This window comes from Dermacentor andersoni, chromosome 5 (assembly GCF_023375885.2).
Source record: "Dermacentor andersoni chromosome 5, qqDerAnde1_hic_scaffold, whole genome shotgun sequence".
NCBI lineage: Eukaryota > Metazoa > Arthropoda > Arachnida > Ixodida > Ixodidae > Dermacentor > Dermacentor andersoni.
This window is the reverse complement of record NC_092818.1, coordinates 71,964,205-72,252,562: the sequence shown is the minus strand read 5'-3', so window position 1 is coordinate 72,252,562 and position 288,358 is coordinate 71,964,205. Positions and strand designations below refer to the sequence as shown.

General features: G+C 46.7%; 1 protein-coding gene, 1 long non-coding RNA gene and 1 pseudogene across 3 annotated transcripts; 2 read left to right on the top strand and 1 right to left on the bottom strand.

The window, feature by feature from the left end:
• Positions 1 to 63,744: 63,744 nt before the first annotated feature.
• On the top strand, positions 63,745 to 169,251 carry LOC140218481 (uncharacterized). Its single transcript, XR_011894749.1, has 3 exons — positions 63,745 to 64,104; positions 101,767 to 101,847; positions 169,068 to 169,251. It is a non-coding gene; the product is annotated as an uncharacterized lncRNA (long non-coding RNA).
• On the bottom strand, positions 138,213 to 252,042 carry LOC126531976 (roundabout homolog 1-like). 2 transcript variants are annotated; one of them, XM_072288204.1, is made up of 25 exons: positions 251,588 to 252,042; positions 186,788 to 187,108; positions 175,554 to 175,835; positions 174,034 to 174,172; positions 173,694 to 173,821; positions 172,533 to 172,657; positions 171,365 to 171,725; positions 170,858 to 171,109; positions 170,363 to 170,542; positions 162,470 to 162,594; positions 161,647 to 161,872; positions 160,545 to 160,660; positions 159,783 to 159,954; positions 155,913 to 156,077; positions 155,626 to 155,653; positions 155,010 to 155,174; positions 150,549 to 150,711; positions 149,737 to 149,827; positions 149,549 to 149,623; positions 147,458 to 147,654; positions 146,103 to 146,244; positions 145,602 to 145,709; positions 143,776 to 143,970; positions 143,176 to 143,293; positions 138,213 to 138,996 (listed from the first exon to the last, which is right to left on the bottom strand). In XM_072288204.1, the coding sequence occupies exons 1-24, from the start codon at positions 251,706 to 251,708 to the stop codon at positions 143,253 to 143,255; spliced, it is 3,918 nt and encodes a 1,305-aa protein (XP_072144305.1). In that variant the 5' UTR covers positions 251,709 to 252,042; the 3' UTR covers positions 138,213 to 138,996; positions 143,176 to 143,252. The 2 variants fall into 2 exon arrangements, with proteins under 2 accessions (XP_072144305.1, XP_072144306.1); XM_072288205.1 differs by lacking the exons at positions 138,213 to 138,996; positions 143,176 to 143,293 and having other exon boundaries at positions 143,652 to 143,970.
• On the top strand, positions 168,972 to 169,151 carry LOC126532497 (U2 spliceosomal RNA; annotated as a pseudogene).
• Positions 252,043 to 288,358: the final 36,316 nt, after the last annotated feature.

Below are 288,358 nucleotides of genomic sequence, written 5' to 3'. Positions count from 1 at the left end.
GCACGTTCTGACACGATGCATCAAATTTCCGTGGAGATATGCAGATTATATACCTTGGCTGTCTTCTAGGTTGCATATGCCGCTTCATCATTGGTTGCCCGCTTGGACCCTCTACTGAAGCGCGGCTGGTCTTCCCTCTGGCTCACCTCATACCGCCCAGTAGCGCTGGCAAGCTGTATGGGAAAGGCAATGAAAAAGATGATTCTTGCCCGCTTGGAGTGGTACCTGTAACACTACGACATGGATCTAAGTTGAATGGCTGGTTTTCGACCAGACTTCTAATAACAGACAGTGTTGTTGATCTTGCTAAGCATGTCCAGCATCGAAAGTCAAGTAAAAGGTTATCTGCAGTTGTGTTCTTTGATACCAAGGGGGCACACAGTAATGCATCTCACGAGGCTATTATCGATGCTCTCGAGATGGTTGGCCTTGGGGGTCAAGTATTTCAATGAATTTCTAATTACCTATTTATGAGATCGTTCTTTCTAGCCGCCGGTGATGGCCAAACCGCATGACGCTACACCTACCGAGGCGTTCCTCAAGGAGGATTGCTAAGCCAGACCCTATTCAGGCTCACACTCATTGGTCTCGTTGAACATCTGCCAGCAACGAGCAATATGTTAATGTTCGCAGACGACATATGTGTATGGACTTCAAGTGTGAAACGTCGTCACATACGCGGAAGACTTAAAAAAAGCTGCTATTTTGACAACTCTATACCTCCGCAGCAAAGGTCTTGAACTCTCGTCAGACAAATGTGCACTGGTGGCATTCACTCGCAAACTAATGACATCTTACCGCATCTCTATAAATCGTCAGATCATTTGCTATGAGAAGACTCACAGATTTCTTGGCATAACCATTAATAGAGATGAGTCATGGAGCACGCACATGACCTACTTGAAAAAACGCCAGAACCAATCTCCCTACTTTTGCAGTTTCTAGGCAAAAAGACTTCGATAACGTCAGTTGCACGCAGTGTTGGAATTGTACGGGGCGCTTTTCCCGGGTTTTATGAGATGCAAGTTAGCCAGTACTAATGAACATCTGCGGGGCAAATCTTCGTGCTCTACAGGATCCGTATTCTGTATATGCGAGTGAGACGGCGGACGCGGTTCAATGTCGCGTGCGCGAGTGAGGTACGCGGGCCGGAAGCGTGCCCTCTCCTGTCGCGTGCGAGGTTGAGGAGTCAGGCGAGAGAGGAGGGGTGTTCTTCTCCGGTGGATGTTAGCGTGCCTCGATGTCCTCTACGCCCGCCACTCCGTAGAGAGTGGAGCCATCCGCGGCTTCTGCTACGGCATTGGGCACGCGAATGGCGGACGCCACAGTAGACGCCCTTGGCGGACGCCGTAGGGATTAGTAGCCGGCGGTCGTGTCTCCTGAGTAGTAGTAGTAGTAGTAGTAATAGTAGAAAACGGTTATTCACTTGAAAGCGATCTGCGACGTGTCTTATGTGCGCGCGCGCGGGAGCGTCGTCTTCAAAACGATGTGCGATGTTTGCAGAGTGCGCGTAGGGCCAGTAGCTTCGTATGCGCTGTACTTTCGATGTTTCGTTCGCGTTGAAGCGAGAGATGCACGAAAGTCAATGCACTTGCTGCTGCCGCGATTCCTCTCTCCAGAGTTTTGACAGCGAGTTTCCACGCTCATCGAGCGAGATGGGGTCATGTATACCTGTGCGAGCGTGACACCGTGCTTTCTAATTTAGTTAAAACACGTTGACGACCTAGATGGTTTGAATGCATGATAGAATGTGTGAGCGCGTCTGAACAAGGATGTGGAAAGAAGCAGACATACAAAGACAGCGCTGTCTCTGTTTGTCTGTTTCTTTCTACGTCTCCATTCAATCACGCTTACATATTCTATCATTGTTAGTTTAGTTAATAAGTGAATGTTTACAAGTTGACACGGCCGATGAAGTTACTATCCTTAGGTATGGGTACTGAAAAGGCACGGCGTTGAAGCTACACGCGCAGTCCGCTACCACGTCAGCCGGAGCGGCCGAAGAGCGCCCGCGCTTAAGTCTGAAAATGCTCGGCGCTGAAGTGTTGCAGCAGGCGGGGTTATCCTGGCATGCATAGCTATCTACTAATTTTCTATCGCAATTGGTGCTTCGCCTTTCTGGGGGAACTGGGTCATTGTTCATATTATTATTATTATTATTATTATTATTATTATTATTATTATTATTAGTATCATCATCATCACCATCATCATCATCACCATCGGCGTCATGATGATGATGATAGTAATGATAAGTAATGACAACAGTTGAAAGGCTATTCAAAATCTAGTTGACGAAGGCCAAACGTTTTCACTCCAGCGCAGGTCTCACAATAACTTATATGGTTTATACATCCTATCCTGACCTCCAACTCACCGAGGAAGGCAACGTTTTTCATCAACTTCTATAGTAGCGCTTGAATCGCCTTCCGAGTTTATTTAATCACGCAGGATGACCAGAGGCCTTAGTATAAGGACAGGGAAGAAAGGAAAGGACATATCAAGGCTAATTAATAAAGGTAAAATTGGACATCCACTCAGACGTATTATTATTAATTACTTATCTACACCTTCCGGGTTTCCGCAGAACTATTGCATCAAGACTAATTATGCTGGCCCCGCAGGCCAGCTTCAAGAACAACGTTCCAAAGTACGATTGGAGTGTCGCGTGCGTAGCCTGGAGTGTCGAGAACGACATGCGCTATTTTAGACTTGTGCTGATCGCGGACTCTAGCGAGGCATGAACGCACCTAAATTAAGCAAGTGTTAAAATCAGCGTAGCAGTGAGCATAACAGGGTGTGCGTGGCTCGTTTGCTGCCGAAGGACGTCAGAGACCTTCCTCTCTGCATGATAATTTCTGCCCCCAAAGTCTCAAATTCCGCTTTCTCAAACTGAATGAGAACGTCCCGTCGCCGGCGCGCAAATCGCCTGTGTCGCCTGTCTCATGAGTGCCGTAACAGAAATCAATATGATGTAAAACCGCCGTCGATACATATATCTTTTGGCAACTATTTAGCATATCGGCAAATTCAGCTATGTATTCCGCGCTGGGTGAGTGTTTCTACTTGACACAAAGTATTGTCCTCTCTATTTCCTGCAGGGTGCTCCGGCACCGCGTCTATAGTCCGTTACACCAATTCCGTGCAGTGCTGTCAGAGCAGTAATTTGGCTAAGCGACGCACCCGAATTGCTACTCTCAAGCATTACAATCACAAGAAAAGCTCTTTACGGCCTCATTGTGTACTCTGTGCTCAACGTACCCATCCGTCGATCTTCCACCCAAGATTGCCTAGGCAGGATAGGTAGCGGACATTTGCCGAGCCCTTCGTTCTCGATCCCGATTGGTTGCCGCGATCTCTAGCTTTGACTCCACTGCAGGAATTTCGCGCGACAGAGCACAGACTTAGTAGATGGTTATGTCTGTAGGCTTCACAAGAAGACTGTCGTGTCGCATTTCCTCGGCACTTTATGTGACGAGAACGGGACTTGGTTTTGGTCTCCTCCAATTTGCGCAGTTACCGAGTTGCCAGTTGCTGAGCCAGGGGAGAAACGTCGACAACGTGGCAGTGGTCGCGCTGAAGATCGAGTGACGCTCGGTACGAGCTATGGTCACCCCGCTTTGAGGCAAGTCGCTCGGTATGTCCTATACGTACCACGCGTGCCCGTTTACAACCAAGGCTACGTGGGCGTCATTCCGCAGCGCGAGATGTTGGAACGACGAGGGGTTTGGGCTCACCGAGCCGCCGCGGCAGCAGCCCTTTCGCTCCAATAACGCCGGGCACCATAACTCAGGGTACTCCCGCTGCGGGAGGGAGCCATCAAGACACTCCATGGCCCGGCTGCCGCGTTTACGGCGGAATGCCGCCAAACCTGCGCTTCTCTCCTGGCGTGTGTAGATTAAAGAAGTCTACCGCCTACTCCTGATTCGACAGAGGAAGGGGAGTCGAGAGCGGTTTCGTAGCAAAGGGTTTATGCTCAGGCTGTGTTTGGAGCGCACGCTGTTACATTCTTTACGTTTCGCGTCTCTCTGCCAGCTGTCGTTTGGGGCTCGTCTCCTTCTGGATCTCCTCTGCCGCGGTGCAATTGGCGTTACGACGTTCACAAAAAAGGAATCAACTCCTGGAGAGTAGGCAACGGATCTCCAACTGCACTCGAGACTTGCCGCGTATACTACCAGCGAGAGCTCTCATGGACGTCGCGATAATAGGCATATTTAGGGACGCAAGAGGTTTCTGTGCTATTTGATTACGTGAGGTGCATCCGTCTCAGCAAGGCCCAAGCCGGCTTTGGGTCCTTGGGTATGCCAGCCAATTGCGTTGTCTGATCGAAAACGCTTAATTCCCTCTGGACTGGTGTGAGCATGCATGCGTCCCCCTCAGTGGCACCGCAAAAGTTGCAGCTCGAGCTTTTGTACTCACGCGCAATCGCACAGAATAGAGGATCTCTCTATCACTAATAAAAAGGTCTGGATAGGTGCGTGTTCATTTGGGCTGATTGATTCACCTTGTCACGCAGCAGATTGTTTTGTCCTGAGCCTCTTTCGTTCATATTTTGCCGCACGGTTAAAAAGATCTCCTGTGTGTCTGTATATTTGCATACTCGCTCGTATTCGCCCACCAAAATTCCGGATGGTGCCGTTAGCCTTGGCAGCGATGTTGATTCAGTGCCGTTTCCAACGCTATTCCTTTTCCAGACTCGTCAGCGGTCGCAGTGACGACACGCCCTTGTTATCAATCGATAGCACGGGCGTGGTCAGCTCGTGAAAGGCTGATGATAATAATATCGTAGAATCTATGCGGAAGGCATCTCTACAAAATCGCGGCCATGCATTCTGGACAATAAAGCAACCACTATAGGTTGGCATAACTCAGGTCGCAGGCAATGGAAGAAAATAATGCGAAAAAGCAGTATCGCTGCCGCCAGGCTTTGTAGTTTCAGTAACACGGTGGCTATAAAGCTGGAGAGCAGGCTACCTTCAACGCAGTGGTAACTTATCGTGGCAGGCATTTTTGAGATTGAAGCAATATCGAACGGGCACTCGATGGCACTCTAGCCAGAAAATGCAAGAGGTCTCCATGCGAGAAGGAAGCAATTTACTTCTTTTCCGCGCATATTCGCCGTTTTGAGTAGGGCACCTAATTATGAAGCATAATGCGAAGATAAACATATCGTAATGATCTTCATCTAAACTTTCAAATGGAGCAACGTTTTCATAAATTGCTACATATATAAAACAAGATCAACCCTGTTGTATAGTATCCATCCAACAATTTAGATTTCACTTTAAAGAACCTTAGGAAGTCAAATTTAATCCCGAGTACCCCATTATATATACGGCATGCATCATAATCGCATTGTAGTTTTGGCACGCATAAAACCACCGTATAAAAAAATTAAAGTATTTATTAGGGCGCGTTGCTCAAAGGTTTCTGCGAAAAGAAATTTGTTCGCGAGTGGCCAACTTCTTCCGAACTATTCTATGATTTCGGTTACGAAGCAATGTTGATCAGGAAGATGCCTCTTTGCATGAGCAGTTGTCTCACCAAGGCTTCTTGCTTAACCTTGTTCCATATAAATAAGTTATAACTCATAAAGAAACCATGCACTCCCTCTCATATTATGAAGTGTGTGCTTGACCCTCCTGATCAATAGTAATTCTGAGATGCGCAGGAGGCGCGAGCAGAACTTTGTTGAAGGCGAAGCGGTACCAGTTGTCATATAGCAAACTCAATAGAAAATAATGATCTTTGATCGTTGGTGTTGATATCAAAACCAACAAGGTTGCGTGAAAGCAGCTGGACGAAGTCCAATCCATGTACTGCCCACGGTGACTGGACAGGCGTCGCAGGTGGCGCGCGCAGACTCTATAGCTGCGACTTTCATCTAGTACTTTGAGTGTGAGACTCCTGCGTGCGCGAAGGCGCCTCTGCCGCGGCGTCAAGTCCCACCGCCCAACGCTCTACCCAGGCGTCACTGTTCTCACATCCACATTCCGGTCATGTGCTCGTTTACAGCATTTACGAGCTCGGGGCACTTTTCTCCGCGCCAATTTTGATGCAGCAGTGGTGTGTGCCCGTTTGCCCAGACGTTTCATAATTTTTGTTTTCTGTTGAATAAGACCAATAAGATGCACCGACAATGATAACTAAAGTTTAATGATGTTCCGGCTCACCATGCGGGAGCCTAGTCCACATTAAAACCTATAACAGAGATACTAGGTATTAAAGTACTCTTCAGTACTTGACGCAAGCAGTGAGTGTCCACCACCGGAAGTGTCCCGTCATTCCTATTCAGCGTGGTCTACATGTGCAAGGATTCTAGATGCAGGCGTGACACTGGCTTCTTTTCCTTCGGCAGGACACGTGCACTTGCCCGTTCAGTATTGTGGCCTGCAGATTCCACATGTTCAGCAAGGGCACTCGAGGCCACGTGCCGTTTCTTTAGGTCATGCTCATGCTGTTTCACACGTTTGTTCAAGTCACCTGTCCCTCCGATATACTCCGCAACGCACCACCACGTTGCCTTGTGATATAGCAGTAAGCACGGGGCGTGCGCGGCCACAACCGCAGCTTCGTCATATTCGGCGAAGACGCTGCCTCACACGACGAGCACTTGCTTCCCTTTCTCTGCCACTGTGACTGCACTGACGCTAGCTCCGTCTACCTCTTCTTCATATTCTTCCACTTGCTGTATTTTTTTTTTCGCCGCCCTCGAACGATCGGAGTGGCGGCGAACGCAGGCACGTTCGCGATGCAAGTTTCGCGATGTGTGGTCCCCTTTGAGGGTAGTTCACACGAAAACTTCCCACATTATCTTGGCACGCACGTACTTGCTTCGTTGTACTCGGTATTATCCCCGCTTTAATTTTGTTGAGTGTTGTCACAAGACGTTAACCGTCATCACACCAGAAGACATGCAGCGGATAGCGCACTTTCTGCGATTAAAAAAATTAAATTATGGGGTTTTACGTGCCAAAACCACTTTCTGATTATGAGGCACGCCGTAGTGAAGGACTCCGGAAATTTCGACCACCTGGGGATCTTTAACGTGCACCTAAATCTAAGTACACGGGTGTTTTCGCATTTCGCCCCCATCGAAATGCGGCCGCCATGGCCAGGATTCAATCCCGCGACCTCGTGCTCAGCAGCCCAACACCATAGCCACTGAGCAACCACGGCGGGTACTTTCTGCGATCGCCAGGGCTACATTGTGAATGCTTCTAGCACTTCCTGTCACTTTTATTTATTTATTTTTGTCGCTCCCTCTCTCGCGTATTACTAACTCTACTTGTCCTACGAAAGTACGAGTCGCAAACCGGAAATGTACATCTGGTTAACATTGCTGCCATTCCTACCTTCCCTTTATGTTGCTTCTTCGCGTAAGACTCTTTAATAGTGAAGCATCCAAGGAATCTTGTTTTTTGAAATGGAGCCACAGTGGCGTATCCATCGGAGTATGCAGTACAGCATCCACCTTGTTTCGTAGACATTAGAGTTTTGGATTTGGCATACCCAGAATTAGCTATGCTAACCACTGGGCGTAGGAATGAACGTAAAAAGTTATTCAAATGAACGCTAAAGAAGTGAAAAAGAACGCAAGAGGAGCCACGGGTCCTTCGGTATGCGAAGACGATTGAATTATCTATTTATAAAGCTCCTTGTTGTACATCTGTCCTCCGCCACTACGTTAAGCCATTTCTCTTTCCCCCTCTCCACCTACGCACATACAGTTTTTTTCTAGTGTATATTAATAGGTTGCCGCTTCGTCTTATTTCACGAGCCACTCATATTCTAGTGATGTCTCAGTGGTTCGGTGAATGTTAGTGTGAACTCACGTTTCGACAAGACACGTTCAATGAAGCTCGTAATCCATAACTGGTATAACGAGAGCAAGCATTGTCCGATTAGCTTAACTCGGGCGAATACGGGAACCATACGTCGAAGGGTCGGCCTGTAAACACCGCGCAATCACGAACAAATGCCGTGTCGGTAAGTTCCCGACGCTAATAGCATTGTATGGTGTGCCCATGTTACCGACAGCGAACACTATGATTAGACGCCATCTTAAGCACATTGGAGGCCGAACGCTGGGAATCGCCTCTTGCATGGGTACACATTGCGTTGTACCGTGTTCAGATCTGGGCCTATACGGGCTGTGGACAGCCCGTCATCCAGCCAGTGACATAGGCGGGACCTGGACGACCTCTTCGAAATTTTTGAGGAGGATACGGCGTGACAGGAATGCAAATAGGTGCCACGCTTCCGCACGGCTTCGCGCCCACAAAATCAATTTAGTATAACCGAGAAAATTAGCGCGCATGATTAAGGTGGTTCACCGTGTGTTACTTTTATTTTGTTTGCGCGTCATCTGCGCGATCATGCATACCGCTTATCTCTGATACCACGCACGGTCGTATAACGCCGTTATCCAACGAAATATGAGGAGGGAGTCGAGTTCACAAAAGTGGCTTGGAATGAGAAGGGATCGGGATCCGTTATGTGTAACTAAGGCGCAGACCTGAAAAGGTTGTGGCGTTTCAAGTAGCCTCACAAAGGCTAGTCGTGGTTAGTTGAGTGCTACTTGAGGTGAACGCTGAAGATGTTAGAGCGCTGCGCACTGTTTAGGTGACAGTGCATACTAGCTGCAGCCACCCTCAAAGACGGAAACTATACTAGCGCCGGTTCCATTCAGACGGAGCACGCGCAATTTCTCAGTGCTTTTCGTGTCGTGGCTACAGCCCTTCTTAGCCGGATTCCACGACGACTCGTATCGGCATTATCGTCTTAATATAAGCCCTAAGTGCTTATGAGGCGTAAGTTGACGTGCGGTGAGCCAAGCAGCTTTATTCTGTCCCAGAGCGACAGCAAGGAGTGGTGCTGTGGCGCAGCTCAATGTATTCCTTCGTTTGCTCTTTTTAGCCTATTTCTTTCATCCTTCGTTTCAATGTACAGAAACCCGCTATATGAAAAGCCGGTTCTACATCTCCGAACGGCTTGTCTTTGAGGGCTGTAGGGATTGCAGCGGTCGTAGTTGCCGCGAGGACCTTGGGGCGACAAGACTAGGCGAGCAGGACTTATTTACATTATTTACATCTTAGACAAGACATACATCGACAGTCTAGCGTGACTCCCAAATGGAGCACGCAAGACGAGCATACAACCGGCACACTCTAGCAGCCGGCAATCGCTGCTTATAAGCTCTCCGCTCGACGTCATAGTTCGACGTCATTGAAGATGACCAGCTCTTTTGGAGGAGGCGGGCTCACATACACGTGTTGCACAGGTTTCAGTGCCGCACAGGTTTCAGTGGTCCGGAGCCGACGTCAGAGGGGCTTCGTAGAACTCTGAACCGTCCCTGTTGACGCGGCCGGATAGCACATTGCCTGGTTTCTCGAAAAGCTCATGGGGACGTTCCACCAATTACCTCCCCTCGAGAACTCCCCTGAGCTGACCCCGCGCCACGTGGCTGCTGGTTATCCGCAGTTCTCTGAAGTGCGCCCCGTCCGGTTGGATTGGAACACGTGCAGTGGGCTGAAATAGCTGCAGGCCGATCCTAACAGGGCATAGCGTAGTTAACTCCCCGCATTCTTGAAGTTAAGCGCACGCGTGAGAGAGACAAAGAGAAGGGAAAAGGCCGAGAGGGTAATCAATCACAACGGAAAACACGGCTTGCTACGTTATGCTGGGAAGTGGGTGGGTGCGAAATAAAAGATGAGAAGGAAGTGCAGGCAGAGAGTACGGACAAAGTATTAAAGCCGCTCACGGTCACAGCGCATTATAAAGCACAGCGCATGCAGTATCATTTGCAGTAGATTAATGAAATGCCGAGTCAGGCTAAATTCATTTGTACTATTTGTTGCCCCTGACAGTCGCGGTGCCCTCTTCGCCCTCTGCAGCGTTCGCTTATGAGATCGGAATTCCGAAGTGATTTGCTCTTATTATGGTATACTATCAAAACTATAGGCAACGCAGGTTTCCCTAAAATAAAGAAGCTCCACGCGCGCATGCACACGACCACACAAAACGGCACAGGTATCGTAGCACCACCTTGCCCGTTAAAAGCGCAGGAAAGTAAATGATCACGGGGTGAGGGTTTGAAAATTTCAAACTGAAAGCTTAAGAGTTTCACGGCCTCTGAGGAGGCGAACGCAAGGCTAGCATACTTCGAACGAAGAGGACTGCGCAACATGGCCTCCGACATCTCGTGGCACGTGTTCGCGCCTCGCGTACTCGGCCGCGACGTCGCGTGGCACGGTGTTCTATGCAAACGATCAGAAGTAGAGAAAGAACTAGAGAACTCGGACGTTATTGTCTGCGTGAGCGGCTGGTGCGGCGGTTAAGTCAGCGTGCGAATGAACGACTCGGCTTTAGCTAAACTTCATCCTTTTGTCTGCGAACGACTTCGGGACTTCCTGAATTTATTATTAGCAACGTATTATTGCACAAATACAAGCAATAATTTCCAGTTATTACGCTTATACGCAGAAGCTTATTGCGTTTGGGCATTTAGAAAAAGCTCATTACTCGGATGTTTACAAAAAGAGAGTACGAAAATTTTGCAGAAACCATAATGGTGGCCAATGTAAGGGAATAGCCCGAACGAACAAACGAGCTAACGAACGAGATTGAGAGAGAGTTCGAGAGAGATGAGAAGCGAATGAGCTTTCTTTCTTCTTTTTTATTATTATTATTATTTTTTGCAGAGTCCGACCATCGACCACGAACCAGGAAAACGGCCGAAAGAGCCAAAGAAGGCTATCAGGTTTATTAATAACGCCAGAAGAATGTCTCAAGCCACAAGTGCGTATATTAGACAAATCTATCCAATGCTCAACTCATAGCTTAATGATCGCAGTGCCAGATGTTTCTAATGTTTGTAGAAAACTCTGTGGCCGCGTATAGATGGAGTCGGACGGAGGGGAGCGCCCTTTTTTTCTGCTTTATTGTTTTATGCCTACCAGTGCTCCTCGTGTAGCAACGAAATGCCTTATTGCAAGCTGCAATGATTGATTACACCTCAGGTCATCCTCTCAATTATGCAACCATTTAACGTTTTTCTTTTCTTTTGTGGCCGGCGACATGTTCGTTGCAAAAATTGCTAATATACGAGTAAAATAAATTACAAATAAAATGGTTGCAAGAAAACGTAGAGTGCTCGAGGGGAGGGGCAGCGTGGCAAAGCCGATTTCGCCATGGTTCACCGGGAACCGTCATCCTCCGGGGTCGCCATCCCGACGCTAAACGGCTACGCAGCCGAAGGCACCGCGGTCAAGGTCCCCTCTTCGATATGGATTCAGCGCGCCCATCCGTCAGCCACTCCGATTCGACCGGGCCTCGCAATGATTGTAATCAGCCCCTTTGTCCTACGGTCTCATTTTAATTTCTCCGATTACAGTTGCCGCTCATGTCTGTTTCCCGCGCTGCGCTATTCATTCCCTGGAACCTTTTTATCGTTTCTCACATACACAATTCACTTTAGGCTCCTTTCTTCGAGGATCTCTTTAAGTAGCTCCTCTCTGTTTTTTCTATCCCACGCCCACCCGTTACATGATCTCTCCCAGTGTTCTTTCGCACACGTGATGGAGCGCTCTCTTTGAAGCCGAGGGGGCAAAAAAGAACTATGCAAAACTGATTGCAGCGTACAAGTAAAGATTTTACAGCGCTATGTACGAGCACAGGCACTAGAAGTATCGTGTTCGTGACTGAGTGTCCCATACCAAAATTAAAGAGCCGGCATTAGTAAGAGAAGTCAAGGACTTTTTCGTCCCCAGAAAAAAAACAAAAACAAGAGGAAGTAAATCAGTGTAAATATTGTGGTAATGGAAGCCGAAGGTACACGTGGGGCTGAGGCGCTATTTTGGTTTCTGAGAAAGTGATGTTGCGAGTACACAACACCGCGCCTTAGAATATTGCACGATGGGTGCCACAACACCTCGCAATCGCTTGATGGCTCTTCGTAGGCTGCTCAAATGCTGCATAAAGTTCACCTGTAAGTAGGGGAAGTTGTGAGAGGAGGTGAAGGCGTGACTGGTTATTTCATTTCCTTTAGTCGCCACGCGCCACAATTTTTCTGTCTAAATTGCTCTATTTTATTTAGCGACATTTTTTCGCTAGCAGTGCTGCCAGCGATTCCGAAGATCTCATGCACTGTTCGCTTCACTCCAGATACTGAAACATGCTCGTTACACGGATTTGAAATCTGACAGGGCATTGGGCTTGATTGCGAACTTTACCCAGGCGATGTTGTTATGGTGGGGATTGGTGGAATATTAAGATTGTTCGTCCGCTTAAGAGCTTAAGTGCTTGAAGCCTCTGCCTTACGGGAGTACGAGCCACTGCTTCTGGCTCCGCACTGCCGCTGGGATCGGCCCACATTCTTGCTAATGGACGCGGACACGAAAAATGCCGGCCAACTAGAGGCTAACAGCTTCGCCTTTAAGAAATGTTCAAAAATTATAGTGTGGTTGCTGTTGCTGCTATTAGAACTTGCCTTTGGTGGCGGTGAGGGCCCAAAATAAAGGTATCCCAAGGTGAGGCTGGGCTTTAGGTTTGACACAGGACAGTATAGAGACCGTTCATTTTGCGTGTAAGCTACACGGAAGCAAAATACGTGCAGCGTTGGCAAACTGTCACTTTCGGAGATATCAATATCAGCGCACGCTGATTGGCTGGTAACACAATGCGTCGTGTACTGCGTCGCGCAAAAGTGATAGTATCGCTGGAAGTGATCACCTGAGAATACGGTGCCCTCACGGCAGTTACAATGCTGTCGAAATATCTCTGCAAGCACTGAAAGTCTCATCAGCACGGCTTTCGCAAAGATGCTGCAGCTCATATTTTGCTGCACTTATAGCGAACTGTGCACACCAAATTTCTTGGTCATACCTGCATGCGCACGAGGCTATTCCTGTGCTGTGCCTGTAAATTAGTGTTTCACTAGACGTTTTTCAGCCTGGCCTTTATGGCCTTATGGCCTTATTTCAGCCTGGCCTTTTCAGCCTGGCCTTTCAGCCTGGCGCAGGCTCACTCCTCTGATTGACCGACGCAATAGCTGAGGATTCGACAGCAAGCTGAGGATTCGACAGCACTGCACATTTCTAACGAGGCAACATGTACGCTCCTGAGAACGACGGGGTGCCGAGCGCCGGCTACATGCTGCCCCGCACACGTTGCGAGGCTACGCGGTGACCGGAAGTTGGTCATTACTGTCGCTCGTTTTCCGGGGTCATTTTGTTGACTCAGGTCTCAAGAGTCCAAATGGCTCTAAAGAGCACTCTGGCATCGTCACCGATCTCAGCCTTCTCTTTTATTCCGCATAGCTTTACATTTGTCAAAACGAGGTGCGAGAATAGCTTAAGAAATAGCGAGATAAAATCTTCGTTTTTCTGTACTTATCCTCTGTGTGAGAGCCAACGTTACCCCGTCGGAAGAATCATATACTCCTTCTGCTGCCATTGCTTCTATTCCAGGTACAGAGTTCACTGCTTTCGCTTCGGAAGTCATCAAGCATGGGGCGTTGTTCACCAAGCAACTTTTCGCAGCGAAGACTAAGCGGCGTCCATCGAACATAGAGAATGTGCGTCGTGCCATGCGCACTGTAGCCGAAATGCACAAGTTCTCACTAAAATACCGTGCAGCACTGGATATAATAAAGCTGACGTTGACCAAAGGGGCCAGACTTGCAATGTTGTTGAACCCGTAAGACCTGAATGACCGTTGGTAGCCTTTTCGAGCGCATGTCTCAATGCTGCTATTGATCAGCGGGCTGACTGTGGGAAACGAAACTGCCGCGTGCGGCATCGATTGCAAAACGTCAAGTAGCAGTCGGTAAGCAAAATAAGTGAAGCTCTTTTCATTAACGATCATGTCCTCGAAGAACCCAGAAGGCCATAATTCTCTGAATAGTGACGTACCTCTCAAGGAGTTAAGGTCTTTGGATTATAATGGTGGTCGTCGGAACCACAAGCGTAGCGCTTATCACAGTTATGGTGATGCTGGGTCACAGTCAAGGTGCGAAGGTCTTCTTAATATCAAGGTCTTTCTTATTCTGACATAAGCTTAATCATGGTTCCTGTGCGCTTGAAAAACCCCTATTGCTTGGGAATTTCAAAGTTCGAAAAAAAAAAAAAGTTCCACTGAAACGAGACATATGACCTTGAATGACAGGGGTTTATGTAAGCATTCTTCTCCATCAATTCTGTTCATATTGTTTTCACCTGTCGCAGCAAGTGGCCGATACTGGAAATAACGAAGGCATGGTATCGTGTTATCCAGGGAGTATTGCCAAAAATAATAAAAATGAAATTAATGTTTGCATGAAACGTTCCCAGGTTTATTTATTGCGTTACACCCGCTTGGGTGAGCCGCATTGGCAGCGAAACTATAGAAATACATACTGACCACGCAAGTCTTGCAATCGCGCCAGTGTAATTCGCTTAGAAACTGTCAATTATTGAAACAATTCACAAAGGCACATACGCACGGACACGCGCACGCACAAGAAAAGACGCATATAAAACGGGGAAGGATAAGCACTATGGATGAATGCTTTCCGTTTCTTCGCTTCGTGCACGCTTTCATCCGCTGGAGTCCACTATAATTACGCTAAGGCTCTGATCCATCATGGCACACGGCGGCCCACATTAAGAGACTATATGGCAGCTAAAATTGTAATATACCCGGCCATTTATATGGCCAAAATTACCACGTTCCACAGCCAATAACGATGAGTAAAAAGAAGTAGAAGAATAACCCTAATGTTGAACTTCCGCTTCATGGTTTCGCCAAACGAGTATTTGCTTCGTCAAATGAATTCGACGAAGCTGCTGCCTTTCGGCGAACTTTTCGCTAAGCGGAAATATTTGTCCACTTTCGTGCATGGTTAGTTGACGCCGGCTCATAGTCTCCACGACGCTGTACCGTTTTCACCCGGAATATGCTTGCTGCCCGACGGCGTGTTCGTTAGAGCGGAACGCGATCGTCATACACGCCCAGCTGATGACGGTTCGCAGTGAGCGGCCTGACCTTTGTACATCGGGGAGCCGCCTAGCAGCTCCGCGCAGCCGGCCTCCTCTCCTCCCGAGCAAGAGTGGGCGGCGGCAGATGGGGAGGGCGTCCTAAGTCTGCTGCCCAAAAACAAAACGCTTCCGTTGTTGTCCATGCCCAGCACTAGCCCAGCCCCTTGGAAAAGGCCCCCTACCAGTCGGGTAGTAACTGTCGCCTGCTGGCCGCTCCCGCAAGGGGGCAAGGTGGCATTAGAGAGGGGGAGGGGGGAGTTGCAGGCAGCGCCGCTTCTTTCACTGCCTTCTTGCCGTCCTACGCTGCGAAAACTCTGGTGCAAGCCCAACTCGACGCCGTTCTGCAGGGCACAGTCAGCATAACCGCCGTTTTTGCCAGCGCCATAATGATTCGACATTTGTATAAACTGCGCCTGCTGACTGACACTTATGCACCCTTGAGCCCAGCGGCTGTACGGGCGATCAATCGTCGGTCCAGAGTTTTCCTTTTTTTGTTGGTGCCCTCGACACATCCTTCCTACTTCGGGGGTTTTGCGGGTGGGAGGGGGTTCGAGGGATTATTCTCTAAGTGTCCTGTGGACATGCTCATTTCGTCTGCCGCTGAATTGCTGATTGGCTGCGGGCGCCTGTCTCTTTCTCACGCGTACCGCAGCCAGACCAGTCAGAGCATCAGCACCAGGCAAAATAGACATGTCCACTAAGGGGACGCTTACGTAATAACCCCCGTGATGCGTCAGTCGTCAGGGAGTCACCTTTGCACGTGGGTATTACTTATATACAGGGAATCCACACTAATGTTATCTAGAATTTTAAAAAATGACAATGCCATGTAGCTGGAGAGAACAAAAGTAATGTTGTTTGCCATCGCCTAGAGATGCACTACTTTTTCATTCTACCTAATTAGATTATTAGTCTTAATTAATTATTCACCTTCTCAACTTTCATAATTATATGAAAAGTGTCAATGAGAAAATTGTAGAGCGACATCAAGAACTCCCGACACAGCTTTCTGTTCCTCAATACGTGCTGCATAAAGTGTTTTTCCGAGTGCGAAAGAAGTCCGCAAATACACGCAAAATTGCCGCCGCTCGAGGCACTTTGCGTGTATTTGCTTGTAACAGAGCGAAATGTCCCTGTCGATATTTTTAGTCCATGTGGTGTAAGCGCTGGTTCTCCAAAAAAGAAAAAAAATACGAAGGAGGGTAATGCCGCATATTTTAGCAAAGAAAGCTAATCACATCGTTTTCAGGCTCTTAGGCATCAACAAGGTCGTGAAAATTGTGCGGCACCACCCCAATGACGTCATACACGTAAACCAATTTCGCCGAAGTGTAGCGCGGGAGGTTAATTGACGTAGGCGGTATCTAATATACACCGCACGTCGGTGTCGTCCATCGCTACACGAGTTTTTGGTAGAGTCCGCGTAAGGACCTGTCCATTAGACATGTGTTTGTTTATGGTTGTTACGAGCCCGGCCTCCTACAGCACTTTTCCTCGCCGAAACGACCGTAAAAGTGTTGCGGGGCGAAGCAATCACGTCCAAATGGCTTTCGCCAACGACGACTACGCGCAGTCTGTCAATATAGAACGTGACTTTAACCGTGGTTGACTTGTAGCGAGTGCTTTCTTCCTTGTCTATCGTAGCCATTCTCTTTCTTTTAACATGATGTATAGGTATATGCGTGTCATCACTGAACTAAACATCATTTGTTTTACCGGAAAGACACGAATGTCATTTACCAGGTCTTTGGGTGACATTATCTTTCTTTTTTTTTTGTCGTTGCATAAATAAATAATTTGGCCGAAAGAAACAGTAGATACTCAACGACGCTTTGTTGTAAAGAAGACTGTAGCTTTAGTTTCCGACATTACCTCAAAATCTCGATTCCTACCAAAATTATGCCGTCGCGCTTTGTCTGGTAGCAGTTCACTTATGCAATCAAGCAAGTGACTCAGCGCGGAATAAAGAGAGAGAGAGAGAGAGAAAGTGAGCGTAAACTTTGTTTTCAAATCGGCAAGATTTGAGTGGGTCTGGGCACCCGCCGCGGACGCGGTTCCGAGACCTTGTCTCGAAGCGGCTTCCTCGGCTCGCTGGACGGCCTAGAGTTGTGCTGTCAGGTTCGAGCTGAGCAGTGCGGTCTTCCAGCGCGAGCGGAGGCTGGCGGTGGAAAAGACGAAGGGGTCGGTACTGCCCGACTTGTTTGTTAAGTGCTGACATTCCCATAACATGTGATTAAGTGTGGCAACCTCGTCACACGATGTGCATCTGTTTGTAGTGTACATGTCTGGATACATGGCATGCATGAGTCTGGGGTTTCTGCAAGGATCTGTTTGTAATTGTCTGAAGTGTGTTGCTTGCGTCCTGTCTAAACTAGCGTGAGGGAATGGGTATACGCGTCTTCGTAACTGGTAGTGTGTCGTGATGTTGTGGAACCTGGTCATACAATCCTCCCACGCCCAGACGTTTGCAGTACCCCGCGGTGGCTCTTCCTCCGATGATGCTCGGTGAGTGAGGCCTCGATCAAAGCGGTGAGCCACTTCGTTGGGAGTGCTCAATCCAGTGTGTGCCGGGATCCATAGCAAATGCCTTCAGTTATCGAAGTCGGCCTCTCCCTGGTGTATGGGATGTCGCTGGAGTATGTGATACGCCTGTTGCGAGATGCGCCCATTTGCAATATTGCGAATCGCCGTTTGCGAATCGCAGATCACGTATGTCGCTTTGGTTTTCTTGAGGGCCTGTGCTACGATCGCTACCTCTGCCGCTTCGGCATGTGCCGTGTTCACGGTGACGGTCGTGAGGTGGTTGCCTCGGTGGCTACTAACTGTCGCCACGAACCTCTTCCTGTCTCGATAACGAGCTGCGTCGGTGAAGACCACCTCCTTGTTGTTGGAGTAGCCTTGGTTCATGTGTTGTGCTCTGGCTTTACGTCCCCTCGTGTGGTGTTGGGGGTGCATGTTGCGACGCAATGGGGGTACGTATAGTTGCTCGCCGTATGATTTTGGAATTTCTACTTTGATTCCGTGCAGCGTGTTGTATGTGATGCCGAGCTTTTGGAGCACGTGTCTGCCCGGCCGGGTCTTGGATAGGCGCCCGATTTGGGACACTTGTAGTGCCTCTACGAGTTGCTCCAGCGTATTGTGCAAGCCTAGTTCTAAGAGCTTGGTGGTGCTGACTCCGGGCGCAAGCCCCAACGCACATTTGCACGCCTTGTGTATGAAGGCGTTGAGCTTGTTTCTTTCCGCTACCGTCCAGTTGTGAAACGCTGCCGCGTCTTTATTTGAGAAATTACGAAGGCTTCTATGAGTTATATGACGCTGCCTTCATGCATGCGCGTGTTTGTTGGTGATGCGCCGAATGAGCTGCATGGTGCTGGTGGCCTTTGCCGTTATCTTGCGAAGTGCTTCTCCATTGCCGCCCTTGTGTTCGATCATCATTTCTAATACACGGATCTTATATACCATCGGGATGGGTAGGCCGTTTGATGCCGTTAATTGGATCTCTTCCTTTTCCGGGGGGTTGTAGCCTTTAGGTGGGCGCCCCTTTCTGACCGGTCTATATAGCAGCAGTTCGGATTTCTCGGCCGAGCGGGCAAGTCCCGTGCCCAGGATATAGTTTTCCACGCATTAGATGGCCTGCTGTAAACGTTGCTCGATCGCTCCGTCACTGCCCGGTGTCGTCCAGATCGTAATATCACGCAGAATAAAGAAAAAACGTTTTATTTTATGGATCATACTAGACATATGTTTCCGGTAGATTGCAGCCTTTCGCTGTAACACGGAGGTGTCACAAGACAGAGCATTCCACGCATGCGGCAGAAAGCCTCGTGTAGAAAAAAAAAGGAAGAGTGATAGATAAAGGGAGAAAGCAGAGGCTGCCCGTGCTGGTGAAAGGATCAGGGACGATGTTTTTCAGACGCGTGCCTTGTCCCAAGAAGCCTCCAGGGCATGGGGTTCGTTCGATTCACTGTCATCGCCTTCAACTCATCCCTAGCACAGGTAGGGGGGGAAACCGAGGCATCGCCCAACAGCAGCTTCGCTTTGTTCGGCCTCTCGCTAGTTAAAAAAAAATGTGCCTTTGGCTTTCGGCGGCATTCATCCGGACTATACATGCCAGAGTCGTGCACAGGGTCCCCTTCAGTCCCCTTTGGTACTTCAGAGTTCGTATTGACAAGTACCCGCGCGGCTCCACTGCAACGGCGGGAGTCCCTAATTGGGACCGCCCGTCCGGCGTCTTCGCCTCCATTCAGTGTGCGAGCACCTTGCTGTTTTCGCTGTCTTGTTGTTTGATCTGTACTTTGCGCACTGAATACAGCGGTGCAATTCACTTGACGACAGCGCACATCTTGATGGCACGAAATCGCATCTCTTCTTTCGTTCTTCTGTATTGCGCGCGCCACTCCAACAAAAGGCGAGCCTTCATGAACTGTCCGGAATGTCAATCCCATAGGTCCTCCGGCAGTTTGCTCCCCAAATGGCATGGAAGCCGTGAAAGACGTGGGATCCGTGAGTTCGGATTGCTCGCTGTGGCTAACCTCTCTGTTTGCTTGAAAGTCGCTAGCTGAACGAAGGAGATTAGCCCTATGTATGATTATAAGTGGACCAGACATGAAGATTGCTTCTTTGCCGCTGTGCCAGCTTGCATCTCCGCGTTCGCTGCGTCAAAGGGTGGCTTGGTACTTGTAAATTTGCTGGTGCGAAAAGGCTTGCAGTGCCCGGAAGAATAATTAAAAGTAGCTCATGCGACGCCAATGCTGCCAGCCCTTTCATCATCTGCACTCTTTTCGCGCCAAGCTCAGCCTCTCTATTCAACAGCCGCGGCATCGGGAAGAAAATGGAGCGTAGCCTGTAGCCATATAAGCAGATTTGTACCTTGCCGTGTAATATAATTACGCAATGGGATCTAATAGGTACAGAACTTGTCATTGCCAGCTGCACATGTTACAATTATGAATACCATCTGAAAGCTGCGCTTACGAATCTCTAGTGTGCTCAATGTGCAACAAAGTAAGGGGCTCTTGTTATTTTCTTGATAGAGAGCTGCCCGTTGCAAGATTTCCAGTTTCCAAACATGTAGTCTGCCACCGCAAATATGTCACCGTTCAAAGCGGAATCATGCCGGTTCCTAACTGAGTGGTGAGGGTGGAAGCGCAAGCACCCATTGTTATGTACTTTGACTCTAACACGTTTCAGCTGACGTCCAGAGGGTCATTTGCTACCCTACTCATTCGTAACATTATACCGCTACTACAGGTGTTATCGAAAATGTCAGCAAGCTATTCGCTTCGTGAACTTATTGAGGGCACATTTTTCTAGAATGGTAGCAAGCTCTTGTAGATCAACAACAATGATGAAGTTGCACTCAGATAGTCATCTTTGCTGTCTTCATTTGCAATTTCAAGGGCTTAGAGATGTTATTCTGTAATAGGGTTCAAAAACCTGTAGTAGTTCACATTCACCGTAACTAAATGAAACATTTCGGGTTCACTGAAACGTTACACGCAGACCGAGCAAATACGAGACAGAACACTGGCCAGGCGAGTCAGCCAACATTGCGCACTTAAGACAATAATGCGTGATGTGATTAACTTCTCGGCCCCGCTACGGCGTTGCTACTTACTTTGGCATCATGTGTGCTTCTCTCCTTTCTCCGTAGTCATCTATCACCCTACCTCTCCTCATAGGAAGCGTAGTCAAGCACAACAACCTTTGTTTAATCTCGCGGCTTTTTTATACAACACTTGTTTCATTTCAGCAGTTAAGCTACCTCTGACTTCCTTTCACTTCGTCGCTATATTAAAACGTGAGGTCTTCTAGAAATCTCTGCGGCTTTTCCTGGCCTTTTCTCTCTCTCTCTTTTCTAGAAATCTCATATCGGCGCTGCCGACGCCTTCGAGTAGATCCTCTTCCTAGGCTGCGGGAGAACCTGTTTTCCCAACCGTCAAGTGCGCGTTCGCGACTGCGTTCACGACTCCCGATTTTCCGGCTTCCTCCTTGCTGTATAACATCTGTAAATCACTACGAACTGAACTGAAAAAAAAGAAAGAATAATAAAGAAACAACAAAATACGACAGCGCTTAAATGGCTCGCACTAACGAATGGAAATACCGTTACATCGAAATAAGCAAATGAAAAGAAGCTTATAATGTCGCGTTTTGGAAGCAGACAGCTTGATCAAAATCCCGTGCTGCTTTCGATATTGCTGGCGAAGGCACATATGGAACCCTAGAAAACTCAAGAGCGACCCTCAGCCATTAGATTATTGCGCACCGGGACAGCACAACGTCCCCGCCGTCTTCCGTAGGTCGCTCGAGCTCCTCCTTGGTGCCTAGATATAAAGGGTCAAAAAGGCAGTTCCTGTCACCATAGGTAATAAAAGCAGAAGTTTCCTCCAGGTCTGCAAAATTCGCAGCAGTGGAACCAATTGAAGATTCCCCCCCCCCTCCCTGAAAAAAAAAAAAGGGACAGAAAAGTTCGAAAGTAAACGCAATAAAATTACTAGATTTTTCATAGAAGCGTTGTACGATGTTGAGGTATTCTGCATATATGGCACAAAGTCCAAGCTCTCAAGTCAGAAAACCATTCGGAGTTATTACTTTCACCGCCTAAGCTCCTTAAGGTATATTGCAGTACTCCGTCTAGACGTCAGCCGTGTCTTTTCTTCTTTTCAGTACTCGCCCGAAGCAATAGGGGTTGAATAAAGTGCAAGAAGTGTCAAAAGTATCCCAGCCGCCAGCATGCGTAATAAAATTTTAAACTGTGGCATTATTGTCTGTAGAGTGGAGAGGAAGCCGCCAGCGAGCGCAATATTCACCACTTTAAATTACAAAATGCCCTGTAGCCCACTCGCTACAGGGCCAACTGCCCGTGGTGCTGCGGCAGACCAACACTATACAATACATTACACGAGATTGTTAATCATAGCCGTTTCACAAAACACGCCGCAATATGAAGCAATGGGAGTCACACGTGGCTGATCTGCAGTCCTTAAGACTGTGTTTCGTTGCGATTGCGAACAGGAATGACGTACGGCTTTGGAGACGTCGCTAACTTTTAGTTTCGCCAGTGACTGCAATCTGTACTTTGACCAGCATTGCACACGCGCGTGATATCCCAAATATTAAAGCGAAAGGTTTACTGGCCGCGAACTTGAGATTTCGCCGTGGCCGTGCTCCGAAGAGGCACCTGACGTCGTACCGCGTTCCTCGTCGTTGCGTTCGCCTCCGCTCGCTTCGTCAGCTGCGTCGCATGCCTGATAACATGTCGGATGATAGAAAAGGAGAGCTCGCGTGCGCCGCAACCATAGTTGAGGCGGCAGTATGGACGGTGACAATTTTGATCAGCAGGAGGAGGCCTGGGATCGACATTAGAACGAGAGGAAACGAATCGCCCAGGAAACAGGCGAACAGCGCGCCGAACAACTGGCTAAACGCCGCAACATAGCTAGACAAGCAGACTAGCCTGGATTTGTAATCAAGATTGTAACAATGCTATGCCTTTGCTTTCGCTGCATATATACTGGCATAGCCGAGCTAAGCCATTGCCAATTTTTTTGTGGTTGAAGTCAAGTGGATAGACACGACTGACTTTTGAATGGAGCACGCAGGCGTGTGCTGTATTTGGGCTCCTAGTCGATAAGTGTGTTGAAAGCGTGGGCGAACGAAGAGTGTAAATTAGATGAAGTGTGAAAAAAAAAAGCATTTTATACATTCTTCAAGCTACGGGCATTCGCTGAACGCGATGCGTTCTGTATTGTTCAAGGACACTTTCTATATTCTCCGCCTCCACCGCTGTAGTGCCTCCAGCTCATTTATTTATAAGTATTCGAGGAACGAGCACAATGATGGTGCTCTCATGCGCGTACTTTTTGACCACCTTCGCGGTAAATGGGCTTGCAAGTTGTGCTACTTACTTACACACATTATTGCACGGGTTATTACAAAGGTCAAGGAGTGTGACCTGTCTAGATTTTCTCCTAAGTCCGATTATTACTGCCATGCGCGTGTAACTTCGACATCGAAGAATCGCCACATGCACATTGGAAACGCTCCTTTTGGGACGTCGATCGAGTGCTTGTACATCTTTAGTACCTGCTCATGGCAGGAAATGGGAATAACTTCTACATCCCAAGCTATTGAACGAAATGTTGCGAATACAAAACACTTCGTGTATAATATTATGTGTACAGAATCCCTATTGTGTCCTCCGTGCCATGCACGAAAAGACATAGCCCGCTTCATCGGCTATTCTAACCTCTTCACACTCGAAAGAAGTGTTTTATTGTCCTATGTACCTCAGGGATCGCACCTTCAACTACGACATGCACTTGGACCTCGGACTAGGGCCACCTGTGCGACCCACGCTACGAAGGTCCCTTTAGCTTTTCTGTGACACACTTCTCTTGAGCGCCGGATGCTTTAAGGTTGTGTGTCTTATGTTTTGTGCGCATAATTTCAATTATAATTGCATTCACTTGGACTAGAATACTAGACGTCTAACCAGGCAGTTCTTAAGATCTCATCTATGCGTTTCTTTCTGTCTTTCCCGGCCACAGGAAGCCATATACAGGTATTGCTATTTTACTACGTCATCTGCGGTGCACAAATTATGTCCAGTTTCCTTACAGTTTCAACGTATTTATTGTTCCCGCTCTTTTTCATTAGATAGTAACTGTTTGAGGGTGTCGGCAGTCTATGACATCTACGTTTCGAATATTGGTCTATTTTTTTACCATTGCACTTCCTAAACTGCATTTTCTTTTGCATCTTACACCACTAGATATTGCTGCCATGTGATGCGATGCTGGGATGAATGCGCCAGCCTGAATGAAGACGAGAACAATCTTAGGCTGTTAGGCTGCGCTAGCTGTCGGTCAGCTATTTTGCGTTTGCGCCGTTATATAGCCTCTGAATGCGTCGATGATACACTTCCTGCAAGCGCCTTTATTACAATACTTCTTGTCTCAGAATAGTTGGCAGATTTGACCGAAGTGCATGCGAAGCATTGACACCAGTATTAGGATTTAGCATTGCGCTTGTTCTCCTCGGGCGGTGTTCTACCCATACGCGGCTGAGACATGTTGGCTTGACGCTGCACGCAGGACAACTGCTGCTGGACAAAAGAAACAGTGCCCTGGTCGCTACCATGCGTCTCAGAACGCTGGCGTGGTGAAGAACGTCGCCAGAGGCGTTAAGGCGTCGAACCTCGATGGAGCTCAATACGAGACCGACGGGAAGCTGTCGACCTTAGTGAGCACCCATTCCAATAATCGATAATGTTAGGAGGACATTTATTGGCCGTTCCGCGCAGACCACTGCATACTCAAAACCGCCTAGCAGGAACGCATGCCAGCAGCGCAAGGCAGAGTTCTACAATGCAATACCAGGCAGTACGTTCAGAATCAAAATTTGATTCAGTTTAACATAGAATATACCACTAGTGTGCTCTAATGTTATGCACCGGACTGCTGAAGGAAGAAGTCTCGGTTTGATGTCCGTGCATACATTATATAGCGAGCGCCTGCGCAGTGATGTTTTTGGTGTGTAGAGACCACAAAGAACATGCGATAGTAGCCGTGCTTGTTATTGTCGTCAAGAGGATAGAATAAGCGCCACGTGATTCGTGCGTGAAATGAAGGAGTTGATGCGGAAGAATTTTTGTGACACGATACTCGAAACTTCTCTCTTAAAAACAGCATAGGCTTTCCACTTACAGAAGTGTGAAACCAGTGCAAGTTTACGACACAAGGAAAGAAGAACCAGTTCAAGTCACCTTATTTCAGAACAATGCAGAAAACTAGAGAAATATATTGGCATGTGTTAGGGCGCCGGCATGGGTGGTGAAAGCGAAAAGCCACACCGCTGGTTGGTCGAACCTAATTACATTTCGAACTTGTAGGCGGTGGGTGCAGCAGCAGCATTGCACAGAACTAAAGTTATTGTACGAAATATCGAACGCCTTATCAATGACTACAGTGGTACACAGTGTGGAGAGAAGCAAGCACATTATCTCTGAACGGTTCAGCAAGTAAATATTAAAGTGTGAACCCACCCACCAACGCAAGCAGATATAGCACGTGTACAAGCACATACACGTATATGGTGGCAAACAAACGGAGCTAAAGCGTGCGTAGGTTGGCGTTTTTCTGCGTTGTCCGACACGTCGCGACCACACGACAACGCCGCGTGTAGAATCGCCATTCCAAATTCTCGTATTTTTCGTGCGAACAGGGATTGCTGCATAGTCACATTTTTTGTATGATCTAGCAGCCAGGATGAAATAAAAAAAAAGAGAGAACATAGCGTCCCCCAATGCGGATGGCCGGTCATCGTGCCATTAATGCGCGCCGACTGCTTCGATAAGCGAGCGGGCGTAAAAGCGGCTTTGAACTCGGACGTCCTCCTCGTGTTTTACGCCCTCGTTTCGATTGCTTTTTACGACGCCACAGGTGACGACCTGGCTGACTGCTTGTGCTTGCCTACCGCTGCTGCTTTTGCACGCACTCATCGGCACCGCCCCGACGCCCACTCCTGCACACAGCGCTGTGACAATCTCGTTCGGCATCCTTACCGCGAGATAGTGCCGTGCACGAAGCTGGGAACATGAATACGCGAGCGTACCGGAACAGCTCGTTCTTGAAAAAGGCGATTCGCACAGTGCGAACGTCGCGAATGCCGCCAGATGCCTTGTGTATCTGTTATGCGCCGGCGACGTGAGGCATCGGCTCCAGAGAGTCGCCGCACGGGTTGAGCCGACGCGAAACTAGCCAGCTCGACAGGTTTCGGGTCAGTGTCTCAATAAACGTCGCGATTGTCGATCCTTCTTCCGCCTTCTTTTGGACGGAGCCAAGAGCGTATTGCTACTTGCTATCAACCAGCGCAGAACAAAAACGCTGGCTGTATCAGACGTAACGCGGATGCTGGCGCTGAGGCGGAATGCTGCATCGAGATAGAAATACTGGGCCCGGTATCAGATGTATTCGCTGAAAACAATAGGCGGCCAGGACAGCCCCAGAAAAACTTGAAACCCCCTCATTTGAATATGAGGGCGGAGATTAAAACTCTACGGAGATGGATGAAGACGCGTTAACTATTGCGATAATCTGACAGGTTTTTTTCCCGCGCTAATGAAAATGAATACTCAAACTACAGTATGGTATGTGCCGGCTACAGGTTTGCCATTTGAGCGAATTATGCAAATATATAGTAGTTTCTAGGTAACTTTTTAAAGCTTCCACCAGACATCGCATTTGACCCCGCCACTGCAGTGTGGGGATGCGTTTCAAATAGTTGTCCACTTTCTGGTGAAACAATTTTCCAAAGCTATTCAGAGCACCAAGGACAAGAATCCAGGTGAATCAGATGACCGAATCGAACTACAAAAATGCAGCGGGCATCTTTCCATCGCTCCTCTCTCTATGCGAAAATATTTCGATCCTGGATGATAGTACAGAGATGGTGATCCAGCTGATATGTCTTGGGCAGCATCCTTGAGTGGAAAGCAGTTTATGTAACAAGGCAAAGGTGTATGCGAGGTCAAATGTTCCAGAGTGTATCATACTGGAAGATCACCGAGGGGCAAGCTTGCGCTAGGGTCTATTGCATTCTTGGCCAGCATGAGACTATAACATCGCGGAGTGGGGATGATGCCTAATGCGCACAATTACGCAGGGATAGATTATGCATGAAACCACCAGGTGATCTCAGCTCGAAATTGAGAAAAGAATAGGCACAATAGGAAGAAAAAATAGGTTTTGAGAAAACATCAAGCTATATTGCTTTACTGGAGCAGTTGTTTGCGTCTGTTGCTAGAACAAATAAAAATAAATGAACACAACAAGACCTTCCCTAACATCCGCGACCGCATGATCAACGCCGGTGGCTCGAGCCGACGTCTTTTGCGCAGTCAGAGGCAGCCGTCATGGGCGAGCCAGCGTGCGCACTTTTGCCTAATTTATGCGGCGTCCGAGCTCATAGTGCTGCTCCCAGCTCAGAGGTTTTTGCGTTCCTTCGTTTTCATTTCACTGGCTCTTTCTTTCTTTCTTTCTTTCTTTCCCCTGCGCCTGTGCGTGAAATATGAAGCCAATCAGTGAGCAGCTGCTAGGAAATTTAGCGTGTTCGCTTTCCGCGTGCGTAAAAGATGCTGCAAGCACCCAGAAAACAGAAACGGTCCCGCATCTTGTCGCTCGCTTACACCTGCCGGAATTTAGTTGACTGCTTCACGCATCGCATATAACACGGCAGTCAGACCGTCCATGCGTTTATGTATACATTGAAGTCTTCTTTTTTGCATGCACTGCACGATTTAGTTTATTTGGAGAATTTTGTTTGTGACGGTCACTGGCGGTATAGCTACCACCATCACGTTTATCTGCTGGATTGCATCAGGAGTGGGCACTAACTGCTCGGCAAAATCCACCAATGTTTCCCGCCTGTGGCGCAAATGGACTCTCGAAGGGCTTCGGGCTCTCGTGACCGACACACAGCTCCTGCGCCTCAGACAAATACTCATATCCCGCTGCGGCTGTGCCGTCAGACTGTATATGTCAGGCACAAAACATTTAGTGGGTCCGAACTCAAGTTTATTATCCAGAGGTTTATACCCCTTGATTAGCAAACAACTAATCCCCAATCGTTCTTGCAGTGCCTGCAGTGCGCAGCGCTCCGTGTGTTTATTTCATGTTCTATACATATTTACTACGTGTGCTTTGCGGCATAGCTTTCCATTAAAAATGGCAAAGTCTAATTATACAGCAACCGCATTGATAATTATTTCCACATACATGTTAACGCTATCGCGTTAAGGGCCCCGTGTCGCAGAAAATCCGCCGTCGAACTTCGCTTCGGCAAAATAAATTTCGAACCAAATTCCGAACCACGCATGCTCAACCACTCTTCTGACACCAAACTTGCTCACCCCTTGTCTTTCATTCTTTAGAAACATATTCTTCGCAATTTTGAGAACAACGCCCACAAAGAAGCGTAATGAAAAAAAAAAAAGCAGCGACAGCGCATATTTTTGATCTTTGCTCTTCTCACACTGAAATATTAAGAGTGGGCCACAGCAATAGGAGATAGACCCAAGCAAGAGGCCGCTTTTCTACCAGGAAGGTCACCTTCGTGCATAGAGTTCATCGCCAGCGTTTCCAGGTAAACGTTGCGATTACATAAGCGGCAGTTGCAGGGAAGCATCAAACGCACTCAGGGGTATTCGAATGCTATCGCATTTCACTCTTAAAGACGAAGCTTAAGCGTCCTCCAAATTTTGCGATCATAACTGCATTGAAGCCAGGCACAGCTATATTCCTTGACAGATTTGGCGAGCACGAGATATTTTGGGAAGCTGTGTTGACTCGCGCGGAATGCTGAATAGCGAATGACGATGGCGGATGGCCTATTGACATGCACGGGTAAAGGAAGTGCACAAAGAGAATATTGGCCTTCCTTAATTAAACTGGAGAGGGCTCAAATGAGAAAAAAAAATAAAGTAAGGAGAAAGACCAAGAGCAAAGTATGGCGTGTGAAACGGTATCGTAACACTCTCAGAAAGAGAGCAAGACAGGTGTTGTAGGGAAGAGCACAGTTTAGGATGGGGGTCTCTGGCAGAGTGAAATATTTCGCTCATTTCATAAGCGACGGTGCCCTTATGCCGGTTAGGAAGGATCCAGAGTCCTAGCCTGCAACGGTGTGCTGAATCGCGCGAATGCGGCACCAAGGGCGCCGAGGCGACAGCCTGAGATTTACGGCATTAGAGGGGCGGTGGGGGTGAGGAAGGGGAAAACGAGCCAAGGGAAAGTAAATCGCACTCACTGCGGGACACGTTAATGCGAGAGAAAATATAAGTGACAGCTTTGTACCTATTCTTTTGTTCCTGGCTTCCTCCTCTTCTTCCATCCGTGCTTAAGCACAGCGCTTGTGGTGTCTTCTTGTCTCGTCTCTTGTCTACATTTTGCGCTGTTAATAGCAGGATAGCAGCACTTACATGGTTGTCCAACGGACTGGCGCCCCCAAGCGACACTAACAGGTTTAGGCGAAGAGACACGTGAGCTAAGGGTGGATACCCTAGCCGAGTTCTCGAACGAAAATGTCCGGATTTCGACGGCTTAATAGCGAATATAGCGGTTTTTCAACAATGTCTTAAACGGGCTTCTACTGTTTTTAGCTTTGTGTGTGGGGCGGGGAGGGGATGGGGGGAGGGGGGACATGGAGTGGGAGGGTGAGTTTGACTTCACTCTTGAGATTTACTAGGAGAACCGCGACATTTCTCGTATGCGCGTGCCATTGTACCCGGGTGACCTGTGTCGGGGCCTGTTCAGTGTTGAAATTGAGTTGAATTGAATACTGAAGTTTTACGTGCCAGAACCACGATTTCATTGAGGCACGCTATAGTGGGGGACTCCTTTATCATTCTAACCACCGGGATATCTTTAGCATGCACCCCTATACACGGGACATGGGCGTTTTTGCAGTTCGACCCCATCGTAATGTAGCCGCCGGGACCGAGATTCGATCATATCACCCCGTGGTTAGCAGCGCAAGCCCATAGCCGCTAAGCCATCGCGACGGGTCCAGTACTAGCGCAAACCAACGCACTCCTGCGGACGCACTGGTGTAGCACTGGTGTAGACGTAGCCGGTGCCATAGAATTGAGTCTAGCATGGATTTCTGAGTGGCCTCATAGTTACAGAACTGCTCGTGATATTTCGCATGCGGTGTAAAGCCCAGCTCGGAAATCAACGAATATTAGTACTTTTGCTGAGAAGAGACCAGAACGTGAAAAAGGTCCCAAGGTGAGCTCATGGCCTTCGTGTAAGTAAGATGGATTTGCTTTCATCAGGGCCTTTAACAAAGAACGGGACATTCATCGCTTAAATTAAATTATGGGGTTTTTACGTGCCAAAACCACTTTCTGATTATGAGGCACGCCGTAGTAGAGGACTCCGAAAATTTCGACCACCTGGGGTTCTTTAACGTGCACCTAAATCTAAGTACACGGGTGTTTTCGCATTTCGCCCCCACCGAAATGCGGCCGCCGTGGCCGGGATTCGATCCCGCGACCTCGTGCTCAGCAGCCTAACACCATAGCCACTGAGCAACCACGGCGGGTATTCATCGCTTCGAAAGATACAATATGTCCTGTCGTCACAAGTTAGGTACCACAGTGACGTTCAATCTAGGTTCGCCCCTCTAGTCTTTACAACTCCAATGATATCCCACTTCTCCTTTTCTCGCCTAGGATGTCATCCTTGTTATTGTACGCAGATGTATCCGTGCGTTGTAAAAACTCAAACTCATGGAGGCGTTGGCCGATGCCCTTCGGAATTATTAAAGCGCAGCGCGCAGTGGGAGACGCCATGACCCCATGTGAGTGGAATAACCAATGGCCTCACGACATGATGGCGCGCTTTATCAATTAGCCGCTCGCTGGTGGTGCTTTGTATGTCTACCGTTTTCTATGCTGGCCCCGTTACGGATCCCCCTATAACCTTTATTACGCCACCAAAAACAGTTTCGGAGACGATGAAGTTGTTGTCTGGCAGAAAAAAATGCACGCGTACTGACCCCCTTATCTGCACCTGGATAGAAAGCATTTTCGCAAGCTCTTTAGTAAGGTGATTGAAGCCACTGGTAGCGGCGTTTAGTTGTTCGTCCATTAAGCAACCCCTATCGCCCTCTCTGTTCAACGTATGCTCAAGTCACTGCAGCCAACTCGTTAGCTGCTTACTAATAGCTTGGCGGTGGTTATGCCCTAACTAGCACAATGTCACTGCATAGAGCACACGGCTCCGTGGTAAACCATTGTTGCGCAGCATTCGTCAGACTCAAAACACCAGTGCGAAAAGGAATGGAAGAGGAGAAACCTGCGTTCCTATTTTTTTTTTTTTTTTTGTATTGCGCAGAGCGTTTTCCGAGCATCCAATAAAAAGCTCGAACACACACAGAAGCCATGGTAAAATGGTGGAATGTGTGAACCCTCTTGAAGGCGCCAATGCACATGAGATGGCCGTCGGTGGCTGGCAATTATTTGCGTCTAATTGGCGCGCCGAAAAAACGTCGGCCCACTCGATTCAGGTGCAGGCCAGCCCATATCAGAGCGCAAAGTGGGCGAATGATAATCCCTCTTTCTTTCTCTACTTTGTTTTTGTTTCATTATTAACCTAGGGAAGAGAAGCACCGGGTTTACTCGTATCTGCTTAATCGCAGAGTTGGCTGCATCCACAGCTGTCGTTATACTTTCCACGCACGTAGAGCACGATGTTCAGGCAAACAAACCGCACGAACAGACTCGAAACTCCACCCGTGCGTAATTGGCGGGCTCAGTTGCTGGGCGGAATGAGGGCGGACCTGCGGGTCTGGGCCCTAGAACACGCAGTCGGCGGCCGCTCCCATTCGGGCCCGCCACGAAAGGCCCACGCATCAAATTTGGACTTCCCAAACGCGAGCGCACAGGAAATTGTGATCGTGTAGAAAGGTCGCGGCCGCGCCTAGGCGACAGAAGACGCCGGGAACTTGATCCGCTCATCTGCTTTCTTCTTTATTTCTTTTTTTTATTGTGATACCAATTATATGGACACCGCAAGCGAATTTTTTCCATCGCCGTCACCGGTGTCGCCGTGAGGTTCCGCATATATTTAGGTATATGTAGACTGTATGCTATGTGACATGCGATATATGCGGATTATACTGCCTCACTGACCTTTCACTTAAGTTTCTCATACCAGGTCTCACATTCTTGAGAAAGTTATTCCTCAGAATTTCGAGAATGACAGCCCACAAACTAATGTAATGAGACGAAAGACCGACAACGTATGACTTTTATGTTATATCTTCTCAGACTTAAACACTAAATGTGCGAAACAATAAGAGAACTTGAACCCGAAAATGATGTCATTTTATTGGCTCGGCTGTGTCCTACCTGCGGGATCGGCCCAGGAAGCAGATTTTAAACATACCCTATACGCAAAAGTAGTGGTAAAGTGGCTAAGAAAGACGTTGGCTTTAATTGATAAACATAAGTGAAAATGTCCGATGGAACGATTCTTACAGAGTGCCCCTAGCGCAGCAGGTCATCTTTAGTTGGTCAGCTTACGCTTACGTCAATTCATGCTGCCACTATAGAGCTACGAGTTTTACACTTTGCGTAATGTTCTAACCTGCTGCTCTCGCATTCATTGCTTCGCCCTTATGGCAATACTATAAGATATTGTTTCCCACTAACAGTTACTGGCAACATAGGAAAAAGAGGAAAAGGTGCAAAAATGAGAGGCAGTGTTGTAATGGCCGCACGATGTCAGCTGTACGAGGAAGGCGACACTCAGTCTAGGTACCGACCGAGAAGCGACGTAGCCTACGGGTGTGAGCACAAGCCTACCTCAATGGCCTATCACGCTCATAAGAAAAAACGCGCTCCCGCTCGCGCGCGGCCGATCCTGGGCGTCCGTGCTAAGTGCGTAATGTGCGCATCGAATCTCCCATGTGCGTTCCTTTACATTGAATTGTTTTCCTTTATACCATGTGCCACAGCTTCTAGTGCGGAGGGTGCAAAAGTCTCACGCACTCGGAGACGCCATGTCATGACGTGTACGTAAACAGATACTGCGTTAGTACGACGGAGGTTAAATCATATACGTGGTCCGCCAAGCGAAAGCTGCACCCGCATGCTTAGAATCCGAGCCGCTTTTCACTTACGGCGCGCATGCGCGTGTACCCCAACGTACACCGCCGCTAAGCAGTGATGTGTTTACCCCCTTGCTTTCGAGCACCTCCGCTATCCTGTATCTTTTGAGGCAGAGGGCGCTTCGAGTCTCGTTTAATTAGCGTTCGCGTCTTTGCCGATGACTACAAGCCTGGGAGGATTGGCGAGGCTAAGTATGCATCCAAGCTGCGTGGAGCTCTGCGAGAGGCCTCTTCCAGTTGAGAATTACAGCGTCGCCGAATGCTCCAGGTTGTGCAATGCATTGTGTTCTGCATGCCTTACCTAAAACGCATTTATAAGAATGCAGATTGCTTTTGTTTTTTTTTTAGCAGGACACTTCTAGCAGCTGGGAGAAATTTAAGGCCTTGTTCTTTGCGCGCCAGCTGGAGAGTACCGGCCATTGGAATGTATCAAAGGCGCTTGCTGTGTTATGCTTATAAGCGATGTTTTCGGCATATGATTTCCAATAGCTTTACGGGGAGCTGTCCGAGGGTGCTTAGAAGCTGCGGAAATATTTAGCAGTGAGTCGGTCAATGAGCGAAAGTTGTCGCATGTCGTTGCACATTCGTGATGTGGTATGCAGGCATACAGGTACTTTGGAAGTCACCGCATAAGGCCCGTGTTTACGTCCCGCACGTTTACGTCCCCGCACGCCCGTGTTTACGTCCGGCAGCGCTCAATTCCTATATGCGACGTCTATATGACATTGAATTGTTTATTTCTTAGCCCTCTACTCGCTTCTTTCTTCAGAACAGTACTTCGGACTTCTACCTCTATAATCTCAGCACCACAGGACAGCTGTTCGGGTATTAGGTATACAGCGACGTTAACCAATCATACGATATTGCTGCCAAACTAATGTTTTGAAATTGAATACAACAAAGCGGTGGCACCTGGTCGCATATCTACGCTAGAAAACAAGTGTTTAACCTTGTTTGCCTACTTGCCAGGACGAACACCTGCTCACTGTGTTCGCGATAAGTGCCCAAGCATCCTGTGTCCGCCACTGCTACTGCCGAACTCGATGAAATGAGACTTGGTAAGCCATTGGCTAAGCCAGCAGAAAATAGGCAGTGGGTAGCGGGCCAGCCACGCCTAACACCAGTTCCTCTTCTTCTCATTCTTCAGCCTCTCGGAACCGTGATCCCTCGGCGAGCTGTCTACTTCCTACCACGCTATACAGGGCACAGAAGGCACGGCGCCGAACCAAGGAGCGCGTCCAAGGAGCCGCCTGATCTTAGCCGTAATCTGCGTGTACTGATCGCTGAGATCACTCGCGCGAACGTGTGGTTTTCACGTTGCCTGTCAAGCACACTCTCCCAAATCGATATCCAAGAGCTGCATGCCGATTCTGCCTGCCTGCTGCGCATGGCCGCAAGAACTGAAGCCCTCGCCGCATCGTACGCACCGGTAGTCGAAGCCTGCCTTCAGCCTCGCCAATATACGCGGGAGATCAATTCCTCCATGGCACGCGAGGAGCCGGAGAGACACCGCGGCTTCAGCCACTCCCCTTCTGGGGATTTATATCGGCGCCGAATCTTGGGGGTGCTAAGCGACTGGGCTATAAGCAACTTCCTCGGCTTTTCGGGTGTCGCTATTGCCTGAGATATATACCCTGTATCGGCGGCAGATGGTCAGGGTAAACAGGTATAGGCAGGGCCAGTAGTGGCTGAGTGAGTTGAGCCGGCTATAAAGTTCTGTCTTCACCGTGTCTGCAGTTAATGGGACTTTCATACCTTAACTTTTGCCTCCTCTTACACAGAGTCCACAGAACGATTGCTATAGAAACTGAGAATATGTGTGCACAGATATAGCTGCATCGCCGAAAGTGCTTTTGGAAATGAGGTGAGGTGATAAGAATAAGCCCGAACAGTTTTTGAAGTTGACATAATTTTTAAGGGAGCAGCCCCTCATTCATAAGCATCGACGTGTGCTGGCGACTTGTGAACATTTGCTGCAGGCAATAACCGTTCATGATAGTATTAGAAGTCGGTTTTGTAAAAGCTTGCAGACATCTGCCGGAATGCCCTTGCAACTCTCGGATTTTCTTTTTGAGGTGCATTTTTTGTTGCACCTGATTTCTAATGAGGAAGACAAGTCCGCATTTGCGGGGAGAGTGATACCGTCCATTGAGCTTGCACATGACTGTCAATGTGGACACCTTTGAGATGCGCCAACAGTACTGCGGTGTCTTTCGTTTTATCTCATTCATCCATTGTTCAGTGATGTCCATTTAGTAAAACTTCATTGACGTATACGATACCTCCTAATGCGGAATTTGAGCGCCGCTTTATACGTATTTTCATTTCGCGATATATTGACTGGCGCGGACAGTATGTCTCGTGCCGCACGCTGCAAACGGAGCGATGTGGGGTGCGACAGCCTCGCTAACAGGCCGACCACGATATCCACTGCGCGGGTGACGCTTGGGTGCGATTCACAGCAGCCGCCGCCGATAGACCTGCCAGACGACGTGTGCTACTCTGGCGCCATCTCTTAGCTATCGTCACCGCACTACGCTTTTCTTCTCACCCTCTCCCCATACCCTCTTCCTGTGCCTCAGGGTTCCACTGCGCCCTTCTCTTCCGCTTTCCTCGTCGCGTCTTTCACCCCCTCGCTGTGCTCCATGTTCGCTTTCATCTTTCGCTGTGCTCGTTCGCTTGGTTACGCCAACGCCTAATTGTTCAGTATGTTTAAACAGGTTTGATCGCGAGGGAAATCAGCGTTATTTCTTCTTTCAGGTTGTGAATGGATAAAAAGAAATACTAGCGTCAGTCACAGCATATAAGGCTGACGTCACTGGGACCAGGATGACATTAGAACGCGAGCTTATCTCACTGGGACTACTTTTCGTCTATTGTCGCTCTTTCCAATTTCTTTTCAAATATTGATATCACGAGGGGATTTGCAGTTTAATTATAGATTGTTACGAACGTTTCGTAGATTTCTCGCCTCTTGGCTGCTGGCTGCTATCTTGAAGAATACGGATTAAGTGCTGCTTCTGAGGTGAGCAAGCGATAGTTCGGCGTAAGCTCTGGTTAACGATCTATGTGTTGATTTACCAGCCGTCTAAAATTCCCACGTCTTGCAATAAATTTGAAGACACAGACATATCTTGTCACGCCCTCGTAATAATAACCAGCCTGTATACGCATTGAAGCAGCGCTGAATACCGAAGGTTTCGTTCATTCACCGCCTCATATCAAACACCCGGTCATTGCAAAGTATCATAGGTGAAATATAGCGGCCGGCTGACGCCCACCTCACTTCTCACATAATCTCTACTGCAATCTCCAGTATACGTAAAACCGGCCAGGGCGCTGCGCGCAGACATACATCCCACGACGAAATGAATGAGACGGGCAGTAGCACGAGCTCATTCCCAATCGATCAACCGGTGTCCGAATCGGCGACTGCTAGTTCATTTCCAGAGCGTGTGCCTACTGTGTGTGATGTTAGGACTTTTGCGCTACGAAGCAGCCATGATGCCCAAGCTACTTCTCAGTGCTACTACCCATCAAACCAGCAAAGATGAATGCGAGTGCCGTTCCGACAGCGCGAAGTGCTCTGTACCATTTTCTGTTGAGCTTTAGTTTCTTTCTTCTCCCATTTCAATGCGGGCGTCGCTAAAAAAAAAAAAAAAAAAGCGCATGACGAATGAGCAGCAACACGGTTCGTGATACAACGTGATAGAACGGGTTAGCAGTTAGCGATGTGGTCCAGTTTTGTCATTATATCCGTGGCCGAAACTTGCATGAGCGCAAACCTGACAGGGTGTGAGCAGCCGTGTTGAGTGCGACAATCAGCAGTAAAAATAACCGCAATGTTTTGTTTATCTATGCCGGTGTCTGCAAGAATCGACCATAGGGCTCACCGGCGCATGTATCATCTAGGGAATCAATGCGCGAAGTTGGGCGTATTCTCTGCTTGGCGTCCGTCAACGTCCACCTGCGTACACGCCATTGCTTGAATTCCTTACATTGCGCTCTTCAGCCTGGAATACGCGGGGAGTGGCAACCATGTTGAACGCATTTACGAGTAATATTGCTTTGGACCCGCGCGGCGTCGGTTTCTACTTGTTCTGTTGTGTCGTTACAGTACTGAAGTCCTGACAAATATGCCCAGCATGAAGATTACTGCGCATGTCAGCAACAGCATGAAACACATTTTAGGAAGGATGTAAGTGCAGCCGCAGGGTAACGTTAGGTAGACGCGTTGACGCATTGTGGCACCAGAACGAAAAAGTGTCGGAAATATATTGCGCGTGCTTTTTACGCCCTCCTTCCTCGGTGGAGCAAAGCTTCTAAGGCGGACTCTTGTGCGTTTCTTTCCTGATTCCTTGCTTTCCTGCAAGACTGCTCCGACCCGAAGCAAATATTTGCTGGCACGAAGCTTTGGCAAAGACTGGCGAGTAAGGTGAGGTGAGGTGAGGTATATAATACAGCACTGGCCGCCGCTATGTTGTAGGATCGAGATCATGCTATACTGTGGCCATACCATACAGTTCCTCGGCTTCTGCTTACCGACCAGGCTTCTTCGTTTGGTCATATTCTTTCATTGCACGGGAGTTCAAAATGTGATTATATTTCGTCAAATATTTGCTTGTGTAAATGTGTTTGTTATCAAGGAAAAGTAAATGTGATTCGATGGGCAGCCGTGAAATTTAGGGTTCATATACACCTTTCATGCGAAAGCTCAAACTCGCGAGTCAAGGTGACTGTATAAGTCTTTCTCGTCTTTTCTGTAATTTCTCAGAAAGGGACAGACAGATAGGAGAGGGTGAAGGTTATTCACAAACAAGTCTCCGGATTTCTACCCTGCACTTTGATTAGTTAAAGGGTGTTAGACACAAGGTTGGAGGAGAGAGAGGTATCCTTTCTCAGGATTTATGGGTAATAACAAGGTGTTCTTGGCTCGACTCTCCGGCTTCCGACGCAGCCGCCTTTCGCACGGAAACCGGCCTTCTGGCTTGTTTTATATTCCGTTATTCCCGTCTTGGCGAGATTTCAGTCGCCTTCCCCGTCTATTTCCACAATACTTCTTTCCGACGCTGCATTCCGAACATTTCATTACCTTCCTGTACTATTATCGGTCGCCTTAGAAACCCATGATTTTGTATCTTTTCAAAGACTTTTTCCTTGAATGGCACATATCGAAGATGGATGCCCACATATGTGTATAAATGCCACCGATGGAACAGCGCTTCGCGGTTCCACAGCAGGTTATAGCTTTGGGAGGCAAATTGTCTCAAATTTCACGACATTCCAGTTACAGCCAGGTCCGGTTTCTCCCTGTTTAGGTTCACTTCGCAGCGGTTGGTCGGGTCTATCCGTATTCGTGCTCTCGCGCTATCTGCCGACGACGCTCCCGCGATACGAAACTAGCGCTCACGGTCTGGCCGCGGGCACGGCTGTCGAGGCTAGTCCCCCGCACATCGCTTGTCCACGCAGCTTTAATTGCAATTGAAGTTGGAGGAGCTAGCTGACTGTGTTTTGCTTCGATGTTCATTCCCGCCATGCTGGGTCACGTGGCTCAATGTGCGCGACCCTGAATTGATGTTTCAGTCGAACTGTTGTTTACGTGCTAGAGAAAACTGTAAAAACAGAAAAAAAAGTTTGAGACGAAGACGAGAGACAGACAGAACTACTTTGTGCGGCCGTCTCGCTTTCACATCCTTACCCCCAGGGGTTCCTGCATGCGGCGTGCTGCTCCCGATACTGAGCGAGGCACACCGCACATTGCGACCGTAATCGACAACAAATGAAGCAGCGCGTACACACGAGCCGGCGGGGAACAGGAAGCCACCGCCTCCCGCTGGCACAAGAAAAAAAAAAACAAGTCGATTCGAGGTCTGTGTTGGGTATAGAGCTATCGCGCAGCAGGTGCATCGCCGTGGTGCCTCCTGTGAGGCGACCAGCGGCAACCGAAGGTCGGGAAGCCCCCACCGCCCCGCTGTCGGCTCTGCAGCTAGACACTATCGATCTCGGCCGCGCCGCGATTTGCGGCAACTAGGGCGGACGAATTCGAGGTGGTGGAGAGGGCCGGGCGGCGGCAGAAATATGAAGGCGGCCGATGGGCGCTTGCGCCCTCCCCATTGCCAGCATGCGGCGGGGGCAACGAGTGAGAGTTGGCCCCCTGACACATGCTTTCTTCCGATCACTCCGGGTTTCGGCGGAGAAGGCAACCTTCCAAAAAGGAACCTGTCGGCCAGCCATAGTTTTATAGGGTGTCCCAGCTAACTTTAGCCGGGACCCTGCTTTAGCCAAATATTAAATGAAGAAAAAAACATTTACAAACATGGTTCAAGGTAGAACTATAATGCTTACGATTATTGGTCGTCAGTGGTCTGATAACTGAACACTTTAGATTGTCTTAAGATCGTATTGTGCAACGTGTTTCTTAATTTTTTTTCGCTGAACAGCTTTGCTACCGTTAGCTGGAACACCCTGTGCAGGAGGCACCCACCGCAGGTCAAAAAAGCAATGGAGCTGTGTCAACCGTCTTTCCGTCACCGTGGTTTTACCCCTTGTCAGGCAATGTTGGTATTCGAGGGGAAAATTATCGTCCCCGTGGACGCAGCTTTTATTTTAACGATGTTAGTGCCAAAATACTCTGTTTGCTGGCGCTGTCTTGCAAAGAGATGATAAATTTGACATACGCAGGCAGCATAAACTTTTATAACACTTCTAATTTTTCTTTCTCTTCCGCCAGATAACACTCGTTGAGGCAACCAGTTCAAAAAATCGGAAAACTTTAGTGAAAATCAGTTTTTAGGAAGAAGCACACCCCATGCGTGGTCCGATAAATTGTTTAAAAGAAGGTTACCAAAAAAAAAGACTAACTCGTAGTAGCATGTTCAGGCTTCTTTTATGTATAGTGAATTCAGTAAATTTGAGTAAAGCGAATAAGTATACCGTATAATTAGCATGACATCGCCGCCATTCCACGTGTGACAGTTTTCTGAAGGAGCCCGGAATGAAAATATTGATGCACGAAGGTCCCTTACAATGCTATTCTCATATTAGCAAGGAAGGAAGGAAAAGGTGGAGAAGGAAGGCAGGGAGGTTAACCAGTTTAGCCTAACCGGTTTGCTACCCTACACATGGGAGCGGGATGGGGGGGATGAAAGATGGGGAGAAGAGATAGAGGGCACATAACACGGCACACACATCGTTGGTTACAGTCTGTCACTCTTGTGCGGTACGTGACATCACTGTCACAGCCGCTTGTCCAAGCCCGTATCCTTCATAAACCGAAGTAGTCCCTTCGTCGCCTTCAGCTGCGATGTCTTCAGTCGGCGATATGTGAAAATGGTTGCAACTGACAATGGTCTATTGTCAAGGTGCGCTAGAACGGACGCCATGGACTGTCTCTGAACATTATATTCAGGACAGTCGCACAGAATGTGTTCCAGCGTCTCCTCGCAAAGACAGGCATTGCAGAGAGCGTTGTCGGCCATTCCAATGCGAAACGAGTAAGATTTCGTGAAGGCCACCCCTAACCATAAGCGATAAAGCAGGGTGGCCTCACTTCGGCGGAGTCCAGTTGGCATACACAGATGCATCAAGGAGGGCAGGTCGTGTTGATGATTGCTGTGGTTGGCCTGGCTGCTTGGTGTGCACCATAGAGAGAGTGTGATCTCCCGTGCAAGCACTTGAAGTCTGCTGGCTGCGTCGGACCGTGAAAGTGGTATGGCCTCTTCCTGTGTGTCTTCAAGAGCTGTCCGAGCGGCTTTATCGGCGTCTTCATTTCCGATGACGCCGCAGTGACTTGGCAGCCACTGAAACGTCACGTGATGTCCTTTCTCATGTGATGTATGGAGTAGGCATCTAATATCGAATACGAGCTGTTCGAATGGCCCGCGATGCAGAGCTGATAGTACAGATTGTAGGGCTGCCTTTGAGTCGCTGAAAATTGACCATTGTCGAGGTGGTTCCCGATTGACAAAACAAAGTGCAGCTCGAAGAGCAGCTAGTTCCGCAGATGTAGATGTAGATATGTAGATATGTAGATATGTAGATATTAGCAAGCTGTCTCAGGGTGTAAAGCAGGTCTTTGGTGTGCCACAAGATGGTTGCAACGGTGACTGTCGAACAGCAGCATGACCTTCACTTTTCTCAAGAGAAATAAGTGTCGATGGTGTCACAGATCATAGGCACATATACTCAATGGGACCACCCTATCGCTTTCTGGTGGAGTCACTTCAGAAAAAACCCTCAAATCTTCAAATTCTGCGCGCGTATTCACCAAAATCTCTTACGCTAGCATTCTCTGTAAGATATTTCAGCCCATCATGCTGCTGGATAAAGAGAGAGACGAAGGTTTAATCAGAGGAAAAGCGCATGGATTGGCCGGAAGAGTGTGTCTCTGGCCTGCTACTCCCGAATAGGGTAAAGGGAAGGCCAAAGAACATAATACTAGCGAAGTTGACTGCCGTATAGAAAAGAGGACTTACGAACGAAAAGCCTTGTGAATATGGCCTCTGCGCTTTCCTGCACGCAAAATGAAACGAGCGAAGAAACGTTCGGAAATACTGCTTCTGCGGAGGTGGACTCGCCGAGCCTCAGAAACTATTTAAATATACTCAGACGTGCTATAAGTCTGGAAGGTCTATCCACCAAAGTCGATGAGCACCATAGTTCAACGACGTTGACAATGACGACGACGACAACAACTATTTAACAACGTCTCTCGGTGCTTTTCTCCACCGTCGCTTAGTCTTTGGGATTCGAATTCGGGTGCCACGGTGGTTGAGTCTCTCGCACAGCTAGCCACCATAGCAAAGCAGACTTCAACGGCCAGCGGTCGACACCAGTGGCGCTGTAGCGGCGATACGCTGTTGCCATAAATATCTTTCACACAACTATAGGCAGGTTGCCGACGGCTAAAGTGCGCCTTGGCCAGTCTCTCCTCCCGAAACATCCCCCGCCATCGCCTACCCAAATACCTCCTTGCCAGATGACTCCCTTCATGCGCACGCCTGAGGGTGGGGATGCAGGAGAAGTCGAGGACACAAAGCATTATCTGCATTGCCGAACTCCCCATAACTACCTCAACTTTCCCTCCACTTTCATCTCCTCTGTGTCTTTCTCTTTCTTCGATTCCTCTTCTTTTCTTTGCTGTTAACGTTGCTGGAAGGATCGCACTCTATGCAGTTATTGCTCTGAGCCGTTTTTTTTTCTTCTTTTTTTTTTCTAAGGGGGACTGTTCTCGTTTATTTCGGTCTCCACCGCCATGTCCCTCCCTCCATTAGAGATGCGCTCGTACACTTCTTCCTTCTTTAATACGGTGCGAGAAATCATTGACAAAATTGGAATCCTGGTTCAGCATCGATAACACCGATTTACTCCTTACGACGCTGTCCTGTCCTGGCGGAATAGTGTTTATTTATTGCTACAGCAATATGCTATTATTTCAAGCATAATAGACGCAATACACACACCCATAGAGAGAGCGAGAGAGAGAGAGAGAAAACGCAGACAAAAAAGAAAAGGTTGACAACGATTAACAGCCAGCGCATAAAATCACCTTGCAGGTGATGACCATGATGATGAACAAGCTTTATTTGCGAGTGCTTACTTTGGCACAAAAAAGAAAAGCAGTACGGAAGGTGGTTTGAAGACGGTAGAATAATTGGTAAACGTAGTGTCTCTGGAGATGAGATGGTGCATGGTGTATGTATAGGCGAGCATACGGCGGGCGCTGAGAAAGCAGGTTTTGTCGGCTTGTGGTTGAATGCACTTGTACGTCGATACTGACATTCTGGGTTTGTCATGAAAAGTTCTCCACCAAGTTTCGATTGACATTGCGGCTGTCTAAGCCCATGCCACAGAAGCATATTCCACCCATTTATGGGGACAGGGAAGAATAAATGCTCGAAAACACTCACCTGTACCGAGTACCTATCTACTTCCCCACGCTCAGCGTTTCCTCAGTAACAATAGATATATTAATTTTTGTCTATTTAGTGCTTCAAGCGTACTTCGCTGCGGCAAACTTGACGATTATATATGTGAGTGACTCAGAAAGACGAGCACCTTATATAGTGCGCAATGTAGAGGACACTTTGGGCCAAGCTGCAACAAGTTCATGCAATTAGAAAAGTGTCGTTGGTAATCTTTCGAAACAGGCACTTTTGTACACAAGCGCGCATGTATTCAAATGCTTCCCCAGCGAACGCGCGAACTGATTTTTCGTGGTGGTGTTCCTTCTAATAATGAGAAAAAAAAGCAGCCACAAGAACTAAATCTACTGCTGACATCATGGCTGTCGCAGCAACCAAGTCATTCCGCGGCTTTTCTATTGAATATATATATTTTTTTAATTCAGAACACCTCAAGAACTCTTGTTCTGAAAAATATGACCAAAATCTGAAGCTCAAGGGACCGATAGACTTCCTACGGTGAGGTTCCGTGCCCGAGCACAATTCTATGGCAATCAAATGGCACCACCTGGACACGCTATTATAAGTAAAAATAATCACCGATAACACACTGTGCTCTGGTGTCAATTGCACTTCATCTTGGCGTGCTAAAACGCAATTTGCCTTTTCCAACGCACATTTTCTATCCGATCGTAGCGCATGAGTCACAAACCAGCCTCGACGCAGCATGCAAAACCGGATATCCCGCCGTGTTTTCCCAGCTATAAAACGCATCAAACATGCACGACTGCTGTATACGTAGTGAACCAGAAACATTAGCAGGACGCAAACCTTAGAGGACCCCTTCGTCCACGCTGTCCTTCATGGGAACGTCGGCTACCGTGGAATCGAGTACGTGCCCCGTCCACCCTGTCTCTGCTGGCGTAGAGCTTTTCCTTTCCCCTGGATGATGTCATCACCATGCGGACATCACAACGGCGCTGCGAGGAGGAAACCTTCGTATAGAGAAAGTTTAGGTACGGCTGCTGCGGGCGGGGGGGGGGGGGGGGGGGGCGAGGCAAGCAACATTTGGGCAGCACGGTATATCGAATTTCGGAGGAAAGCTCTTGAACGGTGCTTACCGATCGCGTGACCACTCTTTCTCAAACCGGCCAATCGGTGGCTCTCGGAGCACTGCCTGGGGAGAAAGCTTGTGGAACATGACGTCAGGAAGACGTGGCGGTGTCACACTGAGCTTGTGTGTGTGTACAAATGAGATCGTCGATACCATCGCCTGATGGCTATAGTAATGTTTATTACCGCGCTCAATGCAATTTAACTTCGTATATCAGGTACACATGCAAAAATGAAGGCATTTAGCAGACTTTCAACTTACTGTGTTGCAGCGCAGTGTAGTGTCATGTCACGTTCACTGAGCTGAAACCAGCTGTATAATTGCGCTGTAACGGCCTTCGACTTAATAGTCCAACATGGAAAGCAGGGGGAAACGTAAGGAAAGAATTAGGGTGAAACGACAGAATATCAAAACACTGTACTTAATAAATAAATAATCATTTCTTTATTTATTTGTTACTTAATATTCAAGATTCAGTTATTATTTACTTAACAATAAATGTATTCATTCATTTGGGATATCCGCAGGGGTGGAAGCATTACATAGGGGAGTGCTAAACAAAAATACAGGACCAGAAAACGACGCAATTTTGGACATTTTAACAGCAAAATAGATACGACTGTTGAATAACGAAAAGAAGCAGGAACAAATGTAAATCCTATTTGTAGAATGTTAGCTAGATCCTTCTAAGGAAACAAGATAAACACAAGGAAACTATTCGAAAAAGAAGAAGCAAGTACACAAATGTATTCTGCTCATACAACGTTATCTAGGGTGTCTTGAAAGTAATGGTTTTGAAAGCAAATACATAAATGCTTATACCTTTCTATCTAAGAATCGCCCATCAGAGCAGTGAAGGAGAGGCACGTCTGTAATGTACACCGTCCCCTCTCTGACGTAGTTGCAGCTTTCTAAGTGCATTGACCGCAGTAACTGTTTACAGACTCGTGCATTGTGTGGCGTGCGTGCAGTGCTTACTTTCACCAATCCTTTTCTCTTTCTGTTCTCCATTCACGTTACCCCCAGTGTAGGGTATCCAAACGGAGAGAGAGAATAAACACCTTTTCTTTACATAACTGAAACTTCGGAGAGGCGAGCTCATTCCTGGATGCCTTAAGTTCAGGCCGCGTCCTGGGCCCTAGCAATTAGCCGTTGCTGATCCTCGAGGTCGAAGCTGGCCAAGGCTCTCTCCCAAAGGTCGTTGGTTCAACAAGGTTCGGAGGATGTAATGGTGCCTGTCTCCAACGCACTACTATGTGCCTGAGAGACCCGATTTCTGCGCAGAAGCGGCATTGCGGAGAGAGAGAGAGAGAAAGAGAGTAGGGATGAAGGAAGGCAGGGAGGTTAACCAGACTGAGTCCAGTTTGCTACCCTACACGTGGGGAGGGGAATGGGGAATGAGAGAGAGAGAGACAACTTGGGTGTAGGATGTCTATAGTCGGGCACTCAAGTCTGTTGCCTTCAGGTAGTGAAAAAGCACTCTAACTGCTTTCTGGGCTAATGAACTGTGAGGCCAGGCTCCCAAGATCATCGCTTCCGTAAATGGCCTGTCAACCAGTCTATTCAAGGCACACTGGAGAGTCTCACGTTGATCATCGAAGCGAGAACAGTAGCATTGCGGGGAGAATTATGTAGGGGCTATGCCGTGATTTCTGGTTGGGTAGGCGAATGTATTAATTTGTAGAGCTCCGAGGAACCACTGCTACTCGCTTGGTAGTGACTTCTGTGGGGGCGCGCATTTTCTGGAGCTTAGTTTGTAATGTTGTGTGATGTCCTGCTACGAGAGTGCATGCGCTCGAGTTCGGAAACTTGCCTGTGTATTGATTCCTCTACCTATGCCTCCCTTGCTTTTTCTCTCTCTCCCCTTTCCCTATAGTGTGACGTGCTGTGCAGTGCCACTCCTTTCTTTCATTCTTTCGCTCCGTGTTCATGAAACATAAGAATACCCGAGTATTACCGAAGTCATTCCGTAGTGCCATGCATGCGCTTCTTTCAGAGTATACAACTGTAATTACTCGTTACACATAATGTCGTGCCACTGCGATGGATGCGTTTTCTAGCAACTCCAAGCTATTTTTGTCTTTATTACATCACTGCACGTTCACGGGGAATGCCGATGTTCTTGTTGACATTAAGAGAAAAAAATGCAGCAACAGGACAGGACATGTGTACTGGGTAGGGTGGATAATTGGCGGATAATTGGAGTTGCACAATGGGTGCCAAGGGAAGTGAAGCGCAGTCGAAGAGGCGGTAGAAAATTAAGTGAGGTGAGGTCAGCTAGTGAATGAATGAATGAAAAACTTTATTTTCACAAAGAAGGTATACCGGCGAAGGTGGAGCCCTCAGTCCAGGGCCCAAGTGGCCTTTGCCATCTTGCTAGCTCTGTCGATCAGCTTGAGCTGTTCTTCAGGCTTCGAGCAGGATAGCGCAGCCTCCCACTGCTCCGGTGTTGGTGTTTTGTGTACTGGCGCTACCTTTGGCTTTTGGCAGGCCCATGTAACGTGGTAAAGCGTTGCGTGTTCACCGCATAGCGGGCATTTATTGTCGTATGTTGACGGATAGATTTTGCTGAGCAGACTCAGATTGGGGTATGTATTAGTCTGCACTTGTCTCCAGGCAACCGACTGCTCTCTACTAAGGTCTTTGTGGGGAGTGGGGTAGATCCTCCTTAGGGCTCTTTGGTTTTCTAAAATTGCTCCATAGCGTCTGGTGACAGTGTCCGGTTCCCCGTCGTGGTGCGCCCCCCGGTTGGCGTATGCTCGGGCGTAGGCGTCGGCACGCTGGTTCCCTGTCACAGTCTCATGACCTGGTGTCCACGTAATGAAGCATCTCGAAAAGGTTATTTTTCTCGTCTTGAGTATGCGGATGGCCGCAGTGGATATGCGTCCACTGCTGTACCTTCTGCACGCTTCTTGCGAGTCCGTAAGTATTGTTGTAGTGGCCTCTTCGCCCTTGTGGGTGATGGCGAGTGCGATTGCCGCTTCCTCAGCCTCCAGGATGTTGTTGCCTTTGATCGAAGCGCAATTGATTTCTCTAAGCTGGTGATCAACAACGCTGACTACCGCCCCGGAGTGCTCTTTGTATGTGGTCGCGTCGACGTATAACACGTCTTTTCTCGCCGAGAAATATCTGTTGTGTGGTTCTGATCTTGCCTTTCTTCTGGCCTTGTGTAATTTAGGGTGCATGTTTCTCGGTATCGGGCTAACCTCAATGATCTCTCGAATCTCTTTAGGTATGCTTTCCGTGCTGTTAATTTCTCTGCAAGCATCTCTCATACCCAGTATCTTCAGCGTGTTCCTGCCCGTTGGAGTCAGCATGAGTCTCATTTTCTGCGCGAGAAGGTGAGCTTCGATGTGTTCTTGCACTGTGTTGTTTATGCCCAATTGAAGGAATTTCTCCGTCGAGGTGTTGACCGGTAGTCCGAGAGCGCATTTGTAAGCTTTCCTAAGGATTGCCTCTAATTGTTCTTTTTCCTGCTCGAGCGGTGTTTGGTAGGGGACACTGTATACAATCCTACTGATCACGAGGGCCTGTATTAGCCTACATGTGTCCTCTTCTTTCATACCTCGCCGTCTGTTTGAGATTCTTGCGATCACCCTCGTGATCTGAGCTGTAATGTTTGCCAGCTGTCTGATTGTGTGGTCCACACGACAGTTGCTTTGTATCCACATGCCAAGGATCTTAACTTGGGATACCTCCTGAATCTTCTTCCCCCCTATGAAGATGTCTATGGAGTTTTGCAGATTATATCCTCTTCTGTAGACTCTGAGCACCTCGGATTTCTCCGGGGAGCAGACAAGCCCGCAGTGTTCAGTGTACGCATGGACTGTATCTGCTGCGCTCTGCAGAAGGTCTTGTTTTTCTCCTAAGGATCCCTTGGTCACCCAGATTGTGACGTCGTCGGCGTATATGGCATGCCTGAGCCCTTCAATTTTTTCGAGCTTCTGTGCTAACCCGATCATAACAATGTTAAAAAGCGTAGGGGATATCACAGAGCCTTGCGGTGTTCCCTTTTTGGGCATGTTGAAGGTGTCAGTCCTGATGCCTCCTATACCAATGGTGGCGGTTCTGTCACTGAGGAAAGCTCTGACGTAGTTGTGTATTCTCTGCCCGCAACCAATGTTGCTGAGACCCTCCAGCACAGCCCTATGACTTACATTGTCGAAGGCCGCCTTAAGATCGAGTGCAAGCAAGATATTTTCTCCATATTTCGGGATGGTAGTAAGTACCTCCTCCTTAATCTGCAGGAGGATGTCTTGCGTTGAGAGGTCTTGCGTCTTGCGTTGAGATGTCTTGCGTCTTGCGTTGAGGATGTCTTGAGTTGAGAGCTAGTGAAATACAAGGGTAAGTGGAGATCGATGGGAGAGCCTGTCGTCCTACAGTAGGCACAAAAATGGGCTGCTGCTGGTTCCGCCGCAGTTGTTGTTGTTGTTGTTGATGATGATGATGATGGTGATGATGATGATGATGATGACATTCACCACACAGCCGGCTGGGAATATATCATCCGAAACGGCTGTAGATGTCAGGTGAGACAGCTTCGACTTCCAGGAGCGCGCGCGCGTGTATGTGTGTGACAGAGGGAGAGTGTGCGTGAATTAGAGAGTGAGTGCCTATACGTGTGTGTGCCCTCATGCAGAGGTGCATTGCGTGGTTGCCAAACTCGATGCCCCTGCTAGAATTTTTCCTAACGTAACAATAAACCATTCCACAGCACTTTCCTTACTTTGGCGTTTAAGGTGCGCACCTTAAAGCAAGAAAAAAATATGGCGACAGTGCTGTGGCTTCGCTTAAAGCACCTTCTAGGACTGGTAAACAGGTACCTTTACAGCGTAAGCTGTTATGGGCTCATTTCAATAGCCGTTTCGGTTGGCGATGTGCAACGCCGCCGCCTGTGTCCATAGCAGTTATCACCAAGCATGAGAGAAAAAAAAAGGCAAACAAAGCAGAAACAATTCCCGCCCGTATCGAGCCCGGGAAGTCTGCACGGGAGTCAGCTACTCTACTACTGCGCCATGCCAGTACTTGCTAGCTGCCGCAAAAAACATGCTTTACACACGCGTCCTAGCGCGCGAAGAGGCGATGAGAGATGCGTGCCGCGTAGCGTCTATATGTGCATACTTCGCATTGCAGTTGCATATTATTGCACCACGTGGTAGGCCATGTATCAGTTGCCTAAGTAGCGGTGCAAGATCAAGAAGTTTTGAGGAAGAAAACTAATAAGCATATGTATATAAACATGCCTAATGAAAAAAAAAGACATGTGTAGCATACCTGAGTAAATCAAGAAGGCTGGACGACTATTTATCGCAGCTCCTTTTAAAGGGGACGCCAATACAGCGTCGTCACCCCCAGCAGCAGCAGCATGTTTCCGCAGCGCTTGCTAGCTGCTGTAGAAACATGCCTCGTAAACGCATCCTAGCGTGTAAGGAGTGGCGCGATGTCAGATGCGCGCCTCGTAGCGTGGATGTGGGGACACTTCGCACTGCAGTTGCATACTATTATGCGATGTGGCACGCTATGTAGCAGTTGCATCAGTTGTGATACAATGTACACGTTTTGAGGAAGAAGATGCAGATTAACAAGATTTATCCAAAAGTTGTGAAAGGAAATACATGTAAAGCATGCATCATTAAATCAAGTCGGCTAGGTTTCAAAGTGGATGCCAATACATAATAATCGTCATCAGCAGCAGCCGCACCGTATCGTGCCACTTTTCACGCGATGTGAGTTGCGCGCCGCGTAGCGTCGATACGCGCAAGCTTTGCATTTCAGTTCCGTTAAATTCCACGAGGCGTCCCGCCATGTAGCAGTTGCATATAGCAGTGGCATGTTGCGTGTAGCCGGACCTAGTTAACTCGAGCAGGCTAGGTGACTATTTGTCACTTGCCCGTTTTACAGGGGATGCCAATAAATCATCGTTATCATCATCATCCTCAAAGGCAACGTATCGTGACCCGTGTCGAGAGATGGGACATGTTCGCCGCGTGTAGTCTCGATCACGGTGTTAACTCTTCGGTACACGCTAGGGCGCCTCCTCGCAGGGTACGAACCCCTGCTGAACAAGCGAATCGTAGAGCTACGCGCACGGCTTCAACCAGGCAACGTCGGGCTCGTAGACCGCCGTGCAGAGAGCAGCAAATCCCGCAGCTCGCCGTCGACGGCGAGCGGACAGTCCAGTTCGTTCATGTGAAAAACGCGCAAAAAGACTTTGCCGCGAAGACCACCTACAGTGCGCGCTGCCGAAAATGAAGTTCCTACGGAACCGCTCCACCAGCTTACGCTACAACTGTGCTGCGTGTGCCACGCAGGCGTGTGAGTTTTCTTGCTTTATATTTTATTGAATTTCCTTCGAACATTCGCAGCAATCGTTCTGGCTTTCGCTGAATTCTGCTTTCGTGAATTCTGTTTCCGCGCCGCCGCGGGAGGCGCCGTTCGTTGGCACTATGGGTGTCCGCGGCAAACAGCAGGCAGGCGCCGTTCCCTGCGGGGGCGTCTAAAAAGCCCAGCATGGTTCCGCTACACAAGCCACGCGAGGCGCCGGGGCGCGACTCACCCGCGCGCCACCACGAATTAAATGTTCGCGCACGTTTTCCCGCGGCGCGCCATTGTCTCTCTGCGTGCGCCGCTATGCAGCTGGACGTGCACTCGGGTAGTGTAAGCGCCGCGCTTGCTGCACCGCTGCTGCTCTCCCGGAAACGTGGCCGCCGGTGGCCCCTCCCCTATATGCCCTCCAGTGTAAGCCGCGGAGTGACCTGCTACAATCTTCCCACTCTGCGTTGCCCTCTGCCCTACCTGCCTCGTTCTACCATATTCAGGGTGCGTTTAGGGCCTCCTGCTGGATTAGCTAGGCTCTGCCGGGAGCAGGCGTCGTACGACTAGGAGGGCATTCCCTTTGCAGCTGTCGATAAACTAACATTGTCAGCAGGAATTTTATCTGCATGGGCCGAATTTGAAGAGCAGCATGGTACGAAAGACTGTCGAACATGCACCGACACAAGATCTCAAACGCGGCTGCATTACGGGGCGGTGGACGAGTCTTTCGAGCTGTGTTGTCCTCCTTTCTCACCCTGTTTGTTAAGATGACAGCGAATTGAAGTGAAATATTTCAATTTTAAGCCATGTTTGCTTTGGAACAAAATTAGACAGTGTTGTATTTTTTTTTGTCCTTCCAGAATTGTTCGTAATTCGCTTGAACTGGCATTTCTTCCTTCTACGGCGCCTCCCAAGGCACATATGAGCGTTAAAGTGACACTAAAGACAAAGGCTAAATTAGGTTGGATTGCCAAATTGTACTTCGGGAATTGGAAACGCAGTTAAAAATTATGGGGTTTTACGTGCCAAAACCACTTTCTGATTATGAGGCACGCCGTAGTGGAGGACTCCGGAAATTTCGACCACCTGGGGTTCTTTAACGTGCATCTAAATCTAAGTACACGGGTGTTTTCGCATTTCGCCCCCATGTGAATGCGGCCGCCATGGCCAGGATTTGATCCCGCGACCTCGTGCTCAGCAGCCCAACACCATAGCCACTGAGCAACCACGGCGGATAAGAAACGCAGTAATAAGTCTTATCTGGAACGGCATCATGATAATCACGAACAGACACCGCGAAGTAAGGGGATTTGCAGTCCCTGTGCTAGCTTTTCATGACGTTATTAGATTTGGACAGCGTCTACTATGAATTAGATCACGAATTGCGTACTAAACAAACAAACTGGACGTAACCACTCCGTAGAACGTTCTCGCAATACGCATATCCCAAACACGAGAAGGTACTTTGAAATTTGTGACGCGTCGGCCTTCTCGCATCACCTAAATCTTCAACATGGCAGTCCACATGCTAATTACGACGTGTTTCTCATCAGCCGCTATTAAGGTTGGGACTAGACTGTAATATGAAGAGCTATGAAGCCTTGAACCACAGAGCGTGCCAAATAAAATCGCATCCAGATCAACGCCTATATCAGTCTGCCATATAATCTGATGCATGCGTTGCGTTTTTGCTTTCGTTGCGCAATAGCTAGTGGAACATGAGGAATATCGTACACTTGAAGACAAGAAATGTATAACACATACCCTGACTGTCAACCACAGAGGTTACTCTCATTGAACGGAAGATGTGACAATATGAAGCAACCAAGCGCCAAGCTGGGCCAGTTGGTTCGTGACCGAAGTGCATCACTGACGTGTACATCGAGTCGTTCGCTTATTTTTAATCTTCACTCATGTTACAATATATCACAAATTTACCAGTTCCAGATTCTAGCCCATCGGAGTTATTGCGCCTGCTTGTGTTGGGGCGTTTGTGTTTTCCGGCTCAAACCTTGCTTTACAGAGCATGAGGTCAATTATTCCGCATGGACTTCACGAACAGCTGGGGTACGAAGTCGTCAAACTTCACCAAGACTTAAAACAACAAGGCCACGAAATTTCTTTCCAGTGGTTACCTGGTCATTGCGGCATCAGTGGTGATGATTACGCAGACAAAGCTGCTCAAGCGTCACACTTAGAAGACCACATTGTTCCCATTCCACTTTCCAGAACAGACACTGCAGGGCAGCTTCGCCACCGGACACGCACGTTCTTCTAAGCAAAGTGAAACGCCCCAAATACAAGGCGCACCAGGCTACACGAGCTGAACCCATCGCTTCAACTCCGACCTCAGCCCACAGTTCATCGGCCTCAGCCATAGCTTCCGTGTCGCTTGTGTTGCGTAGTTGCCTTCAGGAAATCTTACATCACGCTAATTGGAATGACTGACAGTGCTGCATGTGATGTCTGCAGCAGCGAAGAGCGATTCGAGCTTTTATTGTGCCGCTCACCTTGATTTCAGTCACAGACAAGCGCTGTCCAATGCATGGCGATGACTGGACGATCGGTCGTTGTCAGTTTAGACAAAACTCGTACACCATCCCTATCGCTAGTCGGCCCAGAAGGCTGTGATACCACAAACCTGTTTCTTGACGGTTACTGGAACGTGCGTGCACCATTGACTTAGTGATGCTGCCCGCACGCATGGACGATTTCTCCGTCTGTTTCTCTGTCTCTGTCTCTCGTGTTCCTATTAGCCTTGTTTTCTTGTTTCATTCCCCTAGCGCAGGGTAGCCAGCAAGACGCTTACCTGTCCAATTTCTCTGTCTTCTCCCTTTATTTTCTTTATTTCTTTGTTGTGCTCGTCAAGTGGCAATCACCGTAATAGGCCTAATGTTACAGCGCTGTGCACGATTGTTTCAATACGTTCAGCCTCAAAGGTAAAAGATTTTCCACAACACTTCAAAAGTTCAGATTACATTTTAAAAAGCAAACTGCACTAAACAGATTTATAGAATGACAGAAAGCTCAGCTAGTTGGTAAGGATTCATTATGCAAAAAAGGTGAGGCGTGCAGACAGGACACAAGAGAAGAGACGTGGACTTCGGCGTTCGTGTTGTCTACTTCTCTTCTATTGTGTCCTGTCTGCACGCCTCACTTTTTTGCATAATGAAACAGAATAATTTTATCTCTTGAGCATGCTATGCGCAGGAACGTCTTTTATCTTCGCAAAATGCGTAATTCGCGATCTTCTCGCTACTCACTTAGAAGCCTCGTAAACCACTGAATGCCTATAAGATTAATGCTTCTTTTAATACTCGGTTCATTTCCAGCCTCTTCGCAAAGCGCTTCTTGGGTACTTGGTGACACTGAACCACTTAAACAACCATGGAGCCATGAGGTCACGTAACGTATGACGCGTAAGAGTGCGAAATCTCCACTCGCGAGCGAATAGCCCTGTGCGCAAGCTGCGTACCGGCCAAACCATCGCTTCACATTCTTCGAGCAGGCGCAAATACAGCAGTTCATACGGTGTCACATCGTGCTTTCGGTGAACGCAAGACGCTAAAATAAGACGGCCTGTGTGTATATGATGTAAAACAAGTGCATGCTTTCGTCAGTATTTACGTAGCTTCTCGTAGCGATGCGCTTTGCGATGTTATTCTGGGTGCATCTCGCCCCAGCCACAAGGGACGCGAGTGGTAGGGCACGGTTTGACAGTTGCCGACGCTGGTTTATGGAAGTTGTTATTTGACGGGGGTCCTCAACCTTTTTCCTTTCCCTCTGTTGGCCTAGGGGCGCGGGAAGGGCGGGGGGTGTTATATGGGCCTCCTAGTAATTCAGAGTTGCTAGTTCTCGGATACATATTTCTGTCCGAGCAAGCTAATAGAGATGAAGAAGCCAAGAAAGGTCGTAGGTTTCGGCCCCTGAGGTTGTGTTCACTTCTGCAAAACGTCCCAAATTTGGAGTGCGAAGAATAACTGCTACACATACACACGTGCACGTTGTCAGGAACATAACACACTGCGACTGGCTCCTCGTGCAGACTTCACGCACGCACACGGACACACACACATACGCACAAAAAGAGAAACAAATGTTAGTACGAACCGCAACAACCGAGAGCCACATTTGGCACACTTGGAAATTATGCGATTTCGATAATGACGCTCTGAAGTTACGGAAGAAATACGCACATTCACGCAAAAGGCACGACGTCGGCGATTCACGCATGTTTCTGAGCAGTACGTACAGCCAAGAAAAAATAAATAAAATCAACAACCTTTTGGGCAAGCCGAACGCAATGCCAATAAAATTATTTTCGGGCATCGTTAGACAATCTAGGGAGGGGTATTTCTTCTGCGCCGCCGTCCCGAGGTAACACAGAATCGCCGGTGTTCATTAAAAGAACAAAGCAGCTGAGAAAGAGCCGGACTCCTGCCCGCCAAGCCAAAGATGCTTTCATGAGCAATTCACCGCGAGTTAGTCGCCATATAAGTTTGCTTCCTCGCGACATACTCTTCTTGCTTGAACACACCAAGAAAGGACATATTTGCGTCACTGACGGCTTGTTTTCATGTTCTTTTGTTTTGCATCTGTGTAAACAAAAACAAGGAGTACATGGAGGTGGAGGAGGTGCGTCTTTTACTGACCTAAGGCGAGTACAGGGCTGGGGTGTTCACTCTCGTGTATGGACAGAAGGTGCGTATAGCCTGAAGGCACCATTGGAGAGAAACTTGGAGCGGTGTAAATGCTGCCCAGTCGTGCAACGTTGGGAGAGAAGTTTATGAAGAGAAAGTCGCCGCAGCCATTTCTTTCTCTTTCTATCGAACCATGAGCTATGAAAATGACCACATCGCAGTTTAATATGTGCAGACTTTTTAGCAGATTTAAAATACCTGAAAGAAAGAAAGCAAAGGAAAGGAAAACTAGAAAACACGTGGCAGATCGACGATTTCTCTGGCTCTTAGTTGTAAGTTCGCAGTCCCACTCAACCTGTACCTGGGCATGCGTTCTAGCAGTTTCAATTTTCAATGTTCCACTTACAATACCTTGGTACATAGGTAGTGACCACCCTTTTTTTCATTAATAGAAGTCACCGGCTGAGGCTGCACGTTATCTATATACGCCATCAAGGTCATTGCTGATACTGCAGCAAACTACGAATACGGAAAACTGTGGCCATACAGGATGCTATTACTCTCTGAAAAGAAATATGCAGTGAAGGAATATGCGAAATTGATTACTTTGTGTAGAGACAATCAGCTCTAAAAGAAACACTTCATTGTTATGCAGTCCGAGTTTACTTCGACTGTTCCTTCGCCATACGGCAACACGGTGATGGTCCATGTGACGCCTCATCGTGATAATTATATAAATGGATGAATTATTGTTAACAATTAGTAATATTTTATGTGTAACATTGCTGCAACATCAAAAAAGGTGCTTTCTCTAAGAATGGGCAGCTCTAATACGCGGCGACTAAGCAAGAACAATATCAACGATGATGACGGCAAAAATGTAACTAGAACGTAAAACGCAGCCGAGTGTAGCACAATCTTACAGGATTAACAGTCTGGCCTATCGATTCGCCTTTAAGTGGTGGTAATGCGGCAGCGGTATGTGAAAGAATACGCGCCATGAAGTTCCTGGAACTTGTCTGGTGCTCTACGTGGTGTGCCAGCGTCGAATCGTATTACGTTTCTTTTCCGTAAGCTCGGGAAAGTACACAGTGGGATTTAAGATGAACAAAAATTTGCATGAATTCGTCGCCACGCCCGAAAGAGAATGCATATTTTTTCTTTCTCTTACTCTTTCCGAACGCTTCCTTTCGTACGGCATGATGACTCGACAGACCTAAAGTGGGCGTGGCTCAAAAGAGCTGTAGCGGGAACGTGCTAACGTCTATTATGTTTTCTCCTTTATATCTATTTCTCAAGATTCTCTCCTTGATACTGCACGTTCTTCGACTGACTTCTCTTTCCTTCTAGAGCATCAGTCGTTCATCGTAGAAATGATAAATTAAACGGAATGAAAGTGGATGAAAAAAAACAACTTGCCGCAGGTGGGGAACGATCCCACAACCTTCGCATAACGAGGGTCTCGAATCCGGCAACATTGATGCCTTCAGGTAGCATGTGTGGGTTTTTTGACAGGTTGCCTTCGCAAAAACATCACGTTCTCGTGGCGCCTGCGGCAGAAAGGACGTCCCACTTCCGCCACCTTTCTTTGAGTGGTGGCGCTGGCTAACACTCCCAGGGTTCTACTAGGAAACATAAATACCCAAGAAAGTGGATGGAGAATCGGCGCCGTGGTAGCTCAATTGGTAGAGCATCGCACGCGAAATGCGAAGGCTGTGGGATCGTTCCCCACCATGCGGCAAGTTGTTTTTTCATCCACTTTCATTTCCAATAATTTATCGTTTCTTTATTTCATTTATTAAGCACAATTCATGTCCCCTATGTTGTCCTTGGTGTCATGGTTTGTTGGCTTCTTATGATACAACTTCGAGGGAATCAATTAAAAATTCAAGAAGCTATAGATAAAACACGAAGAACTCCTGTCACAGTGGAGAAGATGCACAGGAGAAGATGCAAACACAGTGCATTAAAATTGAAAACACCATAGGAGCGAAGTGAGTTCCATTTCATATTAATCTGGAACGGTAGCGCAAAAAGTCTGGCTTGCTTAGAGTCCGCATACTGCATATGTGCGCGCATATAAGACATAAAAGTAGGCTGTTGCTACGCTGAGCCAGTCCGCACAAGAGACTTTGCGAAGGGCGCTTATTACAGCTGAAACGTTCGTTTGGTAAAATTAGAGGCATTTTATCACGAGTGCTCATGTGACCCTTGCTTTCAAATCTGCATTAGCCAAAAAAAAAAAACCCAGCACGAAAATAATTTCGCTGTCGAATAAGATAGATAGTTTAGTATTGTTCACAGAGAAGTTACCAGCCCACAACACTGCTGTGACTGCCTATTCAAAGCTTATTCAAGCTAGCTGTTGCACGTGTGCGGTTGAATTAAACAAGTGAGAGCTTTGTGCGTGCGGATGGTCGCATAGAATCACAGAGAACTATTACATAAAGACTTCCTAAAGATTTGTTCATTTCTGAGCCTGCTGTTGCGATAATACCGCTGATGTGAAGGTATTGGCTGAATCTTAGCTCTGGTCTGAAGCTTGCGTCTGTCCAGAGTGCTGGCTTAGAATTGGTTGGCTAGGGAGGTTGGCATATAAATTGTCTGGCTTGACGCCTTCATGGCCGTCATCCTAGGGTAGTAGCACGTCGAGAAGCTGCATAAAAAATAAATGTGGAAGCACGACAGGCAAGTCTTGCACCGAGTGCCAAATTCATAACAGTGATAATCTTGAGAAAACGATCGCAATCAAAAAGCAAAACGATTACACGTGATTATGTGGTGCACTGATGTCATCATCCCTGCCATGTCTGTTACTAGAACAGTGAAAACTTGCATCCCCGAGGTCGCGTGGAAGCTAACTATTGCTTTATTTTGTACTAACAGCGCCAGCAATGTAGTAGATGCATATTTGCTTTTAATTTTATCTGATAGCTTCCCGTGAATTTTCGCACTGTTTTGTTTCATATTTCAGTGGCCATTTGTGCAGTGGGTCTGCATGGAGAGTGACCGCTCCTAAAAGAAAAAAAAAAAACACTCTCCTCTCAAGTCGGCACAGAGCGGCGGCCCTCAATCAGGACGACTGATCAAGATCTTGTCTTTTGCGCTTCTTGAGATCTACCGGCCTGTGTGAACGACTTTAACTTGAACGCCTTTTGTGTGTGTGTCTCCATGTGTGCGCGTTCCTTTTTTTTGCGTTTTCCTCTCTGTCATCTTTCTAACCCCTATCCCCCATCCCCAGTGTAGGGTAGCAAACCGGAGACTCATATCTGGTTAACCTCCCTGCCTTTCCTCTTCATTCGCTCTCTCTCTCTTGTCACCTACGGACGCAAGCACAAGAAGTCTGTGGAAATAGCAGCTAGGCAAATGCCGATACGAGTTGCCAAACAAGTTTCTTCTGTTGCTGACAAAGAAGCAGCTTACGTCGTCGGACAAGTCCGTCAAAGCATGGACAACGATGTGACATGTGCCAAATATCGAATGCCATAAGCAATAATTAAAGAAAATCAAGAGGCGCGTCTGGCAACAAGACGACCCCTTGTGTACCACAGTACGCTGGTGTGCATGTTTTCGTGTGCGTGCGTGCTTGTGGGTACGTGTAAACTTAGCAAGAAATGAAACAAAAAACTGTATACATATGCAAGTTTTTTGTTCAGTTATGCAAGTGTGAACACGATTGCAGACATTTGTTTCTATTGACTTCAAGATTCTACAGTGCATGACATTTATTACTGAACTTAGATCTGCATATTGCATATTTCAGTTCAGTGATAGCTCAGTTCAGTGATCTCGAACTCAGAGAAGGCGCTGCGGGACACTCTTCCTATGTAGCGTAGCTTTTGCCGGTGCGTTCAGTGGTTACCGATTCGTGTACAGAAAAGTGCATGTTTTCGCATTAGCAGTGCACTCGAAGGTATTCTTTTTATTTATGGTTGAAGACATTACTTCATTTTACTTAAGAGACGTGTACACACATGAAGGCAGAAAAAAGTCACAGAAATAAAAGTCTCAATTGTTTCCCCAGCTAAAATTCGGACAAGTGTGTGTTTCTCAACAGCAAAAGTAGTCCCTTGTATTTTATTATTTATGTTGTGCGTCCGTAAGCCACCAGCACTACAACGCTTTTGTGGTCTATACATTTTGTGTTCTAATAACGTCATTTCATGTGTGCTATGCGCCACGTGTCCTTGCATTTTTGTGCTTTTTTAGGTATCTTTGCTTTTCTACGACAACGCATTGACCTGTTACTGCTCTCTATGCAATGGTGTAAGTAGTGTGGTTGTTCATATTATTCTACGTATCTTATTTTCTTATTATGCTTGGCAAATATTTGATTACACTTTAATAAGTTGCTGGGATAATTTGTTCTGCCGCATTTCCCTTTACTTTCCTGCCAAACAACCAGGTAAGTGAAATGAAGGAAAGAGGGGATATAAAAGTGCATAAGAGGCTTATACTATGTTGATATTGAATGATTACCGGGATTTCTCTGCATATATCGTGTCTATGTTGTATGACAAATTGCAGTGCGCAATGTTTGGCTAGAACGGGGTCTTTCAGCGCCTGATGACATGCAGCCACCGGATGGGATCCCATGGCCCGCCCTGCGACGTGGATGCTTTATTGCAACCCATAGGTTCATTCAATTACTCTGCTTCGTTGGTTTATGAAATTAGTGCGCTGCTAACTTTATCCTAATAGCAGTTTCTTTCGTGCCCTCACTGAAGCCACTGCTTCAAGTTCCAGCAACGGGTACAGCAGAGCTTTTCCAGACTGACAGTTGCTGAAGAAGCGTATTCTTGTAGCATATTAACACTCATTCATCTACATCTTTGGAGCCCTTGTTACGTTAACATGGAGGGTTGCGACAAAGCTCACAAATAAATATTACGCAGTTATACACTGGCAGAAGCTTCCGCAGCTTAAAATATTCGCAGTTCCGCCTGAAAGGTGAAGCACCAATTGCGATAGCAAATTAGTGTAACGAAGTAAGGATAGTTGTTTTATCGGCCGTATAGAATTGTAAACATTCGCTTACTGGCTAAATGAACAATTATAGAATATGTAAGCGCGGTTTAACAAGGGCGTAGAAAGAAACAAACAAACGGAGACAGTGCTATCCTTGTGTGTGGGCTTCTTTCTACGTCCTTCTTCAGTCGCGCTTACGCTTGCTATCATGGATTCAAAACAACTAGCCCGTCAACGCGTTTTAACTTAATTAACCAGTACGGTGTCCCGCGCGCACAGGTAAACATTAACACACGTCGCTCGATGACAGCGGAAACTGTCTGTGAGAACGCTGGAGTTAGGAATTGTGGCAGCAGCCGCCAGCCGTGCATCTGTCGCTTCAGCGCGTACGAAACTGCGAAAGCGCAACGCATACGAAGTTACCGGCACTACGCGCACTCTGCAAACATCGCTGATCGCTATGAAGGTGAGGCCCGTACGGGCGCGCACTTTAGCCACATCGCAGCCCGCTTTCAAGACACGAGCGCCGGCAACGCGTCCTTACGGCATTCGCGATTCGCGGGGCCAACGCTGTAGGAGACGCCGCGGTTGTCTCCACCCTGTACGGTACGACGGGCAAGGAGGACATCGAGGCACCGTGGCAGCCGCCGAACGCTCCTCCTTCCTCGCGTCACCCCCTTGTCTCGCCCGGCATAGTCTTTTTCTTTCTCTATGCGCACGGCACAGGAGAGGGCTCGCATCAAGGCCGCGTTTCTCGATCGCGCACGCGAGAGTGGGCCGCGTTCGCTGGCTCAACCCTCACAAGCTTTCACTCGTACGGAACCTCACGGGGACGGCGATGGAGACGGCAGAAATGCGCCTAGAGTGTCCATATGATTGCTATCGCAATAAAATCGGCCAAATATTTTTGCGACTCTCGGCGTAGCGAGTGCGGCAAAGTGGCAGAGGTTAACCAGCTTAATTTCCTGTATTTGCCGATATTCCAAACAAACAGTGCTGCCTTTGATTGTGGCATGAACTCATTTTCTGTAAGAGAAAGATGTAATTATCGGCTTTCTTTTATTTTCAACATTAACAGAACAAGAAAATTATTTTCGTGTCTGTGCAAAAAATAAAGCCCAAGTTTCTAAAAGTACAAAATAAAAGAAAACTAAATGAGAAGTATGCAGAACGTAATATGTTGCTCAGTATTTTTTGCAGGTGCCGCAAAAAAAAAAAAAAAACAGAATTTCCTGAGAGTACATAAACGGTACCTTTTCACCTTCAAAGGTCGGCGCCCAGCATCATCCTAAAGCAATAACGTGCTGAATCTATACACAAACGCACAAGTTACTTTCACTTGTACGGAGTAGTGACGAGAAGGAAAAAAATAGCGCAGTAATCAATTGCGAGGATATTAAATGTAAGCGAATGCGTGAACGCTTCCAGGAAGCTATTCGTTGTAATAAATGAATGATTAGCTTGAAGGCGTACATTTGTTGCAGTGAGGATGATTATGTAGCTTTTGTTGTATGATTCCGTATTCCCTTGACGAGCACAGTCGTTAACCACCACATCTTTAAGGGTATTATAGGTGGCTGTACGTACGAGCCGATTCTTCACACACGTATGTGTTGCCTACAGGGGCGATGTTCATCGACGTGGAAGGCGACTGCCATTCTAGTTTCCTGCAGCCGTCAAAGGAGGAGAGAGCGGTGGAGGAGAAGGCAGGCTGCTTTTGACGAGCGCTCCACCACAGCATGTAACCCTAGAGAACCTAAAAAAGGAATATTAATATATTTTCTTCTACGTGCCAAAACGACTGTATCGTCAGAGGGCACTCCGTAAGGGAGGGGCGGTGGACCACGAAATCATTTGGAGCACCTAGGGTTCTTTAACTTGCAAGCAGTGCACCATCAAGGAACGCGGCTGCTGGGGCCAGGATTCAACCCTCGACCTCGAGCGCAGAAGCGCAACTCCATAGCCACTGGGCTACGGGCTACGGCGACGGGTAAAATCTTCACACGTGCCGAAGTTCTCGCGTGAGACCACGGGCGTCTCAAAAGAGATGTAATGTATGGCGATAGGTGACTAACGCGCCCCGAAACTCTGTGGAGCGTGAGCGCGGGCTCCAGCGCCCTTGAATCGGCGATGCAAGTCAGACCATTACGAAAATAAAATAAAGAGCTATTCACTTCAATATAAAGGAATCTAGACTTCACCGGTGCCGTAGTTCTATTACTGCTACTGGCAGTTAGCCCTGAAATCCTTGACATATTTACAGACTTCGACATAATATTTGAAGAGCCCTGTCGTATACATACGTGGAAACTACAGATGTATACATATTACGTAGACCATTTGACGCGAAATTTCTGAGCACTTTTCAGTTCATTTGCTGAGTAACTGTTGCAGTAGCCGAGGAGGACTTTCTAGCAAATACACCATCTTCACTTCACACCATAATACAGAAAATCCACCATAATTTTTGTAAGTTAGACATTCTTTGAGGCGTGAGAATGATTCCACTATTCAAGCAAATATTACCTCTTACCTTGTGAGAAAGACGTGAGCATGATGCTAAGATAGCTTGGTTGGAACCTTCCTGCTTGTTCGGTCGATGTCACTCACATTTGCTCGGATACCACACTTATGTTGCGTCGTGATGTGGCTCATCCAAAAAGTGCGAACAACAAACATGATATACCCATTTTCTATATCAACTGTTGTTCTCAGTAAATGTGCGAATACCTTAGTATACGTGAGTACCACTCGTTGATAACGAAAAACAGTAATAAGTGGCTTAAGTGCAGAAGGCATTGCACAACAACGCTTTCTTAAAAGAGGCACTGATGGGCTTGATGGAAAGTTCGGCGCGTTGCACAGTATTAGTGTTGCAAACAGGTGTTCTTAGTTCCATTTAAAATGCCGTATAGGGAAGATATATTTGTACTGAGTATTTTAATTGTTCTCACAAAATAGTCAATCCTTAGATACGTATATAAATTCCGCTGTTTGTTGTGATTAGGACGGCTCCCTTTAGGTGGCTTATAGATTATTTGCTATAGTCTAGAACTATAGTCTAGAACTATAGTCTAGCGTGTTTCCTAAAAAAAAAATATAATACTACAAAATATTGAAGGAGGTCATAATTCCTGTGCGGTAGGATATGCAGAGAAAGGGACATGTATCGAAAACATTGCGGAAAGGACGCAGCGAGGGCGAGAAATCCGTCGTATATATTTAATATAATATCCCTTAGGCGTGGTTCACATTAGAACGAACCAAATAAGGAACTCCATTAATGATCCGAATTGTTTCTGACTAACAAAGAAGAAATAAAAGACCAGTAAAATTGAGTTTGAGTTATAATTACGAACCTTACGCTCATGCATTCGGCAAGTACTCATGACGTGAACGGAGGAGATGCACCGACAGCTAGTTATAATAACAAACTGTCTGGATCTCCTCTGTGATAATTCGTGAGCAATACTGATTGAATGGAGCACTACGACCAGCGAGAAATTTGAACGAGCAAAGAATAGGCGCGAAAGGGCTTCTTTTAAAGAAAAGCATGTTGAGAAGCAGGTGTGTTGAATTGTTACTCCTAAGCAATGCGGACGAACTATACGTGCGTCCAGTTTTGAAAATATGGGTTCAAGCTTAAGAAAATTCCCATAACGTACGAAGAGCGAACTCTTCTTCAGTATTGCTCACAATTCATTTGCGCACCTTGAAGCATTTTTTGTATTCTGAACAATAGGTTCGGCCATTATTCGTAATAAGGGAGGAGAAAAACGTGTACAAAGTGTTGCGGAAAGACACAACCAAGGGGAAAAAAACCAAAGTTTTGCCTTCATCAGCTGACGACTCAAACTCTAGAAACATCAGCGCAAAAGTTTTCAAAAACATGTAGACTGACACTAAATTCCATTCAATAGCTCGCATCGGACCTCTTCCGGGTATTCAGCTTTTCAAACTGCTGGTTTCTGCAGCGTGCCGCAATTGAGCAAATCCGATTCGCCGCACGCAGCGACCGCCACACCTCACATCCAGATAAGACAGGGCTTGCGCGCCCGTAACCGTGACGTGAGCCGGTTGGCCACATCACGCGACTGTGTAGCGCCGGCGCAGAAGACGCGCTTTGAGACCTCGCCTCAGGCTCAGCCGAGCGTATGTTGCAAGGCGGCTTTGTTTTTGAGCGGTTCTCGTAGCAGATGTGTGTGGCTTCACGAAACGATTTGGTTGACGAGCGTGCGCTGCGCTTTACCGCGTACAATGAAGGCTAATGTGCCACATTTGCCTTGTGCATCACGGTGGTCCGCGAATGTTCCTCATTAGCACCTGCACTGGAGCAACGATAAGCCACGTTTCTCGCCTTAGATGTTCTGAACCAATGCAACGCTCTGGATAACCATCGCTCATCACCCGTGCCCTTCACCTCGTCGTACTATTGTGTTATGAGCGAACTACGCTACAAATCCGGTCATTCAAGGGTGAGTAGTGCTCTTGCCAATATATGTTGTTGCGCTACAAGATTCCCCTTCTAGCGTTATTAAAAAAAGTGACATTGCTTCTGTTTGGGCAGTTTCGCGCGTAACAAACGTGAATGCCACGTCCTAGGCGTACAGCGTGCATCTAGGCTTTCCTGCTTACACAGCCCCTTAATGTTGTGTCAGTATGACGGGGCTCAAGTGCTGTCACTGGTTTTATTTGGACGACTTGTATTTACCGTGTGTTCACAGGTAAATACGCCTTCCTAGTTTTCATGTATTGAGCTGGCATACGATCTATCAGGGAATTTCACTAGAAAGTGCCAAAGCACCCTGGATATATACTGAGGCAGCTTTTCTCGTACGAAGTATGTTAAGTACATAATAGTTCAAGGCAACAACTTACATGCATAACTACAGGACGAAAAGATTAGGATCCAGAACTAAGAAAGTGGCTGCGTATTTGCCTCATGGTTTATGTAGCTCTCGCCAAAAAGGAAACGACAGAAAAAAGTCGCAATAGAGCTCGAAAGGCGAAGCGTAGATTGCGATATCAAATTAGCAGACAACCAAACAAAGTAAGGATAGTACGTTTATTGGCCGTATGAACCTGTGAACATTCGCCAGCTAACTAAATCAACAAACATGGTGTTAGCGTGCACAGCAAACATGAACACATCACACACGGTGACCGCGGAAACTCGCTGTCAAATGTTGGCCTAAGGAAGCGCGGCAGCATCAGCGAGCGAAGTGACACCACCCGCCATAGTGGCTTAGCGGCTTTGGTGTCACGCTGCTACACACCAGATCATGGGATCGAATTCCGGCCGCTGCCTCTGCATTTCTATGGGGGCGAAATGCAAGAACGCCCGTGTCCCGTGCATCGGGGGCAGGTTAAAGATGCCCAGGTGGTGGATGTTTGTGGAGTCCCCCACAACGGCGTGCCTCATAATCATATCGTTGTTTTTGCACGTAGAACCCAAGACTTTTAATTTCAGCTTTAGCGCCACCATCCCCGTATCTGTGGCTTGCCTGCTAATATACTTACATTTCCTAGCTAATTAGGTGTGTTGTCCATTACTGTTAGTTCGTCTTCAGCATTTGATGTACTCATGTTTCAAAAACAGCAGCAGGTATGCGTGCGTGCGTGCGTGCGTGTGTGTGTGTGTGTGTGTGTGTGTGTGTGTGTGTGTGTGTGTGTGTGTGTGTGTGTGTGTGTGTGTGTGTGTGTGTGTGTGTGTGTGTGTGTGTTGCGCTTAGTCAGGCCAACTGCAAGAGGCAGATAGACCTAGCAGAGGACCGGGATTTGTGCGGGTCCATGGAGTAGTCAGCGTTTCATACGCTGGCAGCGCGAATGGTATCAGGACAACGCGAAAACAAGCACCCTCCCATGCAACCTCATTTTAAGGATAAGAGCGGCGAAATAGATTTGGTTTAGACGGCTGCGGGAACCGGAAGCTCCATTCGAACACGTTAATGTCTTGTCTCGCCATTGCGTGCCGCGATTTTCCAAGCACGTCTGAAGGAAGATCATGTAAACGTGGTCACGTCGGGCTCGGTAAGCCCGATATCTCACTTGACCCCCTCGTGTCGGGTTCCCGGTAACGCAGCCTCACACGGCTTGATCGTCTAATAGAGAGTGAATTCATTAAGCGGGGCGCCATATTCTCAAATCACTTTCGGTGACGATTGTACTTTTGCGTTACGCAAGGCTAGCATGAAGCCCGTATTTAAACGCCGGGCACAGTGTCCGCTGGCTTATACACTGAATGCGCTGTATATTGCAGTGTTGTCTTCGAAAATCACGACCAATGATGCGAATCCTGGCCTGGTACTGGGAACCAGCTCTGAAATTTTGTGTGTCAATTGCAGAGCCGTCAGAGAGAGCCTAGCGGGCAGAGAAAACAATATTTAGTATTATATGCTTTGATTTCGCGTCGCCAAGTTCACTGCTCATCTTGAACCAGATATGTCCAGCTATTGGCATGACTGGACACCGGCGTGCTGGAACGTAGGATGGCAATCACTCGTCATAATCCCCAAATTTTACGGACAGAGCTTGAACAAAGGCGCTGGGTGTTAGGCGTTGACCCGGGCACGCATCTGTCGTCGTGCAGAATCTTACTCTTGTGGCATCCCTATTGAACGGCTTCATCATATTTTAGTAGGAAACTTCAACTGCCGTAAGGCTGCCCGGCCGACACTGCTTCCCTGTAATGTAGCAACGATTAATTTTTATTGATAATATTTATTTTTATTATGCGCCTCTAGCGACCGGCTCATCACTGATAGCGAAGCTGTGCGCCACTCGGACCCCTTATGAAGAGAGGAAAGTAAAATAATTGTAATAGAATCGTCCCTGTATCTCGGCCCTGGTGTCAGACTGGACTCACCTGAGCGACTGCTTAAACGCCCGACTTTCAAAGCCATAATTGTGCACGCCACATCGTAACCCGATAAGCGAATCATGAGAATAAAGCAACGATAACCGATATCGTGAAATGTACCGCAGGTGAACTTGCAGAGTGTCGGATTGTTCGGCCGACGCCTTTCGGGGCGTCGATTTGGTAACTTGCTAAAACCTAACTCTATCGTACTAAAGACCATGAGACAAGCCCGAGTATTACTTAGCGCTAACATCACATGCATCATAATCATCATCATCATCATCATCATCATCAGCCTGGCTATGCCCACTGCAGGGCAAAGGCCTCTCCCATACTTCTCCAACTACCCCGGTCATGTGCTAATTGTGGCCATGTTGTCCCTGCAAACTTCTTAATCTCATCCGCCCACCTAACTTTCTGTCACGCCCTGCTACGCTTGCCTTCTCTTGGAATCCAGTCCGTAACCCTTCACATTGAGCTAAACACAATCAATCAATCAATCAATCAATCAATCAATCAATCAATCAATCACATCATAAGATTCCTACACATCTAGCACATTTGAGAGTTGTATGATGGCAGCACAAGATATAGCCACCGCAGGGTACATAAATAGCTATGTTGGCTTCTGGGCGCGATGGAGACCGTTGTGATAAGCGTGCGTTCAGCTTCGCTGCGTGTCGCTGTGTGCAAAGTCGGCGCGGCCTAGTCCAATCGCGCGCAGCGCGACCGTATGCGCGCTCTGATCGATCTCTGATCGCGCCCCTGAATGTTTTCTGTTGAACCTAAAATGCACTTACGATAAAAAGAAAGAAAGAAAGAATCTGGAGCTAGTGTGCTGAAGGCACCTGCATTACATGTTTCGATGTTCACCTACAAACTTCTCAGAACATATGGACCGAAGTGTGAATACATGAAGGCAATTTTTCTCGTCCAATTTATTACAACGCAGAAATACTTATGATTGCAAAAGGTGCGAAATGTAGTGTCAGGACTAAATCTATTTCTTTTATGCTTGGCTCATGTGGGCTGTCACGCTGTGTATGTCTCGCGATGGGCTTATCACATATTGCCTGCTTCATTTTTTTAAAAATTCCTAACTGAATTTCTACAGAGTTTGATTACCAGAAGCACAATTAAAGACAAAGCCAGAAAGCGAAGAACTTCACGACACCTTCTGTGCCTTGTGGTGATTTGTAGCCCTTAGCGCATTTCACCCTCTTGTGTGAACTACATTAAAAAACTCGCATTAATTGAACAAGAAATTGCGGCATTCTCTTAGATGAACAATCAACCATTCACTTTAATGCATGCTGATTCCATCTTTGTACATTAGTGAAATTTACTATAATATCTCCTATTACAACTATTCAATGAGTTATGGGAACCTGCTTTTGCTTACTTACATTACTTCTGGCCGATAATAACGAGCTTTTGTGACTCTTCATTCATTTGATATTTTAAAGCCTATCAGTAGCGGTGGGGATGATGATGAATGTTGTTTTTGTTGGGTACAGCTGGCAGGCCATTGCTCCGCTTGAGAATCTCTTTCCGTGTCATGGATATCAGTCACTCTATGTCCATCAATTCAGTGTGTGACTTTCTTGCTTAAGGCGGCCTTAGTAGCACCAAAAGAAAAGTGGAGGCGCTTGCTATTTATAACCTCTAAGCATTATTATAATCTCGTGGGCACATCAGTGCCACTTAGTACAGTACCCGACTGGTCACTATAGAGCCCTGCATACTTTGACCATCCACCCAGGGGTTGCAGCTTACGCCAGCGATGGCTGGAGTGCTTGAAGCCCTTGAAGTGTGTCTTCGATGCACACTGAATTCTCGGCGCCGAAACGTCGGTCGTTTCGCCGAAGCCCTTAGACTGACACTGTAGTTATATATCGGTGTCGAAAATGACCTTCGGAATATTGGACGTGTAGGTTGCCATCAATAGCGTCAGTGGCACAAAATGAGCTTTCCTTTGCACTGAACGTAACTACGCTCGCGCCTTTCTTATTAAGAATAAATTAACGCGTCCGAAATGGGCTTACTATAGCCAGACATTCATGAACGCCAGAGATGTTCCGAACTGCCTTTTCCATCTACATCGTTTTGTTAGGCTCGCAAGGTGAGAACACTTATTTTTACTGTTTACACGATTTGTTTTCAACGGCTGATATATCACTCCCGCGGCACTTATGGCGGTATATCTGTGTGGCGCTGCTTTTCCTTCGAATAACCGTCCTCCACGGCCTGTGCACCGTGCGTTTGTTTGCTCGCATCCCAGCTATCCCTCCTTCAGGCGCGACTGCTTTCCCAGCTACAGCAACACAGGTGCCGTAGTCAATATTTGTTTCGCTGCCAGAGCTCGGGATGTCAACCCGGCGACTTTGACATTTCCGGCCATGTCTAGTGCTTTCCGGCGCATTTTTTTTTATTTCTTCGCAGCCTTCTGTTCTGTAGTACTTGTAATGCCGATGAAGAATGCGCCTTGGTCTATTTTGGTTGCGCGTTGTCATCCCAACTCTCGCTTTCGTGATTTTGAGCGCTCTCGCTAAGCAGGCTGGGCTGTCTTTCCCTCGAGCCGCAACACACCTTATCCCCGAGAAATATTGTACGCTCAACTTAGCAAGGAAGGTGAATGGCCTCCGCATAGCTCGATGGCCTCATCCCCAATGAATTCTTGTCCCACTACCACTCTTGTCGCACCACGGATGAATCAACAAATTGCTCTCTTGTTTCGACCGTGTCTCGTAAGCCTATAGTTTCGGTTTCCATGACCTTTAGTGGCGGCTGTCTCAAAAGTATGGTTCCACTTTTGTTTTGTGGCTCACACGCAAGGTATCCAAAAAATAATATTTTAATATGAGGAGGACACCGGCGCAGAGAAAGAAAATTATATTAGTGATGTTGCTTACGCACAACAAATAGTAGAAGTTGGAATGAAATCGTCTACTCAACTCCTTGCATATATACCATCCGCTCGAAAAGAGAGTATGCCACCCGTATTTGGAACTCTACTAAACGATACATAATTAACAAATTTAAAGGCATCCAAAATAAAGCAGCCCACTTTATCACGGGAAAGTATTGACCCTTCCTTAGCGTGACAGCTGTCGAAGCTTCATTAAGCAACCCGCACAAAAAGAGTGAACGTTTATCGGACTACTATCTCACTTTCACAGACTTTATTTCAGTAATTCGTCATCTTTACATTCGCAAACTAGACCAGCTCATCTCATTTTTCCACGCTCGGATCCCGCACATAAAATACAGCCCATGTTTGAGCGCACTAACTTCGTAACTCACCACTGTTTCGCGCACTTTATCATTGGAATAAACTGCTAAGCGATCTTGTAACTGCTTGATCACGAATAATTTGTTAATAGATTGAAGCATCTGTCCAACGTTGAGATTTCATAATATTTTTCCCTTGTTGCGACTTTCATAAGAGTTGTATTGTCTTGTCTTGTTTTTATAACGTGTATAATGTCATGTCACATCAGCTCCTTGTAACACTTGTTCTCACGTATATATTGTGTTTTGTATTACGTAGCATTATATTCTATTTTCATGTTCACGCCGCACGCTAACTTGTCTGTTTTTTTATTTTCTAGTTTGTGAAAGTAACCCCACTTAAATCATGAGCCCTTGCCACAATACGCGTCTCTCTCAATCCACTCTGCAGTTTCGTTGCGTTAAACTCCACAATTTGCTGTCCCTTTTGCAAAATTGTGAAACGAGCGTCGCGTAACCGCAGTTGCTGAATGTACAGCTTCAGGGAGGCTGAGGCACTTATTTAGGCAGGCTCTTTGGAGAAGAGGACGAGTGAGGCTGTGGAAGGGGTATGTTCCATCTGAAGGGGTTGCTGCTGCGCACTCGGTTGACAGTCGATTATGCATGTCCCTGGTACTCTGCTCAGCGACGGAAGAGGGAGCCGAAGGGGTGCATCCTAATTTCACGCTCCAGTGGCCACGTTCACCTAGTGGTTCCCGAAGAGGGAGAGGCTCTCTTTTTAAAAGAGCAGTTCGGGGCTGTCCCGACATTCAGCCTGTGCTCGCGAGCTCCGCACCCACAGCGAGAGCCCGCAGGCTGCAAGCGCGGCTGCAATATTTGCACGGGCACTGAACGAAAAAGTAGATATAAGAATGGACGCACTGATTTGGAAAATACGGAGACTTTGTCATCAGTGTGAAGCTGGCTGGCCTCCTCTTTGCTAGCGCTTCTAATGGCCCGCGTGCTAGAGTGGTGCCTCCGGTTCCACCTTAACACTTGCGTTTATCGGACGCGCACGGCGCTCAAAGAACACAGATCTTGCATATTTAGAAAGAAATTGCTTTGCGAAACTTCACCTTCTTAAAAATTTACTATCACTTCTTTTTGTTTCGGCCTTTTCGGCTATGTTTGGTAGAACGGCTCGTAAGGTTTCTCCTGCTTGAAAATAATTCGTGAGTTTTACTTTATGAATGCAGGTGAATGGTGACTATAAATTCATCTTTACGAGTAGGAAAGAGGTCCCTGAAGCCTCACCGATGAGTTGCGGCTTTCGTATTGTGAGGAACCAGATTTCTACTCAACTCGCTCATTAAGATGCTCGAAATGGATGCGTGACTTCAAGAGACCCCCAAGGCAAAGCACCATGGCTTGCTACAGCAAGACTCTGCACGAGTGCATATTTTACCAGAAACAGATCATTAGCCGTCGATGAAATGCGTGCCAGGCCATACTGGAATTGCGGGGAACGGGGATGTCCTTTGAACAGCAATATCAGTTCGGCCTTCATCACGCGCCGCACGCACTTTCGAGGATGCGAAAACTGAGATCGTTGCTCATATGTTTCTTCATAATCAACCCATTTGCTGCTTTATCGTCCTTGCTGCTTGTCCTTATCATTGGCGATTCTTTCCGTGATTAAGGTTGCAAATAAGTTCCTTCAAGGCACTTTCACCGTTCGACAGTTCTACACAGGTGGTACCCTTCGCGGTCGCTTAGTGGCTTTGGCGTTGCGCTGCTGAACTCGAAGCCGCGGGTTCGATCCCAGACGCGGTGACCCCACTTAGATGCGGGCAAATTGCAAAAAAAAAAACGCTTCTGTACTTCTATTTAGAGGAACGTTAAAGACGCTCAGGTGGTCGAAATTGCTCCCGAGTCCCATCTATGACGTGCCTCGAGTCAGATCGCAGTTGTGGCGTGTAAACCTCCCCCCCCCCCCCTCCTCCCCAATTCTACTGACCTCTTTTTTGCGCAAATGCTGCGGGCAACGAAGAAACAAAACGCAACTGTGCAAAGAAAAAACATGAGCACGAGTCATTTAGGACAGAGAGTAAAAAATGAAAAATCTTGGATTGTTCGGTAACACATTCGTTTACATTCGCATGGAAGTAGTTGCTTTGTTTTCCCACATATACTATATACCAACGTCTACGGAGCACGTTTCTTACACGTAGGTCTTTTATTTTGTATTTCGTTTCGCGCGTTTATTGTTTGTTTGAAAATTTATCAGGTATTATTTGTGAACAGCAAGTCTATGAAGCTATGCAGGAAGAAATGATGAAAATGAGGAAATTATGATTTTGGCTGCGCCTTTTTTTTTAATTTGTAGCCTCTACAATCGTTGCTTTGTTTGTTTTGCCCTTCTAAGCTTGCGTGTGTTTTTGTGCCTGTGCACACACAAACACACACACACACACATATGCGCAGAGGCTGACAGATAGAGGAGGAGGGAAACAGCCGTGCTCGCAAAACGCTGTTCTTTCGTGACACTGTTTGATTTATTTCACATTTTCTATTGACGCTAATGCTTAGGGTCATTTCCCATAATTATGTGATCTACACTGGACAATTGCTCGGTACAGCTGTACTGCACAAGAAGAAAATAGGTAGAGTCCGTAGAATGCCGGGATATCTCCTCGCAAGAATGCTTCTGAGCACACCCCATGCCCAGCCCATGCACACCCCATGAAAGTCATTCAAAATTTTGCAAATGCGAGCTCGGCGAGCAATATTCATGAGGAGTGATCGGTAGCGCCCCGGTATGGCATAATAGATTGCGGAGCGGATTGAATGGATTAAATTTGGGCTCCGACTTCCTCTTCCCGGACACCGACTGCTGTTGCGGGGGACGTCTAGAAAAAGGAAAAAGAAGATACTTGAACAAGATGTGAGGAGAGGAATGTGCGAAAGGATAAATGCATCGTGCCAGCTGGGTGGCGCTGGCGGAGAGAAAGCGAACGCTACAGACCATTGAAAAATTTACGTCTCATCGTATTCAAAATTTTGGCTCAATATTTCATTGCTCACTTGCCTTCTGTACCTTTTCCCTACGTGGAGAGAAATTAGATGACGGTATGGCAACAAAGGCGTAACAACAACGAGACGGCGACAGTGGCATGACCTCAGAAGCCTTTCACGCGTTGTTCATCGTTACTTACAATTTCTTTTCAAACTTTTCGTCGGTTATCGTCCCTCGCTTTATTGTGAAAACATCAGGAAGCGACCCTGAAGCTCGTCCAATGTGCACGCTGGAAAGAAAGGGCGGTGTTGCAAAGTACGAACACCTCACACATAAGGTTGCGGTTGCTCATTGTCACGATTCTCGCTCTTGGGTCCTCTATGAAGCGCGCTTCATTGTTTCAGGGGTTCGGAGAAAGTGCTGCTGATGAGCGCATGAAAAGCTGTAAGAATAGCCCGTAGGTGATTTCCTGGCATCAACATTCGAAGTGGCCATCCCTATCTGACCATATTGGTGCGCGCTCAATCCGTCAGCCGTCAGCGGTGGAGCGTTAAGGTGAGGCAACAATGTCAGCCTAGATTTGCCTCAGTGAACACAAAAATCCGTGAAGCTGCTGCGTCGCACGATCGCGGGTGTTCTACTACTATGGTTCCGGAAAAATTCAAGTGCTCAAACCTGCATCGCCTGTTGTAGTTGATACCATCAGTACAGTAACAGGTTACATATAGTTGGTACTGGAAAAATTTATTGGAGTGTGTGTTACCTAATAAAAATTACATATTCATTGACACAAATAAGAAAAAGCAAATCGATTTGATGTAGAGAAGTAGTTGCGCGTTAAATTATTACTACATTAACTACATTGTTACGTTAACTACACGATAAATCAGGAGCGAAAATATATAGGAAATTCATACCGCGAGCGATTTTCGATCGATTTAAACATTCAGTAAGACTGCCGATTCCTCAAAGAACAAGCTTATGAGGAGTTGCAAACACAACGTAGCTATTTACCAGCTTAAAGTGATGCTGTAGACATCACTTTAACCGGTTCTGTTAGTTCAGTGAAGTGCCTCGCTGCCAGTAGCTTCTCCCTTCTGCAGGTTCGAAGGTTCAATCCGCGCGTCTTCGAAGCTTCGTAACGTTTGCGAAAAGGTTAATGTCCAGGAACATCTTAATAGACGAGCCGTTAGTAAACGAAGTCACCAAGATCCCTTTATTTGGTCGTCGCATATAGACTAAGAAAACACAGCTAGAACTGCTCTCAAAAACAGCTTCAACGAATATTACACCTGCCATGAAAACGGCTAAAGTGGTTACAACAACGCTGGAGCCCGTATCTACAATGCTTCCTAAAAAGTGACCAAAAGGGATGCTGAGCTTCATGAAATTGTACGCGGATGAAAACTGAACAGGCCGCATTTAGGAGAAACTGAAGCGAGATGAAAGTGTTCCGCTCCTGAGCCTTGCTAGATGCACTATAGAAATGTGCAGAAACGCGCCAAAAAGTGGCATAGGTTAGATCAGCTGCACAAGGAGAGTAGAATGAAAATCAATGAAAATAAAAGGCAGCGGATGCATCGTGTGGCACACTTGTAAATTGAGTGATATTAAAGGCGCCCTGAACCACCTCATGGCTTGGCGAAAAAAAATATAGTCCGCGGATGGCATACGCTACTCTGAATATCTCAGCCAAGTTTTGCAGTAGTGCGCGTCGCGTAGAGTTCGCAAGAGGTGCGCGAATTCATCTTTTTCTAAAATGTTCTCATTTCAACACAAACCTACTCCCAGCTCTCTTCTGGACTATTTATTTCGTCATATATATAGCGAATTCCCATATGCGGCTGCTATTGGCCAATGCTATTGGCCAGTAGCTGACGTCGATTAAAAGTGTTGTTCGTATCAGTGCGCTTCCTCCTAGTGTTACGGTGTATATTTATTGACGAAGTTCAATAAACAGGCTGAAGCAAGCTAAAATGTGATTTAATATTCCGATAATACGAACGTAGTTACGTACTTCCGGAAGAGCCGACTATCGTCTGCTCACGGTTACGTCTGCGGGCTGCTCACGTCTACCCGCGAGGAAATAAATGTTGGCCACCCTGCTTATCGGTGCTGTAGCCATCGGGTCTCGCCAATTTCGGCTAGTTTTGAACACTTAACTAGCCTCGATCCACGTGAAACTTGTAGTCAGATCATACTCACGCTTGCCAGTGCGCGTTCACTCGTGGCCACTCCAGCTGGACGCGTTGGTAGACTAATTGATAGCGCTTCAAAAATGCGCTAGTTGGATGTGGCTACTATCTGTCGATCAAGCTGGTGAAGGGCAAAGCCGGCCCGCACCACGTAGCATGATCAGACTGCTGCATACGATCGCGAACTCACTCATGCCTTGTCGTGCTCAAAGCAAACGCTGCGCATGCGCACTACGATTGCATGTAGCTGCGGTCTGCTACGTAGCGTAGATACCGCAGCCATCGCGGGGTGCCGCGACGAGTCCACTGGCTAAGCGGCCTCCGGCTCGCTGAGGACAACCGCGTTTGGCTTACGTTTCGCGTGTCGTGGGCGACCAAATCGCCAGTGGCATCGTCTTTCGCATCCAAAACCAAATTTGAACTGTGCGCCACGGTGATAGAAAGCGGAGCGCTGTGTTCACACCCCGCTCCGGCGTAGCCTTCACAGTGCAAGGAATTAGAGGAGTGGAAGCACAGCTGAGGCCGTGTTTGATTGTCATTAACTCCGCTTCCGCCGACCACATTGAAGAACTTTTTGCAGCAAAGTATTTCTGAAATAGCCTACTTTTCACTTCAAATGCCTTATGTGCCTCGATAAATAAAGTGGTCCTGGGCGCCTTTGAGTCTCTGTGGTAGATGTGGCTCTAAAGGAGCTGAGGAAGAAAACAGTAAAAGCTTATGCTTTCGCTGTAAGAGTAGTGACAACGGTCGACAGTCGTCCGCGGAATATTAATGTGATGGTGAGCCCTTGAAACAGCAATAACCATTAGTTTAGTGGGCATGTGTGGAAGTGCAGTAGCGAGGCGCAGTGAGGTGACAAAATGTAGCCCTAACGTTGTTCCGATTAATACGTAATATGCTTGCTACATCCACCAATGTGCTTTGGTCGGGTTTTTTGTTGCTTACATTAGAATTGATTTTCTTACTTCTATTTTCTCACTTCTATTCAGAGCTGAATTATTTTTTGGTCATCACTGCTAGATTAATTTGGACTTCTAGCGGTGATTTATTGGCCTATAACTTCTGCTTCTGAGCACGATGTCAATGTTCGATTCGCGGGAAAGGGGGCCGCGTTCGAAGCAGCCTCAATGCAGTAGCGCTTGAGCACTTTTTTTTTATGCATGATTATGTCTGGTGGTCTACGTTGTTGCAGAGAGTCTCACACTGGTGTCATGCGTAGCCCGTGCGTTTTATCGACTTATCGCCATATGACTACACCTTCGCACACCCTTTGCCTGCCCAAAATATATCACGGACAAGCAAGTGCTGCGCAATATGTCTTCCTGACTGCTTAAAATTTATCGGTGGGTACGCAGACACTAACTCTCCTTCTACTTTCTCATTAGTGTTGCCCTCTTCTCGACATATAGGGTATACCCTACATGTGGAGGCTATAGCCAACCGGCCGCGACCATGGTTAACCTTCCTGCCTTTCTTTTATGTCGGTCACGACTGAAAAAATAAAGGCAGGAAGGTTGTTTCTCTCTTGTCTAGGTGTATTTACGAAGAGCCACCATGGTTTGTGGTACGGATGCAAGCTGACGTCCTCGCGCCTCTGCCGAGGCTGGGAACTTAAGCGCCAGCCGCGTCTAGGAAGCGGACAGGCCTCCAGAATGACACCGACGGCGGCGAAAATATCACTGTCTACTCGCTCAGCAGTGAGGACTTCTCCGATGGTGACTTTAAACTTATGTGGAGTCAGTACGATTTTGTTTATACCAGAATTCTTTTTCGACAACCTCAGGCGACTCAACAGACAATCTGTCTCCATGCTCCTTGAAACGGTGATGCCAAATCAAGTTACGGGCGCAGGAGTCAACACACAAAATGTCTTGGTAATTCACGTTGCACACGAGGCTGTCTTGAGCACTTTGAGCAAACTTACGGAGCCTGGTACCATGAAAGTCCGCTCCATGAAAACTGCTACCAGAACCAGAACCTGGGACCATGAAAGGCAGTGGCTCCACTACTGGTGTCATCTACGATGTGGAGATTTCCATCTCAGCAGGTGACTTGCTGATTCTAATGAAGACATCTGTTCATGGAGTCGCAATAACTCATGTTTCTTGACAAGGCACATCCCGCTGCGTGAAGATAATATTAAACTGTGAGTCTCACTCCTCAGGCATTACGGCGCGTAACTGTAGAGACACTGTGCGACCACTTATCCCGAGGCCACTAGATTTCCACAAGTGCATGAGGCTGAGATGCTTGAGTATTATGTGCGAGAACACGAGAGGGTTTGCTCATGCTTCCCCGAGCGCCAAGCTGCATGCACTTGTGCAGCCACGATTCTCAAATGCACCAATTATCTTGGGTCCTATGACTCGTCCTCGAATACCTGCCCCAAAATGAAAACGGAAGGATATCTGTTGAAGCAGATGGCGCGAGACAGTTAGTCTCGTCGGGAAGCTGTTGCATACGTTAGAAAGCGGCACTCTGGACGCCGTCGGACTTCAAAGAACGCCGCTGCGTTTTAAACGAGTGCGCCAGCCGCTGTGGTTGCTCACTAGCTATGGTGTTGGGCTGCTGAGTACGAGGTCGCGGGATCGAATCCCGGCCACGGCGGCCTCATTTCGATGGAGGCGAAATACGAAGGCACCCATTTACTTAGATTTAGGTGCACGTTAAAGAACCCTAGGTGGTGGAAATTTCCGGTGTGCTCCACTACGGCGTGCCTCATAATCACAATGTGGTTTTGGCATGCAAAACCCCATAATTTAATTTTTAATTTATCGAGTGCGCCACATCGGACAACTCCTGTTCCTCTGCCCCCTAGGCCTGTTGGAGTCGAGTCTAACTCTGACAACAAGGTGGTGCCGGAGAACATCAGTACTGCCATTTGGCCAGCACTACCGAAGCTACAGCCACAGCCGATGCCTCAGCCGATGCCCCAGCCGATGCCCCAGCCGATGCCACAGCCGACGTCACAGCCGACGTCACAGCCGACGTCACAGCCGATGCCACAGCCGATGCCACAGCCGATGCCACAGCCGATGCCACAGCCGACGTCATAGCCGACGTCATAGCCGACGTCATAGCCGACGTCATAGCCGACGCCACAGCCGACGCCACAGCCGATGCCACAGCCGGAGCCCGAACTACATTAAAGGATGCAGCCCACCATGGCAGTTCACAGAGCCGACTCTGTAGAAATTGCCCAAAAGATATGGGCAAGTGGTTGTGATACTTCGGGTACTCTTGAGCAAGCTACAAACTCAGTGCAAGGGCTTAATGCTCTCAATACAGTGCTCCCAAGCCTCGAGCAAGCCCGATGGTTTACCCACAACCTGCTATTTGCATAAGGAGCACTGGCCCCAGGTCATTCCACGTCACTTAGAAGCTCATTACCACCTATGTAATTTGACTTTGTTGTCACGGCGCGTCGCTGCACGCCGTAGAGCGTGCATACATAATGTTGACTTTCTCCCTCTTTCTGTTCTCCCTTTTCCTTACTCTGTGCAGGGTCGCAAACCCGACTCTCGTCTGGCTGACCTCCCTGCCTTTCCTATCCTTTATTTATCTCTCTTTCTTTCTTGACTGAGTAGGAAGAAGCGCAGGAAGAAGATGCTCTAAGAAGAGATGCTGGTACGACGTTTCGGAACGGAGTCTTCGCAAAAATCTGTCTAAGCTGTTCCCGTTCCTAGCTTCTAGTGTCCTAGAAAATAGAGTATGAGAACGTTGGGGGCTGACCCTATGATTGGGCGTCTGCTTTCAGTTTTTTGCAGTTTTCTTTCTCATCATATCCTGAACCCTCTTCTCCTGTGCTGGATAGCCAAGCTGGACAAGATCTGGTTAACCTCCCCGCCAGTCTATATATCGGTTATTTCCCGGTTTTTAACCTACATAATTTGGTTCGTAGTAAGTGTAACTTTGATAAAGATAACCCGACGGGCTGCTGGGGTACGGTCACACCAAAAAGTCCGCCACCTTCCACCCTCTGAAAGCGTATGTTCAGGGCAGCTGGTGCTGGCGCTAGACAAGTACCACCACCACAAGCGACGTACGTCACAGGCGCACGCACGTGTGCGGAAGGCCCCAGCATACATTCTCATTCTTCTTGGCCGTCCGCCAAGCACAAGTACCCTATTGATGGGAAAGCATTATATGGCTCTAGATGCGCAACATCCAACGTGGTTTACGGGCGTTGGCATGACCACGCGATGGTCCAAAAAGGCTAGGGACCCTCGACTGTTCGTGGAAGTTTAACCCACAAGTTTTGGTGTTACATAAGACGAAGTTATTTAAGGCACAGGTAACTAAAATAGAGATAATCAGGATGCTCGAAGCCGCGACCTTTCGTGGGAGTCGAACCCATGACGTCTCGTGTTAATTAAGGTGCAGTAAATTAAGATAGCGTTAAGGCACTCCAACCTACTACCTTTCGTGGGAGCCGAACCCACGACCTTTGCTGTTAAGGCAAAGTTAATTAAAGCACAGGTAATTAAGGTTGACTTAATTATAGTACTCGAATTCACGACCTTTAGTGAGAGTCAAACCCACGACCATCAGTGTCAGTTAAGGCAAAGATAATCAAGGCACCATTAATTAAGGCACTAGAATCATCGGCCTTTGGTGGGAGTCGAACGCATGACCTTTGGTATTACGGCGAATTTAATTAAGGAACATTTATGCTACCGTCAATGCACTGGAACCCATGACCTTTGGTGGAAGTCGAACCCTGTACAATTGGTGCAAATTAATGCGTATTTAAGTTACAGTTAATTAAGCTACTCGAACGCACGACCTTTGTTGGGGGTCAAACCCTCGAACTTAGTTGAACCCACGACCTTGCGTTATACGCACCTACTGAAGATCATCGTTGGTCACTTGACGTCACAGTGCTTCTGCTGACGTGGCCGCTCGACTCACGTGACTCCAGCACTGGCACCACCGGACATCGCGACGCTTCGGCTGACTTGGCAGCAGTGCTTCCGCATTAAGGCTAAACCCCATGAGCGCGATTTTGTGCGCGACAGCGACGAGCGATGGCTTCGAGCGACGGATTGGGCCGTCGCGTGAACAGATCGCTCGGTCTTGTCGCGCGATCGCTCGGTTCTGCAAATCTAGAATTCGTCGCTCGTCGCCCGGAAGTGCTACGAGCGACTAGCCAATAGCGCGAAGCCGGAACTGGATGTACATAACTCAAGTACTTCCGCTTGGCGCAGGGAACGAGCAAACGATTGATTTTTTATACGTGCAAGGATAAGAACCTACTGCAAGACTTTCAGAATTATTTTATGCTGCTTTTTGCAGTAAAACACATCTACTTAAGGCAATAAAGCACGCGTCACGCTAGTTTCGGCGCCTATATTGCTGCCCTCATACCGGCAACACTGGGGAGACGTCGCTTGAAGTCATCGCTCGCATGGGGTGCAACTTGTAGGCGACGAGCGAACGCGACAGCCATCTCCATCGCGTCGCTTGTCGCTGTCGCGTGCAAGATCGCTTGCATGGGATTTCTACTTTACTTAACGAAGGATAACTAAGTGGTGCTTGCATTTTTGTACGAAATTAACGTTTAAAATTTTGTCAGGGAAGACGTAGTGTAAAACTTACGCACAAGCTGCAGACGTGATAGCTTGGGACTGTTATTCCAATATACGAGGACACAAAAATCTGTTACGCCGTAACAGAAAGACAAAGCCCATTTCCAGCTACGGTTTGTGGTCTGTTTGAGTGGCCGCGGCCTCTAGGCGGTGGTACCGTTAGCAAAGCATTCATTCTCATTCTTCTGGCCCTCCGCCAAGCGCAAATTAGTTACTGAAGTAATTTGTCAAATTAAAATATGTCAGAAAATTAGTACAGTACGACTTACACACAGCATGCAGACATGACAGCACCAGATTGTATTTTGAATAAAGGACAAAACGTTATTCTGTTAAGCAAGAACTCAAACCAGCTTTTCAAGCAGCCGTTTTTTGCACGAGCATGCCATGAATAATCACGACCAACTAGAGGCTAACATCTTCGCTGGTAACACTCGTCTTAATACAGAATGAAATAGAGGAGCGCTTCTACGTTAAGCTCGATGAACTGGTAGATGCGTTCCAGGCGAGAGCACAGAAAAGGGTCGTTCAGCGGAACGAAATGCTCTACGTGCTCGAAGTCGTTCCAGGATGTGACGCCCTGATTGGCGAAGATTGGGCACGGTGATGGATGGCCCCGGGGTTCGTGATGAAGGGGCCGCCTGACTGACGACCCTGGCGGTCTCAGCGCGTGGTAAGCCGATTGCACCGCAGAGGCCGGTCGCGGAAGCGGGGGATCGATCGATAGCAGAGCACGGTAAAGCTTCAGGGAGAGCCTTCAGAGAGCACACAACCTGTATTATTGCGGATTTGGAACGGTTTGCGAAGCGATGTGTGGATGAAACATCTAAGGGCAGCGAGCTGTCATGCATTGGACACTTTGCAGAGAACGCGGGGATTATAAGGACATGATAAAGGTTTACACAGGGCTGTTGGCTTCTTTTCTTATATTTTTCTGAAGAAATGGGACTGTCAGCCTAATCAAAAAACAAAGGCGGACGGTTTAGCGTCGAATTTAGAGGCAAACTGATTTTTCACACCTATCCTCTCTCCGCGCCTTGCAAGCATGAAATACAAGCATTTAAACTGACTTGTTGCTGAAATAGATATTGTAATACATCTTTCCTTTTCGTTAAATATTGTTATTATCGGTGTATATTGCAGATTTCGATAAAGATAAAGAAATATTCAAGGCATTTTTATCTCTCGTTACTATACGGCCAAGTACGATGAACGTTGTGCATGAATTGTTTCTACGTAATTGCTTCTGTACTGTAATGAAGCCTGCAGAGAGCTCTGAATGCGACAACAGTGCACTTGGATGAAGTTGACTTGCAGAATTCACTTTCCAAGTCGGCTGCGATTGCATACTATCTTACACAACGTGCTCGTGGAACCATGCGGCGACTGTACCTTGGCGAGACACGAATACGATGCGTACGACAACAACAATATCTGGGCGTTAATGTTGATTATCGCCTCTCCTGGCGCCTTGCTTTGATGGCTCAACTGGAACGAGACCGCCGGGTAGCCCTCCGAGTCATGCTGGCTTACCCGTAGAGGCACAATCAGTTCCATTACTTCCTGAAGCAGATTAGTTGCCTCTTAAGCTGCAAGCAGACCACAAAGATCTACACCTCCAATTAAGGCGCAGTCCTTCTGAATCCGCTGATTTAGCACCCATTGTCTCGCTTGGTGGAAATGGTAGTATTGTTTAAAACCATTGCTGGCAGTTCTGAAGGTACCACTTCAGTTACGCCACCGGAAGGTCGCAGCAAGGGCCTATTCCCCGTTTATATTGCAAGTTCAGAGACAGAATGAGGTGCAAAAGGAAGGAGGCAGGGTTGTTAACTAGTCTAGAGCCCGCTTGGGCAACCTTCGCAGGGGGAAGGGAGAAGGGGAATATAACGAAGGAAGATTCGAGAGATGCAGAAAAGGTCTACACTGCCTGTTCCGGCGCTATACGAATTGGCACAGTCGCACTCGAAACATTTCTAGATTAAGGTAAATTATTTATGGACGCACCTGTACACAGTGGCTGCCAAGGTACCTCTGCACCTTTCTTTTGCCTTTCAACTGGCATCCGACGAGTGTTTCACATACCCCATCCAGCCTCATCAACAACTGCGGAGCTGGAAGCGATTGGTGCTGCTCTGAAGTGTAAGCAGAGTTAAGGACAGTGAAGGTCCTCAATCTTACAGACTCCTGCGCTGCCCTCAGCATACCACAGGGAAGTGACTGATTGCCTTATTGTACGTAACATTATTGCGCCTGCCAGCAAAATTACATCTCGTGGAGTATTCCTCGTTGGCCAGTGGATACCTTCACATGTATAGGTGTCGCCGGAAAGTATGAGGCTTGGATGTCTTTGAATTTTCATTGTATAAGTGATTTAATTAGCCAAATGGTCAACATGTTTGCTGTTATCCCCTGTATAATTGAATCATGTGTTTTCTAATATTTGTATTCAGTTTTGTTTTCCTTTCGTAACTGTGGTAACCGCTTGCCGAATTACGTAGGTACGTCGAACAATTGGTCCCGTTACTACCCAGCCAGACTACGGGACCAAACAAGTTTTGTGAAGTTTTCTCTAATGAGAAGATCCAAGTGACTGCATAATAAAAGTGATATAATGTTCCAATCTTAGAGGCGCAACACTACTGAAGTTGGGACCGTTGTTGGAGCCAAACCTACATTCAAGCTACTAGCAGACGTAGTCCTCGAAAACCTCCAAGAATGCTCAAGTTTCTCTGCGTATTTCGTGAGTGTTTACAATAAGCATTAAGCACAACATTAACATAAAATTAAATATTTTCATTTTGAAATGTGCTTTGGCACTGCTTTAATCTAACCCTGCAATACAAAGTAAATATATTTCACTATTTGTCTTTGTTAAATAGTAATAAAGAATACCAAATGAAGATTGCGTGATGACATTTTAAGTTTCAATCTTGCTTGGAGACTACGGCGTTTTCCAACTTCGAAGTGTATCGCATCTCATGTAAACGAGGTAATTTGCTGGAAAGGCGCAACCCACCAAATGCGCCAAACAGGCCTAGTTTGACTTGGAAAATACGAATTTCGTTGGCGCTTGCCAACAAAACCATATCGTATCAGGAATTATGAGAGCACATTCTCAACGGGATGACAACCGGCCAGCCAACCTGAGGCGGCCGATGCCGCACTGCGGGACATCAAAACGAAAGTGGCCACCCACGAAAAGCACCTCACGCGAAATATTTTCGCCCGTTAGTAAGTTTCTGACATTTAAACAGTGTCACCTATGTCAATAATAGGTAAAATGAATATCGGTGAGTTAGTTGGTTCGTGGCGCCAGCCTAGTCAACTAACTTTGAGGAGACAGAAGCCAAGACAGCCGCGCTCGGTTAGCGCTGGGCACGGCAACACGCTGGAAATTTTAATACGCTGACACAATGCGGTACGTTCCTGCAGAGTAAATGTCACGCAAATTAGACAACGCGGACAAATGAAGGAGAACCTGAACGAATGAAAGCGACATCCTGCACGGATTGGAAAAAAGAAGGCAGGCCACGCGCTTTGCAAATGATAAAAAAAAAAAAAACATGCAGTAACTGATAGAAGAGGGTTAGCATACAGAAGCGTGATTGTCTAGCACAACGGACGTATACCTGTATATATGTTATAAAACTCCATTAACGTCCCACCTGTTCATTACCAGGATCTGGCGCCCGTCAACGTTGTTCGACAAGAAACAACACTTATTCAATTCGTGCAACCATCTCTACTACCAGCATTGAAAGATCACTGCCTGCACATTTGGTTTTAAAAGTCAAAACTGACGTTTTTAAGAGCTAACAGATTAGTAATAATTATATGAATAAACAAACCACCACATGCAGATTTCTCTCATTCTCTCAATATTTCTATCAACCAGGTCCAAAAAAAAAGGAAAATAAAAGTTGCTTATCCGCTGCGTGTCTGATGTAATTGGTCATGTGCTGGTTTCATCGCCTATACATGGCTCGCCGTTGGCTGTCACGCCCCGCTTGCGCGCCAGGCTGGTGTGCGAGCATTTTAGTGTGAGGCCTGCGCACGTCTCGCGGAGCTGCCGCTGTTGGTGGCTGCTTTGTGCCTCAGTGGCTACTTTCGGTAGTGTTCGAAACTATATGGATGGATGGATAGATGGATGGTTGGATGGATGGATGCTAAGAGAGTCCCCCATGAAACAGGGTGGTGGTTTGCGCCGCCACGAGCTTATTATATTGCCTAATGTCCTACCTATATTAAAAAAAGAAAGAAAAGGACAAAAAAAAAAAGAAAACACGAAGAATTCCCATCACCAAAATTTCTGAATTTTGCTTTTGTACGCCTGTGTTGTTTCTCGTTTTCCTACTTTCCTTCCCACACGCCGTGGTTTCTCAGTGGCTATGGTGTTGGGCTGCTGAGCACGAGGTCGCGGGATCGAATCCCGGCTACGGCGGCCGCATTTCAATGGGGGCGAAATGCGAAAACACCCGTGTACTTAGATTTAGGTGCACGTTAAGGAACCCCAGGGGGTCGAAATTTCCGGAGTCCCCCACTACGGCGTGCCTCATAATCAGAAAGTGGTTTTGGCACGTAAAACCCCATAATTAAATTAATTAATTAGTTTTCTTCCACCAATCTTTCAATCGCGTCTTACTAATCTCTATTGCTGACATGTTTACCTTGCCTCTGCACTCTTAAACAAATGTACACCCTTTGGGGTGTATATTTGCCACATGACAATTCATGAAAACGCTGCACTCCCTACTTTCCTGACGAGAATGCTGTGTCATGCTGATAACGCGCGTGTCGTTCGTGACCTGGAAGCAACGGGCTCGCAGCGTTAAAAAAAAGGAAATGCGGACAAAACGGATGACAATTATTGTTCTGTGGCAAGATATGACCCAAACGCCGTAATTTTGCTTCTTGCATCATCAACCCACCTTGTTCTTAAATTTGCAGTAAGATCTGCGAGTTGCAACTAAATAAAATCTTCAACTCTTCTATTGTTTCTTGTACGTGATGCCCGCAGTTGCTGAAGAGTTTGTCCAAATATACCTCACCTCGCCTTGCACGCAATGTTTTCCAGTCTAGCATGTTGAGTGCTTCTTGCGTGCATACAGTGATTAATATAGGAGGGATTAGATTTCTTTGCTTGACAATATGTTCCTCCAGCATTTCTTATTTGTCTTATGAAGAGCATCGGAAGATGCGTTACATCTGCAGACATTTTCCATGTTGTTCAGTGATGTTCGCTCGGCTACTTCACCGCGCAACGCTTAGATGAGTGCTGGTATATTGCCCGAATCGAACAGAGAAAATAATTCCGTATGCATCGACTACTTGCTTGATGTGGATGTGATGTAGAGATGAAATGTATTGTATTTTAAAGCCAGCGTGTTCGTTGGGTTGACTTCAGTGAAGCGTTACCTTGACTGTTTTCGAAATAGCGTTCGTAAATATTTTTGATAATAACGAAAGAAAATTCGTGAAAATTTAATCATCTATCTGTATAACCTCCCATTTCTTATCGCTTATATGTTGTTGGCAATCTTCCAAGCCTCTGAATTACTTGTAGTCATTAGGCACATTTCACGCGGTCTTTAAATATATATGCGGTGGGTCAGTAAGGAACGGGAAACCACGGTGTGCAGCATTCGAGATCACTCGATTTCCGTAGAGTACAAGATGGCTATCTAAAACAAAAAGAAGGGCCGGCTAGGACACACGACATACAGGGTAAGTGATTTTTTTATATGCCGCTTTACTTACAGCACTCTTATATATAGCTACGAAAAGCAAAAGTACATCAACGAGGCCGATGGCAAAGAACTAAAACGTCTCACGGGCATCATTAGGCATCTTTATCGAGCTCCAGCGTCGCGCCGCGAAAGTGCAACGCGTGGCCAGCACCAGGGAAAATAGGATAGAATGAACCCTGCCAGCCTACACACGAACGCTCTTAGCAGCACTCCGGCACCATTTGGCCCCGAAGTAAATTTTTTTCCTCTGCGCTATATTTTTCTTAGCAGGGGAAAAAAAAGAAATATCAGTCCACAACCATAGTAAGATATACTTGCCTTTTTGGTCGTGGCCCTTAACTTTGGCTGTGACAAAAAAAGAAAATAACAATGGAGTAGCGGAGGATGAAACAGACTGGAATGCATTGGTCCCGTTTCCTTCAAAAGTGGTTTCGAGTCTAAAGCCAGCCTCGGGGCAGCGACGGGGACAAGCTTCGAACCGTACAACTACCACCCAGGGACCAATGCGAGGGAATTGTGTTGAAAGAAGTAAAACTACTGGGTTGAGCTCTTCATTTTATTTTATTCTTGAACGCTAAGTGATAAAACGGCGGCACAGCGCAGTAGCTAGACCCCAAATTTATATTTTCCAATTTTCTCCCTGATCTCGGTAAATTTAACCATTGCGAAAAGTTACAGTCAATAAGAGCATTATTACTTCTAAGAAATTTGTAAGAACGAACCAATTTATTTTATCATTCCCTAGGCACTCTTTCAGTGGTTACCTTTTATATTTGGCGCATGCGAATTCGGGAGGTGTGGCCAATTTTCACATAGAAAGCGACATGAAGTGACAGTCTGAAGTGACTGGCTTAATCCTAAATATTACCTAGAATAAAATCTAAAAAAATAGTTGAAAGCTTTTTTAACATCAAAGCTGGTTTACCAGTGTCCAGTGCACACAATTGAGAACCGCACCTGCGACACAACGTAATACAATTAAAAACGATCTCTATACTGGATTTCACACAAACATTCAATGATATTTTCAATATAGGCTTTATTGCTTGGAACCTTTGGCGACGAGTCGAGGAGTGGGAGGTAAGCAAGCCATGGTAAAAAACCTAAACAGGGTCGCACATCTTACTCGCAATTCCTTTTTCCAGAGGAAGAAGCTTCGCTGCTAACAAGGGAAGATTCTTTGTTCCCGTTAAACACTAAACCCACGGTTTTGCGAAGACAGCGACTTGAATTTATGCACGGCAATGCAAGCAACTGTAGAAGTTTCCTTCATGTGTTCACTCCGTTAAAACCAATACGCGCAAAGATTTGTTTTTTCTGTCGGGGAGGGCGGCACGTTGAAGAGTTATTTTCGGGTGGACCCCACATTAGGTCAGAATCAAGGTTCGTCTCGTTCATGCCCTCCAGTTCGATTTATTAGGTATTTTTCCTTATTTCGCTAAATTGTGACTACGGGATATGAGAGGATATAGTCCGCATATATATTTGTGGCCTACCCTTTCTATCTGTGGCAATATTTAAAGGTTGTTGAGTTAAAAAATTGCGCGGTGATCGCCAAGAGCTCTTCAAGTGACTAAGTTGGCCTTGATGAGTGTTCAGTACAGTGGTTTAGCGCATAAATTGCAACTTCTGGAACAAAGTTCTTTCAGTTATTAAAGCATGCCCAATGAGTACGTGCCCGAGGAGAGCACAAGTTCTGAGATATGTCTCTTAAATTTTCATAAAGCATATTCATGTTTCGCGACATAATATTTGATCGTTTGCCCTAACGTCCGTATATCATTTGTTTACAGCGAAGCTGTTTATGGCTAGGGTTCCACTAGGGTTCCACTAGGTTCCATTTCGCACTAGTGAGTATCGCAATCGTCGGTGATTTTTTTTTTTTTTGTTCTACGTGCGCAAAAACCGTGGACCGGTCTCGTAGTGTAATACCGAGCTGACTCGCGGCGGAGTTGAATCAGGCTTCAAGCACTCCCTCCGCCAACTTCCAATATTAAGTTTAATATCCTCGGTCCAAACAGAAGTCGTATCAAAAAATTTTGGAGGACGCTTAAGCTTCAACTTCAAGAGTGGAACGCGATGGCACTCAAAGATCCCTGACTGCTTTTCATTCTTTCCGGCAACTTCAGCGTATGTAACCGCAATATGTACCGTAAAACGCTCGCGGCGAAAGCTTTCCACGAAAGCGGGCTTTCTGGTAGAAAAGTGACCTCTTGCAAGGGCTGCGATGCATAGAGGTGAGCGCCATCTGAAAGTATTTCAAAGGAAGCAGGCGTGCCTGCTCAGTTCATACTGAGATAGCTACGCGCCGGCGTGCGCAAATGGAAGACGCCGGCTCCGGTCTATGAGTTGTAGAAACGCTGGAAAAGGGTTTTGTTTGATTTCCCGCGCAACATAATTATGTTTTCTCGTATATTCAAATTACAATCCGAGAGCTATCATCTCTACAAGTTGTGTGTATGTCGATAGGCAATCGGGCACTGCCTTGGTTAACGTCCCTGCCCTTCCTTCTTCGTTTCTCTCTTTTGGCTGCCAAATCATCGTCATCATTCCGTCGTCGGTCCGTCGTTGTCATGTGCAGTATTTGCGTGTTCGAGAGCGACAGGTTTTCGTTGAGCGACCCGTTTCCCTATATATATGTGTCCAACTAGTAGTTGGTCGCTAAACAAAAACAGCATTCCTCGAAAGAAATACATTGAAATCTTTCTTTAAACCGATTCCCGCAGCGCGCGGATATACCACATAAATTTATAGCCTGATTACACGTCACAGAATAACCAGAGTCGCGGCCGTGTGAATCGAAGCATTCTGCTGGGCTCTGGCCCGGTGGTGGGTCTGAATTCTAGAGCTAAATTAGGTGTAGGGGGGGTGTGATGGTAGCGCACCCACAAAGCCATTACCTGAATTTGAATCCGCTTGCCGGTGGGATGATGGCGTGGATCCTCGGCCTGATGAGTGACCGAGATTCATGTGCGCTGTCGCTGGCCAGACGTGCTTGGAAAAATACTAGTGCGGCTTGGCTGCAACCCCGCTCAGCTGATCGACCGCCAGTTGAGTGTCCGCCACGGTGAAGCGACGGATAGGGATTGATGTCCCACTGGCGCCTTCTTTAAAGCGGTACCTTTCCTGTTATAGGTTTTCTTGCGGAGTGGAATAAAAAAATTGAGAATCTCAGGCTAACTTTCGATTCGCGCAAAAGTAACTTTTTTCTTCTTCCTTTCTTTTTAAGGCTTATGTGGCTCACGGGTCGAAAAATCCGGTGTCCGGCGTTATGGCACAAAAATTCAAGCGAACCAACATGCATATATTGGCGAATCGGCCATATCTCCAACTTGGATTCCAGTTGACGTCGTGAATGTCGAGAGTCGAACCCACTACGTTTAGTATTAATTCATCTGACGATGAAATTCGAGGTGTAAGCGATATGCACAGTGTTAACATAAAGAAAAATTATTCACTGAACGTGCGTGTGTATCTTAATGGTTTTTATAGACTTGGCGCAACCATTCTAACATGCAATTAACTACGCAATACCAGAGGCAAAGTCTAGGCGACAGAAATAGAGAACAAGAGAAAAATGAGTATATAGAAAACAAGTCAAAGGAAGTAGCAACGCATTCGAATGAGAATGTCAAGGTAATTTAGTGAATGCCTAGTTAGCGCCAAGGCTTTCGCCCATATCCTCTTTGGTGCATCGTAAAGTAACTGTCAGTTTTTCTTTTTCAGTATGAAAGTAACGCGTCACCCCGGAATTCTTGTTAAACAATTGTTATTGAAGCTCCTTTCCACATTATAATTGAATTGCACGTGGAAAGCTAAGAATATTGCCCCAATGTATGCCTGTCTGTGACTGCGCGAGAGATATCTTCCGATCTTCTATAAGTTACCAACCTCTTCGAATACTAAGAGACTAACACTAAATATTGTGAAAATTTTTTTCTTTTGCTAAGTCATGTCGTTGTTTTTCTTCAAATAAGGTATAGATAGTGAGCTATGCATAATAATGAACCAGAAAATATTTCCTTTATGTTTTCTACCACGCAGAAGTACATAAATGATGAATGAAACGTATTTGTTCTCATTTTCTACCCAAAAATTCTGTAGTTGCACCCTCTACAGACCTTGCATGTTGCGTCTGCGCCATGCAGATAGCACTATTATTACTCACTAACTACAGGTATTACGTACATTATTATAACTTTACTTGAATTGATTTGTTATTTATGTCAATAAGTAACATGTGATGCGTCCCATAACCAAGGGAAATGAATCAACGGCTTTGTATGCGTTAAGCTAATAATGTCTTATCCGCGATAGGATGTGCACTTGTGGAATGGGGACGTGTCCAATTTGCACTTTTCAAACATTTTGCACAATTTTTTTCGTTTATCGGAGAAACGTCTGCCACATTAAGATGGCGTTCAACTTCTTGCTTAAAATAGTTTGTCCACGAGCAAGCATAACAGCTTGTTTACGTTGCAAATTTCAGGATTCCCTCTCTAAAGGGGCCCAAGGTGAGGCTCGCAAGTGTACATACAGGGAATGCATGCAGCAGAGAATGTATACCAGCACGCAGGATCGTTTCAATGCATGGAGCCTCGACGAACGTAATCGAAAACGGCGATGGTATGACGACGTGCTCGAACAAAACTTGGCTGAATTCAAGGGCGTACGAAAAGGCTATGCTCACGGTTTCGTCATCGTTCCTGCCACATGAACCAAAAGCGGTACGCTCCCTCCCTTTCGCACAAGGCACACGAAAGCCAGAGAGTTGCGGCACAATGACAAACAACGCTGGGGAAGGGGAGGGGGGAGACAAAGGGAAGTAAAGACAGGGAGGTTAGCCAGTGTAAGTACCGGCTGGCTACCCTGTGCTCGGGAAAGGGATAAAGGGAATGAAAGGAGAAAGAAGAAGAGGGGAAAAAAGGAAATCGGAAAATTCACAAAGTAACTCGACACTACGCGCTAAAGCATCTGCAATGTCTGTATGTGAGAGTCAGGGTTTGTATGGGCTGATACAAACTGCTTTGAATTCCTGCAAAACAAAAGTTGTTTTGTATACGCAGAGAGGATAAAGAAGAAAGAACCGCAAAGGTAAATAAAAAGTCAAGTAGGTACGGATGATTAATAAATATTTAACGGTTCTAAGACTTCGTGTAAAGACTTCGTGTAATATTCTCTAAAGACTTAAGTTGAAAGCGCCAGGTGGAACACCGGTGTAAAAGCTATCTTCTGCTGTGGGAAAACTGGCTCACTTGTATTTCTTCCTTCACATTAAAACTGAAACTTTATTTTATAATGCTTTGAGTGTTTTCAATACCATAGTACTGTAACCTTGGTGAAGTACCACTGGCAGGGCGGGCCTCACTAAATTACTTTAACTCCAGAAAAGAGCAAGGCGGTGCATTGCCAATAGTCCTCGTACATTCTGCAGGAAAAGTATTTTCATAAAAACTAGGTTTCGCCGAGAGGGCGAAGCATCGATGCGGTAGCAAATTAGTAGACAGCTATACTAAGTAACGATAGTAGTTTTATCGGCCGTATAAAGTTGTAAACATTGGCTTACTAACTAAATTAACAAGCATGGTGTCACGCGCGCACATGTAAACATGAACACATAGCGCTCGATGAGTGCGGAAACCCGCTGCCACTACGCTGGAGTGAGGAAACGCGGCAGCAGCAGCGAGCGTATTGACCTTGATGTGTTCTCTCGCTTCGACACGAACTAAACGCCGAAAGCACAGCGCATAGGAAGCTACCAGCACACCGCCCACGCACTTTGTCCACATCGCAGATCGCTTTGAAAATGAGGCCCGTGCGTGCGCGCACGTTGTTCACAACGGAGATCGCTTTTCAAGATGCGACGGCCGCGCCGTGAGCAGAAGCTGCCGGAGTAGAAAGCTTCCTCCCCCTCCCCCCCCCCCCCTCCCGTGACTCGCGGGTGACAGCAGACGGCGCAATGTAAACGTTAGCATCCGTGGGGCAAGGCGTATAGAAAAATGGCACATCCCTACACGTCGAGCGAATTTATAACCAGCACTCGTTAAAGTACGCTGTGCCTGCTTTAGTTTATAAACTAGTGATGGCAGGGATTGATCTCTTGTGCAATCTAAATTATGCTACAAGATTGTTTTCTCATTGGAGCCCGAAAGTGAACTAATACTGCTCACGTTGTACGCTGCATGCTGTATTCGCGGTTACCTGTATATATGCGTGAATATGCGTGCGTGTAGATAAATAAATAATTTAGATATAGTGTATATATATATATATATATATATATAATGTATATATATGCGTCTAAGTGATGCAATATTTCTAAGGGGCATTCTTTTTTCCAAAAAGTGCATTTTGTTTCGAGTATTGCTTTGTTTAGGACGTTGCATTTCTCTTTGAGACATTCTGCTAAGCTCCGACCTCAGCTTATGGTTATTTCGCCTGTTTTCAGAATGTAAAGGAATAAAAGCTATTGATTGAAGTAGTCTTTTTATGTTTGAAACAGAGTTCCCGCAGTACTAGCAGCTAACGGCGCATGCCAACCGCTAAGTAAGGGGTAATCTCAAGGCGATCGTACGAAGGTATGTAGCTAGCCATCTCTAATGTCATCCAAGCATTTGTGGAGGAACCCTGTAGTTAATTAGTATCCATGTATAGTAGTAGGTAGTTAGACACTGTGGTTAGACGGTATTCCTACTTTGTTGCACACTCTTTCAGTTTCGCAAAGGCTGCAGCAACATAAATGAAGCTTGACGCGAATATGTTAAGCTTGCAGTCATACTGGCCGCAGCGTCAGTGCACATTTCGGATTTCGCTTTGGTCTCTACATATCTGGAAAGTACTGGCAACTTCTTTAGGAGTCTCTAGCTGCATTTATAAAATTAAGTTATTGATATTCGGGAATTTTTCTGTTCCCTTCATGCAGAGGCGGACGTTCACAGCGATTGATCCCAAAGAGAGTAAAGGAACAGTAGTTTGGAGTATTACAAATCTTAAAAGGGCGGTCGAATTCAGGAAGTGCACTTACTGATTCAGACTATTGCACTTCATTATATTAACAATGCTTGAATAGATGTACAAGTTAATCAGACAAAATACTTAGTTTACTGTGCAAGAGTATTGGTTACTGTGTTACTGTGTAAATTTGTAATCGTTCCAGAATCAGCCCAACTACGGAGTTGTACACTCCGCTACTCTGGTTGCAGTACAGCATCGCTGAAAGTAATACACCCTGGAAGGTGCCACTGTGTATCTGAGTGTACCAGCGCTCATACAGGGTCATCAGTAAACTAGCTCAAATGAGTAAATTAAACCTGCCACGTCATAATCCAGGGTGTCGCGGCATGGATGAAACTGCGCATCCGGGAATTGAAGCTCAGATAGGACGCCCAGTACAGAGAAGCATGCAGTGTTTGTAGAAATCGTACAATCAAGTATAATTATGAAATAATGGCTGGTTGTCATTTGCGCAATAAGCTGGATGCTTATTTTGTTTTTCAAGGTTATAAGTTGATTCTGCTCTCTAATTTCCATGTGCAACACTAAATACTGTTGTCCCACTAGAACCTAAAATGTGAAAATTTTTTGAAAAGCTTGGTTTTTAACAGTATTTGCAGTGCCTCTAAGATGTAGTTTGACATCAGAGGATACGCTATGCAAGAAGAGACAAGAAAATCCAGAGTGTGCAGTAGTAGACAGCAGAAACGTCGGAGTGCTCACTGCTTTTATCGCGAACTAGCAGTTCTGACGCACAAAAAATTTTCACCTTTAGACTTTTCTTTCAAGTTCTTTATTGATACATTGTAAAAGATAAATGCACTAGTAAAATATGTAGATTCAAGACAGTTTCTCGAGAGTTCCTCGCTCTTCGGAGCTCACAACACTGCATTATATTGATCCTTTACAATGCACACATTTCTTTCACAAATAATTTCTTTTCTAAGCTCTCTGTGGAAGAGAATGGCAGCCGAAAGCTAATATTACGCAGCAAGCACGGCTGATTGGTCGGGTTCGACAAGTAACTTTCATTTAACATACTTAAGGAGTACAACCCAACACCGAGAAGTAATTACGTTAGAGTAATAATTACTGACTTTCAAAAGGAAATACATGTCACTTTACTCATATGCAGAAGAGTAAACTCAGGAGAGTGAATCACATAACATAAGTAGAGTATTCAATTTACGTATAAGCCAGACTGTCTTTAAGGGAGACGAAAGAAAGGCAGAATGCAGGTAGGTTAACCATAAAAGCCCTCCGGTTTACTTCATATCAAAGTACAAGTGCAAGAGAAAAAAATCATAGTCACGTTTTACTTCGCGAACGCAGGTTACGCGCATGTGTATGTGTTCCATTACTGTATAAGTGCGGTAGTAATATTATGGATCCTCCAGGCGCATTTCTGCCGTTGTCGTCGCCTCGATGTTCTGTATAAAGTCCTAGGGCCATAACATTGTCCCCGGTCGCCGTATGTTGTATGTGCGAGTGAATGTGCGCGACGGTGAGCCGACGATCGCGGCTCACTGTAGCGTACGGAAACGACGAAAGCGGGGAGGCAGCGCGCTGTCTTCAGTCGCGCCCGTGGTCCCCGAGGGGAGGGAGGGAGGGAGGGAGGGAGGGAGGGAGGGGCGGGGGTCGGGGGTCGGCGTTGTGCTGCACTAGCAACTGCGTATTCCGCGGCCCCCCGTGAGTTATCTAGAAAGGGATCTGCAGAGTGCAGGTGTTCGACCACACCGACGGCTCATAGCTGCATGGACGCTGTGTTCTCGCCGCTGAGTTTACGCTGAAGATAATAATAATAATAATAATAATAATAATAATAATAATAATAATAATAATAATAATAATAATAATCAGCAACAACAGCCTGGCTACGTTGCTTAATTTGCAAGATTATGTTGGCGTTCTTCCAAGATTCCGTTGCGCTGAAGCTCATGAGGCATTACGTATACGAGAAAAACAGCACGACGTAACTCCGCTCGCTGCTGCTGCCTCGCTTTCTCTCGGCAGCTCTTTGACAGCAAGTGTTTGCGGTCATCGATTGTGATGTGTTTATGTTTGCTTGTGCGTGCTGCCACCGTGCTTGTTTGTTAAGCGAATCTTTGGAAGTTTGTGCGGCAAATGAATCTACTCTCCTAACCGAAGTAAGGAGAGTAGATTTATTTGCCGCACTTGCTGCGCTGGGCTTCCAAACTGGCTTCACGCTGTTGAGGAGTTTCTAAGCTACGGCGTCCTGCCTCATAGAACGGCATTCTCGCAAGCCGCCTAGCAAATTCCTCGGCAGTATCTTGGGCTCGCGAAACCCGCGCGGTTTGCCACGCTTGTTCAGCTTGTACCCGTCGCTTGGCGTCCACTTCAGGGTCGGTCGACTCGTGGTCGGCGTACCGCTGCTTCCGTTGTTGATCTGCCCTGCTCGCTCGGAGCACGGCCCCTCGATCACGAGATGCAGGCGATACTTCCACAGCGTTCACAAAATCCGTAACAAGTGCCAGTAGAGGTAAACCCAGCGCGCCTCCACCTCCCTCCTCCGCTATACTTCGCCTCGTTTCTCCTTCCCCCCTTCGTTCAACGTTACCCACACTTTCCTCTAGATGGCGTTATTTTGACGCGCGCTCAGCACGCTCCTTCGTAGTTTCCCCGACGTGCGATCATCTTACCCTCCAGGGCCTTCCTTCTTAGCCTCTTCAAACAAATATTCGCCGATTTCACTAGCAGGCCAGGTACGCTTGCGCGTAATATGGATCTAGTGGGAAGGGTAGAAATCGCATCCACATGCTGTAAAGAATAGTGAATCGAAAAGCATAAACGAATAAAAATAAATGTCATTTTGGGTTCGTTGATTAGCGGCTGATAGATATATTCTGTACTGCCATTTATATAGTGTGGCAGACTAGTGAAAAGTGTCGCACAGATTAACACAATCGTTGTACAGTAAAACGCACCCTGCAAGGTTCCGGAGATTCGGCGAAATTGCGAGAATCCGAGTCTGTCCTTGAAGTATTTGTGTGCTGTCATTTGGTCAGCGCCAAAGCGGCATAAGCTATGGCGCAATAAAAGCTGCGCGGCCAGATGCCAGACGGGCGCCGTGGCGACGCTCTGACGGCAGCGTGCCTTTCTGGGAAAATAATGTGTGGGCAATATATGGTGGCGGTCGCTTTCAGCGCAGTCAGCCAAGCTGCCTGTCGGCGCCAGCCCGTCATGAAAAGCAACCCACGCGAGATTTTACGTGCATGCAGCAACGCAGTGTTCACGGTAGCTGACGTTTATATATTGCGAGCTGCCACCAGCACACGGCTTTCCGTTGACTGAAACATGGGACTTCGAGGCGGCGTTGATCAGTTCCGCTGACGCCAGCGTCTCCACTGCTGTGATTCGATGCTTCTTGTTTGCGTTTTTTTATCATTGTAATATTGAATGTGCTGTCGCAGCTTATCAATGCCAGTGGCTTGATTTCTCTGGTTTTTTGGTTCACTGGCCATAAGTTTGACTGAGCTTCCTTTATTTGCGCAGTGGTTTATTATCTCATATGACGCTGCCGTATGTAGAAATGTGCCGGCCGAAGACCAAGACAATTACCGGAGCGCCAGCTCACCAAAAAAAAAAGGTCAGAAGTGCGAGCTGAGTGGGTTTGGGAGTGCAGATTGAGCCGAGGAATCTGCTCCTGTCTCGTGGGAGCCCTCCAGCCTTGCAGCCTCAATGATACCATTTCGAACCCGAAGACCTTACTATCTGCAAAAAATACACAAAACATATTTTTGAAATCCGCACAGCTTTAATTAGGAATGACTCCCGTGTTGATATTTGCATATGCTCATGACACTTCGCTGACGCGCCGTGAACTGCCGATATGTGTAATACTGCAATAACTTCTCTCTGAGCCTCTTTCACTCATCCAAGAATGAACTCGCGTTCCCGACGAATTCCGGCTAATGAGATTCTTTTCTGAATGTTTCTTTTTGCGGATATTATATTCACTCAGCCAAAAAAAAGCCCTTCTGTATGAAGTATATATTTCACATGGCAGTGACACGAAGAGTAATCTGTGCGGAGAAACCAGTTTTAAACATGGGAAACTGCTTGAAACAGGCACGTAAGTGAACCTTATGGGCTGGCGCATTGATACCAATTGTGTTGGCATTGTAAAGCGTACATATAACCTTGTAATTGGTTTGGTCTATTCCCTTGGGCGAACAGGTGCATTCGAAAGCGTCCCCAAAGTGTTCTCTCAAGGGTACCTGCGTTCCAATGGGCAAACAGGAGCAGGAACGGCGTGACCCGATGACCGAACGGGAGCAGCTTGGCGAGACCTAGCGCATTCGAGAGCAGTTCGAGATGCTCCCGCGCGAGAAGCATAGTGAGAAGGAACACGTCGTATCCTTTATTTTGATTGTGTTTCCGTCATTTTGGTTCAGAGTGCGGCAGGAATTGCGGTTGGAGAGCGAATATGGCATGATAATCGCTGCGGGAAGGTAAACAATGCGGTCACGTACTGCCTCTAAGAGTGCATGGAACGCTTCAGCGGGGGAGCGGTCTTTCACACTCTTGTTGCGCTGCTACTCTGTTCCTCTCTGCTCTTTGCCTTCGCTCCTTCTCTGTCACTGTAATGCGCCAATATCTTTCACCCACTACACGCAATTACCAATCCGCCGGTTCTGCCAAGACTGCATTACTGGTCCATACTATCCATTAATATAAAATTAGCCCAAATGAAGTTTTGTTATACTTGGGCTTTAAATATGGCCGTAGTCACTTTTCTAGACACGTAGAAGTGCTTCCTTTTGTAGTTTAACCATTTTATGAAGTGTTCTTCTAATCCAGTTGGAAATTATGTCGACTTCAGTGATTCCTTATATCAGTTATATTAGTCATTCGGAATGACGTTTCTTTGTTATTACGGTGCAGATATGCAAATGCTGAAAGACATCTATAACGTTTCAACTCACTAGAGCGATAAGGGCGGTGGCGGCGCGGGCGTCACTTGAGACGTCCAGGCTGGCCTATGCGCAGCCTCTGTCTCTCTTTCGGCCACACATGCGTGCATGTGTCCATCAATTCAACCCTTTGAGGTGCGTGAGCAGGCGACATATGCAAGCTACAGGAAACCAGCAGCGTGTGGAACATGTTGAGCAAGGACAACTCTGTTTGCTTGCTATGTAAGCCGTAAAGGCTTCGACAGAAATATATTTGAGATGAACGTCCATCGGCCACACTTGTTTGCTTTCTTTCAGAAGGCTCATTCAACAGAAAAAATTTTGTAACATATGACCGGTTCAACGCGCTGTCACAAGAAGTCATCATCACCACTTCTGTTGGTATGGTTGGCAGGCAATTATCAGAAAGTGTGTAGAAAAAAACAATTCGACTGCTCCGCGTTTGAGGCATTGATAACATTTCGTACAAATTTCCAGAAATTCAAGGAAGAAAGTGACTGCAGGTAGATGTTGCCCTCTGATAAGGCTCACATTTTGTTGCCTCGGAAAAGTTATTCGTTGGTGTCTTTGGGTGAACATTCCGCTGCTTATAGATAAATAATTAAAGCTTAATTGGGTAGCTTTCAGTAATTAGTCGATATGCATTTAAATTATGCGTGCAAGTAATATCCCCCTCTTCGAATTGACCAGCTTATGAACTAGCATTGTGCTATCTGCCACAGGCAACCTTTAAACATTTTGAAAGTGTTCGCTGATGCACCCCGTAGATTCGTTTTGGTGAGAGTGTGTACATACTACATTCTCGCTTGAGGCCGATAATGTATACACAGCCTGACAAGTCCCGAACGACAGGAGACAACGCAGCTGCCATTTTTTTTTTATTGCGATGGCATTGCGCCACATCTACAGAACTGGAGTATTGCTCCGTAAGTTACGGAGAGTTCAGAGTGTAACGGCAAGACTGCAGGCCACGCAACTAGGGGGATAGGCGAGTCAGTTGCCACGGCAGCGACAAATGGCCTCCGGGTCGTGATCGCGATAAATCGTCCAGAGATGATGGCGTCTACCCGTCAGTCTGCTACGCTTCGTCGCGCCGCTACTACCTCTTTAAGGTCCTGCCAGTCTTGTTACTTTCACCTCGTCGGCAGCGACGCTGAAGCGAATCTCCTATATCTTGGCCTCCGATACTCTGCTCTTCCTTCCACGATCAAGTCCGCACACATACGAGCGTTCTGTCCAACCATGTGTGATACTTCTGCTGCAAGTCCTTTTCGTTTACTTTCCTAGCATACCAGGTTCATTTATCCTGGATCAGTTCTCTTCCCACCGAGTTTGTTGTCCATCAGGCCATCGGTCTGACATAGAAACGAGATGATTACTTCCCATACGCAGAACCACCACTACGGTGAAGGCCGTTCCCGCCTAGAGAGATAGTATTTGTACCTCTAGCCAAGAAAAGGAAATGATGTAGGCGCAAGTGACTGTTTCTTTAGGGGCTACATGTCCGCAGGGGCGCCACAGAAAGGAGTATCGTGGGGATTGTCTTTTGAGTTGTTCTTTTTCTCGCCGCGATTTTGCGCTCGTCCCAGAGTCTTCGTGTCCACGGACAGGGGAAGTCACGAGCGATGGACGCACACCTTTTCGCACGTCACAGCAGGAAGCTAGTGCAGCGCTTTCTTTACCTCTGGTTCAGTCTCTCTACGAAGTTTCTACAGCGGTGCTTGGGCGTCTGCGCAGCTCGTTCTTATTCCTTGACATAAGGCAGGCACTGCAAACCTCAGGTTGCACGGGAATGGGGGTTATCAAAACGAGCGTGCTTATCAAGAAAGACTGCTCCGTTGTTGCTAAATTAATTCTAACGCCAAATGATATGAAGCTGCGTACATTAGTTTTCATGTACAAGATTAAAGGGCGAGGTCGGGAATCATCTTTTAGCGAAATTCTTGAAGACCGCTAGCGGCGTGATGGCAAAGAATGAGACTGACGACCCTCGCGGTGACAGTGATCGGCTCCACAATGTAGTGGTGGTATCGAGGCTGCACGGCTCAAAGGCTGTAAACGTTGGTAGCTGGTGTCGGTGCGGCTGGAAGTTGCATACCGGGTTTCTCATGACGAAGATTAATGGTTGTTACAACAGCGGCCAACGTGAGCGACACGGCGACAGTGGAAACAAATCGGCCGATCATCTGCAGTCCGTCACTTTGCCGGGTTATGAGGGCGTGTGTGGAATCCTTGGTGCTGAGGTGGCGATCTACGGTGAAAGTAAGTCAGTTTTCGCAGCCAGTGAAGACAGCGGAACGCGGATTCGCTACTTCCTACCGCATGGTGAACTGAATCGCCGGAGTTGAAGAAATGGAGAAATCGCTCAGGCTATTGTTGAGAGCAGCAGCCGTCATCGCTTCGACTTCAGGGCGATGAAGCTGTGCAAGCTATGGCGGAGTTCCCAGCGAAAGACGAGGGACCAATTCCGTCTTTGAGGATGTCATAGCGGTGGTTGGCTGCCAAGGGAATGGCATCCCTATACCGTGGCTCTCGACATCTCGAAAGTGCCGTCATCTCTCAATGATGTCATCGACAAGCGCATAATTTATGCGCATCGGAAGGTTGATTGCGTGGTCTGCTACTCCTTTCAACACATATCGCAACTCGTCTGATTCTGACATGACAGTGTCGCCTTCGACAGATCGCCAACACGTCCTGACTGTAGGACATGGTCGGTACCGTATACGTCTGTGCGCGTGTAGACAGCATTATCTGCTGTGCCCACTTTTAAACGCACGGCGTTCCGGAGCATCCCACGCAGCTTTTCTTACAGGTGTTGCAGTTTCCAAACTCCTCCTCGTATTTTCCAACCATTCATACATTTGCAGTAAATATTATTTTTTTTTATTTTCTACACAGTGTATTTTGCTTTCTCTGTGGTATTCTCTGTTATATTAGTTACTCAAGAGAACCTTCGCAGCTTTATAGTGTATTGTTCTGTTATAAAGATGTAGCAGAGTGATTTCTCAAATTTTGGCATGGTTCGCTAAGAAACAGATGAACACTGTCATAATGCCTAACATGTCCCTAAGCAGATGCTACTCTTGAAAATGAAGTTTACATTTACCCCTTGATGATCTTGTGCCGTCATGTTTAATTAAAAAAGCGTGGAGGCGTGCACCGGAGCACGAATAATCACGGCGACGTCCGAGAATAGGTTAGCCTAAAGCCAGCACCACGAGATTTGCAGTTAGCTGGTCTTGAAGAAAGCGGGCCGCCTGTTGCGTCGCTGCAAAGTCTGCTCACGAAAAATTAATGTATGGACGCTCGGGCTCGAATGTGATTATCAGAGTAGCGGCTAATACATAGAAGCCGATGTAAAGTGAATTAATTTCAGTGGTGTATTTCGGCAATGGGAAGTAACTGCGGCCTCACTCTGGAACATTTATGAGACGCGGCGCCCGGCTCTCCAGCTTTTCTCACTTGGACGTTTTGTATTAAGCTGTGCGAACGATACATATGAATAAGAGTGTCGTTCCCCATTTCACAGAAGATAATTACAAAGCATACTTTGGAAAAATTTTTTTGTTGCATACCTTTTTTTTCTCTGTAGAATCAGCTGCTGACACCACTGATGAGCCACGCTTATCCATTTCCAGCCATGTTTTCCAAAGCAGACCAGAAGAACCAAAAGGTAAGGGCAATGAGATCGCCTATTTTTTGTTGAGATTCGCCTAACGTCTGAAGTTAAATATCGTTCGCAGAGTAAGTAAACATTTTTCGTATGTTGTTATTATCCTAACTTTTACTTGAATAAGGTAATATATTAACCGGAAATAATAAGAAGAGCGCTTCCTTTGATGAAGTGGGTAAACGCCATTGCCTACGCGCAAAAGCAAAGAGGTAGCATTGACCCCAGCACTTGCCACGCGCTTCTTTTGTCTACGCAACCTATTGCGCAGCCTCACGAAGTATCGCTAACTTTGATTGCCGGTGCTTTGGTTTGTCAGTCATCTTGTGATTTCCAAGTTTGTTTGTTTATTCCAGCTTCATGCACCTATCAGTGCAGCGTGCTATGCAGAGCAAGAAGGATTGCTTGCAGTGCAAGGGGTAAAAATGCGCCCTTTGTTTTAAGAAGATGCAGGTCATTAGGTTTTTCTTTTTTTATTGCGAGGGTAAATGCCTCAGGGCATACAGGGGTATGGGATGGGGTGAATAAGGATGATTAAATGAATGAAAAAAGATTTGCTGACCTAAGTAGGTTACCTAACCTAATTAATTTTAATTATTCAATTATTACTGAAAGAATTAAATAATTAATTAACCTTAAATAAATTTTTCGTGAGCAGACTTCGCAGCAACGCAACAGGCGGCCCGCTTTCTTCAAGACCTGCAACCTAATTAGGTTCTTAACCGATGTTAAGGCGAACAGCGCGAAGACGGGCCATTAAGGACTGAAGTTTGAGTCGGTAGTTGGTTCTTCGTACAGCGGCTTTTCCAGTATGCCTTTTCCCGGCTGCTATTCGCCTGCTTAGCCTTATCTGGCGGTTCACAATAGCACTCGCACGAAAGCGTGTCCCCCAATCGTATCCCGACTTGCGTGACAGAGAAGTGCTCTACGGAGATCGGCGGCAAAAGCAACTCACGTCTGCACAATCGCGGATCATATTTAGTTCTTCAGCTTCCCTATAGACGCGACTGTGGGCGATTAATCGATCGAAGGAAAGAAGTTGTTCCGTTTGGCGTTAATCAACGTCCGCATAAAACGTTGCTCCTTATTCATATTTTAGGAGAGTTGGAGACGGAAAAGTGTGGGGAGAGAGAGAGTTAGGCAAATCGGAATGAGAGGGAATGCAGGGATACCGCAGAAGCGAATGGAACTGTCGGCTGACGCGCGCGAAAAATGCGGACTTTTCTTGTCCTTGTAGCTATTTGTGTCTTTGCTTCTCTGGTGAAGAAAAGCAGGATAACCGTAATGAAACACAGCTCGACGCCCCTCGATTTCTTCCTTGTGAGGGATAGTCGATGACTCTAGCGTGCTAGCATCGTTATTCATAGCTGCTTCCGTTTCGCAATGTTCCTGAAACTCTTTTGTTTTTTCGCACTTTTCCCGATTAATCCCTCTGATTCATGTTTGTCCTCGTCTCCGGCATTCTGTGGAGCGCGCTTGCTCCGCTTCCGTCCTGCAATTAAACCAATGTCATTTTGTTTCCGTCTGGTACTAATTAGCCTGATAGCTGATTTAAAAGGAGTGATGGTTGGTGCATGGCGCACGCAAATGAGGACGGAGGATAGCTCTGGAAAAGCAAACCGGTTTGCTTCCCCATTTGCTTCCCCTTTTGCTTTTCTTGTTTGGTTGCGCGACTTAGCGCATGCAGTGTGGCCTTGTTTTATCGAGAGCAACGCAGCATCTGTACTTGTCGCAAGCTTATTTCTGAGTAGCTGGTGGAAATTGGTAAATATAGGGAGTGACGCAAAAGGGCTTACACTTGTGTGATAAACTTCAGCTCAGATGCTTGTGCACAGCAGTTTAATGGGTGCATGCAATCATGGCGGCCTAATTACGTAAGTTCTAGCGAGCGTTTGCGTCCAGCATGGTATGCCTAATAATAATAATAAATCGCCGCCCATGTACTCCGTACAGATGGTTAACAAGCGACGCTGAAACGTGGGACCCCTGTGTTTATCATTGGGTTAATCGCAAGCATTCATTAAACTACTGCTTGGTAGGCTGCTGGATCTTTGTTATGCAGTTGCTGGATGCGCTCGGCCGCACCACCTTGTTCTTGTGCCAGGGCTGCAGCCTCGGCACAGCTTAGACGAGTTCGTTCGCGGTTCTGCTCACGGCATTGTTCATCGAAAGCTGCCTGCTCCTTAGGACTACGTATGACGCACGGCCTACCCATTTGGGAGCCGCAGAGAAAGTGCTCCGTATGCGCTGGGCTGCGACGGAGAGCAACGATGTCACTACTGGCGCAGCTAAGCCAACACCACCTACACAGCACATGGCCTTTTCACTCTGATCCGTGACGTCATGTTACGTAGTCCGACTGCCATATGGTCTAATGGGGCTGCTCCCAAGTAGGCAACAGTGATATTGACATCACCGCTTTCATCTCGGCAGCCTTGTCATTCGAAATGTCGGGCCAGGTAGCTTGACGTCATGAATCGGAGTAAGCAGGCCTTGTGCTATCTAGGTGGCATTGCCTAATCACACGCCTCTCTTTCTCTATTTTTTGTTTTTTCGATGCGCATGGGGTTGCACCGGAGGAGTTTTCGGCGTATAGGCGACCGACAGACGCATGGGCGGATGCACGACTCGGCTAACCATATACAATTTCGCTATGTTATTAGGAACACAATTTGAGCGGTCTAGACGCGAACAGCGAAGCAGTACGAATGACCCCGCTGAAGGGAATCGCCAGCAGTTTCGAACGACGTGATCTTGATGCTGCCCGCTCTACTTCTATCCAAGCGCCGCCACAGTATTTTTCATCGTCGGGCGTCTCACTGCAAAGCATGCGCTGCTGCGGCCTCTCGCCCCACTCAACCGTGTTCTAGTACACTATAGTATGGCTTCACGGAGCGTTCGCTTGCCAAAGCAAGCTACATGCCGTAATGCTACCTCCCTGATTTTGAAGTAACCGCTTTCATCTCGGCAGCCTCGTCCATGGAAATTTCGGGCCAGGTGGCGTGACGTCATGAATCGGAGTAAACAGGCCTTGTGCTAACTAGGTGGTGTTGGCTACTCGCGCGCCTCTTTCTCTCTTTTCTTTTTCGTGCATAAGTGTGGGGTTGCGCCGGAGAAGTTTTTGGCATACAGGCGACCGACAGGCGGGCGGACGGACGTACGCGTGGATCGGCTAGCCATATACATCTTCGCTGTAAAACTAAGTTGGGTGACGATTCAGCCTCCAGTTGAAATACACGAAAACAGTCTTCGTCAGCAAGTTGAGCTGAGTATCGGGTGTAGGAATGATAATTTATTCGGAAAAGCCCACAGTGTATGAAACGACACGCCTGCTTCTTCGACTAGAGGCGCCACGTTTCAACGACAGCGTCTCAAAAAGCAAGCTGACACAAGGTAAAAGTGCGAGAACGCTCCCTACCATAGGTACCATGGGTACTGCCGCGCAGCGGTAAACCCACAGCGCAGTGGTACTCCATGGTGGTGTCATCGATACCGACACCACTGGTGCCCCAGGTACCGATACCACATGTGCAGCCGGTATCAATTTCACCGGTACCACTCAGTGGTACCACAATAACCGATACTACGGGGAATCCCTGTGCCACCAGTACGAAATCTACCTTCGAGATTGGTGCACCTTTCTAGCCTGTACTATATCCGGCCCGCGAAAGGGACTACAAACATACCCGGTAAGAAAAACGCGGGAGTTGGGGACGACTTAACCAGAAAGACTGCATTGAAACAAAGACTGCATATGTCCCCTGTTCACAACTGCGAGCAAATGTATACGAACCACAAGTTTGCAAAAAAAACTGGATTTCTTCGTAATTCAGACGCACAAACTGAAATTGATGACTGCACTGAAAAACACGCAATGGAGAGTTCGGACTGCAATCCTCAATTTCAAGTAGGAAGTAGCATTCATAGGCAAATAATCCCTCTTTCCTATGCAACGAGAAATTCTGTAACCATAGACTAGTGGCACGTTTTGTACAATGTTATTGCCACGAGGCCCTTCAAGGAAGCACGGATTTGAGAGTTATGTATAATAAATGCCGCTTCTTCATGTGTAAAAGCTTCATGTTTAATTGATTGTTTGCTTTCCTTTTCCCTTTCTTTTTCCCATTTCGAAAATTTAAATTCCGTAACACTACGTCGAAGTGTTTCATGAGCAAGAATTTGGCATGGCCTTTAAGTTAATGGCGCCCTCTTGAGCGGCATGAAGCGATTTCTAAGTTCTTGATTTTGGGATCCTGAAGTCGTCCCAGCTTGCCAACAAAACAGCCGAATATTATTTCTTGAGCCCGAACACATCGTAAAGATGATTTTCTCCCTCTGCCTAAAATTTTTGCTTTAATGTCTTGTGCTGAGCAAATTAAAAAAATTCGGATGACGTTCTCACGCCGTATACATATATTGCACAATAATTAGAGTGGTGAAATGTAGAATGAAATGTTTGCTTTCAAGAAACCGAACCATACAAATGCAGAATTAAAAACAGAAAAGCTAAGGAGATTGTAGTACTATCCTTTTTATGCACTTTTAATTCACAAGTGCATGGTTGGCTCTATTTAGTGGAACACATAGAAACAATCTATATGTATACTAACAAATGGTAATCCATTCAACTGCCGATACATACCTTACATTTGTGCCTTTTAATGCACGCGTACTTCAGATAATTTTTTTTTTCCAGAAGCTGACTTCTTTGCAGAGAGTTGCGCTTTTGCGCCCTCGTAGTAATACATTAATTTTTTTTAAAGTGACTTTCAACTCTTTCTTATTCTCTTATCGTTCGCGTCAGTGAACGTAGCAGGAAGAGAGAAAAGTAGAAGGCAGGGAGGTTAACCAGAATAACGTCCGGTTGGCTACCCTACACCGGGGGAATGGGAAAGGGGAAAACAAAGATCACAGGGAGAGAGAGGAGGGAAGGAAAGAAGGAAATTGCGGCGAGTTCGCTGACGCGTGTGGTCTTACAGAAAATGCATTAAAAGTCACAGATGGTCGCACAAACCCGTCGTCCTTAAGAAACACAAAAGCGCCTTCACCGCTTTATGGGCCGACGGGCGATGGGGGCGGTGTTCCAGCAGCACTTGCACAGAAAGCGGCCGATTGTCCAGTTTTTGAAAAGCTTTCGGAAGTTCTTGTCTCTCAGGGGTGTATCGTGGACAATGGCACAGCAGGTGGTCGATGTTTTCTTCCGTGCCACAGACCTCGCATGCTCCACTGTCAGTGACTCCAATTAATGTAGAGTATGCCTTTGTGAAGGCAACTCCTAACCAAAGGCGACAGAGAAGCGTAGCTTCACGTCGAGGAAGTCCGAGTGGAGGTCGGAGTTGCAGAGATGGGTTTAGTCGATGCAGTCGCGTAAGTCGTAAGTTTGGCGAGTTCCAATCGGTCAGTGTGAGACTGCGTGCCAGGTGTCTAAGCTGCCTTGCAGCGTCAGTCCTCGAAAGCGGTATTGGAACGCTGTGTTCTTCTTGATGTGCTGTGCGAGCAGCGTTATCGGCAGAATCATTGCCACTGATGCCACAATGACCAGGTACCCATTGAAAAACGACCTCGTGACCTTTTTGTTGGACATCATGGTAAAGTTTCACGACTTCGTATGTCAATTGGTCATGACATCCGTGTCGGAGAACTGACTGCGTGCACTGTAATGCCGGTTTCGAATCGCAGAACACAGCCCATTTTCTAGGTCTTTCAGAATCAATGAATTCCAGTGCTCGACGCAGGGCCGTTAGTTCTGCCGCCGTTGAGGTCGTGACATGCGATGTCTTGAACCGCAGTGTCATTCCTCGCGTTGGTATAACCACGGCACCAGAAGAACTGCACGACGTAGTCGATCCATCGGTATAGATGTGCACGTGGTTGCTGTACTTTTCATGCAGAAGAAGTAAGCTCAGCTGTTTTAGAGCAGGGGCCGGTAGATCTGTCTTCTTCTGTAGTCCCGGGATCATCAAACGTACTTGTGGACGGCTCAAACACCACGGAGGAAATGCTGGCTTGGCTGCAGGTGCGTACCCTGAAGTAAACGACGCACGATGTGCACTGACAATGCCACTAAATGTCGAGCAGGGCCTTTCAGCAGGGAGGCTCGCCAAGTGATGGGAAGGGGTCCTAGCATAATACCTGAGATGCATACGCATTGTCTCAACGGTAATGTGCGTCGTGATTGGGTAATCCTGCGCAAGGGCAATGGTTTCAGCCGTTGATGCACTGCGTGGTAAGCCAAGACATAACTTAAGGGCTTGGGCTTGAATACTCTGAATCGTACGCAGGTTAGTTTTGCAGGTGTTGGATATTGCAGGCAGGCTGTATCGCAGGAATCCAACGAACAACGCCGTGTACAGCTGTAACATAGCGTGTATAGATACTCCCCAACTTTTTCCTGCAAGGAACCTGAACAGGTGACAGATAGCAGTTAGCCGCTTTTTCACGTAATTGACATGCGGAGTCCAAGACAGGTCTCTGTCAATTACGACTCCCAAGAATCTGTGACATTTGCTGTATGGTATAGGTTGTCCGTTAATAGATACACCGTAACCCGACATTGGCTTCCTCGTGAATGCCACCATTGCGCACTTTCCGCATAAAATTTGAAGTCCTTGTTCACGAAGGTAGCAAGATGTCATTGTGGCTGCCTTCTGAAGCCGAGCACGAAGCTGAAGTCGTGTCACACCTGATGCCCAAATGCAGATGTCGTCCGCATAGATGGAAAGTCGTACGGTGCTTGGCAGGTTGTAAACTAATCCACTGAGGGTGAGATTGAAAAGAGTCGGGCTAAGCACTCCTCCTTGAGGGACTCCTCGGCTACCGTAATGCTCGGACGTCGGGCCATTTTCTGTGTGCACGTAGAATGGTCTCCTCTGTAAGTAGTTGCGCACCCACATATACACCTTACCACCCAGTCCGACGGCTTCTAACATGCTAAGGATGGCTTCATGGGTGACATTATCATAAGCTCCTTTAACGTCTAGAAACAGAGCAGCAGATAGTCGCTTACAGGCCTTTTGGTGTTGCACAAATGTTATCAAGTCAACAACGCTATCTGTTGACGAACGGCCCCGTCTGAATCCGGCCATGGCATGTGGATAGATTTCATAGTACTCTAAGTACCATTCTAGACGTGCTAAAATCATTCTTTCCATTGTTTTTCCGACACAGCTGGCAAGTGCGATCGGACGGTATGAGGAAATGTCCAAAGGCGACTTGCCAGCTTTGAGAAGTGGAATGAGGCGAGTTGACTTCCACTCTTGCGAAACCGTACCCGTCTGCCAGGAGTCGTTGTAGAGGAGCAAGAGTGCCTTCCGAGCTTGATCTCCTAGGTTACACAGGGCACGGTATGTAATGCCGTCAGGTCCTGGCGCTGAAGAACGCCTGCACGAAGCCAGCGCAGCTTCTAGTTCTTCCATAGAAAAAGGGCATTCCATGCGGGGATCGCGTGAGAACAGTGGGTGGTCGAGCGTTCCTGTACCCGTTTCATCGGAATTCGCCTCGCCAGCAATCTTTCTGCAGAAAGATTCAGCGACATCAATATCTCTACATTGTAGATAAAGTGCCAGAGATTTAAACGGGTGGCGCTGACCAAAGGTTGTGCGAAGGCCACGAACAGTCCTCCATATAAGCGACAAAGGTTTTCGCGGATCCAGGGACTCGCAAAAGGATGCCCATTGTCGTGAAGCCAGCTTGTTCATGTGACGCTGTATTTTCTTTTGTGTTCGTCTAGCCAATCTCAAGTCATGATTGGACTTCGTGCGTCTATATCTTCGCTCCGCACGACGGCGAATTGCTCGAAGTTTTGCTAGTTCGATGTCGAAATCGGTGCGGGAAGAACTCCTCGAAAGCGAATGCGTGGTTGTTTGTATGGCATCCTTTATGGCGCCCTGTAGGTTATAGGAGGTGCCGGCACGACAACAGTCTTCCATTATTATTTTGTATTTAGGCCAATCGGTGCACTGGACGGTTCTGGAGGACTTGGAGCTAGTCAAACCTTCGATCTTCAAATAGGTTGGGATGTGGTCACTACCCCGTGTTTCTAAATCCGAAAACCAGTGCACTCTTCTCGAAAGCGAACGTGAAACGAAGGTTAAGTCCAAGCAGCTGCTATACGCTGATCCACGCAGATAAGTAGGGCTTCCATCATTTGACAAGCAAAATTCGCGTTCAGAGGCAAAGGACACCAATGTTCTGCCTCTAGAGTTAACTTTGGAGCTTCCCCATAAGTAATGGTGGGCGTTAAAGTCACCAGTGAGCACCCACGGCTGTGGAGTCGATGTTAAAATTCCTCGTAGGCGCTCACAATCTAGGCGGCTTGCTGGAGATAAATAGGCTCCAAGAATTGTGAACGTGAGCTTTTTCTTCTTCACTGTTAAGCAAACGTATTGATTTGCTTCGTCAGGAGGCACTGGGTGATGTATATAAGTCAAGTCACGGCGTATAAACACAACAACCTTGCTGCACTCTCCGTGGGTAGAGGACATGAAGCACTCATACCCGGACAGTCTGATGGGAGCTGACAGGTTGGGCTCGCAAATCACGATAATGGGGAACTGGTGGGCAAAGACAAACGGTCTGAAGTCGGACATGCGTGACTTAAGCCCTCTGGCGTTCCACTGAAATACAGATGCATTCTTGACCTCCTCTTGAAACGACGGTAATTCTCGGGCCGTGGTTTTACCCTAGAGCCGCGAGCACCGGACTCAAGGTGTCCAGCACCTGCAGTGCGCTCTGTGCCGACGGGGTTTTTATGCTGCTCAGTAGAATGCGCATGGCGTCCATAAGTGATTTCAGCATCACTATGACTTGGCGATTCTCAGTCGTCGTCCCATCCGCGGTTCGTGAGGTCATTGAGGGCGGCGCACTTTGATGTGACTCCGAGGCAGGTTGTGCTCGTGGAAGTGTAGGCCACTCTTCAGGAGGTGAGAGTATTGCCCCAGTCTTCGTTTTCGCACTGCCGGTCTTTGTGGAAGTTGGCGTTGATACGGTAGCCGCTTTGCCGGAAGGTGGCGTATATCTTTCAGTAGATGTAACTCTTCGTGCTGCTCTTCGGTGCCGATGTCGTCGTCGCCTGAACGTAGCGGCAGCCTCTCTGTGTGTTGAATGGTCCCGTACCATACGTTTGAGTACTGCTCGCTCGTTCCTCACCCGCGGGCAATCATTGGATGAGGCCTCATGAGTACCATGGCAGTTAGGGCACTTTAACACAGTTGCGCGGCAGGCATCTGCTGAATGAGATTCGGCGCACCGTGGGCACACGAGGTTATTCCTACAGACACCTTTTACGTGTCCCATCTTGCAGCATTTGTAGCATTGCAGGGGCTTCGGTACGTATGGGCGGACTGGATGGCGGACGTGACCAACTTTGACGTGTGAGGGGAGGCTGTCTCCATCAAACCACAGCTTCAGGCAACGGGTGTTGCCAAGTCTTGTGATGTGCGTGATGAGAGTGCCTTCTGTAGTTGGCTTTATTAATATTGGTAAGTCGTCGGTTGGAATAGAAATATCGACATCATAAATGACACCGATAGTGCCATTGCCGCCAGTAGGTATCATGGATCGCACTTGCACTTTGTCGATTTCCGTTATCTGCCGCAGGCTTTGCAGTGCACTACGGTGTAGAACATCTACTGCAAGGACATTCTTCCGTGCGTTTATTCTCACGTCCTTTATCTCGTTTGGCGCGATTCCCTCAAGAAACGCAGAAAGGACTTGCCTGTTTAGGAGTCGCAGATTTGACACTGGGTCCACAGGCATGAAGAGCATAGTGTACGGCCAGCGCTGTGGTGTTTTCTTCACGGTGGAGACACTTGGCGACGATGACCTCCGTAGCAGCCTTCTTTTTGTCGTTCGGCTCATGACAAGCGTGAAATCGTCGTCCGAGGAGTCGACGCTGTCCGAGTACAACTCGGTTGCCTCGCTGTCCGTGTCACTCGACGCATTTCCACGTTTCCTGGACGTGACCGCACGTGATGGCTTGGCTCCAGGATGGTCTTCGAGGGCTTCTTCGTCCATTGCCGCAACGCGGGAGCGGCAGCTCCCAGAGTTTGTAAAGAAATAAAGCGAGACAAAGGTACAAGCGTTCTATGATAGAAACACTTCGTCGTCCTTATCGAGTGAACGTAGCAATTAACAGCTATTAACTGCCGTGCAAACTCTGTTAACATTATTAACGGACTCAAGCGGCAGTTTACTTACGCGCGTTAAATAAATTAGGTTCATATTTCTCAATTTTTTTTTTCGTTCGTGTGGTATTGTGCAGTCACGTTCACTTTCTCACCAGCATGCTGAACGGCTGGCGCCTCTTCTTATGAAGAGTTGAATAGTTCTAGCGTAAGTATTTCTTTGCTACTACGTGCTTTCCCGTGTGATGTACTATCTCAATAACTTACCTTATATATCATATGAAAGCTTTATTCGGGTGTGGCTTTGCTTTACGTATCGAAATGCAACTGGAAGTGTCGCCACTGCATTCTTTGACACAGACTAGTAAGTGCCACTAGGAGACCGCGCATACATAACGCGTGTGCGAACAGTTAACACATACGAGTACTAGTCGATGCGTGTTTGCTGTCTCTCCAACGCTTATATCATTCACCCTGTAATGTATACCCTATTAGTTATTTCCGCGACTACACTAATAATAATGTCTCAGAGTGGGTGTAGAATGCTTGTATCCTCTCATATTCTAATTTATTTGACAGCAGATATTTGTCTGGACCCGGCAATTCTAAGATTTTCCGCTACACTGCCTATGTTCGCTTACACTTAGAGCATGCCTCCCTGTATGAAAGTCCTCATGACACTACGTTGATACAGGATACGCGAGTAGTTCAACACCATTCTATCCACATTTTGGTGTTTTGAAACTTCGTTCTAATTCTAACATTCGGCCTTCTATACGGTGACTCTGTAGACATGTTCTATGTATCGTTAAATAGCCGAATTAAAGGCGTTCGCAGCAACTTCGCATCTAAAAGGAGCACTTGCCGGCGCATGTCTATTCCAGTAGGCACCACCCTGCCTCTTACCCGAATACTACTTTACAGGAGTTCGTTGCAATCACGACTGGTCTTAAAATTCCATACATAGATAGAATCCATTGGGTTCGAAAGGAATTCCACATTTTGCATTCTTTTGCGCGCAATTCTTCCCTTAAGTATTAGCTTATGAGTTACCTTTTTTCAGCCAGTTCCACGTCCTCCTCCGTGAAATTATATTTCCGGACGTTTAGAACCTTAGTGCGCCATCGCTACCTCGCTATGGCTGCTGTCTCGTCTGCTTGAGATGTCAGCTGATACGTAGTAATTGGAGCCCAGAGCCCTCTCCGTACCACTGTCACCCTCGAGCACATTCCATTTTATTCTTCTTTGTTGTCTGCGCTCTCACCAACCAAGCTCACTCGGAGCTTGGTTCGCAGCGGTAGCAGAAATTTAAGGAAATGACATATGGTGTGGCTGACCAGGAATCGAAAAACTATAAAGAGAGTAAGACCCATGCTCAGCGCTCTCGTTTTGCTGTATTTGTTGATATCAGGAGAAGCCGGGTCACGCAAGAGTCCCGCGGCTTCTTCGTTTAACTCCTTATTGACGAGTGTTGCCCTACACGCAACAACCAGTGTTGCTCTACACGCAACACAGCAAATATATATATATATATATATATATATATATATATATATATATATATATATATATATATATATATATATATATATATATATATATATATATATATATATATATTGCTTGTGGATCTCAAAAGCAACGACCTCGATGGTTGAAATAACTGTTTTCTCTCTCTCTCTTGCCAAGTCTCGGTATTGAGTATAAAGTTTCTGGCTAAACGTCTTTGGCCAACACTGAATGACAGGCAGGAAGCGTCATTTGCTGGGTTAGAGCAGGAGCACTGGACTAGGAAAAAGTTTTGGCACGCTACTTACTGCATTTTGAAAGGAAGGTCAGAGGAGACAGGCCGATGCACCGCATCCAGCTGCAGTGTGGTCAGTCACAAATGTGATGTAAAGCAAGTTAAATGTTGTACGTGTCCTGTGGCCACGTATAATGTGAGCTGTCTATACAAATTGAAAACGGAGCCTCAGGTAACTTAGCGTGAAGCCAACTTCCAGATTCAGGCCTGGACTTTCCCCCCTATCAGTGAAAAAATTTCCGCGAACTGTTTTTGAGTTTTATTGAATATGGTTATTTTGATGTGTTTTGCATATTTAGATAGAAGATAAACTTTTATGTATTTATATGCCTCGTCTTTAAAGTGGTAATTAGACGCATGATGAACTCTTTTTCATAACACCCCCGGTAATTTTCGTTCCTGTGCTTTCTTTTAGCTCGTAGAGAGCAACGCCTGTGTGTGCGTGTGCGTGTGCGTGTGTGTTTGCGTGTGCGTGTGCGTGTGTGTGTGTGTGTGTGTGTTACAAGAAATGCAAAACAAAGTGCGATAATCATGATTTACAGACTAAAACAACACAAGTGGCGGACAGAAAGATAAGAGGTTCACGCTTTATTCGCCACGGCTGTCTTCACCCCCTGACTGGAAAGTCAAACTTACTTTTGCCTTTTTCTGCCTGTGAATTTCTCCGGGTTGCTAGTGCCTAGGTTTTGGTCAAATATATGTAGCAATATCAACTAAAGCATTTTATTTCGGAAAAGCCGATCATTTTTCTTATTCACGTCCGCAACAAGTCGAGTAAACAGGATGCGTAAATGGGTCACGCTGCTACGCTTTTGAATTTTTATAAGTATCGTGGTCAGACTTGGCGCAACACAATTTCCTTCTCTCTCGCTCTTTACCACATTAGTTCCGTGTGTTCTTTTAGTTCCTAGGACGAGTGCTGAAGGATTAATAAGCAAATCGTGCAATGACTGGCTGAATGTTAACGAGGGACCTGTGCAGATCCCGAAACATCAGTGTGTTCCTTTTTCTCAGTATTCAACGTTACGGGGGGACGTTTCGTTGAACACTTTATATAAGACAAACAAGGAACATGCAGCAGCGTACCTGACGCATGAAGGCCCATACTCACTCTGCAGAAGAGGCTTAGAAACATGATCTCGGACGCTGTTTCCCCAATTGCAAACACTTGGGCGAAAACAAATGCGAAAGTTAATATTGCTAGATCTTAGAAGGAGGAACATTCGCATAATAAAGAAACGTTCCCCATATCTTGCGCCCCTTGTTGACGAGCGGCTTGCTTTCCATCAATTCCTTCGCACTTCCGGATCACTGCTACCTTACAATCTCTTCTCGTATATAGGCTGTAAGGGACTCAGTCTCTGGGTGAAAGTGTTTTGGTGACAGTGCATTGTGAGCGTTTGTCATAATGCGAGTGTTTCGTCTAAAAAAATAAAATTAAATATAAAGCTATGGGGATTGAGATAAATGCGTAGAGCGAGCGTTTGCGGCACGGATGTCGTTGAGAAAGAACAATGAGGCTTTGGTGTGGTGCCCTTGTTTTCTCATATTCTCGACTGGCAACATAAAGGAGAGAGTATCAAAAGAGTGATAGCAGTCGTCGCACAACATCGGCTTGCGTGCGCTATCGCGCCTGCTTGCTTCGGTACGCTAGCCTGCAGTGTTACCACGTCTTCGAAGATGGAGTGGCAGCAGTCGGCAGCCACTGTCGGCCGAAGCTGCATTTGCGAGCTTGGATCCCCGGCGAAGTGCTTTATGTGCCACGCAGGATTCCGCTCTTCGGCCACCTGCTCATGAATGCGATGAGGCACGCAAGTTCTTAGAAAATAGCAACGCCAATTGCTGAGGCAGAGCGAGAAGCGGGGGACCCAGAGAGGATCAATTCCTTTGCATCTCCTCCATTTCGTCGTCTGGTCTGCTCTTATGTCCGCCCATAGATACTGAACTCTCAAATCGAGCCAACCTTTAAGAAGTCAAAAATTTCCCATATTTCAACGCGTTCTCAGAACTGACACTTGATGTTAGGTGACGTATTGCACCCTTCTATGTGGTCATCTTGTGTCCGGAGTTTGCGAAGAGGCAAAGTAATGCCGCAAGGAGAAGGAACCGGCAGGGCTGCATCTGAAAGGGTCTGAGGAGCATAAATCCCGGGATTGTTTACCACTTCTGTTTTAAATATATAAGCGCTCCCGCCTTTCGTTGAAGAACCTCCGCAAAACGTTGTGCCGCTTAGAACTGAGCGAACTATAGAAGGCCACATTATCTCAAAGGAGAAAGTTAATACGACTCGACGGTCGTTTAATTAACAGGGCTTGTGTTTTCCATGACTGAGATATAGCTACCGAGTTGGTTCATCGTGATCGCACGTGCCTGTATGTTCAATGCCTTCGAATTGAGGCATAGAAAATTTGAGCGTTCAAATTTAAACGCATTTCTTAATTATCTGGTATTTCTGTTTCAATAGTGCTCCACCGAGTATTGAATTGGTGAAACTATTTTTCAAGAAAAGCCGCTGCACAGACATCAATTAAATCTGGAGGCCTCCCAATATTATAATATTCTAGAACCACAGGCAGGTTCAAGTCAAGTCAAGTCAGTTTTATTTACATCATTATGATGTGGGTAGGCTCAGGCAAAAAGCGAACGATTTTCGCTTGAAGAAGCCCGAGCCCCCCTACATGGCGTACAGCAAGGTCAAAAGTTTAAAAAAAAGTACAAAATCCACACACACTACATAACAGAATATAATACAAGAAATTCAGAACAATCAATATAAACTCTTGGTACATGCTCATTAATACACAATGCATAGGTGTTCACAGAGATGAAAATGTCCTTCCTATCACTCTTTAACGCAAAGGGATTACAGCGGAACAATTCAGAAAAATTGTTATTAGTGAAATTCAGAACAATCGATATAAACTCGTCGTACATGCTCATTAATACACAATGCATAGGTGTTAAGAGGGATGCAAATGTCATTCGTGTCAGACTTTACTGCAAAAGGGAATACAGCGGCTTACAAAAAATGATTTCCTTGAGTTTGTGTACTAGATGTTTCAAGAGAAAAACGTTCAAATATGAATTTATTTAGTAACCTTGGAACTGCATGACGCATCATCTGTCGACCATGTTCTGTACGGCAAAAGGGAATGGTCCAACGTTCGTGTTTCCGAAACGAGTATGGCGTTGAGTTTGCTTCGAGGGATGACAATGCTATCAAGAAGTTGTCATTGTGAAAAATTGATTTTTTATATCTTACGGCTAAGAAAAATTCGTATAGCTTATGAACGGGTATGATTTTGAATCGCTTAAACAATTCTTCGGTGTGTGCGAGGTAGTCAACATTTGCTATGTAACGTACTGCTTTCTTTTGCAGCATGTGTACTTTGTGCACGTTAGATTGAGTAGTAGTGCCCCAAACAAGGAAACAGTAGTTAACATATGACATGAATAATGTGTTGTATATTATTAATTTAATCGATACAGGTAGATAGGAGCGAAATTTCGCGAGCATTCCGACGCACTTTGATAAATTGGTTAAATTGGAGCTAATATGAGGGTCCCAGCTCATGTTCTTGTTAAAGAAAATTCCTAGTGTTTTACTGTGTCTACTACCTCTATAATAGAATTGTCTATTTTTAGCCTAATGTCTGATGTAACGATGCTCTGCCGGTAATGAAAAAGTACCGCTTTTGTTTTCTTACTATTTATTATCAAGGAATTTGGTGCGCTCCATGATTTCAACTTTTCTAATACGCTGTTTATGCATGAAATGAGCAATGGAATGTTATTACCCCTAAACAAGAGACTCGTATCGTCTGCATACAGAAGATACCTTGGAAGGTTGCTGATATCTGTTATGTCGTTTATGTATATAATAAACAGTAGCGGTCCTAAGATACTTCCTTGTGGAACTCCAGTGGTTATTGGTTGAAGGGTTGAAACATGCTAATCTATTGTTACACATTGATATCGATGCTGTAGGTAGGACTTTAGTAGAAAAGCTGCAGTGCCACGGATTCCATATCTTTCTAGCTTAGTGAGTAGTATTTGATGGTTTAGGCGATCAAAAGCCTTCGAGAAATCCACAAAAACACATTATGCATATCTCCCTGTTTTCAAGTGCCTCGAGGATTATCTCTTTTTGCATTAGTAAGGCTGTTTCAGTGGACCTGTTTGGGCGGAAACCATGTTGTGACGGATTAATGAGGTTAAGCTTATTGCAAAAGTTCATGAGTCTGTTATGAATTACTCTTTTTAGGCCCTTAGAAAAAGTCGGCAGAATAGAAATAGGTCGATAGTTGGACATATCGTTTTTATCGCCACTCTTGAAAAGTACAATTACTTTATAGATTTGCATTAATTTGGGGAAGCAACCTGTTGATAACGCCAGATTAAATATATAAGTCAGTAGGGGGGCAATAACATTTAGCACATATTTAACTGGAATAATTTGTATGCCATCAATATCGCGTGATTTGCTATTTTTCAACGAGTTGAAGATATTACATACCTCGCGTTCATCTGTCGGATCAAAATAAATGCTGCGGTTATTCCTAGGAATAGTGCTGCTCAGAGATTGAGAGTTTTGAGAACTGCTGACAACATCTTAAAAAAATTTGTTAAATTCTTCGGCAAGCTCTGTGCCATGTATGCGGCGGCCCTGAAAAACGAGATCTTTGATAACTGGCGACGATGGGGTTCTGTTTAGCAACTTTAGTTTTTTCCACACGTCTGCACTATCCTTACATGATTCCTGTTGGAACTAATGCTGCAGGAAGCGCCGCTTTTGATCTCTCGGGAAGGAATTCAGCTTATTTCTATATTGCTTAAATATTTTCAAATCTAAAAGTGACTTCGTTTTGACAAACTTTTTATATAATCTACCCTTCTTTTTTATTCGTTTTAAACACTCACGGCTGATCCAGGGCTTTCGGTTGTTATGATGAGGCTTTAAGATAATTTCTTTAAATTGTTCACAGTAAATGCGCTTAAAAATGGATATGAATGTTTCATATGCCTCATCTGCAGTGTCACAATGCCACCATCCCAGTTTTCATTCACAAGACTCGAGTAGAAAGATTCCAAAGTTACAGGGGTGATGTTCTGGATAGTTACTGTCATCGAAGTTTGCGCATGTGTTCTTTTATCTTCACATTCAACAAAAAGGTATATCGGAAAGTGGTCGCTTATGCCATTACATACAACTCCTGATATTACATTTTTTACATCAATGTTGGTGATAAAAAGGTCTATCAAAGTCTCTGTGTACATTGTAACACATGTTGCAGTTTTAGTAGAGATAGCATGACCATTTGCTTCTACTGCCAAAAGAAAGGTCTCTTGCGCAGGGCAAGATTTTAGCACATCAATGTCGAAATCACCCGCAAGTAGTAATTCCAAATTATTTACATTCACGTAGTTGAATAGCAATTCAATGTTGGAAATGAATTGATTGAATTGACCGTTTGGCGGTAGGTAGATCACACAGTAGATGTATTTTCTCGATTTCAAGCATAGGCATTCAAAATCTTCAGTCAATAGAGACAGTTCAGGAATTATTTCAGATTCTAGTTTACTTTTGATGAGGATTTCAATTCCACCACCTTGTTTATTAGGTCTGTTTAGGAACAAACTATTATATCCATCACGCCTGTAAACCTCTGTATCCGATGAATACCACGTTTCAGTCAACATTATTACATCGAAGTCAAAAACAAATTCATTTAGAAGAATAGAAAGCTCGTCTTCTTTATGCCTCGCTGATCTAATATTCAGATGAAAAGAGCTCAATCCGATTTTCCTCGATGTAATAAATGTGGTGTTTATGTCGTGCAGAGACTGAGCCATTTTACAGGCGAGATGCAAAATTTAAAAAAGTGAAGACACTTAAACCATTTTTTCCACGTCTTGAGCATTGCGAAGGTACAGAATCGATGACGATTCATCCTTCCGTGCAAGAACCCTACCATTGCTTGTCCAGACAAATTTCCACCCTTTCGCTTTATTTGGTTCAATAGCCACGCCAAATACTCGTTTTAGTGTTGGGCAAAGGTGTTCGTTGATGAACAGGGGCGAGTTTGGTGAAAAACCCAGGTCCTCAATTGATAGGCGCATTTTACGTGCTTTTTGGAGCACAGCGTCTCGCTTGGGACGGCTCTTGAATTGTACAACAATATTCGGTACAGTGTTCGGTTTTTTTTGCTGAGACGCGATGATAAATTTCAATGTCGCTTTTCGCAATAGGCTCCTTTAAAGCCTCCCCTATTTTATCAAGAGCATCTGGAAGGTTTTCATCTTCAGAGAAAGGGATCCCTTTAATCTCAAGGTTCCGATTCCTTGAATACTGCTCCGAGAAAGTAACTCGATCCTCGAGCTGTAAAACTTGCGTTCTGAGCGCTTGGCATTCTTCTAATAACTTTTCATTAGCCGCTTGGAGCTCTTTGTTTACTTTTGCCAGCTCATCATGTTCTTTCTTTCTGTCCTCGAATTCTTTATTGAAAAATTCGAGGCTTGCCTTGACTTCCCTTAGGTCTTTTCTTAGATCCCGTTCAAGCTTAGCTTGAAATTCGCGCATTTCCTTCCTAAGTTCAACAGATTCACTCATCTCAACTGCAACAAAAGAGTGCCCACAAGCAACGGCGTTGGCAGCAGTTTGGGCAGAAAGGACAGAAATGGCACTTCACTGTATGGAAAACGTTCTAACCTGCAATGATAGCGGACAAGATTTAGATGGTCTCGTCAGGCTGCCCTTGCTGCTGCCAAGTGATTCCTCGGTAAAAGCGCGGCCCTTTTTGTACCAGGCGCTGCCCTGGTGGACGTGACGTCACCGGCGTACTGTCGTCGTCACGCTGCCTGCCTTCCTCACCGACGGTTGCTTCCAACACCGATGAATACTGGCCGCGCACTTGATGCTGCAATGATAGCGTACAAGATTTAGATGGTCTCGTCAGGCTGCCCTTGCTGCTGCGAAGTGATTTCTCGATGTGATATGTAGTGACGCAGTATCAGTCTTATTCGCGTGAAAGAAGTGCTGGATAAAATACTAATTACTGAAGAGCAGCCAAATGCTGCATCTTCGAACGGGAATATCGATGGTGTTGCTATTATCCGATATGGCTTCTAGCGAAAAAAAAAAAACCCTTCTACTGAATAATAAAAAGCAACAGGAACACCAGTGCACTTCTCCGCAAAGTTCTGCAATTAATATCTCGAAACTGCTGTCATCCTGAGAATTCGTTCCAAGTGGATCTGCCTTGCGAACTCCACAGCTAGAATTTGTAAATTGCAATATGGGACATAGGGTAATTAGCTTAAAACTTACTGAGCGGCATTTCTTAATTAGGCGATTACGCTTTTCAATCTTTGTGCAGTTAATGTCAAACTCTTCCGAGTAGACCAGATCATGCACTGGAATTGCGCTACCTCCCACAGGCAACCTTTAGATATTTTTGAAAGTGTTCGCTGAAACATCTGGTTATAAATTATTACGATATCATCGAACGATGCTCAAGGGACGAGCCGCCGCAAGGACGACGACGAAGTGGGTCTGTGACTTTGGCGCGAGGGAGTGTCGGCCTTTGAGCGTATGATGGGCTCCTTGCTCCGTGGTTTCAAATGGTCCACATGTCTCTGCTACCTCGACGACGTCATCGTCTTCTCGCCCACGTTCGATACTCACCTTGAGCGTCTAACAGCTATACTTGATGTATTTCGAAAGGCGAAGCTGCAGCTTAACTCGTCCAAATGTCGTTTCCGCCGCCGCCAAATTACTGTTCTGGGCCACCTCGTTGACGCTTCCGGAGTACAGCCTGATCCCGACAAAACTCGCGCTGTCCGAGACTTTCCGGTTCCGAAGACAGCCGCAGACGTTCGAAGTTTTGTCGGGCTATGCTCGTACTTTCGTCGTTTTGTTCAAGATTTTGCGGCAATTGCTAGACCCCTCACTAATCTCTTGAAAAAAGGCGTACAATTATCGTGTGGTACTGCAGAAGCCGCCGCCTTCTCTCTTCTCGTCACTCTTCTCTCATCACCACCCATTCTCGCCCACCTCGACCCTGATGCCCCTACAGAATTGCGTACAGATGCCAGCGGTCATGGCGTAGGTGCCGTCTTAGCCCACTGTCAGCGTGGCCAGGATCGCGTTATTGCTTATACGAGCCGCCTCCTCACACCATCGGAGCGCAACTATTCCATTACGGAACGAGAATGCCTTGCTGTAGTCTGGGCGGTTGCGAAGTTCCGTCCTTACCTTTACGGTCGCCCTTTTTCCGTAGTCACTGACCATCATGCTCTCTGCTGGCTCTCATCGCTAAAGGATCCTACAGGCCGGCTTGGTCGATGGGCTTTGAGGCTACAAGAATTTTCATATTCCGTGGTCTACAAGTCTAGCCGCCTGCACCAGGACGCTGACAGCTTGTCGCGTTACCCTGCTGACGACTCTGATTCCTCCAATATTACCAGTGCTGCTCGTGTATTCTCTGTGTCGCAGCTGCTTCATTTCGCCGACGAACAACGTCGTGACGCCTACATCAGAGCACTGATCGACCATTTTGAACACTCTCCGGCCGACGCCACTCTACGCCTCTTCGTCCTCCGCGACGGTACTCTGTACCGTCGTAACCTTCATCCGGATGGCTCTGAGTTCCTACTTGTCATACCTAAACACCTCCACTCAACCGTTCAACAAGAGCTTCATGACGCACCAACGGCGGGACACCTCGGCGTATCTCGAACCTATGACCGTGTACGTCGCCGTTTTTTCTGGCCGAGCCTTGCCCGTTCCGTACGACGTTACGTCGCCGCTTGTGAACTTTGCCAACGGCGCAAGAAGCCTTCCCAGCTCCCCGCTGGCTACCTACAGCCGCTTGACATCCCTGCCGAGCCCTTCCACCGTGTCGGCTTAGACCTTCTCGGCCCATTTCCGGAATATACATCAGGAAACAAGTGGGTTGCAGTCGCGGTGGACTACGCGACCCGCTATGCCGTAACCCGCGCTCTTCTGACCAGTTGCGCAACTGATGTTGCGAACTTCGTCCTGCATGATATCATTTTGATTCATGGTGCTCCGCGTCAATTGCTAACAGACCGTGGCCGTACGTTCTTAGCCAAAGTCATTGACGACATCATGCGTACCTGCTCAATCCAGCATAAATTTACCACCTCCTACCACCCTCAAACGAACGGCCTCACTGAGCGTTTGAACCGCACCCTTACACACATGCTATCCAAATACGTTTCAGACGACCACTGTGACTGGGACCAGGCTCTACCTTACATTACATTGGCGTATAACTCTTCCCGTCTCGAAATTGCTGGCTTTTCCCCGTTTTACCTCTTGTATGGCCGCGAACCGACGCTACCACTGGACACTGTGCTTCCGTCCGCCACAGCTTCAACTAGCGATTATGCCCGTGATGCTATCGCCCATGCTGACCATGCTCGCCAACTTGCGCGCACTCGTATACAAGTCTCTCAAGTCAAACAAAAGCAACGCTACGACCTCCGTCACCGTGATGTCCATTTTGTGCCCGGCACCCGCGTGTTGCTTTTGTCACCATCACGTAAAGTTGGACTTTGTGAAAAACTGCTTTCCTGCTACACAGGCCCATATCGCGTGCTTCGCCAAGTAACCGATGTCACCTACGAAATCGCGCTAGCCACGTCCACTACGTCCTCCGCTGTGACAACCAGTGACATTGTCCACGTCGCCTGACTCAAACCCTACAACTCTCCATGCGCCTTGGATATTTAACAGCACCGTGACGGCGCTTTTGCCGCCGGGGGGTAGTATTACGATATCATCGAGAGATGCTCAAGGGACGAGCCGCCGCAAGGACGACGACGAAGTGGGTCTGTGCCCTTGGCGCGAGCGAGTGTCGGCGTGGCGATCTGTCTCCAGTGTAAATAGCCTGTATATAGCCTCTTTAATCTGTGTCTTTCCACACGTAATAATATGTATGTATATATATATATATATATATATATATATATATATATATATATATATATATATAATGACACATATATAGACGTGCTTTCCCAAGCTCTCTTATTCCCTCTCTACCTCGACTACATAACCGGCAGTATACATACACATACTTCTTTCCACTTTGGCGATCCTAATGCAAACGCATTAAAAAAAGTTACATTGCGGCCACGCATTTCATGCTTTAATTTGTTAAGTTCTGCAAGTTGGTGATTTTGCCCCGCGAGCAAGCAAATGAGGACAATATTAATTTTTTCTATTCTTGCTATTGTGAAGTTTCAAGGATTCGCTTAACCAGCACAATATATACACATCCTATCGATATGGCGAAACGTCATCGTGACGGCGACCAAATATTATTGAGATCTAGGGAAGCTAATTCTACACATGGCATGCAAACAATAACGGGGGTCCTCATTTTATCTGAGGGTAATCATCGATGCTACACTATTTCCCCATCGCATTATCTCGCGTTTCCACGCATTGTTAGGGACACCTATTGCATTAGGTGTGTTGCGTACCCTTGGTGTGACATTCTAATGTACGAGTGTAGCGCGTTTACTATTATTTGGCCCAACGTAGGGTTAAAAAGGCTGCCGAGTCATGACTTCAACTTCACATACCCAGGAAATTTACCGACCTGTCTGAACTGCGGGCAAAATTACATTTACGCTATACATTGATAACTTGAAAAAAAATTTCAAAAAAAACTTTAACTCGCAGAGTGCGCTAGTATTGTACAAGCATCTTATGCCTAGATGGCTGAGATTGTTCTTTCCTTGGAGCTTGCGGATCCTTTAAATATATGCCACAAGTAGCGCATCTGTAGCTCCACATTGAAAAGCACGCAATTTTAAAGATGTTACTATTAATAAAAAGTGTAGTCACTAAATATAGGTAAGCCAATCGCTAATAATAAAACCTATCATAACTTGCTTTTACCATCATAGCAGTGATTCATGCAATTATATTGTGCTGCGCAGTTAACGGTCACTAATCATCTCCCCACAGATAGAATTCACAAGACTTATGTTCTGACAGGATAGTTTTCCATTGGGCGCACTCTTTCAGCAATATTTAGCTTGCCATGAATATTCAGCGGTGCTCGTTAGGTAGCACTACTAAGGTGTACCAACTGCTCTCCTAATATAGGCGAACATGACACTTCATCTTCTTCAGTGACGCAGTGCCTACGACGTACTGTGGCTGCGCACGAGGTCACTGGTTTGGTTGCCGGCGATGGTGGCCACATTTCAATGAGGACGAAATGAACGCTCGTCTACTTAGATTTAGATGCCTGTAAATAACGTCCTTTTCTGCAACAACAAAGGAACGACTGAAGTTTTCTCATAATACCTTAACAAAAAAGCTGAGGTTTCCAATTCCACCGGCGAACGCGTCGCACTGGTGGCTTCAAGGATTCGAGATCACTTTGCGTGCTACCGTGAAATAAGTTGTTTTATAGAGTGTTTACGAACATGTGTCCATACATAACTCAAAGCAAAAGAAGAAGAAAAGTAGACCTCTAGCACTGTAACAGTTCATTTCGCTCTTTTCAACGAGCTAGCATGCTCCTTGATGAAAGGTTTGAGACCTCGGGCCATGTTTCGCTGGGGCCATGTTTCGTCAGCGGAACACCAAAGTATCTTCGAGATAGGGCACAGATTCATGCTTCTTTTCTCGGGAAAAGGGCATGTGGTGGTAGTTCACCGAGAATGTCTTTCTCGATTTTATATCTCACTACAGCGAACGCAAGCAGACATGTCGAGGACGAGATTAACTTTCTCAAGAACATGTTTGAAAAGCAGTGAATGAAAACAAATTGTCTACACTCAGAGACAGGCTCCTAACCCGACAGTGTACGCCTTGCAGTGCCTGATGTTTTAGAACTTATAGCGCTGGATTATTGTTTTCCGAAGGACATTCTCTCAATCGGCAAGAATGAATAAATATAGAAACTAGTATGGGCGACTCGTGTCGTCCGCCGTGTTTCTGTTCAATATTGTCTGTCATCCTTAGCGTAAAGCAGCCGATTTCGTTGGCGGTTTATTGTTGGCTCGTTATTGTTGTGGCCTGGGTACGAACTTTTACTTGATGCGTATTTTTATGCACCGTTTACCCTCTTCCATTTCTTACACGTCTTTCAGTTTCGTTGTGGATCCATATTCATAGCTTTTGGTTGCGTGTACGGTGTGTATGGCGGAGCGGATTAGCAAGAGAGGACAAAATACGGAAAGGAACGTTTCCATCTGTGTTAGCGCATTCAGTTTGCTGGTAGTATAGACTTAAAGAGCCGTCTGATCTTCGATAGAGAGAGAGGGAGAAAGAGAAAGAGAGAGAGAGAGGGAAATTCACCTGAGCTGGTGCGTTCTATTCTTCTACTCTGCACTGGGGAGGCGGGAAGGGGAGTGAAGGTATTGGGATGGATTAGAATGAGGACATCTCATCTTAAATCTTAAAGCTAGATTACAGCTGCTATGCCCACTGTGCGCTTTTATAAGCATTGAACTTTCAGAGCACTCGCGTTTTCACGGGCACTCGGGTATACGTGATAACTTCCTTCTATACTTATTCCATCTGTGCGTTATTGACTCTAAAATAAATTGCCTAGTTTTCTCAGCTAACAGTTCTGCGTACTTAAAAGGTGTCGAGCTTTCCGTTGAGTATGAACGTCAAGACATTTTCTTTAGCGTTCACAGAGCGCTACAGCCTTCAATAATTTTACGTCTGCTCTCTGAGTGCTCAGTTTTTGTTATCCAAGAAGTGTTGCTGCAGCTGCAGCTAATCGCAGATGTACGGTCTCTGTGAAAATAAGAAAAATGAGGAAAGTGAGAAAAAGCGTCCCTCAATTATTTTGATTAGACCAACGCTCCAAGAATGGCTTTGTAGTTGTTACGTTAATAACACTTGTTTGTAATTCAATATACCCTGAGCACGTGGGAAAGAGGAAGGGGGGCATTGTTCGTCATTCAATGTTTTAATAACATCAAATATTGCAATTATTCATTCCATTTATCTGTTTTGTTTACTCCGCGTGAGGCAGTTGGCTAACATTATTGAGATGTTACTCTTGTAAAAGTCTCGCATGTGTTATAGAAACTTCGGTGAATCACAAATTATTTTTTTTGTTTCGTGATGCTGGTCCCCCGCCTACATTTACGTTTGGTATGACATACATATCGAGATCAAGTTCCCTCTCATTTTATATGCAGTTATCCGGAAGTACATGTGGCGTCTCTTCGTTCGACTTGCTACCAAGTCATTTGTGTAATGGGAGAATGAGGGTTGTTGCTGCTTACTGCCTTCATCGCGCCCCTCCTCCAAGTTACGGTTCGCCTCCCCCAAGTGGCCCTTCTACTGCCTTCCGAACTTGTTCTTTCATTTTAATGCGATTAGCATTGCTTGCCTACTTAAGGCATATGGATCCTATCTAATTATCTAGCCTCTTTGGCCGACCCACTAGTCCTAGTTGTCCTGTGACACAGTGATTCAGTGGTCCAATAACCTAGTGGTCCAAGCTTGGACCACCATGTGTGCGCTCTCGGTCATCTTTCTCGCTCCATTGTCCAGGGAAAACACGGGGAAGGCGGGAGATGCAAATTCAAGAGCATGAGCAAAACGTGAGCAAGGTGAAAGCAGGATCCATGGTTTCCCAAGTGGACTTGTCTTTTTCGTTGCTTTGAAGACAAGGTCACTTGTCGAAACTTTGGCTCGTGGCTTCACCTTGTTCTCCTTCTGCTCGTCGCTCCCTTGTCGTCATTCAAGCTTCATGACCTGACTCTCGTCATATCGTCGTCGTCACACCTTCTGCAAAGAGCCAGTGGTTTGAACCATCGTATAGTTGGGCCATGTTGCTGTTCACTTTATGCGGCAACGAATGGAACAAACGCCAAACGCGTGGGACACCACATGCCTAGGCATCACGCTCGTCAACATGACTGGTCCGTCGGGTGTGTGCGACGGTATTAAGCGCGGAATGTACAAAACCTACTCTTCTCTATACGCCATATCTATTCGCATTCTACTATATATCTATACGCATTCTCTATACCCCTATACGCCAGGCGCGGGTTCCCTCCCGTGCCCTTCCGTCTCGGTTTACCCGACGTGTTCTGACAAGGCGCTCTACCAAGGGGCCGCAGAGAATGAGCATGCCAGGATGGTGAAGGGTATAAGAAAGCTAGCGAGCCACCAGATGTGGTCGCATCTTCCCTTCCGTGCAAATGCACACACGTGGAACGTGTTTGTATTTATTTTTTCTTGGAGTGCGCCGGTAACACGTAACAATGTATTAAACCTCTGTTGTTTGTTTTTACATCACCTCGTCTTCCCTGATGAACCTTTTCCGATGGTCAACCAGGTTCGAACTACAAGCAGACGCTGTTGAAGATTCACAACACAGCGTTCCATTAAAACCCACTAAGCTTGTGCTCCTAGTAGTGACATCGTCGTCGTTGCTAGTAGTCCGAAGGTGATATGCCGCCGTCGTCATGTCACCTTCGTCGTTTTGTGGACCTAATTCCTTCTTCGTCATTCATCGTAACCATGGTGTCGTCTTATAATAATGATTATTGAACTTTTTTGTTGCCATCGTCGTATCGCATTTGCATTAAACAGTCGCTGTCATGCATTCGTCGTTATACCGACGTCGTCATGCTGTATTAGTCGCGCCATTAACACCATTCGAGCTTCGTTATTCAGTGGCCGTCATATCGTCATCTTCATGACGTCGTCAGAAGCTCGTCGTAATCTCATTGTAATAATGCCGTCGTTATACCATCGTCATCATTTGAGGATAGACATCCCATTGTGATAATTTCATTTTTGCCGTTGCACCGACGCCATTCCACCTTCGTCATTCTCTCTTCGTCATAAAGTAGTGGACGTGCCTCTCCGTTCACGAGCGACCATGCAAGCATCAGCCATAGTAAAGCGGGCCGATACCGAAAAGAGTGTATGCCGCAGGTAGCCGAAGCAAAGGAAGTCTGATAATCACCACGGAATATTTTATATAACCTTGCCTCCTGGAATATGATGTGTCGCTACATTGCTTTATGCTAACCATATTGCCGTCGACATCCATCGCTAGATCGGTCCTGCCGTAATTTTTTTCTTTTTTTCGTATAGTAGCCTTATGGTCTGTAACAATAGAGTTGTTGGTTACATGGATTGTGGTTACATCGGGATTTACCATGCACCGGTCCCTTCGAAACATGAACCTACTGTTTGTTACCTATATTGTTGTTTTTTTACTATGCCCGCTCGCAATTGTCACCGCGCTTTTCCCGGGGCGATTTCGTCAATGACAAAGAACCTTGTAACAAAATTTAAAAAAAAATTGATGAGTTATTGCGCAAACCATGATAAAGGAAAGGAACCACCTTGCGTATATGCGCATTCACAACTGCGTCCTCGTTATTTTTTTTTTTTATTCTACTGGGCCATGTTCTTGGCGAAAGTTTTTCTTGTATTAGCAATCAGGCACGACATTGCGTTCAACTTTTTTGGCATTGGTCTTCGCCGCCTTGCATACAGATATATATTTTCATAAATCTTCGTCGCATTTATTTTATTCCTCAAGCGCACATGCAATGTTTTGATTTACTTCTGCCCATGATTCAGTGTTTGTTCCCTTTCTGAAAGAAGTTTCGACACGTCATGGAGCATGCTAGTCTCCTTTTTTTATTATTCTTATATGGTATTTAGGAGATGTTGTCGCCTTTAATTGGCGCCGGCTACTCCTTTTCACATAGGAATTTAAGAAAAACGAATAAATCATAACAAAAATAGTGAAGTCATAACAAAACAAATTTAGGTAACGTAAGTACAGTAATGTCCCACTTTAACTGAGACAACTCTAAATCATAAAAACACCAATCCCAGTCACGTAAGTAGTCTAATGCCACACTAAAACTGAAAGTCCTCTCAGTAACACAGCAACACAGACTAGTCACATATCTGCACTAAAGTAAACACAAAGCACAAAATCCCGTCACTTAGCTAGACTAAAATAAGGAAACATCATATATCCTGGATTGAAGTCTTATGGAGTTAACTGAACCAGAGATTGGATTGGTCAAAGTCGGGTAAAAGAAGAAGAAGTATTTTAATGATTGGAAAATGTAGAGAGGTCGGACAGATAATGGAGCATCTGGCCTGCTACTCTACGTAAGGGAAGGGGAAGAGGGGAAGAAAAAGGGTCACAATGGGGGTTGATAATGGGAGGAACGAGGTGAAGGACACATTACACAACTGGTATCACAGGCGTGAGTCCAGGCCCGTGTCACCTAGGAAACGTGAAAGTGCACGCATTGTCTCTGTCGTCTGCCAACTCTGTGGCCATGCGCCTAGCAAGGGGTCCTCCGACAGTGGTCCATTGTATGTCCAAACACATACAATGCGCTATCACATTTAAACACTCTATTCATTATTTTACGAGAATATTGCTCACTCCTAAAAATCTTTTAAGGGCCAATAACGCTCGTCCTTGCAATGAGTATGTTGGGGAAGTACCTAATATCTTCCTGAGGCTAAAGGGCCTGCGATCTAATGCCACTAAATCAAATGCTAAGCGTTGTCTGTGTGCGTGGTGTCACGGACATTCTAGCAGAAGATGCTGTACATGTTCATCTGCGTGGCCACAAGTGCATTCCGCACTATCAGCTCTTGAAATTTTATGTAGAAAGGGTTTTGGGTCCTCGGTACCGAGACGCAGACGGTGAATCGGCGTTTCAGAGGCTCTGGTTGCATTTAATGTTGACGGGATTTTAAATTCGGTCTTAAAAGGAAACAAAATCTACTAGCCTCATCGGTATTGCTCAGTATAAATTCTTCGAGTTAGAATTCTTCTAACATAGACTAGTGACATAAGAATGCGTACAAGGCGGGAACAGTTACATTACACGCGATAAAGTGAAGAGGACCCAAACAAAATCATCGACGCTGAATAGCACCGTCAACTTGTCAATGCGCTCCTGGCTTTTTTTTCTCTCTCTTTTTTAACGTATGCCTCAGATCCACGACGCCACTATTGAGACGGATCTCTTGGGGCAGGCTTCTCCTAGAGAAGAAATAATCGAAGAGTAAAAACACAAACAACGCTGTGGACTACTTTCAGTGCACCTGTTCATGCGTCGCCGCTATTTTATTGATTCACCCCTCGCTTTTGTGTTCTACACTCTCCATCAACCGAATGGCTCTTGAATCAATTTTTGTCTACACATCTGCCCTTGCGGCGCCTTTTCTTGCACTCTATCTCCAAGGCTGATTTTCTTTGTACTTTGCTTAGGGACATGTTATTCAAACGCGAAGAGGCGGTATATGCAACGGGTCTCGTCCATGTTTCTTTCCTTCACCCTTACTGCATCTTGTTTCGATCGTCCTCCTTATAGCATGCAACGTTTTGCTCTTCTGCTTTTGCTTCGCGATTCCTCGTTATTCTCTGAAGTATAATTCGAGGCGAGCTTCTCAACATCTCGTGTCTCTGTTCTATTAGAAGTATTGCATGGTTTCTTGACTCGTCTTCCCTTGCTACCACCTTTTCTCTACTTTTATTTTCCCCCGCTCCATCTCATTGTTCCTAAAGTACGCATCGCTGATTACCACACATCCGATGCTTCTCGGAGAGCATGGGAGAAGCAGACAAGTGCCGTACGGAAGACGCGCGCACCAGCCCCAACCCCATTCCCCAACCCAGTAAAGTGTGGGGAGTCAAACTAAGGCGCCACGGTGTCGCGCCGGTACTCAGGGAGCGTCACCCGTCTTTCCAGCCTCCCTCTTTGCCTTGTTTTTGTTACTCTTGGCCGCCTCACTTATCCTTTTAAACTGCGCAGATATCGAGCGTGGGGACACGGTGAACAGCGGGTGCACGTATCACGTTTAGAACGACAGCACGCTGAGCTAGTTGGTAAGGATTCATTATGCAAAAAAAGAAGTGAAGCGTGCAGACAGGACACAAGAGTAGAGAAGTGGACAACACGGACACCGTATCACGTGTCACTCGCACAAGTGTTTCTGAATACATTTACGACGTGTCGTCCGGCGGTCGCGACATTTCTGAGTCGCTTGCTTCCCTTCTCTCATCAGTAGTTCCCGAGGAGGCCATCGGCGCTAGCGCGCAACATAAATAATTGCCCAATGAGAGAGCGATCACACCGCAGTATCTATGATCCACTGTGTTGTTTAAACATATTCACCACACGTTTGTTGAAAATAAGTCTTAACCGAGAAACGTTTTTGGTCAGACCTATAACGATGTTTATTTGTAAATTTGTCTTCACAAAACATAATAATAAGCGAGAGATAGAGCCGAATATATTTCCTCAAAAGTAATGCTTGTGATGATAACCAACAGGTGGAATGCGGCAGGCGACGCATTTGGAAAATCAGGCCATCTCGTTGTACTTACTGTAATTTTTCATACTAATAAAAGTAGGGAGGGAAGTAAAGTAAAACTAGTCAATTACTTATCTGGTATAGCTCAATTACTTTCGGGGAGCAGTAAATGGTAATCGTAATCAATCACAGTATGGGAAGAAATACCAATTGTTATCGCTAACTTTCTTACAGTATCGTGTAAAAGTGTGCTTAGAACCATTCTGTGCAGCGCTAGCAGAAAGTTGTTACTAAAAACATTTCCAGCGTATCTTAGCTATCGCTGTTTTCAATTTATTTGTGTGCAAGAAGGCTACTGCAAACAAGAACACTCAGAGTTCCGCCTGAGCCTCATGAAGTCTTTCAGTGACGAGAACTGCCGACTACAGAGGTTACAAATCCCCAACTGCTGAAATATGTCTCTGCTTGTCGGTCACCACATCCTCAAGTCAATTTCCATGCTAAGTGGGAAAATTAAACACGGAAATGTTTTGTGTGCTGGTAAAAAAATGGCTGTGGCTTAGCTAAGGTTAAGCCCAGGATGCGAAGCATACTAGCCTTTATTTTAGTTGTTGAACCACTGTTTAGCCTGGTGAACTGCTGTTGCTTGGCTATATTTGGTTCGGCTAGACGAAGAAACAACTCATGCGTTACTCTGCTTCGCCTTCAAGAGTGGAACGCGATAGCGTTCCCGTCGACCCGCCAAGGGGTGTAAGACAATGGGCTACGGCGCAGCGACTACGCGCCCCGCATTGGACGCGGTGAGCGTCGAGCAACGCAGCGTTCGGCGCGGCAACGAAATGTGCGCCTGAGCAAGCGACGCACGCCTGAGCCTTAGAAACAGCTCGTCTCTAAGGCAACACCGCATTCACTAGAGGCGCTTTTGTACCGCTTTGAAGCATCGTACTCGTGGCTCAGTGGTAGCGTCTCCGTCTCACACTCCGGAGACCACCCAGCCACCCAGCCCATCTTGCAAGAGTTGAGCCAAAGCCACCTAGAAACAAGCGCAGCTGCTTATATACCGCGGCGACGCCGCGAGCGACGGCGCGAGTTGGAGCCCCGTTTCTCCTCTGTCGTGACGTCACGGTGTCACGTGGTCAGCCTTGAAGGTGACGCCGCGAGCGACGGCGCGAGTTGGAGCCCCGTTTCTCCTCTATCGTGACGTCACGGTGTCACGTGGTATTGAAGGCGACACCGCCGCGCCTGAGGAGCTGGGTTGAGCTCTAGTAATATGCTTCGCATAAAACTCTTTATTTGGTCGGAAAAAAGTACTCGATAGAAAACCAGAACATGGTGTGGAGACTGAGGCCAGGCTACGCACACGGTTCCTTGCTTTGAAGTTTGCCGCGCACAAGCGAACTTTTATATAGGTAGAAAACACGCATTAGGGGCGTTCATCGAACAATGGTATTGCTCTAGTTTAGTGCAAAGAACACACCTTTCCAGCTAACCTTAGAATTCTTAAGCTCTGCAGTGAAGTTTTTCTTAGTACTGCGGTGAAGGAACTTTCAGTTCGTTTTTTATCAACTATTTTCCAAATACTTTTTTTCTCGGGGCCTTTTTGTGAAATGATGTTCAATGGTGTATTTATTGGCTGTGTTCGTTGCGTATCTATTTTTTGGATGAATACAAACAATCATTATAGTTGGGTGTTTTTGCAGAGAGTCTGCGGTAGCGAAAGTGTCAAGGCATTAAGTTTTTTGCACTGACACTGGGGATACATGGCACAACTGAAATAGGATGACAGGTATCTGCACTATTTGGAAGAAAATAAACATAACTGACTCGCCATCCCGGCCCTGCGAAAATGGATGTCCAGCGAAGCTGTTGGAAACCACAACTGTAACTGCTTAGGGGAGTGTGCAATGCTTTATGGCTTTAGAGTAATGATAGAAATGGGAGTAAATGTAATTTTGACAGCAGGCCACTGCCGATAGCGGTGCTGCAAATAACATTGAAATCTGTTGACAGGCTGGTTATCTTATAAACGAAAGGCTAGCGATGTCACTCCCCACGCAGCAAGCTGACGTCGCCGTGGCAACTTGCGCAACAGTAATTTTTCCCGGGAAACGTATGCGGGGAGCGCTAGGTGCTTCGCATTGCATGTAGGCGCAGGAGCGCTTTATCATAAATTATGTGTTTCCGAAGCTCGTTTTGAGCTTGTTCTTAACGGAAGCGTATGCTGTCTCTATTTTGTATGCGTGATTCCAAAGAATGTATGCACTGCTCGCTTCACTTCCCTGAGTGTTTGTAGCCACTGCCTTACGGTGGCATGGGCCATCACATTTATGGTATGAGCCAGTGATGATGGTAGTTTTCTCTTGACGTTACGCTACGAAGAAATCCAGGGATCCTAGGCACAAACAACTTCGCTGTAGAATGCCGGTAAACAGAGGTTGACGCATCAACAAACTGTTGGTGGAGCCAACAAAGATGATGGTGCCAAGTGAACGCCATGCTACTTAGCCACCTAAGCTACTCTGGCTCTCTGCAGGATTTTCATCCGAAGCCTGCTTTCCCCTTCCTACTTGGCACAGCGCGCAAGCACCATTGCAGAGTCACACACCAACAGCACCGGTATTTGAACCAAGAACGCTCGTTGTGGCTCTTTGTAGTCTATGGAATAACTTGGCCTTGAATTTCCTTCCGGCCTGACGAGCATGCCCACAATCTGTGCTCTGGAATTCGTGAAGGTCACCAACTGTATACGAAAGCCACATGTACACATTAAATACTTAATTCACTATTTCTTTCTGTGAAAGAACAGGGCACTGACAGCACGGTTCCGTAGCTACTAGCTGCACGTAAGCAAAACTTTTCCATGGCGTCGTTTCTCGTTTGCATGTGATTATCGCTAGCAAAGTTAACTTTATTCAGATCTCTTATTCAGTTGTGAAGCGCCCAGCTACTAACCGTCCGGGCTGGAAAGCGAGCACTAGCGTTCCAGCATGGCAGTGACACCGCTGCATATGGAGCCTACATTCAAGCGCTGTTTTAGGGTGGTGACCACACCAGAATTATAACCGCTGCTTGCAGCCAAGTTTGGCGAGCCGCCATTTTCGTATCCGATCTCGTTAAAGGTTGCGGCGTATGAATCCCTACATTTTGTTACTCTCTGACGTGTCCCCACATTTGTACGCCGTTTTATTACATGCCTTCAACTTAGTTTTATAGCAATAAGCGCAGGAGTACTGCATGGAATTTCACTATCTATGTTGCCTTTTACTTTAATTTTAACCCATCTATTTGTTGTCATTGTATGTCCCGCGGTACATATAAGACCAACAAGTGGTAGAGCATGTTGGCGTGCTCTTTCCGTATTATTATCCTGCATCGATAATGCGAAGTGCATTTAGGCACTGTCGTTGCCATCCATTTGTACGCAATATAATGCGTGCTTTTCGAAGTGTGTGGTAATACAGATCGTGCTTACTATTCTCTTGAAACACGAGGTAAACGTCTCGCCTAGTGCGCTAACATACGTCGTATGTCGTTGACGGCTGAGGCCGAAGTTTGTTTGAAAAAAATTCGGCAGGGACACTTAAGACTGCTTACCTGGACGAATGCGAAATCAGTATACCATTTCTAGACCTCGGAACGTTCTGAACCCGCTCATTGCACTCATGAAAGCACGCACTTCATGGTAGCTTGCGTAACAGTCATCTTTACCAAGAAGCGTATGCGGGGAGCGATACGTGCTTCGTATTTCATGTAGGCGCAGATGCGCCTGATCATTCATCAATTTGTCCGGATTCTTGTTTTGACCTTGTTCTTTATGGAAACGCATGCTGTTCAATATGTTGCATGCGGGATTCGAAAGAATGTATGCAGTTTGCTTCACTTTGCCGAGTGTTTATAGCTTCTGCCTTACGATGGTATGATCCATTGTATTTGTGGGTATGAGTCATTGATGATGGTAGTTTTCTATCACGTTATGCCATGAAGAAATATCGGGATCCTAGCCATAGAGAGCTTCGCCGTAGAAGTCTGGATAGAAACATTTGGAAACATCGTAAACTATAATCACAGGAGGGATTAAAGTCATAACTACAGGAAATGCGATGTTCCAGCAGAGAAGACAAACCACGGGCCCTAGCTTAAGAATAACAGTGATGGCTCTAAAAGATGAAGACATTTAGATAAATCAGAACGTGTTATTTGTATCTTATTATTCTTATGCCAGTTGCGTAATTCTTGTAACGCAGTATAGATGTGCACAAAAAACACAACCCGAGGCGTCTACGGACGGGTGAAGCTGTCACAAAAAATGCGGGCAGCTCTCCTGTTTCCCAGTGACATGTACAGGGATGCAGGGGGCGTGGGGTTCCGCCTCTACTCCACCACAGTTGTCCCCTCCCCGGAACACGTCGACATTTCTGCGCCGACGACGTATAGTGAGCGTGTTATGCGCGTCCTCTCTCCCCCTTTTCCCTCATATTTGAAAGGGAAGCTTTCTTTGCTTCTTCGTTCGACTTTACCACTGCTGCTGCTGCTTTCTGGCACACCGCGTCAGGGGGTGGTTCAGAGCGTGTGTATACATCACAGGAGAGCGACACAAAAGAAAGGCAGCGCGAGAAACTTGTTTGGACCTTTGCACCACCTTGAATGTGCACAATGGCCTCTGGAGCTACCTGGGCGTCGCTACATTATCCTCTTGAGAGTTGTAATTATCCGGGACCCCCCGGTAAACCATTGCCGAAATTGCAGCGCTTACCTTTCTACTAACGTGCAAGTCCAGTGAGAAGGTAAACAGAATGCTAGAGAGGAGGCAAAGACCCGGTAGAATCGACGCAGCCGCGAAACGAGTGTATAACAGTCTTGCCACTCTTTGCTCGTAGTTCCCATACAGGGAAGGGGCGCGGGGCGGGGGGAGGTATCATGAGAAGGTTAGCAAACACTACTGCTATACACACTACAGCGGATGTGGCAAACGAGATAAATCTAAATTCAAGGCGTGGTACTGTACGTTTCTCGAATTTCTGAAATATAAAGGCCAGGCAGAGCCACGTTAAAGTGCACCGTAGGGTCTAGGCGACACTACGGAAGCGCCCACTCGTCAAATCAACACTTCTGCGCCTGTCGCGGTAGCTTGGTGGCTATGGCGTTGTTCCTGGTCCAGGCGTATTTCGACGGGGGCGAAATAAAATACGCTCGTGCACTTAGATTGAGGTTTACGTTAAACAACACTGCGGTGCCAAAATTTAATTTGGAGTCTGTCACTACGGCGTGCCCCATAATCCGATTCTGCTTTTGGCACGTACAGACCCATAATTCAATAAAAGGTTAATTCTTCTGCCACGGTGATATGTGCCATATGAGGCAATTAATATGCTGAATCCTCTCAGATGTTATGACTTATGGGGCACAACAAAACCTCGAGCAGGCACCTCGCTCTGTGTGTTCTGTGTGCTACGCAGAGAAACACTAGTCAAGCACGCAAGGTAGCGTGTACCATCAACTCACCACTCTCCGGTTGTACTAAACGTTGAAGAAATTTAATGTTCGCCGTCAACATCACCGCTAATTATTGTCAGTCAAAGCAAACAGCCAAGAAAGATTCGCTTGCATCGATTCCCACATTGCGTGCGGTCAGCATAACTTTTTATGGGGGCTTTCAATATTACTACCTTAGATCTAAACCTCTTCCTTTCGTCCTTTAATCAATATAGCAATGAACAACTCACCTGACCAGATGCATGCTCGCGCAGACAACACAACAGATTATGCAAGTCCCATAAATGATTGACAGCACTCAATTTTGAACGTGGCCCTTAGATGTAGCTTCTTGGTAAAATTGTAAACATTTCGCCGAAAGAAATGGGGTGAAAACGGCGGCTCATTCAACTTTGCGCTTATTTGGCTTCTTTTTTTTTATTACTGGGAAGAACGGTTGGGCGAAACATCGCCCTACTGCTCTCCTCATTAATCATGACATACCAGCTAGCCCAAACGGCTAGAATTTTAAGTTTACTTTTTATTGCTTGGTTGTTCACTATCCACTTCTCTAGGTATTGGTTTGCAGGCAATGAATGACCTTTCATCCTAGCGAGCACACATGTGGCCAAGTTTTCGTAAGTTGGCGACAGTGACTTTTATTTCTAGCGATTTTCTTTTACTTTGTACACACATTTTCAAACCTACAAACGTTCATTTAAATAAAGACTTGCAACAATAAATTAAAAGTGTGAGGACGATCAACCCACGCACATTCACCTATACACAAACCGAGGAGTGAAACGGATAGCAAATGCTGTGCCACCTAGGACGAATTCCCTAGAGCGGGGTGCCAATCATCACAATAAAACAACATGTAGAGCTGAGTCCAGTGATATGCTTGGAAATGGCCAGCAGTGGGTGGCGGTTGGCAGGCGCTTGGGATAACCACCACTGATTGCGCTGAGTTTCAACACACACACAAATAGTTGTGTTGGCGTCCCCGCGTGCACGTCGAGGGTGAAATCTTCACAAATGTTTCACATAACATAAGCACACGCGCACATACATACACGCACACACACACTCGTGCACCCTCGGAACGTACAGCCGCCTCTTCATGAGGTGCGTCTCGTTGTCTTAACGTTGCATGGCACTTCATATTTGGCACATATCACATGGTCTTGCATAATTTGCTTCTCCCGTAAGCGGAGGCGCTCTTTCTTTCTCAGCGACTGAAAGGACTGCTACGAAGGTCACAGCAAAGGCTGGCACTAGAGCGCTTTCCATAAATATCTTTGCATCCGTATTTGGCAGGATATCGCTTAGTCATTCCATCGGAAGGTCGTAACTGTTTGTCGAAAGCACAGGAGACCACTAGCTGAAGAAAGGACACGTTTCGCGTACATCCGTGATGCAAGAGTCCACTGAAATGCAAATCATAAGGAAGAAGTTCAGTGAAAGGTTACGTCATTTCTCACATATAGAATAATAGCTTTCCAACTTGACCTATATTCAGACATACCCCTTTATGCCGATGATTGCGTTTTGTAGCGCCTAATAACAAATGCATTAGACTTTGCCACTCGCCACGATGACCTCCTACAAATTCGAGCATTGCGCAGGGAATGGGTAATGTCCCTCTACGTCAATAAGCGCTCACAGGCGTGCTTTCATTTTCCGTCGTGATTATGTAGTGTCATTCTACTCGCTTAACAACGTTACTCTAATACAGGACGAGACATTTAAATACCTAGGAGCCCGCACCTCTTGTGATTTATCTTTAACCCACGATACCAATCAGTTAACTTATTCCTGCAATTGCTTGTTAAATTATTTGTGTAGCGCCGTGTCGTCATCATCGCTCTCAGTCAAACTTCTTGCCGATAAATCCTGTGGCATAAAGCTCAAGAACAGGAATAAGATGCCTCAGAAAAGCTGGCCAATGTTTCGATAGGAGCCATAATTCGACATAAAATATTGTGCATGTTCCGGTTATAATAATCAAGTTAACGTGATTAATACCATTGAATTGGTCTAGAAGCGAGCTGCCACTTATAGGTACATTCCTTCCGACTAATTTTGAGCCATAAGGATCGCATCTTTAAGATTCCGGTTGTGCCTTACCTCGCCCTCCTACGACGCAAAACTGGCCGTTTTTGTTCATTTTCCAGGTTGTGTCGTTCACCACACCCAGGTAACGAAATAATCAATCCAGCGCATCGTTTCTGCCACCTGACGCATCCCAGTGCAGCGCATCCAACACGTACCCATTGCACTACTGATTAACCTTCTCTCTCTCTTTTTTTTTTGTGCACACAGCCCGGGGTAGAATGCCCCCTTCTTTAACATCGCCCTCATAACTAAAATTCTTCTTTTGAAAGCTTCAAGCCATGTTTCAAGTCATGCCACTTAACCTGACCAGTCAATTTTCTGTACACCCACCCCTCAAGTAACGGCACGTTTTTGGGACTTCTGAGGTATTCTGAATGAATGAATGAATGTTGGGATCATGACGGTGAAATAAATTTTGCTCTAACTTGAGCTTTTTACTGGTGCTTATGTTTTGGTTCCAATTTCTTAATCTCATTTGAACGACTAACAGTCGTTTGTATGGATGTTAAAATATACAGTTGTTATTTTCAACGCCCACGCTTCTAACGTAGAGACCTGTACAGAGCAGTAACTCGGGAAAAAAATAAGACGCATAGTATATTGCAATGCACTCTCCGTTCTCAAATACTCTACGTCCAATTTTGACTCGTCAGCCTTAAACCATAAGCACAAGTGCTCCTCCTAAGCACGCATAAACACCTGTGCTTAAGCTTTAACTATTGCCGCTCCTGCCCTAAAAAAGCGTTACATTGTATTGAGAAACTAAAACTACAGACATTTGAACGAGTAACTTTCCAGGCTGAGTGGTTTTGTAACGTCGCCTCAGACATAGACAATTAGCACAGCAATCCTAAACGACTGTTTCTTCCTGCTCACGCTATACAACGTATCGCATTTTTGTTTCTGTTGAGTGGTATCCATGCTGTACATTCAAACATTTGTGAGCAAGTAATTTCGAGGTCTTTCCTCGATTTACGCCTACTACTCGCTATGCTGACTTATAAGTGTTACGATTTTCACTTTTCACTTTATTTTGGTGATAACTTGTTGCGGCATCCAACAAATTGTAGCAAATCTTCAATGAATTATTTATAAATATACATGAATTCCGGCACTACATTCATCTGTTTTAGCAAAAGCCCTTTATTCTTCTCCACTCTGAAAACAGGCAGCTCAAGAAACATTACCAATTGTTATCCTGTTGCCAGGAGTTGAATCGCCAATTGCGTGACCTTTGCGTGACCGAGGCGTTTTACTGTGGCGGTGGCTGCGTATGGTGAGGCTGAACGTGACAGCAGGGGCCGTATCTTGATAGCGATCTGCGATGGGGGCATAGGCTAGGTTCACCGAGGGCTGGCAACTTGTGTGCAGTGTGTTGTCGCTGCTTGGCTCGCGTTGTAGCGAGAGGCAGCACGAAGGTCAATTTGCTCGCTGCGGCTGTCGCGCTTCCTCACGTCATTGTTTTGACAGCCAGTGTTCGCAGTCATCGAGTTAATTGTGTTCACGTATGCTTCTGCGCGCGTGATACCGTGCTTTTTAACTTAGTTTTTAAGTGAAGGTTTCCAAGTTTACACAGCCGATAAAACTACCATCCTTATTTCGTATAGCTGTATAATAATTCGCTACTGCGATCGATGCGTCGCCTTTAGGCAACTTTTTTTGTTTCTTTGTTCACCTTACATCCGGCGTGAACCCCGACGTTTTCTTGTCGTTTCCAGATAATTCTGTAGACACGCTGCTTCTGTGGCAGGATTCGGTGAGGATTCTGTCAATACTGCAGACCTCAACCCATTGGTTCCCTTCTCTGCTTAATATGAAAAAAAAAAACACTTGAAAAGGTAGAAGTGCTAACTGGACGTAATTATTACCGTGCCAGCAACGTTTACAATACAGGTATTCAGAGGCAAAAAACCTTCGACTTAAACAATCAGCTCCAAGCATATTAAAAGATTGCTTTTGAAACTCAACGCGCACAACAACATCATCGGTTAAGTCACTGAACTCACGCAAGTCAATTTAGTTGACAATTACATTACGTTTCCGTTGCAAACATTTCTAGAAGCACAAGAGGAAGCTGACTGCTTACACATAGTACGACATGAACAGCAGTAGATCATTAAAATCTGTGCTCTTGCAGCCATCGTCCTCGCTTACACGTAGAAGGGTGTAATCCCTCTCGCGTCCTTCAAAGATACTCAGCACAAAATTGCGCAAATTATTCCTGACATGCAATCCCAGGCGCTGTCTTTGGGCACGCGCTAAGGATCTGGCGTTGAACGCCCAGTTGTTGCGTTCATGAGATATAATTGTAATATATTTACGTCCAAATGTCTAAGCTGTAGGTCGAGCATTCCTTTAAGCACTGGTTCTATATATATGCTGCATGTATACAAGCCTTGCCCCCTCAACAAGATTATATCTTCATACGATGAACAGAGATGTTTAGCTAGAGAAGGAGTGGTATTTCTCTCAAGAACTAAAGCAGATCTTGAAGGGCGATACAGCGGAGAGATCCAAATAAATGTTTGCCATATTTTGTATCTGGATTAAATTTTCTACACAAGAATTTTAAAGAGAAGATTTGTTTGCCTCTTCTCCCGACTTTCCGGCCGTAGCTGCTGCTGTTATCGTCTTGGCGAGGGTACCGCTAGGTTTCTAGCCAAATTCCAAGATGGCGCTCACCTCCGCGCCTCCCGCCTGGCGCCTCGGCGGCAGCTTTCGCGGTTTGTCCATATCGTACGTGCTGTGCTTGCTTTCCTACGCGACAAAAATGCAGGCGCTGGGCTGTGGAGGTCGCGAGCTTGGCTGTGATAGTGTCAACATTACAATCGTCCATAGCCTGAAAAGAGCGCTTGTAGCTGGCGTCTCAACAGCGTGCTGGCCCCGTATGCAAAAGAACACGTAAACACGCGCCAGCAAAATGGCTCCAAAGCGTGCACTCAGCGTCGAGGACACCCAGTCCCGGAAGAAGCGTCGCGCGGAACAGGAGCGTCTTCGCTAGGCAGCGAAACGTGGTGCAAACCGCGAATGTATGCTGGCTCGAAGACGTGAGGCAAGACAGCGACGCGTGGCGGCCATGGAAGGCGACAAGCGTGATGAGGACCACGACCAGAAGAGGCAAGCAGAGCAATAATCATCGTCAATGAAAGCAAACAGCACCGCAAGCTTCGCTTACATCGATTCCCATAGTGAGTGGGATCCGCTTATTTTTGCCATATCTCCTACATAGATGCTAGGCACGGTTTGTAGATATAAAAGTGGTTTTAGTACAAAAGGTGTGCTCAAGTGATTGCTCGTTTAATGCCTTTACTCCCCTGCTAAAGTCATCAATTTTTTTCTGAATGTATCCACAGCTTTTTTCAGCTCTGCAGACGCTGGATCCTCGATGTGTGCCCCGCATATTAGACATACACTTTCCCGCATTCAAATGTGAGGCCCATTTAATTCTCGCTTATTATTTATATTCACACATAAAGTTTACTGTTACTTACCTTCAGTCTTGTGCATAGCTGAGCTATTTTGAGCGTGCCGGATTGCTCCCTCCCCTGGAATCTTCTGACTAGGTAGGCTAAAGGACAACGGCTGAATCTGGGAATTGGATTCTGCAAACTGCGAGAACATTGCATACCATCGATACTCAGCGCCGGTCAACGTATTATTAGATTTTCTTCCTTAGTCACAATTATTTTAAATTGTTCTTATTTTCTTTTGTTTACACTTACCATTATTCTTCACTTGATGAATTAGCGTTTCGCTCCTATGTTGATGCGTGTGCGCGACATCGTTATCTTCCTGGTGACGCAGCCGCCCCGAACTACTGTTCTCACTACCTTCACAATAAAAGAGCGTCCTTCTAACAACAAGCTATAAATTATCATCTCCATTATATGACGATCATTTATGACCTATTTAAGAGCATGGCTCTCAGTCCTTAATTTTTTTTCAACGGAAGTGATCTAGCTGCAAGTTTCTTTTTTTTTTAGCGATGGTGTTGAATTGCAGCGCGCCATGAAAAAGCATAAACGTGCAGATTTTTTTAGGAGACGTCCTAACTTAACGCTCGTTCTATAGAAAATCCGCAAGAAACTTACCTCGCCTTGCTGCTGGGCGTTCTGTCATGATGGTTGAGCCGCTGACTCGATGATCAGCAATTTTTGCTGTTTCCGAAAATGCCCTAGCAAAGTCCACTTCATTGTAGACAGAGTCATCGTATGAACTTCTCCCGCTGGAGCAGCCACTTGTGCAGGAGCTGTTGCTCTGCTCAGCTACACTCGTCCACGAAGGAGCTGCGTTATAGGACAGTGCAAATGTGCAAATTTTTAGGCCACTCTGCTAGGATCTTTTAAGCAAGCAATCGTAACATTCATTTGCAGTGCAGGAATACCACGTTGTGTGGTGAACACATCATACACAACTAAACCCTATAATGCATCACTGAAGTAAAGTGATCGCGCAAAGTGCCGTAATTTTTCCGGCTGTAAATGAGCATCCCTGCAATAGAGTGCCGAGGCGCATATTTGCATATCATTCCGCGGTAGCTATCATAGAACGGACGCTTAAAGCGAGTTCGCGCCGTCACCAATGGCGTGCCCATCGTCGTGCTGTCCGCTATCGACGGCGCATGCGCCGCTCGCGCACAATACATTACGGGGTCTCGAGAAACGCGGAGTGTGTTTGGCTGCCTAAATAACGAAGCGAAGTGAACGCACCACCAACGCTCCGCTAAATCGGCTCGCTGGCCGAAGCCGGACAGCGTTGTGGTTTCCGCTGGTGCGAAGGGCGTTTTGCGAACGCGTGTTGTAAGTGCGCCAGCGTTCCTGCTGAGATGCTGTGTGTATGATACTGGTACATTGTAGAGGCTGACGGATTTTTATGCTGTGCTCGTTGTTGGTTGGTTTGTGGAGAGGCGGTTGCGGGCTGTGAGTAGCTGCAGGTGTGGCGCCATCAGAAACAAGAGGGGAGATCCATTAAGCTTTATTGATTAGTTGGCGCAAGAGAAGACGTCGCAAGATGACGAGTGACACAGAGCCGAGAGTTGACGCAAGCATTTACATAATCACGCTTCGGTCTTAGAGTGAACGCAAATGATTCACTTGCGCCTACTCCAACCGTGGGTAGAATCTGCAAAATTTTTCTGCATTCCCAAGGTTTAAGCAAGGTCGTCTAATGTTGTCGAAATTGCCGAGCTTTAACGTCCGCATACTTTTCTTGCTGCGTAGGCAGTCGCATGTAGGTCGGAAAGAGAAAGACGCCCTTTCAATGCACAAGGTATCTCAATAAACTCCTATGTTGCCTGCACATATGCTACTTACTTGAGGAGTCATTGCTTCTGAATAGCGGTAATGGTAACTGACCACATATACCGATAATGCCGGATGTACCAGCCTGATCATCCGGGCAGCATGTATCAGATAATACCTTCAGAAGGTCAGCCCTTCCATACAGGTGCTGCTTTCCGAATTTATTTCATTGGACATTGCTTACGCAGACCAAGGTTTCCATGTGCAATGTGATAGCATTGAGAGGGCAGAAACTTCCGTGGAGATTTTTTAACAACCTCACGAGGTTTTCTGTGTTGTAAACCATACAGTCTATCTGTGGCCTAAACAACGCAGCCACGATGACGTCGCAAGGAAGCTCCCTTTCATTTATTCTTAGTTCTGGCTTCTACGCACCTGACGTTTAAGAAGCGCCAGGCTTTCTCTTATAGCCGTATGGCCGGGCCAAGCCAGAACAGTCGAGTTACGCACTTGCCATAAATGCTCGTCGAAACACTAATGGTAAAAACGTGATTACCATCGGCCTCCTAAAATTTCTCACATGTTACCTAATCATATTTAAGTAAAAGACAGGCAGATGTAGCTTTCACGTACTTTAAGTGCTATCTGAAATAACGTTCCAAATTGGTAGTCCTCACCATGGCTTGACATACAATCTGTGTCCCCAGCGAAGCTGGACTGTAGTGACGGTCTTCGTGACATGTCCTCCATATCTGAATCTGCGTTGGCGTCCTGGTAAATATGACCTGAGAAAAGGAAAACTGGTTAAGGTCAGAAACGGGGGGTCCAATTCACCGTTACAACGAGGTCAGCAAGCTTTAGGAGAACAGGTAAATTAACCGTTCACTGCACGATCTAATCAACAAAGGCAAACCTCAGGGAAAAAAATAACAAGCCGGATCTATTTGTACCGTTTCAGCTTTCTTCGTTGAACATTATGTATTGCGTGCACAATATTTTGACCTTGCAGTAATTCACACTGTGAATAGGTTTCTCAACACAATTGAAGTAAAACTTACCACTACCGTGCAGACATCCTTCTAGTTATCCCAATGGTGTATTTCGCTCATGCCGACACATAATTTGTAGGTGGCTAGAGCGGCAGGCCACATTAGACGATAGTGAATAGTGCCACTGACCATTGAGGTTCCTCAACTGTGCTCTTGATTGCTCTGCGGGGCCCAAGGACGGAGGGTTGCTGTCTAGTGATGGCAAGGACGAGTGCACTTCCAAGTCCATGAGAGCGCTGCTGACTAACTCCTGTCGTCGACAGTCTTGTGCCTGCATCAATTTCAACAAAAATATTGGTCTCTGAGTCAAAACACGAATGGCTCTCTTCGAAGGGAGCCTAACAGAATCTCTCTGGGTTGTTTATGAACTCTCGAAAGGCGTCCTTTGGCGAGAGTGCTTGAAGTCGCGGCAGTTAAAGCGCCCCTCTGAGGTTCCAAAATGCGTGTGCGCCACTAAGCTGAAGCTTTAAAAACAGGACTCTAGTACATCATCCATTTTTGTTCAAGGGTGTCGTACACCGTATGTGCCTTAGTTTTTGACAAATGAAAGCCAAGAAAAATCTTAATGTTTTCTTGACCCAATGGATGACGTGGGAATGCAGGTCAGCAATATGCCGGTCGCGCGTGCAAGCGCTTGCGCATCCTCAACTCTTGACTTCAAACTTGAGCGCTATATCAGAATTTCTACTGCAGAGAAAAGAAGCACGATATGCAAGTGCCATTTCTTTTTTCCTTCAATGTGGAGTGAACAAAAAAGTAGGCAGTACTCGCTGCATCAGAGCTGTATGGGCCTAAAGACTACCAGGGGCTTGAAGCAAGCTCAAAAAGAAAAGCAAAGCACCCACCACTTCTTCTCTTGTACTGGTATATATAAATGCGGCTGTGGCTGTTCTGAGGTGCTCAATGGACAATTTGCCTGATAAGGTATTCAAAAATAAGAGGGAGCCAGTGCTATGGAGAACGCACCCGCAAGTGCATGCGTGCGTACACACGCACACGCACGCACACACACACACGCGCGCACGCACACGCACGCACACGCACGCACAAGCACACGCACGCACAAGCACAAGTACACGCACAAGCACACGCACAAGCACACGCACAAGCACACGCACAAGCACACGCACAAGCACACGCACAAGCACACGCACAAGCACAAGCACACGCACAAGCACAAGCACACGCACAAGCACAAGCACACGCACAAGCACAAGCACACGCACAAGCACAAGCACACGCACAAGCACAAGCACAAGCACATACACACACACACGCACATACACAAACACACGCAGGCACGCACACACGCACACGCACATACACAAGCACACGCAGGCACGCACGCAGACTAAAAAAGAAGCAGTATAAGTATTACAAATGTTTATACTGCTTGTAAATAAATATTACAAATTGATTCCACTGATAAAAAAAATTTCCGTCGAAAGTGCTCTGAACGGAAAGCAGATTAAGAAAACGCTTACTTTTTGCTTAATGTGTATATCATGGAGCGATGGTTCTCTGAAGGATGCAGGAGTATTCGGTCGAGACCCCGCCTCGCTAGGTGGCTTCTCTGGTGGAGGAGGAATGATTTCTGACCAATTCATCACAGGAACCTTAGCGAAAACTCCACCTCGTGAAATTTTTAAACGACTCTTTTTCGTAGGCATCCCATATTCACCTGAAAAACAACGAGGACAATTTCGAGTCGCTGTTGTTGCACAAAACAAATGTCCTTGTTCTCATACAAAACCAATGTCATTTACAACACATAAATAACCCGCCGTGGTTGCTCAGTGGCTATGGTGTTGGGCTGCTGAGCACGAGATCGCGGGATCGAATCCCGGCCACGGCGGCCACATTTCGATGGGGGCGAAATGCGAAAACACCCGTGTGCTTAGATTTAGGTGCACGTTAAAGAACCCCAGGTGGTCGAAATTTCCGGAGTCCTCCACTACGGCGTGCCTCATAATCAGAAAGTGGTTTTGGCACGTAAAACCCCATAATTTACAACACATAAATGTATAACTGTGCTAATCGAGCATTTGCGATAAGAAACATCTAAACAATTTCGCCGGTTCTTTGGAGAAATATACAAGCATGAACTCATGCAGCAGCAGAATAAGAAATGGCACTCGCAGCATTGTCTAGGTCTCGTTTCTGCTTTTTTGAATAAATGAACTAATCATATATACAGGCAAGGCCAGAAATTACAGCGCTACACTCATGGTCGTCTTATCATTTAAAATAACGCTAAGCGTAAGTTGTAGGGTTCTAAAGTCGGTTTACAAATACTATTATCGGTAGGTATCCAACTCAACATATCCAATGAGATGTTCCTGTGTGTATCGCGTGAGAATAACGTAGCCGTATGACAATTGTATTAAGCGCTTGACAGTTTCTGCTAGGAAACCTAATGACCAAACCTGGATGTGGGCTATGACCCACTCCACTGCCAAACATTCTCGCGAGAGATCTTCAGACAATACATTTATCCGCATGAAAATATGCCATGTAAGCGACATGAAAGATCAAGTTCTTCATACTGAAGTGGCGCTTCCTTGACTTCCAGAGCTGCGCTTCGAGACAGTGGACGTTGTGCGTATAGAGCTGCAGTTTGCACAGTAACAAGGTTACCGAGTAGTAGTTGCATTAAAGCGGTTTACATTCCTGCTTCTTTTCTGCTGTCGTTTCTATCTGTTCTGCTAGGTGCTATCGGCGTCAGATGAAGCGCGAACAGTGGATGGCCTGGCCGAAGCATAACTAAACGCATGGTGCGGGCCGTCGAGTCACCACCATTGAAAGGCGCGTATCCGTCTTTGCACTTGCGATGATGCTGCCCCTATACGGCAATATCTTCATTTCTTTGCTGCTTTTCCTTTAGTTGAAAGCGCAATAAGAAATATAAAATCTTAAATATCCCCGTTTAGGACCGGTATTGTCTCACAGTTCTGCAAAACTGTATCTGCTACCGGCGTCAAATGAAACGCGAACAACTATGCGCGTGGTACAGTTTTGTGCCTTCAGTATTACTGCCCAGTCATCTTTTCTTGTTTTCAGATCAACGAGCATGAGAACAGGAACGAAAATATTGCAGTATAGGGGGTGCATCCTCGCGCTGTTAGGTCAAACCAGATGTACGTGCCTGTCACTGGTGATGACTAAATGGCGTGCCCTGCACCTTCAGTTATGCTTCGGCCATACGTTGCCCGGTTCGCGTTTAGGTTAACGCCGATAGTACCTGCAGGCAAGGAGATCTACCTTTAAAATTGTGCCATTTTTTAACTTCGCTGGCCTTGGGGTACTATATATATAGTATGCATACTTCGGCGAAGACGAACAAAAGAAGCAGAAAACACACTTGTTTCCTGGACGCTCTTGCCTCTGAGGCTCGGCGACACATATCTTGTTCTCTACATTCACGATCGCGCTGAGTCATAGAATAAACCCACAATATAATTTAATTCCCTGATCGAATCATTCACAGCGCAAGCTCTATCAGGTGGGTTGCTTTATCGCAAATTGTTATTCTGCGTAAATAAAAGTGACTAAACAAAAACAAATTAAATACTCACCTCCTGTGTAGCTACCTGACTCGCTTTCTGGACTAGCAAGTCTATTTTCTCTCAGCAGCCGATCGGAGACGCCATCTACAATCGGTAATAAGAGAAGGCTATGTTTAGAAAAACAATCTTGCTATTCTCATTCATGACGAAATTCCTTTTGCACATATCCAAGCGCAATAACAGTGTCCTACACGTACCTTCGTTGGCGTGCCTCATTTCAAGGTCTGAAGCTTTTCCAGACTTTCTGCTCCCTTCTGTCGGCGAGCGCCCGCTGCTAGCATCTGTGCTCTATGGAAAAGATGAAAGTTCACTGCGAATCTGTTGCCTTTTTAAACGTAGGCTGCAAGTTATTTCATTAGGTTGGTTCTGGAAATGAGATGTCTCAACGTACTTTTTCTATGATTCAGTGGTGGCCGAAGTACAAGATATATCAATGGACTGTAAACAATCTACGCAATATTTACTCTGTCTGAACATAATATCTGTAACGTTAAAAATATTATTATGGGCTTGAAAGCAACTAGTAGAAATGTTTTGGCGTAAGACTGGCCTTATATTCCAAATGGAAAGTACGCCATCCTGATTTCATCTATTTATAAGCCTAAGTTCCCGCTAAAGGCATGCTTTTATACCATTTAAGAATGTGACACTAAGCAGGGAGGATATGCGACCAATCTTTTGTTCCAGGCAACCGTTCTTTGCGTCGCTGATAAAGAAACAACTTATCAATCATAATGGTAACAGCGCGATCAAAACGACGACGGAGTGAAAGGACACAGGACGAGCGCCTTTCACTCCGTCGTCTTTTTGATCGCGCTGGTACCATTATGAATGTGTAGTAACTCGCCCAACTTTAAACCTTAAAACAACTTATCAAGCCATGCGCCCGTGACAAAATTTTTACAATTTCATTTGCAATGAGTGAGCGCTTTGGTGCAATTAGGCAGCAATGAACGACTGAAAATTTGTGCATGAAAACATTGGTAAACAGCAATATTGCTTCACTTACTGAAGCGTTTCGGCTCTTCTGAAACGAAGACTTTATCAATGTGGTGGTGGCATACGGCTCTAGGACCGAGCGGGCGTCCTTCTTGTTGAAAGTTGTCAAATTGTGACCGTCTACTTCTGCGTACTCAGGTGCATTCATGTCGCAATTTAAGGTTGCATAGACGCTGTAAGATAAGCAAGATATGATTAGAGAAGCAGTCATTAAACGCCTATAAACTGCAGCACTTGAATCCATATTCACAGTAAATCTCGATTGTCTTGTCGGTATAGAGAAAAGGAAAATATCGTGTCGGAAATAGCTTAACCCCATAAATGTTTCATTTCAACTTTCGATGTCATAACGTTGCGCTTCTCGCCTCCCTGTTGTAATTAAGCATGAGCTTTATAGTTACTACTCATCGTCAATATGAACATGAGCTGAAATAAACAAATGAGCCCTCCGGTCATCTGTACTGCGAAGAGCCTTTAAGGAAAGCAAAATCTTGTGAATGACGCCATTTTTTTTCTAAGGAATATTAATTACATTTTGCAGCACGTAATGGAGGCCAGGCCGAAGCATTTCTTCAAAAACTTAATTTTTTTTTTTGTGCACGAAAACTCTGCCACTCCCTGGAAACTGCGACCGGCGACGCGGCAGGACCGAGGCGATCGCTTTATTAACCAATTTAAATGTCAGTGCTTTGATTGTTCCTTTCGACGATCAATTCTGCTTTGTGTTGTCATGTGCAAACCTTCAGGTTAAATCCATTGGCAAAATGACTGCTGACGTGTGGCCCTAGTGCTGCGAGCCATAAGATGTTTTTCTTCTAGCTAAGCTCTTTTCTCCTAAATTCTGTCTATATCTCTGGAAAGCTGCCATCATTGGCACCGGTGCAAGTTGAGAGCACCACACGCCTGCCGGGGTGGCAACTTCAGCGAATGTTGTGTCTAGGAAGCGGACTGGCTTCCAGAGCAACCCAGACAGCGAAGACACCAGTGTACGCTCGTTCAGCAGTGATAACTTCTGTGACTATGACTTCTACCTTGTGTGGAGCCGCAATACAAGGCGAAGAAACACCAGTGCCTCCATGACTCCGAGCACGCCGGCTGTAAGACCAACTCGGAATACCGCAGTTAGTAGAATTCCATTTTTGCCAGAAATCGCTACCGACAACCTGAAGTGACTCAACAGACGGTCTGTCTCAGTGCAACATAAAGCTGTGGCGTCACATTATGTCACAGATGCCAGAGAGAATGCGTTGGCTATTGACCTTGCTGATGACACTGCATAAAGCACTTTGAGCAAAGTTACAGTTCGCATATCCCCTGGAAGGTGGTTCCATTGCTGGTGTCAACTACGACGTGAAGCTCTCCATCACCAGTGCGGACTTCGCGATTCTAGTGAAGCCAGCCGTTGATGGCGTCGTCACAACGCATTTATCTCGCCTCGGTACATCCCACTGAGTGAAAATAATGTCCGAGGGCGAATCAATCCCTTGGAACGTCAATGTTGACCACATTACACATCCCCTGTGTCCATTTGTCTTGAGGCCACTCCAATGCCACAATTGCATGGGGCTAGGATAGGTGAATGTTGTGTGCGAGTGGAGTACACTCTAGTGCGAGTACACGAGAGTTTGTTCACGCTACGCTGAGCCCCATGCTGCAGACTCCTATGCAACCATGGCTCTCACATGCGTCAACTGCCCTAGGTCCCATGATGCTTTCTCAACGGACGGTCCCAAAGTGAAGAGGGAAAGTCAGATCTTGAAGCAGATGGTGAGCAACCGTTGGTCTGGTTGGGAAGCTCTTGCAGCCGTTAAAAAACGACTTTCCCGACGCTTTCGGACTTAAAAGAAGGTCTATGCCTCTGTAAAGAGTGCACCACATCCAACGACACCTCCTCCTTAACCAGTTAGGCCTTGCGGAGTCGAGTTTAAATCTTACAAGTTCATGGCGGAGAACATGAATAATGAGGCTTCGCCCACGCCATAAGGTTTCATACAAATTACTGCAGGGAACTGTAGCGCTAGTGTCAACGAAAGCTGCAAGCAGGGAAGTTCAGCCAGCAGTGTAATGATGACTAGTACATATATTTTCCTCAAATTCGTCCTTCTGGACTTAAAACGACTTCATGACGTTGCACAGGAATCATTTTTAAGAAAGCGCTGTGCTACAAATAATAAAATATACATTATTAATATTGCTTATGGCGGAATTTGATCACAGAGCCTCTAGCGCAGAAGCCCGATATTGAAACCACTACGTCAGGAACGCGTGGACAAGCGGAATGAAGGCCATTATTAGAGATTATGCGTGCTTGCCGGGTCTCTTAAAATTCTGCACTTAAAAATATATATAAGTTGCTTTAAAATTTAGGCTGATTTAGGCACAGATAAAACGCAATAAACGAAACCAGAAGAACGTCTGTAGCCTTAAGCACGAACATAAGACAAATCCATATATTACCCATCATTTTCATGGTGGCTGAACGATGGCAATGCCAGAGTTCCCTGTAGTAATTGTAAGAAACTCCATGGCGTGTTCTGCCAAAGCCATATATGAAGCCATAGCCGGAATTCCAACCAAAGCCTCAGCCGATGCCGCAGCTGCAGCAGAAGCCACAGGTGGAGCTGGAGCCACATGAAGTGATATAGTGCACAGCTGTAGATTCCACAGCGCCGGCTCCCGAGAAACTTCCCAAAGAAGACCGGCATGTCGTTGTGCTGCTCCGGTCTCTCTTGAGTACCTTTAAAATGCTCTTGGATAAGCTGCATACTCCACCAGAGCGAGGTGCTGTGCGAGTGCTATATGCTCTTAATTCAGTGCCTGCCAGTTGCGAGTAACCACGATGGCTCGCACGAAACCTTCTATTCGCAATGAAGTAAAGAAAGGCAGCGATTCAGGCATACTGCGATGCACTGCGACGTACTGCTGACAACCACTCCCGTCATCCCAGGTGATTTCAACGCGCATCAACAGCTATGCGGAAGCACCAAGATTGTCTCCAGACGGCAAAATGACGACAGGCCAACGCATCTCTGCGCTTTGCTGCACACAGTGCAGGGTGCCCACACAGCGTGTGTTCACTCTCTCCCTCTCTATATTGCCCCCTTTGCCTCCAGGGTAGGTCACAAAGCGGACCCTCGCCTGGTTGACGTTCCTGCCTTTCTTCTCTTTGTTTTCTCTTGTTGCCTCATAACGTAATAAGTTTATTTTCTAAAAAGCCTTCGTTCTCAGTGAACATATTCGTTTCCCTTAGCACCATACTAGACAAAGAGAATGTCATTGATTTCTGTATAAATTCACTTTTTTAAGATACCGGAGTCTGTACCAATTACAAAAGTTCGTTCTGCACTTTTATTTACACAACAAAGCTGGTGATGGTAAAATGCATGAAGGTCGTACATTCTCAGTTGTCCAGATATTTTGTGAGCAAAATTTGGTTTAATGTGCTCGCTCTTCCCACTTGATATGCACCAGAAAGCCCTTGGGCAACTTGTTTCAAGAGAAAAATACCGCACAGCCTTAGACCGTTCTTATTTTTTCTTTCTCTTATTTTGTTGCCTAGGAGATTTAAAAAAGCCTGTACTGAAATTGGTATACCTCAGAGTTTATGAGAAGTCTCACTCATTCCTAGTATTTAACGCAACAAAAAGGTGATTCATGGAGAGGCAGAAGACAAGGCACACTTCAGTACTTGTGTTTCTTTATTCTGTTTCTCTGCATCCCCCCAAGGCCTTTTTTCAATAAACACTACAAAAGCAGTACCAACAAGACGGTAACTGCACAATTGCAAACTCTCACTTGTTGGAAGTAATTTACTAAACGCTACCCTCTTGACTTTGAATTGGCATAACTGACGCATCCACTGTCGATAATTTGTACTTAGCACTGTAATGCAGTAGCCAGTGACTTAGTAGTAAGCGTGGGTATTGTATTGCGTTTTAGTATTTTATTTGCTTGAGGTATTCCACACCTTGCCTTCATGAAAGAATACGTACACATGTTTCAGCTTTCATTTGCTGAACAATGAAACGTAAGAAGAATAATGAATAAATTATTGTGGCCTTTTTGCTTCAATTCGGAAGCACCGACTGGCCCCACAAAAGCACAACAAATGCGAGCAAACAGATACTCAAGAGGTGTAGAGACGCTTGTAGCTTCTGCCACTTGGAAAAAGATAACTCTGCATCACACGGAGCGCTGCATGCGTGAAGGCGCGCATAAATATATGTAAAAGATAATGGGGGAGTATCTGCCGCAGTTGGCGATGAACTTTGTAAGAGTGTTACGTTTACGAAACACAAGAAACGATGATAGCATCTAGAGAGACTATGGCGATCCTGATAAATAAGCGTGCAGTGCGATCTTCAGAACTCAAAATTCGAGGTTTCATTGTGTGCTAAGAACAACACTTTCTTAAGCAGCTGCTTTGCAGACAGCATAATTTGACCTGTTTACTAACTTGCAAGAAACTCACCTGGAATAGTTGTGCTCGTCTGAAGCACAGTTCATTTTGTTGAGAAGCTGGGTTTCACAGAAGGCCACCTTAGGTTGCTCAGAGGGCCTCCAGGCACTATAGTTAATCCACGAGGCTCCTTGATGGCTAAGGCAAGCCGGACCAGTAACGGAACTGAAGTAGTTTCTATGGTAGATTGGGAGAGAAGGTAGGCCAGAATTCACTAATTTCTAGGCCAAGTTAGCGGAGCTTTCTTCTTTTTTTTTTTGGAAACGAGCATATAGTACGTAAAATGTAATCACAACTTGAAGCTTTAAGCTTTTAGCCAAATAAATATTTGCTCCGTAAGTAAGTTTCACTTCAATGTTCAGTATTGCGCTGTACGAAGCAATTTCTAATGCATCAAGCTGCCCGGAACAAACTTTTCTCTCGGGCCATCTTCTGAATTAACCACCCTAGTGTATATTATCGGTTCTTTGTGATGCGGCATCCAGTGCGACGCCTCACTATCGATAGGCCTTCTGCTTGGTGCTTCGACTATGAATGTACGCTGAAAGTTACAGCATGAAAAATGATCAATTCAGAAAATGACTTAACGTGAAGTCCCTAAACGGGATTGATGAAAAAATCTACTCACCTGATGTCGTCTGGCTTAATTTCTTGGGCTAGAAAAAGATAGACAAGGTCATGGCGCAACTTTGTATATGCGAAAAGATGGCCAAGTGAATTTCGAAATAAACACGGCCTGACTCTCCGAGGCCGAAGCTACCGAGAGTTAAATAGCAACATTGACGCTTGTACTTGATGAACACTATTCTCCGTGTGTTATTTTACTGGATTTTCATATTTAGTAAAGTCAGTGGTTAAAAAGACCGCAACATTCAGATGCCTCAATCTGCTTACCTGCTGTAATAGCCTGCTTACCTGCTGTAATAGCCTTCGCTTGTTCAAGTCGACGTTTTCGTATTAAAAACAGGACATAACTTGTTGCAGCTACAAGGAGCAGAAACCCGATAAGTGCAATGAACCATGGCTGCGTAACAATCTTTTCAAAAGGCCGAGAAAGTGACGTTGAAGATGATGTGCCTTCTGTAATATGCAAAAAAGTCATTCACTGTTAAGCATTGCAGAGGGCTTCGTCCTTTTTAATTATGCATAAGGATATGATAATGACGATGATGATCTGGCCACTACTTAAACTATGCAATTCTTGCAGCTATCCAGCCTAACCCAGGGATAGCAGTTTCGCCGGAGCAATTCTCCTGGCGGAAAGCCGAAAATTTGAAAACCAGGACTAGCAGAGTTTTAACATTAATTTGCAGCCCTTTACTACAGAGAAGCTGTAATGGGGAGGGGGGGGGGGGGGGCGAGCACTTACAGAGTCGCCATCTGTCGGAAGCGCCTCACTTGCGTAGTATGAGGGATCACGCGGCGCGCTCCTCATAGGTTTGGCTTACGGCGCTTAACAAAAACACCGCGCGGTAGCCCTCCTTTACATTTCTGTAAGTACTCTCAAAACGAGGCAACGTTATCACTGTCGAAATAATAATCTTGGGCAAGCTGAAAGCACAGAATCGTTTACAGAGGTCATCTCTTTACTGAATGCATACAGTGAAAGCCACCGCGCGCGGTCGCCGCGGCGGAGTCGGCAATCGCTGAGCGCAAACTATGTGAATTATAGACACGTGTACTTGTCTTTATCGGGCGACCCGTTTCACCGCCTAACAAGTGTTATCGCACAGCGCAGGACGCGCCTGCATGGATCGGAAGTTTCTGGAATGTTATTGATGGTTCCATCGCTGTCTGTGACCGAACATTGTGTAATCTGATTGCATGTGTGCGCGACGCGAATAATGTAGAACTTTGTGGACTGCACGCGGGTCCCAGCGATTACTCTGGAACATTCGACGACTGATGTATAAAAGCCGACGCGCTTGACCCGCTCATCAGACTTTCGACGATCGCCAACCGTGTTCGCCGCTATCGTTGCGCTATAAGTGTAGCCTGTTTTTGTGGGCACAGGTTCGCCCAATAAAAGTTAGTTTTGTCTTTCACAGTATTGCTGCTGTGTTCTTCAACGTCGCCACCACGTGATAATATGTTCTTATAGTGGGCGGTCTGTATAACGAAATGGCGCATAACAGAACGAAGCCTCAATGCATGCAGCGATCGCACGGGTTCGCGGTGACCGACTGCGCGTCTGCATGCATGTCCAGGCACAATGTTTCGCTTTCACTGGGAGCGTTTTCGCACCGTGCTGTGAGCTTTAGGCCGCAGAATATGATCATTTAACAGTCCACAAGCGACCATTGTTGCATGGATGTTATCAGAGCTCTTCAAAAACAATTTAGTTTTAACAAGGTATTTAGACGCCTACGCGTTGACTGTGATATGCCGTTGCAACGATTCAATATTTTTTTTTTTGCTAAATTCTTGGACGTTTCAATATTATTTATAAAGTTGCTTCGCACTGTATGCACTCAGCGGACAATTTCGCGCTGCTTCTTTTTCGTAATCCAGTGCATTAATTCATAACACAATGATGACCATATGCCATGCATTTGTTTAATGTTCTTCTTATCACTCCCTTTCCATTCCAGTAAACTTGCCAGTGTCTAGAATCAACAGGTTCATAGTCCAAACCGTCGTGAGATTAGCCGGGCAGCGAGCGCGGGAGAACGTCTCAGGGAGCGTTTTATGCTACTCGCCGTACATCGCAGTCCCGACGCCGTAGCAGAAATATTCCTCACGTCTGTGTTTGCTGCACACCCGAGTTGTAGTTGATGGCTGTGTGCCGGTTCTAAGTTTCGCGAGCCAAGCCTCACGCAGCTTCTTGTCCTGGGACTACGTGTGAATAAGGCTGACACCGGGCTCCGTTGCCTACGACCGGCACTGCGGCACCGAGCAGTAGCCTATCATACTGCACGCCTTCAAAGGCAGCCACTACCTTTTATAGTGATTTCAAATGTTGTCAAGCAGACACCCAAGGCGGAAAAGCCTCACCACTTAATCAGAACCGCATCGCACGTGGGACTTTCAACCTTCGTTTTCAGCTCGCTTCGGCGCTTTCGATGCAGCCGACGCGGCCGCTGTGTCCCCGTGATCACTCATGTCACGTCACGCCGACGGTGGCACCAGCTTTCCCAGTGGTGGAGCTCGTCCGAATATCTCTGTCATCGAAGGAAGTTTTAGAGTCGTTGTTGCCGTGGTAAGCAAAAAACTCCCCATACGTGGGCCACTCTTGGAGATAGTGCAATACCGGGCCGATCCACGACAGAGGTGAAGCAGGCGTTAAGCACTCCCCATACGTTGGCCGATCCCGAAGATAGCGCAATACCGGCCCGACCCGCAGCAGAGGGAAAGCAGGCGTTAAGCACTCCCCACACGTGGGCCGATCCCGAAGATAGTGCCATACCGGTCCGACCCGCGGCAGAGGGGAAGCAGCCGTTAAGCGCTGCCCATACGTGGGCCAGTCCCGAAGATAATGCACTACCAGCCCGACCCGCGGCAGAGGGGAAGCAGGCGTTCAGCACTGCCCATACATGGGCCGACCCAGAAGATAGTGCAACACCGGCCCGACCCGCGGCGAATGTGAAGCAGGCGTTAAGCACTCCCCAAACGTGGGCCTATCCCGAAGAAAGTGCGATACCGGCCGGACCTGCGGCGGAGGTGAAGCAGGTGTTAAGCACTCCTCAAACGAGGACTGATCCCGAAGAGAGTGCAATGCCGGGCCGATTAGCAGCAGAGGTGAAGCAGTCTTTAAGTGCTCTCCATACGTGGGCCGATCCCGAAGATTGTGTAATACCAACCCGCCCCAAGGCGGAGGTGAAGCAGGCGTTAAGCACTTCCCATACGTGGGCTGATCCCGAAGATAGTGTGATGCGAGACCGACCCGCGGCGGCGGTGCAGTTCGCCATAAGGAGGCTCACATACACAGCTTCGCTGGCCATCCTTCTTCACAGAGTGGAAGGGAACGGAGGTTTTCTTGGAATTCCGAACTTGGTCTGAACATGCCCCAACAACCGAATATATAGTGAACCAACGGTCACAGTTTTCGGACTTGAACTGAGCATCAGTGTTACTTTTTCTAGAATTTTTCTTATCTTCATATAACAAATAAAAGTACATGCCTCGCTATCTAGCTATAGCTAACGCTTCTCTCCCAAGTACCAATGTCGGCACACACAAAGTAATGTCTAATTGGGGCAGCTGGAGTTCACTAAAATATATCAATAAGTAAATAATACGTCGTTTTCTGGCTATCGGGCGGACAGCATAGTAGAACAATATTTATTGAACGCATTCACTGCGCGATGTGCTTTTGTGCACTGTACATGTAATTGTAGGGACACAATATAGACTGCTTGCTGTCATTGACATGCTCACGCATGTGTCCGAGATGTTACTCACTATGTATTACAAAGCGAAGAGCACCTAATTATTTCACCTTTCCGGATAGTTTCGCAAGATGTATTTTCTTTTACTAAACTAACTGGAAACTCGTGTGGAATACTGTAAAAAAAAATAAAGCAACTTCCCCTGAAAACATGTTATTTTTAAGAACATCCGGAAAGCAAAAAACTATTCCAAAGAACTTAGCGCGAGAGCTGGGTTTGAATTAGACGTGCTAATTTGTATTTAGCATGCGTGCGTGTACAGTAGAAAATTCGAAGCCTGAATTTCCTAAGCGCCATGGCAAGAACATTCCCTTTCAATATGGCTGGACAACTTACACAATACTCACACCTCCTAAGCGTATCCCACCACTTTACAGAAAGACACGTTTATACTGACCTATCTTGAAATGGATGGGGCTGCTGGCTGGTCCGCCGCCAGCTGTTGTCGCTGCAACCACTCGTGCTTCATATAAAATCCCTGTCTTCAGGTTGTCGAAAGTCAGCCTGTTAGTTGTGGAGTTTGTGCTTTTATTGAGATGCAGATCCGAAGAGCTTCCGTCCACATACACCTAAAATCAGAAAAAGAATGTAACATCTGTTTTCGGTAGAACGCCGTGGTTGTCTGGTTCGGTGTCATTCTTTAATTTCACTCAGCGCGTTTAACTAGCCCATTTCTGGGAGCGCCACACGTCTCTGTGTGTTATAGACTGTGTAACTTGCTGGCTTCTGTGTGTTGGGTTTTTGTACGCGGCTCCCTTCTTTTGAGCATGACAACGCAACCTACAGCCCGAGTCTTATTCGAAAACAAACTCTGTGTTCAAATTATAATAATTACGACAATGTGATTCAGTGAAACAATAAACCTGTGCCACGGATGTGTTGAAGGTTTTACTACCGGTAAAAACAGGCTTTTAGCAGCATCGGTTAACCGTGGAAAATACCGCTGAACCTGACAATCAACTGTGAATTTATTGGAATGAAACATTTGAAAGAATGTTTTTTTCATTGACTGATAAGAGCATAATTCGAGCTTCGAGAAGATAGTGAGCAATGCTCCCTTTATATATGTAATGAGAAGTTTAAGTTTGCCACTGTAAAGTATAATAACAGAGAAGAAAATCTAGGAAGGACAGTTAAAGAAGCTCATGCAATTACTTACGTTGTATCCCCTGAGCCTTCCATTGCGGTGTTGTGGTGGAGGCGGAGACCAGAGTATAGTGACAGTTGTTCCATTCAGAACTTGGACTTCCACGCCATCTGGCGGCGCTGTTGGGACTGCCAATGGAATTGTGGTCATATCAGTGGTCGGCTTATAGCAGCCGAAATTGGCCTCCTTAACAGCGAAACACGTGGATATCCTGTATAGTGCTAGCGCTACTAATGCAGTGAAGCTAAGCTGGCAACGAAAATCAGCGTACGAGCACACATATTAAAGTGAATACGTTTGGCCGCTTAGAACAAAACTGTTCACTTTTTTGTATGTTTGACAGGGTTCCCACAACGTCGTTATCGCCAATTGTGTCAGGTGTCGTACGGAAGACTACTCGAAGAATGAGAATGCTTCGAAAGCGAAGCATACCGACAATAGAGTGGTCGATGCAACGGTTATAAATGGGGGACGCAAAGGCAACACAACCGGCAATAGTAAGTTACGCATGTTGGGCTGGTTGGTTCGACATTGAAAGTACATACACCGTGATCAGATGAAGACAGATCAAGGAACAAAAGTGGACGGAGAATTGCGGTCTATCGCAGTTCTTTCCCTGTATTTATTATTGCCGTTATACGTAGCTGAATAAAGTTAAACTGCGTTATTAAAACTAGGTTCTTCACATTACTGCCTAACTTCGTTGTAAGGACACGGTGACAAAATGATAGATATAAGAAATAAACTACATTACCCATGAAATCCTCATACAAGCACACATTTGTAATACCGTATTAACAATGTACAACTTATAACGGGTACGAAACAAACATTCCTCGCGAAACAAAAATTAACTGGCTTGTTCTGCCTACTTGTTCACTCCGAAGCAGTGCTGAACGCTATCATTCGTGGTACTTCGTATGAACGTGGCACCTACTAGCAAATACTGAATCATCATCTATTATCAGAATATTAAGATCAGTAAATCTACCAGGCTTTATTTAAAATAATTAGTGCAGAAGTACATGAGTAGCCCATTTTATGGTGGAAATTCCTTCTTAGCACACGACAATTGTCAACCGTTCATGTGCGCCTAACAGAAGCTTGCCCTTACCATCTTCCAACGTTTGAACTGTTCTCGAGTTGCTCGGTGGGCCTTCGACACTTCTGCAGAACGGCACCAGAAAAATGTTGTACTTTGTGAACTTCTTCAGATCGTTCAGCACGTATGAGAGGGCTTCACCATTCAAAACAGTAACAATGTTGTATGTTTGCGAGCCGACGCTGAGGTCCCGAAAGCGAATGTAAAAGCCCTCCACAAAGTCTTTGCTGCCCTGTATCTGCAAGACATAACGAGCATAGAAAGCGAGTAAGGCAAAGAAGATATATGTCATGCAGCGGAACTGGTTCGTATGTAAATTATAAAGATAGCAGCGTAGCAGATTGCATGCTCTCGTTGTCCAAATTTCGTATGCCTTCATGAAAACTGCGCAATGGAAATCTTACGGCAATAATGTTACGCAAACAATCCGATAGATCTGACAGACACATTACAGACACATTTTAAGGAAAGAGAGAGAGAGAAATACAAGCTTTACTGAGGTGCGGGACATTTAAAGTAAATAAACACGATAATATTAAGCGTGTCCGGTGGCAGCCCATATGCACGATACACGAGAGCTTGCTCGAAATGCACGCCAAAGTGAGCATTATTCGCTCAGTGCGCGCAATGCCAACGAAAGCTGCGTACATACTCCGTCTCTTCAAAAATCAGCTTTGTTCAGCATGGCGCAGTTCATTTTAGACGTTAAAGTTGATTACTCTACGGCTAGACACGAAGAGAAGTAAGATGACCGCTTATTGTGGTCATCTTGGAATAGAGTTGTACAATAGATACAGCGGAAAAGGAACTGAAGTAATATGGTCAATATGCATACCTTCCAAGTCAGCTTGACGGCAGTTGAGCTCACGGTGCGTATGTCATGTAGGGTCACTACATTGGTGCTAAGTTTCTCTCGTACTTCATCAAGGTTAGAGTCTTGCTCAAACAGTGGTGCAAGTCCTGGAGAGAAAGAATAGGGATTGTCGCGCGCGCTATTGACTGCAAACACTACAGATGTAAACTGCAGATAGCAGGTTTCTTGAAGACACAGCACAGTAAAAATTAACACGTCCGAATGCACGTCCTCAAGATATGAGTGGTGCTCTTTGTACAAATGGTTCTTGTAGCCTGGCGGAGGACCTGGCGGAGCAGCTCTGGGCCGTCCAGCGAGCCCACGATGCGGCCAGGGAGTTACAACTCCTGGTCCCAACGTGGGAGTAGCCCGCTCTATGGGACCTTGCGTCCCGTAGCTCGCAGGACCTTTCATTAAAGTTATTCAATCCAATCACTGTACAAATATCTTTTGACAAAATTGTTCGCCTTCTTCTGGTTCATAATCAGAAAACACCAAGAGCCCTTCCACTCTGTTCAAGTGGATGACCAGCGAAGCTGCATGTTTAGCATGTGATAGTGACACGGAATTTTGAACATACGGACGGACTCATTTATCGTTATTTCAAACACAAACTTTTTTAGCTCCCGTTGTCGGCTACCTTCAAGTGACCTTCAGTCAATAGTCCAAGCCGTTGTGTTTAGAAAAAGTTTATTTTTACAAGAGACGATACGAACACTGAGTCACAAACACGGCACAATTTCACCGGTACGATAACATGTAAGAAACGAAACACAGCACGTTTTCCACGTAAGTAATGTCCGAGTCCTCACGCACCAACATATAAACACGTATACCCACAGAAAAGCACAGTTACACATAAACTAAATGCCATATGTAAAAAATGATTTTCAATATATACAGTGTACACAATGGTTATGTACAATGATGATGTGATAGAACACTTTACACAATTTTGAAGTGATGTGCACGAGATGTGTATATACAAAATGATCATGTACACTAGAGGACACACACACAGAAATCACGGGCACCTGCATTCTATGTGCATTAAACTAATACTTCTGGTGGTCTGGCTACAAGAACCAGGCTGGACGAAAATTCAGCCATACGCGTCCATCAGCCACCGACAGGAAACGACATGACCACTGTCGAAGGAACTCTTCTTCTCCAAGGAAGAACAACTCCTCCGACAGAAACGATAGTAGCTCAAAGTAGAGCCTCCCCATAAGTGGAAACAGAGCGCGGTGACGACGTCCCATGGCAACTGCCTCGCACCGGTTACGCCATAGACAGAAGGCCCCCGCAGCAATTAAAAGTCGCGCGAAGTGGCCACGTGAGCAGCGACCAGATGTAATAAAGCGGTTAACTCCAAGGCCACGAAATCCAGTGTGCACGGCCCTCCAGAATATCCTGGCAACGACGCATTGCAGCAGTACATGTTTATTAGATTCTTGAAGGGGGCAACTGGGACACTGCGAAGATGGGACAACGCCCCACCGCTCAAGCCTGTCCCGAGTTGGAAGCACTTGCCACCCTAGACGCCACATGAAGTCGCGTAGGTGGCCAGGCAAAAATGACGCCGTTATCGCATCCCACGACACATTATTGGAACGTGCGAGGCGCGCTGGGGGAACTAGAGGAAGCAGTAAGGCTGACATAGTATCTACTACACGGTTTTGTAGAACGTCTACATCAGGACATACCTGTTGTATGTGGCGATAAAATGCCACGGCCGTACAGTAATATGTAGGTGCGTTTAACACTTGTGGTCCGTGATTTAAGTGTACGCCCGGTAACATGTAGCGAATTTTCGTGCCAAGGAAATAGCAAGCGAGTTCACGCACTGGACACTGATCATGCTGTAATAGACGGAGCAGAAATCGCAGAGCAAGCAGCCGGCAGCGGACAGACACGGATGGGAAGGCGAACCCACCGCGAGAGCGTGGTTGGCCAAGCGCCGCGCGACAGACCAGTTCTGTACGGCCCGACCAGAAGAAGGCACCAAGAAGGGACTGCAAGGACCTAGTAACCCGCAATGGTGGCTGTACGACGTGACAAACGTACCACACTCGGCCGCAAAATACAGACTGCGTAAGTACCTTCTTTCTGATAGGGGTAAATCATACCCTTGAACATCTTCAATATTTCGCCTTACATCTTCAAGAATTGAGAGCCACACAGAGTCTGATATGCCATTAGAGGTGTAGTCAAGGCCTAAAATGCGAAGAGAATTGCTCTTTTGAAGACGGAAAAGGGGACTTAGGCGTGTCTGTGGCGAACCAATGAACAAATAACGACATTTTGAAAAGTTTAGCGCAGCACCTGAAATATTTCCGTACTCAGTGAAAATTCGAAGGCTACGGGTTAAGCTATCTTCATTCCTGAGATACAATGTGATGTCATCGGCGAAGGCTGTCACCTTCACAACACCGCTACCAGGCAGTGGGAGACCGCATACGTAAGGGTCTCTCACTATTGAGCGCAGAAATGGTTCAAAGCTGAGCACAAAGAGTACTGGGGATAGAGGGCACCCTTGACGAACGCCACGAGTAACGGGAAACGGTGCACTTTCTCGACCATCCAGGAACAATGTACTTCGGATATTAGAATAGGTATTCCTAATAAGTTCAACAAAATTTGACGAGAAGCCGAACGAGGTCAGTACATTAAAAATGTAGTTATGTTCAAGGCGATCGAATGCCTTTTCTTGATCTAGTGAAACTAAGAGACCACGTGCCGACCTGGTCAGCGTGTATGTCATTATGTCACGCGTAACGAACGAAAGACTGTGTATCTCTCTGCCAGGGACTGAGCATGCCTGATGATGTCCTATTAGGGAAGGCATCAGGCTTCTCAAGCGCCGGGTGAGAACAGCTGTGAAGGTCTTGTAGTCAACGTTGAGAAGCGTGATTGGCCTCCATTCCTCTGGGCGAACTGATGACGGATCGTGCTTAGGTATTAGCACAATGCGACCGTCCCGAAAACTAAGCGGGAAATCAAAGTTCTCAAAGCATTGGCTGATGACAGATACGAAAGTGGCACCAATATCTTCCCAGAACGTTAGATAAAACTCAGCGGGTAACCCATCCGGCCCTGGGGCCGAGCCACGCTTCATGGAAGATAATGCTGCCTTCACTTCCTCGGCTGATGGTCGTGCACAAAGACGGTCAGCTACCTCAGGTGGAACCTGAGGCAGACCACTAAGCAATGTGTGCCGTTGTACGGGCACTTAAACGAGAATATCCCGGCAAGCTGCGCAAACGAAGCGAGATCAGCCGGGCAACCAGACAAGACCACATTACATGCGCTAGGTAGTTCCCAAACAACTTGCAAAAAATTTTGCTTCCAAGTGCTTTCTAATGATTGTTCACAATACTACTCAAACTGTAACTTGAAGAACGCTGAAGTTTTATTTGCCATTTCCATTAGCGACGTTCAAAAGACAGGTACAGAGGACTAGATACTAGATTGTCACCATTTGGCGCCGAGTGCGCTTTTCAACGCCAGCTGCCCGCGAGTAGCCTGGCGCGTCCGGCAGCGTCCAAGAATTTTTCTCTACGGTCCAAGCCAGCGGCGTCCGGCGCGCCGCGAGTGGCCGTTTGACTGAGACGATACTTGCAATGGGGTGTTGTCTGTAGCCGCGTTTACATTAAAGCGACAGAATGCGACAGTAGGGTACCACATTTTTTAGCGCATCGCGAGTAATGTGATGCGCCAGCGTTTACATGTAGCGCATCGCCCCTGGTACAAAGGCGGCGGCTCCCGTTGTCGCACATCGAAGGCAAAGCAGCGCATCAGACGCTTCCAGCGCCGCGCCGCAGCTCGGCGAGCGTCTGGCGTAGAAGGCAAAGCCGCGCTTCCAGACGCGTTCGGCGCCACGCCACACCGCAGCTCGGCGAGCGCAGCAGATCGGTGGCACATTCAAATTTCCCAGAATTCCTAATGCGCTGCGATCGCGTTTACATGCTCTATGAAAGTCGACTTACTCGTCTCAGTCCACCTCGTTCTGGCGCATTCATGTGACGCGATTTCCTAGCGCATTAGGCCCGTTTACATGGATTCGATGCGCTAGAAAGTTGATGTGATGCGATCCGGTGCGCCAGTTGTCGCATTCTTGTAAACGTGGCTAGTGGCAGGAAACTATTGCGTCCATATGGACGAGTGCACAGCATGGCGTGGTGCAGTGTGATGTGAGGGGGTGGGCCGTTGCGATCATGCATAACACCCATTTTAAGATTGGGTCTAGTACCATCTTCGACCAACCTGATTTGCCGTTAGCCGTTTTATGCTTACATCTAGCCTCGATTGCGGGAGAGCCAGCAGTTTTTACGGCTGCTTGTGCAAAACCCTTATGTCAGCAGCGGAAGGCAGGGCGCTGTCCGGGAAGCGCCACCGAACCGCCTCCTCACAGAGCACTGCGCCTTTCTTGTTATAGAACTAAAAGGCATGTTGCAATCGAGAAGTGCTTGAATTGTGGTTCTAATTGATAATCTTCGTCTACGTGCTGAAAATATATTTTGACAAAAGCCGCCTATCCAGCTAGAGAAATATTTGTGGTTGTGAAGGATGCTGCGCGAACGAGGCAAGCAACTCCGCGGCTCATATGTATCACTTGGGTGACCGACAGGCGAATGTCGCGCAGGAACTGTTGTTCAAACTCGGTGAAGCCGAGTTTCTTCGCCGCTGATCTACGCGGTACATAACCGTCTCCCGAGGCAAAGTCTTTCTACAGCCAGAATAATACTCAATTCTGTTGCCTGAGTTGAGACTGTATCTGCATGTGCCCCGGGTACCTTTCATAAATTCGATGCTGACAATAATGCTTTTGCGTGGACGCTGTAATGAGTTTTGCTGTTGTTGTTGTTGTTGTTGTGTGTAGCAAAGTCAGTGTCAAGCAGACACCATTTATTATTTCATTTGCTAATCTGTTTTGTTTACATCAAGTGTGATGTATTACATGTGCTGTGCCTTATATTGTACTTTTCGTTCATACCACAGTTGTAAGCGTGCCTACGGGTGAATAAATTTCCTTGTCAACACAATATTCACGTACGGTGTCGCATACGGCGAATCTCCTATGGTACCGCTCATTAACGTTGGGTTCAGCTATCACCAACTGTGGCGCATTTTTTTCTGTGGAAGTGTAACACGACCGTTGCCAAGCATATACAACATTGTATGTAATCTGTTGTGCACCCACAAAGGCTCGGCCGGATCGGCACTAGTTTTATTGCGATTTCTATTACTGACACTTGGAGGCGCATTGGCCCCGTCCTCTTGTCCGGTTATCGTCGGTGCACGTGCGGCCCGCCCTTGGAAGGTTAGAATGTCTCCAGGAACGCAAGAGACGCGCAGCTCATTTTGCTCCAAAAATGACGATGCTAATTAAAGGCACGTTAGCACTCCGTGCAATTTGCTCAGCGGGCAAGCAAGTGCTGCGTCGAGCGTCACGAGTATTGTGCGGGCGAACACTAGAGTGCTGCTGTGACGCCGTGTCTCTAGCACTACTTGGTGCAGGCAGCGGTCTTAGCATTACAGACAGCACTCTTAAAGCTCGAAATCTCCCTAGGCCTATCCGTGTAAATGCAGGGTGTTTCAAATAACTTGCGACAAGCCCTGAAATCGATAAAGATCCTGCGCAGACGCAGAGAGCATTGTACAACGAAGCTTTGGAGTAGGGGCTAATAAATAAATGTTCAAATGTGCTTCCGCTTCTGCATCGCGTTTCGCCGACTCTACTCGGTGACAATCTAACAATTATAAGGTGAGTGTACGGCTGTCAAATTTGTGTAAAGGCGCTGGCCAATTAGGCCCATCATTTTCATGATCGACATCACGACAGCACAAAATCTAGGAAATTCAATATAGCGTTGTTTGGGACAGCGAGGCACCGAGGGCAGCTGAGAGGCCTTGCTATTTTCCTTTGCACTAAATGACGTTGCTTCGTACAGTTGTCTGATCATACTTCACTTTCAGTCTTGGAAGTCGTCTTTCAGTGCAGTAAAAATTTGTTAGTCTTTCGCCTTGGAAGCATACAAATGTGCCGGCTTGTGTTTCTTTATTGCGATAGCAGTTATGTGGACAGTCCAGGCGCATTACTGCCGTCGGCGTCGCCGTGAGGTTGCGTATAAAGTTCAAGGGCGATAAAACCGTCACCGTACGCGGTATGCTGTATGTGCGAGTGAAAGCGTGTGAGGGTGAGCCGGCGAACGCGGTTCAATCTCGCGTGCGCGATCGAGGAACGCGGCCCGGATGCGTGCTGGCTGCTGCCGCGATTCCTCACTCGAGCAGAGTCATGTTTCTGCCTAGTAATTTTTTATATACATTCGCGTGGACGACGGGACCGCCGCCTCGTGGAGCCGGAGGAAACTAGACACACGTGACGTTTCGACGGAACCGCCACCACGGGAGAGCGGAAGGAAAGAAACCGAGATACGCGAGCGTTTGGAACGCCGAAAGAGAGGGCGGTGCGAACGTAGACATGGCTGACGCGGGTCATTGTGTGGTATCTCTTCTTATCATATTAATATCTGATATGGGTTGTATTTGTACCCAAGATATTAAACTTATTTTGCAGGTTGGCGGAGTGATTGAAGCCTGCTTCACCTCCACCGCGGGTCAGCCCCGCTATTGCACTACCTTAGGGATCGGCCCAAGGTTTTTTTTTTTTTTTTTTCTGCAGACATTCAACCCCTGCAACTAGCCATACACAGCTTTGCTGTGAAAAGTGAAGAAGTAGGTAAATAAAGATGTCCATCTCATTCCCATCATTCTTTCAATCTTCACAGCAGCTTTCTAAAAATGCATACAGTTCGCGCATCGAGGGAGGGTACACGTATAGTGTACCGCCGTTTTCGTGCAATAGTGACACCCAAGATCGGCCAACAAAAAGTTGCAAATACGTGATTTGCCAACTACAAGGTTACTAGATAAACGGAAGACTTATCGACAGTGGTTACAGAAAGCGTTGTCGTCGTCAGGTTCAGTAAAAAGGTTAAAATGAAAACCTACGATAGCATGTCATGTCAAATACAGGTATAATTGGTAATTAATTAAAAAAAATCGTCTGAATTCCTGTACTTGATGTCAGAATCCCCCTCAGAAAACACTGGAATACAGTGGACTGGTCAAAGAATAGCGGCGCCAAATAATTGGGCAATGTAATCGTTTCAATCTTTTATATAGGACGATGAGCAAAACGAGAACAAGGTAAAAGCAGGAGCCAACGTTTCGACAAGTGAACTTGTCGAAACGTAGGCTCCTGCTTCCATCTTGTTCTCGTTTCGCTCATCGTCTTGAATTTCTACCTTCCGCCTTCCCCGTGTTTTCCCTGAATCCTTTATGTAGCAATACTATGTGGTAAATAATTCTGGAATTATCTTAAAGCTCTCAGAGACTTCTCATAAATGTACTGCTGTTCAGCTTATATCTCGCTGTACGAGAACCAGGCAAGTAGCAAACAACGCGATAATTTAGTTAAGGTGAACACACAATTATTTGACAAATGCACATCACAGCCTACAGTACATTCCTAATTGTTCTTTAAATCCACTAAATCGCGAAAGAATGGAGCTACAAGCATCATCTAGGCATGTAGTACAGTGGCTCTGATACAACATATAATTTGCATTGGGCTTTCGGAATAACAATAATAAGGCAATGTATAAAGTGCTGTTACACTCTACAGTTTCACGCTAGTGCCAGACAATGGCATTTGAGAAACTCTAAGCGATGATATGGTGCTCGCGTGTGAATGGACCTCAATGCTGCCGTTTCGACAAGGAAATTGTTCAAGGCTCGATTCTTGCGCATTGTTCAACAGTGATCAAGGAAGAATGAAGGCATGCAGATTTATATATCAAATGCACCCACCTGGAGTTCGTATAATTTCAGAGATAGGACTTGGAAGTCCAACACCGTGCGAATTCTCAGTACGGACGATGAATATATATCGAGAGTCGGGTTGCAAATCCTGGATAGTGTAGGTTTCAGTAAGCACTCGATGAGCTGCCAGAACCCAGCCACTCTGAAGATCACTGCTATGGTACTCAACTGGAAATAAACAAAGCATTGTTTGTCTTTTTTTTAATTCTTCGAATTATAAAGTGAGTTACTGTACATGCATCTTACCGGATTTTCAGCAATATTATGAAAGATTTTTTTCCTCTCCGGCAATCGGGATAAGTTGTTCGCAATGCAATAAATCTGGCATTGTACATAATCAAAAAGGACGTACTGACTACTCTTGTAATCTCTATTTTTTTTTAAATTTCAGCCTTGTCGTGCGGAGCAGTTCGAAGGCATTTGTGTGTTAATACCAGATTACAATGTCCCACACGTGCAGGTATCAAGCATAGCACTACTTACTTGTGTATCCCTTCAGCGACGACGCGCCGATATTTTCGCTGCCTCTCCAAGTAAGGGTTACCGAAGTTTCTGTTGTGTTTACCGCGAATGGCTGTGATGGAGGATCAGGTAACGTGGATGGCTCAGGAGAGCGATGAAAGTTCACGTTTGGATTATGTGGTGACTCCACCGCGAGTGACGCAGTCCAAGACGTCTCACCGTTTTCACTTGAAGCCTTACAAGTGTACAGGCCACTGTCAGACAATTGGAGGTCTGTCATACATGGGGATAGAGAAAAAGAAATTACGGGTCATATAGGAGGGTTCTCATGTCATAAAGGTCATTTCAGGTCATGCAAAATAACTTGTTTATTTTATTACGTATGTTTTGGACCCGATAACGTCTCGCATTCCAGGGATGTCATAAACCGAAAACACGCGGCAATAGACATAGTTTTGCGTTGTTATTGTACTTGTATCTTTAGCAGGGCGGAAACTGCAGTCTTGTTTTAAAGCGCCGTGCACTCACCTCGAATTTGCAACGTGCCAGACCCAAGTATCTTGAATCTTGGCCGATCTTTGATGCTTAGTGGAGCGGCGCTGTAGAACCACTGCACGGTGGGCTTGGGTGTGCCAGCAACTTCGCACGGCAACTGGGTGGTGGTGCGCACTGGTAGGGTCTGGTTGGCCGGACCCAAGCGTATAATGGGGGGCGGCACGTCGGTGAGAACGTTGACCTCCAGGCGACCTTTAGCCATGCTGGAGCCCACCGCAGAGAGCACCGAGCAGACGTAGTAGCCCCGGTCTTCCCTTCGCACGCCAGTGATGGTCAGCGTGCCCTCTTGACTCACCGAGAAGCGGCCATGTGACTTGCCCGGAAACATCAGCACCTACACCGCAAGGCATGAAATGCGGCGGCGACTACTTGTTTGTGGCGTTCTGCCACTGGTCATAAGGCTAGGCTATACGTGGCGCAAAGATACTAGCATAAGGTGGAAATATATAAGTACCCATCCACTTAAATTTAGGAGCAGGCTGCAAAGCCTTGGTTACCATAGCTAATCCGAGCTCTCCAGCTGCGTTAGGCCTCAAGGCACAGATCTACCTCTGGGTCGTTAACTCCTACCAATCCGTCAATCCACTATAAATGTTAGAATTTTTGTAATTATCGCAACTTTCGCGCCACTGATGCTCACGTCCTCGTCCGAATAAGGAGGTGGCTGTGAACTTCTCAACATTTCCAAAGCAACCTGTACACGCGAATATGCATCGTTTTCGCTTCCACTTGTTGATTAAGGTGGTAGCGTGGGCTCTTACAAATGATACTCTTGCTCTTTGTATGAGGAATATCGACACGTGCTCACCTAACAAGGGCACCTTATCATATTAACATGGCCACTAATAACACTCGTGACCTGCCCAGCATGAGAGCCTCCATGGCTATTAGACCAAATTATTCCTCTAGTGATAGGAAGATGGTGAACACCACCTCATGAGCTGGCACCCTGTTAATATTTTCTGCACCTGCTCACGCATATCTTTAATTGGACGCGCCGAAATATTACATCATTAAACGGGTCGTGGCCGTGGATAATTGCAAACAGTTCGCGCTTACAAGGATGTGGGTAACATGGAACGCTGAAAATAGCTTGACATGCCCTACAAAAAAGCGACATGCAGGATTCTAGTTTAATCACCTGGCTGCCTTCTCGAGTCCAGAACACGGAGGGTGGGGGGTTCCCTGTCGCAACACAGTCAAACTTGGCGACACCGTTGATCCCCACTTTCTGGTTCATGGGCGTGAGGCGGAATGCTGGGCGTGCTGCAAGAAGGAAGAACAAAAGTCAGTCCTCCTAGTGTGAGTATGCGTGTGTGCAGAAGGGGTGCGGCGGGGCAGTATTGCACAACCAGCCAATTCTTGGGGGTATTTTGATATGTTTCTGAATGATCATCATCATCATCCTGATTTTCTGACACAAGCTTATTGAAGAAGTCCATTTGTTCGCTCTTCATATGTAACATTTACAATTTACATATGGCCAGAAATGTTTAGTTTGAGAGGCGCGCGGCACCTAGTGGCTTCTCTTGGTGAGCGATCGCTCCAGCCTGTTTTACGAAATGAGAAGCGCTGTTCTCTCAAAAAAACGCAGATATTAATTGCGTTTTATTGATATAAAAATAGAACCACTTTGACAGGATCTTCGGAAACATTGAGCTCTGTTGTTATTAAAATGAATTTCCGATTTTGTTGTTTCAAAACATGTGTAGAGATATAAGGAAACCTCTTAGAAATGTTCTTTGCCGTCTCCTTTGTTCTTTCAATCGCTCGTACCCTCTTTGACCTCAGTGTAGCCATAGGGTTAACCTTCCTCCCTTTTCGTGTTTCTCTCTATCTCAATATTCTTTTCTATCATAATAAATACCTGTCTCTCTCTCTCTCCAAATAATATGACCACCGCACTGAAACTTCTCGATTTTCGCGAATGTGTACTTCCTCTTATATAAAGAAAATCCTACCTAATAACTGCTTATTTTGAAAAGATGCCTTTCGTTAATTACGGTTCCCATCGACAGGTGGCCACAAGCCATCTGGCTTGTCTAATATCGCGCATTTATGGAGATGAAAAGCTCTTACTCTAATTTACCGTAAAAAATGTCCTCGTTAACTATGCATTCGCACCAGATTCAATCATTTAGCGAAGTGGTTTAGACTACACATATAAAATACTGTCTCTATGATATTAGGGAAATTTTTCGAGAAATTTCAATTTACTGGCACGTACTACAGTTACCACCATATCAGTAACGACTGTACTAAGTGGGCACATAGGAGGTCGTATAAAGACATAACAACTCACAATGTACAACAAGTGTTGCAGAAGCTGAGGTTGAGCCTACGATGTTTTCTATTTCACATGCGTATGAGCCCTCGTCCGAAGGAGCAACATTCTTAATGTTAAAAGACTTGTCCTCTTGAACGTATGCCCTGAAAAAAATTTACGAAATTTGTCAGAGTGGCACATTCCGGCGCTTTAAGCGAGACAGCGCTCCCCGTGTTACGTCAGCCGAAATCGGTTATTTATGCGATCAAAATTAGGCCCATGCAGGTCATGCTTAAGAAAACGGTTGCAAGAAAACGACAACGAAAATCATTTTACAAAGCTCAATGCTACTGTCATTGGTCCCATGGCCTCCTACCTGCCGATTGGCATCTTTCCATCCTTTCTCCGCCATGTCACTGTTGGCTTCGGGTCGCCGTTGACCTTGCACAGAAACTCGACAGATTCTCCAGCGAGTGCAGTCACGTCTTCTGGGACCCTGATGAAATAGGGCTTGGCTGCGGAGGGAACATGGCACGCGCCGGTGAAGCTGTACGCTAAGCTCTAAAAAGAAATCTTTTAACACGCTTGCTAAATCCATTTGTTCCTGTCTGTTGCGTTGAGACGAGAAGCATAAAGGCGTCCCAGAAGTTGACGATGCTAGAAATTGTGCCGTGCATTGTCTTATAGAGGGGTAGAATTCCTTATACGCGGCGAAGAGCAATCATTCGTCAACTTGTGCAGTGGCTTGAGTTATAAGTTATGAGAATTTCGTATTACAAAGCGTATGCACCATTATTATGAAACATGGTCTTACGGCACAAATTTAGACGGGATGCAGCGACATACACAGTACCACGTTCGTAGTTTTATACTTTGGCATCAGGAAAATGCTACAAACAAAGCCTAACAGCTGAGAATACAATGGTTGGCTAGTCGGTACGCCATTATTATTGCAGAGGTAGCACGTTTTCATACACGTGCGGGTACACAAAAACATTCAAACAAGAGCTATTTTGTTTGTTTGTGTTCATACCTGTGTTCATACCTGTGTTTGGGAGCATGCTGTCCTTGAAACAGGAAATCATGCAGCTTTACCATGCCTTGATTATCCTACTCAGTTTTGTAGTTAGCTAACTAGTATTTCTTTCCTGCAGTCTCTTTTGTAACAGGACCACGGTTACAATGTTTTATAGTACAACAACACCATGTCTTAGACAATTCTATTCAGATCCACGTAGCCTTCTGGCTACTTAAAAATCGTTTGGTGACACATTGATATATCTGCACACGCGGAGGTGTACGACAATGTCTGTGTAAAAGCATTTACATTTAAACTATAGAAGAATGTGTAACGCCATAATCAAAAACGCCAGTTAAATTGTAGCGCAGTTGCTGTCTTCTTTGAAAGTGAAGTTCTTGTTATGAATGTAGCATGCACTTAATGGACGTCACTCGGTATCTGTCACGCGTTGATTGAGGTGCGGCGCTGACCACTGAGTGCTCTCGTGTCTACTAATAGCGCCTAACGACTATTGGTAAATTCAGCAAGGAAATATCTGCTAAATGAGTCTCTAGAAGCCAGCGCTGACCCGCCAGGCACGAAGTGCCTTTGTGGTGAGCGCTGAAGTAACAGCAAGCTAGGGACAGCACAGGTTGCGACGATGTGCTAAAACGCTTTAATGAACGTTGCGGCCGACTATCTAACCAGTGCCTGGACGGCTGAGAGCCCCGAAAGAACCTGTACTGACAAGAAAAAAGAAAGCACCGCTAAAAAGGACAGTGTTAATTAGACAAGTGAGAGATTATGCGGTGAATGGCGCACGTTTACTGTGCTGCATTTAGCACTTGCATGCATGCGTGCTCATTTCTAAAAATTGAGGCAACGTGTAACCGCACTGTGCACGGAGAGCAGCGCTGACGGTGAGTCCCTGGTGCCGAGCATGTTGGCCGCCCGGCACACGTAGCGGCCCTGGTCGGAGGGCCGCACGTCGGCGATCAGGAGCGCGCCCTGGGCCAGGAGGCGGACGCGCCCCGTGCCCGGCTGCACCTGGACGCCGTCCTTGAACCAGGTGACCGTGGGCTCGGGGTGGCCCCTGGGAGGCACGCACTCCAGCGTCGCCGAGTCGCCCGCCGCCGCGTGGACGCTCTTGGGCAGCTGGCGGAACTCGTCGCGGAGCGCTGTGCGTGCACGAGAAATGCACGAGAAAGAGATAACATGAATTCGGCACGTGGAACGAATTCTGTGAACTAGCTTCCTTTTTTTTTTTCGCGAATGTCGCCTGCAATGCGTACGACGAAGCCCGCCTATATCAAACAAAAGCTTACTCCATTTATTTATCAATATTGACAGACTTGTCAGGCTCTTACACTGTGGTTGAACTGCACACTCTTGGTGTTTGCCTACAAAGCCAGAACTCAACTTGCGGAAAAACGACTACGCTCGAAGTTACATCGAATTATCTTCTATATGGCCCCGTAGGAAGAAAACTCCGAGCTATGCGCCAGCGTGGAGGTGAAAAAAAAAACAGTAAAACAATGACATCACGATCGCGACGGAATATAAACCACATTGCGTGGTCACGGAGTATCATTGTGAGAACACTAATTACTGAAATTACGCTTTATGGCAACGTTGAACACGAAGGCTCCCGCCTCGGGCACGCTGGGCGCTAAATATTATTTCCACACTGCACCGCTAGACGCCGGAGTGTTAGTGGCAATTCAATGCTTTTAGATGTCTCTTTCTAAACAGGAGCATTGTTATAAAGGAGCTATCTAAACGCGTTCTTGCTTCGTTGCGTGAAAGGTAACCGTGGACTGGGTGCGTCATCGGTATTGTGCAATAATTCCGTGTTAACGAATCAGCATGGCAACATCAGACTGTTTGTATGTCCTTCGAAACGTCTTCGAAATTGTCGGTGGCGCGTGAGAGTTCGCGCCAGCACCTACAAGCTCTCAGAGACATCGTTCTATACTGACCCTACTACTTTTGACAATTGTATGCGAGCTTTGTTAAAGTTTAAATTCAACCCACCCTTTGTGTCTCGCTGTGAGACAAGCCTATAGGGTAATAAAATAAACAAATAAACCTAGTGTGTCGTAGCATCAGATTCCCCCTCAGTAACTCAGTTCAGTGCCACTGTGTTTCCAAGCCTCAAGGGGAGCACTTTAGCGTGCCCTGCGTCGCTAAAAAGTATCTAATATATCAACATATATTACGAGAAATGCAATAGTAGAATTTCATGTTCCAAAGTACACACGTTTATTTTCTAGAACGAATAAAAACTCTCACTGCAGCAGAAAATGGGCTATAGGCGGGGAATGTGCTGCCTATAGGCGCCAGATGTAGGGGCAAGGGCATTCTACACGTGTTCCTAGTGCTCCAAAGTATATTTATTGCCGATTCGAGGCCGCAAGTTCATCTAGACGGGCATGTGCCCTTTTATCGTCAATGTGTGACCATCTCGAAGGCAGCAAGTGGCGGCGCTACGCATGCACAAGCGGTGTCACGTCATAGGCACGACGCCTTGCTATTTGTAGAGAATGCTTGTGCGGTGAAAAAAGTGGCGCGGCAGGCCGAGGATAGTGAGCGTTTCGACCAAGCCATTCGATAAAGTGACGCGCAACAAACGGCACTACGCTAAGTCGTATCGATTAATACAAACTTCGCACATTTGCGATAATTTCCGTAAGAGAGTTTCGGCCATTCTAAGGTGAAGCTTTCTTTGCTTATTTCGTCGACTTTCCCGCTGTTGCTGAGGCCGCGTAGGGCGGGTGCTTCAGAATGTGTATAATGTTCATGGCACGGTGCGGGAGCGGGGTCTACGGCCTCAGTCCAACGACAGCTTTCTCGACGTCAACACCATTCCCTCCAGAGCTCCTTGGTCATTGTCACGCTGTGCTCTGATAGCCCTGCCTACCAACACAATGCCCGCTGGATGGCTGTAAATACGCGTGAGTCCCTCGAAAAAGCATCGCAGAAGCTGCAGCGCTTACCTATGTTCTAAGGCTCAATGGCCCCGAGAAAATATATATATAACGGTAAAAAGTAAATATAGAGACCAGACGACGACACGGCAAGACGGTCAAGCCAACGCCGTCACGAAACGGATGAATAACAACGCTGCCATTGTTTGCTCGCGGGAGCTTGTATACACGGGTAGCATCACGAAAGGGAAAAGGGGCCGTAGAAAACGTGGCAAGTTTGACGTCTCATGATGAAGAAAACGCTACTACAACACATGGTTAAAGTCATGGTGAAATTTTAAAAATTCGGACGCAAGCTACGTTACGCCATGTTCCTACAATTTCTGAAAATTAAACACCGTCCAAGTTTCTCCGCGAGGATGACTGAAGCAGCGCATGTAGATACAAAGCCGAGTGAAAGCACCGCAACGTAAAGACGATAATACGCTTCAGGCACACCTGAGCTACTCCGCGATGTGCCGTGTGAGGCAACGACAGTGCTAACCTTGTCGCAAGCTGGAAACAGCATCTTGAGCAAACACGTTTCACTGTGTGTTCTGTGAACTATGTAAACAAATGTTGCCTTTTGCATGCCACTTGCTTTTAACGTCACCTCATGACGGTCCTGTGCCGTCGGCATCACTGCCAGATATCGTCAGTCAACGCAAACAGTATAAAAAGTTTCGCTTACATCTGTTCCCACAGTCTATGTGATCTGCATAACTATTATTCAGCATAAAAATTTGCTGAATAACGAAATACGACGCGCCCGACTTTATGGAAACGCTCCACAGCTATGCGCAACGGATTTCATTCAGGAATGAGTCCCGTAAGTGCTATTTTCATCGTTCGATAGCAAATGCGCGCTCAATATTTATAATTGTTGCTACGCGACGCAGATAACGCGCCAAACGTTTTAAGTGCTGGCTTTGTCGAGGGATATTTGCAAAGGTTTTCTTTTTCCGTAGTTTCGCATGCGACAATGGCCTAATAATAAAAGAAGAAAAAAGACCATGGGCTAATGCTTAGCACATTGGCATTCTGTGCTCGCGGATTAGGGTTGTAAACCTGTCATCACAAATGTACTTTCTTTATATACCGCAGGGGAAGTTTCTTTCTTTTTTATCGTAAATTGAATTTTCACAATTCACCCGTTGTTTGTAAGAGAATTAGCCATTCCTGAGCTATATTGCTCCCAAACGTGGACATTTATTTGCCGAAAATATGGAACTGGATTTGTGAATAATTAGCCATCTCTCGCAAATTTATATTGAAATCAATTGGTTTACCACGAATGTTGCAAAGGACAAATTACGGCAGGTAATTCGGGAAGTCTTCATTTGGAACATGTTCTGAAGACGACATCATTTTCGGGACACACCCGCCGTGGTTTCTCAGTGGCTATGGTGTTGGGCTGCTGAGCACGAGGTCGCGGGATCGAATCCCGGCCACGGTGGCTGCATTTTGATGGAGGCGAAATGCGAAAACACCCGTGTACTTAGATTTAGGTGCACGTTAAAGAACCCCAGGTGGTCAAAATTTCCGAAGTCCTCCACTACGGCGTGTCTCAGAATCAGAAAGTGGTTTTGGCACGTAAAACCCCATAATTTAATTGTTTTAAATCATTTTCGGGATGCCAGAGGGAAAGTTTTGAGCTTAAGTGTATGAACAGTCGCAGTCACGCCCGAAAGGCAGCGCTCGCACGCACGCACGCACGCACGCACGCGCACGCACGCACGCACGCACGCACGCACACACACACACACACACACACACACACACACACACACACACACACACACACACACACACACACACACACACACACGCGCACACGCACACGCACGCGCACACACGCGCGCGCGCACACCACGCACGCACACACACACGCGCGCGCACACCACGCACGCACACACACGCACGCACGCACACACACGCATGCGCGCGCACACACACGCACGCGCGCACGCACACACAAATCATTTTCGTGTGAAACGCAGCTCATATCATTTACTCATAAAGTGCACCGCATTCTTGATCGTTCTTCGTTAGCTGCCTGTATTAGATTTTTCTAAAGCATTCGACAAGGTCTCCCACATACTTCTTTTTCATAAACTTAGTCAACTTAATATTGAGTAGTCTTTCTTTGTGGATCAAAGGTTTTCTTTCATATCGTTCCCAATTTGTTGTAGCCAACTAACTTTCCTCTAACCAATGTCCTGTTCAATCTGGAGTCCCACAAGGATCCCTACTAGGCCCCTTCTTTTTTCTCATTTTCATTAACGACCTTCCCTCTTTAGTTTCTTCTAATATTCATCTTTTCGCTGACGACTGCGTTATTTTCCGTGAGATCGTTACTGATAACGATGATAACATTCTCCAGTCAGATTTAAATTCTATATCTAACTGGTGCAACGCTTGGCTAATGGAATTAAATATTAACAAGTGTAAAGTGATGCGTATCTCTCGCGCATCCAGTATTCCTGTTCCGTATTACGTAAACAACTCTCCTTTAGCCGCGGTTTCCTCCTATAACTATTTAGGCGTTCATATCACTTCTAATGTAAGTTAGTCTCTGCATACTGAGACGATAACAACGCTAACCGCATGTTAAGTTACTTACGCCGTAACTTTTCTGCAGCCCCTTCGTCTTTAAAGGTCTTATTATATAAAACACTCAATCGATCTAAATTAGAATATGCCACTCCAGTCTAGGATCCAAGCATTAACAATTTGGTTGCGTCACTACAAATGGTGCAGAATCGCTCTACTCGTTTCATCCGTTCCTGTTATAACCGCACTGCTAGTATAACTTTTATGAAATCTGATATATCTCTTCCATCTCTAGCATCCTGCCAAAAAAAAATTTCGCTTGAACTTTTTCCATCGGCTTTACTATCACCCTACCCTCCATGACGAATTCATTCTTCAGCCACATTATATATCTAACCGTGTTGACCATCGCTTTAAGGTTGGTATCGAGCCATGTCATACTAAAACCTTTCTTTATTCTTTTTTACCTCGAACTTCACAAGATTGGAATCACCTTTCTTCCGACATTAATGATAATACTCAATTTAAATATGCCTTAGCTAACATTGTATAATTAGGATTTCCCATACCTTACCATGCTCTGTGATATGTTTATTATGTTCATTGTTACTTTGTTATTATTATGTTACTATGCACTGTGTTTATTCTCTACCCACTCCCCTCTGTAATGCGTCGGCCCTGAGGGTAAATAAACAAGTAAAAAAAATAAATACACACACACGCCGCCTGAAGACAGATGCAAGACATTAGCTTGTTGTGCACTCCTGTAGTGGTAATGAAAAGTGGCGAGGAGGCTGACTGACTACGGCGTTAAATCGTGACTGCGAACTTGCTTCCTCTATCCCGCTGCCATACAAATATGCCAGTTGGCATAGTCGCACCTCTGCCATCGATTTTCGCGAGATCAAACCAGCAAATTTGGCTTGTAGAAAATGCAAACCTCACGTTGCACAGACTTTGAGCAATACATTCAAGGCGCTTACACAAATGTAAGTGCGCTATTTCTTGGTTGCGTATAACTATACTCCGTTCCATACATAGCAGTCAACGCTGTGGAAGCTCCACAAAAACTTCAGTCAAAAAAGAAAAGCTGACATGAATAGTTTTTATCCGCGTACTGTAAACGAATGGAATTCCCTCCCTGTTGATGTACTTCAATAAGGGGAACTTCACAAATGACTTGGAAAACTATTTGTAAATAAAATAACACAACCTCAGCAGTATTTCTAGCTATTTTTCTCGTTCTTTATGTGAAATTTCCCGTATTTTGTTAAGTTTAGTGCCCGATTGTTGTTTGGCACAGCGTTTTTCCCCCACATATAAATTCAAATGTGCGATTCTTTTTCTTGTAGTTACTGTGCTAAGGCAAGCATTTCCATTTTATTAACGCGGCAATGGGTTGCATCCTTTTCGTGCACTGCTTATATATATTTTTTTACTATTATCTGTCTTGCATTGTCATTACCTTGTCAACTGCATTGTCCCTCCTGCATGGGCCAATATGTTGGCCTGCAGTATGTATAAATAAATAGGTAAATTAAAATAAAGTTATCACTCCGCCCATTCCGTCCACGCTGCGCTGCGTGCCAACAGCATTCGCTTGCGCGAGTATGCACAGGAGGCTCCTTGTGACGGGTTGCGAAAAAGAAAGAACAAAAAATAATAATTATCCAAAACAATGCATTATCAGCTGTATGCCACAGTGTGTTTGTTTCTAGGGATTAAAACCTATTTAATTCGATACTGAGCCTACATTAAAAAAAAGAACAATTGCGCACAATTGCAGTCAAAGAAACATAGAACTATATCAACTGCGAACCAAGCCACTGAAAGCAGTCTCTAGCCTCCACAGCGTGTTGTCTGCTATGTATGGAACAGAGTATATACAGCAGGCTGTGTTGAATTGGACTGGATTGGTAAAACACTTATTTGGGCCTGCAATAAATCGTGCTGTCTTCAAAAGATTCCTGGAATAGCAATAATGCAGCAGGGCAAGTCACGATATAATATGTAAAACACTTCAGGCTATTTTTATTGCGATGAGAATTAAACGGTCGCTCGAGGTGCATTTACGCCGCCACAATTGTTGCCGCACTGTCACGGCATCAACGCGCACGCGGGGCCCACACGTTGAGGGTTAGAAGGTCTTCAGAAACGTCCAGCGCATTTGGCTGTAAAAATCCACGAGGCCAAGTGGTTGCACTGTCACGTAGAGATCAATCGGCTCCGCCGGTGCCAGGACAGCGTTGTGGCTTCCGCTGCTGTCACAAATGCTGTGCGCAGAAACATTAGTGTTCCTGCTGAGCAGCTGTGTGTGCTAACCGTGCCACGGTGCACAGATTAGTATGGTTGGCTGGGACAATAGGCATCTAGGTCAAGCAATCTGATCCTGTCTTTGAACACCATCGAGAAAGCCCCATCTTTGAACACATCTCCACTAGCCTGTACAGATGTTCGCGGACCTGCTTGTCCCGCCCGCTTTCTGAGACCTCTTCAGCACAACGATAAACCACGCTATGACTTTGAATATTTCGCCAGCGGGCAGATTCAACAATTGTTTACGTTATAGCTTAAATGTTGTACGCCAAACAGAACGTCTCTCTTTGTTTCAGAAGTGGTTTGCTTCTTCTTCCTTTCTATTTTGGTGTGCGCAGAAAATTAAAGGAAGCGTTTTCGCGGGGAGAGCAGATTCTGTAAGCTTTAACGAGCCTTGCAAACTCCACACAACAATGCACGCTTGGCGAAAAAAGGATGCTAGCGGAAAAGCTCTGGAACAGAAAGGCCAAACAAGAAATCGGAAAGCTGTGGAGCCGCTGAAACAACGTCAGACTGAAATAAATATAAAAAGAAGCGTAATAAACAGGTTATTTAGAGTAAGCAGGTATTGCTGGTGGCAATGTTAATGGTAGAGTTGCAATCGTATGAACTCATGCATGTCTCGCAACTTACACTTTTAGTTTTAGGAAACAGAGAGGTATCGCGCTGCTATGTGACATGGTTTGACCCGGTCTATTTTCCCGACTGGTTCTGCAAAAGAAAAGGAAATTTTGAAGCAGAGCCCCAAACCCAGTTCCTTTCAATCGAGATATGTTGCACTTCACAGCGCGGCGTAAATGTGACACCCGCCGTGATGGCCTAGTGGCTTTGGCGTTACGCATGCTGAGCCTGATAGCATAGGATCAAATTCCGACCGCTGCGGTAGTATTTGGATGGGGGCGGAATGCAAATACGCCCGTGTAGCTTGCATTGGGTATATGTCAAAGAAACCCATGTGGTCAAATTTAATGCGAAGTCCCCCCCAATAGAGTTCCTCAAACGCAACCGTGGTTCTGGCACGTAAAACTTCAGAATTTAATTTATAAATGTGGCAGCTTCGGGAACTGTGGCCCATCAAAATCTAGCGACTGCCGCTTCATCACAAAAGGTACACACTCACTCTAGATAGGCATCTCGCTATCTTGAGCAGCTGTGTTACGTGTATGTTGGAGTATGTTGACTTGGTTCGTCGTCTTTCCTTGAGAAAAAAGGAAACATAAAACAAGAGCTTTCCCTCCATGAACGTGCTTCTCGCCTCCCCTTTCATCGCTCCCGATCAAAAAGGAAGTGAACGACTTTGTCTCTAGTTTTGCGCTAGCAACTCAGCTCAAAATAGCCCCAGGCGCTAGTTACACACTTCGAAGCTGGTCGTCGCTGCTGCTGCCCTTAGAGTGGCTGAAGCTTGCGAGAAAGAACCCAACCGGTACCCCTCGCCAAATTTCGTCTCCGTCCCTGTTTTTCTTTCGCCAAATTCAAAAATAAGAAGAAAGATCGACCAGACAAGTAGAAACCTGATTGAAACAGTGTTTTATTTTTCTTCACGTAGCAAAGTATATCCCGATGAAGGAAACACAATATAGGCTCACTAGCAGGGAAGTGCACTTTAAGACATCTGCGCCGTGGCAGGCAGGGGTCTGGCTCTTTTATAGTTGCTTCCTCTTTGTTTTTGCGTTTTTATCCTTCCAAGCGAGCCTATGACACTGTGTTGTTTTCTTAAAAACTTTTTTTTGTGTGTGTACAGCACGCTGCGCTATATTTTGACTGATACGGCACACCCAAGAAGTACCTAATGATGCCCGAGAGTGGTCGGAGCTCCTCACGACGAGCCTTCCAAAACATTCTCGCTTTTCTTTTCAAGAAGCGTGCTACGAAAACGAACCTTTATTGCTGGTGGCGCCCATCGCGCGCTTGGCAGCATTTCAGTTCGCCAGCCGTCTATCATCGTGATATGATATCATCTAACCGTGCTCGAAAGAAACAGTATGCGCTTCTCGTGCGTTTCGCTGAATCTGTTATTGGCATTCAGTTTTGCACGTTCACCGCGAAAACATTCAATTCTCCACTTCTTTTTTTTTTTCAAGCACTCTGTACTTTGTTTTTATTTTGCCTGCCTCCCAGGTGTTTTCTTTGGTTTTTGGTGTCTTTCGTTCCTGGCAGTACATATTGCAAATATACAGGGTGTCCTAGCTAAATGTAAGCAATGTTCCAAAAAATGACAGAGTGTGCTAGTGGGCTGGAACCAACCCAGTGGGGTTGAGAATCGCGTGGCCTAGCCAGCGCTTTTTTTTTTCGTTTTGCGGAGTCAATAAGTTAGCGTAACTCATTGCCTAACTTTTTAAATGTTGTCTTCACCAAGGAAGAGCCAATGCGAAATTTGTAGATCACATTTAAATATAACCGACTGAAGTATTCGTAACTATAAGTACAATTGACGCAGCTTCTGGTACTTGACTTTAAAGCCCTTGACTTTAAAACATTGCGCGGACTGCATGTTGCTTTACATTTATTTTTTTATTTTTTCTTTGCTGAAACACCAAATATGTTTTGTAAACCGTAATTCTGCTCGGTTATGACAGGTCTACCAGGCTTGCTTTCGCAACCTGACTAAAACAACAGTGAATTTCCATTAAAGAAGAAGATGGTTCCTGAGTCATGCTGTGTAAAAAACAAAAATATGATGTCAAGTATCCGTATATTAAAGTAAATAGGGCCGGTGACACGAAAAAAAGAATAATGGCTCGCTCCCGGCATTGCAGATATTGTGAATGGTAGGCGCTATAACTAATTGTCAGAGGATGAATAGGTAGTGGCGAACACAAAAAAGAACATCAAAGGTGATCACAGAAACAATTTTCTTGTCGCATTAAAAGACGTTCACTTCACTGACTTCGATATAGATGTATGCGTAAGTGTGATGTCTAGAACTCCACTTTAACAAAACCGTACTCACTTTAATTTCGTTTTCAATGAATTTTAGAGATTTCTATCCACGACTTCGCACTCTGAAGCAGTTATACAAAGGAAAACAGTGCTTCCGAGAGCGCAGGCGTTGAAGCCTTCAAGTCCTAATAAGTACGTAGACAGAGGGCAGGGAATACATGGATATTTATTGGGGTCTAAGAATTTAGAAATATTTCTGCTGCACTATATTGTTGCACTGAATGCTTTGCATTCTGTAACTCCTCCTTATAGCCTTGGGTTATGAGGCCTCCTTCTGTATACTCACATAATTGTATACGTTTTCTGCATAAACGATTGATTCATTGACTGGTTGATTCATTGATTTATTGATTTGCGATTACTTCAAGTAAATTATGCCACAGGTTGAAAGACATACTCTAATATGTATGGCTACATTGATATTTCACTAAATATATAGAAAGGTACTTGTCTAAGACGAAAAAAGGCGACTATTCAAGCCATGATGTCGGTTCGAAACGCCATGGTTTGCCATTGAAGACCTATTGGACTATAAACATAGTGCTGCCATCTGGGCAGCATATGAAGTTACGTTTGGCTGTTGTCTTATTCGTAAGCGCCTTCGAGCGCGATGGCAATTTTCACTATAATGGTCGCATTTACAAGTAGTGTGCAGTCCGCTGTTGAGTGGAATGCATGAGGGCAGAGCACCGACAAACTTCTCTTCTCTGAGTTCATCTGCACGAACGCGCAACATTACAGATAATGACTTGTGGTTCATGGACCTGGCACCTTTATACAAACCTGTGCAGGGCACTACCATAGCTTCAGCCGCCGTTTGCCGCCAGAGCACCGGAAAGGTGAGAGCCGCATAGAAGTGCGTTTCCTTTAACATTGGGCTGCACTGTACATATTTCACGACAAAGTGCACTGCACAACAAACGTAGGCTTTCAATATCTAACGCTGGAACCGCCAGCGAAGTCTGCATAACCCACCCCAAATCGGTTTAGGCTATATCTGGATCCTAAAATAGTTCCTCGCAGCTTAAGGGCAACAAAACAAGCCTTGGAATATCTCGCAAAGATTTACGTATTTGTTCAGTAAAATCCAGCTTCGATAGCAACCTTCCAAGACGCGTCACTTATTTGCAAATAAATGTCAACGTAGGAATGTAAATATGGAAACGAACAGGTTTCAGTAAACTAAAACACGATATAGCGAAGTCTGTCACTAGCTTGTCACATCTCAGCAGAAGAATTGCGGTCATTGCCCAACTATAGATCCACGCCGAACAGATATTTACTACCCTACTTTTGAGTTGGCGTATAAGTGAACTGCCTTGCTGGTAAGAAATGAACCGCGCAGGTATGCTTACCGGCGAGTTCGACGCTAGCGTTTCGGGAGCGGGTTGTACCCAAGGCATTGGCGGCCGTGCACCAGTAGAGTCCGGTGTCCTGTTCCCGGCGGCTGTGCTGCACTTGCAGGAAGAACAGCTGTCCCTCGGGCAGAACCATGCGCGTGGCAGAGTCGCGCACGGGCCTCCCGTCGTGGAACCACGCGATTCGAGGAGGAGGGTCGCCATCGGCGCCGCACCGCAGAGTCACCGGCTCGTGCTTGCGTACCACCACGTCCACCGGCTGCTCCGTGATGCGTGGCGCGCGGTCACCTTCTCCTCCTCGTTGTTCGTGGCTGGACGCTGCATGAAGACAAGAGGGACGAGATAGCGATGAGTAGGGGGACCTTAGAGCACTCAGATTTGGGAACATGAGCCACCTATTGGGTCACTGTCCTCAATTCGATAGAAAATGCACTCAATGTCTAATGCACAGCTGCAACAAGACGAGTGTCCACTGTCTGTGCAGACGCTACTGGAACATCATTCCAGAAATCAGTGAATATAGCTATCGGCGCCTTCAAATGAATGGTTTGTTCGAGCGGCTTTGGCTGCTTGGTGCTGTCTTTTGCATATGCACACATTTACCGTCTATCTCTGTCTCCTTTTGATTGCTTGGCTACCCTAACCGTAGCCAAACAGACGCTTCTCTGCTTAAGATCCCTGCCTTCTGGCTCTATTTTATCTTTTAACACACCTACGGATCCCTAACTGTGCTTGGCTTGTCTCGAGGCCACGGTGAGGTTGAATTGTAGATAGCAGGTAAGCATTATAGACGACGGATAAACCTGCGTGAAGTAAACTTTATAGCTCTCGTTGTCAAACTCTCGCGTTCGACATTTAGATGACAAAAAATTAATACGTTCTTTAAGTATCAAATAGGGCTTCTCACACTGCAGAGGTAGTTCAAGCTAGCTTCTACAATTACATTTTATAGCCTTAAGTCTAAGGGTTGAAACAATTTTATTGCGATAGCAATTATATGGACACTTCAGGAGCAATTCGTGCCGTCGGCGCCACCATCACTGTCGCCGTCGGTGTCGGCGTCGCCGTGAGTTTCCGCATAAAGTGCAAGGGCGATAAAATCGTCGGCACGCGCCATATGATGTATGTGTGAATGAAAGCTTGCGACGGTGACTCGGCAGGCGATCGCGGCTCAATATCGCGCACGCAACGGAGTAAAGCAGAGAGCTAGCGCGCCGCGTTCCGCCGCGTGCAAGGGTTCGGGGGAGGGGGAGCGGCAGTGAGGGGCGCGTGTTCTTTTGCGGGCGGCCCGGGCACGACTTAAGAATTGCTAGTAAGATCCATTTTCGTAGGCGCCTGACATTTGTGCGCAGGCGTGAGAAAGAGCGGGTGCGAGAGGGAAACTCTGGGCGCTTTTGCTCCTTGAATATCTGAATTTGCCTAATTACTACGGAGGAGAAGTTTCTTTACTCGTGTTGCATGCGTTGGTCCACAAGCGTGCCGGCATTGCGGAGTGAGCTCGAGTTTGCTTACCCTCCGACGCTAGCTGCCGGCACGGGAAACCAGGTGAAGCAGTGGGCACTGACGCCCATTTCGTGATGGCTATGTCTAAAGGTACGAAGGACGTACGCGAATACCAAAAGCTAAAGGAACGTCGGACAGACTCTCTCGTGCCTGCGGCGCTTGTGCTGAGTCAGCCATGTCGGATTATACCATTCTTGCGCCTTACGACGATCTACCTTCAAAAGAACATCCCTGATTTTCCCGGATGAGCAGTAGGGGCCGCAGTAGAGGTAGCGCCTGCTCTCCTGCAGCAGTGTCTTCGCTTGTGCCAGGCTTTTCATATGCTGCTGTTCGTGACATTTCAGGAACATTTTTGAATGGGCCCCTTTGAGTGAAATAAGCGTATTCGTATACAAACATGTGGGCAAATTGGTCGGTTGAAGCCATGGACCTAGCAACACGGAAGCAAAGCAGGCACGTCCGACATGTCTTTAGCCTGACGCGAGCGAAGGTAGTGCTCCAGGAGAGCCGGACCGATCCCTGCTATGGCCCTTACTGCCCCCCTCACCCCCCCCCCGAGCAAATTCAGTGATGTTATTTTGAAGGTAGAGCGCTGTAAGGCTCGAGAAAGGTGTAATCTGACAGGAATGACTCAGCATGAGCGCCGCAGGAGCGGCAGAGTCTGTCTTACGTGTCTTGCACACAGCGATCACCAGAAGAGGTCCGTGCCCACTGATTCTCCTGGTGCACTGCGCCGGCAGCCAGTGTCGGAGCGTAAACAAACTCGACCTCAACCCGCAATGCCGACACGCCTATAGGAACAAACGCATAAAAAACGAGCAAAAAAGACTTCTCCTCCGTAGTACCTAGGCAAATTCAGATATTCAAGCAGCAGAAGTCCGTACATTTTCTCTCTCGCACCCCCCCATTACTCGCGCCTGCGCGCAGACGTTGGGCGCATGCGGAATTCCATGCCCTGCTGTACTTACTACCAATTGTAAAGACGGAGGCCCGCTAGGCCGCGCGCACCTCGCCGGGCTTTTGTATATTGAAAGCCATCTGCGACGTGTAGAGGGTCTGCGTTGCGCTTTGTTTTCGCAACTTAGTTCTTGTTGATCTCAGCGGCAGAGCGAAGGTCAATTCGCTTGCTGTTGCTGCCGCGTTTCCTCACTGCAGCGTTTTGACAGCAAGTTTTAGCGGTCATTGAGTGAGATGACTTCATGTTTGCTGGTGCGCACGTGACACCAGGCCTGTTAATTTATTACTATGCTAGTGTTCCCAAGTTTACTCAGCCGATAAAGCTACTCTCCTTACTTCATATAACTATCCACTAATTTGCTATCGCAATCGAAAATTCCCCTTCGGGCGAAACTGCGACTTTTTGAGTATGAATCACTAACAGCGTAGAATAAAGAAGGAGCGACTAACTATGGCAAATGAGTAGTATCGTTACGCCTGACCTTCTGAGAGCGCGATGCCATATTTTGCAATTCCAAAGTCCTAGCTTACACCGGGCCAGACTATTTCATCATGCATAAACTCAAGTCGACTATGCTTGACTTACGTGCTTCCTTCGATTGTTCTCTTGACTATATTTGCTTTTACTTTCCCTTATTCTCCGAATTCTTAGGAGCTGGGGCTCGCGTTTGGTGCACATGACATAGCCGGCCCTTCGGTGGCCTTCTCTCGCTGACCCGCGCTATTTAACGATGAAAGAACAACAACTCTCTCTGACAAGCATGTAACTCTAAGGCCCGCCTTGTGGATTCTTCGAATACTTTCTTGCCAGTTTATACCTACAAGAACTCTCACTAAGGTGTTCCAAAGGCCCCTTGAATGAGTGCAGGTGAACCAGCGCTCGCACAGTGACACAATCTGCTTCCATTGGCAAGTACAACGGAACTAATCACGAAGCTGTTGCAGGGACCCCGCTTCGCGCCGAAAAAAAAAAAAAAAAAAAAAAAAACGTGCACTTTAACTTTAGGAATGCCGAATACAAGGCGAGCTACTTTTCGAGCTTCCTACTTGCAGGTAAATAGTGTGTAAACTACTGAAGATGTGGTGCTACGAAAGGTATCCTGAGAAAACGCGGCCGAACTAATAGAAGGCGCAGCCACGTCAGACTTATTCGCCGTTAATTCTGATTTCTGCTCGAAATAGAGGAAAGCAAATGGGAAACGTAACAGCATCTTATGCGGCATCTGTATCGGTTTACGCCGAAATCATATGTAAAGATAACATTATCAAATGGCGTCGTTAGCCAGGGCCTGGGATAGACCTCTTGGTGCTCTCAATTTGAAGTGCTCAGGGCATCGACCACCTGTAGAAGAAACGTGTACACATGGCGCTATTTAGGCAAGTCCTGCGGAGTAAATTGGTCACAGGAGGTTAGTGGACGAAAGTGTCATACCGGCAATATCCCAAGTGAGCTCACTGCAACTCGAGGCGCGAAAGGTGGAAGGTTCGTGCGCGGACTGAGTGCTTCCATTTCAGCCACTCACGATGCTCAATAGAGAAATCACGTTGTTGTTTGTTTGTTTGTTTTTGGTGGTTGTTAGTTTGTTTCCAACGATCTACCACCTATGCAAGCGTGTCACTTTCTGCGAACGTACCCCTCCATGGCTGTTTTCCTTGCCAAACCCAAGCCGGCGTCATCCTATGAAGAAAAGTACCGCTTTATTCTCCTTGATGAAATCGAGTCCACGAAACTGAAGGAGCCGACCCACCATGCCAGTGTTAGAGTAAAACGAGCCCACGCAATATCCGACTGCTTGGGAAACACTCGAGTTTTCGAGCTCTGCGGATGTGCCCAGACGGCAATATCGCAAGCCGCTCCAGGGGTTTGATCGAACTGTTTAGCTGTGCGACGTGCCAGATTCGCTTGCTGTTTTTTGCTCTGCTGTTATGGCGCGCCTGCTCTTTGCACCTTCTCATTTATCTTCTCTTTAGGTACGCCAGCTCAACCTGTCAAAATCAGTGAAGGTTTCTTCGCGGCTGAAGTGTTGTGTTGAGTTTGTGCTTCATTATGTGCTCCTAGGGGGTTCAGTGGTCGTGGTGCCCCAAACTTTGGCTGCGCAGTGAAGCGACCGGGTGATACTGGTCACGTGTGCGCAGCTGTCACGCTTGTAATAATTACTTCATTGGAAGCCATATGTTTATGCCCTAGTTACACTTCCAGTAATGTACAGCTAAGGCTGCGATGGCTGGAGGCTGGTAGTCGCTTTCAGAAATGCGAGCGATCTTTCATTGAATGAACAGAAGCGAGAATACTTTCTCTACCTCCGCAATCCGTTCAGTGTCCCATTCTGGAAAGAGGCGGGGCAGTTCTGCTGCTACCTTTAGCATAAGCTCCAGTAGACGACTGGCTCAGACCACGCAGTTAAAGCTAGCGCCCGCGTGTCAGTCAAGTCCTTGTTTATGCAGGGTACATCTTTTCCATTTTCCATCATTATGCTCACTTGCTTTCCCAAACAGGCGGCGGTTATTAATTTAAGAGTAATATGTTCAACATCGCCAAATTCTTCTCGGCCCTGGGTTCTTTCGGCGAGAAAACTACTTACCCCATTGCCTCTATTAATCAGCAGTGAAAGCCACCCAGTTTTGTCTAAGCGTGATCCACTATTTAGACCACCAAATTTCTTCATACTTCCGCATATTTTGTCGTCACGGTTCATTACGGATTACCCCTGAAAACCGCCCCGTGGACGTGTTCCGTTGTGTGGAAATATACGAGGTGCCTTTCAGAGCTCTTACAGCTTTCGAATAAGGGTAGTACTAAAACCGCAATCACCGCCATCTTAATGTACAAAAATAAGATTTACAATGAATAATTATCTTTCCAGCTTTACCAAAACTGCATGCCCTGCTCCCAATTTTAAGCAGCGTGATGCGTACTTTCCATCCGCATTACGATAACTGGGAGAAACTCTAACGGTGGTGTCTCTGTGGCAGTGAAAGATGAGTCCGGCATGCCCGACTAGCACGACAGTCTCTTATTTCTAAGGAAACAGACAACTTGTTGTGTCTAGCGCACGGCGCGACCTAAGTGCAGACTGAGACACGCCAGTTGACAGATGCAAGGCAAAAGACTACGTGTTTATTCCTGCCTTGCTTATATATCGGCAGCTCCTGATAAAGCACATACATGTACTGCGATCGCACGGTTGCGCAGAACCGTGTACGCACAAGTCAGAGTGACACCAAACAACTATCGCTCAACCTTTCCGCAAAGCAATACCGTAGGGCTATTCTAAGTCGTTTATGGCCATTGTCGGTTTGCCTTCTGAATAAAGCATCCAACTACCACCCAGCGCACAATCCACCACCTCCTCATTCTCCACGAAGAACTAGTGAGTAAACTCACCTGAAGACAACGACGACACCTCAGCTACTGAATTGTAAACAGTGTCGGCGTTTACCCTGCCAGCACCACAAACGAACGCTGAAGCTGCGTAGCATTTTCGCCATCCTTTTGAGACGAAGAAAGGCGTCGGTAGGTGCGCAGGATGCTCAAAAGATGCGTAGACACTTCCAATTAGGCAGGCCACACGCGCAAGCCTTTGTGGAGGGCACTCGCACGAGCCTCTCCTTAGGGGCGTTGAGCAAATGAGTTGAGGAGCTCGGTGTGTGCCGCTCTAGTCGTCTCACTGTATGCCGCCGGCCAGCGGAGAAGCACTATGTAAATGAGCGAGCTCAGTGGATGAATGGCGAGTGACCACTTGCTTGGGCCGTGAGTCAGTAGCCTCGTTCCTCGCCCTATGTTCCTTACCGAGACGCAGACAATGACTGTAGGCGAAGCAAATGGGCCTTGAAGGCAGACGAAGGGCGAACGCGTTTGGCAAACTCTCGTCTTCCAACGCTCACGACTCCGTGCTGGTCGGCTTGTTGGACATTACGCTGAGCGCTGGCATTCTTATTCGTTGTATCTCACAAGTTGCGGCTTGATAGTCAGACATATCAGAAGAAACTTTGGCCGTCGTTGTTCAGAGTAGTTGATTAAATGTTGCGTGAATCACAGAGAAATGGTTTGCTTTCATTCACTTGCGATGGTGAATTTGTGGTGTAGGTTAAAACAATACCTTAAGACGAGGCGGCCTCGCACTGGAATTAAACCATGCCTCGTAGAATGTAACGAAGGTTTATGAGAAAAATATTACAGGGACCATATTTTTTAGCCTCCTTTTCGTTCTCATGTTTTTCTTAGTTTATTTGATCGTTCAGGCGACGCTGCCACGTTGTTTTCCCCGGAATCGTTTGCTTGGCGCGATAGCTGATCATAAATGAATAGAATTGAAGAAAAGAATTTTGTCCAAATATAGGCCTAGATTTTTCGAATGCAACATATCGGTTAAGTGTGTCGGAATCCTTATTGATATGTGGTTTATCAGTAAATGTTTCTTTCCTTATGCAAGTGTAAAGGAACACTCGTGATTTAGAGTTACGAAAGTAAAGTGTCATTCCGCCGTGCGTCTTCATAGCAGATGCACATGGAAGTTGATGACGCCTGCATGATGCGCCGTGTCAGGGCCAGCGCCATTATACTAAATAACTGAATTGGCTCGCACACAGAGTATTCTTCAACAAGCATAAGTAAACATTGACAGTGTTACATTCACACTAGCATAGCGCAAGCAACACATTTCCCGTACATAAGGTTAGGCTTCAGAGACATTTAGGAATTACTGGAGGTATTTTGTACGATAACAAAAATTCGACACTGCTCTCACATTGGGCACCAAGTAGTTCTTGCTGCTAACGCGTGACTTTCAAATCAACTGAGTAAGAGAAAAAGACAGCTATGTAGATTCTTCCTGCTCCGCGGTGCAGAATCACACCTATATGCACCGTTGCCCCAAGCAGCTATCGTCAGTATACTTTTACGGAACCCCGTACAGTTTTCTTTGAGTTTCTAAACATTTACTGGTTAGTTAACATAGTCCCCAATAAACTGTCTTTAACAAAGGTATTGAATTTTACTTGAATTTCTGTAAGCAGACGCAACATCCGGCGCGTGAAATCGAGGGCAAAGCCACCAGGTAGACGAGAATCCAGTAGGGACGTTGTCCTCGTCCGCAGCGGCTGTGCCAACTTGCACTTTCCTGACCGTCAACAGAACATTTTCCTTCGCGGCGCCATCGAAGTCATTAGGAGCGCAGCTGCCTAAGGCACGGCGCCGTGGCCCCTCGGCGCTTTTCATATCCTCCCGTTCTACCTCGCTCGTCTAAACAAGCTTTGCCCACGTGGCAGATGACATCCCCTCCAACCGGGTCCTTTCACGAGCAGCTTAATCCTTTTCACGCTTGTGTGTATGCGTTCTTTCCTTCTCCGTGTCTCCTTCGCGTGGTTTCGAAGAAGCCACAGTTAATCCACGGCACACGACAGGAAACCGCAGTCGTCGCCCCGACTTCCTGCTCCGCTCCTCTGTCAGTCTAGCTGTATGGGTAGGGGGAGCGGGTGCGTGTGTGTGTGTCTGTGCGCGGTAGCTTACCGGAGCGAGGCAGCCGCGGGACCTGAGCCCCCTTTCTTCTCGGGTTTCAAACGCCCGCTGTCCGCAAATAATACAAAATTTCCACTGACGACACCTAGACGTGGTCCGCAGGCACGGGCAGCAAAGACGGCTCAACGGAATTCTCTGCGCTAGGCATAATGCCCTTTGCGACACCGTTTTCTACGCAGTGTCCAAGAAGACCTTGAGATAAATTTCTATTTGTAAATGTCTTATGATGAACGACAACTTTGGACACGCACTTTGTTTTGCTACTTTGTACTGTGTTTTAAGTCTTCGAAGAAGTTCTACGAGAGAGGAATGGGGATTGTGCAAACCAGAGGAACTACGTGGCTTTATCGCTGCTATTACTGAGGTTCGTAATAAAAACGTTTAAGATTGTGCTCACCGTTGTCAGTTTTGTTTGCGTTATTTTTCTTCGCTTTGTTTAGTCTTAGGGTTTATGTTGCGTTTTATACAATAACCGGCCTTTCAGGTTCACATTTTCACCGGCTTGCCTTACTTAACAAGAACGACAAAGAGCGCGCCTGGAGGCACTTGTCGAAAGGCGTTTGAGGATACAACTGGCGACCGTGACTTATCGAAAATCATTACTACAACAGTGAGAACATCAGCCTAAAAGATACGTTCATGTTTTTTCCCATTTATTACCAGCCGTGGTTGCTTAGTGGCTGTGGTGTTGGGCTGCTAAGCAAGAGGGCGCGGGATCGAATCGCGACCACGGCGGCCGCATTTCGATGGGGGCGAAATGCGAAAACACAAGTGTACTTAGATTTATATGCACCTTAAAGAACTCCAGGCGGCCCAAATTTCCGGAGTCCCCCACTGCGGCTTGCCTCATAATTAGATCGTGTTTTTGGCACGTAAAATCCCATAATTTAATTTTTTTCCATTTATTTCTTTTCCCTCTAACTTTACTACTGTAATAAAGAGGCGGAAGTAATCTGAATAATTTTCTACTTTATTCCCTCTGAAGCAAACAATATTCAGGAGAACAAGTATTTATTTTCGTTACACAGTGTACTCTAGCTTCAGTTATAGCGTAACAATGTATACTTAGCTCAATTTTGATGCGAAGTCAAAGTATGAGTGAAATCGAAAATTCTTTAAGAAAGAAAAAGAACCGTCCGTGAGCGCTCAAGAGATTTAGTGCACAGTCACGTTCTTTAGCAACATCACAGCACGAAGTTATAGGCGCCGAAACCCTTCTGGACTTCACAAAGGTACGCTTCCACGCTTTTTACGGTCGCTTACGGTCAGAGCGTGAGGCAGTAACAGCACTGGTAGCCTGCTCAACATGGTGTGTAATTGCGGGACGTTTACGTAGATGCCATAAAGAGCAGCGTAGTATATGACTGTACAAACACCTGTTCTGTTTAGCACCTACATGCAACTTAACGACTCGTCGTACATCACGGCGACTTTAACTGACGCGCAAGGTGTCATTAGAGACATGTTCTACGCTCGGTTACGAGTACGTATGATTTTGTTTTCTTTAGTGTGCGTGTGTGTGTTCTCTCTTTAAAATCGTGAATATAAAACCCAGGCGTTACAACACTGGCAAGTCTAAGCCACAAAGTGAAAGGTGGATCTCCCCGCCACATTCTTGATGTTTCCTCCAATATAAAATAGGAAGCTGTTCTTTTTTTTTTCGCCTACTATCCAGTAAAGAGGAGAAGGAAAGCAGTGAAGACAATGTATGGTAAGAAACTAAAGCAGTGAAGTGAACGCGCGCAAGGCAACACTCCAACACCATACCGTTGCACCTCGTGAGTCGCATGGTCATGGCATGATTTCTTAACGCCCTCCTTATGGGACATGGATTACCACTTGAATACACATTTCAAGCTATAGGTGCTTCAGCAACTAAGAGACGTCTTGGAAGAGCTGATTGTGCCCCTGGGTGTGCGCACAGGAGCAGAAATACCCACAGACGCACAGGCCGCCCAATGGTCTCCCCCCCACCGACAATGACGAGTATTACCACAGTGGCGCCATTATACAATTGTTGAATCATACTGGGGATTCTAAATAGGCTAGGATACACTGTCCGCCATGGCCGAGCTTGCGAGGGTGCGCCTGCGTTCACCGTTTCAGTTGCCTCGGGATAAGAGCGAGCAGCGGAAGCGCCGGCGGGGACCGCTACGTGCCAAGCGCATCCGCGGTGACGCATTTCCCCCTTTCCAGCGTGTCCGACCAGCAGCAGCAATTACGAGCCCGATACGGCGTACTCGCGAGAGGGCAGATAAGTGGACAACAGCGGTGCGGCTTTGTTTTCGGGCGGTAGCAGGACGCCCACCCCATCTGCTGCCGCCGCCCTCATCCTCAACTGCCATCGACGCCGTTGCGGCCGCTGCAGCGAGATATTGCTTGAACGCCTAGCTTTCGTTCGAGGAGCTAGGCCTCATGCTGGGAAACGTCATCGTCGTCGTGCGCTTGAGATGGTTGTGTTCCACCACGGTGTGATTTCACAGCTACTGGGGTTCACGTCGACTAAAACCAGCGTACACAAAATTACGTTTACTCTAAGGGGGCAGTTGCCAAGTGTATTAAGCGTATACTGAACAGATCTTTTTCTCTAAACTGAAATGAAAATCGCATGGTGCATACGCAATAACCTCTTTTCACCGAAGGATTCACATTTCGGATTGATCGTCATTCCGATGAGGAAGCTAGGAGGAGACGTTTGGAATGCTGCATAAAAATTATCAAATAATCTTCCTTGTCGTCATCTAGCTACAACAAAACGCATCGACGTCCAGTCATTTAATTATAGTCGACGGCAGTCGGTGCGCAAGGTCGCGAAACGCACTGCAGGGCCTGTTACTATAAGGCTCGTTAACATGCTACTGCACCGCGCCAACGTCAGCTGGACAACTACAACAATGATGACATGTTATTGCTTACCATAGTATCGTCAAAAAGACCACACAATTTTGCAAACGCCACAGTTTAACACAGTTTGGCCTGATAATTGAGCGCCACTTCACGTTCTCTATTAGAAGAAACGCAACTTTTCGTAGAAACTCTTACAATTAGTATTCAAGCAGCCAGCACAGCCTCGGCATTTCTTCTGCTTTCTATGAAATAAATGTTGAAGGGACGCTTTCGCCTATGCCTATATATCTACAGGTTATTCTGTACGCCGTTCATTGGAGAGATAAGAAGCTGTACGCCTTCGAGTACTACTGAAATGTTCTCCGTAAATGGGGACGACCCTGTTATAAAATAATTCATCATTGACCGATGCGTGCGTCCTTTGACCGATGATGACAGCAACGAAACACGGTGGACAATGTGTAGACCAAATTCATAACACCATAAACAGCTCAGACTACTCGAGTACCAATTTACTGGCATTTACGCTGATGACTGTCTCGCTGAGTTCGAACGTGAGGATGGCGATTTTTTTCGCTCTTTCATAAAGTTAGCAAAGCCTGTATATGAAAAACTTATTTTAACAAAACCTACTCCATGGCTACCGTTTTGCTACTGTATCGAAGCTAAACTGTAATCTAGGCCGAGGTGGATGTTGTACGCAATGAAAAATGTATTTCCTTTTTTACGTACACTACATAGAAATATACGCTTTCTGCTAACCAAGAAGAACATTTGGCAGGTTTGGTTTTCGTATGCAACAGCTTCACTCGAGAATATTAACTGTGATGCCTGGCAGAGTATTCGGCCAAGAACTTCATGACAGTTTAAGTGAGACAGAGGGGGAGGGTAAAATAGGAGATAAATAATAAAGTTACGGCAGAAACCACTTCAGTTTGTCCAGGTGGTACTGCAATTAGCATTCAAGCAACGTAGTAACTCACCATACTGCCGAAATTGGGTTAATTTTATATCAATAGGGGTCATTCATAGAGGGCGTATGTTGCCTCGGCTACATGCGACATACACTGTCTCCGGTATCAGCTCACATTACTATGATTCCTGCTTGCCACGGCCGCCTATGTGCATGAGGTGGAAGAGGAAGACGACGCTGTTCGATCTGTTGTCACCTCAGCTCTGTAATTTTTGCATAGGTTTTGCTATTCATTGAGTTATTTATATCCTTGGAAGACGGCCGCATCTTTAAGGCGGTACTGTCCCTATGGGAAGGGTACGGCTGCTCCGGCGCCGGCATCTTTAAAGGGACAGCGCCATCCGAAGGAAGCCAGCGTGGCGGAGGCGGCCATGGCGTCGCAAGGTGTGGAGCTGCCAGACATCAGGGACGATAAGCAGGCCAGTGCGTCATCATCGCTCAGTGGGGACGACACAACTATCGTCGACCCTGACGAGGAAGTGGCTTATATGGCGGAAGTGGATAACGACGGCTTCAAGGTGGTGAGTCATCGCAAGCAAAGAACGGTCGGAGTCCCAGGGGTAGTTTTGCCAACAGAGAAAGGTGTTGATTTGAGAGAGCGGAACCCTATCAGGCTCTTCGAAGCCATTAAAGTACTGCTGGGATCTGCCCCGATTCGCAGACGCTTCACAACGCAAGGTGCTCTTTATTTAGATATCGCAACGGTAGAGCAAGTTGACATTCTTCTCCGGTGCTCTCAAATTGGTGATATAAGAGTTAAAGCCCGGCTGCCCCACTCCTCCATGACTAACACATGTGTTATTAGGGGAGTACCAGTGTGGTATTCGGAAAGCGACCTTCTGGACTACTTGAAACCGCAAGGTGTTCTGCACGTGAAACGTCTGATGCGCCGGCTGGAGACTCAAGAAAAAGAATGGGCAGCGAAACCTACTACTTCTGTTGTGATAACGTTTGCTCCCAACACCGAGCGCCCCGAAAAAATTGACCTCGGTTTTACCAAGCATGCAGTCAAAGAATTCGTCGAACCTCCCCCCCGATGCTTTAGGTGCCAACGCTTTGGGCATGTAGCCAAAGTTTGCATCAAAGATCAACGTTGCAAACGATGCGGTGGCGCCCACGATTACAAAGCCTGCAAGGCAGATTTTGCTTGCGCTAATTGTGGTGGTGACCATCCAGCGAGTTTCGGTGGCTGCCCCTTCCGTGTAAGCGCCTTACACCGCCGAGTGTCCTTCATTAGTGGTCCCAAACCACAACCTACTGAGAAGCGGATACCTGGAAGTGACGAGTTCCCGGCGTTAGATTCGGAAGTTGAGTTCCCTGCGTTAGAGTCGGAAGTTCGTAGCATGGTAACAAGCAACGTCAGTGAGCGACCTGAGCCTAGCAAGACGGCAAAATCATCTGTGGGTGAGTCGGTTGTTCGATCTGCTGCAGCAAAAAGTGTCCAAGTTCCTCAGCGACCAGATCACAGCCAGAATCGACAACATGGAGGACATTCCCTCGCCTCAAAAGGGATGAAGAAACCAGCTGCAATGGCCAAGAGTGGGTCCCAGTCCGCAACTTTTGTTGAAGTTGTGAGGCAATGCGTACAGCAAAATAAGGAGCTCAAAAATCAGGACCTGTCCGACCTTCTGCGAGTTTTGTTTGAAGTCCTGCGTTCATATGTTCAGGCAATGCAGACTGGCACCTTAAAAAAACTTTCTACAGCTCGTTCTTTCCTTTGAGCCAATGATTACCACCTTAGCAGCGACCTTTACCTTATAATATGGCTAGTCTTCTTCAACCTCGTGCAACTAAAAATCACCAAAAGTGCCGTTTATTATGCAATGGAACTGCGCTGGGATTATAAGTCGATTAGCAGAACTCAAATTATTTCTGAAAGATACGTGTGTTCCAGTATTGGCCCTCTCGGAGGCTGGCCTACCAAGCGGGAGATCTCTCACTGGATATGTCGCCCATAAGAATTGCAGCATAAAGTCATTTCCCGCGGGAAGTGCCGCCCTTTACATACGAAGAGAGATTCCTCATGTGGCTTTAAACGTCACCGATCTTTGCACTGATAGTATTGAGGTAGCGGCTGTGAGGATACGTCTTGGCTTCCGAACTCTTTCTGTTGCATCCGTATACGTGTCTCCGCGGAAGAAGGTAGCAATGGACTTGTTTCTGCAGCAGCTTTGTGACCGTTGTCCAGCGACCCGAATTATCTGCGGGGACTTCAACGCCCATCACTCTCTCTGGGGTGACAGGAACACAGATTCCCGCGGACGCAAACTTGTAGAAGTTATCGATAGCTTGGACTTGTGCGTGGCCAATGACGGAAGTCCCACTTTCTTCCGGCCTCCAGCCTCAGCCACATCTATAGACCTAACCTTGCATTCATCTGACGTCCGCGTGAAGTGGTCAACTGCAGCTGACCGCATGGGAAGTGATCACTATCCAATTTTAGTGTTTACTGCCGACTTCCATACGCGCGGCACTAAAAGGTGCCATGTTGTTAATTGGGACAAATACAGGGAGAAACTTGCATATGTTTCTGGTGATGTGATTGGCAAAATAATTTCTGGTAAGATGGCTGCTACCACAGCGGTCAAGTTGCCTAATCATTTTCCGACTCCGTATTTAAAACTCAGGAGCCTTTGCGCAGCGCGCAGAAGGGCGGAGTGACAACTGATGCGGAAGAAGGACAACAGATCCTTGAAGACGACCTTCAATAGGCTTAACTCTGCCATTCGACGCCATACGAACAAGCTCTGTAGGTCGCAGTGGGCGTCCTTCTGCGCTAGCTTGACGGTTTTCTCACCGATGACGAGAATTTGGCGAGTCATTGGCAGTCTTGCTGGTGATTCTCGTCCTAGTAAACCTTGCGAAGCGCTTGCACTGCGCAAGCAGAAACCTCTCGTGTGCTTGGCAGAGGAATTTGCAGATGCATTTGTAAGTGCAAGTTCAGGAATTCATCCCTGCGCTCCGCCTGCAACATCTACGTCTGTGACGGACGCCTCGTTTACAGACAGCACTCAGCAGCCTGCGGCGTCGATGTGCACCAGGTCCTGACGGCATCACCAATCAGATGATGCAGAACCTACCTCTGGCACACCGGAAGATGCTCCTAAGCTATCTCAATCGAGTGTGGGAGACTGGCGACGTTCCTCCTTCATGGAAGGTGGCTTGTGTTGTCCCAGTGCTGAAGCCCGGCAAAGAAATGACAGACTTGGCCTCGTATCGTCCTGTATCACTGACGTCGTGCGTGGCTAAGCTCATGGAGAAGCTGGCAAGTAAGCGTTTATCTTGGTGGCTCGAAGATACAAGGGCTCTACCAACATGCATGACTGGATTCGGAACAGGTTTAAGCGCGCAAGATAGCGTCTTGGACTTGATAAGCCATATTGAACATCATAGAGCTTTCGGTCTTTCAACACTAGTTATTTTCCTAGACGTATCAAAGGCTTATGATAGCGTCCTTCAGAGCTCAATACTAAATAGTTTGCAGGCCATAGGCGTACAGGGCTATCTTCTGCGATTCATTCACTCATTTATCAGTGATCGTAAAATTCAAGTGCTGTTAGGAAGTACCACAAGCACCGAAAGGGCGGTATCACGAGGTGTACCTCAGGGAAGTGTTCTTTCCCCAACCCTCTTTAACGTTGTAATGGCTGGCCTTCCCGCTGAAGTGCAAAAACATTGCAGGCATGTCCATATGTCGATATACGCAGACGACATTTGCCTTTGGTTAACCGGATATCAACACAAGCGTTTAGCTCTGATAGCTCGACAGGCATTACTTTTAGTTCAAAATTACCTTCAAGGTGTTGGGTTGACTCTCTCGGTGGAAAAATCTGGCTTCATCATGTTTCCAGGTAGAGGAAGAAGGTATGCGCGGCTGAAGATAGACCTTGATCAATCTTGCCTTCGACAATTGAAACATAAGCGCTTTTTGGGTGTCATTATTGACTACCGTCTACAGTGGCGACGAGCTGTGGACTCGGTTGTGACATCGATATCTTCGCGTCTCAATGTGATCCGTAGAGTTGCAAGTGAGCAATGGGCAAATCACCCTTCCTCAATGATCAGGTTGCACGATGCACTAGTGACGAGTCGGATAATGTATCAGCTCCCTTTAATTTCCCCCTCGATATCACAGCTGGAACGACTTGAGGTTCTTCACAGAAAGGGCCTGAGAAGGGCTCTTGGCGTTCCGCAGACTGCTCCTAACAAAGCAGTACTTTGTGAATCTCTATCGAGACCTCTTAACCTAGTCGCTTCACAAAGGTTATTGATGCAAATTGGCCGCCTCAAACAGACGGCAGCCGGCCGAGCCCTTCTACAGCGCCTTCGAAAGAGATCTGAGTCCCGAGCGTACTTGGCACTAAATACTCTTGGTTACCTGGGTCTTGACGCTAGAGGTCGAACTAAGAGGTTGAAACCACCTTGGTCATTCGCGAGCCTCTATTGTTCGTTGACAATTCCTCACGTACGCGCTAAGTGGAATTCTCCTCTGGCGGCAACGCGTTCGCTGGTACTGGAACATCTTGAGTCTGAATATGCACGTCATCTTCAAATCTTTACTGATGACTCTGTGGACAAGGTCAAAGGATCTAGTGCAGCTGCTTTTCACATTCCCTCTTTGAAGTATGATTGGTCTGTTCGCTTCACTGCAGTCGTGTCCTCCACAACGGCCGAAAGCGTTGCCATTGAGGCAGCTCTAAAGAAACTACGGTTTTGTACGCCTCAACCTGTTGTTATTCTTACAGATTCAAAATCTGCCCTTCAAAGGTTAGAGCACGGGTTCCCTACTGATGCCTTATGTCTTAGCTCCCTACGCTCGGTGCACAATCTCCATATCAAAGGCTTCTCCATACGTTTCCATTGGGTGCCCTCGCATACAGGTATCATAGGCAACGAGATGGCGGACAGCCTCGCCCGTAAAGCGCTGTCTGGGAATCCATTGAGAAGAGTGTCTCAAGACGACAACAGACTCTTCAGAGAAGCAGTGTTGTGCCACCTCAGTTCTTTGTGGAGCTCACCTCACAAGCCATGTGTGATCAAGGGCCTCAAAAGAAACCAAGCCACCTTACTGCTCCGCATTCACACGGGCTCTGCTCGAACCCCTGCGTGGATGTATAAGACTGGCCTGGCGTTATCACCATTATGTTCAACGTGTGGTGTGTGCGGTGACATAGAACATTACCTAATGTGCTGTACTGTGTATAACGCGGAAAGGAGGGTGTTATTCGGGTCGCTCAAGAAGACAGGAGTTCCTCACAGCTCTTTTCAAGACAATGTTTTCCCGCGCGGGAACCGGTTGTGTAGGAAGGAGGTCTCTCGCCTTCTTTTAAATTACCTACAGGACACGGATTTGGCCTCCACATGGTGAACTGAGGAGTGACCATCTGTATTTTGTGAGGTCTGTGTCTGATTATGTGATTTACTTATTTTAAGTGTCGCTACGGTGGAGCAATTGCCGGCAGCAACTGCAAGGCTAATCCCACCAGTAGCCTACAACAACTCAACTCAACTCAACTATGTGCATGACGGCATCAAGACGAATGTATGAAGACGACCAAGAGACAAGGATGGAATGATGCAGATGGCATGATCCGATGGAAGAGCAAGAGCAGTATGACGACTACGCCATGATGACAATAAGATGACAAGTCTGAAATGGTAACGATGCACGGTATACTGACAACAGCATGATGACGATGGCATGAGGACAATGGGATGACGAGCATCTCTCTGTTGACACCGCAATGAGGACTATGGCATGACAAAGGTTGTCACGGTTGATTGACAAAAAATCTGATTGCGATAGAGTGACGAAGAAGGAATGACGTCGATAGGCCGTCGAAAGTGGCATGACGACGACAGTGTAATGACGATTGCGCGGGCATGGCGAGAGTCAAGTGACGAAGTTAGAATGACAATGATCAAATGACCACGACGACGGTAGGGCAAGAATGCATGACGACGACTGTATGACGAGAAAGCAATGACAACGACGGCCCGACAACGGTATGATAATAGAATGACGATGGCTATATCACGAAGACTGTATGACGGCGATGGTGTGACGATGGCGGCATGACAAGAATGAAATGGCGAAGTTGGAGTGACGACCATAAATGAACACGACTGCCTGACGACGACGGTATGACAACCAACTCATGACGATTATATGACAAGAATAGCGTAGGATGACAAAGCTGGAATGACGACGATGCAACGACCACGCGGCACCACCAGCACCTACCTAGTAGCACAAGCTCTTAGATAACTTGGACCATTGCGATGGAGTATAAGGCGCGACGATGACGGCGTGAAGACGACGAAGCTGGAATGACGAAAATGGAGCGACCACAATGGCATCGCGGCACCGAGCGCATACCTATGGCCCAAACTTTTACACAACTTGGGCCACTGTGTCGGCGTAAAAAGATAGATAGATAGATAGATAGATAGATAGATAGATAGATAGATAGATAGATAGATAGATAGATAGATAGATAGATAGATAGATAGATAGATAGATAGATAGATAGATAGATAGATAGATAGATAGATAGATAGACTTTGGCCCATTAGGGGTCCTCCTCGGCACAGACCTGAAGTCCGACCGGAAAACGACGGACCGTAATGAGCAACTTCCGGCCTCTGTGGCGCCTCCTAACGTGTTCTATGCTGGCGCGTGCCGGGCACATGTCAGGCCCCCCGGTGTTTTGGCACGGTGCACACTAAAAATGTGCAGCGACGCTAAAACGGCGGGCTCAGCTAGCCAGAGCTGGGAAGGCTCAGTAGACGTTGTAAAACCCGTCCCACATTGCATCCACGAGCGGGCTGCGAAATGCACGGACCGACATCGCCGTATCCTATGAAGTGTGGCTAAAATCTGTCTAGCATGTCAGCACGATGTTAAACATGACGCTTGCGCTCTGTAGGAATCCTCGAAGCTAGGCTATATATATATATATATATATATATATATATATATATATATATATATATATATATATATATATATATATATATATATATATATATATATATTGCGCTAGTGATTGCCGCTTTGTGCCTCCTATACAATTCAGCCCACTGCACGCTTTTGCCTAATAGTTCGCTCTGCTGCACCAACAAGGTGGAAAGGAGGGAGTCTGTATTAGACTGCAACAGAGAGCTTCCTTATTTCCCGTCCTAACTTTAGCCCCTGCAGCTCGTCTGTCTTATCTTCCGCTCGGCCCCCGTCGTCGAATCTTTCATCGCCGCACTCTCTAGTTGACCCCGCCACCGTGCTTCAGATGAAGATCTCGGAGGCATACTTTTTCAACATGTGCAGTGAGACACAGCTTAGTACTAACAGCATTTATTTTTCCCAGACAACGAAGGTGATATGTCTGAGGGGATCATACATATGGGGGATCGTACATATATTTACGTGAATGCTCTGCGACATGTTGACGTGCTGTTATTTTATCGACATTTCAATGTATCTTATTCAGTTATTTAAACAATGTTTTCACCGGAACATTATGACCTTCAGTCGATGTTTTCAATATAGTTTGAAACAGTAATCAATGAAAAGTAATCAATAATCACCTTATCGCTTATTGGGACCCCTCAGGTGTCCAGTTACCGGCAGGGAGAAGCGGGTTTGATTATAGAGGAGGGAAAAAGAGCAAATAAAAAGGAAAGGTAGAGCTTTAAACCACAAAAGTTCCTCCTTGAGTACGGTACGCTGGTGGTGAACAGAAGAACGGAAGGATGACACAAATAGAGAAAGGAAACAGGCGGTGAATGATTGCACGAGACACATTTACGGGAAAGAACAACTTAGCAGGAAAGTGCCGAAAGAGGGGTTCGTGACCACGCTAGTTTATATTCGACGACATGCCCTCAACACTGAAAACATAGCAATAACCTTCTTTTACGAGCTCTTGATTGCTTGTTGATCGTCACAACACCTTGTGTTGTAGAACATGTTTCAGCTATATATTATTCGTCCTGGGCCATACGAGTTTGCGTACGTGTGTAAGTGCATGCCAGCATGCAATAATGTAGCAATAAATGCGGCGAATTCAGCTACAACTGAGGTCACTAGCAGCAGAGGGCCTTCCAACTCGGACACACCATGTCTGGAAAGTGGTTCATCCGGCTAGTTCATTCGGTATTGACTAGAGTGCTGCCGAGAAGCTGACCCCAACATGCGGCCATATATACTTCATCTGCTATACGGGGAGAAAAGCATGCGCGCTGAAGCTTAAATTCCCATTCGCGTGTGTTGCATTCATTGTGCGGAAGGCATGTGCGACACAGTGACAGTAGAGTGTCTATCGGCACACGGCGTTGTTTCGAACTTATGATTTGCGTCCGCCCTTTGTAGAGAAAAGTTGCAATGATCAGCTTCTTGGTTAAATGGCTTTGTGCGTCAGGGTCACCCTCACGGCCCCCAACACCCGGCGTATATACCAGACAAATCTTCTAAGAGGAGAGAGAGAAGAAGCGTTTGTTAGTGACTGTGCATGTGAAGCTTTCGTTCTTTTCGCTGCTCCCAATGTATTTTTTTTCTTTGTGTTCTATCTATTCTCCATGTCGCTTCGTGGTGGTAACTTGTAATGCATGCTTGTGGGTGTTTCTGTGCAATTATGTCTTGAAGCTGTGCAGTTGACAAATTTATACGGGCCTGTGGCTTCGGCAAAATTGTCAATCGCGGATGCTATTTTTCTTTTGAGGCGTCATGAATGTAAATTGACTAATATAATTATTGTTGTTGTTGTTAGTAGTAGTAGTTGTCGCAGTAGTATCAGTAGCAGTGAAAGTAACATTATTAGCAGACGCAGAAGTATTTAGCCGTAGAAGCAGTACTGAAAATAAGGACCCAATGTCCAGGTCGTGTCTCCGAGTTTTTTCGTTATCAAGAATTCCTTTAACAAAATTGGCTGAGAGACTAACTAATGATGAGAGAAAAACTGACCTTACTTCTCGCACAACTTTCCCTAGTACTTCCGAATTTCCGAGCCGCCATTCTCTTCACTCAATTATGTGCTTGATTCTTTTCTAACCCTAAGTGTGGTGCTTGAGCCTCTATACCCTAAGCGTCACTCATCGCTATTCTTAGTAATCACTGTTTGTTAAGGAAAAAGCACTGCAATTTGAAAGACTTTATATATTTTTTCCACCTTTCCTCTTCAAGCAATTACATTGGAGTGAACGGGCGATTGTCTTTAATATTAAAGCAATGCGTTGACGTACAGCGAGACGTCCTTCGCAAAGGTTTTCTAATAGCTATAAAAAAAGTTTTAACATTTCATGAGGTGCAGATTTAGGTTAACCAGTAAATGGGCCGCGTATGCATGGCAAGAGTGTATCCAACGTTCGAAAGAATGTAGGATGCATAATTTTTTTTCGTTTACATGCGCTTCAAACACCTAAGTTCCCTTATACTGGGATTCAAAATGGCCGCAATCGGTGCTGCATTCGCCAACGAATACAGAAAAAGGAAGCTTATCCCTTTTCCTCCGTTTGCTGACTCATAAGTTTTCTTCCCTGTTTAGTGCCAAAGAGAACAGGTAGAGAGAAACATTGAAGCAACGGGTAGCCAAACAGGCTACGACGGTTGTACGCCCGACTGGCTACCCTGTACGGAAAAAGGAGAGGGACAGAAAAATGAGGAAGATGAGAGAACCTCACTGCATGCTCGTCGTGTAGTCAGTCAGGGGGCTCCAACGGCCCGGTAATATTAAGAAACGCAGCAGGCATAACCTGCTTCACTGCATCACAGACGCATGAGGCCGCGGTCCCAGAAATGTTTCCTCTGTAAGAAAAGGTGGGAAGGGCAAGCAACTCAGAAATATCCTATAGCGAGTCGGCTTGAAAGTGAAGAGGGCTGCTCAGAAGAAATCCTTAATGAGAGTTGACCGTATAAGGCCAGGGGCATGCGCACACGGGTGGGTAAATGCACGGAGGCAACGAACACAGCAGCGATAAGATAAAAGTGCAGAAACTGTAAATAGCGGAATAGAAACGAGGCTGAGGGAGGTCTGCGGGGCAGATTACAATCATTCCGAGGCTCCTCCGAGCAAGTGATGGATGAGTGCGTTGAGTTGAAGGTGAAGGGATGTTTGTCGGTAGCTCCTTTCTTACTGCTCCGGGTTCTCAACCCCTGGTTACCTTTGCTGAAGAGTAGCCGTGAAATTGCCCTTCTCGCATTACAGGAATCTTGAGGAGCGCGTCAGTTACTTCCTCCAGAAAAGCCGAGCTATTTCTGCGAGCGTGTGTATTAGCTAGCGTTTTCACAAATAGGAGAAATGGCATGCAGTTCGCCAGCGATTTGAGCCACCCGCTGCTCCTTCAGTAATAATATCATTATGCAGCTTGTTATGCATTATGCAGTTATGCAGTTAGTTATGCATTATGCAGTTGGAATTTAACGTGCTTCCACGCACCTCGGTATGTGATGAAGCTAAAGCTTCCGTGTGCTTTTATTAAAAACCGACCTTGTCACCCCTCTTCTTTTCTTTGCTGACGCTGTATGCAATTCAGAAACGTCAGACATGGAGGTTGAATTAACCTATGGCTTCAAACTTTATCTAGCATATTACGCATACCGAGCCTATGGTGTGATGATTTTGAAATATTTGTCCTTGTGCTCCGTAAAATAAATAGGGACAAACAAACACACAATCCGCAGTAAGTTACGTCACAAGTTGTAACCTATATATATATATATATAAATTATTATTTGTTGAATTCCGGGTCATTACGTGCCGAAACCACGATCTGATTATGAGGCGCGCCTTTGTGAGAGACTCCGGAATAATTTGGACGACCTGCAGTTTTCGAACGAGCCCGAAATACAGGATAGAAGGCTGTAGTTGCATGTTAATGCGGCCGCCACGGTCTGACTTTCAACCGGCGACCTTGTGCTTAGCGGCGCAACGCCAAAGCCACAAAGCAACCACGACGGGTACTATCAATTGGATGCCTTTGTCAAAAAAACCTGTTGAACACTTATACCTAAAGGAAGTGCTTATTCGTGCTCTCTCTCTCTCCTCGTCACAGCAGCCACGTCGGATGGAGTGCACTGCAGGTGAATGAACAATGATACTCTGCGTCTCATAAACAACTTCCCTGTGCACTTCTTACTTATTTATTTATTTATTTATTTATTTATTTATTTATTTATTTATTTATTTATTTATTTATTTATGAAGTCCCACATCCGCCCAGAGAGCATTACAGGGGGGGAGGGGGAATAATACATATGTTAAACAGTTGTAATTAAGGTTACATAACAAAAAACACGGTGACGAATAATGCATTGCAGGCTGTTAAGAACGGCCAGCTGCAGTGCAAGTTTGCCAGCCATTTACGCCAGCGGTGGCAACCTCATCTTGTAATGCCGCCGCCAACCTCTTGCCACGGCGTGACTAAGTCGACTTTGTGTCAGGAACAATACGCACGTCCTCCACTCTCCGTCGCTTCAGCTAGGATGCATTTGACGAAGCAGGCTTTGTGCTTTGTACCGTTACGCTCTAGCCTCTAAGCCGTTGTGACTGAATGAGTTCGACGAAGCAGACTTTGTGCGCAACACGACAACGCGGACCTGATCTGCTACCCGGGCGCGCTACCCGGGGGGCTCCGAGCTCTACGAAATTCGTGTGGTGTCGGTTTCGGACCGTGAACACGTGCGTGTGTGCATGTGTGTGTGTAAACCGTCCCGCGGAGAGGCTACTAGTTTACGATGGCTAAACGAACGTTCGCGTCACCTTGTATCGCGGGAGGACCCAGTGTTTAGAAGCTGCTGTTGTGCGGATGCTCGACACACTTTCTTAAGCAGTCATGTTGGACTGAGACATTCTCTCAAGTAGTCGTGTTAGACTGACGTACTTTCTCTCGCGGTCATGCTAGACTGATGAACTGCATGTATATAATGTAAATAAACCCATATTCCTCGTTCTCGATGAAAAGCAGTCCTTCCCTTCATCAACGTCCTCAGTGGGGATAAGTTGGACGACGGCATGGGCCAGCTACCTTCGAATTCATGCCGGACTCCAATCTTGACAACGGATCACGAGCGATGGGATTGAGCCTCCATTCCTGACAAGGCAGCATAACTATCTCAAAACAAAAAGGAAAAAAAATGAAAAGGACTATATGTACATATATACACATACATAGGCATACATGAACATATGAACACATATACACTCAGAAATACATATAGTAGGCAAGCAAACGCGAAAAATAAAATGCAAAAAATTGAAACACGCGAACTTTTCAAACACGCGAAAAGGCAGAATTAGATGTTTTAGAAACGGTATTCTGAGGCAGAGCATTCCATTCAATGATGGTTTTGGGAAAGAAGATACGTTAACAAGTTCGTTCTTGATTTCATTGGCCTTACTTTTAATGTGTGTTCACGGCGATGGGATATGTAATGCGGGTTAAGCATGTATTTTGATTTATTGATGCCAGTATTGTTGTAAGAGATCTTATGAAAAAATTTGAGATGCAAGCAGCGCCGGCGTTCGGCTAACGTCGTAAGCGCTAGGCGTATTTTCATTCGTGTGACGCTACTAGATCTGCGATAGCTCCCAGGGATAAAGCGTGCCGCTCGGTTTTCTACGCGCTCTAAGATGTATTTAAGGTTGTCCTGATAAGGGTGCCATATCGTACACGCGTATTCAAGAATAGGCCTTACGTTTGTCGTGTATAGTAACTTTTTGGTTACCAGAGGACAGGGATGAAAATTTCGAGCCAAGAACATTAGTGTGTTATTCCCTTTCGCGGCAATCTCTAATGTGTTCCTGCCAAGTAAGGTCGCTTGAGAAGTGAAGGCCGAGGTACTTGGCCCCTGTTACGCTCGAAATGGTCGAATTATTTAGCCTTTAAGAATGGGAAACGTCAGTTTTTTTTCCTAGAAAAGCACACGTAGTTGCATTTTGATTCATTTAGTGTCATGCACCAAGTGGTACACCAGTTCGAAATTTTATTAAGGTCCTCTTGAAGGATTTTGCTGTCATTTGGATTGTTTATCGAGCAGCAAACAACGCAGTCATCTCCGTACAATCGTAGGTTCGACTGGATGTTCTTAGCTATATCGTTAATAAAAATAAGAAATAATAACGGTACTCCGGACATGACTGGAACAGCTGATGAGCTACATCCATTTACCACTATTATATGTCTGCGATTTACGAAGTACTTAATTAACCAGTTCATTAGGTTAGCGGGATTTTTTAAATGCTGAAGCTTTTGTATTATGTACAATCATGCCGTACCCGATCGAATGCTTTTTTGAAATCAAATTAATTGTACATCTAATGAAATGTGCCGTTCAGTCTGTTAAACGTGCTACGCTATAATGCTCGGGGGTTTAAACACTCAAGCACAAGACAGAACAACGCGAGCAGGTGTGCTGCATACGAGTGTCGCACGCAGTGACGAACTCCCACATATTGGGCATGTCACGTGTACACTAATAGCAAACTGCACACACAGTGACACAAGCGGCACACGCACTCGCAGTTCACAAACAATTACGATTGACCAACGCCTTAGTCTTAAGAAACTTGCCTATCACAACCTGTCAACCTAAGTATGCGTTGTATATGCTCAGTGATGTGATGAGCTACATGTGACGAGTTTTATAAACAGAACCGGAAATCTAGGTAGACTTCTGTCAACGCTAAAGCTTGAACGATGCGGCGCGGTATTTAGTGAGCTGGCGTTCGCACATGCTCGCCGACTGCACGCACGCAAAATTCATAACACGCGCTTGACAGGTAATGCGTCCATACCCCCTTCGTTCTCTCAGACACCAGATTTGGAAGGTGCGCCAAAAGTCCTGTCGGGGACGCAGAGCTATTTGTCTTTCTCTCGCATCGCGTTGCCTAAGAAGGTGAAGGGTGCCGCCTGGGTCGTGCGTGTGTCGATGGCTGGTCTTCTCCACGGCCCCTTGAGGGCCATTTTTTTATATTATAAATTGGAGCTACGCCTCTTGCAAGCGCCAACTGTGTGGTCGCTTTTCCTGAAGGTCCCCGTGCTGCGCGGCTAGTGCTGAAGCGCACTATGAGGAAGCACCGTGGAACCATGAGACGTTGACGGTGCGACTTGACAGAATTACGTCAAGCTGTCAAGCGTCGTCCTTTTATCCGGCTTTATCCCCCCCCCCCCCCACCCCCTCCTATTAAGTGCACAGCAGTTATACATGGGTTGCGAAGTAGTACGTGTTCTCGAGCCCGACCTCAGCCCTCTCCTGCACTTGGGTCTCAGTTTATTATTCTTGGGTCTATATTGAGCTTATAAAAAGCGGATCATACGATTAGAGGCGGGCCCCTTCGAGTTGCAAAAAAAACGTTATTTAGTAAAGACATGTGCCTAACAAGAAACAATTCCATAACGAACGAAAATCTTACCGAGTGCGGCCCTTGAAACGTTGTGCAACAGTGAATTTTCTCAATCCTCCCCATCAATATTTTGGTTTAATTTCAATGCTGTCTTAGCATTATGCAACAAAATTTCTTGGAAAAAAATACAATGTCAGTGAGGATTTTCAGGTAGCCGTTTATAGCTGTACTAGTCCCAGTGCACACTTCAAGAGCCAGTGTCCGAATGGGCCTTCGTGATAGCGGATATCCAAAGCGCCATATGATGCACAGAATTAAACGCCTTCCGTTCAGCGCCAAGCGTCCGCTGTATATTCACGGGTCGCTTCGCAGGAAAGCGAGCAAACAGGGTGGAGAACGAGAGATGGAGGGATGAACATCACAAGTGGAAGAAAGAACCACAATCACACGTCGCAGAAGAAGGTAAGTTCAGCTCGAGTGAGATATAAAAGGCAAAAACCATGAGCATAAAAAAAATGAGCATTGCAGAGTGGGAGACATGCAGCTTACATAGTGCACGAAGACGTATGCAAATTGTCTTTTTCTTATTGGTAAAGAATCTGGAAATAGAACGCACAAGAGCTTGGCGTGCACGTATATGTCACCGTCATCGTTCAGGGACAGAGACAAGCAATCCTACGAAAAGCGAGCCACTGGCTGTGTTCCGATTTGATAACTTGTTTTCGAGCACATTGATTAGTGTTGTCCGCATACGTTGTGGTGCGTAACTGGTAAGTTTTGGCAAGGCGTGAACCAAAAAAGAAGAGGAGGAGGAATTGGTCACCAATCAAAGCTTGATTTGACATTGCAGGTACACATGACACTAGATTTATTTTGTGTTATTTCTTTCGTCTTTTGCGTATTTAGAACGGCTGCCAATTCCGTTAGGTGTGCTTTTTATCTTGACTACGCACATCTCATGCCATTGTATAGCTGTGTTTTCTTTTTCTTCTTTTTTTTTGTCGGTGCTCCCTACACGTGTGTCAACAAAGTGATATAGAGATTAGCTTTTATTTGATCTGAATAGAGACGACAGCGTTAACTCTTGCATAGTGGTGGATGCCACAACCACGATGTCGGGGCTAAGTTGTAGTAAGTGGCAGGTGATCGAAAACAAAGGAATATCAATAAAAATAATTGTTCTTTGGCGCACTATTGGCGGCGAGGAGTTACGGACTCGCCATCTGTCGGAAGCGCCTCACTTGCGTAGTATGAGGGATCACGCGGCGCGCTCCTCATAGGTTTCGCTTACGGCGCTCAATAAAAACACCACGCGGCAGCCCTCCTGGACATTTATGCAGGTACTCTCAAAACGAGGGAAGTTTTTGACTGTCAATATAATAACCTTGGGCAAACTGAATGCACAGTATCGTTTACAGACGCTATCTCTTTACCGAATATGTACCGTACGTGAACGCCGCTGCACGCGGTCGCCGCGATGTCTTCCGAACCGGCTTCGTGCGTGAAATGTAGACAAACGCGAGAGTAAACTATGTGAAATATGTTTTTATAGTGGGTTGTCTGTGTAACCAAACGGGACATAACAGAATGGAGCCTCAATCCAGCGATCGCACGGGTTCGCAGCGACGGATTGCGCGTCTGCATGCATGTCCGCGCACAATGTTTTGCTTTCGCTGTGAGCGCGTTCTCGCACCATGCCCTGAGCTTTAGGCCGCTGCATATGAGCATTTGACAGTACACTAGCAACCATTGTTGCGTGGACGCTATCAGAACTGTTCAAAAATAATTCCGTTATAGACTTCGACGCCTAGCTACAGCGACTGTGATGTGCCGTCGCGAGGACTCAATCTTTTTTGGTCTTCTAAATTCTTGGACATTTCAATATTATTTCTCAAGTCGCGCCGCACTGTTATGTTTATCCGTCTTCTCAGCGTGCGATTTCCCTCCGCTTGATTTTTGTAATCCAGTGCATTAATTCATAACGCAAACATGACCATATGCCATGACGTTTTTTTAATGTGCGTCTTACCGCTCCCTTTCCGTTCCAGTGAACTTGCCAGTTTCTAGCATCAACAAGTTCATAGACCAAACCGTCATGACATTAGCCGGGCAGCGGGCGCGGGTGAGCGTCTCAGTGCGCGTTTTCTGCTACTCAGCGAACATCGCGCAGTCCCGGCGCCGTAGTAGAAATGTTCCTCGCGTCTGTGCTTGCTGCATACCCGAGTTGTAGCCGATGGCAGTCTGCCGGTTCTAAGTTTCGCCAGCCAAGCTTCACGCAACTCCTTGCCCGGTGGCTACGTGTGAATAAGGCTGACACCGGGCTCCATTGCGTGCGTCCGGCACTGAGCAGTAGCCTACCATACCTCATGCCTCCAAAGGCAGCCACAACCTATTATAGTACTTTCAAATGTTTTCAAGCAGACACCCAAGGTGGTAAAGCCTCACCACTTAATTAGAACCGCGGCGCAGGTAGGACTTGAAACTTTCGTTTTCAGCTCGCTTCGGCGCTTCCGAAGCAGCCGACGCGGCTGCTGTGGCCACGTGATCCCTCATGCCACGTCACGCCGACGGTGGCGCTAGCTTTTCCAGTCGTCGAGCTCGCCGCCAATATCTGTGATGTCGAGGGGCTTACACATGAACGGCGGCTAGCAGCGGGTAAGGGATCATGAGGTTACAAGACAGGGAGTTAGTAAAGTTGAAAGAAATTGAGAAAGAAGTCAGAAATCTATATTTACATTCTACATACAACGTTCCACCCATGTTTTGTCAGTGCTGCAGTATGAGCCTCGTATGTGGCGCCTTTTGTTGTGATCTTAAGCACTGTGGTATTGCAATTGTTAACCAGCTAGGCCCGCGCTATATTCGCGTAGAGGTTAGCAAAATGGTAACACCATTGCCTATGATGCGGCTCTGCTGAAGCATACAACTGAACGCGTGACCAGGCAGCGTTATACCGGGAACCTAATCTCACGTACTGCGCTAATATAAGCCCTGTAGCGAGAAGGCCGTGAAAAAGCCTTTGTCAGTTCTAGGTGACGGTGTCTATTGTAACTTCGCCGCAATGACAACCTCTGCATCGCACGTTTGCTTCAGTAGCAGCAGATGTAAAAGCAGGAGGGCGGTAGGGGCAGCCCTTTTTCTACGATGAGAAATTTCCTGGCTTTCTTTTTGCTTTTTCCCTAAAAGCAGCAGCCCCCTAGATTACAGTAATGGAAGTGAGACTCGGTGCTGCAAGCCCTTAATTGCACACCACCCACCGCTGCCACCTCCTGCTGGGTGTACCAATAAATTCTTCCTAACGGCCGCCGTGGTTTGCCTTGAATGGTGTCCACTGTGAGCTCATTGTTTAGCGAGCAAAGCCACCGTTTTCATGCTGCGAGTCGTGGCGGTGGGTGCCACGAAAAGCACACCAGCGACGATGCGCTCTTAAGCCACGGGCAGAGCGTGCGCTGTTAATCCCCCATATGGGGAAGAGAGCCTCGAAATCGTGAAGCTGGCCACCATTGCGGAATCTTCTAGTAGAAGTGTTTGCGCGCTATGCATCGTGCTCCCCAGCAACATAACTAAAATTAAGATCCATCGTTCAAGACTGCGTGTGAGAAGCTGTATACAGCTTATACAGCCATACGCGATCACGCTCGGCTTGCGTTCTGCTTAAGTGTTCCGGACTTACTGTTCAGCCTTTCTAACGCCGTCTCTTCTGCCATCGAAACGTCGAGGAGACTCCGTGAGCTATTACTCCGCAAAGTGAATAATATCACAATCATGCAACAGAACTGATTCTTCACGTAAAAGTATAGTAAACGATCAAAAAATTATGGGGCCTCTCCTTAGAATGAGTCGCTTGGTCAAACAATGACATGATACAGAGAGAGAGAGAGAGAGACGGAATAAACTTATTTTGAGCAAACGAATGAATGGCTAAAGCAGCGGAACTGCGGGCGACAGCAGAATTGGCATTCTGATCATCTGCGTTTCTGTCAGGCCGTATAGTTACCGAGTATATCGAAGGAGTTCCATGTTTACAGTGCTATGTAGCGCTAAATTTTACGTCACGCAAAAGTAAAATCCGTGAAAACCATCGAATACGAATATGGGCTGAACAAGCGCGTGCGCATGCACTTTCTGTCTGTGACGCTCTTGGGTCGCGCAGCCATCGACCTTCTACGGGTGGTATGCCAGCGCTGTTCAAATAAGCCGCGTGCTCAACCACACACTTCGTCTGTTGGACTGAGCTACACTATATACGTAACCACGGTAAGCACACATCACAAAGCACCGCCATAGCGTTCCTTGCAGGCCAATGCTGAAATTCAAAAGCAATTTCGCTAGTCACCGCCACAACACAACAAAACGCCAGGAGATTTACCGATGAGCTTCAAATTGTCACTACCACGAACCTAATTGCTGTAAGCAGTTAACATTGGGAGAAAAAGTGAACCAGCGATTGCCTCAGTATGAGGAATATTCTTCGTAAATCTATGAAGAAATTGTATATCACAGTCGAAAGCACTCCCAATATAATCAGCAGCTTCGAAATAAAGTTTGTTGCATCGCATTCAACCGTGCCTGTACATTGACACTGTATGCATCGGATCAGGCGGTTTATAGCTATGCTGATCGAGGATTGGATTGGAAAAACTTTAATAGAAGTCCTGCAGGACGCACGTCAGCGCGCAGTGGGCGTCAGCACAGGTTTAGCAATGCAAAGGTGCGGAGTAGCTTAAGAAGTGGCATGCAAACAGTGGCACATGCCGTCAGCCTGTCAGTAAAGCAAAACGTGCACAATTTCTCGACGAGACGCCACAGTTTGCTTCTAAGACCTGCTGAATCACTACGAGAGGCGCTGCTTCAAGCTTACTGCTCTTTTGGGGAGACGCCTATAGCTGCGGCAGTTTCCAGAGAGAGCCGCGATGATAGACATCGGTGGCCATTTCCGTATCGCACTATCTGAAGCGCCTCCTGCTTCCGTTGCCAAGCCTTTCATTTCGTTTGAATGTTAGTCAGGGTATTATTTTTTGCATTCCGCCGAATTACCTAATCAGTCTTAATTATTCAACATTTCATATATTATAATTAGATGAAAAGTGTAAAGGAGAAAATTGTGGAGCAACATGAAATGCTCCCGAGGCAGCTTATTCTTGCTCAATACGTGCTGCATAAAAATGTTTTTCTGAGCTTGAAAGAATCCCGTGAAAACATGCAAAGTGCGTCGAGCGGCCAGTCGCACGGCAATTTTGCGTGCACTTGCGGGTTCCTTTCACGGTCGGAAAAACACTTTTTCGTAGCGCGTACTGAGCAAGAATAAGCTGTCTCGGGAGCATTTCATGTTGCTCCACAATTTTCTCATTGACAGTTTTCATCTAATTACAACGTTTGGGAAATCCATTTATTACTTATGACTAATTATTTAATTAGGCGGAATGAAACAATTATCTGAGTACCTCCAAGCGACGGCAAACAACATTACCTTGGTTCTGTCCAGCTACATGGCATTTCCATACATATAAATATTTATGCATGATAGTTGCGGCACCCTGTATTTAGGCAGTAATGTCTATCGTGCTTTCAGAATCTGTATACGTCTGAAGTTGATAATAACACATGGTATGCCGCGAAGTGGCATATCATTTTATAGCATGCTTTTGTTTAGGGGTACAAGCAGAAGGGGCTCTTTTCTCACTCAACGCAATGAGTTGCAAGCCAATTTGCTCGCAAGAAATTTAGGAGCATTCTGCAAACAGCGCTCGTACCAGCTTTGAAGCTTTCGACTTGCTCATAGCGCTGCTAGTTTGCTTTTTAACACAGTACGCACAGTTAAATTCCACAACAACTGGTTCAATTCGTTTCCAAGTCATGCGCTTAAACCAATACAACCAACTTTGCCAAAAAAAAAAAAAAAGCCTCGCTAACTTTTCGAAACTTGCTGGAACAAACTCAACTTGGTCCGATTGGTTGTTATTCACTTTTCACATTTCACCGGGTTCGAGAAGTTCTACGGGCGGCAAGTGTCTGCTGTGTTCCCAAGTACGGGTCCTACTTCGAACACTGCGTACTGCGAGCACGAACAAGCGCCAGTCATAGGACACAGACAACCTTATCAGACGTATCAGCTAACTATAACAAGGAAGTGCTGCCCCACTCACAAATGGAGCTCTCGTTTGTTTTTATACCAAGACGCAGTGACCAAGTAACACTACACTGTTTAACCTCGTTCTATCAGTGCATAATATCCGCCTTCCGAGGAAGTTATCATTCCTGCTACCGTGCCTGCAGACAAAAGTACATTGACGAAAGTATTCCTGCTGCTTAAAGCATTAGTAACGCTAATGCTCGGGCAGAAAAATGTAAACGAACAAGAACCAAATGAAGCTTAACCGCACATCAATGTAATATATCAAAGCGCCTGCCTGAATAAAGTTCACTCCCGATTTCAAACGACCGGAAGATATTTAAAATAAACAAAAGGAAAGCAATGGTCTACTCGCCGGGAAATAAAGAAGTCGACCTGAGTGAAGTGTTTCGATACGAGTATAGTATCAGTAACCTTTTGCCAATGAGGAATTTCTTAACCAAGTCGCTCTCCGATGCGCGTCGTCTGCTTCTTTCTGGAAGCGATGAAATCATAGATTGCTGCTTTTCCACTGCAATGACACGCATAATAGTACACAACAAAAGTGTTTCGATATCCATCTTTTTTACAACCCGCGGCGGCATCACAACGATTTGAAAACTACGAGGCACTCTGCGCATGCCGTGATAAAACACCCTCTTTCGCTTTAAACCTCAACCTGGATCATTTGTTTCTGGGCGTGACCGCTAGGTAGCGAGCATTTGCTTGAATGCGCGAATAGTGTGACTGAAACGAGGGGTGTATCGCTTGAACGTCTTTATGCCGCAGAGTCTAATAACTATATCAATGAAACTAGTTTAGCGCATCGTTAAACGATCATTACAAACATTAACGAATCTGTATTTTCTTATTATCTTGTTTTTGCGTTAGCCATGGATAGTGCCATGTTGTTGCAGTGGTTATTGGCCTCGAGAAAATTTCGCCGTTGAGGCACTTTTCTCTGTCTCGAAGGGCCCTCATTCCACATTCCTTAAGATCCCTGGTTATCCGTGGACAGCAGCAAATGTTAAAAATAATCGTAGATCACTTTACAAAGACTGATTCACCGTACATATAGGATCATGTTTTTGAGGACAATGGTTGTTCAATCTTTCGGTATCTGCAATTTTACTAGGTGCTGGAACGACTCTCAGCTCGAGGCGCTCAAGCATGATGTTGCAAGCGGCTATACAGCAGAGGCCCGTCAACAAATCTGCGTATGCAAAACTCAGCTCCAGAATTTTATGCAAAATCACTTCGTTCAGTGCAAAACATTATACGACTCATTACTCGGATATGCATTTTCAGTAGATTAGTTATGAATGGGCACCGTATTGAAGATTAGTAGACCCTCAGGTAGATAATTTTTTATTGCTTGCTTATGGGCTATAAGCCATTGCTTAAGGGATATGAGCCATTCATTGTCTTACGTGACGCACACATTTCTCGTTGGGTAGGCACAGAAATTCTTGCGCATTTAGTAGGAGGTCATACGAGAATGTGTGTGCGTACCTATCGTCACGATGACCACCGATCAAGGCAATAAATGTGTTCGTGCCTTTTTTTCGAAATTCTGTGTTACCTCTGTGTAATGTGCTAAACAGCTTCGCTGGTCATCCGCCTTCACATAATGGAATGGCTCACAATTTTCTTGTTCTTTCTTGTCTTTCTCCGAGCACGAGGTCGGGCATCTCTTTCATCAACGTCGCTAGGATTTCTTTCTTGCTTCTCCTTCGGACGCTGTCACCTGGGCGGCAGGTGTCAAATACGTGGGGTGTATGGAGAAAATAACGTCTCGCCGCCACCACACGGAACAATGTACATCGACATAGCAGCGTGAGATAACTCCGTCGATTCTGAGAACCTTGATTTGTGTTTCTTTCCCGCGACGTGTCAGCAACTTGGAGGCAGGTCCAGGCTTCGCTAGAAAAAGGCCGATAGTGATACATTTCGGGTGACATCTTGTGCGATGTTAGCATTAACGTCGGCTGCTGCGAGAAAGCTCCGGATATTATTTTTTTCCTTCTAGCTTCCTTGTTACAGTTACTTTAGTTCCCGGAGCACCTCCTGTAGATACTTCACAAAAGATCTGCCTTTCAATAAATGGCTGTCAGCACATCTTCGTTCTCTTTCTTTCTTTCTTTCTTTCTTTCTTTCTTGCGTTCTTTCTTTCTTACCTTCTTTCTTTGTTTGCACATGCCATTTTATTTTCGCTAGTCATGACTAGTTGTGCCAGAAATGGAAGCCTGCATAGCTTACCTGAAGAAGAAGAGAAAGCGGCCGTAGCCTCCACTGATTATCGCCCGGTATTGCTCCTAAGTAAAAAGAAACTGGTCACCGCTGTGCCTCTTTGTGTGTGGCTTTCTGATGCAGAATGCTAGGTCGCGGCTTCGGTTGCAGGCCGCGCAGGCCGCATTTAGATAATGGTGGAATGCATAAAACGCTCATGTCCATGCTATGGGTGGATGTGAAATAGCCGCAGTTGGTTTCAATTTATTCTGAAGTCTTTCACTATGACGTCCTTCGCAGAAGTTCAGGCGTACGTTAAACACCTGAATTTAATTTAGAAAGCAAGTGCCTTTTCTTTATAGGTTTCCTAATAAGCGAAGTGGCTTACAAAAATGAATCACGTGGTAGAAGTGAAGCGTGATATATACCCGATTTCGGAGCGAGAAACTTGTGGTGTTAATATTGCTACGGCACAATATGCGCGATCACGAAAGGCCAGCAGTGTGAAGACGACGACGACGATTAGAAGCTAGCGCGAGCTGTTGCCTCTTGGCCAAGCGCAGCGTATTTTCCTTGTAAATATATTTGTACATAGCTTTTCGTCTGCGTCTTCCTACGTAACATATCTGGTGGAGGTGGACGTTCCCTGTACCTCGTCACGGAGCTTCGCAGTGGACGGTACGTCGAGCCTTCCTTCATGGCTCCCGGCGACGACAACCCGACTCCGCCGGCTCCGACACCTGCTGCCACTTCGACGACCTACATCACTCTCCCCGCTCCCCGTGATCCTGGCGTATTCTCGGGCCAAGATGGGGAAGACGTCGATGACTGGATCAGCCTGTATGAACACGTCAGCCGCAATAACCGGTGGGACCCTACTATTATGCTCGCCAACGTAGTCTTTTACCTCGGTGGCACACCTCGAGTTTGGTATCGCACGCGCGAAGATGAGCTCACCAGTTGGGATTCACTTAAGACACAGCTTCGAGACTTGTTCGGCAACCCCTACGGTCAACAACTTGCCGCGCAGAAGGCGCTTTCCGGCCGTGTGCAGACGTCAACAGAGCCCTATGTCACGTACATTCAGGACGTCTTGGCTCTGTGCCGCAAAGTTGACACCCACATGACTGAGACAGACAAGGTTTCCCACATCCTCAAAGGCATTGCCGATGACGCCTTCAACTTGCTCGTTTGCAACAACGTAGCGACGGTGGATGCTGTTATAAGAGAGTGCCGCCGCCTGGAACTCGCCAAAGCCGACGTATTGACCAGCAGTTTGCCCGTCTGCCCAACACCCCAGCGACATCTTCCTGTGCCGACGCTCCTCGTCCCAACAACACTGCCGATGTTACCAGGATCGTCCGGCGTGAGATCGAGGCCGCCTATCCGGCTGCCTTCGACTCCAGTCCCACCAACACATCTGCAGTCACGGTCTCACTGATCCAGGCAGTTGTCCGCCAGGAGTTTGAAAACATGGGTCTTCACACCATCTGCTCGGCCCATCGCCCTAATACCCGCCCGACTTCTTCGATTTCGCCCCGTCCCGCATCTTCTTACCCACCACGTTTCCGCAACCCATCTGAATGGCGCACTGCTGACGACAAGCCTATTTGTTTCCACTGCCATCGAATCGGGCACATTTCTCGGCACTGTCGTAGTCGCCGGAGTTCCCCGAGCCGGGGGTAGTGCTACGGCACAATATGCGCGATCACGAAAGGCCAGCAGTGTGAAGACGACGACGACGATTAGAAGCTAGCGCGGGCTGTTGCCTCTTGGCCAAGCGCAGCGTATTTTCCTTGTAAATATATTTGTACATAGCTTTTCGTCTGCGTCTTCCTACGTAACAATATATTTTTCACCGGTTCTGGCCGACCACGTCCATGTCACATGCGAGTCGTGCGAAAGGGGCGCCCAGGGGCACGCCTCCAAATTGCTTTGTAGAATTCAATGTGCCGTACCGACCAGGTACGAAATAATCGAAACCGAGACTTACGGAAAAAGGTTCGCAAATGAAAAAGGCATGGTAATTGACAGTGTCGCTTCGTGTTCTTGAGAGTCTTGAAACATCGAGAATAGGTACCTTGGATGTCGCGTTTTTTTTATGTCGCTATTTTCGAAACCTTGTACCTTAAACTTGTTTTCTATACTTTGCTAAACTCTTGGCATCTGGTAGCCGTGTCCAGCTATAGCAGGATCCGCATGAGGCCGCGCACTGCCGATGACGACACTTAAACGTAGCTCAACAGCCGCTAATCAGGAAGGATCCCTGAAAATCAAAACTATTAATTATTAATTAATTAATTAATTTAATTAATTAATTAATTAATTGGTTAACTTAATTAATTAATTAATTAATTGTTTAATCAATTTATTTATTTATTTATTTGTTTATTTATGTTATGCCATGGTCCTCTATTACAATTCTGTGCTGCAGGTGTCAAGCACCCGCAATGGTAAATCAAACCAAAATGAAGTGATATGAAGGCTATTTGGTGGTCGTGAATATATCGTGTCACCCAAGGTAGGAGCTTGCCTAGAACATAGTGCTCGACTAAATTAGTGAAATATAGAGAACGCAGCAAACAAAGAGAAAGAATGGGAGACGGAAGGGTAAAGGAAGAAAGAAAGATAGCGTGAGTGCTCACGTATTTCGCCACTGCCCATGCGCACGGGCGCCGAGCCGTCGAGTTTCATGTCGCGGTCGATAAGGAGCGTGGGTCTGCGTGGCTTTATCCACAGGCCTCTGGTAAGACGAGACTAGCGGTGTAAGGCACCTCTTTTGTCGGGCGTGAAGACCAAGGAAGACAGAAAAAGAAAAAAAAAGGAACAAGGAAACGTGAATAGGTTGGAGCACACTAAGTCTGCCTGAGCCATGACGGTGTTGACAGGTTCGATTAAGAAGCCGCCTCGCCGTCAGCCGAGGGTTTGTGCTTCGCCACCTCTCCCTTCCTGTGATGGTCTCAGAGCCTAAGCACCTGGGTAGAGCGCTTATATAAGCGTGCGGCTGGTGAAGAGTGCGACTCAGTGGATAAACGTCCTTAACATGGCTATCCGGGTTCTTACTTGACATATGATGTCCTGCTTTATAGGCGCATAAGCGCGAAGATAAGTAATCTTTGGAATGGTAGTGTTTTTGTATTTATATGACCCTCGGAATTCCCGACTCAGCTGTAAAGAAATGTTAAAATAAAGCGCAGTAGAGAAGGAAAATGTGCGGCTTTCTGCACTGTTTTGCGGATGCTATGTCTACTGGCTTCAGTACCGTGAATGAAACGACAAAACGCATTTATTGATTTCTCTTTACTTTGCCGGCTGTTCCTTTTCTCCGTGTTTTAGACACCTCTTCGCCGCTTCGCTTTGTGGAAACGAATAAATTTCGTTTTCCACCAGATTCTTTGGACCTCTTCTTCAATCTCTTGAGCTCGCTTTGAATTCCACGGATGTTCCTGCTGTCACTCTACGCTGCTCAGATTGGTTGCCGAACCATAAGTTAACGAAGAAATGGAAGTCCCCATCAGTTTATCCACGCCTATCGCTTGCTAAAAATGTTCAACTGGGGAAATTCTGTCGAAAAAGAAAAGAAAAAGCGGTGTTAATTAAAGACGCTCATTATGTGAGCTTTCTCACACTGTATTAACATATTTACTTTTTTTTCTTGATCACGAAAGTGGTGATTTGCCCTACTATTGCCTACCGGTGACGCCATAACCGGCAAGCAACTAACGTCGCATCTACAGTATAAAAAAAAAAAAGATCATTGCATAACTCAGAGAAAACTCTGTACCTGCATGTGGTTACTTCAAGCTTCAGGCAATAAAAACGGACGTGTACAATGATGTATTACACGAAGCAAAGGCCACTTACTTCAAGGAAACGCAAAGAAATGTACTGCAAGATGGCGTGCGCGGAGTACTATAGGAGAAAGTCGGCACTGTAACTCACAAACTATGGCGGGAGCGTATAGAAGCTAAACGTTGGGAAAGGCTCCTACGTTTGAGTTCTAATGACCTCTGCTTTGAATCGGGGTTGCGATCAATAGTCGCCTAGCCTGTATGAGCTAGCAGCGTTTTATCATACTGTAATCTAGCAATCCACCTTTTTCTGCTTGACCTCATAGCGCCTGTGACTTAATAACATCAAGAAAGCAGAAACAAAATTATTCGCCTTTATTTTCGCAACAAAACCAAGTTTGCACGAGCTTTTCAGCGAGTGTCGTTTTGAGCTGCATGTTCTGAAGCCCATGCAATATAATGCTTCCCAAAGAAAGAGAAAGCCGACGCAGTTATAGCACGTCTCGAGCGTCTCTTGCTAGAAATCCCGGCTTACAATAAGCTCACGAGAAAAGCTGCTCAGGGTTCCCCACAACAGCACAGAAGTCAACGAACTGAGGGGAATGGAGCTAGGATTTCCGGTGCCTGAAACAGTGGAGAGCTCCACGTCGCCATTACATGACGACACCGGCTTCTAAACTGTGACATCTGTCCTCGCTAACGTCTACTAGAACAAAGCATCTTCAACTCTGGTCGGTTCAGCGAATATCTCGCTTACACTGAGTGCTTCGCCGTTTTGTTCGTCTTCGGTTTAATCTCGTTTCTCTTGGCGGCGTGCACCCGGCCTCCTGGAGTTCTGTAATATATGCATGCAAGCCAGGAAGCGAACCGAGGATGCCTGCATCTGATGCTCCTTTGCTGCTGGAGATAACGGAGCACGTAAGCCAGTTTGCCTCGGGAACCGCAGGCCTCTAACGCTAGCGCCAGACAACGGGCTGGCGGCTACCTCAGTGTGCCATTGTTCATCTCGGCCGCCTCGCAGCGTTCATTTGCAACTGTTTTGAATGACGCTGTGCCATTTTTATTAGTCACCTCATAAGACGCCAACAAACAGTGTCACCAAAGACAACATAGGGGAAATTACTTGTCCTTAATAAATGAAATAAAGAAACGATAAATTAATGGAAATGAAAGTGGATGAAAAAAGAACGGGCCGCAGGTGGGGAACGATCCGACAACCTTCGCGCAATGCGAAGGTTGTGGAATCGGTTCCCACCTACGGCATTTGGGCAGCTTGTATACCGAGAGGTGGAACATTTACCCAGAGAGAGAGAAAGGATGTGTAGAAAGGCAGGGAAGTTAACTAGAGGTAGTTGCGTTTGGCCGCCCTGCATACGGAAAAGGAGTAAGGAGATCGACAGCGAAAGAGAGCGGATGGGAGGGAAATATATAAGGAGAGACGAGCACAAAACAAACCGAGTGCACTATGGAGCGGTACGGGATAGCGTTGTTAAAGTCTAACGTGAAGGCCCGTAGACCGCAGAAATCTTAGTAGCACGATTAAGGCCTTCAGCGCGGATGTTCCTTGGGAGCACTGGCCGCGAGCTTTTAGTTCTGATAGTGCACGATTGTCCAACCAGTCCAGTACTCTGCACATCACTTGTCTCTCTGCACTATAGCTCGCGCAGAGGCAGACAACATGTGCAAGCATCTCATCGCTGCTGCATGTGTCGCACGTGAGGCTGTTGGCCATTTCAGTAATGAAGGCGTATGAGTTGGTAAATGCAACGCCTAGCCACAGACGGCACAAACTTTTTACCGGCAAACGAGATGGTGCAGGTGTGCTATCGCTATATACGTAGTTTCGCAACTTTCCCAAGACGCGTAAAAAAAGTGCTTTTGCTCTCACTTGTGCAGTAAAGCATGTATGTCTCCACCCAATTTCTGAAGGAAAACTCGTCGAGTTCGCCACTACACTACAGCTACCGCGTTTAAGAAATTCAGGAAGCCGCGACCGGATCTAGAACCGCACTTCTCGTGGCCCCTCTATCCCAGGGGACTCGCTACCCTCTTCCCGAAGTGGCCTTTCCTCACTTCCCCACATTCCCCGTTTAAACAGCAGGCTGACGACAAATACCCTGGAACCCATGTCCCGACTCACGAAAACCGAAGAGAAATTCGTGGGCTGCCTTCCCTGTGATCCCCTCTGGGGAAGGCAAACGCCTCTGGCATGTGAAAGCCTGGGCGTCAAACCAGCTAACTATACGCAGGAAAGCGCCCCAAATTAAGGCGGCACGTGGAGCCTCCAAGTCGACGCCACTCGAATGCTACTGCGTTCCTCGAGTGCCACCGGGGCCCTTCAAGCTACTTTGCGCAAGTAGACATGGCTTAACTGTTTGACACAGCGCGCGGAGACCGGTCCGTGGCGTAGCATTTAAACGGGCTGCTGCGGTGTTACAGCCCGGCGAGGACCCCCGACCGTTCTCCCTGTCACCCTCTGGATACGCTTTGCCAAATCTTCCACCGTCCTCCCTTCTGACCCTCGCTCCGCTGGGAAAGAAATTGCGGAGTGAGGTGCACACGTTTAGAATTTCGATCGCGGCGACGGCGTGCCGTAGTCACGTGGAATTGGCCACCTTAATTCTTCGCTTCGATCTTTCAGCTGTCCTACGAAAGTCTTGTGCTCTCGCGTTTTGCGGAGTCGTTCGCCGTCCTCGGAGAGAGTTCGTGGTGTCATGGTTTCCCGCCACTCAAGTAAAGTGACGGTTCATCCATGCACAGGGAAAGGAATCGATGACGCGAACAGTCGCGAAAGTTTAGTGACTCGATTTTGAGATTTTTACCTGCCTTTGTCGTGGAGCTATACGCACAGATCCGACCGGGAGAACGTGTGAATGTAAGAGAGTTAGAACTCGCACGTGAGTGTTTTCTGGTTTTCTTTTGTTTTTCTTTGCCTTTCAATCAATCAGCGATGCTCTAAGCCCGCATCCTCGGCTGCCAGTGTGTGATTTATTGAGTAGGTCCTTCATTTCTGACATTTCCTATTGTGCATGTCGGGGACACTCTGGTCTCTTAATCTTTTGTGTGTTTATTATAATTTTTTTTTCGGTACTTGAATAGTTTTTTTTTTCCCGCAGTATCCTTTCGTGTCGTATTTTGCGTCGCAGAAGTCTTGTCATGCCTCTCCGGTAGAGTAATTGCTGCAGCCTCGGCTGATGATCTCTTCGTTCAAAAGTTGTGAAGGAGCAACTGCGCCACCATGATAAGGCTAAGGCGTTCGCGGAAGGCTGCGTTTCTAATGAATATCATGGTGCTCTCGGCACTTGCTTATTTTTCTGGATGACTGCGTGGCCCAATTTTGAACATTTGCATAGGAAGAACGTTATCTAGACGTCGCAAATCTATTAACGTTTCTCACATGTCCGTGTTTCGTACGCCTGTCTTTTCATACACCACGATTCTTACAACTTGTGAAACTTTTGTCATTCAAAGGAGGAACAAAGGCATCACTAGCTAATGTTCTTGTTGCTCTTAGTGAAAGTGTTTTCCTTTCGATATCGTCTTTAGATTAAAAATCGTGGAGAGATAAAAGGAGGTAAATATATAAGAATAAGTTACCTAAAGTTAAAATGTGTTGTAATAGTGCTTTGTAAGCAATGGTGTGAACGACACATTGTAACGTTAGGATAGTCCTGGAAAAGTGCGGTCATGCACTCATGTTCCACTATTATACAAATACCGTGATGTAATTTTCCACCTTGAGAACAATTAAGTCAAGAACAGCGCAAAGGGCGATAGAACGAAGAATGCTAGGCATAACGTTAAGAGACAGAAAGAGACCGGTTTGGATCAGAGAGCAAACGGGTATAGCCGATATTCTATTTGACATTAAGAGAAAAAGTGGAGTTGGGCAGACCATGTAATGCGCAGGTTAGATAACCGGTGGACCATAAAGGTCACAGAATGGGTGCCAAGAGAAGGGGAGCGCACTCGAGGACGGCAGAAGATTACCTGGGACGATAAAATTAATAAATTCGCGGGCGCTAGTTGGAATCGGTTGGCGCAGGACAGGGGTAATTTGTACGTGGGCGTAGAAGTAAGTCGTCTCTATTGTCATAAATCAGCAGTGTTGTATTATTCCCTTACACTAAAAGTAATTTCACTAAGCAACATGCGTTTGAAAATCCTCAAAATTAACGGACTACGACATATATTACACATTTTTAGACCACAGTATCGATTGAATATGAAAGCATTTGCGTCTGTCCCGGGTGGGCCACTTGTGACACCGCAAGAGCGACGTTGAGATTCTACTAATAGTGACCAACTACAACAAAGGACCACAAGAAAGTCTGAAAGGCTCGTTATCTTGTTTGTTCCTTTGATCCTGTAGCGTTCGGTCAGTGACGATGATGTACGTACTGCGGGCTATTTGAATCTTGCCGTTGCGCGCGGGAGTTGGCCGAAACTAAGGAGGACACTGAAAAACGACGGTTTATTTACATTATGTACAGGAATATAACAAAGCAAAACAACACAAAAAAGTGATCGTTACGGCCGGCAGCAAATCGGACGCTGCGGCCTGCGGCAAGAACGTCTCTCTCTTCCCCGTGGTTATAAGCCCTTCAGTCCGTCAGTGTCACGTCCTTTGCAGCCAGTCCTCGAGCCCGCACAGGTATCGTCATGTTCATCCAATCGTACAGCCCGTGCAAGTGGCGCCATGTTCGGCCAATGGGGACATTCTGTCGGCTCTGTTATCCGATGGCTGCCCCCGTCTGACGTTGGCTCCCCGCCTAGAACGCGCTCAGCTGGAGTGGGCAGGTCGTCTTGAACGACCTTCCCGTGCTGCAAGCCGCATTTCCCGGAACGAGGCTCAAAACCTCGAACCGTGACGGCTTCCAGTTGCTATTATGGGAAGCGTAAAGCAGTGGGAGACAAAAGCTCCATGCACGACACACGATGGTGATATTGCCAACTTGGTTGACGGGTCAGGTAGCATGGTCGACGCGCACCTGCGCACCATAATTGCTGTGCGACGGCGAGTGCTTGCGTTCGAGGAACTTGGCCAGTGCTATTTAATGGTCCCTATCTAACAAGGGACAATTCGGCAAAGAATTCATTCTTCCATGCGGAGTCTACTAGTATACCGTGTGGTAACTAAGTAACCGCTGCCATCCCATACCGATGGCGGTGTCATTATGTAATCATTGCCGTGCATTTTTCCGAAGTGCATGCATAATTGCTGACCCACGCGTGTCTTGTGAAGGGGGCCCTGAACCATCTTTTATCGAAGTCGAGAAAGGCTTTTGCAATTGGACTACTCAGCAACACTTTGCTGCAAATCGTTCTTCAATGCGTGCTACAGAAGCGGAGTTATTGTCAATCAAGCAAACCGTTCGCTACGATTCCGCTCCGGCTTCAATGGTTTGCACTGCGAAAGGTACGGCGAAGCGTGGCGTGCCCACAGCGCCTACTGAAGGTCAGCGCGGCGCGCAGTTCCAATTTGATTTTTAATGCTCGCGTAGACGGCAGTATTTCCGATTTTGGCGCCTACGACGCTGCAAACGCGGTTGTCCTCAGCGAGTCCCAGTGCGCTCAGCCACTGGACTCGTCGCGGCCCCATGCGGTGTTTGATTCGTGCGCGACAGGGCTAGAGTGTGCGCTCGCCCTCGTATGCTTTTGTTTGGCTGTACTATACGTGGTGCGAACGGGCTTTGTCCTGCACCAGCTTGACCGACATATGGTAGTCCCGTCCAACTTAGCATTTTGAAACGTTATCATATAGCTCATTACGAAGCGAAGTCTGGCCAAAGCGTCCGACCAGGTGCGGCCAGGAGTGAGCAGGCGCTGCAGCAAGCATGCGTGTGGTCTGGCCTTAAGTTTCGCGTGGTTCGGGTCTAATGAGTGTTCAAAACTAGTCGAAATTAGCGATACCCGACGGCTACGACACCGGTAAGCAAGGTGGTCAAAGCTTAATTCCTGCGCGCGCGGTCGCGGCCGGGCGTGAGCAGACGATAGTCGGCTTCTTCCTGAAGTACGTAATTATTATCAAAATTCAAAAGCAGACGTTCGCTTACTTCAGCCTACTTATTAAACTGCGTCAACAAATAGCTACACAGTAACAGCAGGAAGTGCTATACACCGTAACATTAGGAAAAGGCGCCCTGATCCAAACGCTCTTCATTGATGTCAGCAATTGGCCAATAGCAGCCACTTACGGAAATTTGCTGTATCACGAAATAAAGCGTCCAGAAAATAAATGAGGAGCAGTCGTCTGCTGAAAAGAGTGTTTTAGAGAAAGGTGACTTCGCGCTCCGCGTGCGAGATCCACGTGCCGTTGAGGACTGCAAAATTTTGCTGAAATGTTCACAGCAGCGTATGCTAACCAGGGACTGTGTTTTTCCCCAATCCCGAGGGGTGCTTCAGTTTTCTCATTCAGGTCTAATGCGTCGAGATAATGCGCGACGGCACGAGTTTCTGTAGATGTGGGGAGTCAAAGCAAACAGTGCCGCGTTAACCAAACTCTACAGACGGCTGGAGGTGTAATAACAGCGGCCTAATTGTGCACGTAATGGCACCTATCCACTACTAAACGAAAAAGATGGCGAAGCGAGAAAAGTGAGCAGCGGAGGCGTCGACGATTGCTTGAGAGCAGAGACGCGGCTGATCTCAATCTCTCAGCATTTATCACCTCGTTCGGCTGGCCATGCTCGTTAGAGCAGCCACATTACGTTGCAAATGACAGCTGAGCAAAAGAACCGTTCGCGCGAATGAGATACGTTCGTTGTCTCTTTCGTCCTTCCTTTCCTTTTTTTTTTTTGGACTACGCTTACGCAGTTACTGGCCGAGTAAGCCAGTTTGTATTCTCGTCGGTAATTGAGCAGCCAGTTTGTAGATCAATTCATATATCATGTTCATTCCTGATGGTGAGTTTTAGCTGGACATGAAAGCTGTGAGAATGAACCGAGCCGATCAAATCCATGGGCACTGATGCGATGGCACACAAAGAGGAAGCACTGGCGTGCCAGGAGGGCAGGTTTTGCTGAATTGTGAGTGCCATTAATGAAGTGCCTCGTAACGACGATGCTTACAAATGATGTCTGGAAGGAGCGTACATAGCGTACCTCAGTATACGTCGGATTCCTTATTCTGACTTCGTCTTACTGCGGGTGTTTGTGGGGAAAGTGGTTTCGCAGGTAAAGCATACAGAGGAGATAAGAGGTACAACCAAAAACGACTTGTTGATTTTCTTACTCTTATAACGTGGTTCCAGACGCACAACGCACGACTAGCTACAGGTGACTACTGCGAGGGTTTCCTACTGTTTTTGCTTGACGCTTTGGTTCAGCTCCTTTTGAAAACAGGCGTGGCACGCAAAAGAAGTACACAAATGCTTGCATAACTGCAAGGTATGGTCAGCAGCACCAGCACTCTTGGGTGAGCTACATTTGAAATAGCCATCTCTAGTATTTTTTTTGCAATTATGTTATCTTGTGTACGGGCTAGCAATTACGATACCTTTGTAACACCCAGAAGACTATGAGTATACTTGAATAAATACCTTAAATATAGACGTGGCTTGTACATTGCTGTGACGATACTTGGCAACTTTACGCTGGCGATGTTGATAAGAACTGCATTGTTGTAGGATTTTTAGGAGGGATATGCCCTTATAGATTTCGCGCGGGTACCATTCGATGATCGCGTAGACTTCACTTCTTCACAGAGGAACGGAACGCGTGTCAAGCATCTACAGTGAGGCAGCTGCGTTTCTACTTTCACACCCGAGCTGCAGCAAGGCTGGCAGTGTGTAGCACTTCGCTGTTTATAGCGAATTACGGGCTTTTCTCCTTGCTACTCAAGATGTAAGTTCGTTCCGTGATTGAGTTGGTCAATAAACAAAGTAAAAGTAGAAAGCAAAAGCGCCCATTCATAAGTTGTGAACAGTGAGCGTAACATGAGAAAATCCACACGTCCATTCAAATTTAGCACACGCGCGAGATTATAGACCGGGCGATTTGTGTAGCTATAATACTCTTTTTGCGCAAATTGAAATGAATATTATAATTTTAATGGCTATATCTAGGCGCAGAGTAAGCTCGAGTATAACTGTATGCACAATGCTACAGTGCGAGGGCTTAAACATGTAGATTTACAAAATTTGCATACAAGTGCCGCTTTGGAGCAATGGCTTCACCGGTTCGGCACCATAAAATATGCAGAGGTTGATTTTTTTTTTATTTCTGTACTGTTCATCTGGCTGGAAAAGGAGCGTAGCTGTTTACATGCGTTTTTGCGCAGGCACAAGAACTGTCGTTACGTGTAGCTAGCGTCATGGCGATATCTGCGAACTATTCAATTGGGCACTCGTGATATGGCATATCCGACAGGGTTTGGTGGTACGTATATTTGAAGAAATAAAGGTAATGAAAGAACAACAGCTGCAAGAAATCAGTTCATGCTAAAGCGAAGTGAGCCGAGACTTGACGCTGGCAATTTCTTCTTTTTCCTTAATTATGGCGCAAGTGTTTTGGCAGCGCGGGTCTATCCCACCAAAAGGTCAGAGGTATCCGCCGATGGAACTACACGAGCCGGATACAATTATAAGTCTGTCAGAAAAGCAAAAAAGTAGCAAAAACAAAAGCTCTAGCAAAAGAGGCCACACCATAGGGGACAGGCTATGCGCTCACATATCCTATCCGCCCACGCAGCACGGGCCACATTTCTCCTCGGAGGGGGCGCAGTAATTCCCTCCACCGACTCTTTTTCTCGAAGCTATGTATACATTATGTTACATGCTATCCGGTTTGAGTTCAAGTATGTCAAGCACAGTGGCATTCCGTTCTAAAGGTTTGCTATTTCTTCTAGGTATCTGCAGACACGGACGTTCCCTTCTCCTGCTGCAGACTGACGAGTGGTATCTCGCATGCTTCGAGTGACCGACACCGCCGGCGCCATATGGCTCTGGATGTTTTGCCGCCCGCCGTTAGTGTGCATGGTGGTGCCTACCGAGTTTATTACCTGCCCGCCGAATCGCCCACGTGGCAACGAACAGGTGACTACCATATCCGCCGCGGTGACTGACGTTGAGCAAGATTACATTAGGAGTCAGCGCTCTCCTGCTGTCATTTTTTTTCCCTGCTCATTTCCGGCGAACACAAAATTTCGGCGCCGAATCACTTCTCCGACCTTTTATTCGTGATTCTGCCTGTATATGGCCTTGAAGATTTCTTTTCAACAGCATTTGACAGGCGCAATCCACCGGAGCAAGAGATTTTAATTCATCTAGAGGCAAATGAAGTGGTACAACAGGACGGCACGAATGAGACATACGGATGTGAGAACCAAAAAGAAGCAAGCTAGCACCTACTCTTCGCTAATGCATATTCATATAGTAACTCAGAAATATGCACTTATGTACAACACCACTATTGTTCATGAAAGGAGAATAAGTTGAAGAAATATTTTGTCGCAATTATGAAGGTTTTTCTGCCGATATATCTACCCATTAGACTTTTTCTTGAAGCACTTCTTTGATATATTCGACCTCGTAGGATATTTTTATATTTCGATAATGATAGTGGTCTCGTTCATCCGTGTACATCTTTGAGCTGCGATGGCTAAGCAAACTGTAGCCAAGAGTGGACGATGTTGCCCTGTCGCACTTCTCTGCCTGTCTGTTTTCGCGCGCTACTACAGCCACGTATGCTCACCGGCTGGCTGAATTTCCTGCGACTCTGAAAAGAAAGTCCTACGTCGTGCCTGTAAGCGGGTCGACGGCTGCGTTGGGGCGTGCGTTATATTCTAGTCGCCATTTCCTAGGCATTTCAAATACGCTTGCAGCGAGGCCGAATCGCCTTGAGCACCCCTCAATAATGAAAAGAGCCGAAAAGGGAGCCCACACCCGCGTTCGAAAATACACGCGCGTTCTTCGTGCGTTGTGAAGCCTCAGGGGCGCACCTATAAGAGCAGCTCGCCCATACGACAGCTGAAAACGGGACCCGGTGGTGCGCCGCCGACGTGTAATGCCGCGAGCGCAAAGCAAGGCAGCGAGCTGGAGGGCTTTTCTGCCTCGCGAAAGGAATTCAAGCTCTGCTCCTTTCGTTGCTTCGCCGCTGCAATCTAAAATGGAAGCGCGGCTAAGTGTGTTCACTTGAGCTTGCAGTTAGCTCTTCTCCCCCAACCCCATTCTCGTCGTACCCCCCCTCCCGCCCCGACGAAAGTGATTTCGCGTGAGACGGCTTAGCTGAGAGGGCGCCCTGACGAATTTGACCTTTTAACAGTCGGCGCATTTTTTTTTTTTTTTACATTTTCTGTCTGTCTACCACTGCGCTAAAGTGCGGCAGTCTAGCACGCGGCACGCGTCTTTTATGTGCGAGGTGATTCCTTCACCGCGAAACAACCGCGTCACTTGTTTCGTGCTGTTTTAATTTCTTTCCGGCAATCGTCGAAAATTCTCCGCGACTGCCGGGGGTCGTAGAAGAGATGGAGTGCGCCTACACGAGCGGAGATGGGTATTTTCTGGCAGGTCTGCAGCTGCATGCCTCTCCCTCTGCGCTGCGAGCCGTCTCGCAGGCTTCTCGTGATGGACCGACGGCGGGGCGGCGTCACACTTTTGCGCGCCACTGACCCTGGCGAGGAGTTGGAGCGAACTTTCGCGGAGAGCTATGGAGCGTGTGTTCCCCACCCCCGCAATCTCCGCGCATCTATGCGCTTGGCCGCGTGCTTGCGTTTATTTGTGAGTGCGTCTGTTTACGCGCTCGTTGCTGTGTGCTTGAGTTCTGGCACGTGCCAGCGTGCATATGGGCTTGCGTCCGTGTATGCACACGTGTGCGCGCGCTCGTGTAGGCGCCTTGCTCGGTGATGCAACCGCACTTACTGTTAAATTTGTCAACAGCCCATGCGCACCTAATGTACGTTACCCCTAGGGATGACTTCGCGATCACTCACTAAAGAAGAAAAAAATAGGAAGGACAGATAGATGTCCCTAGCTATATCGAAGCTATATCACACATATGTATTATGTGTGAAGCCTTACTTTTATTATTTACGCCTTGCCGCAAATCCTCCCCTTGCCCCCCCGCCCCCCCGCTAAAAAAAACATTTATCTGTTTTCATTGATTGTCCCGCTGTGCTCATCTTCGTTTCTATAAATTAAATGAGCACCCATCCCCCTCCACACACACGCCAGCATAAACAAATGGATACACACAAAAAAAGTTACGTAAAAGACAGGGAACAGCACGGGCACTGCTCTTAAGCTTATCTCTTTACCTTATCTCTTTACCTTCGTGCCTACAGTGCAAGTGAACCTTTAAAAACCGTATCGCTGACAAGACATACTTCAGCACCTGTTCCACCTGTTCCACAGTTGTCAGGAACAGTTGCAGTATTACAACACAATGGCCTACCATCTTTTTTGTGTCAGCGGACTTTGCCCCCTTCAAGCGCACATGTCGGGCGTAACAAGTTGTGGCCGGCTCGCAGCAGGGCGCCATGACAGCGCGTGATGGATCTGACCGAGTGTCTGGCCCTCAGGACACGTGTATTTTGTTCGCTGCGTGAATTTCCTATAACTCTCTCTTCGCTTGGGGAGTCACGTGACCTTTGCGTGACTCGGTCCTACGCCCTCTTGGCTTCCGGCGCGTGTCTACGCGTGACCTGCTTGTTCGATAAACGAATTTCCTTTCAGGCATTATTTTACGGAGTCGTCAGGCTCCCATTCTATCTTGTTCAGCGGTAACGGGATCTTCCTGGCCGTGGACTAACTAATTAGTTTGTAATTAACAACGTATCATCCTCGGTGGCAGTTCCCTTGCCACCATTAGCCAGCATTTCTTGCTTCTCTTGCAGCTACTCTGAAACGCTTCTTCCATAGCGCGATGAGTCGGCGGCCTTGTCTTGTTTTTACATCCTCTTTATTTACAACGGATCTAGAGCTGGGCTACCTTTATTACACTGGGCATCTGAACAGCTCGACAAAAAGATTGAATATAAACCAAGGGCTTTACGAGAACCACCGATGATACGGAAAGAGGTAGAAGTAACGCAGAAAGATTTGTAGGAAGATGACGGGAGCTCAAGCGCGAATAGGTGATGTCAAAGCTCAGATTAAGAGAAAGAAGTACAGATGCATTTACGTACAATCCGTGGAACAGGTAACTGATATTCTGTTAAGGTTTCAAGATGGACCTTCAAGGGAAAGCAAATTCAGTCGAGGAATGCGCTATATTTGGTGATGAGCTTATGTGCCAGGGTGTAGGAGTCGAATAATATATCCCGGAGAAGAGTATTCGGGGATTCTCGAGAGAGGACTTTCTTCTCCACTGGACGTAAAAAAGCCGCGGAATAAGAATATATAAAACCTACAAACATGCACAGCGTTCAATGAGAGCACAGTCACTGCGACGTGTTGTATTCTATGTCTGTGCTTACGACAGAAAGTGCGTTGGTAAACGGCTTGGTAAACGCGCTGTCCTATTGCAATTACACAATCTCTATATCATGGGAAAGTTGTGAAATAGCCTTCGTGAAGTGGCCTTTTGTTCCGCTGTCGTTTCTATTCTCCAATAATAAGAATATGGACGAAACTTATCGCAGATTTGGCCGTCATTTTTATTTATTTGTGTTTCTTTTTGTTAATGCAACTATAAATGAAAATAGATCTTCAATGCTTTACTTAGCTACAATGTCTGTTGCCTTCACGTGGTTGTTACCAAAATTCCAGAAGTATGATTCCGCGAGTTTCGTGTAGCCCAGTGGTTTGAATACCCGACACTCAACCAACAGGATGTGTGTTGGACGCATAGGCTACTAGCCAACTAACAGCATAACCGCAACCTCAACGCATAACCAACTAGCCCGCCAACGTGTTTTAACCTAGGACAAAATGTTTCTTTTTTTTTGTTATTATGCGGCAATGTCCAATGTTTGCGCCAACTTAATTTTTCAATGCGTCGTTTGAGCGTCACAAAGCGATTTGTTGCACCACCCGTGCCAAGCAGGCGCACGCTGTAGGCTTGCGCCTTGCGCTCGTAAGGTATCTAGGCCATCCCCACAGCCTGCGCCTTGCAGGCTACAACAACCATGGCATTGACTAAGTAGCGGGCGGTACATATCGTGCAAACGCCACCGAGCTCTCTGAGAGGATTGCCGTGTGTTGATGATAATTACGACTTCCCTACTCTGGCATACGCTCACATTGGGTGACTGGCCAAGGAGCGGCAAGTGCATTTCAAATAAATAAGAAATAAAGAAATGCATGCATATGTAAGATTTGTCACATTAAGCAGCAAGGGTGGATGAGAGGATATGCATGCTCCAGTTTCGTTTACTACAGCGACGCATAAATTGAAAACCTTCGGTTAACTTTTTCATAAAAGCTTCGCTTCACATAGATCGTTGCTCTCTCTCTCTTTCTTGCTTCTCGTTTTTCTAGTGACCGCGGCTTCGTGCGTCGCTGCGAAGCACAGCGGCGAAAGTAAGATGCGTAGGTGTAAGTTGACACGCACCATTCTCTGGCGCAACTTATCGTTCTCCGAGCTCGTCTGCCATCGGCCAGAGCACGACATCGTATTTCTTCATCTTACTGGAGCAGCTGGTTGTGGCGGAAATAGAGCAAGCAAAGTGCAAAACATATTTCGAAGGCTCCCTGAGGAGGACACTCCGCGGAGAAAAAAAAAAGCGAATGGGCAGAGTTGGAGGCCCCTTGCTTTTCATTACTGTATACTAACACGTCGAGGACGTACTCGCCGAGCATGGGACTCGACACCCCTTGAATGGCCTCCTCGTGCGCGGGAACCGGGCGAGTTGTCCCGCGTTGTCCCTTTAATTAAGGTAATGAACTCGGCTGCACCAGTCGCCTGTGATGCCAGGGAAGCTACCGCGGGCGGTAGCCGCTCAGGTTGGCGCTGTAGAGTCGCCACACGCACAGGCGCTGAAGGCTCCTGCTCCCTCCCTTGTACATGCAAGGCCGGCGGCTGCTAATTGAACTTCGCCAGCGCATACGTGCGACCACACGAGGGGCAGCTCCGGACCACGTATACGTTCACACGAAGCTCTATACGAGGAGGAAGAGGGCACACTTTCTGGACACCGCAGTGAATAAACTCAGCGCATCACTCCATGTGCTACTTTGAGAAGTGCGTGTGTGTGCTTTCACGCGAGTAGTTGCAACTGGTCGGAGCTCGCACTCACTGCGGCCTCCGGTCGACCGCTAATGAAAGAATGCGAGTGAGGCTGGTTGGGCGGTTCAATAGTAGCGCACGCGCGCAGCGCACCCTGCTTCCCGTGGCCACCGCGGGTGCGCCGTTGTCTCAATGAAGTAAGCAAGCAAGCGACGCTTGCTCGTCTCCTATACTGGCACGCTGAAGCACTCGTTAAGGAGGGTAATTAACGCAGAAAGCTGGCCTAGTTGGCGTTAATGCAAATGCGGAGACATAGTTACTAGCGCTAACATGACTAACGGAAGAAAAAGTTGGGACAGGACAGAGCGCTCTGTCCTGTCCCAACTTTTTCTTTCGTTAGTCTTGTTAGCCCTAGTAACTATGTCTCAGCACTCGTTGAGGGCTCGTCGGGAAACTGGCCACGAGGAATAGGGATTACGTGAACGCGGTTTCCGCACCTACGCTGGCAAGCCGGTACGCAAGTGAAGGCATGCCAACGGTCCATAATTGCTTTCAAACGTGTTATCTATGCTAAAAGACAGCAATCGCTCAATTAGAGTTTTCTCTATTAAGTAGTCGCACGCACCGGCGCGAGCTCCCGATTGCGTTTGGGCTAGACATGTGCTACACGGCGGCCGCTAAATGGCTGCGTGGTGCGTGTTTTTGCCACAAAACGTTGCGAGGCCTCAACGACGAAAACTGCTCGAGAGTAGAAAATCATGATCGATAAGCAGACCCTCTGAAAGAATTACACGCTAGGCGACGTTTACGGGAAGATTACAACGTATTGGGTATTTCCACTTCTTTTTTTTTTTTCAGCATTGCCTCGCAGCCTGTGCCTAATCACGCATACTTTCATAAGGCGTACACATATGTTGCGGCAACGCGTATTCCAACAAACGACTTTAAACCACTGTTCCGCGCTAGCTTGACAAGCAGCATTCGTTTGCGGAGTAGTGCGCCGTTGCGGTGCATGTGAATGACGCCCCTCAGCGGCAACGCACGGTGACTTATTTACGTCGACCTCGCAGGCCACAGGGCAAGAAGAAGCTTTGGGTGCCATGTCGCACTATAGGCGTGGCTGCGCGCGTTCCCCCTGCCGTGGTGGTCGCACCATGGCCGCCCCCCTCATTTGTCAGTGTCACGCGAGGGGCGGTGCACTTTGACCACGTCGCGAGCGGTGCCGTTCTCGCCTGATTAATACGGACGCCGCTGTCAGGCGCGCGCGCCACTTGAGTTCGACGTCGTGTGGGGATGGGCGCCGCTCGTGTTCACTTTTGTTGCAGCGCCGGCTGGTTGTCACTACGCAAAAAGCGCCATACCTTCGCGAGTAAGCGGCATTTCCATCAGAATTGTGGACAGTGTCTTCTTTATCGGGAGTAAAGGCTTGGGGAAGGAGTTACGGGAAAACTGTAGTGTGAGCGGATTACCTTTGCTTTGCGGACGCTGGAATGACGCGAAATTGGAAAGTGCTATCATGGCGCTGAAAACGTCGCATCTCAGGGACACAATGCACTGACGCTTGTGAGGTAGATGCCTCTCAGGCAAAGAGAGAGAGAGAGAGAGAGAGAGAGAGAGAGTGCGTGCATCAGAACTGTACTCTTAACCGTGCAGCATGACGGTTTCAACCACAATAAACGTTGATTTTTTTTTTTTTTTCTTGTAGTGAACCCAGCTTCAGTAAGTAGCTGTAGTTTTTCGCGCCCTATATGAGCAAGTATTACCCTATTCTATTTGTTGCCTGATAAATAACCAGCAAAAGGAGCACTTTATCATGAAATTGTATAATCGGTGTAATGTATTTAGAATATTCTCTGGTGCTTTGGAGCTCTCCTATGCATCTATAATTTACGACACATTCTACAAAAATTAAATTTTCGTACAGCGATCGCTGTTATGGCTAGGGTTCCATACATTTTTCGTGTCCGTCAACAAATCTGCGTGCGCAAAAACTCAGCTCCCGGATTTCATGCGAAATGGCTTCATCCTATGCAAAAACATATACGTCTTATTACTTGAAAAAGCATTTTCAGTAGATTAGTTATCAATAGGCACCATTTTTCAAGATCAGTAGGCTCTCCAGCAGACTTCTTTCTTTTGCTTGCTTACAGGGGTATGAGCCATGGCTTAAGGGAGTGTGAGCCATTCATTGTCTTAGGTGACGGACAAATTTCTCTTTGGGTAGGCGTAGAAATGCTAAAGAATTTCATAACCGAGGTGATACGAGAATGTGTGTGCGTACCTATCGTCACGACGACCACCCATCGGGACCATAAATGTGTTCGTATCTTTCTTCAAAATTCTCTGTCACCTCTTTGTCGTATGCTAAACAGCTACACCGGTAATCCGCCAACACAGAGTGGAATGACTCATGATTTTTTCCCTTCCTTTTTTTGTTTCTTTCTGTTTGTTGTATACAGCTGGTAACAATGTAGTCCGTTGCATGTGTGCACCTGCACATCACCTTAGCGAATCACTTAAAACACTGCATAACGCACTGCAAGACGAGCCGGTTCTATAATGAAATGGCTCTGATCAAGCATGGACAAGCGTCGTCTGTCACTGTCATGGACTGTTTTCTAAATGTCATATTCAAAAATGTCAGAGCGCCGTGTACGGTGTACAATTACGGGAGCAGTTTCTTACCTCTCTATCTTTCTCGCCCTCGAATTCATCATCGACCCTGACGTTTATCTCACCAGCTTCACTTTAGAGATCTTCGCGCACAATATTTATATGGTCAGATAATTATTTAGTTATACAGAACAGAAAAAAACGCCAATATACTAAAGTGGCAGTCAAACGCGCCTCATTTTTTTTGAGGTGCAACTTAAGTAGGATGTGTAAGTAGAACCAGATAAAGCGTGTAGAAAGGCTAAGCGGTCGCAGCCACAGATTGTGTCGGCAGGCCCTCAGTTAGTCTGTTGATCTCACCACGCAAACAATAATTGTGCTACGTTCGCAGTACGTTTAACCACAATTTGCTTCACATGCATTTTCGCGCGCGTGCACGACGTGAAAAAGAATACTTATTACAAGGTGCTCTGGAACGTAAAATTGGTGTTGTCCTCAGGTTTTTACAGTTACTTATGAACATGTACTTGCCCGTAATATCTCAGAAAAGAAAGAAAGAAAAGAATAGTTTGTCTTTCAAATAGAAAATTTCCCCGAAGAGTGAAACGCTGAAATTTTCTGTAACGAGCGGGACACAGATTAACGTTCCAGCTCAAACAACGCTATAATGGCTCGCATGCCCCTTTTTCCGCACGCAGAATGGAATGTCGTTTGGCTCTGCACGACATCTTGTTCCGCGGGGCACGCTTTTAATTTCGGACTTGCCTCGGAGACCGCTGTAACCGCAATCGTTCTTTAATCCTTCCGTTATTCTAGGACCCGGCGGCGGCGCCCGGGATAGTTTATCCTATAATGAAGCCAAGCGCAGCAAATGTTTAAATGCGAAGGCGGAAGACGAACGCGGGGGAATTGAAACGAAAGGAATATACGAAATGGGCAAACGTCCGCTCATTTAGGGGGCGACGGTGCAAGAATAGAATATAAAAGAAACAGTCAATAAATATAATGAAGTGGAAAGAAGGCAAGTGTACAAAGGCCTCACTGAATATTTACCGAGGCAGCGGTCTCTTGCAGTCGCGAGAGAAGACGCCAGAGAAGTAAAGAGAGAAAGAAAGGAAGAAAGAAAAAAAAAAGAGAGAGAAATGAGTAAATGTTGGCGAGGATTGAACCGAGGATTGAACCGCAAAGGGAGGGCCATACGGGTGAAAGGGGAGAAAGCCCCAGAGCATTTATATGGCAAGTTACGAGCAATAAGGGGGAAATGAGCGAGGAGAGAGAGAGAGAGATGGAGAGACGTTTATACAAAATGAAATGGCGAGGTATTAGAGGACTCTTCTGAGCTTCTTCTGACAGAAAGCGACTCCCCTATACGGAAGGCACGAACGTCGCACAGAGCAATGACAACAACTAAATGCCTGAGCAATGTGCATGGAAGCAGCCGAAGGCGCTATGCGGCAGGCTTGGCCCTACCGAGGAGCGGTGGCTGAACGCTACGAGTTAATAACGCTTGGCCAGCGCCGCTACAGGTGGTCCCAGGCGGCTGGTAATAAAGACCTGCTGCTCGCGAAGATCTCACAGAAAAAATAAATAAAAACAATTTCATGATGTGTGTGTGCTAAATCGTGTCGGCCTCCATCGCGTGTCTTTCCTCAGGCACCGTGCGTACATGAATACCCTTGTGGTCCCGTTGGTGGCCGTTGGTCCTCAAAGACTGCCAGGAGACGTGTGCTGAGGTCGGTGTAAAGGAATTAAGTGAATGTGGTAAAAAAGGTCTTGAAGGTGTGAGAGGAGGAATATGGGGAAGGGAGAAGCGGAGGGGGAGTGAGGTGACGGAATTTTGTGTGCTGAAGACGCGACTCCAACAGAATTTCAACGAAATTCAAAAGAACTAATGCTCCTTTGAGATTCAATTTAGATGCTTTATGCATGAATTAACATTTATTTTCGCGTGAAAGAAGCGCACCTTATTTTCACAATTGAAAGTATTCCGCTGGTCATACAGAGGATGCAGGTTACAGAATATTGCCTTTGCAGAAAGCACATTCATGCAAAGGAAGGTAAACCCTGAAAATGCCAATTACTGGAATCTTCGACAAATTCACGATGAGCACCGAGCAAGGACTTCCTTCGAAGGGTAACCTCGCGACTTCGTATTTTAACCGTATGCTCAAACTTGACTTAGTCACATTCATCAACCAGTAAATAATAAAATGAATCTTTCAAATGAAAGAGCAATGTATGACGATAGCTTCCGGTTAAATTTCAGCGAACTACTATTACCATGAATGGGAGACGTATTCTCTATAATCATGGCTGATATGGTGTTTTATTCTTTTTTTTTTCACGAGGCACTCAAGGGCATCACTGGCTAGTGGAGTTGCCACAATTGCAATAAGAGCCAATTTTGTTGCAACAACCATATGATGCCGCTGTTGCATTTTCTTAGGGCTTCACGAGTCATTAGCAACTTATATTCTAAAGAGTTTTAGTGAAGGGCCGAATCTCACATAAGGTCAAGTAAGTATGAGGCTTGCGGAATCAGGTTGGTAGGTTCTCGAAGTAGTTCTTATAACGTTACAAGATGTTGTGCAATTAGCTATAATGACCTTGGTGAAGAAATAAAGTTGAACTCTTAAGTGATCTACCATGCTTGCTTGTATCCATTCAACGACAACCAGTGCCACTCTTAGTACCGGAATAACGGAGCGTAGCACACTGAAGCTATGAGAGGGAAATGTTGAAAAATAAATTGAGAATTGGCAAGACACAGCGCAGGGTAGATGCTCTAAAACTGGAACCAACGCATTTCCACCGGAGAAATGCTTTGTACGAACGCATCGCTGTTTTGCTAAGCGAGTTGTGGTCTGCAAAATAAGTTTCATTCTGCGATTCCTTCCTTGGCTTCTATTGATTCTGTATCGATGTTTGAGACTAAACTCGAACTTCTGAATAGCTATTGTTCGTCTTGCGCGTTAACTAACGGTGGCGTCGGCTTTGGCATTATTCATAACCTTAAACTTATTACAGCATTCGGCAGCCTATCTCCAACATGACGCCTTATGAATATGCCTTCTATGTGGAGCGTGCTGTATAACAGGTGCTTTACGTCTTTCCACATGGTAGACAGCAATGCACGTTAACGCTCTCTAAGTTACTTTGCATAAACGTGCATGTATACGTACATCCATGAAGGGAACGGGAAGATTAGTCGGTAACGATTCATGCGTTATGATGAGGCTGTCCACCCAGCTTCCGTCAATAGTACATAATTTTTCAATTTTTTTTTTTTTTTTTACCACCGATATGAGTACCGTAGAATAAATAGGATGGTCTCTATATTTGTTCGACTGTTCAATGAAATGGTTCATTTCCCCTTTGATTTCTGACGTCAATGATTTTTGCCTCTGTAGTTTGTTATATTCTGCGACACAGCCACGTCTGAACAAGTATAAAGTTTTGAACAAATGATAACATAGGTGTCCAAAAGAACGCCAGCTACGGTACACTTTAGAGCTGGTGAAATGTAGGACAAAAACTAATGCTCGCACGGCCAACTCTTACAGGTCACTGACCGGCGAACAGAAAAAAATGTCGCTCAATACGCTCGGCCGTCAAGGCTTTTCGATTGGCCACAGAGTGAAGTTTCGGTGGCATTGTTACGGGGACGGCGTGCAACGCAACTCGCAATTGGTCGCAACTGCTTCGGTTCGAGCAGAGCGAACTTTATTTTTCTCTCCAACAAAAGCAGCTGCGCTTCGGTCACCTGCCTCCAAAGGGGTACACACGAGATAGAATACAGGTCACGTGGAGGCTAGGAGCGCCGAAAGCACAAGTTTCAATCAGATTCGCAAAAAGAGCGCAACGTCTACTAGTCATTCTGACAGATGCGGGTACACGCTCTTGTCTTCGCGCACGCTCTGCGGTGGTACATACTATTACGCCGTGACAATGCAGCGTTATAGAATCTAGAGGTGGGCCGTCGCGATGTGAGGGGCAGGCTCACAGAACTTTTCGTGCATTCGAAGTCTTCTTGGTTTTCTGTCGCTTCGGCTGTCAGTAGAAGCCACGCTTATTGTCATTCGATTCGGCCCGCTTTGTTTGATACATACTAAACAAAGTAGACGTTTTCGCTTGAACCCATTGACAGGATCAGTGAGTCTAATAGAAGGAACAAAGAGGTCATCAATGCAGTAAAAAAGAAGGGTTATCGGTGTTTTGCCCGAAGCCTATTGCCAATCTTGAGGATCACCTACCATACGCCGAGACTATGTAAATGTGCGGGGCAACAAAAAAAAGTATTAATGTACTTAGAAACCACCGTTTTTTCGATGACACTGTCGCTCACATAAAAAAAATACCATACAGCATTTTTTTTTTCTTTTTCAAACAGCTTTTTTTAAAACTTGCAATTGGAATATCCTGCTGCTCGGCTCATCTAGGAGACTTGCATTCAGACACTTCTTCTGCAACAAATATCAGTTTTCAGATAACTGTTTATGAGACTTGCGCTGATAATGTTTAATTATTCATAATGGTCTGCACATTGACGTGACTAGTATTTGTGCGCACCGCGCATTTCGTCGTGTGTGATCTGTTGCCCCAAGAAGTCGATGAAATTGGTTACCACGTAGACGTAGTCCTTACGATACAGTAGGTGCAGAAATGAGGCTGGGCAGTGGCGAAGTCATATGCGCCTAACACAAATCCTGACACTGGGACAAGTTCAGAAATACTAATGTACAAATCTGCTACACGAAGTACATCGCCTGGGACCACCATCATCGTATGCTACGAGACGAAGCAGACTGGAGTACCAATGCGTCTTTTCAGAGATTTTGAGTATGCGTACGTAGAAAAATGGTACAACTCCCGACATTTCTTCCTTGTGGGTCTGACTTCATTCACCTGGCTTTGTTCCTGCAACTGCAATATTTACCTTAAAGTGCAAATTAGTGATGCTTTCTTATTCAGCTAAAATGAACAAGTTGTTTCCCATGCAATTAATGTGCACTTCTAGCACTATCCATTGAATCAGCAGGACTGCGATATATTGTCTGCAAGTTGTTTTCAAAAGTTTCGCTTCACCAGGTAAAACGGAAGCCATGCGCATACTTAACCGCCATGACGCGTTGCTACGCGCAAACGCGTTCCCTAGAGCGCCCTAAACATGCAGGCTTAGTACACAGATGTCGCATTTAGAAAATTGTGGAAGCGGGAGCAACCTTAGACGTAGGCAATGACCTTTGGTATATGTGGCATGCTCAGAATGTGGTATGTTTCTTTTTCTGGAAACTAAATCTCACGTATAACGAAACATACCAAGGGGCTGATTGTGACTGTTTCAAATTATGCATTAGCAGTATACCTTGTTTCTGGGTTTAACAAGTGTGGCGTGCGCGGGATAAAGGCTGAAATATTAATTGGAACCTGAGAACTATTATGTAATTGTTAGGCAAAGTATAACGTGAAATCGCGTGCGCATGTGTGGGCAGAGTGCGACCGGCGTACAACATGTGTTTCGTAGCAAGAGGTACCCCGTGCCGTAAGCGTCTGGCACCGATTCGGAGGAAAGACCCAAGACAATGCTCATAGAATTGTGGCTGGCCCCATCACTCACAGAAAACTTCTGTATTAAGAGAAGCGTTCGGCTGGCGAACAAAAAGCTTAGAAAAAAGAAATGGTAGCAGCTAACAACAAAACTGCCCAACCAGAGCATGCACAGGCATCGCCAGCTTTAGAACAATGTGGCTGCATTATTTTTCTGCGTGTGCGTTAACTTCACTCTCATGGTGCCTCTTCCAGTTCCTTTTCGAGATCGTTTGTGCCGTTATACGCTGTCTAGCTATTTGCCTGTATTCAAAGCAGTTCTCTAGTTGGTTGCTTATATTCCTGAAAACTTGGGTCCCTGCAATTTTCAAGTTCTTATTCTAGCTTTCCCCGACGCATTGATGGGTCTGAAGAGTGCATTTGACAAATATACCACTTACTACACCGAATAAGATGAAACATTTATTAGTTCTACCCGTGCAGGAAACCTTTGCCAAAAGTGAAGCACTTTTCACGCTGCCTTTGGAAGCTAACTGAGAGAGGCTTCCTGTTTCCGCGTTCGAAATGCCTCACTCGCGAAAACCTAATTTAGCATACGCCCATTTCTTTCTAGCAACTCTTGCTGCATAAAGGTTTGATTTGTTGTGAATGCTAATTTCCGTCAAGCAGCGTTGTTGTATCATTTGTGTATGCCCCTAAACAGCCACTGCAGACAGACAAATAATACTGTAAGACAATTTCAAACAAGGGCGACAATAAAAGCTTTCTTCAGTCCATTCTTATCCACAACACTTAGTATATACATAAGGTAGATGTCCGTCCAGCAACGCAATGATTTGACGGAATCGGTTTAAAATTAGGTTGCCACACAATAGGAACGGAATCAGAAAGATGTGGAAAATAAACGATGATTCCGGCAACGCCCCCAGGAAACGAGAGCTCGCCGTTGTAGTCCAATATGCGGGTGTAGGGAAACCATCTAAATTTAGACGGGACGCACTAAGTAAAACCGATCCACCCAGAACACGACTAGGATTTCCTGAAATCTAGCGTACACCACCGAGGGATAACTAAGCTTAAGCCCCGAGAGAGAAACCCACGTGGAAAACGCGCCAACATCGAACCACCCATTGGATTCGACCGTGGCAGCAACAAGCTCACGCAGACAGATGCACACCGATGCAGGCGCAGACATGATATCTTTGCCCGCCTCGCGCGCACAACAGTGGCGTTGTTGGAGAGTGTGTGGACCATTGTAAGCTTTGTAACCTTGAAGCCCCGCTCTTTCCCGACCTGGTGGTGGGGCTGCTCCACCCGGAGGGAGAGACCGACCGTCCAACGGAAAGTCAGTACTCCCGAGTCGGGGCCGGGGAGCGGTGGCGGCGGACGCTGCCGGATGGTGCTGCTGGCAGCCTTCCCTGTCACTTCCCTCCCCCTTGTCCCTACCACCCCCTCCGCAGTCTCCTTTGTGATTCATTCTTCGACAGCTGCGCCCTTTGCGGCCTCCAGGCGACATCGATGCGTGCCGCGCGCCGGAGCGGAGAACGGCTGGATCGTTGAGCGGGCGAAAACGCCTCGGAGGTAAATACTAGACCTCTGCCGCCGCGGCAGTTTTGGCGATGCCGGGCGAGGCACAAAAGGAAGACGTCGTCCCCGAATCTCGTCAGCGCCAGAGGCCAAGCGGACTCCGGCGTTCCTCTCTTGTTGCAGTGGGAGAGCCGCACTGTTTGCGGAACGCCGCTGCGAAGCGGTCGTTGGCGAGAGGCGCCTGTCGCGCGCTCCGCGCGCGCGTTGACAGAGACAAATCGCGCGACGCGGCGCTGTGAATGAACGGCTTCGCAGCAGTCGCCTCCGGCTTCATAGAGAGCGCGCACGGGACGTCGGCGAGAACTCGGCATGATCGAGCTAGTTCTTACTCGCACGGGCACGCGCCGGTTTCACGCTGGCCACGCGTTCATCACGGACGCAAGGAGTCGCTCTCAGCGTCTCGGAATTATAATACAAATGGCGTTTGTGTAGAACAGACGCGCAAATTAGTGGTCTTTACGTCTGCCTGGAATGGTGCGTTCAGTGGATATATTCAAAGTACATCAAATAGACCTGACCAAATAAAGAAATTATTACCGTTATTATCGGCACACTCATGGAGCAGACACCAATTATTAGTACTTTGGGAAAGAACAGTAATGACAATATGAATACCTGAGTTATGTTGATCAGCGTTCCCCAATAATTCAGAAAAGTGTGCATTGTACATGCCTACTATCTTTCGCTGCCTACGCCTGAAGCGCGGCGAAAGTAATAGAAGGCCGATATTTATTAAAATTAACAAGGCTTGTATAAAGCACTTGAATTTGTTTGACTTACGTGCTTAGTGCACGCACTTTCGGGTAATTGCGGCCGATAAAGGCTTCATGCAACGACTGTGCTGGTACTCAAATACGAGACGCTATTACTTGTACTATATGCGAAGAGAACAATAGGAACAAAAAATCGATTTAGTAGCGACTATCATGTCGCAGATACTCTAGAACATAAATATAAACCAAGTCACAGGACTGCTGCATGTCTCACGCAACAAACATTAAATGCTGGTGACATCAATCGGAAGCAGCAGACTCTGCATCGGATGCAAACAGAGCCCCGTGGTTGCGAGTCGGGACTGTCACGCAGACAACAACCGGAGCCGATTTGTGCACGCAGCATATGTGTCCGATGCTGTGCGAGGAGGCGTGCGACCGTCTTAAGTGGTGAGATCCTGTCCACAAGGGCACACGTCCTCATGCCGTTCTTCATGAGCCCCACCAAGGACCGCACAACGATTGCCGCTGTCTTGGTTGCGATCAGAACCCTTCCAAACATGTCTAAATGTTTAGCAGAGTTCGTGTGCCTCGGGTCTGTTTTCACCGCCCTCATCTTCGTAGTCATGTTTACATGTTTGTGTTTCGTCTATAATGCATGTTGTTCAGCGTTGCGCGGGCATACGTGTGAAACTGCAGTCCTCGGCGCTCTTGTGAGCGTGCTATGCAGGCATACTTTATTTTCTTTTTCCTAGCTTTTGATCTCTAGTTCCTGTTAGCCGTACTCTTTGCCGTCCAGGATTAATACACCGACATATTAAAAAAAGCGCTGTCACTCACTGCTCTGCATACTATTCGCCAGCGGCACATGCCCGGAGATTAGCTTGGATTCAAAGAGAAGAAAATTGAGTCTCTAATCATCACTGATCTTGAAATTCGCGGTAGCATGGATATGTCGCCGCAGAAGTCGATAGCATCGACAAAATGTTCGCGAAATATTAAAGGCTGTCCTGATCAGGATAGGTTCGGACGTGCCTGGCGCCTGAACTTACTGACAGGGTCATCGTTCCCTCAATGCATATATGGAACATGATGTAAGCTTCTCTTTAAATTATATATATATATATATATATATATATATATATATATATATATATATATATATTGCTTGAACGAGCTCCCCATTTCGTTCTTCCCTTCTTCGCAGAAACGTTATTAAGTGACATTTATAAGGCCTTTGAAATTCTTGTTCGTTATCCAGTGGTACAGTCATGAAATAAGTATTTTACCCTCTCCTTCCCTTATAGCTCACGGGCGCGATCACTATCTGGATCACACTTTCTAAGCCACACGCTGTAAAATCAGCAAGCAGGGATGCATTGTTGAAGTAAAAAAACAGTCACAAAACACTAAGGACAAGAAGAGAGGTTCACACCACAACGGCAGTCGTTGTGGTGTGAACCTCTCTTCTTGTCCTTATTGTTTTGTGACTGGTTTTTTCTTTCAACTATGTACCAACTGGCCTGGATTTCAACCTTTATGCAAAGGATGCGTTCCCTATGGCATGCGTCAGGAATTATTCACTGCACTTTACTGCGCGCATCAGGCGCTCGCAGCCTCTTCAGGCAAATGTGCATATTCCTCTAATCCAGGTGCCGCACGATATTTTTTCACATGTCCGAATGATTCTATTCTATCTACACATCGAACCGCCACCAAGATTGTTGTTGTACTTGTACTTTAATATGAGCGTCACAGCTTGGACAGCGGCGGAAATGTGCCTTGAGTGTCCTTAGTGAACGGCCGGTGAGAGGATTCGAATCGTAAGCATACCCCTAGCATGGGGATCTTGTTGTTTGTCCCGTAATTTCATTGTGATTACCACTCTGCGCCACTTCGCCAACAGACTCAGCAGTTAACGATTCCGCGCACAAGCTGCACACGATCGGATACGTGAGCGACTCACCTGCATCGGCGGCGATCGCAGCGCAGAGGAGGAGTGCAACAAGGGAGGACGCGATAATCCGAGAAGCCTTCGTTATCCGAAGGAGAAGGCACCGCTGGCGGCGATCGCAACGGCTTGCCATGATTCGATGATCATGCTACGGTCGCAACCAACACCAGCGTCGATTTCCCTTTCTACCACAGATGCCCGGCGGCAGCGTCACGCCGCTCTCCGCCCCACGCTCCGCTGTCCAAACGGCCGCAGTCGCGTGCCCGGCACGTTGTCTTCCGGGGCCAACCGACCGGCACAAGGTAGCGTCGTGTTGACCTCTCGGAACCAGTCGCACTCGCGGCACGCGCACCGATCACTCCTTCGACGATAGGCGCGCGCAAACGGAGAGAGTGAAGAGTGGAACGAACGCGGCACGCAAGCCGTGTCGGTTTTCTCCCGACGCGCCCGTGCAGACGCCTTGACAAGGGATACGAATGCACCGCCTGCGCCGAAGAGCGGACCGCTCGACCGCGGCCGCCGTCGCGATGCCAGCGCCCTGCCGGCAGCAGCGGCGGCCGATGTTCGGAGGTTTCGGAGGAGCGTTGAGCAGAGATGCCCTGGAGGGGCATCCTGGCGCCGGGAGAAGTGGGAATGGGGCGATGCCGAGGGAGGGCAAGGTATTCGTCGGCTTATTCAAAAACACGCTTTATCTGCCACGTGGAGGGCTATGCTTAGTGCATATACACAAATATACAAGGATGTGTACAGAAGGACGGTCGCTGCTTTAACTCGTGCAGTGTAGTTCTGGATGTGTCCTGCGGAGGCATTGGATGCGGCTCCCGTAGGCGGCAGGTTGCCTTTTTGTGAACTTCCATTTTACAATTTTTTTTCTTAAATATAAGATGCTTATCACTAATTTACCTCTTAATCGTAATTAATTCTGCAATTCATGTTTAAATGAAGTTAATTTTCATCTGCTTTCCCTGCCACCATTTTTTGTTGGCATCATGGGGTGGTTAATAAAACATAGCTTCTCCGTTACACTGATTATTTGCGTTTGATACGTATGGTACGTCGCTATATGCACATTGGCCATTACCATAATGAGACACAGAAGAGAATAAAACATCAAAGACGATGGTTTCCAGCCTTTTGCCCAATATGTGAGATATATTCACTGAACGAATGCGCTATTCCACAATCCCTCAAAAAAGAAAAAAGGGCACCTAATGAGAAAATTATGTTGAGGTTGAAAGGACTGCGCAGTGGTCGATGCCTGACATATGGCTTCTTCGATTGATATGCTTGAGAAGGCATTGCATTTTTTCTCTACGTTCATCGTGCTGCCACATCAGGTTTATTGAGCACGATCGATGGTCCCTTGTGGACAATAATAATAGCTTGTTTGCTTATTCGAACAATTCTTTGGAGATATAGGTATGTTTATCATTCCTTCTGTGGGTGTATTCGGCGCTTCAGTGCATGAACGGCACCCTGGAAACTACACGTACGCACGAAGCTTGGAAATAGGTGTCTGTCCCCAATCCGAGGGCATTCCCGCCTAATAGGGGCATTGGTACACCACAAGGCAATTGCCGCCATGGGAGTGGCCGCCTACCCCTCCTTTATTGACTCAATTTTGTGCTCACGGGGGTTTCAATAGGATTTGAAGGGAGTAGGTTCCTGCCCCAAGAAGCATATATCAAACCTGCAAGAAGCTTGGCGCAAGGCCGGACGACGCTGGCACCCATTTTGGGTTCGGCTACCGCATGTGAAAAGGTTTTTCGTCCACTGACACTCTCCGTATTTCTGATTATTTTCTAGATCTCAATTTCAGCCACAGCAAATTACTTGTATGCTTGCCTTCGGCTTCATCGACTGTTGGCTTTACATTATCGTGATTTAAAGAATAGAACCCCTAGGTTTCCTTTCTGCTAGTACTGTTAATGGCAGTTCCCATTGCTTGTTTCTGTTTTGTTTGTTCATTGAGTCGTCTTCTTTTTTATTTATACAATCTTCTGGGCGCATCTTCCTTTTTCCTTGTTTTTACTATGTCACTGCGGTTTGTTTCTTTTCGCTTCTTGTTCCCTGGATCAGACTGCAGCGCTGTTTTCAGTGTCCGCCCAAACATCTCACTCTCTGTCTCGCTCCTTCTCTCTCTGTCTCTCTCTCTCTCTGGTTTTTGTTGTGGCATTGGTTTTGAAGTCGCTTGTGCTACCGCATCTGCCTCTCCTTTGCTTTCAATTTTCCATTTGCTTCTTGACAAGGTCGGGTTCTGTTTTGCGGTTTCACTTTACGCGGGCACTTGACTGTGGGGAATGACCCCATCTGCAGCTGCCCAGCAAATTGGGCCCTCTAGCTGCCTTGGCATGCCCTGCGGCGATGCGGCAAGTGGGAGTCGCTCACAAGGCGTTCTTCTAGAATTTCTCCCCACGACGAAAGCGGACCATGCAGCAACACATGTTGGTTTCCACGTGCAAGCAATTTTTTTTCTTAGACTGTATAGGCCTGGTAGAGCCAATTTTTGTTGAAGTAGTATGAGACACCAAGATGAGAGGAAGAGGGAATGCCTGCTTGCACTTGCCGCCCATCAACTGGACGTTTGCTGGCTTGCGGTTGTAGTTTTCGTATAGTTGGTGTTCTCGTTTCTCTTTGACCATTTGGTGTCCCGTTCGTAAAACCACTCTCCTTTTCAGAGAAGTGTCCTTTCCTCAAGAAAAGCATTCGTCACCGAGCACTTAACTCCAACGTTGTTTCGTTTTGAGTTTTACAGCCCGTAAAATCTTCTCAAGCTTTCCCACATTTGTCCGAACTCATCCAAGCGGCATACAATCGAGCAATCAATATGAAAGGAGCATGGGTGCCCACAAAGCATTTGTGTCCGGCCACCGAAAAAAAGCGAAAGAACGACATGCTGCAATGGTTACTGCGAAATTCGGCATTGTAACAGAACTGCAGTTCAGTGAAGTATGTAACGAATGCAGCGCAGTGTTTACCGTTTAATCTAGAAGCCTTTAGGTAAACGAGATCTTAAATAGAAAAATTCCAAATCATTGCCATACCATGCCTAGCCTAATCGTGCAACTTGCCGCTCTTTCTCCCAAGTGTATAATAATGTCTTTTGTGGCTGACAGATGTCAATCAACCACTAAGCCTTAATAAATTGCTTACTTCCGAACTGTACTGATATGTGCCTATTCGTCCCTTTACGTCGCGCAATACGTACGTTGTCGGACGTGCCGAGATACAGCCGCCTACATACAAATGCGAGGCCGCTCCTGAAACGTCGTAACGACATGTCGCGGCGAAAATCCCAGACAACGCTCACACCCACCAAGCACGGGAGGCAAAGCCGCGTTACACGCGCGAAACAAAAGCAGATGCGGAACGACAGCGCCCACATTACGCATAAAAAAGAAGGGTGCGCGTTGCCTCTGATGAGGGTGTTACTGTACGCGTCACGTCTTCCTCCTGTCCTTTTCGTTCTTGCTCCAACCCACGGCGGACTCCCGACAAACAAGAAATAACTCACGGCACAGCCCGACGTGCTCTCGGTAAGGCTTGACGCGCGAGGAGAGGTCGTCCTCCTGTTCACTGCCTCTCTGGGCTCCCGAATTTCTTTACGACGCCAACCTGATTATTTACAGCGGCTCCTCGGAGGCGGCTCTTCACCCCGACCGCAGCAGATGCTGCAACCCGTAGGAAGGTGGCTGGGTGTCCCCGCGGGCTCTTTCGCTGCTTCCCGTGCCTGATGAGCTCGAGCGGGTGTGCAAGAGGCGCAAGCTAACCCACCTTCGAAAAAAAGCAAGGGGTCTTCCTTTCCCGCAGCATCTCCGATGGGGGTCTTCCCCACCGAAAAGGGCTTCCGATCCGCTTCAGGGGACAATAATTCATCGCAAGTCCTCTCCCTGCTTAATACGGCCAAACCCTGTCCTCTCCCTCCCATTGGAGTAGGGAAGAGGGTGAGTACCAGCGACACTTGGAACGCTGAGAACTTTGCGTCCCCTATGCTCCCCGAAGAATAGAGGGCAGCCTGTGCTCCATCTTGTAGGCGAGAAGAGGATTGCGCCCCGGCCAGCTGCGGAGTCGCCGTGCATACCTGAACATCGGCTGTCGGGGTTGCCCGCTCACGTCGACCCATGGGACGCACTTTAGCGCCGCGTCGCGTCTGCTCAAAAGTACTTTCACCTCCATATGAAACGTCGACTTCTCAGGCTGCTTTTCAAGGGCAAATAAGAACGACCACCTGGCGAAACATGGGCGTCAGCCCAGGGTGGTTCTTGGCTTTCCAGGTAGGCTTGCGAGACGAAGTCGAACAAGCCGGAGCTAGAAAGGAAAGAACAGGTTCCCCCATGAAGTAAATTTTCGAATACGCGCGCGCAATGCTTAACTACACGTGCCATTGCTCGGGGTATTTTCGCCGGACAGTGCATACGCATGTTAAGGAGAGGTCAGGCAATAAGGAGTGTTCTAGTTCTTCGCAGTCCCCGAAGGCTAGCTACAGAAGTACTGCCACAACAGCGGCATTATTGTATTAACGAAAAGAAAACCTCCTCCTTCGCTGCACTTTTCTCCTCGATTTGCACCCGTGACACAGCCTTCCTACTACTGCATTCGCCCCACGTGACCTCATTCGAGAACGCGCACGGCATTCTAGAGAACTGACTGAGAAAAGCGCAGCCAAATCGAAGCAACTTGAGAAAATACCGCAAATCAGCACTAAATAAAATTGAAAGTTTATCCGCATGCCAAATGTTGCCGGCCGTTGGTGAGCACTCTGAGCTTCCACTGGATGAATAGATACGCAGCTTGCCTTGCCACTTACTTCAAAGATACCATTTCATGCGCCGCCCTTACTTAATGAGCCTAAGGTAACGACGCTGTGCATAGCAGACGTGCTGTAAGGACAAAGAATTTCTTCGTGCCACCCACGTGTACGAAAGTGCCCATCCGCTTGCGTATGATCTAATAATTATAATATTTTACATGCCAAAATCACGATCTGATTATGAGGGACGCCGTAGTGGGGGGACTCCGGAAATTTGGACCACCTGAGGTTCTTTACCGTGCACCTAAATTCCGCATAATTTTCATTTTCTTTATTAAATCATGTACATAATTCTGGCTCAGTACATTGCACAGGAACAGATAAAGACAAGTATAGTAGACAAAGATGACGTGGAACCTCTCAAAGCCAATAATTACGCTATTGTAAATTCAGAAGCAAAATCACTGGATACGTGATATTTAACAACACATGTGCCGGACGCCGGATGTAGATTGTTAGCAGCACAAGATGCACATCAAATAATTTTATTTAGGCATGGTTTGGGCGGTAATTTGACAAAGCCACTCAATCTCTCAAGGTCAAGGTTTAACTGCGCGTACTTACCAGGGAAAAGACGAGATGGCGACACACACTTGCTTCCTTTCGCATTTCACACCCGACAATACTGCAACAGCTCGGTCGCCTGCCAGCTCTACTGAAAGAAAGTAGCAGTTAGAAAGGAAGATAAGTAAAGAGTGATAGATGAGGAAGAAGAAATATAAGCAAACACGCATGCAAAAAAAAAAAAAAAAATCAAGCACGCCACCACAGGAGTCACAGGTAGGCCAACCTAGAGCCCCAAGGAACAGCAGTTTTTCTTTTCCCTACGTGACCACAAAACGATAGCTGATGCACAGGGCCATGTCACGTGTCATCACGGGGCGAGCCATGTCACGTACGTCAATCATGTCGTGCATGAGGTACACTTTCTGCTTTTGTCCACGACGCGAGTTTCCACGAACGGCTTCATACCTATACGTTCGTTGCACAGCAGAGCACCTCGAAGTCATGAAAATGACACCTCTTGTAACTGCTTTGGTAATTTGGGCCGTCCTTTGCTCAAGCGAACCGTGATGCTGGACACGCTGAGATTATTGTGTGGGGCCGTATTTTGAGTCAAAGAAAACCGTCCATAGAGTACGTGTGGCCTGATAGTGAACACGTTGGAGACACACAAGTTCAGATCCTTTGATGCCGTCGCATGAGAGGTCTTGTATTCAATTAAGCTATACTATATAGAACAGTAACTGCGCCTGTTAAGCTGATTCAAGTGTCAGGTTCACCTCGTTGTGGTAGAAAATAGGAGAGATTCGGCTGCATGACAACAATGGAAGCGCACTGCGTTTGCACCAGAGACATTCTTTGCAGCACTGGCCGATACACCTTGCTCCATATAGCTGATGACGTTCTGCTAACGAATTTATCCGTCCTAATAAACACAGAGAATGCCTGAAAAGCAACAACACCCCTCTTTATTTGTTCTTGGCACAAAATATATTAGTGGTTTTATTCATATAACTGTAAGCTGTCTAAACCTTGTTCCCTTTTTAAAGCCGCCTTACTAAATGCCTTTTTCGGGCCAGTAAGATATCATAAATGAATGAATGATGTTCAGTGACGGAGGGCAGGGGCGGGGAGATGTCAACTGAAAAAGCGCTCACAGGCATCGTGGCCTGGACGAAAAATTTTCTTTGATAGGACGCAGTTCCATCTAGGTAACATTGCTCAAATGATTACACCACCAATGACAATCTGATGTACTTTCTTTCACTGCTAAGGACTACATTATCTATAACAGTGACTTGGCAGCTTATATCTGCTACTTGTCAACATCATTTAGACTGTAGATGAGCGTGTGAAACAAAATATGCATATTTAACAGCAAGCGGGGAGAAAGTATGTTCATGGAAGTGCAAATGAAGATTTATGACACCGGTGTCATGTGTTTCGATAATATCGGTTTTAATACAACTTTCTCTTTCCGCCGTAGAACTACATGCAATGTACATTTCTTTTCCGAGTTAACAGATCGCATTCGCAGCACGCCACTGGTCAGGATCCCACGCACAAGTATGTTAAACAGGTCACGTACCCTTCTCGAAAACCATTGCAAAAAATTTCTTCCAGATGTTAACGTTCTACTCTATGCGCTCGTTGGTGACTTCTTCGAGCCATTCTGCCATTATGCATGTCTTTAAGAAAATGACCTTGGCTTTCACTGGATGCCTAGCAATGCCGCAGCACCCATAAAGCCTATTGTCCCATGCGCTATTGTCAACGACTTGTCGCCACGTCGCCTCTGATCTTTGCCGACAGCCAGGTTCAAAGAAAAGCGCCCTTGGGGAGTCCGGAGGGATCTTCCCAGGCTTTGTGGCAGACCTCTGCCACATGCGTTTGTGATTCACTGTATGCTCGCGAAATGACCCTCAGACAGGTGGCCTGCTTTTATGTAACAAAGGGAACAGCGCTCTTCACCTACAATGGCGCCGCCTACTCTTTTGTGCAGTGCAAGCAATACTGAAACTACAGAAAGACTGAAATGCACTGTAGAAACTAACATTTGTGAAGTACTGCACACAAATAAAATGAGTAAACGAACGACACTGATAAAGTTACATGCATAGTTCCGTAAACAAGTGAAAGTGCAAGAAGGAGCCCTAAAATATGCAGATAACTTGAGTTTTTGGAAACCTCGTAGGCATCGAATGACAGCCTTTCCGTCATAGCCTCGTATGAGGAAAATAAAATTACTTCTAGTGTTACAGAAAAGAATTTGCCAAAGGCAGCGTGTTTTCGCCCCTTGGCGATGCTGTGTTTGCGTGGTTAGAAAGGTAGGTCGAGGTATACAAGCTCACTGTTTCCAGTGTCGCAATAGAAATGCAGCATTTCTTTTAACATTGGCGACCACATAGTTTGGTGAGACGATCCACTTTGATGAGAAAAAAAAAATTGTTTTCACCCTTATTAGAGCTCTTGCACACATTGCCCGTAGAATACATTGTTGTGGTATCCGCAGACGTTGGCGCAGCAGCTAGCCAAGCTCTAAGCTCTGTCTTTTCAGCTCCGTATGTTCACCTGTTCCGTTAACCCTCCCTCCCCATGGAATTGCCAGAGGCGTTCGTTGGTCTTCGGCTACACGCGAGTATTCCATGAAGACAAATCCGAAATAGCATAGACTCGCGGTGAACTAGGTGAAGCATATTTATTACGTCCATCGTACTCAAGGTACTTAATGCATGTGCCTGTCTCCTACGTGAAAAGGAATAGCCCGCACCGTCTGTTGGTGATAACATCTCCTTAATTATTCATGTCATAAAAGTTATCTTGCGCTCTTTTTAAACAACTATGCCATACATTCCAACGAGAAACGGCACATGGTCTATATCGTGAATGTGGGAAAGATTTTTTCACCATAATTATTCTGCATTTCATCAATGACCATGTGTTGTCACCTGGATAAATGAACGGCCTGTGACTGAAATAAAGTGAATTGAAAGTTTGCGATAGAACGGATCTCGCCCCTTCGTGTCTTCACCTCGTTTGTCATGCGCCGTATCCTTTCCTAAGCAATATGAATCAACTATAGCCTACGAAACAAGTTTTGTTCAGTTTCTGCCGTTCCTAGGATCTCTGCCATATTTTGCTGTTTATATATTTATTCCTATTTAATTTTTGTTTTCTTCTTATCACCCCTTTGGGAAAGTTTGTGACAAGCCATGACACCATGATTGCTGCGACGTGAAGGAGCAGACTGAAACCACCTGTGACGATGTTCGCTTCTAGGGGCTTGTGAACGTCTTGTGCAGAAGAGGCGTCAAGTCGACAGCCGTCCGTGTAGGAGGGAGCCATCCATTGTCACAGCACTTTGGGACGACACAGCTCCTCCCCGTCGCCCTTTTCGCTTAGTTCCGGTCACTGGCTCTTTTCAGCCAAGAAAACTGCCAGACGGCGGCTTTCTTTCCGTTTGTTTGTTTCTCTCTGTGTACGGAGGAATGGTTCGACGGGTCGTGTACCACGTGGCAAGGCGGTAGAGTTGTTCGACAGCTGTGACGGAGGATCAAACATGCATGCTGCGATACGGATTGGTATTTGTACACATGACAGAAAGAGAGGGAGAGAGAGAGAGGGAGAGAGGGAGGCCATACGAGCTACGTTGCCAAATTTGAAGCCATATTGCTTGTTCTGTACCACCTAAGACTCACGCGCTCTATCTTTTTGTTCTTTCTTTGGGGGAATAGTTCTTTTTTTCTTTTGCTTCTCCAGTAACGCAGTTTTTCAAGCTAACATTGCCGTTCCGCTCTACCCATACAATTGAAATGTTTAGGGCCTAAAGTCCTCTAGTGTATTGTTTGTTTCATGCTATTTTTTATTCGAAATGTGCCGGTCGTAGTTAAACTTTTTCATTTATTTCCCTGTTAACCAGTCCTAACACCTCCGGTTTTTCCTGGGCACATACTACCACCACCACCACCATTATTATTATTATTATTATTATTATTATTATTATTATTATTATTATTAGCTCATGTTCCCATGCACTATGAATAAAGCAGCGGCTAGTTCGACCAATATGCGACTTCGCCTGCTCGCTACGTTGTGCACTGGCTTTTCTCTTTAGGGGGGCGCATTTCGGTGAAGGCGTAGTGCAAAAACGGCCATGTACCATGCATGGTGTTGACGTGGAAGAACCACGGGTTGTTAGTATAAATCGCACAGACTTTCAGCAAGCGCTTTGGACGTTGCATGCACGTTATCGCGCGATATATTCATTTTCATTTATCGTGCAATATTTCTATTTCCGTCCAAGTAGTACCTACTGTGTTTGGTTACTACTTCTTAATTGGAACAACAGTTTTTAAAGATTGCCTGTGAGGGATAACGCAATTCGAACTCTTAGGCGAATTTTATGAAGTGGCCGAGATTACTTAAGAAGAAAAATTCAAATGGCCATGTAGCTAATGACCTAGATAAACTAATAAACCTTTTTTTAAAGATTATTCACTTCTTGAAATTGCGAAACTGAAACCGCGACGTAATGCAATCATCTTTACCTTTTGGAAACTCGGTAAGACTAGCTAAGACAGCGCTTTCGAGGTATCTAAGCTCGTATTCCCCAAACGGGCTCAAATCTCCATTCGAGTTGCCGTAATTATCATTCCACTGGAACGCTAATACATTTATTTCGTACCACGTATTGGAGGCGCATATTTCAGAGTTTTTGCGTGTCTTAGGATATATACGCCAAGGAGGCATGACTGTAACACTGCTCAATTTCATAATTTCAACATGTATCATAAAGTGAACAACGAAAAACAAAATATTTTAGTGAATCTACTAAATTAAAGATTTTCGTTTATGGACAAAGCGAATCGCCATGCACCCAGACGACCCATATCAACAAGGCGAACATTCCAGGCGCTTTCCGTTTCATGCGCAACTTCTTCTCTTCTCTGTTTTTTTCTTGACACGAATGCTGGAAACATACACGTAACGCACGTACTTCTACCGCGATGGTTAGGCGAACGCTTCCGCAGTTGTTCGAAAACACTTTTTCTATGCAGCTGGAGACTTCGTCGCCCACGGGGACATCCATTTTACCTTCGCTACGATTGAACATTTTCTTTTCTTTTTGTTTGCCTTATTTACTTTCTAAACTCTCTTGGGTGTCTCATTATTCATTGTTGGTAAGCTATGAACAACAGCGCGGCTAAAGGTTCTCTTCTGGCGTTAGTGAAAACTTTCGATCCCAGCCTTACTTCCAAGGTGGCCGATCCGGCAGTGGCGCCCACGGGATCCCTCATGTCATGTCTTTCCTGCTGCAGCGTAAGTCTTTTCAATGGTGGTGCTTGCCCCGAATACCTTATAAATCAGCCGTCCTCGTTGTTACAGACAAATCCTGAGCCCCAAAAGGTTATTTATTCCTTTGTGGAGACTTGGCGCACTATGCCTGAACAAGTGTAATGTGGCTTAAAGCATGCCTTAGGCCACCGAATGATATGAAGACAATAAGATATGGTGGTAATGTTCCATCGCAAAACGCTGGTTGCATACTGGTCAACTCTGCGAAGCACCCGCACATGAAGACAAGGCACTCTGCTCGCTGCGTGCTGTCCCGTGATGCCCGTCATGTCCCTGGGTTCGGCAGACGGTGCCCGATGAAGCAAGGCTGTTGCGTCGTGTCTTTCAAGAACGGGACAGTTTTTCGAATGGCGTGGTTCCTACAATTTACCGTGCTGTAGCCGTGTTGCTGCAGTAGAACCGCATGTGCTGTGCTGACGTTTTCAATGTGAAGATAGCTGTACTGTGCGTGAATGGTGCGCGGATGTAGGTGGGAAACTCTGGAATTCAGGCAGCGAAAAGCGAGGAACTGCGCAATGAACGCATTTGTAGCCAAGACGATCTCGACAAGCACATGTAGCCGTGCTTGCGTTGTCGCCGTGTTCGTTTGAGGGCAGCTTAACCCGGAAAGTTGGTCCTGCCTGGCAGGCACTGTGTGCCACCATGAAGCCGAATTCGCACTACAGAACAAAAGTGAAGTGCAAGAAACTAATTAATATAATTCTACACAAGGATTAGTGCGTGTTAGCACTTCAAGAGAAAGTATACATTCTTGATAACCAGCTTTTCAAGAAGTTTTTGTGCAGTGGTCGAAGACCTATACTTATTTCTTCGTGCATTTATTTTATTCCCTTGGCCATATGCTATATAGGCGGTGATGTTAGGCTTGGAAAAGTAATTATTTTGAGTGTTATAGTGGAAACGGGAGTAAACTTTGCACGAAATATCAGAATGGGCTGCAAATATTGCCTTAAGGCAGGGAAGTCAAGCATTCAGTGCCTTCAATTGAATAGCATTGTCCTACGTCTCCTACAGCGCTGACGTGCTAGCAGACATTGAATACGATAAAAATAACTATGTGCGCATTCTTTAGGCAAGAAAAAGACGCAGAGCTTATTTGTACACCCAGCAACTATTTAACTGTAACAAATACCGAATGTATTTATTTTTAGCTCGTACAGAGAAAGAGATAGTCAATGTTTATTACTGAACAAGCGAAGTGTTCTGCGTCATTGCTGGGCAGAGACTGTAGCAGATCGCACCATTCTCGTATGCATTGAACAGGATTGCTTGAAAATGTGGCCAATAATTGCACAATAAACCGAAATGTTTAATGGAAAATTGAACAAATTTTTAATAAGTCTTCTAAGTAAATAATTTTCGCCACATATCGCAATTTACGAATTATAACCTGTGATTTTGCAAGGCATATCCACCTGGAACGAATATTGAAGATGACCCCAGTTTCCGGATATTCAGCGTCGGAGTTGCCTTGAAGATGGAGGGTTGTTGGACATGCAAATGCCATTTTAAGGGTAGCAGCTAAACATAACTGCAATGGCAATGTAATTCATCACACACTTGGAGAATGAATATATTTAGACTGTAGCCATGCTAAGAATTCGTTCCAAGAGGCGTGCCTTAGGAACTGACCATGCACGATTCATAGGTCAGAATAAGTGGCAAATTGTTATTAGCTAAACGTCTAAATATATTGTTTATTATTGGATTACGTGTTCTGAGTTCTTCGTTAAGTTTCGTGATTTCCGCTTCTTCAAGCAATTGAGCTTAAGGACTACAATCGTGCTATCTGCCACTGCCAATTTTAGAAAACTTTACAGTTTAAAGAAAAATATTTTTTATAATCTCATATACCCATCTTCATTTTCAGTAAAGTGTCTCCTATTTTCCGACTGCAATATTTGCCTTGTCGTTGATGATTTGAATTGCCTGGTTCTTTGAACATTGAACGAAAGAAACAGGAGCCCTCTCGCATCTAATGGCTTTCCATCGATGCCCGCCTCGCACCCAAGGCAGATCATTTGGCGCGCGCGCTGCTCACAAGCCGTTGATACTTCAGCAGCACGACGCACCTAGAGACACAATTCGCACCGAGTGTCCGCATAATTGTTATCGTAATCAACCGAGTCCCATAGAATCCTACTCGACAGTTCAAGGAAAATTTTCAACGGCACAGGCTTAGGCAAAAAGTTTACCTCGGTATTGGAAGATGACAGTTTAAAGGATATGAAGGAAACCCGAATCACTTTACGGTTAAGCTTTTTATACCATGGTTCCGCGAAATGGTAATTAGATATGCCGACAGCATTTGCAAACTACCCAGAGAAATCGTGGTGGTTTTTCAATATAGCGTGTGATAGCAGCGCACGCGTACTTTGGCACGTAATCGCATGATATACAACATGTTGAGGCTTTCTCTAGCGTGAGGAAAATATTTTTCGTAGGTTACGCGAGATTTTTCTTTCCGAAGGAGTTACTACACTCGATATTTTATTCAATACGTATACAAAATGCCAAATGAATGCAATTTTCATGCCACAAATGTTTCATTAACAAGAACTATGTCATAAAATAAAGACAAATTGCACGAATAAAAATTTTGGGATAGGATTGAGCAAAGTTTGGAAAGACACGCTTGTATTTACTATAACAGAAATGTTACAAAAATTGTCCGATATACAAAATGTATTGCCGACTAATATGCACAATCTCGGGCAAGAAATCAAAATTTTTCACTGAATAGGTCTTCCACGACAAAAATTTCACTGCAAGCACTACAGTTGGACGTGACATGCGGCGAAGCAGTTCCTCGATGTAAAGCATAGCGGAACGTTGCCTGCCTTGCAGTAAACTCCTGTTTTCTGTTCGATTTTCCTGTCGTTGTAGCGTTTTTTGCAGTTTCTGTAAGACTCCATCTTGGTAGGCTCTCAAGAGCTCCAAGGGATAACTAAGGCGGGCTGAAGCAAAAGCCGAAACTAGCCGGTGTTCTGGGCTGATTTTGCATCTTCTTCAGTCTAAGTCAAAGTCCGACGAAAAGGCGGCATCCTCAGACCCGCTGCTGCTAGGTTCATTGATAAAATCCACCGCAGACACAATGGAATCATGAGATCTGCGATCTTTTGAAGAGGGCGCGCAGCGCTTCAGCAAGCAGCCTTTTTTTTTGCTTTTAACTTTCAAGATCACAAAACTTCGGAGCGCTTCAAAAATGTCACCGCCAAGCGGGAAAAAGGGAAACTGCTTAGGAAACCTTCATACCTTGCCGGTGAAGCAGCGCACTGACACGGACACAGTGAAGATACACAAGAAAAGACGACATTCGTGTCAGTGCGCTGATTTACCGGCAAGGTATGATGATTGAACACAAACTAGCCCAACTTTCCACAATGCTTAGGAAACGAAGATTTAGTTTTCCTCCTTCATATTTGACGGCGCGGTGTGTACGTAGTTTCAGAAACATCCTTTCAAACCACCGATAGCGGGCTAACGATGCCCAGTGGGCACGGTAGGGAACGACTTCATCCCACTACACGATTGCAATGATGACAGAGTGAACGCATGAATTCGCTGGGAAAAAAAAAAGTTAATATACTACGTAGCGACAACGTTCGGGTAGAATTTAGGGACCATCTTGTGAGCGCACGTGGCTCAACGCGCACAAAGTTCGGCTGCACTACGGTTGCGGTGGGCCCATCCACATAGGGGAGCGTCATTGCTGCTGACACAAATGTATCTCGAGAAAGAGCTTTTAGCTGGGCCACCATCTGTTGTACATAAATAACCTGCGTAACATGTCGAAGGACCCCGTACCTGCTTGCGACATCTATTCCCCTCTCGCCGCTTTTTTGTCCATTTCGTATACATGCCGGAAGATAGGACTGCCTTCACCGATCGGCCTGAAGTCGGCCTTCAGAGACCTATACACTGCGGGAAGCGTAGGCGGCTTCCTGGCCGGTTTTAGAGCGCAGCTCTTTGGCGTCCGTTCCTGGGTTTCGCGTCGTCGTCGGCGTTGTCGTCGGCCTCGTAACCAGCTCCGCCCCCCTTTCATCCCCCCAGCGCTAGCAGCGACCGACTGATACCGCTGGATGCCGCTGACGCCGCTAGAGTCAAGATAACGTGACTGCATAGAACACCGTCGCCGCCATGCAGAAAGAGGAGGAAAGGGTCCCCCCCCCCCCCCTGTTCTTGTGTGGCGGATAGGGTGCTCTTCAGTTGCCGACGCGCCGGTTATTTCACGTAGGCCCCGGCACGTCGACGAATACGTGACCACCTTCCCACGGCTAGACCTGGTTCTTAGCGCTGCGGAAGCGAGGGTATCATATTGTTTGTGTCGGCATCGGCGGCGTTGTCCCTGAAACCAACTCCGCAGCTGGGGTTGACTCACTATCGGCGTCAGCGGCATCAGTCAGTCGCTGCTATCTCTTCCCTCCTCCCTTTATCGTGTTGTCCGCTTGCTGCGCGCGCTTCTGCCCCCATCGTTTGCCGCTGGGTGTACACGCCGCCCCCCTCCCCCCTCTTCCTGCGAGTCTCCGGTTGTCAAAGCGCCGGCTCGAACTTAATTCCTTTCTTCGCTCCTCCTCCAATGCAACCCCTGTGCGGTGGCAATCAGAGAGCCAGATCGGTGGCGGCGGATCTGTATATGTGCACCGCCCGAGCCGAAATTGCCGCTGCCGTTCGCCCTGTGCGGTGGCAATCAGAGAGCCAGATCGGTGGCGGCTTGACATAAAGACAAACAGCAATTTCCTAACACTTATGCGGGAGAACATCCCGTTCCTCTCGCTCGTAACGCGTCCCACGGCTGTGACAACCTCGCGAGGCACTTGTATAGATCTCGTCTTTGAGAATCAAGCATTGGTGTACCAAGTCGAACATATATCAGTCTATTTCTCCGACCACAAAGCTTCCTTCATGACTGTCAAGAACTGTTAGTGGAGTCTTTGTTAAAGGAATACGTGTGAAAAATAAAAAAAAAATTCTGTGATAGCGCATACATGTGTTGCTCGATTTCTTTGCCTCAATCTATCGAAAAGGTGAAACAGCTTATTTGCTGCGCTCAAATTTCGCATTAGGAAGTAACGTAATCGTCGGTAATTTTTTTCTGTCTCTGACAGATTTACGGCACGCGAGATTTGAGGAGGTATTCTGGGAACTGTCTCGCACACGAGCCACACGGATGGTGGAAACAGCGGCACTCTCTGAGATGCGGATACCCGCAGAAGAGCAGAGTGGACGTCGACTAAAGTGCCCGCTTTGGCGAATTGGTGGTGGATGTCCGGATAGGAGACGGCAGAAGAAATACACAGAAGAGAGAAAGTGACTTTCTTTTCCTTCTCCCTCTCGCTTTTTGCGCTGTCCCCGTTCCCACATGGAAGTCATTCGCTGACTGCTTGCGACGGGGTTTCACTTCCCTTCAACTCCGGACTCGCCATTCGCCTTCCATATATGCGACTCCTGCGTGACGTACGGCGTTTCATCACTTGGAAAACGCGCTCTCTGCAGGTGTGCGCCGTGATGGCCTCGACCGAGGACAAATTATAGCCATTGCAATTGGAGCAACCCTCGTTCGCGCTTGCTCTGCACAGCATGGCGTCTGAATGGGCGTCGCAATGTGGGAAAGCCCTGCACCGGATAGCCTGAATGTGTTTCAGATAGTAGCAGCGTGACATATAGTTGCTTTGTGATGGCTCTGACCCGCACGTGTTGCCTGCAGTAACAGCGTCAGCACTGGTTCGACTAAAAAAGCCGGATTAATTAAACAATTGGAGCGTAGATAAATGATGTTACTTGCTTCATGTCTAAAGAAATGTGTCCGAAACGCAACGTGCATGTTCGCGCGCTGTGCATTAAAGCTAGATATTCCTGAGGAAGCGGCGTGCTTTAAATTCTAGTATGACTTGATCGGGACAGGCTCCAGTGTTATCAGCCTTACATGTTTAAAACAATCCGTTTATACTGACCGATGTGGGCCGATTACAGTTCCAGTTCTGCATGGTAAAACATCCTGGTAGGCTGTGCATTCTTTGAAATCATGTACCATTTGCATATCTACCTCTCTCAAGTACGCTATACTCTGCGTCGTCGGAACCGCTTAATATTATTTGTGTACCGTTTATCAAAAAAAGTATAAGGACTGATATTTTTTTTACATAATATTGAAACTCAGAAAACGGTTGTTATTTAGTCACTTTGTGTGTGCGTAGAGTAAACATGGCCTTTGAAGGGCGTTCATGCAAACTCGCTATGCGGAAAAGCTGCGCTTACGTAACCACGGTTTGGTTCATTAGCACCTAGGCATTGTACGAGTGACGTAAGTTAATTTCAATCTGATAGTTAAAATTAACTTCAGCCTTAGGCCATAAGAAAACCCTTAATGAGATATGGAAGATGATTCAGCAAGTATATGGGGAATAAGCATTATTTAGAAAATAGAGAACCCGTGTTTTCGAGCGGCCCCAAAGGCTTCGGGAGGGCAGAAATTCGGTGCAGGGCGATGGAAGGGTAGGCGGCTCGTCGATGTCGCATACGCTGCAAATGTGCACGAGCCCGTGAGGCAGCTGCTGCGTGAAGATAGCCATCTTAGTGCGAGTGTGGTTTCAGAAGATCTGATATTGAACAGGGGATGTGTCACAGCTTACGAAACTATTTAGGTAAATGGAATCTGAATGCAATAGTCGTCCTACACATGCACTGATCGACGGAAAGAAAGAAGCAGGCGAACTACTGTTGCTGAGCGTTTGAATGGGCCAGCAGAGATCCCACGTTAGTCTTGAGCACGACTGACGGAGGCGAAAGATGACACCACCATTGTCACTTCAATGCAAGGCAACAAAGTGCCGAATGAGGAGGTCACATCTGTAAAGAAGTAAAGCGGTAACAATCGAAAACAAAGACAATGTTGGTAGAATTTTCTGATGCTAGAGGCTTGGTGCACCAATAATATCTGCATGACAAATTAATAATAGACCAAAAGTTCCAAACTGATATGCTAATAGGTTTGCGCCAAACATGGCCTGGGAACTCAGTGGCTATGTCGTTATACTGCTGAAAATGAGGGCGCAAGTTTGATATCAGCCATGACGGCTGCATATTTATATGGTCAAACGCCCGCGTGCTTAAAATATGTGCAAGTTAAAGAACCCGAGGTGGTCAAAGATAATTCGGTGTCCCCACTACGCCGTGCCTCATATTAGGTCGAGGTTGTGGCACGTAAAACTGAGTCGACGTTAAGAATTTAATTCTTGACGTCGAAGCCAAGCAGTTCCGTGGCGCCGTCCTAACTTGTGGTGTGAGTGGTAGTTCTTGCTGCATGACAGTGCGGGACCCCGGAATGTTTCATTATTCATGGAATATCTGACAAAGCATCCGTATTCCTGCGCTACCACCCACATCCCTGAAATTAACCCGTGTTGTCGCTGTGCGATTCTTTCTTTTTTGTTTACCCTTCTGAAATTACCGCTCAAGAAGAAACGTCATGAATATATAGCAACAATCCAAGCTATATATTTGCTGATATTGCGAAGAGTTTCCCGAATAAAGCTAAGTTTGCTTGCTTCTATGACAGCGCGAAATGGTTGAAGTGGTGTGTATACATAGCCCATGTGTCTACTTTAAAAAGGCCCCGGTAACTATAACACCTTTTTTTCGAGAAAATGGGACAGCATACTTAAAGCACTTGGCGAAATAGAGAGTAAATATACTATTCTTGTAATCCCCTCATAATTTGCCACTCCGTTCTTGCCCAGAGTGTTTCCTGGGGAGCATTGAACGCATAGGAATTTTGTAGCCTGAATTCGACTGCGAAGGCCTCTGCAAGGGCGCGTCCAGTCCAAGTAAGGTTGGTCGTGTAGCGGGCGAAACTGTTGTCGCGCACCTCGAAGTCGGGAGGCGTCACTGCGACGCAGGCAGCCCCCGACTCGCCATATAGTCTCCCTCCCATGAGGTCCCATCGCTCTTTTCAGCGCATTTCGTTGCCCTGGACGGACCCGTTTATAAACACGTTGAGAGCAAAGAAAACTAAGCGGCTGCAGTCGGGTTATGGATGGGGCTACGAGTGCTGGCAGCGCCGATGTGTTTCCCAAAACTTCCTTCGCTTCTTCGAAAGACCTCGCCAGCTTGCTTTCTGGTTTTTGTTTGTTTGTTTGTTTGTCTGTTACTCTCTCGCATTGCGTTGCCTAGCGCCTCGCGTCGGTCGGTGACGAGGAGAGAGTGCAAGTGGAGACAACATCGCTGCCCCGATGTACGATGCCGCACGCCGCGCACAGCTGTGAGAAAGCGGCATGGAGGATTTTGTGGTATACATAGAGGGGCACTTGTACTCGGAAGAGACAGATTGCCAGTGCCACCTACGTCGTGCCGCTCTGACTGCGTGTGCGGTGAGGGAATCGATGAACGACGCTGCTGGTGACACCACGTGAGGTACACGAGTGTGCCTCGCGAAAGAAGAGTCGTGTATCAACACCTCCGCCTTTCGCCAAGGAGCCTTTAAGGAGTAGCGCGTTTTTTTACTTCCTGTTTTACGTCTTTCTTCTTTTATTTTCTTTGGTACTGGCAGTCGCACTTTATGTCTGTGTTACTGCGGGTTGAAGTCATTGTCAGCTGTTAGAAAAGCGCTCTTTTCCGACTTTTCAACCATGAGCTTGTTTTAAACTTCGGTATTCTGTGTATAATATATGAACCCGAAGAGTGGTGCGCAGCTGAACGCAGGTAGCAGTGAACGAAATGGGAGTACAAATATGAATGACCGACGCCAAAGTCACCGGCGATGTTCTATCGCAAAGTACGTCGACGGTATTCCACAGGCTTTGAGTAGTTCAATTAATAGCTCCCATTTAACAACAGTTCCGCTAGTTCCCATTGTTGACGTGAATTTTTACGCGGTTTAACTAATTTTGTTGGGAAAAGGACGCAGGACACAAGCAGCACAGTTAAAGCTAATCTTGGCAGGACTCTGGGCAGAACTAGTTGGTTCATGACCTAGAAGAAAACTTTGACCAGCGCGAAGAAAACGAGACGAAAGACGAGGAACACGAATAACACAGACGAGAGCTGAAACACAGCGCTCGTCTGTGTTTTTCGGGCTCTTCGTTTTTCGTCTAGTTTTCTTCGGGCTGGGCAAAGTTTGCTTCAAGTTAATTGTTTCCGGCTGGTGTGGGCGAGGTAAAAGAAGATCGAATGGGTCTAGTGAATCTTCTTTGAGCTTACAACCAGCAGTGCGGCAATGCATAGAATTTTCGTACCTGGGGAAAGACAATTTCTCTTGCACAGTGGAAACTAAACAATGCGACGGTGTTACGTTATGTCCTTAAAAGATGACGTCAAAGCAGTGTTGTTGTTTTGCCACCCTAACTTTCTGGCGTTAAAAAATTTTCACGGTGCACTTTCCCGGAAAAAAAAATAAAACTTGGACCCAGAAAATTTAGTCCCCACCGCACCTCTCCCTCCAAATTGCACTGTAGGATGGAGTAAAGGGTCATGGGGCGCAGCGCGACAGAAACTTTTGAGGAGCTTTTCGCTGTACCAACTACAAATATAACAAGCAGCCCTCTAAACAGGCATTACGCATCCGGCTCCATTACAAAATTTAGGAGCCTTTAAATCAAGCCCAAAGAAATAAACGAAGAACGTATGCCTCTTATGTAAGCAACAGATGCTTCGCATCTTGCTCGTTATGTTTAGCTAGTAAGATCTGGGACCCGGAAGTGTAAAATAGCCGCTCCACCTTGGAATACTCTGGCGCATCTTTTTTTTTTTTTTTTTTGCGCCTCTGTTAACGAGCAGCCGGCACGTGTCCTTTCTTTAGGTGTGTGGCGCAAGATACGTACAGGGCTGTGAGAACTCTGGAGGGAGCTTCAGCCAATCAGCTGCAGGATTAAGAAGTGTTCTGTACCTTCACGCAGACCGTAAAATGAGAGTGCTTGGTGGTCGGCGAGCGCGTGGCACTGCACCGTGGCGTAGAGCGAAGTGTAGACAAAAGCAACAGGTTGCGAAAGCCTCGCACACGTCTCTAAGTAGCGAAAGCTCAAACAGCGCGGAGGGCGTTGCTGCAGGAGTTGCTTGCCACCTGCAGGCGCCTCGCGAAGAGAACATTACTCCGTAACGTCGAGCCCGGGGGCATTAAAAATAAGTTGCTCCTAGAGTTCGGGGGAAAACAGCAATAAAGTTATCCTGGTTAACAAAATGATAAAAAAACAAGCAAAAACAAAACAGAAAAACACATCAAAAACGAAGCAGGCCGGTTGGTGAAAGCGGTAATGTGTGCCTTCTTAGATCCCGTCAGTTTCTGTGCTGTGTATTTTATCGTATTTTTATTTTACTAGGTATTACTTCCCCATTAGCAATTCTTAATCATGTAACAGGGGACTTGGCGTTCTTTCTTTCTTTCTGTTAAGTGCGAGTAAATTACTTTTCAGGCTACTTTTTGAAGCGCTGTTGGCGGGAGTCTTCATGCAACGCTAAGCGCGCACCTGCAGATGTAAGCATGAGAGCCGTTTCTAACATGATCTGCGACAAGATTGCTGACACTGGCGCATCGCTAAAATTTATACAGAAAATCAGATTTTCAGTTTACGTTCCGGCGACGTTGCCAATTCTCCGGGTGCATTTTCATCGTCTGCTTTTGGTTTTGTAGGTCAATACTAGTTGTGCTTTTTTATGCGAGGTACTGCGTTCGTTGCCATCAGGAAAATGCGAACACTCGAGCGAGCCACGATTTGTCGTTTGTGCGCTATGATCTTTAGCCAAAACGATGCACCATACTCAAGCTCAATCCTCCATCGAGGCCTCAACGTGTGTGATGGTGTATCTTCGAAAAGCGAAAAACTAGCTCATTGCGTCTATGTAAGCTTCTTACCCGAGAAAAAATGTCATAGGCATTCTACTAATATACATAGCTCGCCGTGTACTTATGCACGTACAAGTACTGCAATTTACATACTGTATATCGGAAGTGCCTGCGTTATTCCCAGATTATCGCCACATAATTCCCAGCTGAAACATGTTTGCTTAGAAATAACTGAAATTTGGAAAGAGGCAATTTTTGCCATCGGCCAAGGTGTTGTGCATACTCTCGGTTTCAATAAGATTTCATATCACGGCGCTTTCTCGAAAGGGTGAGTGGGTCTTCATAGGCTAGATAAGCCTGGAGCCATCCTCCTCCTTCCACTCAACGTGCGAGGCTTGTATTTATTGCTTCGAAAGCTCTGCAATTCACAAGTCGTGTTACCTTGCCCTCATACAACTCCTACTATGAAGCGCAACGCGCTTACTCCGGATGCCTGGCGGGCGCCGCTGGTTGTGCTGCCTAATCTCCGTTGCCTGAGAGTACCGCAGTTGGGCCGTGCGACGCCACTTTAATGCCTTTCTTGCCTAATCCAATTGTCAGGGCTCGCCGGCTAATGAAGTTAGTACTACTCGTATCTTTATTTGTTTGCATACTTTTTTTTAAGTGCCTTCTTTGGAGACAGGAGATTCTTCACAGCCGGCGGTATAATTTCGACGTCCATGCCAGAAGCTTAGGCGCACTATATCGTAACCTCATTTGCTTTCCAAGCCAATGAGCCAACCGACCAAAGCAGCTTAATCGCCATTACCATCATAATCAGTGCGTTTAAAGCTGCGCCGTCCAAAAGAGTGCTGATTGTCGCCGGGCACTTGTGCAGCAGAACTTGTCTGCACTTATATCGGAGAGACTTTGAGCAGTAGCAGGCCAGAGCGTGCTAACTCAGGCCGACTTCTCTGCCTTTCTAATAAATGATCTCTCTCTTGTGGATGACCATTAGTGAAGGGTCGTCGGTAGAGAAGATGTACGGGCCATTTGTGTGTGCACGCGTACGAGCGTTTTCGCGTGTACATGTGCATGCGTGTTGCATGAGTTCCGTGTTTATAGTCACGCGAGAAGTGAGCATGACACTGCTACTGATGACAGTGATGTCTTTGCCTGTGTTATGAACAGTGCACAATTTAGCTAGCTGTATTGAAAGAAACATGGAGTGACGCCGATGTAATTTGCTTAAAATGGGGGGACCGTTATCGCTGGCGTGCATGCGGAGGTAAGCGTATGCGGGTGAAGTAAAACTTTTGCTAAATATTTCTTAATGAGCGCGAAGTTAACGCGTGAGTCATACGTAGGGAACTTTTTAAGATGCTCACTTTAAGGTCAAGCAGCCAAAATCTTTAATGCAACTACTCGAACGAAGGAAGTGCACATTAGTCTATCGTCTTTATTGTTTCCATTGGGTGTACCTACTGCAGGTATTTCTAACATAACAATGAAAATACCTTATATCGCTTCTGGCAACACGTTCGACATCTAGATAGCTCATTCATCAGCTGTACTTCAATTTAGGTAGCTACTGTTCAGAAGCAAACAGAGTTCGCGCATACTTCTGCAGCTGCTTTTCTGAACCTGGTGTGGTTTTACCGCTTCACAGTCCAACTGACGACTACGCACATCACGGCGTTGTGCGCGGCTAATTATATGGCACTGAATGCGGGGGGTCGCCTTTCTTGTTTTACTTGCTTATTTATACATCATTATTTTAAGTTGGAGTGTCTTCTTCTAAGCTACCAGGGCGCACGCTCGCCGGCGCGACGACATATCCGGTCGCATGGCGAAGCACACGATTTTGCATCAGCGGCGCGGCAAGCCTGATGTGCTTGCGTGTTTTCGCCGCCGAAAACACAACGAGCACCGCTGTTGTGGACGCCGACTGCACGCGCGATGACAAGATTTCCGAGCGGCGGCGAGGGAGGTCGGGGGTTTACACACCTCGCTCTTTTCGGCCCCGTAGCTCTATATCTGGACGCGAAGGGGCCGTTCGCATCGTCTACCCCCAACCTCACTCCTTCCACCCCCTTGCTTGCCCTCCACATTTCCAGCTAACCCGTCTCTACTGACATGCATGCCTGCTAGCTTTTGCATCGTCGAGCCAAGGCGTGCGCGAGAGCATAACACGTTCCTCGTGCGCCGCGTAGAGACCCACGTGCCTCGTCGCGAAGAGCTCAAGTTCAAGGCGAGAACGCGGCACTCACCCTTCCGCACGCGAGAGTGATGAAAGGCGGCTTCACCGGGGCAGGCGTATCTGACCGGGAGTTCTGGTTTATAGCAGCGGCTAGAGGGAGAACCCAGCTCGATGCTAAAATCGGGATATACCGTGTTTTCTCAACTGCGATAGCATCAACGGAGATACGAAAAGTCGGTGTATCCTCTTACGTGCCTATCCCTGTCTCTGTTGGTGGTCGTCGTCAACTTGGAGCAAACCTTGCTTTTTTTGACGCGCCAGCTCGTTGGAGCTTAGATCTAGGATGCTGTCAACGTATGATGACGCAACCAGAAGGAACTATGTGGTTATCGCACCTTAATTGCAAAAAGCAAACTGCACATACCGTAAGTTTTTATTGTTAACATAGAGTTGGGCACAACGTATTCTACCTGCGAAAGTGCGGTAGGCACTTTAATTGTTTGTGTACATTGTCGGCACCCCTGGAGCTTGGCACCCCCGGAGTGTGCCGCGAAAACCATCATCAGGGTACGTAGTGCGTCAGGGGTTGAACATGGCTAGCCATTTGCATGTCAGTTTAGGGTTGGAACGGCTTCTAAAATTGGTGACTTCTCAGGAAGGCTTACACATCCACGTGGAAGCTTTTATTTTTATTCATTTTCATTACACTGATTAAGCAAAACTCATTTTATTGGGAGAAAACTCTCGTCTAAGCAAACAGTTGCTTTATCGACCATTTCGCGCATATCATAGGAGACCCCGCGGTAGCCCAGTGGCTATAATTATGTGCTGCTAAGCTGAAGGTCATTTTATTGGCAAATCGTAACACAACGAAATGTTGACCCAGTGAGACCCGTAGGTCCCCCTCCCAGAAGCGTTGGGATTCAGCAATGATGGAAGGATTAACTGGTAAGCAGTCGAGGTAAGTAAGCGGCGATTAGAGTATTGGTGGAATAAAAGCAAGGAAGAGATTCGTAGAACCGCAGTCATTGGAAGAGTAGGTAATGGTGTGGTATAGCAATACAGGTTTTAAATAGGTAATTTAAGCATCTTAAAGGGTTAACTGCGCACACAGACAGGGACAGAGTTAGGAACAACAGCGCTGGTTCCTGTTGTTCCTCACTCTGTCCCTGTCTGTGCGCTGTTAGCCCTTTAAGATGCTTTACCAACTAGCCCACCAGGACATCCTTGCAAAATTTAGGATCGAGATCAGAGAAGCAAAATGCTAGGTAGCGATAGATATAATACAAACAACTTCATTGGGTACGAGACCGCCTCTGCTGTATAAATAAACAGGCTAAGGGAATGTTTGTCCCCATCCCGTTTCAACGGGTATGCCAGTCATAATAATAATAATAATAATAATAATAATAATAATAATAATAATAATAATAATAATAATAATAATAATAATAATAATAATAATAATAATAATAATAATAATCGCGGGGCCGATTCCAGCCGCGGTGGCTACATTTCGGTGGCGCCGAAATGCTAAAAAAAATAAAAAGACTCGTTTGCTTACGCTCAGGAGCACATTAAAAAAACGCAGCAGGACAAAATGAAGCCGGAGGCACCCACTACGGCGTGCCTCATAATCAGATAATCGTTTCGACGCGTAAAAGCTCAGAATGTATTATTTAGAAAATTTTTGGCCCTTTTTTCTTTGCTATATTTCGTTTCCTTCTTGGGACCGTTTATGGTGCCCACAAGTGCAGGGTTCAAAAGTAAAACTGGCCTTGGAAACATTTCGTTCCTCCCGGTACGCTCTTTCTGTTGTAAGCGAATACCAGTTCTACATGTGTGTAGGTAGGTATGCAATATGCGCATCAACCTGCTTGTGACAGCGGATCAGGTTAGGCAATTCCACGCAAGCTGAGCAGCGTAGCTTCATCTGAGGATGAATGAAGGTAACAACTCGCTACCATTAGCGATCAAGGCAAATAATCAATACAGTCACAACACCTTCGGTAATGGTAATGCAAGAGACAGCGTGGGTTGCCCTGGACGCCCACTCGCAGAAGTATGTCTGGTTTCGATGCAAGCGTGTGAATAGGACATCATAGCGTCTAGTCGAATTTGCGCTTAAGGGAACATTTCGATTCGTCGAAACTGGCTATTCTGGGCCGCCACTCACATCCTCCAGCGGAGCAGCACTGAACGCTCGTCTGGCGTACGGACGACGGGAGCGATATGTCAACTGAATTGCGCTCCCCTGACTGCGAATACGCGTCAGCCGCTCAGCCAGCGTTCGTATAGCAGTGGCGCATAGTGGGGGCGCAAAGTAGCAGACATAAGCTTAATCTACATAGCACGTAGCTGCAACACTACTTGCACCACGTGAAGTGCACGTGTCGGGACGGGCGGAAGCAGTGCGTTGACGTCAGCCGTCCCGTTTCGGGTTGGGGGTATATTTTTGGGAATAGCTCAAACGGCCCCCCGGACCATGGCACCCCGCTGGCGCCATTGAGGCACAATGGTTGGCCGGGTCGTGCCCATTGGCGTTCCGAGCAGGCCAGCTAGCGTGCTTTTTGACGCCAATGGCCGGCTTGCACCGCTGAAAAATCAAATTTGCAGAATGAACTGGAATGACAGGATAGAAGAGGCGAAGTGATTGATTGCAAGGACGCGTGGGGATGCTTCTGTTCATTCACCCCCTGTGATGTCACGATTGACGTAACGTTTCTTTGTACTTATTTTGTCGTGCGTTTGTAGTATTAGACCACACGATGGTAGATGTGCGTTATTTTACTTTTTTTTATATTCTAACGCTGGAGAACTCACCCCCCAGTTCCCGGCAGTCGTTGGATCGGAATGAGTTGTCAAGCTCGGTCAACTTGGTGGAAATATGCACACAAACGAAGGGATGGGAAATCCAGTGCGGAAAATAAAATCAACAGTATGCAAATGACACAGAAGAGCACGAGGACAAAGCGCACAAAGAAGCATTATTACACGTCCTCCACGCTGCAGTACAAGGCTGCCAGAAGCAGAGGAGATGTGCGATAGTTATGTCCAGCTGCGGGACTGCAGGCACAGCTCCACGTCACTTCTTGCTTTGTGTTATTGCTTTGTAAGTCACATATCATAAGTGTAAAGTTTTCTTTTGTTGAGTATTGTGTTGTGATGACGTGAGTCATTGCGGTTGCGTAGGTGCCTGAAAAAAAAAAAGACAAAGGCGCACGCCAAACACTAGGAAAAAAAAAAATAAAGCCCACAATTCGTCATTTTCGCGTGCTGTCATCAATATATACAGCATGTTTTTATTTCGTTATTTTTCAAAGCTATAGCACAAAGTAAACACTTGCGCCATACGGCGTTTGTTCCTTCCTTATGGCACAGAAGTATGTCCTTCTAAAATAAGACTAAAAGCCTCAGTTCTGAGCATGCTAGATCCACTTTGTGAAGCAACGATTTCCGTCGGAAGAGCTCGCAAATTACTTCTGAGTACTTCGAAAACATTTTCCTTTGTTAGTTATTCTGCTAAGGTTACGACTGATGAGCATGCGCTAGTCCGCCGTTGCGAAGCTATACTTGGGTCACTTTGCTGCGCGGGTATGCTGTGGCCAAGCCACACAAATAGTTTATAACGCAGAATTTTTCTTTTGCAATATGTGTCATCCCTGCTACTGTCAGCTGCACGAGTTATTGCTGAGCTGAAACAGGAAAATCTGATACGCCATCTATGTACATGAGTATGCGTTTACAGCGAAGCCGTTAAGTGAAGTTGCGCAACGATTTTCTTGCGGTGACGGTGGAAGCCGTCATAGGAAGACGGCGTGCGGTTCATATTTCACATCGAATGTCACGCATCAGCCAGCCACGCAGCCTACGTTGGAGTCCAGAATTTACTCTGAAACGTGAATAGTGAAGTGTGTAATTGTTTATCCTTTTTCCGGGGTACCCAAAATTACATTCTTCGGGGGTGCGAGGCCTTACCCCCTCCCAGTTCGCTCCTGCCAGCTCCCTCACAACAGACATATGGGAGGAGGTGCTGAGAACGCCAGATCAAAAACAACAAAACATCCTCGTTGCCTGGGCCGAAAGGGTCGCTCCACGTGAGGGGCCATTCTAGGACTCGGGCCTGCCAGATCTTACCTGAACAGAATTTTAATAAAGTTGTTACCACCGCCTTTTACTGGGGACCACATTTCACCCGCTATAGCAGCTTACGATTATCGCCCAGTGCAGGACGGCCCCTGCATGACTTTGAACTAACTCGAATGTTATCGCTGATTCTATGTGTTTATATTCTCGCCGGACCTTGTGTAATCAGACGGTACGCGGGACACGAATGGTGTTGTATTTTCTGGATGGTATGCGAGCACCAGCGATTACGCAGGAACACTCGACGTGTCATGAATGAGCTTGACCTGCAGATCAGGTTACGCCTATTGACGAGTGTGCTGGCCGCTATTTTTGTGCTCCCAATAAACAGCTTCTCCCAATAAACAGCTAGTTTCATGGCTTGCGCTGTGCCACTCTATTCTTCACCGTCACTACATTGTGACCATCACGGTGACAGTATCAATGGCTATATAAAATAAAAGTTACCTACCGTGTGCCTCGGTGGCGTAGCAACAAATCTCGGGGGGGGGGGAGGGTGAGGAAAGCGCTCACGTTGCAGCTCGCCCTCCTCCTTATAGAATTTGTCGAGGGGTCAAATACATGAAAAATAACAGCATTGCCATTGCCAAAAATACTGCAAATTAATTCTCGAACGCTACGCACGGTCGAGAGAAGTAACATATGTATTTTCATAAATGAATATACTCGTATGTTCAAAAAATTGTTTCCGCAATAACTGATATCAATGTGTCCATTTTTTGTCTATTTAGTAAGTAAAGAAAATATCACACAACTTTTGATGTATATCAGTTCGAAACGAGCCAAGCAGTGCATGCCGCTGATATGAAAAATGTAAAGGCCATAAAAAGAACAAGTTGAGGACAAATATGCTAATGTAACATTGTCAGTCGAAAACCTCGTTTACATTATTGCACATATGCAACGGCCAGAGAAAAATCGCAACGACGCTGTCATTTTTTTCAATGTATTGCTCAGCAGCAGCTGTCACTGGTCGTGTATTATGAGTAATTGCAGCGAAATTATAGTTGCAGCAGAGAGCAAATATAAAAAGCAGGAGTTCAGCAAAATATACGAGAGCGAGTCAAATGAAAGTGAGCCAGTGCGAATATACACGACAAACGGGGTACTTTATTTAAAAATAGTCTCTATGAGCCTTTAGACATTCGCCCCACTAACTTACGATAACGTGATTTCCGTCTCGTAATACTCCTCGGGTTGCTGCTTCCAAATGTCTGTCACTGACTATCACATCATCGTTCGATACGAATCTGGTTCCCTTGAGCTTTTTTTTCGTTCCCCCAAAATGAAGAAGTCGCAAGGCGACAAGTCAGGGTTGTATAGCGGATGTTGCAGCACTTCCCTTTTGAGCATCGGGTGGTGACCCTGCGGGTCATCACTCGATGCTTGCGTCGGCGGTTACGCAAATTTGACGTCAGCAGATTGCAATAAAAACATATTGGAATAGTTTTACGTTATAGGGCCCCTGTTAATATGGCCATGTCACTCAGTAAGGCTAAAAGCGGGTAAAGATAGAGCTAAAAACGGCAGAGATGGCTAATGCTGGAGCTGCCGGGGATGAAGATGGGAAGCTAGAATGGCTAAATGCATCAGAGCGGGCTAGCCGCAAATACGCCCTTCATTAACCTCCATGACTTTCTCTCTTCATTTGCCGCTCTCTCTCTCTCTCTCTTTCTTTCTTTCTCAACATGTTCGTTCCTCGCATTGTTAGAACACTGCCTGTGGAATTCAGCAGCAACGGTAAGCAATACGATTGCTTTCAATGTTTTGAAATAGGAAGGTCGATTCTTGTCTCGCCTCAGGTCAGTTCTCTGTAATTAAAAGAAAAGAATGACCGACGCTGGAATCGAACACAGCACATCGAATACAGCCTTCGATTACAGCAAATGCTCTAACCAGTAGGCCACAATCTTGCCTGTTGCCATCACACACGTACTCTCGTGTCACGCACACAACTACTCATTACACGAACGCGTTGGTCCACCAGGTAATGCTTTGAGGAACCCCCAGCAATGCTGGATAGCCAGCTACCTGCAAAATGCTCGATCGTGTGTTTTTTTTTGATGGGGCATTAGTCAGAAATGCTTACGCATTAATATACCTGGTGACGAAGTGTCCGTAGACGCCCATGCGTTCCAAACATGGTGGTTCATTTGCGTTTCAACAGTCTTAGCGCCATCTGTGTGACGAGGCAACACTTCCCGCGGAAGAAAATAGAATGTGACGCCATATCCGTTAAAAGCAGAGTTCATGTGCCCCGCAACTTGACTCGTTGGACGTTTCGAACATTTAATACAGGGAAATCCTGAAAAAGCATTGTTTTCTTTTAAACTACGCCCGCTTGCATAAGGTGCTTGCGCAAAGCATCTTCCCATGCACCTTCAAACATGCTCAAAGGTAGGACTAAGGAACGTTATGTGTACCGCGTTATGATATTGACTCAATGGGTCTAATTGTTTAATATCACAACAAATGAGCAAATAAGGGCACACGCATTCGTATAAGGGCGAGAACTTGACAGCAGTTCTCTTCAGTCCATCACTAATATAACGGGCGCGACGTTGCCTAAATATTGCAGGAAAATCACGTTTGCAGAGCTTTTACAAAAAAAAAAAACTGACTTCAGCTGAGCGCATATACTTCTAGCCATGCTACGCCGACTGTAATGCCTGCGGTGCCGAGGAAACTATAGAACATCTACTGTGCTACTGCCCATCTTTTCAAAACGAAAGACATGACCTCTGCACAGCTCTCAATCAGCTAGATAGAACACCGTTCACCTTGAAGAAGATCTTGGGACCATGGCCTCGCATATCGCAGCTACAAAAGGCTACAAAAGCTCTGCTGCGATATCTGAAGGCAACTGGATTGAGTCAGCGTCTGTGATCCGGACTGAGTGACCGAACGACATACCCAGTAGACTTTCTCTTCTTTTTTTTAATCTTTCCGTCCCCTTTTCCCTTTCTCCAGTGTAGGGTAGCCAACCGGGCTCAGTCCTGGTTAACCTCCCTAACTTTCCTTTATCATTTGCTCTCTCTCCCTCTCCACATCCGTAAAAAAATTGTTTGCGTACTTCTTGACTTTTCGATACTTCTGGGGCATACAAATAGTAAGGAAATATCACCACAGGAACAGTCTCCATAGAAAACAGGAGTGTAACTCAGGAAGCCAATATGTCTGCCGCTCTTTTGGCAAACATGTTGTATGTGTTCTATTTAACCAAGGTCGTTGCTTTCAACATCCGTAAAAGACTTTCTTGGTAGCCACCATTCAGAAGATAAGACCATCTAGAATAACAGATTGAAAAAATTCATGGTTGGCTTTACCGAAAGTTCGTCGTTAGTTTTCACTATTAGTTATTTTCTTCAACCAAAGAAGCTCTATTCGTGTTCTTATGATCACTGTACTTGCTACTCCCCAAAAGAGGTCTAATACGTCCAGTATAGCTCAGTCCTGCGGGAAGTTACCTGTTGTCGACATAGCACAATACGCCTCCCTCATCAAACCGCGGCCCTGTATCCCAATCAATGTTTGGCGATCACTGTACGCACCCTCACTTGTAAAAAAAAACCAACTAAAATGAAACAAGAGCAATGAAGTACAACACGTCACTCACTGGTTCCTTTAGAGGAAATGGCTCTGATTGGAAAAGCTTCAAGGTGTTACCCTCTTCGTAAAAAGCGCCTTGCGACAGTGACGAGCGATGCGACGGGGAAACTCCCATTCGTTGGTCTCTTGGGGCTCTAGCTGCGCTCATCACAACGCCGCCACACCCTACGTGCATATAGTCATTTCGTCCGCGTACAATAAAGTGCGGCACATGCACTGAGAGCGCCGAACTGCTTTCTGTCAACGTACGCACGCTTAAAGATAACTAACGTCAAAGCACCGCCACGTTGAGGTCGCACGGAACACGTCGTCATCGGCCGCCGCCGCCGCCGCTCCCTACACTTCCAAGGTGTGCCTACCATCTTGCAGACGAGCCCAAGTACTTGCACGTGGCCATACCTTTGTGACTGTTTGACAAATGACGGTGGAAGGCGTGGAACAGTTCCGTCGCAATGACGGAAGCGGAGCAGAGGAAGGGACGACGAGTCGCCACGTTACCGGCGACGTTGTCAAATTTTACGACACCGCCGTCATCAGTGGACGTATTTCTCGTCAAATCCCAGCTGCACGTGCTCTTTTCAATCAGTTTAACACGACGGTGGCGGTGCGGGAGGAGCACGCTTGCGTGCGGAGTGTTCACCAATAAGTTTGAGAGCCCGCTAATGTCATTGCTGCTTGCTCCTGTTATTCTTCCATTTTATACTGCTCCAGCGGTTAAAAGCCCGCGCACGGGCTGCCACGCCCATAGCTACTATTCCACTGGGTACCGATCGCGGTGGTGTGTGCGCGAGCAATTTCCAAAGGATTCGCACGGACAAGCAAATCGAAATAGCGCTTTCAAACTGCAACGGGCATTTTGAGGGCTTGTTGGCGCATATAGACCGCTTTAACAGTGATAAAAATGAATATTGAAATGGTGGTGACATATTGTTGACGAAGCGTTGGTTCGAAATCCTTTCAATCATGTTTCGATAGTTGTTGAACGTACACAGGAATATCTCAGCAATAAATTTGTTAAGGGCTGCACCACAGTAAAATCGTTGGCTAAATGCTGTTGACTTCATGTTGTATAAATTTTCGTATTATTGAGTCTTACTGAGCAATAGGGATATTCAATATTCAATAGATACGCGAAAACCAAACACACACGCATATGTGTGCGTGATTTGCACATATATATTGTTTTTTTGATCACTTAATCACCAGTAAATATATATATAGTGTTCTACATACAGGCTCTCGCAATAAACACTTGGTTTCGCCATTCACAGTTTTGCTACTGCGTTCTTTACCCTCACTACTACGTGACAATGTACATATATACGCGGTGTCACAACTATCATGCACTAAGATTTAAAAAATACACAAATACCAGTTGAACAGAATTACGCTAATGCTGTTTGCCGTCGCTTGGAGATACTCATAATATTCTTTGCATTCTGCCTGATTATAGAATTAGACTCAAATAATTAATGAAGTTCTCAAATATTATAGTTAGATGAAAAGGGTTAATGAGAAAATTGTAAAGTCACACGAAAAGGTCGCGATACAGCTTTCTGTTGCTCAGTACATGCTACATAATGTTACGTTTCGCCTACAACGCGCGGTAATGCCGGCGCGGATGCAATGGACGCCGGGGCTTCGTTCAAAGCGGCGGACATTTTGGCCCGTTCGACGCCGCCGCAACGCCTCCCCGCCAAGCGTGTCCAGGCGTGTTTTAGTGCCACGTGTCTTCGTGCGTGCGTGTGTGTGTGTGTGTGCCCACGCTTGTCAAAGCGCGGCAGCCGGGGAGCGGAGCTCCCGAAGTGAGGTGCCAGGAGGTCTGTCCGTCGGCGGGTTGGCGATGCGTCACTACACTCGGCTCAACATGTCTCTCGGCTCGACCGTGCGCGCCGTCGTGGGCTCATGCTCCGCCGTCGCGTGGGCTCATCCCGTGACCTTCCTTCTGGCCCGCGACGCCGAGAGTATAAAAGCAGCTGCCCCCGGACGCCAGGAGAGAGGCTCCGATTTGTACTGTTGAGTTACGTGCTCTCCCGTCTCTCCACTTCGGTCGAACTGACCGGCCGCTCTTTTGCTATGTTAGAATAAACAAGTTGTTCTGTTACCAGTCTTCTCTTGCTTTGCCGGGACCTTCGGATGCTTCCAGTGCCCCAGGCCGCCAGGCCAACGCTACCCTTGGGGCTTGCGACCCATTGGCAATAACGGGCGTCAGCACCGAGACCCCAACCACTGGTTGCCAGCGGTGAGATCGCGACAACGGAGGCCAGCAGCGAAGAGATGCGGTTGACTGTATGCTGAGCAGCACAACGACCATCCGGGAGCAGTGCAACGAGCCCTGTGTGATGACTGGTTGCCTGCAGCGGAACGACTGCGCTGAAGTCTTGGCTGCGAGGTTTGGTGAGTGCGGGACTTTCTTCTTCTGAGTTTTGCCAGGCTTTTGTTAGTGTTAGAAACAGAGCTGGTAATTGTGGTTGTCGTTGCTGCCGGGTTAGTTTGCGGCAAGACAATAGTAGGCAGTAGAGAAAGCAGCATTCAGAGCAGCCATGGATTTGAAGTCGTTGCGCAAACCGAAATTGCTGGAGCTTGCAAGAGAGTTGGGTCTGGATGTCTCAGACAAACTCAGAAAACCAGAACTGCTAAGGGCTATTCTTGAGTTAGAAGCTGAGGATGACGAGCTGTCGGAATGCCTTGAGACCATTGAGGAGAGGGAGACGGCAAAAAGACAGGAGCGCGAACTTAAAGAGCAAAAAGAGAAACAGGAGCGTGAACTTAAAGAACAAAAAGAGAAAGAAAAAGAAGAGCGTGACCGTCAACACGCTTTGGAAATGAAGCGTCTCGAGTTAGAGATGGAACGCGCTCGTAATGGAAGTCAGGCACACGGTGCAGGAGAACGAGTATTGTTCAAAATGACTGACCTGATGCGGCCGTTTAAGCTTGGAGAGGACATTGGTTTGTTCCTGGTTAACTTTGAGCGAACGTGCGAGAAGCAGGGGTTCTCTCGGGAAACGTGGCCACAGCGCTTGCTCACTTTGCTACCCGGCGAGGCGGCCGACGTAGTCGCTCGCTTGGAGAGAGAGGAGGCAGAGGATTTCGACAAAGTGAAATCGAGTCTGCTAAAAAAGTACCGGCTGTCAGCGGAGGCGTTCCGTCGGAAGTTTCGGGAAAATGAGAAAGGCAAAAGTGAGTCATATACAGAGTTTGCGTACAGGCTTATGTCAAACATGCAGGAGTGGCTCAAAGAAGAGAAAGCGTTTGGTGACCACGAGAAAGTTCTGCAGTGTTTCGGGCTAGAACAGTTTTATAGTCGGTTACCTGAGAACGTGCGGTACTGGGTCTTGGATAGGCCAGACGTTAGTACGGTGGCTAGAGCCGCTGAGCTAGCCGAGGAGTTTGTGACGCGTCGGGCTCGCGGAGCTAAGGACGGTCAAAAGGGTGAATTTGGCTCCAAGTTTGAGAGGCCGAAGTTCACACCCATGAGAGCAAAGGGGGATACACGTAGTGCGGATGCGAGTGAAAGCAGTCCGACCGAACGTACGGAGACGGCGGCAACCGAAGCCGAACGCAGAAAGCGGTTCGAGACGAGGCGAGCGCGCGTGTGTTATACGTGCCAGAAGCCGGGTCACTTTTCGGCGCAGTGTCCGACCGAACGTGAGGAGACGGCGGCAACCGAAGCCGAACGCAGAAAGCGGTTCGAGACGAGGCAAGCGCGCGTTTGTTATACGTGCCAGAAGCCGGGTCACTTTTCGGCGCAGTGTCCAGAAACAAAAACAAAAGTCGTGTTTTTGTCTTTATGCAGCACTGACGAGAACATGAAGCTTCTCGAGCCTTACATGCGAGACCTCCTCGTGAACGGGAAAGAGTGCCGAGTGCTTCGCGATTCCGCAGCTACAATGGATGTAGTTCACCCCTCTTACGTAGAACCCGATATGTTCACGGGCGAGTGCGCATGGATCAAGCAAGCAGTGGAAGCTCATAGCGTGTGTCTGCCGGTAGCAAAAGTGCTTATTGAAGGACCTTTCGGAGCACTTGAGACGGAGGCCGCAGTGTCATCTATGCTGCCCCCCCAGTACCCGTACTTATTTTCGAACAGGTCCGATCACCTCCTGCGCGAGAAGGGGCTTTTGTTTGGTGAGGCTAGCGTTCAGGCCTTAACCAGATCGAAGGTTCGGGAGCTCGCTGCAAAGGCGGTAGTTGCGGGGCCGACGTTGTTGAACGATGAGAAAGGGTCAGAGGCGCAGCAAGCTGGTATTCAGAGCACGCCCGAGCTGAATAAAATTGAGCCTGTAGCGTTAAAGGCACCAGATACTGGAGAGGAAAATCCCGACACGGGAAAGTTAGAAGAGCTGTCTCCAGATTTGCTCATCGCGCCTACGTCAGACGGACTTAACAGGTTGCTAAAAGTCAGCCGGTCGGCTTTGATAGCCGAGCAAAAGAAGGATGGCAGCCTAGAAAACATACGCTGCATTGTCAAGGAAGGTATCGCCAAGAAAAATGCTCGCTTTGTGGAAAGAGGTGGGGTCCTGTACCGGAAGTATCTAGACCGCAGGGGAGTGGAGTTCGATCAGCTGATCGTGCCTCAATGCTATCGTCAGGATCTGTTGCGCTTGTCGCATGGGGGTTCGTGGTCCGGACACCTAGGAGTTAAGAAAACTAAGGACCGTCTCTTGCAAGAGTACTATTGGCCAGGGTGTTTTCGGGACGCAGACCACTTTGTGAAGACATGCGACACCTGTCAGCGGGTGGGCAAGCCAGGGGACAAATCGAGGGCGCCGTTGAAGTTGGTACCTATCATTACGGAGCCTTTTAGACGGCTCGTTATTGATACAGTGGGACCTCTGCCGGTAACAGCCACGGGGTACCGACACATTTTGACTGTGATCTGCCCAGCGACAAAGTTCCCTGAAGCAGTGCCGCTTAAAGAACTCAGCTCAGTTGAGATAGTCAATGCACTACTGTCCATATTTGCGCGAGTTGGTTTTCCTGCAGAAATCCAGTCAGATCAGGGTACAGTGTTTACTAGCGCTTTGACGACAGCCTTTCTCGAAAGGTGCGGGGTAAGGCTGTTACACAGCTCAGTGCACCACCCCCAGTCGAATTCCGTTGAGAAGCTCCACTCCGTCATGAAGCGCGTGTTGAGAGCATTGTGTTTTGAACATCAAACTGACTGGGAGCTGTGTCTGCCTGGAGTGATGTTTGCATTAAGGACCGCGCCGCATGCGGCTACGGGGTTTTCGCCAGCTGAGCTGGTGTACGGTCGCTCGCTGCGATCTCCGCTTCGCATGCTTCGAGAATCATGGGAAGGCAGGGGCGACGACCCAGTCGTGGTAGAGTACGTGCTTAAGCTCCTCGAACGCTTAAGAAGGGCACAGGAGTTGTCAGGTGAAGCAATGGCAAAGGCCCAGC

Coding starts and splice junctions, on each gene's coding strand:
- LOC126531976 (XM_072288204.1), bottom strand. CDS start 251,708: ATGGCAAGCCGTTGCGATCGCCGCCAGCGGTGCCTTCTCCTTCGGATA. Junction 149,828..150,548: donor AGAAGAGCCGAAACGCTTCA/GTAAGTGAAGCA, acceptor TCTTTTCCATAG/AGCACAGATGCTAGCAGCGG. Junction 147,655..149,548: donor GTCAGGTAGCTACACAGGAG/GTGAGTATTTAA, acceptor GTTGTTTTTCAG/GTGAATATGGGATGCCTACG.